We start from the raw sequence: 288358 nt of genomic DNA, 5'->3' as shown, positions 1-288358 counted from the left end.
TTTTACAGCGGAAAAACACGTTTTTATAACAGCACATTGAAGGTAGCCATCTTTGAATTTTTTGAACACGCCACGGGGGGATAACTCCGTTTAAAGAACCAACACTCCTTCGCCATCTTTAATACTAGCTTTTCTTCCTAAAAATCGAACCTTTTGCTTGGTATCATAACTAATTGTTTTTTCGCTGTAAAAAAAACTACTTGATAAAATTAAGTGAATTTTTTTTATTATTTTTATTTTTTTTTTGGAGATGTTCATTCCATAACAGATACGTACAATATAAACTTTTTCTTTTCCGATATTTTCATTTTTTAATATCTTGATTAAACTACACAAGTATCAATTCTTTGTTTATTTTAAGAATAAGTTTTTTATTTGAATTTATATAATATATGTTTATGAAAATATAAATTATGGTACTTGTCTACATTTGGGCCTATAAAAAAAATTTTTCAAGAAAAATCTTTAAAAAATCTTAGATGTACATACCTATCACTACATAAAGATGTCATATTTCAAAAATCACGTGAATCAATCAAGTATTTTTTTTTTATTTAAGAAAATCAAATTTTATGACAAATTTTATCAAAGGATAAGTGTGCGCCATCTTAATTATAAATGATCGGAAATGTAGAATCAACAAGGGACTACAAATCGATTTTGAAAAAAAATATCTTTCTAACCTCGAAAAATCCTTTGAAATTACCACTTTTATAGATTGGGGGGGCACTGAATACAAAAATAACGTTTATGAACACAATTTAACGTAAAATGAGCATCTACACGTGTACCCCCGCCCCTTCCCCCAACAAAAAATTCTGTGTTTACATTTGGGGGGAGTGTTGTGGTTTGATTTTCTTAAATAAAAAAAAACTACTTTACCGATTTACGTGATTTCGTACATCATAAAGATTTTTAAAGCTTTTTCTTGAAAATAAATTTTTTTGTAGGCCCATATGTAGACAAGTACCAAAATTATTTACACCAAATAACAAAATTACAAACATCATAAAAAAAAAAAACGTATCCAATACATAATATTCCCAAAATAGTTTAAAAAGATTTTAAGAAATGTTTTCAATAATTCTTAATTAAAAAAAAAATAATTTCAATGATTCTTAATTAAAAAAAAATAATTTCAATAATTCTTAATTAAAAAAAAATAATTTCAATAATTCTTAATTAAAAAAAAATAATTTCAATAATTCTTAATTAAAAAAAAATAATTTCAATAATTCTTAATTAAAAAAAAATAATTTCAATAATTCTTAATTAAAAAAAAATAATTTCAATAATTCTTAATTAAAAAAAAATAATTTCAATGATTCTTAATTAAAAAAAAATAATTTCAATGATTCTTAATTAAAAAAAAATAATTTCAATAATTCTTAATTAAAAAAAAATAATTTCAATGATTCTTAATTAAAAAAAAATAATTTCAATAATTCTTAATTAAAAAAAAATAATTTCAATAATTCTTAATTAAAAAAAAATAATTTCAATAATTCTTAATTAAAAAAAAATAATTTCAATAATTCTTAATTAAAAAAAAATAATTTCAATAATTCTTAATTAAAAAAAATAATTTCAATAATTCTTAATTAAAAAAAAATAATTTCAATAATTCTTAGTTAAGATAAGACTGAAAAAACTTTTCGATGATTATTAGATAAAAAAAAAAAAGGGTTGGTTCAGAAAAACATAATTAAAAAAAAAAGTGCATGCATAGGGAAGATATAGGCATGAGAGAAAAAAAGCAAACTGATTTGCCTCGTCACCATTTCCGGTAGCGCTATGCCAGACGTTAGGAAGTACATTAGATGACTATAACGTAAAAATAAATTATACCCACAAGTACATTAAAAGTTTTGAAATATTCACACTATTTTCAGCTATAGATTTTTTCCCCCTTTTTTTAATTCTATTGTTTTCAAAGCATTTATTTATTGAGCATAAAGAATTAGAGATTTCTTTATTTTGGATTTAATTATTTAAGTATTTCCTGATACTTAGAGACTCAACAATGACTGTAGATATATACAATAACATTTAAATCTGAATAAAGTATATATATTTTGTTCTAGGCTTGTGATAAGTTTGATTTCTCCATCAACCCTGATAAAATGATGATCATATTTCAATATGATTTTCATGAGCTGAAAAGTATACTTGAAAAATTTGCCGTAGTTCTATTTATTCTTGTTTGAAACAGACGTCCGACCCAGTCTAAATAATATCTAATTCACTCCAAAATTATTTTCTTTATAAAAATAAAACGACTTGTTCAATTTACATGATTTTTTTTTTTCTGTTTGTTACAAGTATGTACAACACAGCTTTTTTTTATTTTGTTTTTTAATATATGGTGAATTCTGGATAAACACCAGGAAATTTTATGACAAATATGTAGAATATGCACATATGGTAGCGAGCGTTTCTAAAGTTCTCAAAGAAAAACTTAGCTATATCGAACGAGATGTATTGAATCGGTTCATAGGAATCTTCCAATCAAAATGTGTATAAAACATTCAAATTTGATGTTGAATAAATAAGATATAATGTAATTCACTTATATTCAGAAATAAGTTGGTTCGGAGTTAACTCCCTTTCATTACCAAGTTTTTTTTTTGTTCTTTTTTTACTCTCCTTTGTCTTTATGAAAGACTAGTCTGGGTGCCCGGTGTTGCCTGGGTGTTTGGAGGTGTGTGTTGAGCACCAAAAAAAAAAAAAAAAAACGTGCTAGTAGGCAGGCAGGCATGACGCGAAGGCAGAAAAGAAAGTGAAATAAAACCTGACATCTTACCGCTATGTTATGACGCGACAGGAAGTGAAAAGCGTTTAAATTTAGCAATATCAATCAAAAGGTTGACTTGCAAAAATGGATAGTTAAGTGAGTGTGTTTACGCAGGCACAGAAATAAACATCTGGCTTGAGGCCAGTCAAGCTTCCCATTTTTTGCTGTTTTATTTATTTGTTTCCCCATAATGTCGGGGAAATCAGCTCTCCCGAAAAAGAGAACTCTCAAATGAGTAGCAATTGTCTGATAAGTAGGGTTTCCCCCACATTGATCAAAGCTAATTGTCTTCAAGACATCCCAGCATGAAAGGCTAGGTACTGTGCCTTCGCTCCGATCAGTTTCGCTTTTATACAAAAAAGACAAACACTCGAAAGGACGGGAAGGAGGCAATTTTTTAAAACTCGATCAAAATAAAGATAGAGACGACATCCGTTTGCAAATCGGAGGGAAGTTTCTCCATAAATGTAACCGATGCGAGAAGGCCGACGAAAAACGCCTTTCGTGGACATGCAAAAACGCACACGCCCATTTTGCCTTTTATATAATAGACTAGCGGGGGTACTCGGCGTTGCCCATGTGTTTGGAGGTGTAAAAAAAAAACAAAGTTTTGGGAGGGAGGTAGGCTCGAACCCAAAGCCTTGACGCGAAGGTGAAAAAGAAAGGAAAAAAAACCTGTCACCTTACCGCTTGGCCACGATGGGACAGTAAATGAAAAGCGTTTTTTTTTTTTGTTTTTTACATTTTCACCCCAAAACAAGGCGCATTGCCACTTTGGTGTAGGGGGCTACTATCAGGGGCAGCAAGTGACAGGTGTGTGAATTTAATGAGGTCAAACATCATGCGACTTAACCTTGGCTGCAAGCCAGTTTTCCCAAGATGTTGGGGAAAGGGAAGTGTCCAAATGAATAGCAATTGTCTGATATAAGGGGTTTCCCCTCGCATTAATCAAAGCTGATTGCTTTTCTGGACCTTCTGGCACGAATGCCGGGTACATGCCTTTTTTCGGATTCAGTTTCGCTTATATACGGAAAAGCCAAATAAACATGCGGAGACTAAGAAATACTGCAAAAATAGTGTGTAAAAGTCGGCCAAATAAAAGATACACACCACTCCCTTTCGTAGATCAGAGATATTATAATCTAGGGAACATATAAAAAGTTCTCAGAAACAGTGACCACCTCTGAGCCCCAACCCCACTTTTGGTGGACATACACAAAAAATGCACACACTAATACACATTTTGCCTTTTATATATATATAGATTATTTTTCTTTGTTTCTTTTTTATGGACCAAACTAATTTGCTTTATTCATAGAATTGGGTAGCAAGTCGTTTTTTTTTTTTTTCTTTCTTTGTTTTTTTAATTTGCCACTGAATCGTAAGCGATTACTGTGAATTAGTGGCATTAGGGGAGTTGTGCAGTGTGATATTTGTTTACATTACAAATAAATTTCTGCATGCTGGTAAATTGAAGAAATAGGGAGCTGAGAAAGGATTCCAAAGACTAGCAGTTAAAGAAAAGAAGCTTTTAGAGTAGAACGTCCTCAAGTGTCTTCACAGTGAATAGATGGGATTTAGCAGATTGTCGAGTTGGTATATACATATAGGAGGCACTAGAGCAGCGAGTTCATCAAAGCACATTCTATTGAAGTCGTAAAAGAAGCAGAGGCAACATTGCAGTGATGGGACAGGAGATGGAGCTTGATAGATAGTGTGGTATTTATTTGGTTAGAGATTCTTATTCTTGTCTAAGAGGGAGAGACTAGTTGATGATACGTCAGCCTAGATGTGACAATAATATTCTATGCATGTGTTATATATTTGCTGTGGCCAATTGTTAATTGTGTTTTTCAGTCGATATTTCTAAATCGACTTTTGTCACAGTAAGACAGCTAATTTATGAAAATATTTTGTTTATTCCGCACTGACAACAATTTTCAATTTAGTATAATGGGTGTTGACATCAGTGAAGGCGGATGGCGGGTAGCTGTACAGATGTTTTGGCATGTGTCAGTTTGTCCACTGTCTGTGACCAACTCTTCTCGCTTTCTGTTGTGTTGATTTATATAAACATTCTTTCATCTTGGAATGTTTAATATTTTCTATTGTCTCGACTTTTTGACTGATATCCTCTCGCATATTTCTGGTCAAATTATGTATAGAGAATGATGGAAAGTTTCGCATTCTTCAAATGGAATTAATTTGCATGTGTGCTACCCATCAAATGCCCCTCTTTTTGGGGTTACCTGCCAAATATCCAACACGTGGCCAGATGGTAGCTTTGGAGAAAGTAGCCGTTGTGAGAAATTTTCTAACCTGGTAGAGGGAATCCACCTTCCTTGCAAATGGCATTGGCAATGTTTTTTTTATGTATTTGTTCCATTTCATGTAATTGTGAGTATAGGCTGAGGAGTTTGACTGAAACTCTGGCATGGTGTTATTTACCATGGCAATCAATATTTAAAAATGTTTCTTGTAGTTTTAAAGGAAAGAAGCTTTGTCTTAGTAGCATTAAATGTTATCCATTTATGTTCTTCGTTTAACTATAGACTAAGGATTCAGCCATTGCTTTGGATATGTGCATGTCTTTTTTACCCACTTGTTCAGGGTAGAATGTGGTGTCATCAGCAAATATACCCATCTCGGACACAATTTTATCAGAGAACTTGTTTAAAAATATTAAGAACAATAAAGATCCAAAATCAACCTCTTTTTATCTTGGCTACCATTTTCAACTGACTCTTTTAAAAATTATTTGATCTCGTGATTATTTTTTTCTCTATATTTTATTCAGTATTGCATCACTTTAGTTATTAGACCCAGTAAGAAGTTTGGATTGATCTTCCATTATTTTTCAAAACTTTGCATGGGCAGCAGTTTCTTCTTATTTAATTCATTTATTTATAGTCCTGTTGCTATGGGCTACATCAGGGTTATATTTCCACTCTCATATCATTCTATATTTTGTTATTAGGTTTTTTTTTTTTTTTTTTAAATTTTCCACAGAAAAAAGGTCTCATCTCATTTTGATTAGTAATTGCAATCAACAGTTGGTTGTATTCTTCTCAAACTAGTTTATCAATATTAATCAATTAAAAATATTCTTACGACACAATCACGTTGATATAAAGCCTGGTTGTTACCACATTGGTGAATATTTGGAGAATGCCAGTCACCGTTTGTAGGAAGACATTGACATCAATCTGCAAGAATTGCAAAAACCTAACGTTGTCATCTCTACTGGCCAGGATATTAAAGCAACTAGAGATCGCTTCTGAATTTAAGTTGTCCATAAAATTTCTTTCAGGGGAAGCTGATTCAACCTACCATCGAATAAGCGTTACTGCTGCCTGTCTGACAAAGAAGACTAAAATTTAGTTGGAAGTTCTAAAAATAAAATCCAAGACAAGAAAATGAGTTTAAGAAAATTTGTATTTAACCCTATATTCTGATTTGCATAAGGTGTAAAGGTGTTATGTATTTTCGAAAGAATGATTTTATTAGATGAATGATTTTTTGAAAGAGGTCTGTGTTAATTAAAAATTCCTTAAAGCCTCATTTTATTTAAAATTAAATTAAGGTTATAATACAACAAATAGAATAGCAATTTATTGCAAATACATATTTAATGTCAATATTAGGTTGGTGTAAAAGATTTTACTGATTTTAAAATTTCATCGTGAAAATGAAAAAAAAAAAAAACTGTTTTTTAAAAAAACTTATTCATAACAATAACAACCTTTGCTCTTTATAACTTGATTCCATCTGTCAATGAATTTATAAACGCCTCGCTTGTAAAATTCTTTAGGTTTTGATGTGAAATATGAATCTAACTCGGATTCAATCTCCTCTTGTGATGTTAACCTAAGTTCATCTCAATGGTTTTGTAATTCTCAAAATAAGTGATGATCCGATGGAGTTAGGTGCTGTGTAAGGTCGAGCATTATCATGATGGAATACAACTCCATTTTTGTTGCCTGAAGAAGATTGTTTTAGGATCAACGTTAGTGAGAAGATTGTAGAAAAATATGAATGCTGTTTTAATAAGCTGAAAGAAAAAAGTTATAAATTAATCATGGTGATATATTTAAGTAATAAATATAAATAAATTGAAATGGTTTAAAATGCACCATCTACAAACTATCAAAAACTCTTGTGCCAACCTGATACATCTTGGTCTCTTTAGCACAAGTCTTAAGTATGGTATAAAAACAACAAAGGAAACATGCTGCTCTTTGCTATTGTTTTAAAGTTATTCAATAAATTAAACTTAATTATAGTTAAAACTAGCAGTTCAGCCCGGCTTTGCTCGAGCCCTATGTACTGTCTCTAACTTACCCTACTTATGAATACAATTTATGTAAGATTTCAAATGTTTAGATCAAAATTTGTCCAAGTAATTTTGTAGAGACCGCAGAGGTCAATTTTTTAAAAATTTGACCCTGATTTATTATTGTGGTCTCAAATCAAAATACAAAGTTTTACCCATGTCCAAGTTACCTACATCTAAAATTTCAAGTCTTTAGACCCAAAATTGGTGAAGGAATTTGGTAGAATCTGCAAAGGGCAACTCTTTCAACAGCCAAATTTTCGCCCCAAAACTGATTGCTTGCCGCATGTCTGAATACCTGTTATGTATAAATTTCAAATGTTTAGACCCAAAATTGGCTGAGTAGTTTGTTAGACACCGCAAAGGTCAAATCTTTTGAACTTTGACCTCTTAACAGCTGAAATTTTCAACCCAAAATGATTAAAAAGCTTACCCTATCTCTGAATAATCTTTATGTAAAATTTCAAATGTTTAGACCCAAAATTGGCTGAGTAATTTGGTAGAAACCGCAGAGGTCAAATTTTTTTAAACTTTGACCCCAATTTTGACCCCCTTAACATTTACTGTTTTGGGCTCAAATCAAATTAAAAAGTTTAATCCATGTCCAAGTAACCTACATTTAAAATTTCAAGTGTTTAGACCCAAAATAGGCGGAGGAGTTTGATAGAGTTTTCAAAAGTCAAATCATTGAACTTTGACCCCTTGACAGTCAAATCTCAAGTCTCTAGACCAAAAATTGACAGTTATTTGGTAGGAAAATATACACAGACAGATGCACACAGAGACATTTTCACTGTTATATATATATATATATATATATATATATATATATATATATATATATATAGTTTACATACACTAAAAAGTATATAACTAACAATCTTCATTCACAAAAAAAACGTATAACTTTGTGTGTTAACAAGCTTTTAAATTGTTCGCTTGTAAAAATGTTTGGTTTTGATGTAAAATATGAATCTAACTAATGTTCAATCTCCTTTCGTTGACCTAACTAAGGCCATCTAAATGGTTTTGTAATCTTTTGAAATAAGTGACAATCCAAGGAAAATGGGTCAAGGGCATATGTTGGATCGCATAAGATTTCTCAACAGAAGTCTCATGGGAAATGTTTGGTCAGTAGTGCTTTGTGAGAATAATATATGATGGAAGATAACTTTCTTTGAGTAAAGAAGTTTGTTTTTGAGTCAACATGGGTGAGGAGACTGTAGAAAAATATAAATGATGCTTTAAAAATCTGGAAGAAAAAAGTTATAAATTAATGATATTTAGTATGTTATGTGATTATAGTTTTAGCGTTCGTTTCTCCAATATCTTCCTCGTTTAAATATCTTTCTGGAAAGAGATTGGGTATTTATGGGAGAGGCCACATGAGGGTTGCCAACATCTGTAAGTGTAAGTATTTCTGTGTAACAAACTGGTTTTGAACTTGGCACACCCAGGTTATCAGTTCATTCCGTTAACCACTTCATAATAATATGTGTAAAGTAAAATGCAATGGTTTAAATACTCCTTCTTTAAAACGGCATCAATCTGATATGAAAGTTTGTTTGTTTTTTTGCACAAAGGAGTCACCATTTATCAAGACCCACAGGCCACTCAAGGATAAGGGTTAATGAGTGTATGGTAGTCAATCGTTAGTAGTAGAAATTTGATAAATTGGATTACTTAAGGGATCGGTTTATCAAGAACTTGTTTATGTTAGACTTGAAGACGACCATATTGTAGTTAGCTGGAAAGCAGGCAAATGGGACAGAGTTCCACAGGCATGCAGTTCTAAGAAAGAAGCTTTGTTCATGGAATTCATGTTTAGGTTTAGGCATAAATAAAGAGTGTGGTAGTGGTTAATCCTTTTATTGCCTGTTCTTACCTTTCAGCTACTGCGGTCATGGCAGCGGTAACAAATATCTCCATGGTGATCATCTCCAGCAACTAAATTGCAGAGCAGCTGCTCTCTTAATGGGCTGTAGCAGCGGACAGATGGAAGCAAAAGGTGTCCTCGATGAAACGGGAATGATTAACAATTACTACCTCGCATTCTGGTAAGAATTTGTTTTCTTCTATACATTATAATTTCTCATCGTCTGTTTATCTTTCTCTTCCACTTTTCTCAGAAACTACTGGACTAATCTGGCTAGAATTTTGCATGGATCTTTTTTATAATAAGGTGCAGCGAACTAAGTATTATGGTATCCATTCGAGGGATTATTAGGGATTAGTCACTCCAGTACCACATTTTTTCTGAAACTGCTGGCCTGATCTAGCTGAAATTTTGCATGAACCTTTATGTTAAGGCATAGGAAACTGAGTATTGTAGTATCAATTTGATTAACAGAGATTTGTTGCAATATTTTTTATATGTAAACTTGGTATGATCACCGAAAGTTGAAAGGTTCTCCTTATCGATACTAGCAACGATAAGGAAGGAGTTAAAAATGGATATTGATAACGATGCTATAAATTTGTTAGAATTACATTTTTCATTTGCTGGAAAAGAACCTGTATACTTTTCTCATTTACATTATTTTATCAATATTGTAATGTTTTTTTGTAACCCGATACTTCCCTATAAGGTATTTTAAACTGAATTTTATTTAATTCGTCGAAGGTTCACTTTGAAAAAGTGAACTACCTGTATTGTATATTCCTGCATATTCTTCCTAGCTCTTTTGTCCTAACACCATTTAAGACATGATTTTCAAAATTTTTTTTTTTTGTCCAGTCCTGTGATTGTGGCTAATCTGTGGGATGTGACTGACCGTGATATCGACCGATTTCTGCAGAATCTTCTCGACAACTGGATCCTTTCGAAAGATCACAGCAAAATGTCGCTCACTGAAGCTGTAGTGAAAGCTCGAAGTGTTTGTAAACTTTCCTACCTAATTGGTTGTGCCCCGGTGGTCTACGGCATACCGCTCTGATCCGAAACGCTCTCCTAGAGGCCGGATATTTTTTCTTTTTCTTGTAACAAAAATATTTAATTTATAGAAATATACAACGTCATTACAGAGGAAAACTATCATGGTTTCTATGTATGTTTATAGAGAGATATTTACACACACATAATTACAAACACACACGTACATAATATACACAAATGCACACACGTACACACACATATATGTATATATAAAAACATACAGACACACACACACACACACACATATATATATATATACACACACGTGTGTATGTGTGTGTATATATATATATATATATATATATACATACACATATATGATGTAGAGAGACATAAATATAATTCTTTTTATTTTCATTTTGTGAAATGTAATTTTTTAATTTCTAAAAATAATTTTTGGTCATGCAAAAGAAATGAATGATTTGTATTAATTAAAGTTTGTTTAATACACAAGTGCTTTGTGTTTTTTTGTTTTTTTTTGTTTCTTTTTCTTTTGCTTTCTGTTAGTGTTTCTTTCCCTGGATAATTAATTGCCAACACCTGTCAAAAAAAAAATAAGTAGTCTAAATGGAAAGTAGAAAGTGGATCTCTGATTTACTTTTGGCAGCCGTGTAACTCCTGCTTCGCTTATTTTGTCCTTTAGTCCTCACATTCCATGAGAAATGTTTCTGGCAAAGAAAGCCAGCTAACACTTGATGTTGGCTAGTTTTTGACGTTTTGAAGTAGTATTTTGTGAAGAAGTATTTTTTTTTTTTTAGCTCCGTAACTCAAGCGTCTTCATGCCTTGTCTGGAGTGATTTTCATTTAAAAAAAAATAGATTAAAAAAATATTAATAATTTTCTGACTATTTGATATAAAAGGTTGGATGACATTGACAGTATTGGCAACTTTCTGAATTGATTTATAAAAGAATCTGAATTTAACTGAAAGCTATATTGTTGATGAAAGAAAAAGTAATAAAAATACTGAAACATTTTTTTCTTTTTTTTTTATTGAATACTAACAGTTCAGCCCAGTTTTGCTAGGCCTTATGTACTGTTCATAACTTTATGTGCATATGTATATATATATATATATATATATATATATATTAAAAAGTTTGACTCCTGTCCAGGTAACCTACTTCTAAAATTTCAAGTGTTTAGATCCAAAATTGGCAGAGGAGTTTGGTAGAGCCTGCAAAGATCAACTCTTTCAACTTTGACCTCTTGGCAGCCAAATTTTCGCCCCAAAACGAATTAGAAAGCTTGCTGCATGTCTGAATACCCTTCATGTAAAATTAAAAAAAGTGTTTAAACCCAAAATTGGCTGAATAGTTTGCTAGAGACCGCAATAGTCAAATCTTTTGAACTTGACTCCTTGGCAGCCAAATTTTTTGCTAAAAACCGATTTAAAAGCTTGCCCTATGTTTTAATACACTTTATGTAAAATTTCAAAAATTTAAACCAAAAATTGGCTGAGTAATTTGATAGAGACTGCAGAGGTCAATTTCTTTTTAACTTTGACCCCAATTTTCATCCCTTAACATTTATTATTTTGGGCTCAAATCAAATTCAAAATTTGATCCATGTTCAAGTAACCTACATGTAAAATTTCAAATGTTTAGACCCAAAATTGTCGAAAAAGTTTGGTAGAGTTTTCAAAGGTAAAACCGTTGAACTTTGACCCCCTTGACAGCAAAATTTCTGTCTGAAAACCGATTAAAAAAATTTTCCCAAATCTCAATGCCTCTTATGTCAAATCTTGAGTCTGTAGATTAAAAATTGACAGAGTAGTTTAGTAATGCGCCTAACCCACTTCCAGTTGTCTGATCTAGCTGAAATTTTGCATGTGCAATGATTTATATCTCTATGGGTTATGTGGCAAATTACAGCTCTGAACTAATTGTGGTGTCTGTTTTACAGGTGTTTGAACTGAGTCAGGTGTGAAATGGAGCCTGTTGAATTTCGAGCAGTGATCCAGTTTTTGTATTTGAAAGGACGCACACCACAGGAGACTTTTGATGAAATGAAAGAAACCTATGGTGATAATGCCTCATCATATGACCTTGTAAAATGCTGGCATCGTGAATTCAAACATGGCCGGAAGTCTGTGGAAACAGCTTCCAGACCTGGTCGCCCCCTTCTGCCATTGATGAGGCATCTGTCCGTCAAGAAGTTGAGGCTGCCATTTTGGAAGATCGGCGCATTACTATTTGTCAAATAGCCCAAGATGTCAAGATTAATACAGGGTCTGTGGAAACTATCATTCATGACCATTTGCATATGCATAAGGTGTCTGCCAGATGGATTCCCAGGTTGCTCACACCATTCCAGAAGTGAGAACGCATTGAGTGCTCAAGGATGAATTTGGAGATGTGCCAAGAAGATGAGTCAAAGTTTTTCAAAAGACTGATTACACAGGATGAAACCTGGGTCCATCACTATGATCCAGAGACCAAAGCCCAGTCAATGCAGTGGAAGCACTTGGACTCACCACCTCCAAAGAAGGCAAGAGTGCAGCCCTCTGCTGGCAAGGTCATGCTCAAAGTTTTCTGGGACCAGGATGGAGTAGTGATGACAGATTTCGTGGCAAAGAGTACCACAATTAAAGGAGCCTAATATGCTTCACTTCTGAGGAAATTAAGAGGAGCTATCAAAATCAAGAGGCGGGGCAAGATCAGCAAAGGTACCCTCCTCCTGCAGGACAACGCTTCGGTCCACAACTCGCGTGTCGCCAGATCAGAAGCACGGCGTGTGGTTATGAAATACTCCCCATCCTCCCTACTCTCGTGACCTTGCACCCTCTGACTTTCACCTCTTCCCAGCCATGAAAGTTGTTTTTGAAAGGAAAGCGTTTTCCAGATGATGCAGCCTTGATTTCTGAAGTCACGTGGTTGGAGGACCAACTTGGAGTGTTCTACAAAAACGGTCTCCAGAGCTGCATCAAACGACGGGAAAAATGCATAACTCTGGGTGGTTCCTATGTAGAGAAAGACTAATAACTGTGCCAAGTTTCGTTGCTCCACTGCTATGGGAAGTGGGTCAGGGACATTACTTATTGCACGCCCCTCGTAAGAATACATTTGCAAATTATTTAAGAATTTTAATCAACCTGTCACATCAAACCCCAACGTATGTTTACATTACACAAGGACACATGGCATAGCGGATAAAATACTTGGTAAAATTCAGTTGGAAAGTGACACTCTTTTGGAGGTTTATGGTTCAATTCTCAGTGCGGGCAACACTCGAAATACAATTGCAAATTACTTAAGAACTTCTACCAAGTCATGGCTGATAGAATGAGAACATGCTACACCCATGAATTAAATAAAGAGTTTCATTGAAAATCCTGTGCAGATTCCAGAGTTCAACAGAAAAGATTCCAGAGTTCAACAGAAAAGATTCCAGAGTTCAACAGAAAGATTCCCAATTTTGACAAGATACTCCTGAAGATGATCAGATGTTAGATTGGCCAAAACGTTGTGAAAATAATACTCAAGATCAGAACAGTATTCTGAAGAATCCAAATAATAAAAATCTTAACGTCATCGCAAACATTCGATGAAAAATAAAACTAAGGTGAGGAATAATAATTGAATTCGATTAAAATGAAATTTTGGTTCAGTTTTATTTTTTATTTCCCTTTCATTTTTGTGTAAATTAAAAAGTGGATTTTATTTCAATTGACATCTATTGTTTCTCTCAATTTGAAAAAAAAACGAACATAAAAATCTGCAAAGGAAATATACATTTGCAAATTACTTAGGACCTCTATCCAGTCATGGCTGACGGAACAAGAGCACGCTACCCCCGTGAAGTAAATAAAGGGTTCCGCTCGAAATCCAAATTCCAGAGTTCAAGAGAAACATTCCCAAGTTCAGCAAGATACACCTGAAGACGGCCGGAGGTTATATCGACCGAAACGTTGTTAAAATCACATTTAAGATGAGAATAGTAGTCCAATGAATAATAATACAAAAAATTTTTAATGCTGCAATATTTTAAGTTCTAAATTTACTATATTTTTTAGTAGAATATCTTGTCCTTTTCTTTTCCAGTTTTTACAACTAGTTCTTTACTTTTCCATGTTTAAGCTTAACCATATTACTTTTTATGCTCGCATTTTTCTATTGTAATCCATGATTTTTCCAGGCTTCCAGTAAATTCACTTGTTTGTTTACTTTCAGTCTTATTTTTTGCCCCCATAAACATAACATACACATATGTAATAACAATGTACAGCACTCGTTTGCTTTCAATAAAATCCCCCCAATTATCTTCCCTTCATGCTTTCATTTTCTCTGTTTTACTTGTTACTTCTCTTTTTGCGAGAGCGGTGAATTGGTAGCAACAGTAGTCGCTTCAGCGACGTGGTTGCTATGGAAACCAGTCTTAAAAAACGTCGCTCACCTCCTTACGTTTTTTTACGATTTTGAATACTAGTAAATTCATCATAACTTTTGTTTTACTGGATGAAAATTGAAAAAAGATTTTTTTCACAATATAGCTGAGAAGGTGATCTATAAATTAATAATTGTTTTAAATTTGGTTGAAAAATGAGTGAGCAGTGAAGCTTTAAAGCAGTTCTAAATGACTAAAACTGCTACTTAACCATATCGCACACATAAATATACATAGAAAGGGTTTTGTATTTACTATAACCTTTTTACACAAATATTACGCAAGTATAAATCATGTAGAATATCTGCATGAATATAATTATATGTAATAGTTTACTAAAGATGATCATCCCATAAGAAAACCGAAAAAACTAATGGAATTAATTAAAATGAATGTTTAAAACAATATGCAAATTAACGAGATCTTTTGTAGTTTCACGACCCATATATAACAAAGTTGTATTTTCTATTTAAATAAATAGAAAATAGGGGTTTTAATATGAATATCAATACAAAAAAAAAAAGACAAAATTTATAGGAGAATAGATAACTCCAACAGATATTAAAATTTTGAAAGAATTAAAAAAATGTTTTAATTTTTTATTTCACCTTTAATAATGGCAATAAAATTAATGGTACCGATCGATGCCTTCATTCAGTCTCAAGAAACAATGGATACTCCCTGTAAGGGTAGCTGCGAATGTAAATGTGAGGCAAGGGTTGTGCAACCCCAATCACACCTCTTGAATTGTCAGTGTAAGAAGTCCAGGATGACAGGAAACAATGCTGAGATAAACGGAGAGCACATACAGCACCTGGATTTTGCAAATTGTTACCCATTTTAGTACTGACTAGGCTCAACGTTGCTTAACTTCGGTGATCTAACGGGAATAGGTGTGTCAACATGATTATCTTGTACATAAAATCGATATTAAAAAGCCTTTAAAAATTATTAAAATCTATAAAAATTATTAAAATCTTTTAAAATTTATGAAAATCTTTAAAAATTATTAAGTCTGGAAAAAATTATTTTAAGAGTATTATTTAGCCAAAGCCAAAGCTTGTTTCTGAATTTCTCACCACCTGAGGAATCAGAGTACAAAATCTCGTGCCAGTAACACCTTGTATTAAAAAAACTAAATATCACCAAGGGAGATAATTCTGGCTTCCAAAAAAAAGTATGACAGAGACTCCAAAAATTTCACCCTAATTTTTCACTCTACACATTTTAATATTTTGATTAGATTTTCAAAAGATGTTTTTATGGAAATTTTGGTACTTGTACGGTTTAAAAAAATGAAAATATCAAAAAAAAGGTATATTGTACATATCCATTATGAAATGAAGCTCCCCGAAAAAAGAATTTCACTTAATTTAATCAAGTAGTTTTTTTTTTTTTTTTTTTTTTTTTTTTACGAAAAAACAATTTGTGATGATACCGATTAAAAGGTAGCCAGGTTTTGATTTTTAAAAAGAAAAACTATTATTTAAAATGGGGAGGGGCGGGGTATCGGTGCATAAGACTGTTATCTCCATGTGACATGTTCTAAAAATCCAAACATGGCTACCTTCAATGCCCCGTCATAAAAATGTGTTTTTCCGCTGCAAAAGAAAAACATACTCGATAAACTTAAGTGAAATGTTTTTTCAGAGAACTTCATTCCATAACGGATGTGTACAGTATAACTTTTATTTCTCGATATTTTCATTTTTTAATGTCTTGATTACACATGTACGAAATTTTTATGTTAGTGATTGGAGAGCTGATGGCCACTCTTTTTACGCCCCCCCCACATACACACACACACACACACACACACACGATTTCAAATTTGGAATTGATTTCTATTATAATTTTTTACAGTAACCATCTTTTTTTTTTTACTTCTAATGTTTCACCCTCCATAACATTTTACCGGTGATAACATTTTACCCTCAACTTCACATCATTGCGATCCATATCTAGCAGACCATGGACATGCGTATGGCAGCTCCATACAAATACGAAGCTGTGTGCGAAATGAGGTCACGATAAGGAAATAAAAAGGAGAGAGGAACGTTCAAAAGGACAGAAAGTCAGAGAAAAGAAGTATAATCATATTTTATTCGGGAAAGTACTTAGAAATAAATATTGTTGTTACAAAAAAAAAAAAAAAAAAAAAGTCAAGTTATTACTTGTCCTATGTTCATTATTATGTACTCTGCTACAACATGTTGGGTCCCAGGTGTCTACATGTTAATGTGTGTGTAAACGTGTGTACAACGTTACATACATTCATGGGGAATGAGCAGCAATCGGGTGAGTGGGATAGAGTTGTTTCATGTTTAACAGCATTTCTCCTCTTCCTCCTCCTTGCACCGTGTGTCATTGCAAATTGATTGCAATAACCCTGCAGTTCTTTCTCTTCTTTAGGTTCTTTGATGCTGCTGCCCTCTTCCCATTCAGTTCTTCTTTTCCATAAAGACACATGACACCAGTATGTCGCCACTGACTTATTAAGCACCAAATCTCTCCTAAAAGAAGCATTAATCTCAGATGCAAGAGGACAGAGATCAGAAAGTACGATCACATTTATTCACTGCTACATATCTTGAAAACGCAGCTGTTAAACCAGATATAGTGATTTGGGACAGAGCAAACAAAAAAGCGACCGTAATAGAGGTCAGTGTACCCAATGATACAGGGCTTAACAGAGTTGAGAGGGAAAAGATAACAAAGTATCAAGGACTTATGTATGATATGAAACGAAATTGGAAATTAAAAGACGTTTCAATTATACCAGTCATCATAGGAGCAACTGGGCTTATGAAAAAGAACTTTAAAAAGTACATAGCAAGCATACCTGATGAACCAAGTGCAAGTGAAATACAAACGATTGCACTGAAAGGGACGGCTAGAATCCTGAAAAGATCTCTTGGTTGGACTCACTAAAATAGAGGTAAATGTCAGACATCTGGTTGGATGTCCCATCCCCTAGAAGAAAAAGTTTAAGAAAAATGAAAGTACTTGGGAATAAATGTTGTGGCTAAAAAAAAAAAAAAAGGAGTCGAGTTATTACTTGTCCTATGTTCATTTAGGCATACTCTGCTACAACGTGTTGGGTCCCGGGTGCCTACATGTTAAAACGTGTGTGTAACGTTACACACATTCATGGGAAATGAACAGCAGTCGGGTGAGTGGAATAGATTTTCATGTTTAATAGCATTTCTCCTCTTCCTCCTTGCACCGTGTGTCATTGCGAATTGATTGCAATAACACTGCAGTTCTTCTTCTTCTTCAGGTTCTCTGGCAGTGCTGTCCTCCTCCCATTCATTTCCATAAAGAAACATGACACCAGAAAAGTATGTCGCTGCCGACTTATCTTATTAAGCACCAAATCTCTCCTAAAAGGAAGCATTAAATTTCAGATGACAACGAGATCTTAACTATTAGCAACAAAACGTCTCCAAATTCAACTGGCATGCACACGTACACACACCGTCTTTTTTTATAACATGATTATGCATATATGATGCCAGTCGCAAGACTAACTAATTCGCATAAGTAACAGCTGTTAGTGCTTGTAGCAACAGCAGCAGCAGCAACCGTATGATATGCAAATGACAGAGCCAGTGCGTGAAGTCATATCACAGTGGAAGAAGAGAAAGGAAAGAAAAAGCATTAAAAAATAAAAGGAAACGTGGACGGCAAATGATGGGAACACATGTAAGCGGCAAAGGATCGAAAAGCGCATATGCTAGCGTGAGATGGACATGTAGCCAGATGGTGGCATGAGAGATTTTTAAAACACATGGCGGTGCCAGAGGAACAGTGAAAAACAAGATGTTGGTGTTGTTTGGAAAGTAATGATAAATACCTTTTCTTATAACTAAGAAAAAAAGTCAAGCCAAATTTTTCCGTTTTGTTTGTTCCACTGCAACTGTCTCAGACACAATGTGTTGGGTCCAAGTATTAAAATGTAACGATATTGTTGAAGAAGATTAACAATTACGTTATACATATTGATTTTCAAAAGAAATATTTGAATAGTTCATTATTATTTGTCGTTTTTTTTTAGTTTGTGATTGTTTTGATTTTATTATAACAAATGGGAGGTGACGGTGGTTTAGTGCTTAACTGCATGGACTGACGACCTGGGCGTTCCAAGTTCGAATCTACAAAAATTACTTTTATTTAGGACTAACGGGGGTACCCGGCATTGCCTGGGTGTTTGGAGGTGTGTGTGCTCTTAAATAAAAAAGAAACCGGGGGGGGGGGGTAATCAAAACATCGAAAAAAAACAAAAAAATAACAAGGCAAACGAACGATGTTAAAAATCGAAAAAACAAAAAAGAAAACAGAAAAACAAATGTTAAAACCAAAACAAAAAAAAAAACGTGAAAAATGGCTTAAATAAGCCTCTTTCGATATTAAAATTTAAAAAATCGGTGGGTACCCGGGTGTTTTTGGGTGTGTGATCAGGGGTGGATAAGCGAAGTAAAAAAAAAACCCAGAAAAATGAACGTTACGTGAAAAATGGCTTAAATAACACTGGTTTAATATTTAAATTTAAAAAATCGAAAAAAAAAAGAAGATATCTCACACCACGATTCGAACCCAAAACATTTAGATAATGAACCAGCGCGCTAACCAACTGAGCTAACGCAACATACATGAAATTTAGTCAGTTCTTCAACTATTTAAAGTAAATCAGGTCATGACGTCATCTGACGCATGCGTAGAACCGGTCGTCGTCACGAGAGGACCATTTTTGTTGACACTGTCGAAAATTGTCGATTTCCGGTTCCGGGTGAAAAAATTAACGTTTTTGGCCAATTTTTCGATATTTTTCGGGCAAAGGATGGGGCTTCAACATGATACCGAGTGTGTGAATTTTCGTTGTGCCTGTCGAAAGTTTTTAGCGGACACATAAAACACACATACAAACATACATACATACATACATACATACACACATTTTCGCTTTTTTATATATATAGATGTTGGCAACCTTCACATTGTCTCTCCCGTAATTCCTGATGTCTTTCTAGAAAGAATTTTGACTTAAAACATATCGGGGAAACCAATGCCAACAAAAGAATTTTCAGATTCATACAATATGATGATGATAATGATGATGATGATTATGACAAATATCAGGTTGATAAGAAAGTTCTTGCAGTTTTTAACTTTTAAATGCAGATAAATATATCTCGGCACAAACAAAAACTTATTGATCAAAATAAACACCATCAGAATTAACACAGTTTTGCCAATGCAAAACAAGTAACATATAAAAATCTTGCATTCTGGTGGCGATGAAGTCACTGAAGGCGTTTTTGATATTGTTTAGGTTTTTGAAGCATTTCTCATGTAGAAAGTTGTCGAGATGCTTGAAAAAGTGGTGTGTTTGGTAGGTGAGAGGTCTGGAAAGTATGGCAGACGAGGAAGAGTTTTGCAGCCCAAATCATTCAACTTGTGCAGAGTTGGTTTAGCAATGTGCAGTCGGGCATTGGCGTGGAGGAGAATTGGGCCTTTTCTGTTGACTAATGCTGGGTGTTGTTGTCGAAGTTTCTGATACATTTCATCCATTTGTTGACAATTCTCCGCCGTAATGGTTTCGCCTGCATTCAAAAAACTGCAATGGATGAGACCGGTTGCAGACCACCAAACAGTCAGCATCACTCTCTTTTGGTGCAACTCTGGTTTTGGGAAGTGTTATGGAGCTTCGTCGGCATCTAAGCACTGAGCTGAATAAGTGAGATGAATAAGGCTGGTATGTGAGTTATTGATTCCTTTCTGTTTCCTCTGGGTCAGGCATGGAAAGGGGTGCTGAACAGACGTTCTGGAGTCCTGTTCTGGGTGTGTCTGGAGAATAATTGATTCTGACGACCAGGTCTTATTGGATTTTCTAACTTTGTGTTGGCTTACTATTTTTACATAGATTTGTTATTCTTGGAGTTTGGAACGATTCTCATTGGTTGAAAATAATTTGAGTTAACACGTTCATGTTAAAACTTGCTAGCTTTAGTAAATGACGAAAAGAGCGTATCAAAATGAACAGAACATAGAAAAGAGATGTGTAATTCAAATCATCTTCTTTTTAGAAGTCGTCAGAATCGCTCCTTAGTTTTACTGCAGATATACTAAGGGCTCTTATTGGTCGAGTAAGATCGCAGTTGATGAGAGAGGGATATTTAGTCATTCATTCCAGGCCAGTTTCCAGCTTTGGAGAATGAAATTCAAGACTACAATCTAGTTCACCACGTGTGGAGTTCAGTTATTAGATTAAAAAAAGAAACATCGAGAAGATGCATATTATGTACATTCATCGGACTAATGTTCTCATCTTGAGTGTTATCTTCACAACATTTCGATCGATATAACCTCTGACCTTCTTCAGGTGCATCTTGTCAAACTGAAACTTTTGGTTTTCCTTGAAATTCAACATTAAAAAATTCGATTTTTGCTGTTATAGTGTAGCGTCACTCATATATCTATATATAAACTTATGTGCTCAATAATATATACACTCGTGAGCAAAATAATGGGCCCAACAAATTTTATACATTTTATTGCACTAAAAGCTATATTGAACGAGGAACAAATGAACAAGGAAACTTAAAAGAGACTCATAGCACAGAACAAGACATTTACTTTAATAAATGTTTAGGATTGAATCGCATTCCCTTTTGATTTCTTTAAAAGATCAATCCTTTTAGATATGCTCTCAACTAAAGTGGAACACTGTGAAGAGGAGATGCTATTCCATTCGCTTTGCATAGCTTCCCACAGTTTGTCATTGTTCGAAAAGGTTCTTCCATCCAATGCACGAGATATTATGGACCAAATATTCTTGATTGGGTTTAAATTGTGGTTTTGACCTGGCCAAAATATCACATTACTTGAATTATCAGAAAACCATTTTTTTGTGACTTTAGCAGTGTGTGCAGGGGCATTATCGTGTTGAAAAATAATGTTCTGAGATATTCCCAGCTTCTGGATACTTGGTAACAGTCCTGTTTCTAATATTCGAATGTATTCCTTTACATTGATTGACTTTTCAAGGGCGACCAGATTCAGATTTCCCTTTTACCAAGCATTCGACTTCGAACCTTTGATCAATTCTCTTCACTACAGAAAGAGATGTTTTTCACTTTTCCTTTTCTTAAAATCTATTTGTAAGTCATTTTAGACTGCCTTAATCCTCCAATTCGGTTTTTTATATCCTTGCTAAGATGCGGTATTACCATATTTAAGATTAATTTTTCCACTTATTTTTATATGCTATAATAATAATGATCTGCAAAAGTGAACATTTCAGTTAAAATTAACAAAAATTCATGGAAAAATATTGAAAAATCGATTTCTTCCTTCTTTCACTCTGGGCCCATTTTTTTGCTCATAAGTGTATATATATATATATATATATATATATATATATATATATATATATATATATATATATATAAAAGAGAAGAATAAAAGAACGACAATGTAAAACTGTATACTAATGCATATAAATCTAATCGTTGGTTCAATAGGGAGATTACATCAATTGGGAGTGTAGGATAAATACGCTCTTTATACCTAGGTATTTCAAAGCCTAATACTTCTCATCAGAAGAAGATAGAAGGTGGTAGGTGACATATTAGAGATGTGACGTCTAGCTATAACTACATTAGAACCCGAGAAATTTGGATGGAATTTCGAACTGAACTCTTTATTCACTTCACGGGGGTAGCATGCTCTTGTCCCATCAACCAAGAGGTCCTAAGTAATTCGCAATTGGATTTTTCAGTCGTCCCACACTGAGAATTGAACCTTCAATCTTCAGGAGAATATCACTTTCATAATTGTTTTTTTCCAAGTACTCTAACCATGGGTCCTCGTTGTTCTAGTATGAACCTATTTTATTCTCGAGTTCGACAAGAAGGTCGGAGGATATATCGACCGAAACGTTGTGAAAATGACACTCAAGATGAGAACAATAGTCCGAAATAATATGAAGAACCAATCCTCATCTCAAAAGTTCAGAAACGTACTGAGAAGATGATCATTGATGAAGAAAGACCCAATACTATTTTGATGTGACTAGTGACAGCCAGACGATTAAGGGATTATGGATTTTGGATACGATTAGATAAGACGATTAATGTTATGCATTTCAATTATTATTATGTTTTTTGTTTTTTTTTGCACTTTTGTTTTTTTTTTTAAATCATGATCGATGAAGTAACAATTTGATACAGCGTTTTATAACCTTCTCTCTCTCTCCCCTTTCTCTCTCTTTCCCCCTCTCTCTCTCTTTCTCTCTCTCACTCTTTCTCTCTCTCCGCCCCTTTCTCTCTCTCTCGCTCTGCTTGCTTATTAAGGAAGGTCATGAAGAGCAAACCATTGGTCACGCGAGGAAAATAAAAATCGTAGCATTAAGAAAAAAAAAAAGATGAGAAAAAAAAGGTCACGTACAAATGAGTTTGTCTTTTCATGAATGAAATTAATAGCGTGAGAAGAAAAGAGATAAATAAAATAAAAAGAAATTGAATTATCTCATCTCGATCTACTTAATTGTTCGCCATTTTCCCAATTAACGTAATGCTGTAATTTAATCGATTTTCTCATCACGTCAGATGTTATTTCACTTGAGTTAAAACCTGTCAATTGTCAACAGCGGAGTCGACACTAACTACCACTGAAAAACTTCTTTTTTTTTTTTTTTTCAAATATATTGAATCCTGGACTTTTACTCAAAATAGTACATAAATGTTGCAACTACTATCTATTACAACTATTAAATATGCAACTATTATCTATTACTGTAACATGGCAATTAAGTAGAGACAATTGGTCTTCCTTGAAATTCAATATAAAAAATTTTTGTAATTATAATGTAGTGTCACCCATGTATCTATATATATTAACTTATGTGCTCAATAACCTTCTATAATATAAATCTCACCTGTCTGTTTAAATGTATGTATATATGTATGTATGTATGTATGTTTGTATGTCTGTTTAAAAATTTCGACAGAGGCGACGGATTTTCACGAGATCGGTATCCTTTTAAAACTTGACCCTTCGGGCAACAAATATCGAAAAATTGGCTAAAAACATTAATTCCTCAACTGGGCACTTTTCTACAGGAAGGGGTCGCTTTATTCACCGATATTTTCGAAAGTTATCCCCTCTTTTCGATTGACAAGCCTTAGTTTAAACCTACGTCACGTCCGGTTTGGTGATGGGCACAACAGCAAAGACGTCACTTTTTTTTTTCCTTCACGGTATGGGTTCAAGCCTGCCTGCCTACTACCACTTTTTTTTTTTTCAATACACACTTCCAAACCCTCGAGCAACACCAAGCAACGCCGGCCATCCAGGCTAGTCTATATATATAAAGGGCGAAATATGTGTGTGTGTGTGTGTGTTTGTATGTCTTGCAAAAACTTTTGACAGAGGCGACGGATCCTCACAAGATCGGTATCGTTTTAAAGCTCGATCCTTCGGACGACAAATATCAAATAATTGGCCAAAAACATTCATTCCTTCACCCTAAACTAAGCAGTTTTCTACAAGGAGGGTCGGTTTTTTGCCTCGCCATTTTTGCAAGTCATTGTATCGGTTGGATTGACTTTGCTTAATTTCAACGAAAGAGAATATAGAATTTTCCTATGGTTTATGTTATATTGAAAGCTTTGTGGGATGAAAGATTTAAATAAATATGAATAAGGTCACTGTAAAAGAAATCGCAATGTGTATAGTTTAATATCAATTATGTTAGAATAATCAACTACTTATGTCATAGAACCAAGTGTTTGAATAAATATTGTATTAAAGACAAGTTGAGATAAGAATTTAATCTATGATATGAATCTCACCTGTCTGTTTAAATTTATGTGTGTATGTTTGTATGTCTGCCTAAAACTTTCGATAGAGGCAAAGGGTTTTCACAAGATTGGTATCGTTTTTGAAGATCGACCCTTCGGACGACAAATATCGAAAAATTGGCAAAAACTATTCATTACTTCACCCTCAACGGGGCAGTTTTGTATAAGGAGAGGTCACTGTTTTCATTGATATTTTTGCAAAGTCATACACGCTTACAATAACTAGCCTTAATTTGAACGGCAGCGAAGTCGTATGCCATGGTGGTTGTGGAGATTAAGCAGTTTGCTTTTTTTCCCCCCCTTCTTTTCCCCCTTTTTTTTCCTTTTTTTCTTATTTCGAGGCTTACGTAATGGGATTTTATCCTTTTAAAACAAAAACTGATTTATTTTACCGTTCGTTTAAACTTTTTTTGTTTTTTTCACACCTCTCTCCACCCAGGCACCGTCTATTTTTTTTCTGGTTGTATTGACTCCTTATATATATATATATATATATATATATATATATATATATATATATATATATATATATATAGGAGTATATAATAATGGGTTTGGGCGCTAGACTGAAATACATAAGGTCCGGGGTTCGAATCCTAACAACAGTCAAGTTGCTCTGAAGAGGATTTGGGCTCCGAAACATGCGTGTCCGTAGATTACTGTTTTTAAAAGAAATGAATATATATATATATATATATATATATATATATATATATATATATATATATATATATATATATATATATATATATGCTTATAAATCTAATCATTGATTCAATAAGGAGATTATATCTATTGGGGATGTAGGATAAATATGCTCTTTGTATCTAGGTATTTCAAAGCCTAATGCTTCTTATCAGAAGAGGATAGAAGGTGCTAGGTGACATATTAGAGATGTGACGTGTAGCGATAACTACATTAGAAGCGAAATAATGGGGTGTGAGCAGGGAGGGTAAAACATTGTAAATGAATAATAATTTCACGAACGATCTTTTTTCAAATAAATAATAATTATTGCAAAATACTATTTATCTGTACTTTTATGCATCCCAACTTTTCTGTTACATTTTGTGCCTCCTTTAAAATTTACCCCCCTCCTCCTACCTCCACATATCCCCCTCCCCTTCCATGTATCCCTATGCCCTCAGCCACACCAGAAATGAACTTCCCAGACCCTCCCCCACAACCACCTAGGGTCCTTAAACGCCAAAACTAAAACATTACCAACATACCAAGCACCCCCTCCCACGTTTCCCCCTTGTTCCCTTCCTCTTTTTCCGCTCTTCTCGCACCCCCCATTACATCATTCACTCTTTCAACCCATCATAACGAACATTTCTGTAAAAGTCTGAGGAAGCTACAGGAATATTGTAACTTAACAGAAAGATACGGTAATAAAAAATAAAACGTATATATATATATATATATATATATAAATTCATTTTTTCTTTTCTGTGTATTGATATTCAGATTAAAAACCCTCGATTTTATTTATTTAAAAAGAAAATTCAATTTTCTTATATATGGGTTGTGGAATTGCATTCACTAGCAAAAGATCTAGCTAATTTGCATATTCTTTTAAACATTCATTTTAATTAATTCCCTATTAGTTGCTTCGGTTTTCTAATGGGATAATCATCCTTAGTTAACTATTACATGTAATTATATTTATGCAGATATTCTACATGATTTATACTTGCATAATATTTGCGTAAAATCTTTATAGTAAACACAAAATTGTTTTCATATATATTTATGTATACATATATATTTTTGTTTAACAAATTTTGCCGACCAAACTCCTCCTAGAGTTTTTAGTCAAGAGACATGAAACTTCATATATAATGTATTTGAATCCATGCAAAACTTTATATTTGTGTTTTAGCCCGGAAAAATCGGTGCAAAAGTGTGAAAATTTAAAAAAATGAAATTTGCCAGGTGAAGATCGAACGCCGGCATTATGAATGCATGACAGAGTAGCTATTAGTTCATGTTTTAATTTTTAGCCTTGCAGTAAACTTGTTTTCATAGCCCAATCATTGACGTCAGAGGCAAAATAAATTGTGTGTGTGTGCGTGTGTTTGTGTGTGCGTGCGTGTGTTTGTGTGTGTGTGTTTGTGTGCGCGTGTGTGTGTGTTTGTGTGTGTTTGTGTGTGTGTGTTTGTGTGTGTGTGCGCGTGTGTTTGTGTGTTTGTGCGTGTGCGTGTGTGTGCGTGTGTTTGTGTGTGTGTGCGTGTGTTTGTGTGTGTGTGTGTGTGTGTGTGCGTGTGTGCGTGTGTGTGCGCGTGTGTTTGTGTGTGTGTGCGTGTGTGTGCGCGCGTGTGTTTGTGTGCGTGTGTGCGTGTGTTTGTGTGTGCATGTGTGTGCGTGTGTGTGCGTGTGTTTGTGTGTGTGTGCGTGTGTTTGTGTGTGTGTGTGCGTGGGTTTGTGTGCATGTGTTTATGTGTGTGTGTGTGTGTGTGAGTGTGTGTGTGTGTGAGTTACTTCCTCATAAGTTCCGAAACGGCTGAGTCTATCTTTTGCAAATTTCATACAAAGGTAATTGCAGTGTTCTTAGATATGTTCTGTACAGAAATTCATCTGATAAGTATTCAAAAAAAAAAAAAAAAAAAAGAAAAATCCGATCTTAAAAATAGTCTAATTCTTCTGTTATAGATTAAAAAGAAGAATTAGATTATTTTACGTTGACGGTGTAACGTAAAATAATCTCCTGTAAAAATTCTTGTTTTGCTAATCTATAACAGAAGAAAGACTATTTTTAAGATCGTCAAACACAAATATCAGTTGATGTGATATTGTAAACAAACAGGAAACATGAGTTGGAACAATTTCATTGAGAGTTTTGCCAGGACTGCTGCGAAGAAGGTAGGGTCTCTCTACCATACTAGAAAGCTACTACCGCCCGAAAGTATCCTGTACCTCTATAAGGCCACCATTCACCCATGTATGGAGCATTGTTGTCATATTTGGGCTGGTGCATCTGCTACTAGTCTCTCGCTCCTACCGCAAGGTTCAAAAGAGAGTCGCCAACCTAATAGGTTCTGAACTGTCATTCAAGCTTCAGCCTCTGTCCCATCGACGAAATGTAGCATCCCTCTGCCTGTTCTACAAGTATTTAATGGTGAATGCTCCGACGAACTGCAAGCACTTGTACCCCCCTCGACATAAATACCCCCGACAAACCCGACAACCAGCTAAATCCCACCACTTCACAGTAGAGATCCCTAGATGTAAGAGAGCCTTCTACTCCAGTAGTTTCTTCCCCAGAACCGCTAGACTTTGGAATTCCCTTCCGGGTTCCTGCTTCCCATGCAGAAGTTCAAGTGTAACGTGAACCGACACCTTGCTGCCCAACTCCCCACATAGTATCCCTGTATATTATGTCTCTGATAGTAGCCCCTTACATCAAAGTGGCAATGTGCCTTGTTTGGGGCGAAAATGTAAAAAAAAAAAAAAAAAAAAAAACATAGACGGAATTTGATGAACGACATTATCATTATTATTTTTTTACGAATTAGTCCACCGGGCAAATTATTCCTCTTAATATTTGATAATCAATAGAGGATTGATTCTATAATAATACATATGCAATCTGCATAAATTAAAATATCATGTTTAAGCGTATTGTACGACCAGGCTAGTGCATCTATAAAGTTGAGTTTATTGTTGCACTGACATTGATATTAAAAGTCTACCTTTTCTATTTAAAAATTATTATAACGAACTTCTTAATATACTCAGTCACGGATATGCTAGTAGCTTCATGAAGATTAATAAATTTGCATATTCCTTTGAAAAACGAGGAGTCATTAATTAATTATTCATTTCTTTAGGTTTTCTTATTAGATGATTAGTTTCATTTAACTATCACAATTCTTTTTATGCATAGTTTCTACATTGTGCATAATTGCGTAGAATTTAGAATGAAAATGTTCTAGCACACTGACATGTTTTATTTATGTATATTCTTCTATAATATAAATTTCACCTGTCTGTTTAAATATATGCATGCATGTTTGTATGTCTGCCTAAAAATTTCGATAGAGGCGACGGATTTTCATGAGATCGGTATTGTTTTGAAGATCGACCCTTCGGACGACAAACATCGAAAAATTTGTTAAAAACACCAATTCCTTGACCCTAAACTGGACACTTTTCTATAGGGAGGGGTCCCTTTTTTTTCGCCAATATTTTCGAAAGTCGTCTCCCTCTTTTCGATTGACTAGCCTTAATTTAAACCTACGTCACTTCCAGTTTGGTGATGGGCGCAACAGCAAAGACGTCATGTTTTGGTGGGAGGGGTTTCATGTTATTTTCCTCCTTCACGTTACGGATTTGAGCCTGCCTGCCTACTACCATTTTTTTTTTCTTAACACACACCTCCAAACACCTGGGCAACGCCGGGTACCCAGGCTAATCTATATATATTTCTTAATTCTTATCATTCTTTTTTAGTTTTTACCTTTCGAATTCTTATCATTTTTCTTTTAGTTCTTTCCATTTATTTCTTAGTTCTTCTTATTTTTTTCTTAGTACTTACCATTTTTTTTTTAGTTCTTACCATTTTCTTAGTTCTTACTGTTTCTTTCTTACTTCTCATCATTTTTTTTAACCATTTCTTTCTTAGTTTTGATATAATTTATTATTTCTTTTTTAATTATTATATCATTTATTTCTTAGTTCTTACAATTTCTTTCTTAGTTCTTATATCATTTTAATCAATTCTATGATTAAAACTTGCTGAGATTCAATTCACATGCCACTATTGATATGCTGGCCATTGTTGTCTAGTGTTGAGTTGAGCAAGTTGCTATTAGGTCATATGTATGTGTCACATTCTCTGAAAACCCAAAAGTGACTAAGAACTACAATGCTAATCCTGTCCTAACAAATCGTTTTAAGATCACCGTGAAGGCTGCCTGCTCTAAGGTTCTGTTTCCACCTGGATCTTTGAATGGTTTCTTGCGAGTGAGCTATATTTTAAGAGATGCATTTTGAATTTTGACAATATATGAATTATTGACCAAGATATGACGTTTTGGTTGTTTTATTTTTATTTTTATTTTTTTTCAAAACCATCCGGATTTGTAGTAAATTTTGCTTAAAAATACTTTCGTATTTTTATTTGTTAGGGAAAGAGTTGCAACAGATTTATTTTTAACATAAATTGATTAAAAAAAAATAGTTTGCGAAAGACTTAATCTGAATTACAAATGCGCCTCCTGCTGTTGAATTATCGAAAATAATTATTGATCTCCATGTATAATTGGTAAGAGGTTACTCAGTTCAAAATCCATTCCATTTCTTTCCTGCAGGTGCGACGTCCTTGTAAATGCCAGATTCACCGATATACATAAAAGTATTCAACGAAAATACCATATATCAAAGGCAAAATAAAACCTCTTTTAAAACAACGAAAGGAGTTATTAAACTGGAAGAAAATTGAATGGTGCCCGAGTGAAAAAGGATATTTCTTTAGGTGGTCGGTGGGCAGTTCCTATTTACAATACCTCCCCACGGGACAGAGTTAGACACCAGGGCCCTTTTTTAACGTGGAGAAAAGGAACAAAAATAAAAATTGTCTCAGTCGTGAAGGATTTCTCCTCCACCGAGAGAGTACAGGAAATTGAAGTGCAGCATCTGAAGAACAGATGGTATTTATTTGCTCCCCCACCGAGCAAATTAGGCACAAGGCCGATTTTTAATGTGAGGAGTTAAGGGGAAATGGGGACCAACTCCCCGGGGAGTAGGGGAGCTGGATAGTGACAATTGGTATGAAGGGTTGCCCCTACATTGACCAAGGTCTTATATGTGGGGTCGCCCCCACATATGGTCTTTGCTTGCAGTATCTGTCGGAACAGATACTACACTTTGATTTTGTTTATATATTTTATTGCTTTTTAAAAATTCTGAAAATACAATTAAGTAAAAAACAAAAGATTTTTGAACAACAAAATTAGGCACAAGGCCCTACAAGAAATTGGGGAGGGGAAGGGTTCAGGGTCTTTGTGACTAAAGTGATTAAAAAGTAATAAATGTAGACTTTGGAGTCTTACTCTTGACTGGCAACATTTACCAAAATACCTCATTCACTCTATGGATCTTAAACTAACTAATAAATCCCCAGCGTTTAAGAAAGACCAAGAAGGGTCGGTGGGTAGTTATTTTCCAGCAAAGATTGTCAATGTTGGAGCGTCTAGGGACAGGAACTGGAGAGAGAGAGAGAGAGAGCGAGAGAGAGAGAGAGAGAGCGTGTGTGTGTGTGTGTAAGTGGTTAAATCCAAAAATTCAGTACTCAAAGTTAAGACGCCGGAGTACGTAATCAACTTGCAGTTTCGTTGGGTTATTCCATCTTTCTCCCCGAAGAACTTCATTAATCTCTTTGGAGGAATCACTGTTGGTCAGTAGAGAGAACCTTGGAAGCATTGGAAAACTCTCTCTCTCTCTCTCTCTCTCTCTCTCTCTCTCTCTCTGTCAATTTTTGTTTTTATTTTACAATTTACGATGCTTTATTTTCATTAAAAAAAAAATAATTCACACATTTTTTTAACTATTAAGAACCATAACTTTATTAAAGGTATATTTTGTTTAAACAAATTAATACATTTCTTTTAAGACTGAAATAAAAATAATGTATTCATTATATTCCGTGATCATTATTTGATAAATTCTGAAAATTTCATTAAAATTGGTTAATTTCCTGATTGTTGGCGAATTTTTAAAGTAAAGGAAGCTATTCTTTTTTGCACGGTGCATAAAATAATAAATAAAATATTATTTATTAGTTTATTTATTGCAGACTATTATCCTCATCTTTATTAGTTGTTGTTTCACGAACTTTCGGCTAACTATTCCTCTGGCCTTCCTCAGATGGTAACCGCAACGGGATAAGAACTCTGAATTTCCTAACTGAATTCTCAACAATTACTGCCATCCATAGTTGTTGACGTCTCACCACGTTTTTGGCCAAGTAAACCTCTAGCCGCCTTTGGGTAGGATTGAAACCACTGTCTTCAGACAATTTTCACCTGGAACCGTATAGCAGTAATTGCTGAGATGCAATTAGGAGATTCGGAGTTCCTATCCAGTCGCGGTTATGTGGGAACATGATGAGAATTAGCAGCGAATCGGATGTTAACGTATCCAACATGAGAGATAAAATGAAAAATCGTCTTTTGCACATGGCTCCACGCATCGCTTCCGCTTGGGAAGAAAAAAATAAGATAACCACAAAATAGTTATCGACCAATGGCAAAACTCCGCGCCTAAAATAAACACCTCAAATATCACAGTCACTGGGAGCCGGTTTGCCACTATAAAACGAGGGATTTTAGGGAACCAGAGGAGAGAGGAGGAAAAAGAAGACGAAGACGCCGGGCTGCTAGCTGCTGATGAAAGAAGTCACCCGCTTTCCAGTTACAAGCTAGGACACGCATCACCGATAGCAGGATGACCGGTCTACCCCTACCACATCCATCGTCCAAAAGATAAGTTACGTTTACAAACATTCATTCCTTGTCAATTCATACATACCTACAAACATTTTACGAACCTTCATTCCTTGTCAATTCATACATACCTACAAACATTTTACGAACCTTCATTCCTTGTCAATTCATACATATTACAAACGTTTTACGAACATTCATTCCTGGTTAAATCGTACATACCTGCAAACATTTTACGAACATTTCACCGTAATACAAACTGTCAAATATCTCCATCGGACAATCCATTCTTCGTTAAATCACATCCCATCCTAGAAACACTTCGCCTCTTCTAATACAAACTGTTAGTAGTAAATAAAATCGGCTCTCAACCTTCAATATTTGTCTTTAATTATATGAAGTCAGAATCTACATACTTCCAACGTTGTTCATTTCATGTATTCTTTGTTGTGGCCTCTATGGCGTCCTTCCTACCCCTAATCCTTTCATAAAAACCGAGGCCATAGTTACTACCTGACGAAGGCCAGAGGAATACTTGGCCGAAACGTCGTGAAACAACATCTAAGAAAAATGAGGAAAATAGTCCGCAATAAATAAACTAATAAATAATTTTTTTATTTATTTATTAATTAAATAATATATAAAATGTTATTGTTTCATTGTTTTGAATTAGTATTTAGTATTTTTTTTAGTATTTAGTATTTTTTTTAGTATTTAGTATATAAAAATATATTACTTTATGAAAGATTTATTGATTCTTTATATTAGTTTTTAGAGAAAATTTTTTTTCTCTGACACTGTTTGTTGCGGACTTCAAGTTTCTTATTCTTCTGCATCATCGACAAATTCATTAACCTTTATCGTCGGCTGATTTTAGGCTTTGATAGCAGTGACTCATGAGTACAAAAAAAAACAAAAACGGTGAGGGTTTGTTATATGATTTGTTCATTGCTGAGAAATAGAAGAGAGGTTTTATTTATGCGGGCAGAGAATGGATAAGGAATTCCAAATTGATGAGCAAATATCCGTCTTCATGGAACGAGTGTATTATTCTCGCACCTTGTCAAGTTTAAAAGAACCCGTGCAAAGTGGACGAAATCTAATGGTAACATTTTTGTTCGGATGCCCTACTCTAAGGGAGAAAATAAGAGCAACGTTACCAACTTCATCGTGTTGCGACTTAATCGTGAAGTGAATCCTACGAACGCTAAAAAACAAATGGCTCTAATTGCTCACACCCTTTTCTTCTCCGCGTCACTGAAATTCGACTTTCCTTTCACTCCACAAAGCAAACAAAGTTTTCACATGAACATGTGAACTCAGAATATTTTCTAACCAATGAAAATCGTTTCAAGCTCAAAAAACGTAACACATACACGTGAAAATAGTAAGCTGACATATAATTCCTATAAAGAAAGCAGCCAAAAGTTAGACACATAAAAATGAGACCAGCTAGCCGCAACTGAAGACATCTAAGGACGTTGCTTAATAAAACTCCGTCGTCCCCTTTTGTGCGAAGGGAGGCAATTCGCAAAAGAAAAGGATTAAACTCGCATACATTTATACACACAATAACAAGAATAAGGTAAACCAACACACACATACATAATACTACACTGTTAAAAACTCACATACACATATATATGCACAGTATTCGCACTATTGGCACTCTATGCATTTTTATTCTCATAGCATTTATATGCTAGTTAATATGTCCAGAATAGATCTTGTGATATTAAACTTACTTACCAATAGTTTATCTTTTTATTTTAATTTTATTTTTTTTATATATTAGTATAAATAGTAACCGTATTATTCTACATTTCTTATTGGGGAAGTGGTATTATCAATTGGAGAGCCATGTTCTTAACAGCTGTCCTATTTTAAAATCTCCGAAACAGCTACATGGTAAGCAGCTGATGATCCCTGTTTTCTATTTACAAAATTTTAGTTAAGGTTTTATCTTTTTATCCTTATGTAGTTAAATTCTATTTTATAATTGAAGACTTTTGAGAAATCGGCTTATGTAAGTGCTAAGTCTATTTCTATTTACCAATTTTATTTAATGCGTTTTTTTTTTCTTTCATCCTAATATAATTGAATCTCTGTTGTAATTATAAACTTTTTGGAAGTTGGATCATGTAGGTGCTAAGTCTGCGATAGGTTAAATTTAGTTGTTGTTGTTGTTGTTGTTGTTCCCCCGCCCCTGGTAAGTTAAACTGCAATCTTTATTTTTATTTTTACATTTTATTTTTATTTTTACATTTTACATTCAAAGCACCTTTAGAATATATATATATATATATGATATATATATATATATATATATATATATGATATATATATATATATATATATATATATATATATATATATATATATATATATATATATATATATATATATATATATATCACCTTCATTAATCCTAATGCTAAAGGGAAGTACATCAAACTTTAAAAGTCAGCAAAATCTCACCTCCCCATGTTAAGAATGGATTCTAAAATTTTCACGGGATGATTTGATTCGATCTTTTTAAACAAAATTACCGGAAGAATTTGCGTAAATTTTGGTGTACAACATTTTTTTTTAACCCAACAGGTAAGTACACAATAAAGATTTTGTACAATTATAATTTTTATTTTGGTATTAAGGTAAAACTGGATAAGCGCTAAAATTTTATGTTAGATTTTTCTTTGGAATTTGGATTTGTTAGTGGGTGAGCTGACGACGTGCGTTATTTGAAGATGACGGCAAGATTACTGGGTGAATGAAGTTGGGAATGTTGAATGTGTGATTGTCGAATTCCTACTAATTAATTTGGAGATTTTGTTGCCTTTTTCTTCTTTTTTTTTTTTTTTTTTTTGATAAATTCACTAAGGAGATACTTAGAAAACGAATCAAATCAACTGTGAAAGTTCCAATCGTGGATCACTTTGTTCCATCGAACTAAATGCAGGTGCTTTTATCTGATACCCAAAGCCACGCCTCTTACCCTCTCTACGATTTTCGACTGTAATAACGAGAAGCGAAGCGTCGCCGACGTTGTATTATAATTGGAATAAGGATTGTCAGAAGAGATGGGAAAAACGTAGTGAATTTACAAACGGTGTTATAAAATCAATTGAGCGGGAAAAGAACAGAATGAGTTATAGAAAGAAAGGCAGGCAAAAGGAGAGATATTAAAAAAAAAGTGGGGAGAAAAAGAGGTATTGAAAAATAAAAAAGAAAAAAAGGGAGAAGGGTTATTGAAAAAAATAAAGTAAGAGAAAAAAGCCATTGAAAGAAAAACAGGGAACGGAAGAGGTATTTAAAAAAAAAACGTATTGAAATAAAGCCAAGGGAAGAAGGGTTATCGAAAGAAAAAAAAGGAAAAGAAGAGTTAGTTATTGAAGAAAGACAGAGAAAGTATTGAAAAAAAGAGAGGGAGAAAAAGAGGAAGTATTGAAAAAGAGAGGGGGAAAAAGAGGAAGTATTGAAAAAAAGAGGGAGAAAAAGAGGAAGTGTTGAAAAAGAGAGGGAGAAAAAGAGGAAGTATTGAAAAAGATAGGGAGAAAAAGAGGAATTATTTAAAAAAGAGAGGGGGAAAAAGAGGAAGTATTGAAAAAAGAGAGAGAGAAAAAGAGGAAGTGTTGAAAAAGAGAGGGAGAAAAAGAGGAAGTATTGAAAAAGAGAGGGAGAAAAGAGGAAGTATTGAAAAAAGAGAGGGAGAAAAAGAGGAAGTATTGAAAAAAGAGAGGGAGAAAAAGAGGAAGCATTGAAAAAAGAGAGGGAGGAAAAGAGGAAGTATTGAAAAAAGAGAGGGAGAAAAAGAGGAAGTATTGAAAAAAGAGAAGGAGAAAAAGAGGGAGAAAAAGAGAAAGTATTGAAAAAAGTCGGAGAAGAAATCCGTATTACCTGTGAATATTAGCTCTCAGCTAGTGTGTTATTATCTTTGGCAATTAATGGTTGGAAAGGTTCTTTGTAATTGTCGAAGGAAAGGAGCTTTGTCTTAGTAGCGTTAAATGCTACAATCCATTTACGTCCCCATTCTACTGGATATCATATCGCTATGGTTAACCCACACTGACTTATACAAGGAATGGTGCACCTTCTCCAAGTGATGTTACTTTAAGTAAGAAAACGAAGCTGGATACTCCACCAGACTAGATAAATTCTTGTCCTGGAATCCAGTAAGAGCAAGACACCAAAAAGAAAGATATACCATAACATTTTAAAATGGTCGCTTGGGGGAGAGGGAAATAATGTTCTCAAGTTCTTTACTAACTCAATGTTTGAAAGATAAAAGAACTTTAATGGAGCATTCGAATATCTATGTGCATCATATAGAGATCAAGAGTTAGCTTCATGTATGTGTTTGTTTTGCCAACATCTTTATAATATTCTGCTTGTTCTTTCTTTAATTAATCCATACGTTACGCTTTCAAAAAAGGCCAAATTGCTTTAAAAAAAAAAAGGCCAACTTTATTAAATTTGGCTTTAATAAAGCCAATCTGGGAACCATGGACAAGAATATCAGTTACCTACCTTTGATGTAGCCTCGTTTTCGAATACCATTATAATAATATGTGATCAGTGTTGTAATGGCGTGAGAAAAAAAAAACTTGGAGTAATTTCAACGTGCAGTCGTTCTGCATCGAAAAAAGATGTCATCAAAACATTATGTAAAAAAGAAAGGGAACATTAGAAAGAAACAGAGCATAAAAACGAACATTATCTGCCAAGAGGTGTTGGACTGACGGAGTAAATAAAAAATTGTTTCTTTCAATGTGATTTCATTCATTATTTGTATTGAACTATATAGCACACTATTACTTTATGGGTATTTATTAGTACTTATAAATTTATCTCATTTGGGTCAGTTCTGTATTTAAAATACAATGGACACTATTTTCATAGAAATTTAATAAAGTCATATTTTCAAAGTGTTATTAGTTTTTTAGTCTAAACATGTATTTTTTAAATTTTTTTTTGCGCTATTCAGAAAAATATCAGCTTTATCAAAACATATTTGCTGATTAAATATATTTCTCATTCCATGGAATTTCCACAGGTTCCCCCTAGTTTATAATAACGCAGTGGTTCTAAAGTAGATTGACTTCTGAATTAAGTCCACACTCCAACAGGCTGTCAATAATATGTTCCAATCAAAAGCAATAAGATCCAGCATTGGAGAATGGGATTTGAATTATATTATCATTTACGAAGCTAAAAAAGAAAAGAAAAGAAATCCCACCAGATGCATCATGAGGAGTGTGTTGTAGAGCCACCATCGGCAGAGAGAAATTATCTGACTTCCTTATCTGCATTTGCATTCTATTCTTAGTCTATCACAGATTTACCCTCTTTTTCAATTTGCCTACAATTTTTCTCTGTGTGTACTGATCGTGAAATATTTCGTGCACTGTTCTGCAATTTTCACTTGCAAATCTAATATATAAACGGCTACATGTCTGTCTGCCTATCGGTCTGTTTGTCTGTCGATCTGTCTGTCTCCATATTTTCAAACTCCATCCCCTCCAAAACTAAAAGTCGCAGAGCGACGCTAAAGGCCTCAAATGATTGGATTTTTTTACGGACCATTCTTATATGGTTTTTATGGACCATTCTTATATGGTTTTTATGGACCATTCTTATATTGGTCTTTATGGACCATTCTTATATGGTTTTTATGGACCATTCTTATATGGTTTTTATGGGCCATTCTTATATGGTTTTTATGGACCATTCTTGTATGGTTTTTATGGACTATTCTTATATGGATTTTATGGACCATTCTTATATGGTTTTTATGGACCATTCTTATATGGTTTTTATGGGCCATTCTTATATGGTTTTTATGGACCATTCTTATATGGTTTTTATGGATCATTCTTATATTGTTTTTATGGGCCATTCTTATATGGTTTTTATGGACCATTCTTATATGGTTTTTATGGACCATTCTTATATTGTTTTTATGGACCATTCTTATATCGTTTTATGGACCATTCTTATATGGTTTTTATGGACCATTCTTATATGGTTTCTATGGACCATTCTTATATGGTTTTTATGGGCCATTCTTATATGGTTTTTATGGACCATTCTTATATGGTTTTTATGGGCCATTCTTATATGGTTTTTATGGACCATTCTTATATGGTTTTTATGGACCATTCTTATATTGGTCTTTATGGACCATTCTTATATGGTTTTTATGGACCATTCTTATATGGTTTTTATGGGCCATTCTTATATGTTTTTTATGGACCATTCTTATATGTTTTTTATGGACCATTCTTATATGGGCTTTATGGACCATTCTTATATGGTTTTTATGGGCCATTCTTATATGGTTTTTATGGACCATTCTTATATGGTTTTTATGGACCATTCTTATATGGTTTTTATGGGCCATTCTTATATGTTTTTTATGGACCATTCTTATAGTGTTTTTATGGACCATTTTTATATGGTTTTTATGGACCATTCTTATATGGTTTTTATGGACCATTCTTATATGGTTTTTATGGGCCATTCTTATATGTTTTTTATGGACCATTCTTATATGTTTTTTATGGACCATTCTTATATGGGCTTTATGGACCATTCTTATATGGTTTTTATGGGCCATTCTTATATGGTTTTTATGGGCCATTCTTATATGTTTTTTATGGACCATTCTTATATGGTTTTTATGGACCATTCTTATATGGTTTTTATGGACCATTCTTATATGGTTTTTATGGACCATTCTTATATGGTTTTTATGGACCATTCTTATATGGTTTTTATGGGCCATTCTTATATGGTTTTTATGGACCATTCTTATAGTGTTTTTATGGACCATTTTTATATGGTTTTTATGGACCATTCTTATATTGTTTTTATGGACCATTCTTATATGGTTTTTATGGGCCATTCTTATATGGTTTTTATGGACCATTCTTATATTGTTTTTATGGACCATTCTTATATGGTTTTTATGGGCCATTCTTATATGGTTTTTATGGGCCATTCTTATATGTTTTTTATAGACCATTCTTATATGGTCTTTATGGGCCATTCTTATATGGTTTTTATGGACCATTCTTATATGGGTTTTATGGACCATTCTTATATGTTTTTTTATGGACCATTCTTATATGTTTTTTTATGGACCATTCTTATATGGTTTTTATGGACCATTCTTATATGGTTTTTATAGGCCATTCTTATATGGATTTTATGGACCATTCTTATATGGTTTTTATGGACCATTCTTATATCGTTTTATGGACCATTCTTATATGGTTTTTATGGACCATTCTTATATGGTTTTTATGGACCATTCTTATATGGTCTTTATGGGCCATTCTTATATGGTTTTTATGGACCATTCTTATATGGGTTTTATGGGCCATTCTTATATGGTTTTTATGGGCCATTCTTATATGTTTTTTATAGACCATTCTTATATGGTCTTTATGGGCCATTCTTATATGGTTTTTATGGACCATTCTTATATGGGTTTTATGGACCATTCTTATATGTTTTTTTATGGACCATTCTTATATGTTTTTTTATGGACCATTCTTATATGGTTTTTATGGACCATTCTTATATGGTTTTTATAGGCCATTCTTATATGGATTTTATGGACCATTCTTATATGGTTTTTATGGACCATTCTTATATGTTTTTTTATGGACCATTCTTATATGGTTTTTATGGACCATTCTTATATGGTTTTTATAGGCCATTCTTATATGGTTTTTATAGGCCATTCTTATATGGATTTTATGGACCATTCTTATATGGTTTTTATGGACCATTCTTATATGTTTTTTTATGGACCATTCTTATATGGTTTTTATGGACCATTCTTATATGGTTTTTATAGGCCATTCTTATATGGTTTTTATGGGCCATTCTTATATGGTTTTTATGGGCCATTCTTATATGTTTTTTATAGACCATTCTTATATGGTCTTTATGGGCCATTCTTATATGGTTTTTATGGACCATTCTTATATGGGTTTTATGGACCATTCTTATATGTTTTTTTATGGACCATTCTTATATGTTTTTTTATGGACCATTCTTATATGGTTTTTATGGACCATTCTTATATGGTTTTTATAGGCCATTCTTATATGGATTTTATGGACCATTCTTATATGGTTTTTATGGACCATTCTTATATCGTTTTATGGACCATTCTTATATGGTTTTTATGGACCATTCTTATATGGTTTTTATGGACCATTCTTATATGGTTTTATGGACCATTCTTATATGGTTTTTATGGACCATTCTTATATGGGTCTTTCGCCGGTTAAAATTGTTTTTAAGGGGTCAAAAATGGGTCAAAATTGAAAAAATCATTAAACATTTTGTACATTCATCTTAGTTTATTTTTTTACTTTTTAATCGGTTTATATGCGTGTCATGTTGGTATAGTGGTAACGTCACCAGCTTTGAATGTTTCACTTTCGATTCTAACTGATTGCACCCAAATACTTTTTTTTTTACTTTTAAAATCACGACTCTATAATTATATATACGAAATCTGGACAAATTAAAATATCATATTTAAGCATATTTTACGCCTGGGAAAAGCCCCCCCCCCTCCCTAGTACTTTTATAATACTAAAAAAAAACCCAAAACAATGAAACAATCAAATCTTATTTATTATTTCATACAAAAGATAATTAAGTATTGTGCGAATTTTTTATCCGGCACTGTTTGCTGCGGATTTTGAGTCGCTCATTCTTCTGATTCACCGATTTCTTTATAATATCATGTTCTATTCATATCATTAATCTCTGATTTCGGCCCCTCCCTTTTTTTATTACAGTTGAATTTCTGTGAGGTGACACGCAATAACCCTTATCCCCGAGTGGCTTTCGGACCTTGATAAGTGGTGACTACCTTGTAAACAAAAAAGAACAAAATAAAACTACAGACCAATTACCTGCTTACCGACCATTTTGAAAATCTTAAGGACATAACTCAGAGAACAGATCTAATAGTACCTTAACAATAGTGGACTAATTCTCAAGGAATAAAAAGAATGCGAGAAAGGTAAAAGGGAGGTGCATGACTTGCTATACATAGATAAAAAAAATATATATGAAGGCGGTAAAAAAAATATATGCATATATAACAAGAATTGACTGTGAAAAAGCCTACAACAGAATCCCTCAAACATAGATGATTGAATACTTAAGAATGTAAGGACAAGATCATTAATATTATTAAGAAAGCAATAAGAAAACATGGAAATTGAAACTAACAGCTGGACTAACTGACAAGAATACAGAGAGGCACTTTCTAGGGAAACTCTCTGCCACCACTACTGTTTATCATAGCCATTATACCACTCAAGTACATACTCAGGAAATGTAATGCTGGATACAACGGATAGTACAAAGAATAAACCACTTAATGTATATGGACGACCTTAAGCTATCTGCTAAAAGCAAAAGGGAACTGGAAAAACAGATAAACACAACCAGAATATTCAGCCAGGATAGTCAAATTCAGAATGGAAAAATGTGCACTGCTAGAGATGAAAGGTGAGAGGAAACTGGAGATATCAAACAGCTTAACGTTGCCCACTCAAGAGGAGATAAGAGCACTTAGCGAACATCATACTTACAAATATTTGGAAGTTCTAGAAACAAACACCATTAAGTCTACAGAAATGAAAAAGAAGATTGGGATCATTTTGGATTATTCACAGGTTGGACCAAAGACGAACTTAGTCAATCGTTTCCTCGTATCTATGCACAGCACACTACATCTGGAAGATGATACTGACTCTATATGAAAAGGAACGAAGGGGGAAGGGGCCTGGTAAGTATAGAAGATTGTGTGAAAGGCACTAAACAGATCTGGAAAATATATAACTTGGAACACAGAAAGGCCGATTACTGTAGCAAGAGACACTGCAAAAACAAACAATACAAACTGGAAGCAAAAAGATAAGAAAAAAAAGTGGAAAGAAAAAAAGCTACACACACGATTCGTAAGAATAATAACAGAAGAGAATCACAAAAATATGCGGGCATGGCTAAGAAAAAGGCCACTTGAACAGAGAAATGGAATTGTTACTGACAGCTGCACAGGACAATGCGGTTAGAACTAGATTAAAGCTAAAATAGATAAAACTCAAGAAAACAGTACATGTAGACTCTGTGGACAAAGACACGTAACTGCAGTAACATAACTGAATCCAACAAACTAGCATAAAAAGAATACAGGAACAGACGCGACTGTGTGGGGAAAGCAGTACACTGGGAACTATGCAAGTGACTGCATTTTGACATGCAGAAAAATGGTACAGACATAAACCTGAAACAGTACTGGAAAACGAAAACCACAAAATCCTCTGGGACACAGGAAGTACAAATAAATAAATTCATCCAAGCAAGAAAACTGGATATCATCATAGTTAACAAGAAGGACAGAAAATGTGAAATTGTAGATTTTGGCGTCCAGCAAACCATAGGGTAAAAATCAAGGGGACAGAAAGACAAAGTAAATGAAGACAACTTGTCACAGAACTAAAAGTAATACGGAACATGAAGAAAGACAATATATTCCCAATAATTGTAGGAGCACGAGGAACAGGTCACACAGAAAAATTGAAAAAAAATCTAGGAGAAATTGGAATTAAAAAGAAGGTCAAAACTCTACAGCGAACGGCAAAAAGATAGACTATACTGGAAATCTGAGGAGATTTATTGTTACTCTGACTCCAGGGAACACCACCGGTTACTATCAGTGAGTAATCTCTGATGATGGCCTGTGTGAGAACTCCTAGTGAGTACATAAAAATAATGAGCAGAGCCTATATAATACTTAGAGAAAAATTACAATAAAATTTAGCTTATATAGTATGGAGAGCCAATAGGATGCTGGATATATCACGGGGAAGGGTAAAAATAAAATATTACTACTGCTACTATTATTAATCGTTATAAATACTCATATGCTCAAGAACTATTGGTTAGAATTGCACCAAATTTGTCATAACTATTGGTTTTTGTGATGACAATATTATGTGAAAAACGTAAGTGTGACAGATTAATGGATGCACGAAACATCTTATAGAGGTGCTAGGACGCATATAAAAATTTTAAACTTTAGCATGAACGACAGACCGATCCCAAAAATAAAGACAGAGAAGAAATTATGCGAATAAGAATTAAAACTAGATGGAGAAAGAGAGAAGAATTAATTCATTGGACGGACGAAAGTGTATTTGGAAGTAGATAGGATAGAAAGAAGAGGAAAAAAATGATGTAAATCAATGACACCATAAAAAGTGAAAGCAACAGCGAAGACAGTTCTTCAGGTGTGTGAGCATGTTAGCATGCGCGCGTGCATGTGTATGTGTGCTGCGTGTGTGCGTATATGTGCGTGTGTGTGTGTGTGTGTGGTGCGTATGTGGTACGTGTGTGTGTGTGTATGTGTGTGTGTGTGTGTGTGTGTGTGTGTGAATGTGCGTGTGTGTGTGTGCGCACGCACGCGCGAGCGCGCGCGTGTGTGCAGGCAGCAAAGGTAAGGTGTTGATTTGCACGCAAAAGAGAAAACGAAAGTCAGAATGGAACGAGCAACTTATTCTTCTCCGTTGAACACAATCATTTCTTTAATTCAATCGCAAATTATTGTTGTTCCTGAGTGTTCTATCTCATTGCCTAATGAGTTTAGTTGTTTCGTTTTACGACATATCAACCCTTTTTGTGTTATTGCATAGCGAATCCAGTCATTTTGGTAAAAGCTTTTATGCTTCAAACTATTTATATCTTCAAATATTCACCCATGAAATCTTGTTTTGTTTAATGACATATCAACACTTTTTTCAGGTTATTTAATGCCGAATCGAGTAATTGAAAATAATATGCTTCAAGTTCTTTTGATTGTTTCGTTGACAATATTAGCCTCTTTTCCAGTCATTTTGGTAAAAGTTTTTATGTTTCAAGTTTTATATTTATTCATGGAGTTTGTTTTGGTTGTTTGTAGAGGAAATTTTTTTTTTCTTTTCTTGAGAATACGATTGAGTTTTACAAAAGGGGGGGGGGAAACAAAAACAAAAACAAAAAAAAAAACAATAACAAAAAACAAAAACAATTTTGATTGCCAAATTCTCTCATCCGCCATTTTTGTCTTCATTAAAGTCAATCCCAAAGGGAAGTAACTGAAACTTTAAGAGTCAACCTCCTCCTTGTTAAAAATGGATTAAAAAATTTTGCACAGGCATGATTTGATTTGATTTTTTGAAAAAATAAAAATATTGGATGGATTTGCATGAATTTTTTGCGTACAGCTTTTATTTTTAACCTAACAGGTAATTACATCATAACATTTTTATGCAATTATAATTTTTACTTGTGAGATAAAACTAGATAAGTATCGATATTGATGTCTTCAGTACGACTACAAAGAATGTCTCCAGGCCAGAATAATTAATGAGCATGTATTAAGTAGAACAATAAACACAAAATGAAATGTTTATGTATGTAACGAAACCATTGACATGTATACAAATGACCAAGCCGTGGAGCAAGCATTACGTCACAGAAATAAATGGATATATATGACACCGGTATTGGAGGAAGAAGAGAGAGAAAGAGAAACAACAAAGAAAAAGAGGGGGGAAAAGCATGTGGCAGTAACAGAGATTTTTAAGCATGTGTTGACACGGCAGAGTCTTTTTAACCATGTGGCAGCATGACTGAAACTTTTAAACAAGATGCAATCCAAACTTTTACAAGATTTTCAGATGGCTGTATACAGTGCAACGAATTACATACATAAAACCTTGTTATAGCTGGAGACTAAGCAACTAATTGGCTATATTGTCACTAGTTTGGGAAATATGTGTTAGGTGGTTTGGTGTAGAAACGACCGGTAATAAATAACTTTTCTTTGAACTGCAAAAAAAAAAAAAAAAAAAAAACTTGTATCGAATTTCTTTCCTTTGTTCCGTTACAAAATCGTTATACATAACATTACATTTATATGAAAGAAGCAAAAGTATCAATGATTTGTTTTACATATATTTATTCATGTCGTATGAATCAGATGATTCTATGGTTGGCATTGGTTTCCCTGGTATCTTTCTAGTTAGAATTCTTTCTAGAAATACCACGGGAACTGACAGTAGAGATCGCGTGAAGGTTACCAACATCCTGCTTTTGTGAAACAAGCTGGTTTCGAACTTGGCAGACACATGTTGTCAGTTTGTGTAACTACTTAATCCTCGTCACCCCCCAACGGAAAAGATTACAGGGTGCTTTCAATAAGCTTCCAGACGTTTTTGTATGGGTACTTTTATTGATAGTACACACACGAAACTCTAGTCCACTTCAAAGTAATCTCCTCTGGCTGTAATGCACTTGCATCATTCCAACAACATTTGGAAGGGCCCATAAAAATCTTCCTGCGTGGGCATGTCAATGACACTCGTCACTTGAGCTTAGGGAATAATCAAAAGTCACAGGGAGCAAGGTCTGGACCATAGCGAGGGTGAGAAACTGTCCTGATGCCCATCTTGGTCAAATAGTCTGTGATCTCCTCTGAGCACACTTAGAACAAACTTTGCATAAATCTTCTGCATCTTCAGTTCCTTCACACAGTTTCCACACTGACATCAAACTGTGCACTTTTTGTCTTGAGAGACATACAGCGGTCCTTATCCATGAAATTCTTTATTTGGCTAATCAACTCTGGTGTTCTGACTTCCTTACTCCTTCAACACCTCTCATCATCCCTTACAGACTCCCTGCCTTCCTTAAATCTCTTATGCCACTCAAAAACTGATGCTCAATTCATGCAAGATGGTCCCAAAGCAGTCTGAAGCATTCTATACATTTCTGTGGCATCTTTTCTCAGTTTAAAACAGAATATCGTTCTTCTAAAGTGTCCTCACGTTCAGACTGCATTTTGGAAATTTACCAGCTGTGACAATAAGGCTTTAGTAGAATATATCCGAATTTCTGCTCATTTGAACCTTAAATCATAAAAATTGGTCAGTCATCTCATAAGATGTACAACAATAAGATACTGAATTTTCAAGAGTCTACAACAATTTTAAATGCCTGTACAAAAAATAGTCTGGAAACTTATTGAAGCCAACTCATATCCCTCATTAGATTGCAAAGTTGATTTTACATTCTGCAAAGAGTGAGCAGAGCGACTCTCTTCCTGCTCAGAAGCCAGGTAGATCGGGTATGTAAACCATGCTAACTGACTCCAGACTGAACACGAGCAAATGAATAATAAAATCAAACAAGAAAAAATAATCTTGGTCTTTCGCCATCAAATAAGAAAAACACATAAAGAAAATGTAGCTTCACAAGGGAAGCCAGACAAACCCAATTAAATAATATATATATATATATATATATATATATATATATATATATATATATAAAAGTGAAAGTGTCTGTCTGTCTGTGTGTCTGTGTGTGTACATTTCCCTACGCAATAACTCTGTCAATTTTTAGTCTACAGACTCGAAATTTGATATACAGGGTACTGAGATTTGGGAAAATTGATGTGATCGGTTTTCAACCAGAAATTTGGTGATTAAGGGGTCAAAGTTCAACGATTTGACCTTTGAGAACTCTACCAAACTCCTCCGGCAATTTTGGGTCTACACACTTGAAATTTTAGATATAGGTTTCTTGGATATGGATCGAACTTTATAACTTCATTTGAATCCAAAACAATACATTTTAAGGGGTCATAATAGGGGTCAAAGTTACAAACAATTAACCGCTTTTTTTTTTTTTGCTCAACATACACCTCCAAATACCCGGGCAACGCCGAGCACCCATGCTAGTATATATATATATATATATATATATTGTTATTACACACGGTAGTATGACTGTGACACGATCCTGAACAACTCTGTCAACACAACCTTACACGATACGAACAATACTGTCGATACGACCCGACATGATCTCGAACAACATCTCTCAACATGACCCGACACGATGCCAAATTCCATTGATATAACCAGACACAGACCTGAAAAGCTCCATCGATATGACCCAACATGATGCGAACAATTCCGTCAATACAACTTGACATGCTACCAAAACAACCTCGACAGTTACTCACTGAACGACTCTGGCATCGTTTTTTTTTTTTTTAACATTTGGATGAACTCATTTTCACCGTAGATAGACCCAACTTAGACATTGACAGACAATTCTTGAGCTCTTTCACACATGCCCGTCACAGAAAATACAAGACAAGGCTCTAATTCTATCAAGCAATCCACAGAGTAATGACAATCCATCAAAATCTAGTAGTATTGTGAGATACTACTGGGACTCTCTGGGTTGGGGGTAATGATGCTTTGACCAAAATACCACATTCACTCTGTGGCTTTATTTTACATAGATGATCATCATAGGGTAGCGGGACAGCAAACTGTCAAAGGAAAAGTAGGATGCCTTCTTCCCTCCGCTAGACTCTGGGAGGCTCTTTGGCATGTTGAGTACCCACTTGAGCCCTCCGATCAGGGTAACGTGAGGTACTGGGAAGCAGGTGATAGATGTAATATGAAAGCAAACAAAAATACTTCTGTTCATGGTTTCGTATTTCGTTGTGCTGAGCAGAAGATACCTCTCGGTACAATGGTCAGGACAATCACCCAGTATGAGCACTGCTCGGGCAGAAAGAAACTGCAACCTACTGTCTGTACAACTGCAAAGAAAACTATGGCAATACATCAGACTCTTTATTTGAGAAACAGCGTGAATAGGGTTCTGAATCACGACACCTCGCTCGGCAAGGATTACCATGACAGACAGGTGGCACCTGATCATTATCAAACTAGTCTCCGACAACCAGCAAAGAATAACGAGACAGATCGTGGGTAAAAGAAGCAGAGGTCGACACCACTTGAATAAATGAATGAATTATCATAGATGATGTTTTGAGAGGATTTTATTTACAAAAATTTCATTGTGCAGAGTGAGACAACATTTACAAATATGGAAAAAAGAAAGAAAAAAATGTAGATTAGTAGAGCCCTCCCAACCTTGTCCTAAGTGTAAGGCCACCTTTTGTTTTCTGAATGCCCCGAAAGCAAGCAGGTTTGTCTCTAGATAGGAGTGTCGAAAATACAACAGATTGGGGTGGAATATGAGAATGGATGGTGTTCTCCAAGATATAATGCAACAGTTTAGGGAGGACTGAGGAAAAAATAAATGTGGGGAAAGGGCGTCTTTGGAGGATCTCTAGTACCCACCCTCTAAATGAAATAGGGTCAGGACTGGGTTTGCAGAACCAAGGATTACATGTTTTATGCCTATGCAGAGAACACAAACTCATGCATAGCTCCTCAACAGATATACCAAACTAGTATCATGCATCCACCTTTTGTCAAACTGCATGTAATGCAATCTCTCCCAAGCGCATCTGATCTTCACACTAAGTTGATCTTTACAGTAGACGATTGAATCCTGATCGGAAGCAGATCCAACTCTATAAATTTTGTCAAACTGCATGTAATGCAATCTCTTCCAATCGCATCTGATCTTCACATTAAATTAATCTTTACAGTAGACGATTGAATCCTGATCAGAAGCAGATCCAACTCTATAAATTTTGTCAAACTGCATGTAATGCAATCTCTTCCAATCGCATCTGATCTTCACATTAAATTAATCTTTACAGTAGACGATTGAATCCTGATCAGAAGCAGATCCAACTCTATAAATTTTGTCAAACTGCATGTAATGCAATCTCTTCCAATCGCATCTGATCTTCACATTAAGTTAATCTTTACAGTAGACGATTGAATCCTGATCAGAAGCAGATCCAACTCTATAAATTTTGTCAAGATATTAAACCCACATCACCAGTCTCGTCACAGCTAATATGGCTAGAAACAAACATTCTTTTATCCCTGGGTCATGACGGGACTACTTTGTGGATGACCAATGTTTTATAAAGAAGTATTTGATACTCAGCGTCGATGCAAATCATTACCTCGTTGACATACTCCTAGAGTTGCCAAAGTTTGCTGCAAGTGAAAAAAATGTTTGCTCAGACGTTTTCTTTCATTACTCTTGCAGCATGGACAGTAAGAATTCATCCTGATTCCATCTTTGGTCAGTTTGTCATAAAGAGGTAGTGTCAAACTAATCACGAGGTTAGACAGTATTCAGAGTTGTTGAGATAACCATGGCCTTGTGCCCGACTTGCATATATGTAAGTCTTCAAATCCAACATAAACAAATTCCTGATGAACCGCCCCCTTAAGTAAGACACTTTATCAAATCTCCAATACTAACTATTACTGCGATACTATCCAATTGATTACTGTACACGCAATAACCCTTATCCCTGAGTGGCTTCCCGGCCTTGATAAGTGGTGACCTCCGTGTAAAAAAAAAAAAAAAAGAAGTTGTGTCGCATAATTTTACGACGTCTATTTCAACCTTATTTTAAAGAGGATTTATGGGAGGGGAGGAGGGATTTGGTCCATTAGACTTTTATACTGTTTTATGTTTCTCTTCAAGTCAAATCAAATACATTATCTACAATTTTTAATGCTGTTGAAAAGAAAAAACATTATGTCTCTCAGTCCACTAATTCTGATTATGTATTTTATAGCATAGTCACAAAAACTAAATTGTTTTTACCACTTTAATGACCTCTTTTTGCATTGAAAATAGTTTCACTGCATTCCTCATGAAATTCTAATGATAACTCATGTATTGCTGGTTTAGTTCAATCAATATCATGTATTGCTGGTTTAGTTCAATCAATATCATGTATTGCTTGTTGGTCTAATTCAATCCATATCATGTATTGCTGGTCTAATTCAATCCATATCTATGTATTGCTGGTCTAATTCGATTGATATCATGTATTGCTGGTCTAATTGAATTAATGTCATGTATTACTGGTCTAATTTAATCAATATCATGTATTGCTGGTCTAATTCGATTGATATCATGTATTGCTGGTCTAATTCGATTGATATCATGTATTACTGGTCTAATTTAATCAATATCATGTATTGCTGGTCTAATTCGATTAATATCGTGTATTGCTGGTCTCATTCGATAAATACCGTGTATTGCTGGTCTAATTCGATCGATATCATGTATTGCTGGTCTAATTCGATCAATATCATGTATTACTGGTCTAATTTAATCAATATCATGTATTGCTGGTCTTATTCGATCAATACCGTGTATTGCTGGTCTAATTCGATCGATATCGTTTATTGCTGGTCTAATTTGATCGATTTCATGTATTGCTGGTCTAATTTGATCAATATCATGTATTTCTGGTCTTATTCGATCAATATCATGTATTGCTGGTCTAATTCGATTAATATCGTGATATCATGTATTGCTGGTCTAATTCGATCGATATCATGTATTGCTGGTTTAATTTGATCAATATCATGTATTGCTGGTCTTATTCGATCAATATCATGTATTGCTGGTCTAATTTGATTAATATCGTGATATCGTGTATTGCTGGTCTCATTCGATCAATATCATGTATTGCTAGTCTCATTCGATCAATACCGTGTATTGCTGGTCTAATTCGATTAATATCATGTATTACTGGTCTAATTTAATCAATATCATGTATTGCTGGTCTTATTCGATCAATACCATGTATTGCTGGTCTAATTCGATCGATATCATGTATTGCTGGTCTAATTTGATCAATAGACATGTATTACTGGCCCAGTTTAATCAATATCATGTATTGCTGGTCTTATTCGATCTTTAACGTGTATTGCCTGGTCTAATTCGATCAATATCATGTATTGCTGGTCTACTTCGATCGATATCATGTATTGCTAATCTAATTTAATTAATTATTTTAAATGACATGTTTTGTTGCAAAGTAGACAAAAAAAAATGTAAGCAAGAGCTTAGGCTGCATCTTAAGTTTTTCTTGCATGATAAATGAACAGTTTTTTGGAGAAGCAAGTCGGTTAATGTCATGTCCATTTAACTTTTTCTTTTTTTTTTAACATATTTGCTCTGGACAAGGCATGCTGCCACTAAGGTGTAACGTTTTACTGTGAATTAGGGGATCAAATTTACAGGGACATCCTAAGTTGGCAGTTGTGCAGCTAAATATTTGTTCATAGTACATTTAAAATTATTCATGTTGGCACAGTCAGGGGGGAAACAAAGAGAAAGAAGGGAATTCCAAAGGCGGGATGGAAAGAAGCTATTACAATAGAAAGCCTTTTCAGCATTTGGAGACTTCTACAATGAAGAGTTGTGATTCTGCTGATTGTCGGGTTGGTTGTATGTATCTATGTTGAAGGTGGGCCGCAAGTGCAGCAAGTTCATCGGAGCACATTCTATTGAAGTACTTTTAAAACAAGCATAAGGATACAACACTGCAGTGATGGGTTGGGTGCAGGAGCTTGGCAGACAGCGTGGAATCTATTTATTAAATTAGAGGCTCTTTTTCAAGCCTGGCTAAGAGGGAGAGAATAATGGTTAGGATACATGCTCAAATGTAGCATACAAATACTCCATGCATGGTGGCGTTTGTAGAGATATAGGATACTGGCAAGCGTAAAAGGTTTTCTAGCACGGTAAAGGGAGCCCACTTTCCTTGCAGTAGACTTGGCAGTATCTTCAATGTATTTGTTCCAATTCATGTGGGCACTCAACTAGTGTTATCAGCCATGGTATTTTTTATAGTGAAGTGGCGGTTTCTATATATTTTCCTGATTCCGATACAATTACTGATTCTGTACTAAATTCCCAATTCCAATACAATTACCAATTCTGATTCTTTATAAATCTGTAAACATTTAAGTATAGAATTGTTATTTTTCCCCGATTACCATAAAAAAAACATGCTAAATGTGCAGATATTTTCTCAAACGTAAAAACACTTGTGGAGGATAATCTATAGATTTTAGTTTACCGGTAGTTTAAAATCAATAAACATTTATTATTTTATTATTATTACAAGCAGTGGAAGATATTGCTTTAAATAAAACCAATTAAAACAAAAGATAATTAAAAGAGTCGTTTTTGGCATTGGAAAATCAGCACATTTTTTTCCCGATTTTGATACCGATTCCGATATTCTCAAAAGTTCCGATTTTTCTGATTTCCGATTCTGATTCTGATTAATCGTCCCAACACTACTAATTGGTTACCATCAATTTTTGGTTCCGCTCCGCTACAGATTGAAGGCCATTTTCTAGGAATTCAGCCATTGCTTTAGATATGCATGCGTTTTTGTTTTGCCCATATGTCGAGTATAGAGTGGGATGTTATCAGCAAATATACCCATCTCAAACGCAATTGTATCAGGAATATTGTTCATGAAAATTAGGAATAATAATGGTTCAATGATCGTCCCATAGGGAACGCCTGCATTAATGTTATATTGTTTAGATGTATGGAGACTGCGGATGACCTGGATCTTTTTCCTTTTTTGGGGAGGGAGTTAAAAAGGATCGATTATATTAAATATTCATCAAATAATACTGTAATTTTCATGAGAAAGCCTTCATGTCAGACCTTGCCAAAAGCTTTGGATGTATCAACTGCTAATCATTTAGCTTCACCTGCCTTATTTAATTTATGGTATATGTGTTCAGAGATAGACATTAGGATGAAAACAGTAGAATGGCCGTGTCACAATCCATACTGTTGGCCAGAAAGAAGTTTAGCAATAACAATATAAGAGCCAGGTAGTCCAAGGATAGACTACTGTTGCCACATTTGGGCAGGAGCTGCTAGAAAGGACTTGTCCTGCCTTGATAGAGTTCAAAATAGACTTCGTAGCCTCGTAGGAGATGTCCTTTTCTCTTCCCTGCAACCTCTATCTCACAGAAGAGATGTTGCGAGTTTGTCTCTGCTTTATCGTAATTTTCATGGCAAATGCTCGACTGAGCTTCAATCTATGGTCCCTCCTCCCCAAACTTTCACAAGAAACACTCGTCTAGCTGAAAACACTATCAATAACTCCCCCCACACTTAAAGTAATCTCAACCAGATGTAAAAGCTCGATAAAACCAAATAGGAAATAGAGCTTCTTATAATAAGAACAAGTAGTTAATAAAACATGTTAAAAAACACTTTGAAAAAGAGTTAAAAACATATTTAATTTTAAAAAGGAAGCACAAAATATTTTGTGCTTCCTTTTTAAAATTAAATATGAATTTAACTCTTTTTTCAAAGTGTTTTTTAACATGTTTTATTAACTACTTGTTCTAGCTCATGGTACCCAAGCCATATATATATATATATATATATATATATATATATATATATATATATATATATATATATATATATATATATATATATATATATATGACTGTTTCATTTAATCGCATAAATTAATGTACGGAGGTATAATAATATGCGTTAATTTTCAGTATTTACTTCAACAGTGCTTAATACATAGACAGAGCTAGGTAGTAAGCTATGAAAATATATATGGCAATTAAGCTACACAGAATACTCTGCGGTTCATTCTTTTGAGAATTCGTCAGGCTTAAGCACAATAAGCACATATTCTGTGTAGCTTTATTGCCATATATATTTTCATAACTTTATATATATATATATATATATATATATATATATATATATATATATATATATATATATATATATATATATTAGTTTTGATTTCACTACTTTATATCAGGTTCAATATAATAATTGACAGAGAATTGTCTCTATAATAGTGAATACATAATCTGCATGTATCACAATATCATATTTAAGTATGTTTTATGACCGGGTAACGCCGGGCAGCCAACTAATTATTTATAAATTGAAGATAAAAAAAAAAAAGCTATGAAAATAAAAGATTGTAAATTTCCTAGGTAAGGCCGGGTATGTACTGCTTAAATTTTTTTTTGTTGTTGTTCTCGGTGAGTCAAAATTGAGTACTGAGAAACGTAATTGATTACGGTAGTTCGTTAAAAGCTTGCAATTCAAATCGACCCGATTTCTCATATAATTTTCATCAATTTGATGTCGGCAATTTTCTTTGGATTGTCATCCAATTACAAGCGTGTGTGTCGCCTTTTCGCATTGACGTAAAACCGCCGCCTGCTTCATGAAACACAGTTCTGGAGACATGCAGTTACAGTGTTTAACAGAAATTTTTCGCAAATCGAAATAATTTGAAAAGAAAAAACAACAGACGTTGAGATTAACGTCAGGCATAGATTACGATAAAAAAAAAAATTACAGGCGACAATTTTTTTTTTTTTCGAATTGTTACATTATGAACGTTTTGGAGTTAAAATTTATTTAGCATTACGTATCGTATCTGAAGAAAAAAAAAACAATTTTTTAAATGAGTACATATGCAAGTATTTTCAAAATGGCGGCATATCAAGCAGATCATACAATATCCATGTTTTATTCTAAATAGCCATTTTTAAAAATTATTATTTGAATCGCATTCTTTCGCAACACAAAAGTGTATTTCGCTTTAATTTCTTTCATAAAATACGTTTCCGGTTTGGAACATCTTTGAAAATACGTAGATTATACTAGCTTATTCACTCATTTAAAAAGTGCTTTTCTTCAAATTTCGTGCATAATATTTAATAGCTTTTAACTCCAAAATGGTCATTATTGTCAAAGTCTTGAATATATACAAGGTGCCTTCAATAAGTTTCCAGACGTTTTTCGTATGCGCACTTTTATTGATAGTACACACATGAAACTCTAGTCCTCTTCGGAGTAATCTCCTCCGACTGCAATGCACTTGTTGTACCGTTCCAATAACTTCTGGAAGGCCCCATGCAAGTCCTCTTGTGTGAGTGTGCCAATAACCCTAACCACAGCCTCTTTCATTTCCTCAATTGTCTCATAACGGCAGCCTCTAAGTTTTTCATTTAGCTTAGGGAATAACCAAAAGTCACATGGAGCAAGGTTTGTGCTATAGGGAGGGTGAGGAACTGTCTTGATACCCATCTTAGTCAAATAGAGCACCCTTCAAACACACTTTACGCAAATCTTCTGCGTCTTCAGTTATATATATATATATATATATATATATATATATATATATATACTAGCAAAAGTACTCGTCGTTGACTGGGTTCAAAAACAGTCTACAGAAAATGGACACTGATTTATGAAAGTATGATAGGTTATGTAAAGGAAGGGTTGTAAAGAGATAGCTTCGAATTTTGGGGTATCAAAACCAAAGTAAAATATGATGAAAGTAAAAATAAAATAGATAAACCCCATAATTTATTATACCATACCTGTTCACACTGAAACATCACAATATTCTGTTGATCTATATTAAAAAACCTTGTTAAACTTTGTGACATATTTCCATTCTATGGAGGTCAGGCGCGAACGAACACCCCATAATTTTATTATACCACATTTCTTCAAACTGAAACATAATTACCAAAGTATACTTACGCAGATAGATATGAAAAGTCTTTATTAAAGTTTGTGCCTATTTTCATTCTATGGAGGCCAGGCGCGAACGCAGACCCCCACAATTTTATTATAACATCCCTATTTAAGTTAAAACATACTTATCAAAGTATTATTATGTACATCTATATCAAAAACACTTGTAAACGTTTTTTTTTAATTTTTAATTTTTTTATTTCCATACTTTGTGGACTAGGCGCGTAAGCAGACCCCACAATTTTAATGAATCATCATTATGCCAGATCAAACATACCCATTCCTGTGTCTCAATACATCTTCTATCATTATATGTGATCAGTTTTCCATAATAGTCAACCATACAGGAGCCTATTTATGACCAGACACACACACACAGACGTTCAGCTTTATATATATATATATATATATATCGGGTTTCGATCGTGGCTTGAGGTAGTTACTTGTCTAGCCGCACTGATGAGCTGTGAAACAGCGAAACAGTACTGCATGTGGATGACTATAATGCTCCCTATTCACTCATGTGGATGACTATAATGCTCCCTATTCACTCATTTAAAAAGTGCTTCTCTTCAAATTTCGTGCATAATATTTAATAGCTTTTAACTCCAAAATGGTCATTATTGTCAAAGTCTTAAATATATACAAGGTGCCTTCAATAAGTTTCCAGACGTTTTTCGTATGGTTGAGTATATTGGGAAGTGATATACAAACTGCCATTAGCGTATGAAGCGATGCTCTTTGTGTAAACAAATCGAGCTTAGGTATTTGGACAGTGTAAAAACATTGTTAATTCACTGCCCGTATAGCAGCAGCCGTATAGCGCAATGGTTAGAAGCTCTGACTATCATTTGGGCGATCGGGTTTTGATTGTGGCTTGAGGTAGTTGCTTATCTAGATTGTCTAGGCAGATTAAGAGGAATATAATATAGAGGCTGATCCAGAAAACAGCAATACTTTCGGACTTTCATCATTACTTATTTAATATCTCTCCGAGACGATACTTAAGGTCTACATTTTGATCTGCCATTTGTCCGTCATTCGAAAGTTATTTTCAGTGAACTCCATGATGACAACAGGACTCGAAGCATTCATCCTTGGAAGGCATCACTTTGCAATTATTCTTAGAACAGCGTGGAGACTTGAAGCCTGCAAACGCAAAGATATAGATGAACTATTACCCTTTACGGGTGTTACCCGCTCTGTTCCGCAGAAAGCTAAAGATGGCACATCTTTTGCAATCGGATCTTTACTTTAATAAAATTTACGTTGCAGTTTAAAGGTGAGCCTGTTGTGATTTCTGATTGCTCTTCTTTCATTCTGCCAAGAGCAAAACCGAGGTGGGAAAATATCTCACAACTAATCGTAAGACTGGCTTTGATGCTTGTTAAGTTAGGCGATAGATCGATTTTTTTAAAATATGTGGTTTTAAGCAAAAACCAACAGTACATGTCGAAAATGATAATATATCCAAAAATTACGAAAATTCATTAACATGACAATTAAGAAAGTACTGTTGTTCTTGCTTAAACCCACATATTTAAAGAAATCGATTTGTCGACTATCTTAACAAGCACCACTGATTTTGACCTCGACACTTCAAATTGAGTTGTCCCCCCCCTTATTTATTTCATCGGATCTCATCATGCCCGATGAAAACATTACGGCTCGTTTAGTCGTAAAATTTGATTTCTTGAATAATAAAAAACACCCACTTGATCAAATTACGTAATTTTGGGAATATGACATCGTTGTTCTGTAACGAGTACGTACATCAGATGTATTTTTCTGTATTTTATTTGCTTCCATGAGTGCCAATTTAAATAAACATCAAAGATATTTTTTCTCATAAGTTTTCCAAATACTAAAAAAAAGAAGAACCAAATGATTACTTAATAATATTAATTAGTTACTTATTAATTCATATGATACAAGTATTTTGTGAGTTAGCACTATCTCTACTATTATATAAAAGGAGCTGTGTCTGTGTGTCTGTGTGTCTGTGAGTTCGTTTCCTATGGACTTAGAAACGGCTGGACCGATTTTTTTTTTAAATTTCACATAAATGTACCTTATGTGTCTCGGAGTGTTCTTAGACAAGTTTTGTACTGGAATGCCTCCCACGATTATCGAAAATCAATAATCGAAAATCAATAACCGAAAGACAAACAAACAAGCAAAAAACGGTAGAGAGTGAGCAGTCCGATTTTGACCAAATTTACCACTTTTACAGAGTCTAACATCACAAGTGAATTTGAGAGGTTTTATGATCGAACAAACAAATGTGTACGGCGTATAAAATCAACAGTAGGTTCTCTTATATGACAGGGGCGCGTTCGATATGAATGTTTCTGCTTAGAGCACAATTGTAGCATGATACTTGACTTTTGCATTTTAAACTATAATTCTAGTCATTATATATAAAAATAATTTTATAAAATCAACAGTATGTTCTCTACAATGTATTATGGACTAAGTCAGTGCGATGAGAAATGTCACGCGTCCTCCTGGTGTACCGCGAAGGGTCCCCAAATAGAGATAGCAATCAATCGATTTGATTAAAAATTAGACGATTTCACCGATTTCGATGAGAGTGTGAAACATTCGTTGATCATTTGTTAAATCCCGGGCAACATAGGCTCCTCCTGCTAGTAGAAATTAACCGACATATTTTCTTTCCGATTGACAGTGCCAGAGTGGTTATTGGTAATCATGACTTACATTTTGAAAGGGTACATAAACATTTTGCACAGATTTACAGGACATTGGACGTGTTTTAAGAGAACTGTAAAGTGCTATGAAAATGTTTTGTTGACTTTCTGTCTTTTAGCCTTTCACATTAGCCTGGCACCGAAAGAAAATTGATCTTCAATATATACTAACGAGTAGATCGAGCAAAATGTTATTTTGTGAAGTTAATGAGGAATTTGTTTATTCTTTCTCACTCCCCTTCAATCTTTCATACAAGAAAGTATCTCTCCCTCCCTCTCCCTTTCTCTCTCTCTCTCTCTCTCTCTCTCTCTCTCTCTCTATATATATATATATATATATATATATATATATATGTATATATATTAGTGATGGGACGATTCCAATATTTGCACCGATTCCGATTCAATTACCGATTCCTTACTAAATTCCCGATACAATTACCGATTCCGATTCTTTATAAACTCTAAATATTCAATTATGAAGTAGTTATTTTTTCACAATTATAGTAAAAACACATGTAAAAATGCAGATATTTTCTCAGGCGTAAAAAAAAAATACATTTGTAAGCGATGATTTATAGATTTTAGTTTTACTATTAATTAAAAATCGATGAATATTTATTATTTTATCCTTATTACTAGCGGTGGAAGATTTTGCTTTCAACAGAATTAAATAAATAAATAAATAAAAAAAAACAATTAAAAGAATCGTTTATTGACATCGGATTCCGATACCCCTAAAAGTTCCGATTTTTCCGATTCCCGATTCCGATTCCGGATAATCGTCCCAACACTAATATATATATATATATATATATATATATATATATATATATATATATATATATATATATATATACACGAGATAAATGAATAATTATAATTTAATTATTAATTATAATTATCAAGTCTCTTTAAGAATACTTAAGGATGTGCACTGTCTAGGAAATATCAATTACAAGACAGTCAATTAGGATTTATGCAACGTTCACGACTTTTGCTCGTTCGTACACTCTGGATTGTCTAATGTCTGCACCTGAAATGTGCGTTTCTTAGTTGTCAATTCTCTTCATTCCCGTGGCAATTGTTTGGTGGCCTGGAGATAGAGGCTTAGCAAATGGAGGCAAAGGTGGATTCGTGACTGGGTTTGAATTTCCCGGCCATCAGGAATTATCACCTCCTACACTTATGATTATGTAAGCATGAAATACTAGTGTCTGTAGGTATAAAAGAATAATTAGTATTTAATATATATATATATATATATATATATATATATATATATATATATATATATATATGTATATATGTGTATATATATATACAGTTAAAGCCGAAATTATTTGCACTCTTTCAATTTTTACGTTTTTTGGGAGAAAAAAACTGTTTTTTTTACTGATTATTTTTATTAAAGTGTTGAACATTTATATCGACCAGCTACAGATCTCCTGAAAGACTTTTAGTTTATTATAAAATATCCAAAATAAATATTATTAATGATAAAAAAACAGACGAATTCAAATTTATTGGCACCCTTTATCAATAGCCACTTGCAAAGCCTTTGTTTTTAATAACAGCTTCCACGCATTTTCTATACGACATTACTAAATTCCTACACACATCAACAAGAATATTAAACCATTCTTCCTTGGCGATATCGTCCAATTCCCTCAGGTTCCTTGGTTTTCTCCTTTTCACGTTCGCCTTCACCGCAACCTACAAGTTTTCCATTGGATTCAAGCCCGGACTTTGACTTGGCCACTTCAGGACGTTCATTTCATTATCTAAAAGCCATTTCTTCACCGATTTCGCCGTATGTTTTGGATCATTGTCCTGTTAAAAGACCCAGTTGGTTCCAAGACTAGGGGTTTCTGCAGAAGGTTTCAGATTTTCAGTCAATATGTTAATGTATTGATCTTGCCTCATGATGCCATCCACAGTGACAAGTTTTCCAGTGCCATTGGCTAAAAAGCAATCCCAAAACATACAGTTTCCTCCACCATACTTCACCGTAGGAACTGTATTCTTTGGGTTGAAGACTTCTCCTTTCTTCCGCCACACAAACGACACATCTCTGCTGCCAAAAAGTTCAATTTGAGTCTCATCTGACCATAAAACTGAACCCCAAAAAGTTGAATCCTTGTCAATAAATCCGTGCAAACTCTAAGCGGGCTTTAACATGGGAGAAAGTTTTGAATCGTATTGAAAACACCATACCCCTTGATAATGTTTCTCACTGTTGACACAGGAACTTCAAAACGCTTAGAAATGGATCCACTACCTTTTATGTGTGCAAAAGTTGGCGGGTCGAGGCCATAAAAAGAAACTTTCTCCCAGAACTGTACGACAAGTCATTCGAGAAGTAGAAAAGGACACGAAAACTACTGGTAAGAAAGTAGTCCAACAATTGAGCGATCAAGGTTTTGAAATATCTGTTTCGATATTGAGGAGGGCACTGAAGTCACATGGGATTCAGGGGTACCGACCAAGGAGAACACCTCTCCTCTCCAAGAAACATGTTAAAGCCCGCTTAGAGTTTGCACGGGAGTTTATTGACAAGGATTCAACTTATTGGGGGTTCACTTTTATGGTCAGATGAGACTAAAATTGAACTGTCTGGAAGCTGTTATTAAAAACAACGGCTTGATAAAGGGTACCAATAAATTTGAATTTGTCTGTTTTTTGTTATCATTAATAATATTTATTTTGAATATTTTATAATAAACTAAAAGTGTTTCAGGAGATCTGTAGCTGGTCGATATAAATGTTAATCAACACTTTAATAAAAATAATCAGTAAAAAAAAATTTTTTTTTCTCCAAAAACGTAAAAGTTGAAAGGATGCCAATAATTTCGGCTTTAACAGTATATATATAATAGAACAACAGGATAAGTCTCCTCTTGTGGAATTGAACTCTCTCTTTTCCTCTTACACATTTAGCTATATATATATATATATATATATATATATATATATATATATATATATATATATATATATATATATACTAGTGGGGCTGCGGCTTTACCCAGTCATAAAATACGCTTAAATATGATGATATTTTAATTTGTCCAGATTTCGTATATACAGTGCCAACAAAAAGAAAGTCCGCACTTGTAATTATTTAAAAAACTGCAAATTTTAGCTAAATTTAATGTAACCGTTTAAACAAACTATACCTCATTTGATTGGTCTTTTATTCCTCTATAATTTTACCTGTTCATATTTGATTTTTAATTGAAATATTCCAGTGTTCACGTCAATTTAAAGAAATAACTTCAAATTGAGGAGGCAAAAAGAAAGTTCACAGCAACAAATTCACTTAAAACCAGCTTAAATTATTGCCCCTAAATCAGTTTTAAATATCCACAAACAGGCAACAAAGCATCTCTAATCCTAATTGTTGTTGTTCCAGGTTATACAGCGTAACATTTAGTCCATATGCCATTACTTTTTCTTAGTGATCGTCAGGAGCTCATTAATCTCCAACTTTCTGGTTTCTCCAATCGAGAAATCAGACGCAGACTGAAATGTGATAAGAAAATGGTACGAAAGACCGTGCAAAAGCACCAAAACACCGGCAGTGTTCGTGATGCCCTTAAATCTGGTCGTACTAGAGTTACTTCTAACAGGGAAGACAATGCTATCAAGATCCGCAGCCTAAGAAACAGATTTGAAATGGCTCCCTAAATCCAACCACAGTGCAATCTTGTTAAAAGGTGCTCTCTTTCTACTGTCAAGAACAGATTAAAGGAATTTAATTTGCGAGGGTATGTTACAAGACCCAAGCCAATGATTTCTGTAAAGAACAGAAAGTGCCGTCTGGACTTCGTCAGATGCAATGAAGATCATGACTCTTCATATTGGTCAAAAGTGCTTTGTAGCGACGAAAGCAAGTTCAATAGGCTAGGCAGTCATGGTAGGCAGTATGTCCATTGGAGGAAAGATGAAGAATTTAATCCTAGGTGCTCAGTTTCAATGCTGCAAGTTGGTGGAGGTTCAGTTTTGCTGCGAGGCATTATTATTATCAATGGTCCCAGGCCTATAGTTCGCTTGCAAGGTCGAATTAATTCGACCAAGTACACTAATATGTTGACTAAGCATTTTCTTTGGTCGGAATTTAGGTAATAATCCCATTTTCATGCAAGATAATGCTCCCATTCACACAGCTGGCAATGTCAAGAGGTTCCTGGAAGAACATGATATCCCGTGTTCGGATTGGCCTGCACAATACCCAGACCTCAATCCTATCGAAAACATATGACATTATATCAAGCAACAGCTACACAATAATAAAATTTCAAATTTGGAAGAATTTTGGACAAAAATTAAAGAAAAGTGGGATGCCCTTTCCTCGGAGTATTGCTGGAGTCAATTTCAAGGAATTCCCAAAAGATTGCAGACTGTTAAATTGCAGACGAGCTATGCTACTAAATATTAACTAGTTCATTGTGTTCCTGTTGTATTTGTGTTGCATTAATGTCCTAAAGTTACATTTAAATAACAATTTTCCATTGCGCGGACTTTCTTTTTGCCTCCTCCATTTGAAGTTATTTCTTTAAATTGACGTGAACACTAGAATATTTCAATCAAAAGTCAAATATGAACAGGTAAAATTATAGAAGAATAAAAGGCGAATCAAATCATAGAAGAATAAAAGATTAATCAAATGAGGTATTGTTTGTTTAAACAGTTACATTAAATTTTGCTTAAATTTGCAGTTTTTGAAAAAATTACAAGTGCGGACTTTCTTTTTGCCGTGTGTGTATATTATTATAGAGTCGTGATTTCAAAAGAATAAAATAAAAAGTTATCGGTGCCATTAGCTAGAATCGAAACCGAAACTCTAGCATTCAAAGGTGATGACGTTACCACTGCACCACTGTGACACGTACATGAATTGATTAAAAATTAAAAAAATTAAAAATAAACTAAAATTAATCTACAAAATGTATAACGATTTTTTCAATTTTGACCCATTTTTGACCCCTTGAAAACTAAAGATCCATAAAACAAGGTCGATAGCCATTAGTCGCGTGCTCTCGTGCAATGAGTGAATGTATGAATCTAGGATTGACATGAAATTCTTAAAGATAAATTAAAATCACGGAAAAATGGGCTGAAATGACTTAAATAAATAAAAAGTAAATGACTTAGAATGACTTTAATGAACTTAAGGATGAATTGAATGAACTTAAGAATGACTTGAATGCTTAAAAAATAACTGGAATCCTTCAAAAACAACTTAAATTATCTGGAGAATGACTTGAATGGCTTTGAGACTGACTGGTTGTAAAGTGGGTGATCATTTTACATTAAATTAATACAGAAAAGTGATCTTGGCCAAAAGGCCAAGAAAAGCTTAAAAAACTAAGAACAGCATCTATTAACAATAGACCTTTGATCTTAACCAAAAAGGCCAAGCACAAAAGTGTTACGGACCGACCGACGGAGTGATTTATAGAGTCGCTTGCACGTGACTAAAAACGGTCCGTATAAAATTCAATCATTTGAGGCCCTAGCGCTGCTCTGCGACTTTTAGTTCCGATGGAGATGAAGTTTGAAAATCCGGAGACAGATAGATAGACAGACACATAGCCTTTTATATATTAGACTAGCAGAGGCAAGAAGGGGGGGGCAGGTTTGGCCGGTCGTAAAATACGCTTAAATATGATATTTTAATACACCCAGGCTAGTGTTTAAATAAATGGAAAAGAAAATGAATGAATGTTAACTTAATATAGTTAAAACAAATATGAATAAAATAAAATAAAATAAACGTAATTAAAATAAAATGATAAAGGACATTGTTACGACGAGAGACCAGATCAACGGAGAGTGTCATCACTGTTACGACGGTGAACATTTTAAAATGGCGGGTGTCGCCGGTGTTATAATGTTAATGAGACTACGTTTTTCTAATTCCTCGATGTAAACAGAACATTAAAAAGGTGTCCAAATCAGCATCAAGACGAAATCGAATATAAAAATTAATATGGCTTTTATTTAACACTAGCAGGGCTACCCGGCGTTGCTCGGGACCGTATAAACAATGAAAAAACAAAAGCAGATATTGAACATATGTTTTATTCTTAGGGGAGAGGAATCTTTCATCTCAAGTTTTAGCGTTACAAACAAATATTTGTCTTTTATATATATAGATAATGACAGGTGTTTTGGGCCCCCCCCTCGAAGATAACTGATCAGTTGACCAACTTCTAGTGGTCCGTTTGACGTGAAATTTCGATATTTGTCATCCGGGTGATGGGGCTTCGATATGATACCAAATTTGTCAAGTTTGGTTCCGTCTTTCAAAAGTTTTAGCATTACAAACAAACATACATACATACACACAGACGTTTGGCTTTTATATATATAGACTAGCAGGGCTACCCGGCGTTGCTCGGGACCGTATAAACAATGTAAAAACAAAAGCAGATATTGAACATATGTTTTATTCTTAGGGGAGAGGAATCTTTCATCTCAAGTTTTAGCGTTACAAACAAAAATTTGTCTTCTATATATATAGATAATGACAGGTTTTTGGGGGCCCCCCTCGAAGATAACTGATCAGTTGACCAACTTCTAGTGGTCCGTTTGACGTAAAATTTCGATATTTGTCATCCGGGTGATGGGGCTTCGATATGATACCAAATTTGTCAAGTTTGGTTGTGTCTGTCAAAAGTTTTAGCGTTACAAACAAACATACATACATACATACATACACACCGATTTTTGCCTTTTATATATATAGAAGATAGCAAGAAATAATGAATCATGCTTTTAGTGTTGACGTATTTTTTATTGTGTGTGTCGTCTGCCGATTCAACACACGAGTCAAGAAAGCCATAAATAAATAAATCGGCCGATGTTTGTGAGAATGTAAAAATTGTTCTCGAAAGAAATGTTCTGTCATAAAGGCAATGTTTGTAACTGTATGCATAGTCGCTAGGACTTTATATATTTTTTTTAAATAGTCTGATAGGATTTGAATTAAAATTATAGAAAAATCTTTCTCTGACTGAGGCAGAATGCCATTTTTGCAGAAAAAATGTTTCTTTCTTTTTTTTTTTTTACGAAAGGTAAAATAAACTTTGTTGTTTTATTCAGTTCCATGAATGCATCTGATGTAACACAAAGTTAGATATATATTTTTTTTCTATTGGTAATTAATCTAGGGAGATTTATAAACTTCAGTTGCAAGGCGCGCAAAATCATATTAATGGTTTAACGCCACTAGATGGAGTGAGCAGTTGAAACGCGTCCTGTCTGGACTGAAAGGGAACTCTGACTATACTGGTTGAGTTCCGCGCGCAGTGCCTTTTTTATAGGTGACAGACCGGCTCCAGCGAAAGCGGTTAGAAAATTGTTTTTGAAATTCGCTTTCTTTGAATGCCGATTGGATGAAAAGTAGACACCCTGTCACGTGGTACTGCTCAGGAATATGTCCGCGACAATTACCAAGTTTCAGTTTTTATACCCGCATAATTTGCGTGAGTGTAGATAACAGATGTATGCGCAACTGAAACGCTCCTTGTCCAGCCACTCTAATGACTGTGGCGAGTCGCTACAGATATAATATAGCGGCAAAGTTCGTAATAGATTAAGCAGAGTAACGTAGGGTTTGTTTTACCATCCACAGAGATTCTAAAAAGTGGTCAAAATTCAAATATGTAACAAATAAATGTTATGAAAGACAAGATAAGTTACTCTTCTACTTACCTGTAAAAAGTTTTAGTAGTTTTACTCGCTCTAAAACGTTTATAGGTTTGAAAAACATATAGTGTCAAGCGTTACGTGAAAACAAGGAAAATGGCCGTGAAGTGACACCTAAATCTTTAAAGTCTTAAAAATGACTTAAAAAAAAATACTGTTAAAAACTCATCCAATATATATCACAGTAATATATATGGGGTGAGCTTCTAATGGTATTTTATTTTTATTTTTTTAAATCATTATCAAAACTTTAAATGTTTAGATGTCAATTTGCGGACATTTTCTTGTTTTCGCCGAACGCTCGACACTATAAGTTTTCGAATCAAATAAACGTTTTAAAGTGAGTAAAACCACTAAAAACTTATTCAGCTAGGTAGAAGAGTAAGTTATCTTGATAATAATCATTTGTTATACATTTGTTTTTTGACTACTTTTTCGTACCTCTGCGAATTGTAAAACAAACCCGGAGCATAATTTGGCAGGATCTTCAAATTAATTAACACCGTTTATTTTCGAGGACTTTCAAAACCAGAACTCGTTTGAATCAATAAATACTCGAAATAACCAAATTTTCCCGCCTCTGACTCAGGAGAGAACAGATACTATATTTTGATCCTGGCTTGAATTGTTAAAACATTTTAGCTCAGTCGACAAAAAAAAAAAAATCATTTTGATTACGTTACCATATTTTCAGCAGCTGTTTTCAAGAGTAATATATTTTCTTTCACTTTAGTCGGTAACAATATTTATTTCATTTTTATTACCTGCTAGCATAGACATCTGGCGTTGACATTATTAAATTTTAAAAAATGTATAAAGGATATTTGTTTGAAGTAAAGACAATAGTGTGGAAGGTACCAATAAAAGAGCAACGAAACAACTTGGGCACTTCTGCATTTTTCGGGCGAGCGCTAAACTGCCGCCAGGTGGCGCTTTTCGGTCAAAGAACAGGGGACGATAACTCGTACTTTTATTTTTTCATTTAATCCTAGCATAGGTATTATTCTTGGCCTTCGGGCCAAGATCAAAGTGCAGTATCTGTTCTGATGATTCACTTAAAGTAAGTTAATAGGTCCTTGGTCAATGTAGGGGAAACCCTTCATACTGAAACAATTATTATTTTTTGGATACTGTCAGAGTGCCCCCTTTTTTAGGGGAGCTGGTTTTCCCCCACATTAAAAACGACCTTGTGTCTAATTTGCTTTCGTGGGGTAGCAAATAAATACCTACTTTTTCATTTAACCCTATAAAGTTCATGACCTTCAAAGTTGCTTTAATTCGAAAAATGTTTCATTAAAATTATTTATTTGAAAAAACTCCTCCCAGGCCACGCATCATCCCTCACAGACTCCTTGCCTTTCTTGAATCTCTTATGCCACTCAAAAACTGGTGCTCAATTAATGCAAGATGGTCCAAAAGCAGTCTGAAGCACTCCATACGTTTAAGTGGCATTTCCCCCAATTTTAAAACAGAATTTTATTGCATATCGTACTTCTAAAATGTCCACGCATCCAGATTGCATTGTGAAAAATAACCAGCTGTGACAATCAGGCTTTCGCAGGGCGTATGTTCATTTGAACCTGAAATCATAAAAAATTATTCATCTTATAAGATGTATAGCAATAACATACTGAATTTTCACGAGTCTACGACGATTTTTTATATGCCCGTACATGAAACAAAGTTTTCAGAGAGTAAACTATTTAATTTATAAAAATCGAATGTTGCTTTAATTTCAAAATTGTTTTATTAAAAATATATTTTCTTACGGAGACATTTTAATAAATGTTTTTACAATTATATATTGATACATTTTTATACAATAAATGTTTCAAGTTTTCAAATATTTTTTATGTTTGGAAAAAATCTTGTTTGTTATTTATTTGACCAAGAAGAAATTGGAGTTATCGCCCCCTAACAATGGCGCTCGCCCAAATAATGCAGAAGTGCCACAACGTGGGTTGAGGTTTTCCATTTTGTATTATGTCGTAAAGATTCGTGTACTCATCTTTTGCACTGTTTCTGGTTGTGTAAGTACAACGTGCGTGCATGTACATACCATTTTCGGCATTCTGAAACAGTTATGTTAGCATGTCGCTTTGTGTCATGGTTCCTGGCATTGGTAGCGCCATTTTGTACGATGGTAGCGTCTTTGGATATTACCAAGAACTACATCGAGATTTATTGGGTGCAAAAGTTATCTTTGGCGAAGGAAGAAAATTATAAATATACACAATTCAAAATACATGACCCTGCAGCGCAACATGATGCCACCACCCACGTAACAATGTTTTTTTAAATGAAAAAATACTGCTTATATATATATATATATATATATATATATATATATATATATATATATATATATATATATATATATATAAGAAATAAAAAGTCAAAGTGAATAAGGTATTTACCTGATACAAGCAAGGGTAAACTTCAACCTAATATAAATACCATTATTATTATTATTATTATTATTATTGTTATTATTATTATTATTATTATTATTATTATCTTTAATTTTATAATTATTTGTAACATCATCATTATTATTAGTGTTTTTATCGTTTAGAGCAGGATAATTATCCATAAGCTAAGATTATACTACAGTTAAAATATTTTAAATTTTAGTCCATCTCCTTTTCATTTTTAGCATTGAGAACAAGTAACACCTTTAACAATCATTGAATCTTACTGTCTAGCAGACGTGCTAATATGTTTTATGCTGACCTAAATTTAAATATTAAGTCTGGTAGATCAGTGGTAGATCTTGTTTCTTGTCTAGCGCAACGAACGCCGTTTTCCCCAGTCCTGACACATCCCACCCCTAAAACTGAGCACTTGGGAGTGCTTGAGTACCATATATGCCTGAGCAATTAGATTGGGTTGATCTTCTTCTGATGGGTTGAGGGTACCGGATTGACAGTTCCTGGCTGCTGTTTCCGACTGGTAGTACAGGGCCCTAACTCTTTGGTAGCGCTTAGAGCAGCTGCTCCATCAACAGTTGTATAATATCAAGATGTTTGTAGTGCCATGTTGCGCATGGAAAGGGACCCTGCACTCATCCCCAGTGGGCTTTCCTGAGGCCACAATCCTAATTGAAGAAAAGTCAGCTGATGGTCTACTTGTGATGCATGTCTGATGCTCTGCATAACCCCTTGTTCAGCGCCCCCTTACCAAAACTGAAACTCTTTAAAAAATATGACGACAGTACAATGTAAAAATAAGCTTAAACCAGGCTTAGGGTAAAACAAATCCAACCTGCCTCCTCCCTTGAGGCTTGCATTCACAAATATCCGTGGGCTTTAAACTAATTTAGCTGATGTTGAAGCATTTCTCCTAACAAATACCCCGGATATCTTAGCACTAAGTGAGACTAACCTACACTCCTCCATCCCCTCTAACTACTTTAACATGCCTGGATATCTCCCACTTTGCCCTAAGGACTCTGACAGACACATGCACGGACTTGGAGTTTACATTCGTAATACCCTTCCCTTGACTAGAGAAAAAAACTTAGAATCGGATGATCAAGCTTTTATGTGCTTTAGACTAAACATGCAACACAACATTAGCTACTTTTATTTTCTCTACCGGTCTCCCTCGACCCAGGACTGCACCATAATAAACAAAGTCTCTGACAGCATAGACACAGCACTCTCCCTCGACACTAGCGCACAAGTACATGTATTTGGTGACTTTAATGTCCACCACAAAAACTGGCTTGGATTCTCTACTTACACAGACACAGTGGGCAGCACAACTCATAGCTTCTCTATATCTCACTCCCTATCACAAATTGTTACATTTCCAACCCGTTTCCCTGACCAGGAACGCTGATCATGCAGTGATAATGGTTGAAATGGCCCTAAACTCTAGAGCCCAAACTGAAGAGCCAGTGCTCAAAACAACGAGATATTATAAAAAGGCTGACTGGGAAGACATCAGAGATCTTACCAGAGATGCCCCATGGGGAAATATTTTTTCTTTTCCTGCTGAACAGTGCGCAAATGAGACCACTGAATGGTTCAAAACTGCAATCGAAGCGCATGTTCCCATGCGAAAATTTTATAGCAAGCCCCACTCTCCCCAATGGTTTACTTCGACTTGCGCAACAGCCATTGCTCAAAGGCAGCATGCATACTGCAGATTTAACTAACATAAGTCCAGTTCAAACAGACAGAAGTATATAGGAGCTAGAAGTAACGTCAAGAAAGAAATAGCGACAGCTAAGAGAGAATTTACGGAAACTACTAAAAAACGCATCGAAGCAAAAAAACTAAGAACTTGTAACTTCTGGAAAATGTACAAAATTATAGTAAACAATGGACAATCAACAATTCCCCCACTAACCAACAATCATGAGGTTGTTTGCTCAGCAACCGAGAAGGCGAACATGCTTGCCAGTCGGTTTGCCTCAAACTCCACACTGGACCCTTCCAACCACCCCCTACCTGCATTTCCTTTGCGGACAGACGCCATGCTAGACGATCTGAAAATCACCCCTGCTCAGGTGCATGCTATCATAAAAAACCTTGACACTTCAAAAGCATGTGGACCTGATCTCATCCCAGCTGTGCTATTAAAAAAGTGCTCAGCCGAAGTAGCTCCAGTTCTCTCCAAACTCTACAACAAATGCCTTAATGAATCTAGCTTTCCGGGCTGTTGAAAAACTGCTTCTGTGGTACCAGTATTCAAGAATTCTGGCGAAAGAACTGACCCATAAAATTATCGTCCCATTAGCCTCCTCCCACTTTTTGCTAAAATATTTGAGACCTTAATTAACTATGCTTTAGTCCATCACCTTACAGATGCTAAACTTCTGACTGACCAACAATATGGAGTTAGACAAGCTCGTTCCACAGCAGACATCCTAACTGTAATCTCTGAACGTATATACCATTCACTAGACAAAGTAGGGGAGGGCAGAGCGGTAGCTCTAGATATATCTAAGGCTTTTGACAGGGTATGGCATGAGGGTCTCCTCAGGAAAATTAGATCATACGGTATCACTGGTAGAATACTTAACATAATTAAATCCTTTTTAGATAAGAGAAAAATCCAGGTTGTCCTCGACGGTCGTACATCTAAACAATATGATATAAATGCGGGAGTGCCCCAAGGGTCTATCCTTGGACCTCTATTGTTCCTGATATTCATAAATGACCTCCCCAACAAAATTGCCTGTGAGATGGGTATATATGCTAATGACACCACACTCTATAACAGGCACAACAGGAAAACAAATGAACACATATCTAAAGAAATGGCAGAAACACTAGAGGATGACCTCCAATCCGTAGTGGAATGGGGACAAAAATGGATGGTCATGTTCAATGCCGCCAAGGCTAAACTAGTTTCATTCAATAATTACAAGAAACCCTCTCTACCACCTATAGCAATGGCCAACGACTCTTTATCTGAGAGTACATCTTTCAAACTGCTTGGCCTAACGTTCACAGGAAACATGAGTTGGAACAATTACATTGAAAGCATTGCCAGGGCCGCTGCAAGGAAGGTGGGCTCTCTCTACCATGCTAGAAAACTACTAACACCCGAAAGTATCCTGTACCTCTATAAGGCCACCCTTCGCCCATGTATGGAGTATTGCTGTCATATTTGGACTGGTGCATCTGCTACTAGTCTCTCGCTCCTTGACAAGGTTCAAAAGAGAGTCGCAAATCTGATAAGGCCTGAACTGGCATCTAAGCTTCAGCCTCTGTCCCATCGACGAAATGTAGCATCCCTCTGCTTGTTTTACAAGTATTTTAATGGTGAATGCTCTGACGAACTGCAAGCACTTGTGCCCCCACGACGTGAACACCTTTAACAAACCCGACAAGCAGTTAAATCCCACCCCCACACTGTAGAGATCTGTAGATGTAAAAGATCTTTCTACTCCAGTAGTTTCTTCCCCAGAACCGCTAGACTCTGGAATTCCATTCCAGGTCCTTGCTTCCCAACTGTACTTACGTGTAGAAGTTCAAGTGTAACATGAACCGCCATCTTGCTGCCCAAATCCCTACATAGTACCCCAGTAGTTGTTGCCCCTGATAGTAGCCCCCTACACCAAAGTGGCAATGTACCTTGTTTGGGGTGAAAATGTAATAAAAAAAAAAAAGAATTAACAGACAACATCGTAATCGAATATTATCAGTCCTAGCACGGCCAAAAGAGAGAAACAGAATTAACAGGTGACGACGTAAGTGGAAGATTATCAGCCCTAGCATGGCAAAGAACATCACTTTTGTTAACTCTCTCTCTTTAACCAAAATAAGATGGCATGCAAGTGACATTTCTGGTATGATTTATGAAGGTGTCAATAAGAAAAAAGTTGCTATGGTAACCAACAGCCAATCAGAAGAAATCGTCTCTAGAACGTCAATAACAAAAAAGTTGCTATGGTAATCAACAGCCAATCAGAATAAACCGTCTCTCATGTTGCTTGCTTATTCTGAAGACTTTTGAACACCAGTAATTTTATTATAACTTTCATTTTAATGGACGAAAATTGCAAATAATATGCATATGTACTTAAGTAATGTACCCTTTGGAGTTTTTTGCATTGTAGCATTCTGTATGTGTGTGCGTTGGTTTACTTTTTTCTTGTTACTGTGTGTGTAGATGTAAGTAGCAATTCATTTCTGTTCGTTTCTTTCTTGTTAGTGTGTAAGAATGTGTGTGCAAGATGAATAAGGCTGGTATGAGAGTCATTGAGTTCTTTCCTCCTCCTTCTTCTTCTTCTTCTCCTTATATTGGATATTTGGCAAATAACCCCAGGAAGAGAGGCATTTGAGGGGTTGCATACACGCAAATTAATTCCATTTGAGAAATGCATGGCTTTCCACAATTGTCTATTGAAATACATAATTTAATCAGAAATATGTGAAAGGATATCGGTAAAAAATTTGAGACATTAGACAATGGGAAATATTAAACATTTGAGGATCAAAGAATGTTTATATAAATCTACACAACAGAAAAGTTGTTAGTAATGGTGGTAATTGGGTAGTGTTTGCTTATTTAAGATGAGAGCTCAACAGGAACTTGTTCAGGATAGACTTGAAAACGGACGTGTTATAGTCAGCTGGGAAGCAGACCCGTGGTATTGTGTTCAACAATTTATGTTTAGTTTTAGGCATAGACAGATGAGAAGAGAAATTGTTAGCAGTTGTTGTAGCTAGACGAGGGGGACCATAGATTCAAGCCTAGGTTTTATTTATTTATGCCTTTGTTCAGTAGGGGCAGCTGCGCATGTAATTATGTGGCAAAGGTTGCACAATCCTCAACCACACCTCTCCTGAATCGGCACTGCTTGAGTCCAGTGACAAGAAGTCCAGAACGACTGGAAACAATGCAGAGATAAACGGAGAGCACATACAGCATGTGAAAGTTCCAAATGGTTACCCATCTGGTACTGGCCAGGCTCATTGTTGCTTAACTTCGGTGATCTGATGGAAACCAGTGTATCAAACGTGATTATGCTGTATAGTTTGGTACATGTTATGAAAATAAAGATAGAATAGAGAAAGACTGTTTTTTTGTGAGAAAGTAGAAGTTGAGTAGAGAAGAGAGCTTTGCCCACTAGATTTCGAAGCTGGTTTTGAACCTTGTCATGGCTGGAAAGGGTACTCTTAGCAGCTCCTCTCCAGATGCTGCAACAGTACTTCAACTGAGGATGTATTTGACTCTTGTAAAGGTAGAGGACTGCATCATCCAACCATTTTACTAGTGACATTCGTTCAAAGAAATCACTTCACGATTCAGTAGTATTATAATAGCATGCCGAGGCAACGTCAAGTAACCTGGTCAAATATTATTATTAGAAAAATAAAACAATTAGATTTAGGAAAATATGGATTTACAGTTTCGAATGTTTAGTCAAGAATTTAACTCAGAAATAAAATAAACAAATTCGATTTAGGAATTTTCAGAGTAGTTGTTAAAATTGGTTGAAAGTAAATAGATTTTGGCTTACATAAGATGTCATCTGCTTGTGTTCTTGGAAACGTGATTAGGGTTTTGCTGACGTAATATGTAGTTAGTCAGCAGAGATCAAGCTAAGAGTTGGCAAGAAATGCATTAGCAAACGGACGTGTGGACGACCCTATTGGAAACAAGATGAGAGAATCAGTGAAAATGTAGAAAAAGATGGAGCATGCTAAGCTCTGACAAATGAATCCATAAGACGAATAAAAACCGTGTAAAATATACCTCACTGTTATGGCGTTTTTTTATGGGGTTTTGACAAATAAGAAGGTATGTGGTCGTTTTGGTCTGAAACAAGCAGACATATTGTTATCCATTTGATTGTAAGAAAAATTGTCTATAAAAGTTTATGTGTCATGTTTGTTAGTTATTTGTGTATTTGTGGCTGCACTCACAATGAACATTTTATATACATGCAGGACACAATAAATATTTCTGTACTCTGTATACACGCATTCATTAGATATCAAAGGCATTGTTATATACATCACTAAATGATACACGAGTGACTCCGGCTGTCCAACAACCACAGCCTTAAAGCTTGATTTTGTCTTTATCAATCTGCTGCACTCGTTATGGTTTAAGAATTGATTATATAATGTTATAAATTGAATCTTTAAAAGAAATTCTTAATGCTGCAATATTTAAAGTTATAAATTTATTATATTTTTTACTAGAATATCTTGTCCTTTTCTTTTCCAGTTTTAACAACTAGTCTCTTACTTTTCTATGTTTAAGCATAACCATATTGCTTTTCATGCTCGCATTTTCCTATTGTAATCCATGATTTTTCCAGGCTTCCAATTAATTCACTTGTTGTTTGATTTCAGTCTTATTTTTTTTTTGCCCCCATAAACACATATGTAATAGCAATGTACAACACTTGTCTGCTTTTGTTTTACTGAACGAAAATTGAAAATATTTTTTCACAATCTCGCTAAGATATTGATCTATAAACTGCAATAATTATTTGAAATTTGATTGAAAAATGAGTGAACAGTGAAGCTTTAAAGCAGCTCTAAATGACTAAAACTGCCACTTAACCATATATTCAAACACGGTAGCATTTGAATGATATACTTTTTATTTGTTTTACACGAGGATTAATATGTCGCTACACATACATGAGCATGTTTCAGTCAGCCAGTTACAAGTAACCAGAGACCTCTTCAGATGATATTGCTTATACATCGCCTGAAGAGGTTTCCGATTACATGTAACTGGTTAACTGGAACATGCTCATGAATGTGTAGCGACATATTAATCTTTATGTAAAATAAAATGTATATCTTGTCCTACTTCGGTATTGAGCACTATTTTATTAACCTTGTTAAAACTTCATTGGTTGCTTTAATTCTGAAAAATATTAACCTCAAATATATATATATATATATATATATATATATATATATATATATATATATATATATATATATATATATTTGGTTATATTTTGGAAAAAAAAAGAATTCCAGCAGAATCAGAAAAATTTCAAAATAAGAGCGTAATATTTATATTTTTATTTTCAGAAAGTTTAGATAAGTCATCGGTACCGTCGGTTTAAAACTTGATAATAGGGATGGGGACCTAAAACGGTTCCCTATTATCAGACGCTACTGATAACTTATCTCATCAAAATTTTCTGAAAATAAAAATACATATATATATATATATATATATATATATATATATATATATATATATATATATATATATATGTATGTATATATATATATATATGTATGTATGTATATATATATATATATATATCAAAGAATGAGAGTTCATATAGAAATGTTGTTTTAATTTGAATAAAATAAAATACACATCAAATGCGCTTGAAAGCCAAATCACAACGTAATATTAGGAAAATAAACAAATGTTTTACTTGTTTGAATTTATCACAAATATATTTCGAAGGTAGCCTTCATATTCAGTGTGTTCTTTGTTTTTTTTTTCTTTTTCTTCTTTCTTGCCATGTTGTTAATTTGGAGAAAGGAGTCTGTATAGAGCCGCGCGTTGTATCTGACGGTTGTATATATATATATATATATATATATATATATATATATATATATATATATATATATATATATATATATTTAACATCGGAAAAATTATCATCCCATTAATGAAACGACTTTAATGAAGAGATTCCAGATGAAATAAACAAGAGTTATATAAAAGAAAAAAATGTAAGTCTTTGAATTTCAACAAAACTTTGTACTATATATATATATATATGGTGAGAAACCTTGACTGTCATTTGGGCGGTCGGGTTTTGATCCTGGCTTAAGGCAGTTGCCTGTCTAGCCGCACTGATAAGCTGTGAAACAGCGAAACAGTACCGTATGTGGATGACTATAATGCTCCCTATCTTGGGTTGAGCATATTGGGAAGTGATATGCACTGTAACTCTATCATCATCCAAAATGGTCTCTATTAAGGCACGGGACCATGCCACAAATTGATGACCCAAGCGTTTGCTCTACACCACAAGTTCTCATGTAACGACTTGTAAAATTAGAGTACATAAATAGTATGCGACTTTTAAGCGGCTAAAAATATATGAATTCTTAATTCAGGTGCAAATACATGGAACCTTCTTTCTTTACATTGCAGTATTTACATAAGAAAGAGCAACACAATAAAACATTGAGAGAAAAAAAAAACAGTAAACACTTCTATGAAAGGAATGCAAGGAAAAATTCTTGAGAAGAAATGTTGGTTAGCTCAAAATATTCCTGAAATGATTTTAAGTGAGCTGCAGCAACAACAGCAGCGGTAGCAACAGCAGCAGTATCAACAGCAGCAACAGTAGTAGTAGTAGTAGTAGTAGTAGTAGTAGAGTTCTTTTATTAGTAAAAATTGTTGGAAGAAATTTCCTGGTGCTTGTCCAGAATTCACCCCATATTGAAAAATCAAGCTTCTGAGACTGACCTTCACTCCTGATCTGAAATGGAACACATACATCAAATCTGGCGCCAAGATAGCTGGAAAAATGGTTGGATTCCTCTACTGCTCCAGTAGGTATCTCACTGCCGATGCAATCCTCTATCTGTATAAAAGCCAGGTACGCCCTAAAATGGAGTACTGTTGCCACATTTGGACAGAAGTTGCTCAGCGCGCCCTATCCAGCCTTGATAGAGTTCAAAACCAGCTTCGAAACCTAATAGGTGATACCCTTTTCTCTTTCTTACAGAAGAGATGTTGCAAGCTTGTCTATTGTTTTATTGTTAGTTTCATGGCAAGTGCTCGACTGAACTCCAATCCATGGTTCCCTTTGCAAAAACTTTCAAAAAATGCACTCAACTATTTACAACCACTATAAATGATTTCCCTCATTCTCTACCAAAATATAAATGCAGAAGCCATGAACAAAGCTTGTTTCCCAGAATTGCCCGCCTTTGGAACACTGTTCTGCTGGCGAGCTTTCCAGTTGCATACAACATAGTAGCCTTCAAATCCAATGTAAACAAGTTCTTGTTGAGCCGTCTCCATAAATAATCAAATTTTACCCAATTTGCACCATTAATGATTACTACACTATCACCTTACATTCATTAATCTTTATTCTCGAGTGGCCTTCGGGCCTTGATGAGTGGTGATTTCCAAATTAAAAAAAAAAGAAAGAAAAATCTGTGACGAAATGAAACATCATGTTCCAAAAGTTAGGTAAATTAATCAAGTTGTTTTATTTTTAAATAAGAGTACCCAAAGATTGACTATCTCGCCCGCCATTTTCAAAAATATTTCCAGAAACAAAGAGAGACACCTTAACAATAATTCATATGCACTAGATTTATGTTGTAATGCCTACGAATTCCTATTAATTGCTTAAAAATATTTTCTTTATAAATATGAAACTACTTGATCAGTTTACGTGATTTTTGGAATATGATATATTCGTTTCGTCAGGGGTATGTACATTATGCTGACGTTTTTTTTTTATTTTTTTGTTTTTTAATATAAGGGGAAGTCTGGACAAGAACTGAAAATTCTTTGAGGGCTACCTTCTTTGTTAAGAAGAAGAAGAAGAAAAAGAAGAAGAATTGATGGTTAAAATCTTGTCTTTCTTTCGTAGTTGTGTCTTTCTGTAAAAAAAAGTAGTCCATATTTAGTTGTTAAAATTAATTTTAATTGTCAAAAAAGAAAAAAAATGAAAAGGAGGGAAATGTATATGAATTAGCAGTTGAAATCATGTCGATGAAGGAGCATCCCAAATGGGGAGTTGGGCAGTAGGGTTTTTCTTTTTACATTTTTTTTACATTACTGCATGTTAGTACATAGGGTCTCCAGCTATCCAACATAACTAGATGAATAAAACTTCTCATGCAGGAAAAACACAAGAATATATATATATATATATATATATATATATATATATATATATATATATATATATATATATATAGTAATCCACATACAGTACTGTTTCACTACGCTATCGGCGGCTGCTGTATGAGTCATGAGTTTAACGATGTTTTTTTTGACATCGTCCAAACTACCTAAGCGTGATTTGTTTACACAAAGTGTATCGCTTATACGCTAATGGTAATTCATGTATCACTTCTCAATATGGTCAAATCAAGATGAGGAGCATTATAGTCATCCACATACAGTATTGTCATCAGTGCGGCTAGACAGGTAACTACCTCAAGCCAGGATTGAAACCCAACCGTCTGTACGACAGTCAAGGCTCCTAACCACTACGCTATCAGTGGCTGCTGTACGAGTCATGAGTTTAACAATGTTTTTTTTTTGACATCGTCCGAACTACCTGAGATCGATTTGTTTATATATATATATATATATATATATATATATATATATATATATATATATATATATATATATATATATGTATATATATTTCTCATGTCATGTATTTTGATGTACAGATCATGAAAATGTCATTACTTTGACAATATTTAGTGCAAATACTGTTTACTAATGGTGACCATTTTGAAAATTGGTCGCCATTTTGAAAAAGGGCAGCCATTTTGTTTTTGAACTTGGCTAACGTGCTTTTCTGAAAGAGGGAGTTCTGAAGCACTTGTGTGTCAATTTTGGTGCTTGTATCACCAAGTGAAAGATTGTTTCAGCAATCTGCCCCACTATATAGAGTATGGAAATATTCCTTGTGTCCGGCAGATATATAAAATATTCATTGTGGGTGTGAGTGCTTCTTTACAAATACATGTAGTTAACAAACGTAACCTTTATAGACAGCTTTTCTTACAATCAAACAGATAGTATCTATGTCTGCTTGTCTCAGCCCAAAAGGCAAATACCTTCTTATTTGTCAAAACCCCTAGAGAATGCCATAACAACGATTTAAATTAAAAATGGCCTTTGTTCATCTTACGGATTACCTTTTTTGGAGTTTGGCATGCTGAGTCTCTTTCTACATTTTCGTTCATTCTTCCCTTCTTCTTCCAACAGGCTTGTCCATACGTTCGCCCGCTAACTCGTTTCTCACCAACTGATTAGCTTGATCTCTGCTGCTTAACTATTACTTCAACAAAAACCCCAACCACGTGTCCAAGAATACAAACAGGTAATCTCTCACGTAAGCAAAAATCTGTTTACTTCTAACAAAACCCCACAACTACTTTGAAAATTTCTAAATCGATTTTGTTTATTTTATTTCTGAGTTAAATTCCTAACCAAACATTCCAAGTTGTAAATCTACAATTTCTAATATAATATTACAGTTAAAGAGATGACACGATCACGGCCACACATGAAACGCGGCAATGACGAAAAATAGCGATGATGCAGAAAGTTGAAAGACCCCGTATAAAAACTGTGCACATATGAATGAATACTTTATTTTATCTAGTTTATTGATCGCTCACGGGCGAAAACATTACAGTAGCATTAACCCTTTTCCTACCATTGTTCCTTAAATGGAACATAATTTTTAGAAGCCATAATTTGATTCCAAATTCGGTTTTTATTTACATATTTGCACGTAACTAACTTGATTTCAACAATGCATGCATACTGCTTTCACATAACCTGCAAAAATTATTTATGCAGTCTAAAAGCTAAAACTAGTCTAAAAACTTGTATTAAAAAAAAAAAAAAATTAAATCAAAAAGTAAATTCTATGGTCGACATGATAAAAGTTAAATGTCGCCATCCATATTTGGCCACATCTTACTACACCCTGGATGACTGTGTCAGCTGCTTTATGAATACTCATCACTAAAACTTTTTCAAATATGCGTCTATATTAGGTAGGACAGCCCCCGGAGTGAATGTGGTATTGTAGTGACTGAGATGAATCTAGTTGAGTATTTGTAACCAAGGATGACCAACGACACCTATTATCTCACACTTTTGATCAGCCTTGTGCTTAATTTGTTCATTATGTAATTTCTTTATATTTTTGTGCAAATAAATATTTCAAAATACAACATTTACACACAGAATAAAGCCCAAACTAAGCAATAGATCAATAGCGACCAAGATACGATTTTCTAGTAGCTCTATTAAACAAATTCACAAAATGTATTCCTGTTTGGCTTCATTGGTATTTTAACTTTTATCCAAAAAAAAACTTCATGACAATTTATTTTATTTACCTTCTCTTGAGGGGGTTAGACACAAAGTCAAGTATTAGTTTGATGAAAGTGTTTCTGTGGCGTGAACTGGTATCGTTTTCTTTTTACAAGCAAGCAACCACTTATCAAGGCCTGAATGCCACTTGAGGATAAGGGCTAATAAGTGTACAGTAGTCATCGTATAACAGCATACTAATCGTTAGTAGTGGGAATTTGGTATAATTTGATTATTTAAAGGGGGTAGCTCAACAAGAACTTGCTTACATTGGACTTGAAGACGACCATATTGTAGTCAGCTGGAAAGTAGACCAGCAGAACAAAGTTCCACAGGCAGATAATTCTCAGAAAGAAGCTTTGTTCATGGAATCTGCATTTAGATTTAGACACACATAGAGAGTAGGGGGAAATGTTGATAGTGGTGTAAGCATGAAGAGTGTTTCTTGTGAAAGTTTGGCAAGGAAGTCCCATAGATTGGAACTCAGACGAGCACTTGCCATGAAAATAACGCTATAGCAGACACAGAATCGCAACGTGTCTTCTATGGGAAAGAGGTTGCTGGGAAGAGAAAAGGGCATCGCCTACTAGGTTTCGAAGCCGCTTTTGACCTCTGGCAAGGCAGAATAGTGTGTTCCAGGCAGCTTTTGCCCAGATGTTTCTTTTTACATGAAAGTCACCGCTTATCAAGACCCTAAGGCCACTCGAGAATAAGTGTTAATGAGTGTATGGTAATCACTGAGACAACAGTGTATTAATAGTTAATGGTGGAAATAGAGTAGAAATGGATTATTTGGAGGGGGGGCGGTTCAACAAGAACTTATTTACATTGAACTTGAAGACGACCATATTGTAGTCAACTGGAAAGTGGACCAGCGGAAATGAGTTCCACAGGCGGGTAATTCAGATATTACACTTAGTCTATTCTGTCCTCGATCAGTGACAAGAAAATCTTTCTAGGCTGAGGCATTTTTTTAAATTATTTTTGTTCCAATCCATATTGCTCCTTTCTTGAGGAGCTGGATATTTGTTCCCCACATTAAAAAAAAAAAAACCTCTTATCTAACTTTGCCTTTGTGCAAGCGGGGGCGGGGGGTTGATAGGAATTGGGTTCGAACTTGGCACACCAGGTTTTCAGCTTGTGTCGTTAACCACTTAGTCACCATCCCCTCTCCTCGCGTCAGATGAATAATTCATATACAAAAGCGTATCTGTATTTATCTCCCTTGTTTTGCTTTCGTTCACTGGAATGTTTCACACTGCATACGATCTTTCATGAATGCAAATTTCCCATGAATTATTTCTTATCTGAAATAATAAACTTGCATTCCTTTCATAAGAAAATAACGTCTTTTGTAGAGGTTGTAATGTCGAGGTTGCGTCCATTTAAATAGAAAAGGAAACTGTCGCACGCGTGCCTTTGCGTTAAATCAGTTAATACTCAACATGATCAACCTTTATTAGAGACTAGCAGGTCTACCCGGCGTTGCTCGGGACCGTATAACACAATCAGAAAAATTAAGTTACTTTCGAACATACATATTATTCTTAGGATAGAGGAATTTTTAATGTCTAATGTATCATTAGCTATCTCTAGCAAAAGAACACTTTACCTACCCTAGGACGTGTATTACACATGTATGAAATAATTGTACGTTTCCTAGGACAGGTAATTTACAGCATGTATATGAAAGAATTTTACCTTCGCTAGAACGGGTAATGTACAACATATATTTAAAATACTTTTACCTACCCTCGGACGAGTAATGTAAATACATAGATGAAACAATTTAACATACTCTCGATAGGTATTGTACAGCATATATGAAATAATTTCTCTTCCCACCAAGGCCACCATAATTTTAAGAAAAATGAAATCATTTTTAGAAGATGGACCATTAGCATTTCAAAATTAATACATAACTACATTGTATTGGCTAATGATTAGGCAACTCTTGCTTCACCATAAATTTAAACCTTACTGGGTTTCTTTCCTTCCTCACTATCGGCACTATAATTTCAAGAACAATCATGCCATTTTTGAAAGATGTCTCAGCAGGATTTTCAAATCAATGCATAAATACATTGACACAGTTAGTGATTAGACAACCCTTGCTTCATTATAAAATTCCACCTTACTGTGTTTCATTTTCTTTCCCCACTACCGACACGAAATTTGTTTTTGGAAAAAAGACGTCATCTTCGGAAGATTACTCAGCAGGTTTTACAAATAAATACATAAATACGTCGAGAAACGTAGTAATTAGGCAACCCTTGCTTCACTGTAAATTTCCACATTACTGTGTTCTTTCCCTCTCGACTACAGACACCATCATATTTAGTGAAATAATATCATTTCTTGAACATAACTCAGCAGGTTTTCCAAGTAATTACATAAATGCATTGACTCGGATCGTGATAAGGCAACTTTTACTTTACCATGAATTTCAATATTAATGTAGTTCTTCCCTCCCCGTCAACGACAACATAATAGTAAGGGAAATAAATTTCCGGAATATGAGTCCACAGGTATTCTATATTTTTGGAATATGACATTTGTGACCCCCAAAACGGACATTACTCCCTCAAGCCCCACCAACAAAAAGAAGGTTTGGTAATCCCTAGAGAACTCCAGAGCACGTTTAAAAGCAACATAATAATGCTTCTTTCTCCCCACCACTACAATTGCGACGTCATTCCCGGATGATAACATTGAAAATTCAGAAAAATATGGATCACTCCCTACAAAAATTGGCCTAGTTCATCTTCACTAAATACCAACAATATATATGAATCAAAGTAATTTTGAGATCGTAAACTGTTTCTGGGATTGATTTCATATCCCCCCCCCCACACGCACACTAAAACACTATTAAAAATATACAGGAAATAAAGTACTTTTAAGATCGAAAACTGTTTAGCAATTTCCAAGACTGACTTTATATTCTACTACCCTCATTCAACCCCGGGCGACGCCGGACCTTCTGCTAGTATATATTTCCACCTGTCTTATTTAGTGCCGGGTGACACCGGGCCTTCTGCTAGTATATATTTCCACTTTTCTCATTCAGTCTCTGGTGACGGCATGCGTTCTACTAGTATATATTTTCAAAAGAAAAAAGTGATAGCAGCTGGTTTTAAATATACGTCTCAGGCAATCGGTTCTTTTCCTATTATATTATCTGTCTGACCTTCGTCCTCCCATACTGTCGTTCGTTTAAGTTTGTTGTTATAAGTAATTGATAACCAAGTTGTGGTTTTATTTAATATAGAACTTTATTGACATATTTACATAAGAAGAGAGATTGAATGTACGTGTGTAGAGGTCTTTTTTTTTTTTTTTTTTTTTTTACACAGTGATCACCACTTATCAAGGCCCGGAAGCCACTCAGGGATAAGGGTTATTGCAAGTACATTACGTTAGTGAGGAGATTTGCTGATATGTTTACTTAAGGGGGCGGTTCATTAGGAATTTGTTAACATTGGACTTGAAGACATCCAAGTTGTAGTCTGGAGGGAAGCAGGCAGACGGAACAGAGTTCCACAGGCGTGCAGTTCTAAGAAAGAAGCTTTGTTCATGGAATCCGCGTTTTGATTTAGGCACAGATATAGAGTGGGGGAAATTTTTCACAGTGGATTCAGCTAGACGGGTGTTTTTCGTGAAAGATTGGCGAGGGGGGACCAGAGATTGGAGTTCAGACGAGCATCTGTCATGGAAATAACGATAAAACAAGGACAGGCTCGCAACGTCTCTTCTGTGGGAGAGAGGTTGCAGGGTAGAGAAAAGGGCATCCCCCACTAAGCCACGAAGTCTATTTTGTACTCTGTCAAGGCAGGATAGGCTGTTTTTAGCAGCTCCTGCCCAGATATGGCAACAGTATTCCATCCTTGGACGTACTTGGCTTTTATATAGATAGAGAATTGCATCAGTAGTGAGATATCTTCTGGAGCGGTAGAAGGATCCTACCATCTTTCCAGCGACCTTGGCAACAGACTTGATGTACGTGTTCCATTTCAGATCAGGAGTAAAGGTCAAACCCAGAAGCTTGTCAAAACACGGGGCCTCACCCAGACGAGAGCCATCCATCACAATTGATGCCAGATGGGGATCAGAGCGTTGATGATGTAAGGATAGGAGTTTGGTTTTAGATGCATTAAATACGCCATGTTGTCGAAAACGTATGTATTAGGCGGTTGAAATCAATATTCATACGCCATGATTTACTTGTTACGCGTTTGAAAGTAGTTCTATGATAACACTACATCCCCTTACCAGAAGGAAGAAAAGTAGTACGCATTGTTTAGATATTTATTGTTTGAATCTGTTTGGCCTATGGATTTCACGGCCATGTCTTGTTATGTTTGGTATGTGTTTCTTAGTGTTTATTTGGTTTGAGATGCTTGAGTTAGGGAGTCCAGATTGAGATTGGGTTTGGTCACTGAAGTGAACATGTTTATGGGTTGCTTTTCCATCTGTTCTGATATGGACTCTGTTACGTCTTTTTGACGATCCATCTGGCAATTTGAGAATGTACGATCTAGGTTCTGTACATTTGCTGAGAATTGTTGCTGGTTTCCATTTTCCAGTTTGGTTATCCCACATACGTACGTGTTGTCCAGGGACAAGTGGTGGTAAGTCATGGGCTGTTTTGTCATGATAGGTTTGTTGTATATCCTGTCTGTGCTTTAGTTCTTCGTGGATATGGTCACGGTTGGGAAATCTGTGATTCGTGTTTTTGCAATCAGGTTCGATTTCATGATGCGACTGTTTAGAAGTTCAGCTGGGCTTGGAAGTTTGTGGCTGATAGGCGTTGTTCTTAAACACAGCATTGCAAGGTTAACATCTCTTCTTGCTTGCTTTGCTTTGACTATTGTTCTTTTAATGGTTTGAATCTGTCGTTCAATAAAACCATTTGATTTAGGAAACCTTGGAGATGATGTGATATGATCGAATTGCCATTGTTGAGCAAATTCTTTAAATGCTTCACTGGAGTACTGTGGTCCGTTATCACTAATAACTCTGGTGGGAATACCATATTCTGAAAATATCTGCTTCATTGTTGATATGACCATGTTGCTTGTGGCCATGCCATTCATTTTCCGTATGATTGGGAATTTACTATAATAATCGGCAATTATGAGGTATTCCTGGTCGTTACAGTGGAACAAGTCAGTGCCAACAACTTCCCATGCTTTGCTAGGGATGTCATGTGGTTGTAAAGCTTCCTTTGGTTGTGCTGGGAGGTTTTCCTGGCATATTGAACACTTTTTGATCATGTTCTCAATATCAGTGTTAATTCGCTCCCAGTATACAGTATCTCTAGCTTGCAGACGTGTCTTTTCGATACCTTGACGGCTGTAATGTAGTTGGTCCAGGATAGTTTTCTGCTGGTTTTCAAGGATAATAATCCTTGAGCCTTTCATGATTATGCCATCACTGACAGATAACTCATCTCTGTATGACCAGTATGACCGAATTGTCGGTGGTACTTCTTTAATTGAGTTTGGCCATCCTGTTGTTATGGTTTCATGTAATTGGTTGAGTATTGGATCATCCTTTGTTTCCTTTTTTATTTCATTCAGGCGTTCGCTCCTGAATCTCACCAAGTCAACTTGAATATCTAAGTCGATCATGTCAGTGTTTTGAGTACTGGGGAGGCGACTTAGTGTATCAGCTACAGTCATTTCTTTGCCTGGTATGTATTCTATTTGTATCTGGTATCCCTGTAATTTGGTCATCATTTGTTGTAGCCTAGGAGGTGCACTGGTCAGTGGTTTCTGTAGTATCATGACCAAGGGTTTATGATCGGTGTGTACCTTGAACTTCTGTCCATATAGGTAGACATGATATCTGTGGACACCAAATACAATTGCTAGAAGTTCCCTTTCTATGCATGCATACCGTTGCTCGGCGTCTGTTAGAGACTTTGATGCATATGCAATAGGTTTTTTGTTTTGCATTAATGCTGCTCCAAGTCCTTTTAAACTCGCATCAGTTTGCAGTATTGGTACTTCATTCGTGTCGAAGTACGTTAATGTGGAGTCTTTGGTGATTATTGTTTTAAGTGTTTCAAAGCATACCTTGTGATGCTCTTCCCAGAGAAAAGGTACGTCTTTCTTCAACAAGCCTCTTAATGTATGTGTCTTGTCAGCTAAATTTGAGATGAATGGATATGTGACAAGGCCTAAGTATTCTTGTAGTTCTTTTTTGCATGTTGGATATGGCATGTCTTGTAAGTCTTTAAATTTTTCTGGGTCTGGGCTAACACCATTTTCACTATATATCATTCCAAAGAAAGATATATTTTTTGATTTTATTTTGCATTTTGCTGAATTAAACACAAGACCATTTTTTGCAGCTACTTGCATGAGCCTGTACAAGATCTTATCATGCTCTTTGTCCGTTTTACTATAGACAACAATGTCGTCTGTAATTCCAATTGCTCCGTCAACTTGTTCGAGTATCTGGTCCATTTTCATTTGAAAAATGTCCTGGGATACACTTAACCCAAATGGTAATCTCTGGAAACAGTATCTGCCAAAAGGGGATTGGAATGTCGTTAGCAGCTGAGATTCCTGATCCAAATGTATGGACCAATAACCAGCTTTGGCATCAAGTTTAGAGAACAGCTTGGCACCTGCAAAATGGTACATTAGCTCTTCCACTGTAGGGGTTGCATGGTGTGGTCTTTTTAGCGCAATATTAAGGCGTCTTGGGTCTAGACAGATTCTCAGGCTTCCATCTTTCTTGTGTAAATAAGCTAGGCTGGAAACCCAGTCTGTTGGCTCTGTGACTTTTCTAATGATCTTGTTGCTGACCATTTTGTCTAGTTCCTGTTTTATGTTATTCTTTAGGGCAATTGGGGTTTTTCTTGGTGGGTCAGTGTGAGGTTGTACGTTTTTGCTCGTTGTTAACTTGACATGTCCAGGCATAGAGCCTATTTTGTCGAATTGATCTGGATAGATCTGTATCAAGTCTTCAATTTTGTTGATTGGTTTGACTATATTTTGTTCTTTCACTGTGCAGTGAAGAGTGACCATTTTCAGTATTTCCAGTGATGGTAGTCCTAGAATTGCTGGTCCATTTACATCTACTATATAGAAGGTGCTTTCGTGCCAATCAGAGGTTTGGTAGTTGCATGGTATACTGATATTGCCATAGCACTTTATTTCCATTGTAGACTATTAGTTTTTTGTCCTTACTTTGTTTTTTTAGTTTTGGGAAGCCATCAGTGGTTAATTTCTCAGGAAACATTCTACGGAATGTAAAAATTGGTAATTTATTACCTTGGGCTCCAGTATCGACTTTAATTCGTAGTCTGTGAGTCCCGTTTCGATTAGGTAATTTTATATTTATATAAGCGAAGGCTTCATCTCTGTGTTTGAGAGGGTATGTTAATGGTGGAAAAAGTTAAATTTTCGAATTGGCTGTTGTTCCTGGATAATATATCAGTTTGGATGAAGTGTTTTTTCTTGGTCTAGTTCATGTTTAATGGTTTTTGTTTTCCACGGTCTCTGTTTTGCGACCGTGACCTTGATCTTCTGTTATATAAACATACTGTTGCCCAGTGGTTATATTTTCCACACGTTTTGCATTTGGAACCAAATGCTGGGCATGCTTCACGTCGACGTTCGTGACTTTTTCCGCAATTAAGGCAATTGTTTGTCTTTCTATTTTGTTTATATTTTGTAATTGCTTGTATGTCAGTATTGGCGCTATTGTCCTCCTCGTTATTGGTGTTTAACATCTCTCTAAGCTGTTTAATATGTGCGTTTGTTGCTTCGTACGATTTACCAATTCGGATGGTTTCATCCAGTGTTAGCGTATTATCTTTTCGTAGTAGTTCTTTCTGGAATTCGACAATCGGGGTACTCGCAATAATTAGTTCTATAATTCGCTGTTCTTGTTCAGTGTCGGTTAGTGAGCATTTTAACGTAAGTTGACGACATCTATTGACGAAGTCGTCTAATGTCTCATTTTGTTTTTGTTTATAAGACATTAGTTTTAGTCTGTTAATCCTAAAGATTTTTTTAGGTTCTAAATGCTCCAAGAATTTATTAAAAATGGTGTCGGGAGAACGTTTTTCCTCGTCTGTTAATTTCCAAGTGTTAAATTTTTTGAGACCTTCGTTGCCGGTCTTTAGCAGTATGTAATTCACTTGTTGGTCGCTTTTTATTTTGTTTATAGCAAAATATAGTTCTAGCCTCTGTTTAAAAAGTTTAAATGTTTCCGCTGGATTTGGCATTTCCCAGTCCATAAACGGAATAATGTCATTATTGGTAGACATTATTATTAACAGCTATGTATTTTTTCGATAAACAGAAAATTCAATATGTCTGCCGGTGGGCGAAAATCCACACGTGTTTACGGGGACATATACGATAACAACAGTTGACAAAAATTCAAAATGTCTGCTATTGTGCAAAAATTCACACGTGTTTATAGCATATACGAGAATGACAGCAAAATTTTATAAAATGCACAGGTGGGTAAATTAATGAAAATTGGTTTACATGCATTGTTTTGTCTTTTGTAAACGTATTTTTCCTCTCGTGTCTGTTGCCGAAGTTTTGTCTTTTATGAAAGAAATGTTTTTCCTTTCTGGTCTGTTGCCGAATTTTTTTTATTTTTTTTATTTTTTTTTTACTGTTATAAATGTTCAGTATCCATTTCGGTGCCACCATGTCGTTTGTTTATGTTTGTTGTTATAAGTAATTTATAACCAAGTTGTGGTTTTATTTAATATAGAACTTTATTGACATATTTACATAAGAAGAGAGATTGAATGTACGTGTGTAGAGGTCTACGCCATGTTGTCGAAAACGTATGTATTAGGCGGTTGACATCAATATTCATACGCCATGATTTACTTGTTACGCGTATGAAAGTAATTCTATGATAACACTACACATACCATGACTAATAGTTATGAAGGGGTCCACCAAGAAAACAGACGAGAAAAGAGTTCCATGGGTAAAAAACAAACCATGTGCTGTGGTTACATTTCAACCACTTGGATGCGTACGTTGTCTGGTACCGTTGCAAAAAAAAAAAAAAAAAAAAAAAAAAAAGAAGCTAAGAAATAAAAATCGGCATTTTTTTTTAACTGCAGATGAAATGTATTTATTCTGTAGCGACCGCTATTTAAGGCCGGAACAAATCTTTGGCAGGAACATTTTTGTAACAATCACCGTTTTCAACGTCCATGAGTATCAGAATGCGTAAGCATACAAAGTTGCAGTTTGATCACCTGCACAGCTAGAACAAAAGAACTATGTTACGTTTCTGCACGTACTAATACAGCAAACAGGCTGTGTTATAAACAGAACTGAGCGTATGGAAAGCAAGAAATTGACAAACGAATGGGGTTAAGTTCAAACGGTTATTTAAAGTTAAACGATCGTGAAAAAAGACTGCTGGCGTGTCAGAATGTTGGTGACGGCGGCGGCTGCTTGTTGATAGCACAGTGTTCTCAACGCAGTTCACAGTAGTTGGTGGCGGCGGCTACTTGTTGTTGTTAGCATGGTGTTCATAACGCGGTTCACAATAGTTGGTGACGGCGGCGGCAACTTGTTGTTGTTGATAGCACAGTGTTCTCAACGCGGTTCACAGTAGTTGGTGGCGGCGGCTACTTATTGTTAGCATGGTGTTCATAACGCGGTTCACAATAGTTGGTGACGGCGGCGGCGGCTACTTGTTGTTGATAGCACAGTGTTCTCAACGCGGTTCACAGTAGTTGGTGGCGGCGGCTACTTGTTGTTGATAGAACGGTGTTCACAACGCGGTTCACAGTAGTTGGTGACGGCGGCGGCAACTTGTTGTTGATAGAACGGTGTTCACAACGCGGTTCACAGTAGTTGGTGGCGGCGGCTACTTGTTGATAGAACGGTGTTCACAACGCGGTTCACAGTAGTTGGTGGCGGTGGCGGCAACTTGTTGTTAATAGAACGAGCGGATAGCGCGGCACACATTAGCCTCCTTTTCTTTTTGTTGAGAAGATTAACGTTTTTATAATGGTGGCGCAGACATAGTTGAAGACAAAGGGCAAATTAATAATTAGCTTGCCTTTTGCTTTTTTAATTGTGTTTGTTTATTGTGTCTTGATGCGTTGTAGGGAATCGTCTGTTTGGTGTATGTATGCATGCGTTATATTGATTTAAAGCTGAAAAAGTTGTGAATGTAACCTAGTCGGTATTGAATTGTTGCAATGTTTCATGTAATACTTATTTGTGTTAATATGCTGCCTGAGTTGCGTTTTGCATTTTGGTTTTCTCCTTTGTTGTGCAGCCTTATCTGGCGGTTTTCTTGATTGAAGTGATGTGCGAGCTATTCTATTGATGTGTGTATGTGAGAAAATGGGATTTGAAATTGTTGTGTGTATTTATTGAGTTAATTTATATTAACTCGACGAACATCTTTGTCTTAGCCTTGCCATTGTTGACTGTCGCAGCCTCTGCTGCTGCTTTCTGCGTTATTCGTAAATATGAAGGGATATGTGATATAACAGCTGGAACGTTCGAGAACATGGTTATATAAAGATTTGTCGCGAAAATCAAATAAGTTTATTCTGGCTTTTCTCTCGTCTTCCCCAAAACTGAATGTCAGAATAACTCCGTCACTGGGAGGTATTAAAATCCCCCGTCTTGAATTTGCGCGCTATGCACATGAACCTTTATTCTCATGATGGAAAATTGCCACATGGAACGAGAATTCTTCTTTTTAACAATGTTATTTTGAACTACTGTTTTCTTATGTGATAAACACGCGCGCGCGCACACGCACACACACATACACGCGCGTGCGCATTTCGCTTACATGCTTTAATGACTGTTTTTCTCTCAGAAAATAATCACATGAATTTGAAGCTACGTATGACACTCTATTCATAAAAATGAGCAATCTTAAACTTCATGCTATTCTCACGAAATCCTCATTTAACTAGCCTTGCATAATGAACACTCATTACAAGAAAACACTTACGTTAGAACGATTTAAATTGATACACGTAAATAAATGTTGTTATTCCATCTTAATACAGTGATTTCGAGTTCTTTGTCACGTGCCGTTATTTTCCGGAGTTATTTCTATATTTTTATTTTATGTATGTGAGGATGTGATCTGGTGACACCGTGCTATTAATCAACGACCTCGTTAAATTTACCTTTGACGGTCCCGCGGATACTCTACTACTTTCGACTTCAAGAGATTACCTGCACCTGCAACCTCGGTCCTAAAAATTGATAGATCCCGATTATAAATTGGCGAACACGGACTCACACCCTTACAAAATGGTGACTCCTCCTCAGAGTCCTACAGTTCTCAGTTCTTTCTAAATAACTCATTTCATTATCTTTCAAAAGTTTTTTCGCACACACTTGTGTTTTACAACGCTCTGCCGTATAACGTGCGCTTTTAAAAAAAATCTCTCTCCTTGATGTCTGACGCCAGCTGTAGCCAGCGCTTTCTCGGCCACGACTACAAACACACATCTTCCCTGTCACACATTTTTCTTCTCTGTTTTGCTCGACCACGTGTTGCCTCCACCCCTTCCTGTGACGTCAGCACGTGCCCATTCGCTTAATTTGCATATGTGCTAAGGCGGCTGCTTTTAGGGTTTGTAATGCTTTTAGGGAACACCCTAATAAAATAAATAATTCGATACGAGCTTCTGAAATGACAAACGCAACAATTTCATAAAAGGTCACAGAAGAGGTTTATTGAGGAGAATGTGGTATTTTCCTTGTAGAAAACTGGACTCCGGCACCTGGTATTATCGCGGTAGTTATTCCAGTGGAATCGTCGATACCGTAGAGATAACACCGAGGTGGAGAGAGAGAGAGAGAGAGAGAGAGAGAGAGAGAGAGAGAGAGAGAGAGAGAGAGGGAGGAAAAGAAGGTCCGTTCCGTTTGGTGTCTCTCTGCGTAAGAATGAGTTGTTCTTCTTCGAATCGGATGCTGGCCGATTTCCTTGGGGGATAGGAAGTATCAATGCGCCGTACCCCTGACTGGTCAAGATGTGGCCAAATAGCACAGGGGAGAGGCATTGATTCAAGGAAGAAAAAACTCCCATTTGTTTCTGCTACATGCTTCTGCTGCTAATATTTTCGCTAGTCGACTACTGCTGACTTTGTCATACACGCCATGTTGCACTATAATCGAAACACAGACATTTAGCACTCCAGTCACGTTCCTTACTGTTTGAGCTAACCCAACAGACAGATAAAAAAGATTTAAAATTAAATCACTTTTAGCTAGGATTAGTTTTACGCATGCACAAACTTATACAAATATGTCGGCAAGTTGAAATGAATATTTTGCATGCCAACTTCTGTACACGTTATTAATCCATGCAAACAAAGATTTTACTCGTTATAAACCATTCTTTGGTATATGATTACCATTTCCTATAATTTCAGTGTTATGTGACCAGTAGTTTAAGAGTTTATCGGTTAAATATTTACACCCAAACAGACACACACACACATGCATCTACTATTTTATTTATATAAATGGTATTTATCTTCCTCTAAATGTGGAAAGATGGGACACAAAGGTCGGAAAATGGGATTGAAGAGCCAGTGCCCCTAGAGGATGAGCACTCTGGCCTGCAAAAGATGCCTAGGCAGCTCTGTTGGCATTCCTCAGTTGGAACGCCTCAAGCTATTAGCAATAAACAAACCTCCTCTAAAAGAGAGAAGGTAAACCCTGTGAGGGTGGACCTCCTAGAACTGTACAGGAATAAATCCATACCTCGACTAACAGAAAAAAAGGCCATTTCAGAAATGGCATAGACTCTGTTGGCTTTAAGACAGCCCATAGATGGAGCTCAACCTTTATTGGAGATATTCTAGTAAAGGATGATTATATTGAGAATCGATTAACATTGTATTATTTGGATTATTCAGACTACTGTTCTTATCTTGAGTGTTATTTGCACAATGTTTTTTTTATAAAGGAGTCACCACTTATCAAGGTCCGGAGGCCATTCGAGGAAAAGGGTTAATAAGTGTACAGTGATCAAGGAAAACATGTTGTAGTCATCTTTAGTCGTGGAAATTTGGTAAATTGGATTTCTTAAGGGGATGGCTCATCAAGAATTTGTTCACGTTGGACTTGAAGACGACCATATTGTAGTCAGTTGGAAAGCAGGAGTTAAGCTTAAATAGCTTTGTAAGTATGGGATCTAGTTCTGGTTAAAGATTTTTCAGCACTATAATAGGAATGCCGCCAGGGCCAGTTGCTTTACTGGAATCGAGGTTTTTGGTTAGCTTGGCAACATCACGCACCGATATTTGTAAGTCGTTTAGCTAACTTAACTTCTGACCTTCTCCAGGTGTATTTTGTCAAACTCGGGAATCTGCACAGAATTTCAAACAAAACCCTTTTATTTTAAGCCACGGAGGTAGGATATTTCTTGTTCCGTCAGTAGAAGTCTTAAGCAATTTGCAATTGTGTTCTTAGTATTTTATCTCCCCCTTGATTAAAGGGACGTCAGTTTTCGAACCAACCAAAACACATTTCTGAATTTTTGAGATGAGGATTGGTTATTCGTATTATTTGGATTCTTTGGCCGACTGTTCTCATCTTTGGTGAATCCAAAAAATATGCTCAATCACAACACATCAAAGCTAAGTAACCTTCGAGTTGTATTATTTGGATTCTTCAGACTACTGTTCTCATCTTAAGTGTTATTCATACAATGCTTCGACTGATGTAACGTCCGACCTTCTCCAGGTGTATTTTGTCAAACTCGGGAATCTTTCTGTCGCACTCAAGAATCTTTCAGTCAAACTCAAATAATACAACTTATCAATCAACACTTATGACTGAGTTATCCGCTATATATTCCTGGTGTTGCAAGATTTGGAATTTGATTGACATGTTGGGATGCAGTGATTGTAAGGGAAAGACTAGGAGGAAAGACACAGCAAAATGTAAACAAGAAATACTAATTGTATTTAATGTAAAGAAAATCGTACATGGTTGGAGTAGCTGTCAGAAGAAAGTCCACATGTAGGAGTCACAACAATAACAGTCATGTAGCTGGCAAGAACTTCACATGTAGAGGTGAGAAGAAAAAAAATCGTCATGTAGTTGCTGAGAATAAGTTCGCATGGAGTAATTGTGAGAAGAAAACTCCTGCAACAGATAAAAAGATATTTTGCATGTACTAGATGCAAGAAGAATAGTAGGATAACCTGGGTAATTCCATTTCATACTTCACGAAAATGACTAGCAAACATAAAAGAATACTGTAAGCCAGCTTCCTCCAAAGGAAAAAGTTCTATGGGAGTATGAAATTCACAAGCAGTCCCCAGTCGCATGTATATTCCTACCAGAGGAGACGATGAAAATGTTAGATTTTTGTGGCTCTTGCAAGGAGGTATCAACGTCCTCCTACATACACCACTTGCTATTCCTAAATAGTCACCCATCTGGTACTGAACAGGTTCAACGTTGCTTAACTTCGGTGATCCAATGAGAACTGGTGTGTCAGTGATTATACCATATAAGCACAAAAGAATAGTTGAGCATGAAAAAAAAAAAAATTTAAACACATATACATGGTGATACCAGATCAGACTGTGAATAAGATTCCAAGATACTGGCGTAGTTTCATATTACTTTTATCAATAGAATATAATGTTATAATACATACTGTTATCTGCATTCAAACCAGCCATACAGTTCTGCCACATTAATAATTTAAAAGAGTCTTACTTATTACTTGTTACTTATATACTAGTCCCCCATGAAAGACGTTCCTTCACAAGAATGTTTGTCATCCCAGTTTCACGATTAGCTAAAATCAATTTTTTTTTCCTTTCTCTCAACATATGAGTCAGTAGAGTTAATAGGGTTGATCAAATTAATAGAGTTGAGTGAGTATCACTTATGTCTGTATCGATCAGGCGGTTTCAATTCCCTTCCAGATCTATTTATGTAAGAGTTATCTCCTACCCCTGCAGGTGATTGATAGGCATTATTCTCTTTTTTATAAGTTTTGTCATCAATTTCAAAAGATGCCGCTTTTTCATGGACCTGGTGTCGGTTATACCTGACTACAACTTGGACGTCTTCAAGTCCAACATAAACAAATTCCTGATTAATCGCCCCCTTAAGTAAGATGCTTTATCAAATCTTCAATACCAACTATTACTACGATATTATCCCATTGATTATTGTACACAAAATAACCCTTATCCCCGAGTGGCTTACGGGCCTTGATAAGCGGTGATCCCCATGTAAAAAAAAAAACAACCCAAAAAACCCTCATCATCTTCGTTCCATTTCACCAATTAGGTTTTAGATTCCTCATAATTTTGTATTTGACCAAACTTTCAACTATTGGTGCTCTTGTCATGTATGAGGGGCGGTTGTCCTTTATATAACAGAGGTAGATATATAGTAGTTCTGTCATGTTGAGCTTTCTGTAATTCTTGTCTTTCATTTGACTAACTGATGATATTGTCTCGACTTTGAAACTTGTTGCTTGTGTGTGCTTTACTCTGCTGTTGAAGAGTAGTTCAACAATTTCTGATCAATTGGTGTCGTTCTGAACACTAACAAAGCCAGTTTAATATCCTCATTGGCTCTTTCGGCTTTCCTGAAACATTCTTGTGAAGGAAGGAATGGAAAACTTCTGTTCAAAATGGCAGAAGACTGGCAGAGAAGAGAAAGGTAGACCACTTTGCTAAGTGGAAGAGTTAGGGTTAAACTGAAGCAAGACTGACAGATTTGAACTACGGCTCAAAATGGCAGAGAAGAGAAAGGGAGATCACTTTACTAAGGACAAAACTTAGGGTTCGATTGAAGTAAAACTGACAGATTTGTTTCTCTTTAACTGCATGCCGCTGGAATTCTTGTGTGAGTGGAATTACCCGAGATTACCTTACTTGAGTGAAAGATAGTAGAGTGGCTATCAAGATGGGCATGGGCCTATCGATGGATTCGTCTATTTTGATGAGGAAACAGACTACATACTACAGGACTTTGGCTGGACGAAATAAGAGCAGTAGACAAACGATTGCTGTGGATTTCATGATTAGTGAAAAGGATAAAAAGGAAGTGGACTTTTGAGTCACTTCTTTCCTTTTCTTTTTCTTCTCTCCCCTTCCCCTCTCTATCCAGCACTACAAATCCTGGTTTTTAATACTCATTTTAACTAAATTGACTAAAACAATTGACCGACTATTAATTACAGTACTAAAAAAATGTATGGAAAGAAAGAAACATTAAAAAAGTGTTTTATTTTTGCCCATTATCCTTTTACCTGTTTTTTTTTTTTTATTTATAAAAAAGCCTTGTGATTTTTATTTTTTAGTTTTTTAAATGATTTTCAGTTTGATTTAGCAAGATTAAGGTCACAACGCAGTTTTTATTTAATACCTGTCCATGAAGTAGTTTTTAACTGAAAACCAGCTCCTCAATAAAAAAAAAACTCCTCTGATTTGGTACATAAATAAAAATTACTTTAGTCTAGAAGGATTTTTTTTTCTACACCAATAAAAGAATAGATACTACAATATGACTCCAACCAGAAAGCTGCGAAGTATCACAAAGTTTGTGGTTGGGTGTGAGTGTAGGTAACAGGAAATCCTTGCTGTCTGTCAGTGTTCTATAAATTTGTGGCATTTTCTACTGAATTGTTTCACAACTTTAGTAACTTCAGAAAAAAAAACAAAAAAGCACGTTCCATTTTTCACTTCATTTTTTTTAGACAATTCTACAAATTACATAAAATAACCTCATTTGTAAACTTTATAAAGAAGTTGTAACAATTGAACTATTTTTATATTATTTTTAATTGGAATTCATTATTGAGATGAGTATTATTTATTAATTTTATTTATTGTGGGCCATTATCCTCATCTTTTTTAGTTGTTGTTTCATGACGTTTCGGCAAACTATTCCTCTGGCTTTCGTCAGGTGGTAACCGCGATGGGATAGGAACTCCGAATCTCTTAACTGCATCCACTCCAATTACTCACTACGTTTTGACCAAGTAAGCCTCTGGACGGCTTTGGGTTGGATTGAAACCGCTATCTTCAGACAATTCTCATCTGGAACCATAGAGATTCAACGTCTCTAACAACTGCGCCACGAGCCCCGAAGGGTCCTGTGGTTACAGTTAAGAGATTCAGAGTTCCTATCCCGTCACGGTTACCACCTGACAAAAGCCAGAGGAATAGTTGGCCGAAACGTCGTGAAACAACTAAAAAAAAAAAAAAAAGATGAGGATAATAGTCCACAATGAATAAAATTAATGAACTATTTTTGTTTAGATGTACACACGATATCTTGCGTTATGTCGAGTTGTAATTCGGTCAGCAAATTGATGTATAAGCAATTAGCACACCGCCGACCATGCACTACTGATTCCTGCCCAGAGGATTTAGACTCAAAGACAGACCCGTTTCTAAGTAAATTTCTTCAGGACAAGACGTTCAATTCACCCTGTGTCAAAAGCATGCAGACGAGATGTGGAACTTCAGGATAAATCATTCAATTAATCAACAAAAGCCAGCCGACCTAGCAACTCTTTTCAGTCTAGTGTTCCGTTAGAGTAAAAGTTGATCCATGACTTAGTGGGGAAGGGGTTTGATGTCATTCATGGAAGATGGTAGCCTTCTTTTCTTGTTCAGTATTCAATTTTAAGCAGATGTGGCCAGATACAACAAACTCTACCAAATTACCTCCTTCATCCAAACTAATCATCCGCCAACTAAACTTTCTTTTTATATACCTTCGTGTATTAGACGTCTTTAACTGTCCTTTAATGTTTGTCTCGAACAAACTGTAAACAAGCAAACTTTTGTGCTATTATCTTTCTTTCTGGCATACACGTGTGTTAGCAATGATAATGATGCACATGAAACGTGGCTATCATGTTTACGCAGTGGATAAATATTCCAAACCTGTCATCAGTTAAAATGATAAAGTTGAATATCAAATATTTGCACTTTTCACCTTTTTATGTTTTTTTTTTTTCAAATTGAGAGAAACAATAGATGTCAATTGAAATAAAAGCCACTTTTTAATTTACACAAAAATGAAAGGGAAATAAAAAAAATAAAACTGAACCAAAATTTCATTTTAATCGAATTCAATTATTATTCCTCACCTTAGTTTTATTTTTCATCGAATGTTTACGATGACGTTAAGATTTTTATTATTTGGATTCTTCAGACTACTGTTCTCATCTTGAGTATTATTTTCACAACGTTTTGGTCAATCTAACATCTGATCATCTTCAGGAGTATCTTGCAAAATCAGGAATCTGTTCTGTTGAACTCTGGAATCTTTTCTGTTGAACTCTGAAATCTGCACAGGATTTTTAATGGAACTCCTTATCTAATTCACAGGCGTAGCATGCTCTCATTCCATCAGCCATCATTTGGTAGAAGTTCTTAAGTAATTTGCAATTGTATTTCGAGTGTTGCTCGCACTGAGAATTGAACCATAAACCTCTAAAGACTGTCACTTTACAACTGAATTTTACCAAGTACATCATCCACTAGGCTACGGGTCCTTGTATAATGTAATGTTAGGATTTGTATTATTTGGATTATTCAGACTACTGTTCTCATCTTGAGTGTTATTTTTACAAGGTTTTGTTCAATAAAACCTTCGACTTTCTTCAGGTTATCCTATTGAACTCAAGAATCTGTACAAAAGTACTTTATCCGTTGCGTCACAGGTCCAACTAATACAAATTATTAATCTTCATTTCAAAATTGCAAAATATTATACTATATATACATATATATATATATATATATATATATATATATATATATATATATATATATATATATATATATATATATATATATATATGGACCTGGGAGCAATGGTAATTAAAGGGTGGCTCCACACTCCCCAAAGCCCATAAGCTGGGGCCTCACCACTGGATATAGTTTAAGGTCATATCATTGAGGGACTTTTACCCTCTGCAGGGGGGGGGGGGCAGTCGGCATATTCTAATGCCCCACCGACAGGGCCTGAACAAAAAGATTCCCGAGTTTGACAAGATACACCAGGAAAAAGTCGGAGGGTACATCGGCCTAAACGTTGTGAGATGAGAACAGTAGTCCGAATAATCCACATGATACAAAGTTCATTTCATTAGTTGGGCCTAGGCCTAAGAACGTCGTTGTTTGCAATACGTGACATCTAATAAGGAGGACACTTATTTCCCTTGGATCTCTTTTTGGAAGTTAATCATGAAATAACTTCATAAAACGTTCAGAGATCAAAAAGTCAACAACTACTCTTACATGATTTGTCAACAACGAGAACACATAGTCAGAAACGTTTAAATCTTGACCCATTTTGATAAGAAATTCTTTTCTTTTTTAAATTTTACTTTTTACTTTCTACATATCTTTTCTACCAAAAATTAAAAAAAAAAAAAAAAATGTATCCGCCAACGCATTTCATAGCTAAACTAGCAGACGCGCCTGGCCTTTCCTGGTTGTAAAATATGCTTAAATAAAATATTTTAATCCATGCAGATTTCATATAAATTATTAAAAGATGTACCCGGCGTTGCCCGCTATTAAACGTAACGATAAATTCCTTAAATAAAAATGAAGTAAAAAAACAAAAAGAAAAACAAACAAACAAACAAACCGAAACAAGCACATGCTAGTATTATGTTTTTTTAAACAGTTTACTTCTTGTAAGTAAAAAAAAAAAAAAAAAAAATACCCGAGCTGAGATCGAAACCAAAACCTAAAGACAGTGAGCCAAGTACGATAACCATTAAACCAGCTTGCCAAGATCTTTATAAAGTGTTTTCAAACCTCGTAAAACAGTTGACAAATAGCTAAAAATCTGATAACCCCCAAGTACAATTTTTTCAATTTTGATCCATTAGCAGTCCTTTTTTCTGGATGAAGACCGATTAAAAAGTTTTCCACATGCCTAAATATCCTATATATCAAATTTCAAGCCTGTAGATCAAAAATTCGTTGAGTATATAGGTTAAGAAGTGTCCCCCCCCGCACACACACACACACACACACACACACACTCATTCTCACTTTTATAGCAGGCCGCCCGGTGTTACGAGGTCTTAAAATATGGATAAATATTATATTTTAATTAATGTAGAATTCTTATTCATCACAAACAGAAATATCGTAGGTATTAAGCGTAACGCTAAATTTATTTAAAAAAAAAAAAGCTAAAGTAAAAAACGGAAAGAAACCAAGACATATGCATGCGAGTATTATGTTTTTTTCTAAACAGTTCACTTCTTGTAAGTAAAAAAATTCTCGAGCTGAAACCAAATCCTAAAGACAGTCAGTCAAGTACGATAACCATTAGGCCAGCTTGACATGATCATTAAAAAGCTTTTGAAACCTACTTATTCTCAACATAGTAACCTGTCACGTGAATAATTTCACGCATTCGTGAAACCATTGACAAACAGATAAAAATCTGATGCCCTTCACATACCAATTTTTCAATTTGGATCCCTTAGCAACCCTTTTTTCCGGATGATAACCAATTAAAAAGTTTTCTACATGTCTGAGTACCCTGTATATCAAATTTCAAGTCTGTAGATCAAAAATTCGTTGAGTATATGAGTTGAGAAATATCCTCACACACACACATAAACACACACACGAACACACACACACATTCTCACTTTTATAGATATATAGATAGATTATAGTGTCAATTCTCTATCGATTATTATATATTATATCGTACCCAATATATAGCAGTGATTTCAAAAGTAAAAAAGAAACGACTTGAGTGCCATCAGCTAGAATCGAAACCGAAACCAAAACTTATGAAGAATTCTTTGTAAAATTAAGCTTGTCTGACTAAATCATCAATTATGACAACAAAAAATTCTGAATAAATAAGCCAAGATTCAAGCAAGCAAGCAAGGACGGTCCACAGAGTTTTATAATTATTAAGATAAATGCATTTCTAGATTGTTAGTGAATTTTTTTATTTTTTTTTGATTATTCAAACTACTATCCTCATCTAATTCTATATCTATGTATGGTATAATTGTTGCATAGGGGTCATATTTAGAGAGAGACATTCATTGATGAGGGGAGAGATACGGCAGACATGTATATAACAGTGAGAGGGGGGCAGAAGAGAGATAGACATTTGTACAGTTTTGTGAATGTTTCTATAACATATTTTAGAGAGGAGAAGGGTTATCAGTTCTTATAACAAACAGAGGAGACACATTTCTTAAGCTGGAGAGACACATATATTCATTTAGAACGATTGAGTGGACACAATGTTCATATAAAGATGTGTTTCAAATTACCTTTGTTGAGAATAACACAACACAAGACGCAGTTACAAAATGATGATGTTCCTTTATTTCTTCGACCGGTCAATGATGAAATCCAGAAATTCAAAGTCATTACATGATTACAACTTCTAACCCTTCGCTTCCAAAGGAGGATTCGATCCGAACTCAACTCTCCTGTCTGACCCTGTCTGTCGACTCTGTCTTGGTCTCCATTCTGGTCTGTCTAAAACTAGCCCTATATTGAGAACTCATCTCTCAGCCATGACGTCATCGCATGGCCAAAAACGTGCTTGATCGATCCCATGGCCTGAACTCACGTGACTAAAATATGCACTGTTCCTCACATGTCTATCCCATTTTGCAGACCGAATTCTTCTAGCCTATTTTTCAATATGTTTTTCATTTTCTATTGTTCGCTTCTAGATAACCTTATTTTAATTCAGTTTTCATAAAAAAAGAATTCAACAATCAAAATTCCTTTTTACAATAACATCTCTAAACAATCGAATTTCTTTTCAAACAAACATATCTGCTATTTTATATTAAAACTAACAATTGGAATTCCTTCCTGAATGTTAATTCCAAACCGAGCTTTCCAGGTTCGAATTCTCAGTCTATCCTATCTCATTTTTACAAGAAAAGGGGACTTGTTCTTGTAACAAAATCACGTTGACACCAGTTCCTGTTGACTCACTGAAGTTAAGTAACGTTAGATCTGGTCAGTACTAAAATGGGTGACCATTCAGGAATTCCAGGTGCTCTCTGCTTATATCAGCATTGTTTCCAGTCGTCATAGACTTCTCCTTGCCATTGAATTCAAGCAATGCCGATTCAGGAGAGATGCGGTTGGAGATTGCGCAACCCTTGCCCCACAATTACACGCTGAGCTGCTTCTACAGGGGGTATCCATTGTCTTTCGAGACTGAACAGAGGCATCGATCGATTTTTATTCTCATCTTGAGTGTTATTTTTATGTTACGGATTTTATTGACTTTTCTTTTCTTGGTGACTTCCTGCAACTATAATCAGGTTGATAATAAAATCTTGTTTGGGGGTGGGGTGCGGCTCTTTCGAAACTCTGATGACCCCACCCCACTCATCCCCCTCACATGATTACATCAATTTAAAAGTTTCCCAATGTGGGGAATGGTGGAGGGCACAAATTCTCAAAAGATAACTAAGTGGAAGGCCATCCCCTTTAATAAATTACCACTTTTTGTATTTCACTTTAGGACGATTAATCAGAATTGAGAAACGAAATAAAAAAAAAATCAGAATTTTTGGAGGTACCGGAATCTAAAAGCATTTGTTCGTATTTTCTAATGCCAACAACGATTCTTTATTATTTTTTTTTTTTAACTTGGTTTTCCATTCGTGATACCAATGATAAAATTAAAAATATTTATTGATTTTAAACTAAGAGTAAAACTAAAAACCAAGTATATTTTTATGTTTGTGAAAATATATGCACATGTTACATGAGTTTTTTACGGTTATACGAAAATGAAGAAGAAGAAGAAGAAGTAGTAGTAGTAGTAGTAGTAGTAGTAGTAGTAGTAGTAGTAGTAGTAATAATAATAATAATAATAATTATTATTATTCTGATTTCGTTTATCAACGTCTCCCTGAAAAGAGATGAGATTCATTTCCAGAGGATTTCCCTCAATCCCGGCTCCAAACAAGGAGCTTCAAAGATCAAGGGTTCTCCTAAGGATGTTGGTGATACCTACAATAGCAGAGGTCTGAAGGCTGCTGAAGGCTAAAACATCGGGGATTCATAGTTTTTTCAATTGTCCTTCCAGACGACTTGATACTACTCCTAGCGTACCGGGATTATTTGTGTTTTAACCCCATGTATACGCCTTAAGGCCAATGGAGCATAATTGCTCCACTTCTCATTCTCCTTCTCTCTCACATTCCTGTCCCAAGGTACTGAGAATACAATCTGCCAGTTTTTTTTAGACCTTGTCAATGACGACCAAATCCGGACGATTATGTTCCAATTGCTTGGTCGTTATGACACTTTCATCCCACCATACCTCTACATTGCCATCCTCATTTTTTCTCACTTCATCAGGCACCTCCTCAAACCACTTTCCAGCACACTTCACCCCAACCTTCTTACAGACTTCCCAATATATCTGGAGTCCCATGCGATCGTGTCTTTTGTGGTGGTACTACTACTACTACTACTACTTAATAATAATAATAATAATAATAATAATAATAATAATAATAATAATAATAATTTTTTCTTTAATTTTTTTAAAAGGAATTTAACGTTACGTTTAATACCGAACAATACCAGGTACATCTCGTATTATTCTAATTCTGCTAATTTTCTGTATATGAAGATTTGATGTCTCTGGAAAAGTATTGATTTAAGATTTAATAATTTTTATGTTCTGAGAATAATTTTGTTGTACAAATTGATAAGGTTGCTTAATTTACAAAAAAACAAAAAAAAACAAAAAACAAAACAAAATCTTTCCAGCTTTTGAATGAAAGGGAGACATTCCTGTATTTCACCCCATTTATGTAGCCCTCGTCAGCGCCAACAATTGCGTGGTGATCTGATTTTGGCCTATAATCTCATCATTGGGCATTAAGATATACCTCAGGATCTTTTATTCAATCCTGCACCAGAAAGATGTCAATGATGACACTGCAGGAAACTGTTTAACCGCCGATTTTAATTGAACCGAAGGAGGGCTCCTTTCTCAATTAGAATCCATGGACCTTGGAATAGACTTTCATATTTGAAAGAGAGGTAATAAATCCACAACACAACAATTCAAGATGAATTTAGAGGGATGTTGGGTTATTGTGTCATCTTCTGTGTAAATTTCTACCATTCTTTCACTGCATGGCATTGAAGCAACGATTGTTTTATTTTTTTGCCAAATAAATGGAATCGAAGACATCAAAAGTTTGTAGTTGGTTCGTTTTTTTTTTTTTTAAATATGTTATAATAGAAAAAGAGTGAAGTTTTTTGTTTGTTTTGTTGCTTGATATAATTCTTAATTGAAGCAGGAGTTCCATGTTATTAGTGGCAATAAATTATATAAAAGTCTTGGTTAACCTTCATTAATCTTTTACACTTTGTTTAATAAGCAACTATAATTCTTGCTGTCATGTCTGTCACCCCCCCCCACCCACACACATATTAGTGATGAAACTGTTCCAATATTTTTCCTGATTCTTATACAATTACTGATTCCGGTCAGAGAGAGAGAGAGAGAGAGAGAGAGAGAGAGAGAGAGAGAGAGAGAGAGAGAGAAAGAGAGAGAGAGAGTGTGTGGGTGAGCGAGCAGTAATAACAGAAGAGAAAAGAGAATAGATTTTTGGGTATCTTGGTTAGTTGAGTTCTTTTAGAGAAAGAGAGGATTAAAGAAACAATGTCTTTTCTTCATGGTAGTAGTATGTGGTCTGAGGTCACTTAGCTTCACTCCTACAGTTTAATAAGCTAATATAATTCTTGCTGTCATCTCTGTCATACATACCAACACACACACACACACACACACACACACACACACACACACACACACACACACACACACACACACGCAAATCTGTATATTCATTACTAATTAAATATCTATGTTTATTTTTCAAAATGCCGTGAGTAGAAAAAAAAAATACAACACTTTCTATGGCTGAAAAGAATTGACCTAATTTATTTCTAAGGTTCAATGACATTTTTTATTGCTCCAGAATTTTTTTTTTCTTTATCCAAAAACCTTTATTTTTTGGACTGTTTGTTAAAAGGGAACATTTTTGTTTTAATAACACAGAAAAAAAAAAAAAGAAAAAAAAGAAACTAGTTTTTTCTTGTTGACTGACCCTTTTTGGCTTGTGCAAATATCGTAATTTTTTCTCTTTCGATTTACAGTATATATTTGATAAAAAACTTTTTTACTGTGACCGAAAATTTCTCTGTCAATAGACTGCATGACAACAAAAAAAGGGGAAAAAAATGTATATCAATTCTACGAAGGATTGAAACCGCATTCATGCCATTACGAGAATTCAGGGCAACAACGTGAATACTCAACGGATTTGTGGACGACAAAATGCTTCGTTTTTTTTTTCTTCTCAAGAGAATTAAGATAAATTCTCAAGTGTCATTTGTTCTCTGTAGAAAATTGAACATTTTTCTGCTAAAACCACATGTATGTGATTTTTTTTCTTTGTGAATATCTTCTCTGTAAAGTCGCAGGTTTTCTGTTCATCATTTTTTGTTTGGTGAATCTATTTATTTTTTCAAAATGGAAGAACTTTCAAGGTAACTAGTTGAAATGACTCAAACTTTGGAATTACAGAAACAAAGAAGAAAGAAGAGAAAGGAAAAAGGAAGAAGAAAGGGGAAGAAAAGAAAAAAGAAGAGAAAGAGAAGAAGAAAGAAGAGAAAGATTAGCGGAAAGAAGAGAAAAAGAAGAAGAAAGAAGGCAATTCAGTGAAAAAAAATATTGCAAATGCAGTCACAGGCAAAGAAAAACGTAATAGCGAAGTCAGACCAGAATGTTTTTTCACAAACCGCGATCTGATCAGCATTAGAAACAGTTCACTATTGTCTTGAAGAGGAGTGGACTTTTGAAGCTTATTTTCACAGATTTGGTGATATACTCAAGATTGATTGCAAGTCATGGAGTGAGACGGTTCTTGTATTATATATCATCCTTAAACAGTTGAGCAAATTGTCCTTCGACGAGGCAATGAAATCTTTGAGGGAATTATACTGTCCAAAATTCAGCTTATTCCATAAAAGATGGAGATGCATCAACCTGACCCGCAAAGAAGACCAAGATTACATCACATTTGCTTCAGTCATAAATAGACACCATGACAACTTCGGACTATCTTCATTGACGGCTGACATCTTTAAGGTCCTGATTTTTATTCAAAACTTAGTGTCGACCAAGGACACTAAACTCAGACGCTGGACACTAAACAGATTGAAAAAAGGACCAAACATAACCCATCAATAATTGGCTGAGGAATTCCAAAGAATCTTCTTGGAGAAGCAAGACTCTAAAAATATAGAAGAAGCAGGTGTAGCACACATTAGAAAGGTACGAAGTAACAAAAACTCTTACTCTCCGAACAGTCAAGCGAAAGCCAAACATGACCCTCGGGAAAAATCCCAAAACAAACCTGAGTTACCCTGTTACCCATGCAAAGGATGTGGAAAACTCCACTAGCAGAAGGATTGTCCATACCGGTCCCGGAAATGTGATCGGTGGAGATGCAACGGACACAAAGCCTCACATTACAAAGCAAAAGGACTCCACAGGAGCTCCGTAAAAATAATGAGGACTCAAGCGGAGGACGAAAATGTACAGAAGTATGTGACGGTAAACCCTTATCCTTGAGTGGCCTCTTGGCTTTGATAATGAGTTGATACCTATGAAAAAAAAAAAGAAAAAGTCCAATGTGAACAAGTTCTAATTGAATCGTCTCCCTAAGTAATCCAAGTTTCAAAATTCCCACTGTTTACTATGCTAAAATCACAATGACTAATGTATACCTATTAACCCTTATCCTCGAGTGGCCTCTGGGCCTTGATAAGTGGTGACACCCTTGTAAAAAAAAAAAAAAAAAAAAAATGAGGGACAAGAATGTTAAACTTCAAGTTGACAGTGATTCGGATTTGTCCATCATAAACCACCAGACTTGGTACAAAATCAGAAAACCAAAGATGATGAGAACCAAGAAAGTGGCTCGTTCAAGAACTGGAGAAAGAATAAGATTTTAAGGTGAGGTTACCACTAACATAACGTTGAAGAGAAAAACACTGAATCTCAAGGTGTTTGTATTAAAAAATACTAATAACCGTTTTTGAGAGAGATTGGATCCAAAAATTTGAACTTTGGGACTCGCCCATTAGCGATTTTTGTCAAAAGATGGACAACTTTACAGCTTCAACATGTGACCAGGTATTATTATACAGGGAGAGAGTAGTTGTTCCAGCGATCCCCCCAAAAGAAAATCTTAAAGGATTTTCACACAGGACATCCTGGCGCTACCAGAATGAAAAGTTTAATGTGTTCATAGGTGTACTGGAAGAACATGAACAAGGATATTGAAGAAAAATGAAAACATGCAGATGATGTGCACTAGCTGCTAAAACGCCACCAATTCAATTTAGCCCATGGTCACAGATACACGTGGACTATGATGGACAGTACTACATCATAGTAGTGGACAGCTTCTCTAAGTGGCCTGAAGTCAAGTGCAAAAGCCCAACTACTGACTTCACGATAAAAACTCTTCATGAGTTATTCATACGGTTTGGAGTGGTCGACTGTTTAGTGTCAGATAACGACACTCAGTTTACATCCGGGGACTTTACAGAGTTCATGAAGGACTTCCAAGTGGACCACATCACAACTCCAACTTACCATCCTAGGTCAAATGGACAAGCCGAAAGATTTGTGGACACATGGAAGAGAGCTTTGAAGAAGACAAAGGACACTCCATCCAAAAAAGAATTGCAACAATTTTTTCAGGTGTACTGCATAACCCCTAATGAAAATACACCATCCCAGATGTCTCCAGCAGAAATGAGGCTTGTGAGAAAAATACGGCCAATCTTTGACAAATTACTGCCAAAACAGGTAAAACCTGCAAAGACAACTGTTCCCAAGAAGAATTACGTGCCGGGAGAAAAAATATTCTTCCAGATGCACAAAGATAATAATACTTTCTGGGGGCAAGGAACAATCAAGAACAGAAAGAAACACTTGAACCAGATACACAAATGCACTTTGAACGAGTTAAATGAAACTTTGCCAGAAAAGATACTGAGCAGAGAGCACACATGCAGTTTAACCGCTTGTAGTGAACACCAGGACTCTTTCACCTTAATATTGTGACCCCTAAACAGGACCACAACAGAAATAAAAAAACAAATTAATTAAAAAGAAACTTTTAAACATTTTTTTAAAAGATTCTTGAAATAAAATTTTTAAATTTAGAAAAAATTTGTTAATTTTAGTGAATTTAAAGCAATTAAAATTTTTTTTTTAAAATTTAAAGCTAATGAAAAAAAAAATAACCGTAAGAGAAAATATAATATATTACAGAATATAAATTAAACAGAACACATTAAGTACAAAAAAATAAGGTGAGAGTAAGAATAGGAAAAAGAAAAGATAAAGGTTATGTGTAAAACAACTCAAATTCTTGGATGATATTGATTTTTAATCCTATCTTATTAACTTATATCTTCATTTTTTCTATAATTTAAATTGGACAGTTTTCCCCTTAATATTAAAGAAAGAGTTTAGTTAGGTTTTTATTGCTTCTGAATATTGAATTTCGCTCACTAATATCTGCTTTGTGCACAGTCTTTTTGGACACCTCTTTAAAATCCTTTTCATATGTATGAAAATATGCACAAAGACTGATGATTTCTTTGTGAGAATTCCTTTATTCAAGAACTCAGAATCGTATTACTTCTTTGGATTACTTTTTCGTGGCCTTCTCGGATCATTTACATATTTTGAAAACTACTTTCTGGATTATTATACGTGCAATTCCACTTGATATTAACTTTCATTTCATTTCATTTATTGTATTTTGGAATACACCTATACTCCGATGGATTATCCTATAAGAATTTGAGTTGACTTTCTTATCGTTTCTTTTTCTTACCTTATTTTTTCTGTACTTAATTTGTCCCATTTAATTTATATTCTATAAAGTATTATATTTTATCCCAGGGTTTTTTTTTTTTAATTTGCTTTAAATTTAAAAAAAAATAGTTGTTTAAATTCTCTAAAAATTAAAATATTTTTCTAAACTTTTAAATTTTATTAAAAAAACTTTTTTTTTTATGTCTTTGTTTATATTTTCTATTTCTTGTTCTTTTCTCTTTTGTCTCAATCATAATATGACCCCCCCCCCGAATTTTTTCCATTTTTTTATCTGAATACTTTTAAATCGGTGTTGCCTTTCTATTCTTATATTTGTATAATGCCGGCTTTTTCTCCTATTCTGAGAAGCACTTAGCTTCAAAATGCCATGGTCTAAAGAGGTTTCTCCCCTATTTCTGTTTCTGTAACCTTTATTGACTTAATAATTTAATAAAGTTACTATGTAATTTTACTTTTTATCCTTATAACTTATTATACTGATTGCTCCTCTTAATCAGGTAGAGCTTTCTTTATCCTGATAGGCTTGTCTCGTCATTGAAAATTTATTTTTCAGCTTGATCTTATCAATATATCAATATATCAATATATATATATATATATATATATATATATATATATATATATATATATATATATATATATATATAAATAAATAAAACGAGGGATGTTCCAAAAATATTACCTCCTATTTTTTTCTGCCAAAAATAGACAGAGGGTATTGCAAATTGCATTGTTATAGAGTGGATTATGCATTCATGAAATGAGCCCTGAAAGCTTCATCTCTCTGTTGCAGATATTCACGGTGTGAGACTCTAAGAAAGCAACCTCTATCATGGACGTGCGTAGAGATGCATCATTGAATTCTGGCAAAAATGCATTGAGAATGGTGATAACAATGTAGAAAAATAAATTCTGAAGCACAAAAGTTCGCTCGTCTTAATGGCACTACTCCCGTCTATGTAACTTTTCAATTTTCTGAATTAAAAATTAAAAAAAAAAACAAAAAAAACGCCTTTACTAAAACTGTTAAATAAAAAGACTTAGCATTTGCATAAGCCGATTTCGCAAAAGTCTTCGATTTTAAAACAGAATTTAACTATATATATATATATAATTGTACAGAAGTTCAGAAAACATTGGTACCGTCGGTTTCAAGCCCAACATAAAGAGGACCAGTTAATGGTAAAACGTAGATGATGTTAGGCTCTCGTCAGCCATGTTGGGCTTGAAACTGACGGTACCAATGTTTTTCTGAGGTTTATTTTTGGAATGATCATTGTATGCTAAGAAGTGCTCCAGGCGCCCATATATATATATATATATATATATATATATATATATATATATATATATATATATAGTTAAATTCTGTTTTAAAATTGAAGACTTTTGCGAAATCGGCTTATGCAAATGCTAAGTCTTTTTATTTAACCGTTTTAGTAAAGGCGTTTTTTTTTTTGTTTTTTTTTCTTTCTTGTATAAATGAGTTCTGTTTTGTCATTATAAACATTTTTGAAGTCGAATTATGTAGGTGCTAAGTCTACGATAGGTTGAAGTTAAAATATTTTTTTCCTTCCGGGAATTTAAACTGCATTCTTTATTTTTATTTTTGTATTTTTTTTATTCAAAGCTTCTTTAGACTATATATATATATATATATATATATATATATATATATATATATATATATATATATATATATATAAGATAAAATGCAAATGGAAATTCAATTAACTTTCTTGAAGTTATATATTTGGATTTTACCATCACTGGATTATTTATCTTCCACCAGACTATCCATTCATGTGTAAACACCTTTTTCTTCACCATATTCCCCCTGCTTCACTTTTTTTGTTATCAAGTAAGGTCTTTAACTTACTTGTTGTTTCATCAAATACTTTTGCATGCAAAATCCGATCCCGCATTTTGCTTATTCCTACCCTCTGATGTATTTCTTCGAAACTCCGCGGATTAAGGACTATCTACTTATCTAGTGTTTCCTTTTCAGATTAAATATGTTTTTAACTAATTTCAAAGTGTTTTTTTTAACATGTTTTATTAACTGTTTGCTCGTATATATATATATATATATATATATATATATATATATATATATATATATATATATATTTTGTGTGTATATATATACATATATATATATATATATATATATATATATATATACACACAATTAAAAAAGATGAAGGTTTCGACAATGTAACAATGTATCACCATTAATAAGTAAATTTCTATTAAAAGAACATAATTTAATTTAAGACACAAGTTAACTCTATAATAATTATGATAATAGTGATGGACCCAGGTTTCATCCTGTGATCTTCTTGGCACATTTCCAAATTCATCCTCGAGCACTCGACGCATTCTCGTTTCTGGAATGGTGTGAGCAACCTGGGAATCCATCTGGCAGACATCTTATGCATATGCAAATGGTCATGAATGATAGTTTTCATAGACCCTGTACTAATCTTGACATCTTGGGCTATTTAGCGAAAAGTAATGCCCCGATCTTCTAAAATGGCAGCCTCAACTTGATGGACAGATGCCTCATCAATGGCAGAAGGGGATCGACCAGGTCTGGACTTCCGACATGTTTGAATTCACGATGCCAGCATTTTACAAGGTCATATGATGGGGCATTATCACCATAAGTTTCTTTCATTTCATCAAAAGTCTCCTGTGGTGTGCGTCCTTTCAAATACAAAAACCGGATCACTGCTCGACATTTAACAGGCTCCATTTCACACCCGACTCAGTTCAAACCCCTGTAAAACAGAAACCATAATTAGTTCAGAGCTGTAATTTGCCACATAACCCGTAAGGATATAAATCATTGCACATGCAAAATTTCAGCTAGATCAGACAACTGGAAGTGGGTCAGAGGCATTACTTATTGCACGCCCCTCGTATAATGGACATATTTGTTACAAGAAGAATATGAATTTCATCATATCTTTTTAAATATATCAACGGCTATATGACATTATAAAAAATATTACTCTATTTTACAACGCTACCCCCCTTTTTTTTGAATTTCCAACGAATTTTTTCATTTCAGGGTCATACATTTCATTAAAACAAAAATATATTTTCAAATATTTGTACTGGTGTTTTGTTTTGTTTTCTTAATTTCATTCATCCATAGGAAGTCTTGCAATAAAGACAAAACGTTGATGAACACATAACTTGGTTTGTTCCATTTTTATCTCCCTCTCTCTCTCCATATATATATATATATATATATATATATATATATATATATATATATATATATATATATATATATATATATATATATATATATATATATATATATACACACCATGGGAAACACCACTTATAATAATATAATTGAATCTTCCTTGCATTTTTTAAGAGATAATTCTTTTAGAATTTTTTCATTTCTTTTTAAGATCGTATCTTCGAGTATCGAACTTACCATCCACCATAATAAAACAAAAATAATAAAACAAAATCTGAATATTTTATTCAATTAAATAAAATATTTTAAAATAACAACAAAATTTGTCTCATAACATATAAATATTTATAGTAGGCAAAAAAAAAAAAAAAATGGCATGGCACCATGAATTCTGAAACTTCTGAAAAAATTATGCTATAAATAAATAACGAAATGATAAAAAAAAAAATCATATTCCATAATGCATCATGGATTTGAAAATTGAACGTTAAAAATTGTTTTTCATTTTTTGACGCTATAACAATGCCGACATCCCTAAACTGACCGTGTTTATATGTCACAGGCTTTCTTATTATTCATCTTCTTATTTTTCAGTGGCATCGAGGGTGTAAAGCATATATTATAAAAACGTTGACATTTTAGAATATTGGGCATAAGTGTGTGTATGTCGTTGGGGTTCCGTCATTAATGTTTATATTTTTGAGAAAAGCCTGCCATCTCCCAAGTTCAAAATATCAGTTAAGACTCACCCTGAGATCAATCTACCCATCGTAATCATTTATGGTCATCTACTCTGACTCTCTCACCGATTGTATCAGGGCAGTTGTTTATGAAAATCAGAAATAACAGTCCAGGGATTGACACCTGGGGCACACTGATATGATTGTAATGTAGTTTAGATGTACGGCTGCCGAGGATGACCTGGATCTTTCTTTCAGCTCAGAAGAATCTGATTATATTTAATATCTGTCTAGTAATACCGTACAAATTAATTCTCTTGATAAGATCTTTATGTTGGACCTTGTCAAAGGCTTTTGATATATCAAGCAATGACATTGTAGTTTCACCCGCGTTATCCAGTGTATATTTCTCTCTTTTAATTGCCTTATTTTTGTGGTATAAGCTGGGTATGAGGCAGCTAAACCAGCTGCCAACATTCACTAGTTTTTTATTGACTCCAGCCGAGAGCTCTTTTCAGGATTCTCGTTGTCCCTTTAACTGTAATTGTCTGGACCTCTCTGGCACTTGGTTCACCAGGAATACTGGTTAGATAGGTCGTAAAGTTCTTCATAAGCCTGTGGCACCTATAATAACTGTGATGATTGATATCCCCCTAAGATTCCAGTTTCTTTTCATATCTATGAGACCTTGATATTTGGTCTATTTCTCTCTTTCAACTCTGTTCAGACCTTCATCATTAAGGACATTCACTTCAACCAAGATTGCCACTCTATCTATGTCAGGTTTGACAGCAGCATTTTTAAAGTAGGTGGCTGTAGTGATAACATGGTCGTAATGTATGGTGTTTGCCTCATTTCTAACAGTTATTTCAGGTTGATGTTCCCTGGACTTGCGGCTACATTAAATGTTTAATTTTTTACAGATGATTCAGTGGACGTACTTACACACACCATCATGTCTAACCTTGCAACTTGATACCAAGTGGCTCACACTTTCCACTTTAGTGTGTCAGAACCTGCATCTATTGTATTTACTAAAACCTGACATTTTCTTGAAGGCATTGGTCGTCAATCTCTGATCTTGAGCAGCCATTAAAACCCTCTCCTGGTCGTGGTGTAGGGTTCCTCTCTTGAGCCAGTCCAAGGAACCTTCTTTGTCTATGTATTCCTAAAATACTTTGCATGCTGGTATTAGCCCCACTCATCAAGGTTCCTCTTTTGGAAGATCTTATATATACGTCCAGAGATGACCATTAAGATATTCGTAGTAGAACGTGGTTGCCTAAACCCATACTATTGATCAGAAATAAGTTTAGCATTTTTTGAGGTGGTAGATTATTGCTAGATTGATTAATGTTTCAAAGATCTGTTGTGTTCGGAGAATGGGATGTCAGGATCATCGAATATTCAAATAACAAGTAAACCAACTCATTGTATTTTTAAACACTATTTATTTACGACAGGAAAAAATTATTTACAGAACGATATTCAATGTCAAGCGACGCCACCATCTTGTCCTGCTCTCTCTCTCTCTCTCTCTCTCTCTAGAAGTCTCTAGTCGTTTTTAAAAGATCTATAAAGGGCGATAACTCTTACTTTCGTTATTAGAATTATTCTCCTTTGATCGCTAGAACACCTTCCCTTTGAAATATGCTTGTTAGACGTTTGATGTGGGTTTATTTGTAGAGTTGAAGTTGGTTTGCACTTTCGTTGCGCCCTTTCTTCTTTTCGACTTGCTTTGTTTACTGCACGTTTGAGGTGATTCAAATGTGTCCAGTAAAATATTTAATATAATGATTGTGTTATTGGTTGTCTGTTTGGAAGATATGAGTGACAAAGTTAATTTGCATGTTTGACTCAAATAGATGATTGTACATCCACATCATATATTACATTACTAGAATGACGTACTGTGTTACCTTGTGTCAATTTTTCTTTACCATTGCGGTAGTCTTTTGCCAATACAGGTTGTCCTGGTAGGAATTTACATGACCTTGTTCCATGATGGTGATTGAATTGGTTTTCCATCGTCCTGTTATTCTCTTGGGTAAATTATTTGATGATGAACGAATAGTATCCATTACTAAACATATCTTTCTGTTCATCAGTGCCTCAGCAGGAGACTTTCCATTTGGACAATTTGGATTTGGGGTGGCTTTGTAGTGTAGCTACTTGGAAATATTTCTGTGATCTCTTGAGTAGTTTCTTCCCTTTTAACTTCAAGAGTGCTCTCTTAAATGTGTCGACAAAACCTTTGGCTTGGCCATTCGATTGTGGATGGAAAGGTGGAGATCTGACATGCTTAACACTGTTTTGCTTACAGAAGTTAGAAAATTCTGCTGAGGTAAATGCATTTATCAAAAACTAAGATTTCAGGAACGCCCAACCTGCTGAAAATTTCTTGTAATTTTTTTTACAGTTTCATTTGAGGTAGAATGGTTCATCTGGAAGACTTCTGGTCACTTACTGTAAGCATCAACCAATATTAAATAATCTTGTCCATTAATTAGTCCTGCAAAGTCCATGTTTAGTTGTGACCAAGGGGTTTCTGGGATAGGCGATGTGTGCAATGTTGTTTTGCAAGTTCATCTAACTGCTTGTCCATGTTTGGCCAATACACATAGCCACGTGCCAAGGCTTTCACCAGATTAATTCGATGATGTCTATAGTGGAATTACTTAAGAACTCTGTTCTGGAGTTTGAATGAAACAACAACACGTCCTCAAAAAAGAAATGTTCTATTGATCTCAGATAAAGAAGATCTCTGAAAAAATGGTTGAAGTTGCTGGTCAGTGCATATTTTTGGCCAGCTTGTGAAATGAAAATGTCAAACTTTCTGTAATAACGGATCTGCAGCTGTAGTCTCCTGGATTATTTCTGAAGTGACAGGTAGCAATCTCACTGTAGAAACAAGTGCAGAGACAACTTCAGGTTCCACAGCTATAGCAGTGATGACTGTTTCTTCCACTACTTTTTGATGAGAAGAGATGAGTCTAGATAATTCATCTGCCTAGCCAATTTTTTTGCCTGGTTAGTACTTTATAGAAAAGCCATAATCTAAAAACATCTTTGTAAGCGGTTTGCTGTAATTCCTTTCCTGGAACTAAAAATACTTATTAAGGGCTTGTGGTCAGTGATCAGAGTAAAATGATGGGCATATAGCAATTTGTGAAATTTCTTTACTGCATAGATAATTGCTAAGGCTTTTTCTCAATTTGACTATACTTTCGTTTAGTAGGCATCAGCGACTTGATGCGTGTGCGATGGCTTTTTCACTTTCACCAGGAAAATATGTGATATTACTGATTTGTGATATTACTGATATGTGATATTACTGCTCCGACTCCATAGTCTGAAGCATCTGTCACAACAGTAATGACTAATGATGGATCGTAGTGTATCAGAAATAGATCAGAACTAAGAAGTGTTTTGATTTTCTAAAATGATTCTTTGCATGTGCTTGACCAGTTCCATTTGGAATCTTTTTGCAAAAGATTATTCAGAGACTCTTGTAACTTGTGCAGGAACTATATTGACTTACAAAGCCCAAAAAGAATCGTAGTGTTACGACATCCATTGAAGCTGTCATGTGCTGTATTGTCCAGATCTGGTTTTCGACTTTTTTGTCAAATATAAATCCAAGGTATTTCACAGAAGTTTGGAAAAATTTGCATTTGTCTGATCTTAAGTGAAATCCATATTGTTGAATTCAATCTAGCACAAAAGTAAGACAATGTAGAAGTTCCTATTGGGATGTACCTGTAACGATAATATCAATGTAGGTGGAAACTCCTGGCAATCCTATACATGGTGACATCAATCATTATCACAAGATGATCAATATTTATGGTGATGTGACCTCTGACCCCATTAAAGTCGCAATAGTCGTGATCATCTTTCTTCTGAGAGTTTCCTACAAGATTCTTCCATGTCATAGGCCTTGTTATCAGGTTGATATGCCGGTGCCCATTAAAAATAATTAGCTACTCATGCAAGCCAAAAGAAGACAAACACAAAATGGTTCTAATCTACTAACGTTAATTCACGAAATTTACAAGTGTTTTACATATGTACAATTGTTCAGTTCGATCTCATTATACAAAAAAAAAACAAAAACTCCTGAATGACGAGGGGGTGGCGTCTCTTTGGTTAATGGTTCTTCTCTCGAGATTCGGCTCCAATCTGCTATTTTTGGCGCGAACATTTGTTTATATTTCGAGGGAAGAGTTGGTTGGGGTAAGCCGCTAAACCAATCATCGATCAACACATCTTCCGGGATGTCCCGATGCCTTGCACGGTCAGAGAACCTGTGATCACAACTCAATCCCATTCACATGCTCACAAGGGTTAATAGTTTGACCCCTTGGTCTGACCTTGTACTCAGAAAGCCAGACGTCCCTAGGTTGGGTTTTGCCAAGCCAAAAACGAAATTATATTTCGTTCTCGTTTTCCAAATGACATCTCTTGTCATTTTTCTCAAACAATAAAAATATATGTCTGTTTTACAAAAACACAATAAATTCATCCCTTCAGCTAGGTTACCTGCCGCTGTCATGAGCACACAATGATGCTTAACAGGCAATACCAGCATAATTGCCCGGCCTTATTCAGTGTTTTGGGGTCTCAATCTCTCCCAATGGAGAGCTCCACCGCTCCCTGAGGCGGTCACACCACAGTGACATCAATCATTATCAGAAGATGATCAATATTTATGGTGACATAAATCATTATCAGATGATCAATATTTATTGTGACATTAATCATTATAAGAAGATGATCAATATTTATTGTGACATAAATCATTATAAGAAGATGATCCATATTTATTGTGACATAAATCATTATCACAAGATAATCAATATTTATTGTGACATAAATCATTATAAGAAGATGATCAATATTTATTCTGACATAAATCATTATAAGAAGATGATCAATATTTATTGTGACATAAATCATTATAAGAAGATAATCAATATTTATTGTGACATAAATCATTATAAGAAGATGATCAATATTTATTGTGACATCAACCAGTATCACAAGATGATCAATATTTATTGTGACATAAATCATTATAAGAAGATAATCAATATTTATTGTGACATAAATCATTATCACAAGATAATCAATATTTATTGTGACATAAATCATTATAAGAAGATGATCAATATTTATTGTGACATAAATCATTATCACAAGATAATCAATATTTATTGTGACATAAATCATTATAAGAAGATGATCAATATTTATTGTGACATCAATCAGTATCAGAAGATGATCAATATTTATTGTGACATAAATCATTATCACAAGATGATCAATATTTATTGTGACATCAATCATTATCAGAAGATGATCAATATTTATTGTGACATCAATTATTATCACAAGATGATCAATATTTATTGTGACATAAATCATTATCACAAGATGATCAATATTTATTGTGACATCAAGTATTATCACAAGATGATCAATATTTATTGTGACATCAATTATTATCACAAGATGATCAATATTTATTGTGACATTAATCATTATCAGAAGATGATCAATATTTATTGTGACATCAATTATTATCACAAGATGATCAATATTTCTGACAACATTAATCATTATCAGAAGATGATCAATATTTATTGTGACATCAAGTATTATCACAAAATGGTCAATATTTATGACGACATTAATCATTATCAGAAGATAATCAATATTTATTGTGACATCAATCATTATCACAAGATAATCAATATTTATTGTGACATCAATCATTATCACAAGATGATCAATATTTCCAAGTGGGCTAAGAGCATCGGACACACAAGCCTCAGGCAGAGTTGTCCAGAATAGATTAAGAAGTGAGGCTAGCTGATCATCACGACCTGGGAGACAGGTCATAAAAATGACGTTTCGTGAAAGATAAAGAGACAATGTGTAATGCCACCAGCTGCGTTTGTGTAGCTCGAGTAACCAAACCAATCTCTGTGTTTGACATTAATATATGTGCTTGGATCCAAAGAGAGCGCGACACTTACACTATCAGAGACATAGTGGAACAATGTACAGTTCTTAGTCGAAGGAGAATGGTATAGGATATGTAAGTAATTAATACTGTGTCGTAAGGCTAATCTAAGGCATGTATAGGCCTGATCATCTGATTCTATATTAAGTTCTCTTGTATAGGAGAGGGTATTTCAGATATAGGCTCTTAGCCTGGGCATCTGCTTGTCAGAATTTTTGCAGCAGAGTATGATGGATCTTAGCATTTTAATGCGATTAGAGTAGATTGAAAAGTGTAAGATTAGTATCGTTAGTGTGATATTTGCTTATTAGATGTATACATACTATACTGTTCGAATCCTCCTCCTCCTCCTCCTCCTCCTCCTCCTCCTCCTCCTCCTCATCATCATCATCATCATCATCATCATCATCATCATCCACTGCGATATCATCTTTCTGTTATCATCTACAAATAGCAATATCAAGACTCTCCTCTACAGCTAGGTACTGCATATGACCTTAAACTATATCCGATGGTGAGACCTCAGCTTGCAGGCTTTGGGGAGTGTGGAGCCACCCCTTAATTGCCATTGCTCCCAAGTCCACTCTGACTTGATGTGGTAGTACCTGTTAGATTCCCAACAATGGGTTAAATAGAAACCGACTTGTAAAAAAAAACAAATATATTCCATTAAAACATTTTTCTTCAAAATCACTGGATTCGGCATTAAATAACCTGAAAAGGGTTGATATGCCGTAAAACAAAAAACAAAAAAAACAAACAACCAACCTCTACAACTAGCAGCAGTTCCCGATTCTACCTGCAACAACGTCATTATCTCTATTCCTATCTACACTAGCAACTGACCTCTATAACTAGCAGCAGTTTCCGATCTTGCTTACAGTAACGCCATTATCTCTGTTATTATCTACAACTACCAGCAGCACTAATGTTCACTATAACTAGCAGCAGTTCCCGATCCTGCCCACAGCAACACCATTATCATATGCTACTTCAACAAGCTTTCCTGGTGACACATTTTATTTCTCATGAAATAAAAGCTTTTATATTTTATTGTACACTATTATTGTCTATTACATCATGTGCCTCTTTCATTTGCTTAAGTTTATTTTACTATCGCAGTGCACTCATGCAAGAAAGAGGCAAAGAGAGAGAGAGTGAGAGAGAGAGAGAGAGAGAGAGAGAGAGAGAGAGAAAAAGAAAGAGAGAATCTGATGCTTAAAATCACTCAAGAGAAGAGGAGGGCCGAGAAAAATTTTCCCCTTTGGGAAAAAGCTAACATTGAAAATGACCTTTGTGTAATAATTCTCTCCCATGGGAAATCTGCTAAACGCAGCTAGAGATTTTTTTTTATCGAAATATTATACAAATTAGCAGGAAAACTCAGCATTGCCCAGGATTGAAAGAGGAATGTATTCATTAAAGATCGTGTCAAGAGCAGAATGTATTTATATATATATATATATATATATATATATATATATATATATATATATATATATAAATTCTGCATATGGATTAAAAATCGTTTTATGTTGTTATTTTTGGTAAATATTAATAAATGAGGAATCATTTCGAGTTAAAATCCACTTAGTATTACGCATGTTACTTGAGAAAAACATACTTGAGATGTGTCAACATTGTGTGAATAAATGAAATCAAAGCAAGATGGCGACCAAATTTGACTTAATTTGTAATTTCGCTTATCTATCATAATATTCCTAAATTTCAAGCGTTTTTCTCAAGTTTAAATGCATAATACTAAATTGATTTTAATTCGAAATGATTTCTGATTTATCAATATTTATCAAAAACAACAACATAAAAACATTTTACGAACTGTATTTTTAAAAAATTGTTATTCTAAATAAACACCTTTTATTTTGTTCCTATTTACTTGCATCCCCACGAGGGCAGAGTAAGACACAAGGTCGGTTTCTCCTCCACTGACTGAGGACAGAAAAGTTGAAGTGTAGCATCAGAACAGATACTACACGGTGATCTTGACCTTTTATTTTGTCACTACATTTATTTTTGGCCAAGATCAAAATGTAGTATCTGTTCTTCAGATGCTGCACTTCCATTTCTTGTTCTCTTTCAGTGGAGGAGCACTCAGTCCTTCACGACTGAGACAATTTTTTATTTTTGTACCTTTCCTCCACATTAAAAAACGACCCTTGTGTCTAACTCTGTCTCGTGGGGAGGTATTGTAAATAGGTACATTTATTAACTTTAAAACGACAGAATGACATCCTTTGGTGAGATGATTCGTGCGCAGAAAACGTCGTAATTATTTTTCTTGCATTTCTGCTCTTAATGTGATCTTTAAAGATTATAGAGGAATGTACTTTTGCATCCAACCCAAACACCATTACGTTTATGGATTTTTTAGATTAGGATTGATTATTTAAATTCTTCAGACTACTGTTCTCTTCTTGAGTTTTGTTTTAACAACATTTCGGTCGATGTAAGTCTCGGTGTATCTTGTCAGATGTGCAAATCTCTCTGTTGAACTCGGGAATTTGCATGGAATTTCGAACTGAACCCTTTAATTATTCAGCATGTTCTCGCTCCGTCAGCCATGACTGGGTAGAAGTTTTAAGCAATTCGTAATTGTAAAGAAAAAAAAAAAAAAAACAACAAAAAAATAAATAAATAAAGGATTCCGTGCAAAAATTCTCTGCAGATTGTCAAGTTTGACAGAAAAATTTCTGAGTTTGACAAAATACACCTAAAGAAGGTTAGAGATGTCATCATCTAAAATGTTGTGAAAATAACACTCAAGATGAGAACAGTAGTCTGAAAAAAGCCATGTTTTGATTTACTTTTGCGTTAAATTTTTAGGGCCGGAGCCTAAGTATGTACTTCACATTGATTGGGTAAAATGACATAAAATAAATTTCGGTAATTTAGTCCTTCCCTCGGAGCACACCCATTCAGTGAAGATACCTGTAAACTCCTGCCTTCAAACCCGGACTATTTCTATTTTTACTTTTAAATTTTCTGTAATTTTCAGTTATAAATAAAATAAAGTAAAATGCCGGATTTTCTTTTCATAAATGTCTGACACAGACTTTCTTACATTTGTTATCTTCGCAACATGGGTCAAAAGTGGTGTTCTTCCCACTTTCATTTCTGATTTAATTCGTCCTACTGATTCTATTCGCCCTTGTTTGTATGGTTTGCCTAAGACCCATAAAGAGGGGAGTACCGTTGAGACCCATATTATCTATGATAGGGTCTTGTCAACATAAGCTAGCAAAATGGTTGACAATTATTTTAGAACCTGTTTTGGAACTATATAGTTCATATTGTATTAACGATTCTTTTAGCTTTGCTAACTTTATACAAAATTATACTCATTCAGACAAATTTATGTGTTCCTTCGATATTTCCAGTCTTTTTACTTGTATCCCATTGTTAGAGACTATTAATATTTGTGCTGACGCTTTATATTGGAGTAAACTTCCGACCCCCAATACCAGAAAATATTTTTGTAGAATTGATGAAATTCGCCACTATGTCAGTAGAATTCAGTTTCAGCGATATTATATACAGACAGACAGATGGTGTGGCCATGGGTTCCCCATTGGGACCAGCTAATATCTTTGTGGGTTTTAATGAAGAGGGTCTATTGTCTTGTTTGCATAACCCAAATATTTTTTTTTGGTTACGTTGACAACACGTCCTGTTTATTTGACGAGACGAATGCGGATGCTTTTTTTGTGTCCCTTAATAACGTTCATCCAGCCCTTAAGTTTACGGTAGACAAGGAAACAAATTCTACTCTTCCGTTTTTGGATGTTTTTGTGTCCAAGACATCCTTGCGTTTTCTTACTTCTGTTTATCGTAAACCAACTTTTACGGGTCTCTATATGCGTTGGAACTCTTTTTGCCCTATAAACCAAAAATATAATTTAATCAAAACTTTAGCACATAGGGCCTTGATGATTTGTTCTGAAGTTAATTTGGATGAGGAACTCAAATTTATGACTAACACCCTTTATAATAATGGTTGCCCCTTGGATATTGTTGAAACTACTATCAATAAGAAAGTTTCTAATTTTCATAAACCCAAAGAATTTATAGCTAATAGATATCCTGTGTACTTACGTCTACCTTGGCTAGGTAACATCAGTGACTGATTTTCTAAACAAATTTCTTTGTCTGTGCAACGGTGTTATTTCGCATCGAACACACGTGTTGTTTTTTCAACTAGGCCTACATTGCCGTCTACTTGCAAAGATGTTCTCCCCCCCCCCATAATAATTCTATTATTTATTTATTTAAATGTAGTTGCAGTGCGCACTATGTTGGGTGAACATCGCAAAGATTAGATTTTCGTTTGAAACAGCATGTGCCTTCAAAGATTCGTTATGCAAATTTTTCACGCTCGGATGTTCTGAATGATACGTATGGTTCTACGATTTGCGACCATCTTATAAATAACCATGTGTGTGCCACGAATTTCAGTGCTGACATGTTTACGATCTTGAGTAAGTCGCACTCTTCCTATCATTAGAAAATTTTAGAGACTCTTTTTATTAAGTCATTGAGACCTTCTCTTTGCAAGCAAAAAGAAAATCTTCTAGGACTTAATTTAATCTCTATGTAATTTTTCCCCCGTTTATTTCTGGGTTTTTTTCCTACCCCCGGCATATTCATGACTTTTTTTGTTTGTTTTAAATCGTATTTTCCTCAATTTAGCTTTGATAAGTGAGGAACGAAACCTGGTTAGCTAACCTTTATTTTCATTTTTTATTTTTTAAATTCATTATGCTTTTTGGTCTGTATTTAGCCGTTATAAAATTCTGTACCCCCACCCCGGAAAATGTTCAAATATATATATATATATATATATATATATATATATATATATATATGATATCTATATCTATGATATATATGATATATATATATATATATACTTCATAAAATAAAATAGACGTTTTTTGTCTATTAATTCTGTTTTCGATCCTTTCCAACTTTCGAATAATAGTTTTCACTTTTGGCGGGAACTGGCTGATGTAATCACCATATTTATGTCCGAATACTTTTCAATCGTTCAGGATTCATCATCAGGGATAAATTAATCTAACTGGTTTTGAACAATTTATAAAGGTTTTTTTTTTCTTCATTGGTTAAAATTGGTTAATTATTTATTCTTTTTTCCATTAATAGCATCCTGAAATTTTTGCAAAGCTATTACAATAAATGACTCTACAAACATTTTAGGGTGTTATTACTATTGCTAAAGTTTATTTTATTAATAGTTGGTTTTTTAGATTTTATCAGTAATGCTTCTAGTTTTTAAAGTTTCCGTTTATTATTGGTTTGTTCAAGTATAGATGTGTTGTCAACTAAATTTTTCCTAAATTGGGGCAGAGGACAAGAATGTTGGTTAGTCAAGTGATTAAATATAGTGCTGTTATTGGAGCGATGCATGGTTAGTCTCTTTGACAAAGTGGTGGTAGTCAAACCAATATATATGCTTTCATTTTTATTGTCAGAAACAAAGTCTCCCAAATATACTAAGTTAGTCCTACCAAGCAGCTCAGCCAAAGGATAGGAGTTATTAATTATAATCAAGTTAGTGGTTTAAAATTTATCATAGTAAATGATTAATTTTACTTTTTTTTTAAGGTCTATAGGTTGCACATTTCTATAAATAATATTTCTTAATACTTTTTCGTCTATTCTATAATTATAGTGCATTTAATTTTTATAATAAATTTTTATATATGCAGTAGGTGTAGGTGTGAATCCTGTATTATTTACGGGTAATATTTTTAAAATTCCCGATTTGTTCATTAATAACATGGTTGGGATATCCATTATTTAGTAAGGTTTGTTTAATATTGCTGAATTCCTGTTCTAAATACATATATATATATATATATATATATATATATATATATATAATTATTTTTTTTTACTATAAAAATTAAATACCTACAGACACTAGTGTATCATCCTTTTGGGAATCTTCAGTGCAGGGTGTCACGATTAACACCAATCGAATATATATATATATATATATATATATATATATATATATATATAATTATTTTTTTTACTATAATAATTAAATACCTACAGACACTAGTGTTTTATCCTTTCGGGATTCTTCAGTGCAGGGTGTCACGATTACTACAAGTCGAACGACTCGAACCCCGCGACACGAGACATCTCTGGCTCGATTAGCGGAGGCCGTATCCATTCGGCTACCATTAACCATGTGAAATAGCGTTGAATTTTAAACATTTTTTTTTTTTTAAATTTAAATGTTCATTACGTCAGACAGACAGTGATCAAATCGTTATACGATGATCTACGCATAAGAGCTAAATTGACCGACTTTTTAATTCAACTGAAAGTGCTCAACGATAAGAAACGAATTTCTTAAAGGGGCTGTCATAATTATTTTTTTTACTATAATAATTAAATACCTACAGACACTAGTGTTTCATCCTTTCGGGATTCTTCAGTGCAGGGTGTCCCGATTACTACAAGTCGAACGACTCGAACCCCGCGACACGAGACATCTCTGGCTCGATTAGCGGAGGCCGTATCCATTCGGCTACCATTAACCGTGTAAAATAGCGTTGAATTTTAAACATTTTTTTTTTTTTTTAATTTAAATGTTCATTACGTCAGACAGACAGTGATCAAATCGTTATACGATGATCTACGCATAAGAGCTAAATTGACCGACTTTTTAATTCAACTGAAAGTGCTCAACGATAAGAAACGAATTTCTTAAAGGGGCTGTCATAATTATTTTTTTTTACTATAATAATTAAATACCTACAGACACTAGTGTTTCATCCTTTCGGGATTCTTCAGTGCAGGGTGTCACGATTACTACAAGTCGAACGACTCGAACCCCGCGACACGAGACATCTCTGGCTCGATTAGCGGAGGCCGTATCCATTCGGCTACCATTAAATAATTATATATATATATATATATATATATATATATATATATATATATATATATATATATATATATATATACTAGTATACTATACTATGTATATATATATATATATACTAGCAAAAGCACCCTTCGTTGGCTGGGTTCAAAAACAGCCTGCAGAAAATGGACTCTGATTTATAAAAGTATGATAGGTTATGAAAAGGAAGGGTTGTAAATTTGGGTTGAATTTGGGGGTATCAAAACCAAAGCAAAAATATGATGAAAGTAAAAATAAAATAGATAAACCCCATAATTTATTATACCATACCTGTTCACACTGAAACACTTATCACAATATTCTGTGGATCTATAATAAAAACCTTTTTAAACTTTGTGACATATTTCCATTCTATGGAGGTCAGGTGCGAACGAACACCGAATAATTTTATTATACCATATTTCTTCAAACAGAAACATAATTATCAAAGTATACTTACACAGATAGATATGAAAAGTCTTTATTAAAGTTTGTGCCTATTTCCATTCTATGGAGGCTAGGCGCGAACGCAGACTGCACAATTTTATTATACCATCCCTATTTAAGTTAAAACATACTTATCAAAGTATTCTTATGTACATCTATATCAAAAACTTTTTAAATTTTTTATTTCCATACTTTGTGGACCAGGCGCGAACGCAGACCCCACAATTTTAATGAACCACTGTTCTGCCAGATCAAACATACCCATTCCTGTGTCTCGATACATCTTCTATCATTATATGTAATCAGTTTTTTAAAATAGTCAACCATATAGGAGCCTATTCGTGACCACACACACACACACACACACACACACACACACACACACACACACACACACACAGATTTATATTATATATATATATATATATATATATATATATATATATATATATATATATATATATATATGTACTAGCAGAATTACCCGTCGTTGACTGGGTTCAAAAACAGCCTACAGAAAATGGACTGTGATTGATGAAAGTATGATAGGTTATGAAAAGGAGGGGCTTATAAAGAGATAGGTTTTGATACTCAAAAATTTTACCCTAAGCAAAATATGATGAAAGTAAAGATAATTTTCGCGAAAATATATTTTTTATATCAACTTTGTTTCCATTCGTAGCCAAGAGTGACCAACAAAATGATGTTTCCTTACAAAGAGAAAATGTTATATATATAATGATATAAATATACAAGAAATAGATGTTACCATAGTCAATAAAAGTTACTTTTATGGAAGGGCACCTGAGCATATGGCAGTTACCATAAATTTTAACGACGTTTGAAAAAGGGTCACCATTTCGATCGGTCCCTCTTTTGGGGCACTTCCGACATTAGAGAGCGAACAAGAGTGCTGAAAAAGAATGGTTGTGGAAAAGAAAACATCGGTTATAATTAAGTGCGACGAAACTTTAGGATTGATGATGTTTTATAAAGGTTTCCAAGATATAGGGTACAAAGAGGATGGTACATTTCTTTGATAAAAGTCTTTACCCAGGGAAACGGATCCGTTGCATGCTGATGCTTTGTTAAAGTTTGTGCCATATTTCCATGGAGTACAGGCGTGAACGCAGACCCCACAATTTTGTTATACGATCCCTATTTAAGTTGAAACATACTTATCAAAGTATTCTTATGTACATCTATATCAAAAACCCTTGTAAACGTTTTTTTTTTCATTTTTTATTTCCATACTTTGGGGGCCAGGCGCGAATGCAGACCCACAATTTTTATGAACCACCGTTCTGCCAGATCAAACATACCCATTCCTGATCCTCGATACATCTTCTATCATTATATGTAATCAGTTTTTTAAAATAGTCAACCATATAGGAGCCTATTCGTGACCACACACACACAGACGATCAGCTTTATATATATATATATATATATATATATATATATATATATATATATATATATATATATATACTAGATGCCTTCAATAAGTTTCCAGACTTTTTTCACATGGGCACTTTTATTGATAGAACACACATGAAACTTTAGTCCCCTTCGAAGCAATCTCCTCCTGCTGCAATGCACTGGTTGTATTGTTCTAACAACTTCTGGAAGACTCCATAGAAGTCCTTTTGTGCGAGTGTGTCAATGATCCTCTTTCATCTTCTCAATTGTCTAATAACGACAGACTCTAAGTTTTCCTTTAGCTTAGGGAATGACCAAAAGTCACAGAGAGCAAAATCTGGACTATGGGGAGGGTGAGGAACTGTCTTGATACCCATCTGGGTTAAATAATTTGTGACAAGTTGTGGACTGGTGCATTGTCCAAACTTCATGCTAATCTTCCACATCTTCAGTGAATAATTGTGTGTACAGTTCCCACACTGACTTCAAAATGTTCACTTATTGTCTCTATAGACACATGACGATCCTTATTCATGAAATACTTTATTTGGCCAATCATTTCTGGTGTTCTGACTTCATTACTCCTCTCACATCTCTCATCATCCCTGCCTTCCTTGAATCTCTTATGCTACTGAAGAACTGATGCTTGTTTCTGTGGCATTTTTTATAAGTTCAAAATAGATTTTTATTGCACATTCTAAAGTGTCCTCATGTCCAGATTGCATTTTGGAAATTCACCAGCTGTAATAATAAGACTTTAGTTGGGTGTATTCCAATTCCTGCTGTAGTTGTTCATTTGAACTCGAAATCATAAAAATTGGTCAGTAATCGCATTAGATGTACAGCAATAACATACTGAATTTTCAAGAGTCTACAAAAATTTTAAATGCCTGTACAAAAAACGTCTGGAAATTTATTGAAGGTACCTCGTGTGCGTGTGCGTGTGCGTGTGTGTAAATATATATATATATATATATATATATATATATATATATATATATATATATATATATATATATATATATATATATATATATATATAAAAGTAAGGTTAGCCATGAAGAACTAACATTAGTATATACATTTAATCAAGTTTTATTTTTCAGAAAACTCGGACTTTATTTCCTGGGGAAACATTTTCATCTGTCACCGTTGATGGAGCCGACGTTGTTGTAGCAGATGCTTTTTTGCTTCTCTCATTGGCAATAATAATAATAATACAAATCGTTTGAAAACAGAGCGAAAAGAGAAAATGTTGCAGGAGGAATTTTCTAAAATCGAACACGATGCACAATGTATTGCCGTATTTTATAAAACGTTCATGATTCAGTTTTTGTCATAACGAACCAGAGGGATTTTGGGAAAAGAACGATCATGACGATGCTGAGAAATTGGAGTTATTTCTCACGAAACCATCTAAAAAGTCCATGATAATAAGTAAGTATAAATGTAATATGTATATTGACCATATATATATATATATATATATATATATATATATATATATATATGATTTCACTTGTTAACTGGTTTAATTTTTATTTTATTTATAGGATGGAAAAGTATTAAAAAAAAAAAAAAAAGAATTAAACCGGCTTATTTTAAAATTCGTTTCATTGCCATTTAAATCTACAATTAATTTTTGTTTCTGTTCAATTATAGCATAGGAACCGTTAAAATTATCTTTCGTATATTCACGTGGTTTTTACCTAAATTATGGCTGAAAATCGATCGTTGATCTGAAATTGTATTTCTTGTTCTGAAATAAAGTTCTAATTATTTTTTAAGTGTTTAACATCTAACTTTAATTCACTGCTTTAATGCGTGAGATATTTCAACAGTCCCTATTGTACAATTGTTAATGGAAGCACTCCTTTAGGTATTATATCGACAGTAAATCATTTCGTCATGTACTTTCATTTTCGTAAATTTTACACCTGGCGTGAAAAGTAGGACCCCCTCCATTTTTTAAAATTAATTGTAAATTATTATACTTGTTTAATAACAACTACGCATTTATTTAAAAAAAAAAAAAGAATGCAAACAAAAAACACAAAATTATTAGTTATTGGAATATGGGTACTTAATACGTACCCGGCTATTATTTAGATAGGATTTACAAGTTAAATTCAATTTTGACTGTATTTTTCGTTAAATTGTTAGGTGAAAGTACAGAACAGTTAAAAAAAAAATCTTCTGACGTTATTATTTCAGCAAGGTCCGTTAAAAACCCTCCTCATGTTAAGAATAGATTTCTAAATAATAACGTTATTAATTTCAACACGGTCCGTATTCTGCATAAGTGCCGAAATCTTTTCTCTTTCATAAAAGAAAAAAAAATTCTGCCATGAAATATGTTTCGTTACATGCAGGAAATATGTCGTCATTTTCTATCACAGAGTTTAGGAAGATCAAAGAATGTTGAGCGCAATGTCATCGTTGGAATGCATTCTTTTCCGAAAAAAAAAAAAAAAAACTCGGAACATTCCACTCATCGATTCGTTCCATTTCCTTTTATGACAGTGTGGTTTTATCTTAAACAGTTTTTCGTGTTGTATATATATATATATATATATATATATATATATATATATATATATATATATGGGAAATCGTGTTGATATCGATTTTATCACATGAAAGCGTTTTGATTTTTAAGTGAAAATACCTTATATTATTGTATATTCCCTTTCTTTCTGTATCACCTACTGAATCGGAAAAATATTAACAAAACAAACAAATTAGATTTGAGTAGAAGCTAAAATATTAATTCAGTGGGTGGTTATAGCCATTACTTGATGATCCACCCCTTTTCATCCAGAATGTAAGTAATTTTTCGGTCATATAATTAAAGCGTAAGGAAAAAAAAAAACCCAAAAAACGATGTAGGGAAATTCATATTTTTGTAATAATTTAGTGAGAAAAAAGAAGTGTACTTGTGCAGTTTATAGACCGTGTTGAAATAATGACATTGTTATTTAGAAAGCCATTCTTAAATATGGGGAGACTTATGTTACCATGCTATTTTTTTTTTTTTAAATACCATTTTCAAATTAAATTGCGATATCCTTTTTTTTTTTTTTTTTAATTAAAATGTTAGGTGGAAGTACATAGTTATAAAAACACTCGCTCCTACCCCCCTGTTAAGACTGGCTTTCTAAATAATAAAGTTATTATTATAACACGGTAACATAAGTGCAATAGTACCCAGATCTTTTTATTTTTAAGAGAAAATTGTTTTTTTTTATACACTCGCGCATAAGAGACGGTTAGAATCTTAAAAAAAGATCTCTTGGTTGGAATGTTTGAGATAGCGAGGGGAATGTCTAGCATCCGATAGGATGCCCTATCTCCAGCTAAAACAACATCCTAAGAAAGCATAATTAAAATAACAACGATAAATATTATCTTTAATTTATCAAGATAACAGAAATACTAGATAGAGCAATTAAAAACAAGAAAAATTAATGATAAAAATAAAAATTGAATAAATTACAATAATCCATCAAATATTCAAACGAGGGTTTGATGGATTAACAGTTTGTAAGGTTTTCAATTTTTCTTTTCATCGTCTCGTACCGTTTTATTTATGACTTATATTTTCTCTCCCATTGAACATTTTTTTTTTTTATAAATATTAAAATTAGGACAACAAAAATACCAACTTTTCTTAAGACCCCCTCCTCTCCTAAAATAAACAAAACAACAACAAAAAAAGTACATACTAAATTAAATACTTGTGAATATTTTTATTTGTTTTTTTTTCTTTCTTACACCCCCTCCTAAAAACCGCAGAGCGAAAATGTCATATTCTCAAAATCACGTAAATTGACCAAGTAGATTTTTTTTTTTAATGAAGAAAATTAAATTTTACGATTTTGGCAGCCGTAGCAAGCACTTTTTCGTTTAAAAATTTGTATTCTAAACTAGCACCACAATTTACTATAAAAATCGTAAAACCAAAATGAAGAAATAATAATAAAAAAAAGACAACTTGGAGGAGGTGTTTCTGATACAAGCAAGGGCAAACTTCAATCTAATATAAATACCAGTATTTATATATTTATATATTAATCCCAACCAAATAAAAAAAAAAAGAAGCTCAATACAAACGCAATAAAGAGTAGAGCTTGTCATAAGAGAAAATAAATTAAAACTGTAAGTTAAAATTTACAAACGGCATTTTTTGAAGCTCCGCGGAATCAGGACTTTGAAAATTGTTTCTGTCAAATAATAAACGGTTAATTTTTACGACGTGCCCCACTGCCCCACTGCCCCAGCGTATTATAAGCACCTCCAACCTCCCATGTTAAGAATGGCTTTCGGAATAAACACCCCCAATCTCGAAAGCTGTTCTTAACATAGAGAGGTTGGGGGTGTTTATTCCGAAAGCCGTTCTTAACATGGGGAGGTTGGGGTATTTATAATACGCTGGGGTGGGGCTGGGGCAGTGGGGCACGTCGTAAAAATTGACCTAATAAGCTTAATTGTACATTTTAACTAATTTAATTTCTTTTCTCTTACACACACACACACACACACACACACACACATATATATATTACCTGATGTTTGAAATAGTATATCTTAAAGATGATCTTCGTTCCGTGACGAGTACGTACATTTTTCTGTATTTAAAAAAAAATTGTTCTGTTCTTCTAAATAAACACCTTTTATTTTTGTTCCTATTTACTTGTCTTCCCATTAGGGCAGAGTAAGACACAAGGTCGGTTTTTAATGTGTGTGTGTGTGGGGGGGGGGAATCCAGCACCCCCCCCCCCAAAAAAAAGGGGCACTCTGGATAGGAACAAAAATAAAAAATTGTCCCAGTCACGGAGGATTTCTCCTCCACTGACTGAGGACAGAAAAGTTGAAGTGTAGCGTAGCGACAGAACAGATTCTACCCGGTGATCTTGACCTTTTATTTTGCTACTACATTTATTAACTTTTAAAACGACAGAAATGACATCCGTTGGTGAGATGATTCGCACGCTGAAAACGTCGTAAAACACAAGCATCAATTTGTATCTTATCGTTATTTTATTTGTTTTCTTTTAAAAACAATTTTCTTTTTTTTTGGGGGGGGGGCGGAGGGGCGATTTTGATAACTACATTTATTTTGATTGCATTTTATTTTGATAATTACATTTATTTTTTCTACATATTCTTGCTTTTATTTATTTAGTGAGATGAATAACACTGGGTTATTAACACAAAAGTATATTTTACGTCAATTTCATTATATGAACATGCTGTTGATTGCTACACTTCCACTTCGTGTATTCTGCCAGGAAGTCCTTCTAGACTGAGGCAAATTTAACTTTTGTTCCAATCCAGAGTGCCCCGTTTCGGGGAGCTAGATTTTTCTCCTTATTAAAATTCGATCTTGTGTCTAACTGCTAACTCTGTTCTTATGGCGAGACGAATAAATAGGGACACGGGATGTATAAGTTATGTAGTAGTCCAAGTTCACGCATGGACAAATGTGACATGTGAGCATGTAAAAAAGAAAGTGATTAGCATTTTTACTAATTATTATTATTATTATTATTATTATTATTATTATTATTATTATTATTATTATTTTCGGGGCTTATTTAGAATTGCATTTATTAAAAAAAAATACAGAAAAATCTTTGATATGTACTTTTCACAGAACGAAGATGTCATATTCGTAAAATCACGTAAATTGATCAGGTGTTTTTTTTTTTTTTTAACTAAGAAAATCAATTTTTATGACAGCGGTAGGATTTTCATCGACCATGTTGAATAAATAAGAGTGAGACAACTTAATTGGAACTATCGATGTCACACACAGCCGTATAATGGATACATTAGTATGAATCGTAAATTTTCTCAATTAAAAAAACATACTAGGTCAATATACCTAATTTTTGGAACATAACATCTTCGTTCCGTGATGGATGGGTACGTACACCATAAAGATTTTTTTTAAAATATTTTTTTTTTATATATAAATAAGCGTTACAGTAGTACCTATCAACCCTTATCCTTGAGTGGCCCCAGGCGTTGATGTAAAAAGAAAAAGAAAAAAAAAAGCACCTTATTTTCATTATTATCATTATGCATACGATGTGGCATCGTCGATGTGCAAAAAGGAAAGGGAAACGTGACACAAAAATACTCGTGCATAAATAATGTAGAGGTCATAATAATTTATTTCGTATTTCTTCGGTTAAAAATGTTCCGGTTTTATGTATGGTTAAAATGAAGTTCCGTATTTTTTTTTTTTTTGATATTCTTCGCCAGCCCCGGAAAAGTCTATTCTGATTAATGTTTACCAGTTTTAAAATATGCAAACAAACTTGCCTGTTTTTCAGAAAAACAGAATATTTTAAAACCGGCAAACACTATTCAGAATTGATTTTTCCAGGGCATTCGTGTCGAATCAGATCAGCTGACGAAGAATGTCAACAAAGAACTTGGTCTTCGAGCCAAGATCACAGTGTAGTATCTGTTCTGATGATTTACCTTTTTTTTTTCCCTCGGTCAGTGGAGGAGAAATCCTTCATATTTGAGACAATTCTTATTTTTGTTCTTATCCAGAGTGCCCCTTTTTGGGGAGCTGGATTTCCCCACATTAAAAACAGACTTTGTATCTAACTCTGCCCTCGTGGGGAGGCAAGTAAATAGTAGAAGTACGGAACTTGAGTTTAAGCATATATAGTTTTGCTATTAATTGTAATAAAAATAGGGGGGGGGTATTAAAAAAAAGAAATGGGTCGTTTTGTGAAATGTGAATTTTAAAACTTGAATTCAACAAACATTTTTTTTAATTCATTTTCATTAGTAATCCTGGTTTATTTATTTTATTTTTTGTAAGCTACTCCCATCAATCTTGCTTAACCATCTATTTAATTGAGAATATAGTGCTCATGCACTTATGTTACCGTGCTATTAAAAAAATATTTTCAAGGTAAATTCAAGTTTTACGATATCTTTTTTATCATTAAATTGTTAGGTGAGAGTACAGTCCAAAATAATTACAAAACACCCTCCCCATGTTAAGAATAGCTTTCTAAATAATGTTATTATTTCAGCACGGTAACATAAGTGCATAAGTACCGAGAATATTTACTCTGTCGCCCCCATTTTCAGCAAGGTCAGTTTATAGTAGGTAAATGCTCCCCCCTTCCGAGGACCATGTGCAGATGCAAAGTATACGCTGATTGAACCAGTCAGTATTATCGAGTGGGGAGCACTTTACCAGATGAAGAGGTAATGCCCCCCCCCCCCAAGATCAAACCGATATATCATCATTGTCCATTAATTTTACGACGGCCACGACAAATATGAGGTCAAGCTTTGTGCCAGGTACTCTTACAATAGACAACATGATGTTGTCACAACATAGTGCATGCAATTCCTTTCTTTTTCAACATTTTTTTGGTGGTTGAAATCTAACCTTGACCGGTTTTGTTCGCCATTCATTGGCAGAGAGACTTTCTCGGGGTGGGCTGGGGGATACGGACAGATGAAAACATTTACCACGAGGGGTAAGAATGTCTGTTAGATGTAACAGAAGGTCGCGCATAATATGGGGTGTGGCCATTTCCGAACATCACAAAGTCACTCATGACCGATAACAAATTACATATATTAATGAAATTGTGCGACTACTTTATGCGTCTCTGTATGAGTTTCTTGCCTTGACGTAGCTTACATTATTTTTCGGCACAAGTGCACTTTAACTCTCCGGAAGAATCTTTCTTGTATTCATCTTTTTTTTTTTTTTTTTTTTTTTTTTTTTCAGACTGTTATCCTCATCTTTATAGTTGTTTCACTACGTTTCGGCCAACTCATCCACTGCTTTCTTCATGTGGTTAACCGCGACAGGATATGAAAAAAATATTTTGTATTAAATTAACCACCTGGAGAAGGCCAAAGGATGAGTTGGTCGAAACGTAGTGAAACAGCTATGAAGATAAATATAACAGTCCGTACAAACAAACAAAAAAACAAAAACAAAAAAAAAAAACAAACAAAAAAACAGAATGAATACACAAATTATGAAGTCTCATCTCCAAATTAAAAATATAATAATATAGAAACTTTCTTGTTTTCATTTTCAGAAGAATTATACTAGCGGAAAGGGGAGACAATTTAAAATCAATGCTTATTTTGTAACTAACTTTTTCTTGTAATTCAAAACCAGTTTAATAAAGTAACGAAATACCACAACAGAAAATATTAAATAACGCAACATTTATTGAAATTAGTTGGAATTGTTAAAAAAATTTAGCCATAATATTTTAAGGTAATCTCCAAAAATACCGTTAGGGCTTACAACATGGCCGCCAGAAACAACATGGCCGCCAGAAGAGTCACGTGATCCGGTTGATCCAAAACATGAATCGTGCAAATGGAAAACGCAGCCTTGAAGGCAAACTTTGACAAACAATCACAATTTGTTTGTATTTGATTTTTTGTTGATATAATGTTGTTATAAAAATAGGCAAATTTTGAGAAACAATCTTAGGTTGTTTTTAGTTAAAACAGTGTTTATAAAAAGTATTTTATTCAGAACAAACAAGTGGTCGACTAGGTGTATCAGAATTTTAGGCGGAATTTTTGACACCCCCAACAAAAAACTGCGAATAAAATATATAAAACTCGTAATTTCTGTTTTTAAAGTGGGTTGTCAATTTTCTTTATGAAATATACTTCCAAAATAAACTATTACAGTCGTTTAAAACATAATAGAAGTATTATTTTTTATTTTTTAAAAACAATGTTTACAAAATGTCTACGCACGTGAAAGAGTCGGCCCAAATAAATTTTGTGAGCTAATTTGTTGCATCGCCTCCATCTATTCTGTCTAAATTTATCAAATGAAAATTAAAAATATAAACTGTTTTTTTTTACATCATATTTTTATAACATTACATCTTAAAAAAATGAACACCTTGTTTTAAATACCATTTTTATGAAAAACTCTGAATAAAATATGTTTTATAAACACTGTTTTAAAAAATAAACAAACTGTGATTGTTTCTCAACAAAAAATTAAATGACCGTTCTAAATAAATTATTTATTATTATGATATTGAAAAACTGTTTTTGTACTTAATTATTATGCTTGTTTGTCAAAGTTTGCTTTAAATTTGCGTTTTCCGGTTTCGTAATACGGCGATTCATGTTTTGGATCAACCGGATCACGTGACTCTTCTGGCGGCCATGTTGTAAGCCCTAACGGTATTTTTGGAGATTACCTATTTTAAAATAATTATACTTAAAGTTTATAAATAAAATGTAATATTCTATATTTCAAAATAATTGTTTTCAGAATAAATATTTTTTATAATGCAGAAATAAAATATAACATTCAGTTTAGAATATTATGTAATTTTTTCTGTTTTGAAATTTGTAAATTTTTGTAATTAAATAAAATAAGTTTTGAGAATTTTATTTTTTTAGTCCTAGCAGTCATTAAGCGGTGCCAGGGTGGAGTTCGGCCCTTTTTTGCCTTTAAGTAGAATGCCTATACTCATTGACCTGGCTGTGGCGCTGAGATTCTTTGCCGGTCACTATCATAATCCATCCCATCAGTCACCTCCTCTTGCTCTGTCAGGAGCGGTGGGGAGGCGTGATGGAGGAAGGGCTTTTTGCCCATTTACCTCAGTTTCGAGTTAGCCGGCATTGTCAGAAGACTGTTAGGCTTTGCGAGCTCTATCAAAAACCTTTCTTGGCGTTAAACGTGATGGTCACATTACAATTTCATTACCAGTTAATTATAAGGCACCGAGGCTTTACCAACTAGGAAACTATTAGTCTCAAAGGACTAACAGAAGATACCGGTTGGTTTTTGAGATATTTTTCTGTAAGAAACAAATTAAATTTGCCGACCTATCAGGCAAGAAGACGGTCAGATTATCGGCATGCATGTTCTCCAGGAAAAAGACTGTCTTAGAAGACAATACAACTGAAATTCCCTTTTTATAAAGACCTTTTTATTTTTAAAAGAAAAAAAACCATTAGAACCAGAAGGTTCTAGAAAATAGTGTCTCTCAAAGAAAAGGACTGAAAGAAAGAACATTTTTAAAAGACCCCTTTTTGCATGCTTCTTTTCTTTCAGGTTTTAGTTATCAAGTAAGAAAATACCTGCGAAAAAAGTGACCCTCCTTGTAGAAAACCATTGAGGGTGAAAGAATTAATGTTTTTGGCCATTTTTCGATATTTGTCACCTGAAAGTTTGAGGTTTAAAATGATACTGGGTTCGTCATGTTCCAACGTGTCTGTCAAAAGTTTTAGGCAGACGTACAAACCTCCATCCATCCATACATACATACATTTAAACAGACAGGTGAGATTTATATTATGGATGTGAGGATGTACCTCAACATTGCCGTCTTTTTTACTGTTAGGGTTTTTATAGTCAAAATTATTTTGCTTCTGGATTCTCCCTTTGAAGCAAAATTACTATTTTTAGAAAGATTTCCTGAGAATGAGGTGAGGTCTCTGACACTGGAACTGGAAGGTACAGAGCTCTCCTTGGAAAATTTTGAAAGGTTTTTAAGTGTCAAAGGCTTGAGTCCCTTTCAGAAATTTGCCAAAGTTAGTTTGTTGAGCTTGATGTGTAAAGCTCAACAAGCCTTTAGAACTGTATTTTCCCAACTTGGTTTATACAAGAAATATTTTACAGTTTCTTATAGATTGGCAACCTCTAATTACTTCTTTAGGAAAAGGGATAGATATGTTCGTCATTTCTCCATATTTGGAGTAAATCTTACTGGGCTGTTGTGGATTCATGAAATAGTTCACACATTCCAGCTTGGCCTCTCAATTAAAAATTAAAAATTAGTTTCTTAATACATTATAAATTTTCAATTCTATAATTGTGTTATTAAAATTTCTTTAGAAGTAGAATTAGAGAAATTTAGCTTATCTTAAAATTCGATTTTGTGCAAAGAAGTTTTTTTTTTTTCTTGTTCTTGTTGGGAGAGTTTCAGAATCTTATTATTTTTTTTATCCTAGCAGCCATCAAGCGGTGCCAGGAGACAGTTCGGCCCTTTGTCTTTGTAAAGTAGAATACCTATATTTTCTGACCTGGCTGTGGCACTGAGATTCTTTGCCTCTCGTCATTGTAAACTATTCCATCAGTCACCTCCTCTTGCTCTGTCAGGAGTGAGGAGGGAGGAAGGGTTTTTTTTTTTTGCTTGTTTACCTCAGTTTCGTGTTAGCCAGAATTGCCAGAAGACTGTTGGCTTTACAAGCACCATCAAAAACCGTTAAATGTGATGTTAACATTACAATTTCATTCCCAGTTAATTATAAGGTAACGAGGTTTTACTAACTAGGAAACTATTAGTCTCAAAGGACTAACGAAAGATACCAATTGTTTTTAGAGATATTTTCCTGTAAGAAACAGAAATTAAATTTGCCGACCTATCAGACAAAAAGATTGGCAGATTATGGGCACATGTGTTCTCCAGGAAAGAGACTGTCTTGGAAGACAATACAACTGAAATTCCCTATTTATAAGAAGCTTTTTATTTTAAAAGAAAAAAACAAAACAACATTAGGACCAGAAGGTTCTAGAAAATAGAGAGTGTGTCTCAAAGAAAAGGACTGAAAGAAAGGGGGCATTTTTAAAAGACCCATTTTTGCATGCTTCTTTTCTTTCAGGTTTTATGTATCAAGTAAGACTATTTTTGTATGATTATTTTAAAAGGGACACCAAATATTTTCCAGTTTTATTTACACTATCATTTGGATGATAAATTTAACTTTGTCAATGATACATTTGATAGAATTAATTCAAGAATACGCTCTCAATTAGAGACCCCTTTCTTGTAATTTCTGGTTTTTTTTTAAATTTTTATAATTGGCACTTAAGGTGAATTAAAAGCAATTCAACATTTTTATTTCTTTTAATAAACTTATCTAAATTGATATTCTCTTCAGGGCTGGTTTTCATTTGCTTCCATTTTGTTTGTTATCACTTTGTCTTTATGAGACTTTGCTTTATTTCCCCCCCCCCATTTAAAAAAAAAATATTTGTTACACCAAAAAAACGTATTTTGGTAATGACAACTACAAAACATGTCAAAGTCTTTAGAATTGAACGGTCATTTTTGATTGGCTTCCGTTTCTGTTTTAGTATAAATCCTCTGAAAAAAAAAAAAAAAAAAAAAAAAACTTCCGGCGAGCATTTACTATTTAATCGATTATTTATTGAAATCGACTTTTAAGGCTGGTTGCGCTCACCGTATTTATCATTTTTTCGTATTTCCATCTGGACAGTGGCCCTGTCGGTGGGGCATTAGAATACACCGACTGCCCCCCTGCAGAGGGTAAAAGTCCCTCAATGGGGGTCCTGGATATGACCTTAAACTATATCCAGTGGTGAGGGCCCCAGCTTGTGGGCTTTGGGGAGTGTGGAGCCACCCTTTAATTACCATTGCTCCCAGGTCCACTCTGACCCGGAGTGGTAGTACCTGTTAGGGTCCCAACTATGGGTTAAATAGAAACCGATGTGAAAACAAATATATTGTATTTAAAAAAAATTTTCTTAAATCTTTGGATTCGGCATTAAATAACTCAAAGGGTTGATATGCCGTACAAAAACAACCAACCAACCAACCATCTGGACAGAGTTGGGGTTTAAGCTAAATAAGGATATCTGTGTGTTTAGTTTTTACTCAACAGTTTATTATCTCTGGCCAGTGGCTCTTGTGGTGCTTGGGGGTCAATTCTTTGATTTATTTCCCTCTTATAGTGTGAAGATGTGACACAAGGGTCAGAAAGTGGGATTGAACAGCCAGCGCTCCCGAGGAATTGCACTTTGACTTGTAAAAATATATTTTGACAGCCTCGTCGGCATTCTCTGATAGGGGAGCTCCAGGCGATTAGCAAGAAACAAACACCTTTTCAAAAAAAAAGAAGGCCTAGCCTAGAAGGGTGGACCTCCTAAAACTGCGCAGGACTAGTAACATACTGCAATTAGCAGGAAAAAGATCATTTTAAGAATGGTCTAGACTCTGTTCGCTTTGGTGCCAAGGAAAAAAAATCTTCTCCCTAAAACTCCAGTATGAGTCCTAGTGTTGAGAAATATTATGAGAAAAGGAGATAGTTTGAATATGATTGGATGCTGGGATCCATCCCTTCCCCCCAAAAAAATTGGATGCCCAGAGTCACCACCACTCCAACTCCCCTCTGTATGCCACTGTCTCTGACATATAGACAGTTTACAAGATGGTTTGCAATACCAATATGTTTACAAGTATGACGCTATGATTAATAGGGCTATGACAACAACATAGTCTTTTCATTGTTTTTACTCTCGGGTATATATCCGACACAGACACAATTAATCAACCGAGGATCACATCACTCTACATAAAAACATAAGATATCAATGGATATGTACCTGAGAATCAAAACGAGAAAAAGAATATGCTGTTGTCATAGCCCTAATGATTACCTTCCTGGTTGTGCTATGATAAAACAAAATGTGTACGTGTGTAAATCAGTTAAGCTGTGTGTGTGTGTGAGAAAGAAAGAGAAATACCGTTATGATGGATAGAAAAAAGAACCCTAAACATTGTCCCTATTTACAATGCCTTCCCACGGGACAGAGTTAGACACCAGGGTCGTTTTTTAACGTGGAGAAAAAGACCAAAAATAAAAATTGTCTCAGTCGTGAAGGATTTCTCCTCCACTGACAGAGAACAAGAAATTGATGTGCAGCATCTGAAGAACAGATACTACACTTTGATCTAGAACCCTAAACATTGTCTATTGCTAGCTCTGGTCCAGTGATTTTATTTATTTATTTATTTATTTATTTTATTTCTCAGCCTGATCTACTCTCGCTGTGCTTTGACTTTTGGGGGTGGGGGGGGGGAATTCTGAATCGGCCACTTTTTTGATGATTAAGTGATTAGGCGCACTTGGTTACAACTGCTTCGAATCGATTATGTCATGATAATGGTTCGCTTAAGAATTCCCAACAAGTGTAAAAAAGAAAAAGGTTAAATTGTTCTAAATGTAAGTTTGCTAATTTCTACTTTAGATCCTTTCGCTAATTCCGTTATTATCATTCCTCCTCTTCAAGAATTTGCAACAAAACTGCAAGAATACGAGTCACTTATTTAATTAAAGGCTGCGAAGTTACTTTAGCTTTAGATATTTATGATAAAATTTATGGTTATATCATTTTCTGTTCATCTTATATCCATAAAAGGCATTTGTCTGCATATTTTTTTTTTTTTTAATTTTTTTTTTAATCACGTTCACTCTTAACAAGGCATATTGCCCCTTGGACGTAGGGCAGGGGGAGCTACTATTTTGGACCATGTCTAGGAAAGCTGGAGAAGATGTTTGTTTACATTACATTTAAACTAAATATCAGTTCAGTCAGGGAAACAGGTAGCAGGAAGGGAATCACAAAGTCTAGCTGTTCGAAGGAAGAAACTATTAGAGTAAAAAGCTTTCTGACATTTAAGGGACCTCAATAATGAAGGGGTGAGATTTTGTTGTTAAGCGGGTTTGTCGGGGATATGTATGTCGAGAGGGCACAAGTGTAGGGTGTTCGTCAGAGCACATTCCATTAAAATATTTGTAAAGCAAGCGCAGAGATGCAACATTAGTTGATAAAGTGGGACCTATTAGATTGAAAACTCTTTTTCAGGCCCTATGCAAGAGGGAGAGGCTAGTGGTAGATGTTCCAGCCCGGATGTGGCAACAATGCTCTATGCATGGGTGAATGGTGGCCTTGTAGAGGTACAGGATACTCTCAGATGTGAGTAGTCTTCTAGCTCGATAGAGGGAACCCACCTTCTTTGCAGCAGCCTTTGCAGTGTCCTCAATGTATTTGTTCCAGTTCATATTGCCTGCAAATGTTAGGCTGAGAAGTTTGAAGAAAAAATTCTCAGGTAGGTAAGGTGTTATTTGTCATGGATATCAGTGGTTGGAGAGGCGGCTTGTAATTGTTAAAGGAGAGTAGTTTAGTCTTCCTAGCATTAAATGTTACCATCCATTCGTGGCCCCATTCCACATGATTTGGAGGTCATTTTCTAATGATTGTACATCCATTCTTCCCTTGTGCATGTTATAGAGTGTTGTATCATCAGTAATATCAAGGAAGTTGTTTATGAATATCAGGAATAATAGTAGTCTAAAGATCGATCCCTGGGGTACTCCCACATTAATGTTATGCTGCTTGGATGTATGTCTATCAACTACAACCTGGATGGTCCTATTGTATAAGAAAGATCTAATTATATTTAGTATACGTCCAGTTATACCATACGATTTAAGTTTCATTAGCTGCCCTTCGTGCCAGACTTTGTCAAAGGCCTTGGATACATCAAGGGCTACGACCCTGGCTTTACCCTCTTTACCCAGTGCATGGTATATGCGTTCAGAGCTGACTGTTAAAATATCTGCAGTAGAACGACATTGCCTAAATCCATACTGTTTGTCAGAGAGAAGGTTTGCTATTTGAGGTGGTGGGCTAGTGATTGATTCATTAAGGCCTTCAATGATTTTAACGAAGAGGGGAGGAGACTGATAGGGTAATAATTGAAAGGGTTATTTCTTTTCACCAGAATTCTTGTACACTGCTACCACAGAGGCCATCTTCCAGCTATTAGGGAAGCAAGATTCAGCAAGGCACTTATTGTAGGTGTCTAGAAAGTATGGGGGGTAGCTCAGCTAAGCATTTCTTAATTAGTATAGCAAGGATGAGATCAGGCTCACACGCCTTGGATGTGTGTAAGTTTTTTTATGATATCATGGACATGAGAAGGGGTGATTTTCACATCATCTAGTGTGGCTTCAGTCAGCATAGGGAAATTTGGGAGGGAATTGTTTGTTGGCTTTAAGGTGGAGTTGGAGGCAAATCGCCGGACAAGCCTTCTCAGTTGCTGTGCACGTGACCTTCTGGTTGTTGGATAATTGGAGGAATTACTGATTGCCCTTTATTCACTACACTATTATAGATTTTCCAGAAATCACTTCTATCTTTTGCGATTCAATGCGTTCCCTGGTTATTTCAGCATGCTTTCTTTTGGTTGTCGCTATTTCTCTCTTACAATGATTTCTAGCATCTATGAATTTTTGCCTATTTATGTTTGACTTACGATGCACGAACCAACAGAATGCATGCTGTCTTTGTGCAATGGCAGCTGCACAATCTGTAGTGAACCGTGGGAGTGAGTGGGGCTTGCTATAATACTTCCATGTGGGAACATGTGCTTCAGTGCCTGCTTTGCACCATTCAGTTATCTTATTAGCACACTGTTCAGCAGAAAGGGAGAAGATATTGGTCCATGTGTTCTCTGATGGCTTCCCAGTCAGTCCTTTTGTAGTACCTTGTTTTGAGCAATGGCTCTTCACCTTTGGGTTGGGATCTAAGTGAGATGTCAACTGATATATTATGTAGTCTGTGTTTCCAAATGGACTGTGGGCATTAGTCACACAATCCTCAAGTACTGTGGCAAGGAATAGGCTTAGAAGTGAAGCCTGCTGGTGTTCATAATCTGATCTGAGAGTTGGGTTGGGAACATTAGTGTCTGTGTGAGAGAATGAGTTATAGAGAAGCTATAAGTAGAGTGTCCAGCTGCATCTGTGCAACCTGAGAAACCAAGCCAATTTTTATGGTGGACATTGAAATCACCAAAGATGTGTATTTGGGCATTACTATCTAAAGAGAGTGCTGCATCTATACTATCAAAGACCTGGTCGATTAGGGTACAGTCCTGACTTGATGGAGAATGGTAGAGAAAATATAAGTAATTAACACATGCATGTTTTTATGTCCGGTTAAAATTAAAAATATATGAAACAAAACCCACAAAGTTGTTATTTTTTATTTTTGTTACTATTCTTTAACCCTAAAGTAGGGGATGGGATAGGGAAGGTGAAAATGAGGAAGGAAGAGATAGAAGCTTTAATGACATCTTGCTGCCCAACTCCCTACATAGTACCCCTGTAGCTTATGTCACTATTAGTAGCCCCTACATCAAAGTGGCAATGTGCCTTGTTTGGGGTGAAAATGTAATAAAAAAAAAAATGTTACACTTTTGTCCTGAACAACGCCGGTTAGCTCTGCTAGTATATATATATCTATAAAAGTGAGTGTGTGGTTGCGTGTAAGGACAATTCTCAACCTATATACTCAACGAATTTTGATTTACATACTTGAAATTTGGTATATAGGGTATTTATACATGTGGAAAACTTTTTAAATCTGGAAAAAAGAACTGCTAAGGAGTCAAAATTGAAAAATTGGTACATGGGGGGGGGTATCAGATTTTTTATCTGCCAACTGTTTCATGAATGCACATGCACGAATAGTTCACATGCCAGATTCCTTATATTAAGAATAAGTAGGTTTGAAAACACTTTTTAAAGATCATGTCAAGCTAACCTAATGATTATCGTACCTGACTCACTGTCTTTAGGTTTTGGTTTCGATTTCAGCTTGAGTATTTTTTTTTCTTTTTTTACTTACAAGAAGTGAACTGTTTATAGAAAATATAATATTCACATGCATATCTCAATTTCTGTATGAATTAAAATTTATGCATATTTTAAGACCAGACAATGCTGGGCAGCCTGCTAGTATATATATAAAACTCAATGTTTTTTCTTTTTCGTATACAAATTGATATGTTAACCCTCTTAGCACGCCTGTCCCAAGGGAGGTGGTGCTTGATCAGTACTGCTGAGGTACAATGATATAAAATGCGGTTTTGTTTTTAATACCCCGAAACAGTTTTTTTTGTGGTAAACTGATGATCCCTACAATAAAATCAAAACTAGTGTGAATATTCGGAGGCAAACTAATGCAGTGATTGCAAAAGATTGATTGAATTACCAGCAAAGGAGTTTTTCAGTAAATGACAAGGGATTAAATTTTTATTTTTTATTTTTTTGATAATTTTAAAGTTTGAAAAACTTTAAAAACAATATATATATGTAGTAAAAATTGTGCGATTTATTAAACAAATTATTTGTATATTTACTGTTATATAAAAATCTGTATGAGAGTTCCTTCTTCATAGGTTCCCAAACGGCTGAGCTTACACTTTGAAAATTTAGCACAAAGCTAATTTATATGTCTGGCAGTGTTCTTAGATATGTTTTGTACAGAAATTCATCCGATAAGTATCGAAAATCGAAAAAATCTGATCTTAAAAATAGCTTTTCTCTCTTATAAATAAAAAAGAATAATTTTTACAGAGAGAATGTTTTACATTACACCTGCCAAGGGAGATAATAAAATTTCAGCAAATCATTTCTTAAAAAACAAAACGAAACAGATTTATTATAATCTGGAGATATAGCTTAGTGGTAGAGCATTCGACTACAGATCAAATGATCTCTTGTTCAAGCCCGAGTGTACGTCACCATTTTATTTTAATTTTTTCTTATTAATGAGTTCAATTTACGATAAGAGGTGCCTACTAAAATCGCTGCAAACAATTCCTTTGTTTACACATTTTAAACTAGACGTTAATCGGAAGTGACTTTTCCAGGGCATTCATCACCAAAACCAAATATCAGCTGATGTGATATTGTAAACAGACGGAATTTGATGAACGACATTATCATTATTATTATTATTTTTTTTTTTTTAAATTATTTTGTGAATTAGTCCATCAAGCAAATGATTCCTCATAATATATGGTAATTAATAGAAAATTGATTCATTAATAATACATGTACAATCTGCATAAATTAAAATATCATATTTAAGCATATTGTATGATCGGGCAATGCCAGGCTGCTAGCTAGCTAGCCGACAGTAAATTAACAATAAATCCCATAATTTATTGGTCTTGAAAGATTATAGTTTCATGCATATAAGTTGGGAACTTTCCCTCTTCCACTTCTGGAGATAGTAGAGGTTGATGCAAGAAAGTCAAACCTGATATCAGCTTAAGTTCGATTTCTTTCAATATTGATATTATTTGTTAATCGTTATACCGAGGACACTATTTTTGTAGAGAGAGAGTTCCTTCATTGATTTTTGTGTCTTCAAGGTGCACAGTCACAGACTTAACAAATTCCAGTTTTCCATGTCAGTGTCCATACATTTATTTAAATCATAAGTTGGAACGAACGACGGACCTAGTGGGCAAGCTGACACTCGTTTCAAGTTGTCCCTATTCTTGGGGAACAGGTGTGAATTTGTTTTGATCTTATTGTTCTCTTAGTGTATTTTTATGTTCCCAGCCTCATAGATAATAAGCAAATGTATATCTATGTAGTTTTACTAATATATATAAAAAATAAAAATTACAATAAGTTTACCAAGGTAATCAAAATGGTAAACTTAAAATATATTATAAATATTAAAGAGTTAATATTTACAAGTAAAGTAATCTCAACCAGATGTAAAAGCTCAATAAAACCGAAAAGGAAATAGAGCTTATAATATGAACAAATGATTAATAAAACCTGTTAAAAGACATCTTGAAAAAGAGTTTAAAACATATTTAATTTAAAAAAAGGAAGCACAAGATAAGTGGATAGTCCTTAATCCACGGAGTTTCGAAGAAATACTCTCCTTCTCATCAGAGGGCAGGAATTAGCAAAATGCGGGATCGGATTTTGCATATAAAAGTATTTAATGAAACTACAAGTAAGTCACAGATCTTACTTGGTTAAAAAAAAGGGTGAGGTAAGGGGAATAGGAGGTAAAAGAAAAATGATAAAAAGATTTCACATGAATGGATAGTCCGGTGAAGGGTAAAAAATCCAAGAATGGTAAAATCCAAAACGGTCGAATTAAAAATTTCTAATCCAATGGGTAAATTCTAAATGGTCCAAAATGATCCAAAAGGCAGAGTTCCTTGGAAAAAAAATCGCAAATGGAATGAATATATATATATATATATATGGGAGAACAATAGGAATGGGAAATGAAGTCACAAAAACTATACATTGGTAAATATAGATTGGTTCATTTATTCAATAAGGGAATACAAATAATTAGTTGGGGGATAGAAGGGACTCTTTATGCCAAGGCATTTCGAAGCCTAATACTTCTCATCAGAAGAGTAGCGAAGATGCTAAGTAACATAGTGGGGATGCAGCGTCTAGCGTGGGATTCATTAGGAACAAAATAAATCAATTAAAATTATAGATGATGTTGGGGGGAGTTTTATCGGATTCTAAATAAAGGAGGAGCGTATTATATAGAGTGTAATGTAAAAAGGTGTATAGGGTCTTTATCATAGTCTTAAATGTATGTAGTATATGTTTTAAGGCTAAAGGGGAGATATAGTGTGGATTGGTGGTAATTCTATTTTATTGGTGTGTAAGATGTCTTATCTATGCAGGGCATTTTATTGACAGATGCAACTGAGACAACAGCAGCACTATGAAGTGGTGTATAATTTTGGGAGGGGTATTATGGTGATGATTTAAGGCGAAAGGGCGAATGGGTGTATTCTAAGCAGGGTTGAACAAGAGAGATTACATGAGGCGTCCTGTTCCAGGGTTTTAATTTAGTGAGGCGAGGGAGGGTTCGGAAGTGAGTTATAGGTGCAAGTTATGGGGTGGGTCTGGGTGCATAGTTGTAATAGATTTCAGAATACCAATATATATTAGATAATATGTAGCAATAATTCTAGGTTTTCTTTGTTATTAGATATACAGGGAGGGGGTTTGGGTACAAGGCAGAGGTAAAAGGATAGGGTAGCAAAGTTTTTGGAGGTGTATAAAAGGACAAAAGAGAATTTTGGATGTGGATGTTTGGCATGGTGGGATAATAGGGGGAAAATGGTTGGATCATTCTACTGCTCTAGAAAGTATCTCACTCTCGACGCAACCCTCTACCTGTACAAATACGTTGCAAGATCTGGGGGTGGAGCTTTCATACCTTAACAAAGTACAAAACCATCCTTGAGATTTAATGGGCGAGGGCCTTTTCAGTTCTTTCGTTTTTCTTGCGTAAGATTCTGTCTCTGCTTTATCAATACCTTTTATGGTAGGTGCTTGACTACAAATGTTTTACAGGAGGGGGGACCCTCTCCTGTAAAACATTTGCAACAAATGCTCGTCTAGCTACAGCAAGCGTCAACAATTTTCCCCAATCTGTATCTGTGCCTAAAACTAAACAAAAATTCCATGAGCCGAGTATCTTTCTTATGGAACATGATACTAAGGGGCTGCTTCCCAGCTGACTATAACATGGTCATTTTCAAATCTAATGTAAATAAGTTCCTGTTAAGTTGTCCTCTTGAATAATCAAGTCCTACCAAAGTTCCACCATTACTGATCGGGTATAGCCAACCATGTCTGGATGGAGAGGGGGGGGGGGAACCATCGCCCCCCCCCTCTCCATCCCCTATGGGATGAAGTAAAAATAATAAACAGAGAGACCCACTGGAAAGTGAGAAAATTTAATGAAACAGCTCACACGCTCGGACATAACAACCTACTGAGCGAACCAAGCATAGAGCTGAATGCAATTTGGACACCTCTGATAGAGAGAGAGAAAACCTTGAATAACAACATAGGCTTAACATTAACAAAAACCAACTAAGAATTGTCCTAGTGACATATGACCGAGTGGTCCTAGACGTTGTATCAAAGTTTAGTTACCCAAAGGTGCTGAGTTCAATCCTGAATGGAGGCAGTAAAAAAAGTAACATTCAAAACAGAGAATCAGCAACTATGTCCCAGAGCCTAGCTGGAGTCCGAACACGGTACCCCCGTAATAATAATAAAGGGTTGGGTTTGAGACTCCTAACAAACGGTTCCCCAGTTCGATACAAAAAAACACCTGATGAAGGCCGGAGGGCAAAACGTCCGAAACGTTGTGACGATAACAACCAAGATGAGGAAGTCAGTCCGACAATCTCAAACAATGAAAACACCTCATCTCAAAAATACAGACAATTATTACTGATCACGTTGTCTCACCATCACCTAACACTTAACCCTTTACCACCAAATTGTACTTTCAAGTCGCCTTTAAAAAAAAAACAATATTTCTTACTCTTATGGCCTGTCAGCCCAACTGGTCTTCAAAGTACAGGTCTATGCATGGTTCCAACAAGTGAGAGGCTTGTTTATCTCCGTCACGTGTGAGTTTTGTGATTAAAAAAATTTATTTATTGCATAAAAAAAATCCTGGCGGTAAAAGGGTAACTCTTATCCTAGAGTGGCCCCCAGGCCTTGATGAGCGATGACCCCTTCCCCCAGTTCAAAAAAAAAAAAAAAAATTTTTTTCTTGGCCCAGAAGGTCTTGTCTATTTATATAAAAGAGTAAAGTTATCTATATGTCCATTTTAAAAGACAAAAACTACACAGGACACACCCACATTGCTGGTATATTCTTATTCGGTGTTATCTTAGAAAAATATCTAATTATAAGATTTTGAAAAGAAATTGTTATAAAGAAATTCCTTCAGAGGTTTCCTAATGTAACTGCCTGTAAATTCTTTGATTATAAAGATATTGATGACTTGAAAAGTGTCCGTGGTGTAAAATTTCGATTAGTGGATTCAATGTGAAAAAAAACAAAACAAAACTTTCCAAAGTGAGAATAGCTAAGAAATTGTTAAAAAAACATAAATAACTGTTATCAAAGGCAAGATAAGTTACTTTTCTACCTAAGTGAATAAGTTTTTAATGTTTCTAGTTAATGTAAAATGTTTATTCGGTTTGAAAAAAAAAGTAATATTAAACGCTACTGAAGAGCATGAAAATATGACTGATGTCTTTGAAGTCTCGGTAATCACTTCAAAAGAAGAAATAAAATAATGGTGGTAGAAACCCACCACATAAATATCATGGCAACATTTATATGGTGTGTTTTTTCCACCATTTTGTTTTATTTTTTATTTTGACATCTTTGTCAAGATATCAAAGACATTGTGACAATGTTTTCTTTTGTTCTTCAATAGTGTTCAATATTGCATTTTTTTTTTTTTCTAACTGAATAAACATTTTACATTAAATAAACACACTAAAAACTTATCCAGTTAGGTAGAAAAGTAACTTATCTTGCTTTTGATAACATTTATTTGCTATACATTTGTTTTTTTGACAACTTTTTTTGTAACTCTGAATTGTAATACAAACCTCACTTCTTTTTGACATCTCTCATATTTTGATATCTCTGCCCCCCCCCCAACGTTTTAAGGTTGCTATTGTGTGGGCCGCAAATAAGCACACAGTGGGTTACATGTGGCCTGGAGGCCGTATGTTTGACATGCTTGACATGTTTGACTTAGATGACTTAAGAAGAGTGATTTTTTTTTTTTTATTATAACCCAATTTCTTTATTTGGAAGATCTTAAACTTAGACGATTATTTAATCTTTTGTAATCATTTTTTTTTTTTTTTTTGTATTGCTCCTTTCAATTGTTTTATTCACATGAATTTTTATTTTTTTTTGGCAATGCATTTATTCATTTTAAACTTTTTTCTCTCTTTTTCAGATTAAACTCGTCCTCCTCTAACAAGAAAAGAAAATCAAAGACCTTGGATTAATCTTGAGAAGCAAAAAAAGGAGGATATTGGATTCTAACTCATAAAAACTTAACCCCCCCCAAAAAAATGAATTGAAAAAAAAAAAAAGAAAAGTTATCTTTTTTTAAAATGGGCTGCCATTCCTGGATTACTGACACTGGATAACACAGGAATTTGGAGGAAACAAAAAAAGAAAAAAAAAATGGCTGCCAAAAGTTTCCAGGCTCAGATGATGGCAAATTTCCAAAAATTTTAATTAAAATTTTATTTCTTCATTACAATAATTCTATTTTATCATTTGCCTGCTTTTGTTTTTTAGTTTTTATCGGATTGTACAATTTATAGTGCAAGCAAAGGTTAGCAGAATAGATTAAAAATTGTATGCAAATCGCAATTATCTAGAAACCAGTCAGAACATCTCTTTTTTTTTTTTTTTTCATTTTGTTTTTAATAAGATCGACTGAAAAGATAGATGTGTAAACATATTGATATGTATTAGACAAATCCTTAAAATAAGAAGTATACTATTTTTTTAAAGGAAAATATATTGTGTATTTTATCTGTTTTTAGCCATGACATTGCATATGCAATTATAACATTTTTTTTAATACATATTTAATGGATTTGTGAAATTTTTTATTTTATGCATATTATTCATCCATTTAATTTGATTAGCTAACATCTACAAGTATTTAAACCATTAAAGTAAGTAGACAGATATTTGTTGAACACTTATCATACACATCTCTCTCTCTATCTATCTATCTCTCTCTCTATCTCTCTATCTATCTCTCTCTCTATCTCTCTCTCTCTCTCTATATATATATATATATATATATATATATATATATATATATATAATCGATATAAAACCTATTTATCTCTTACATGCACCATTTTTATTTGTAAAACTTAAAAAAATAAAAAAATTGCAATCATGGAGGATAATGAAACGATTTTTACTCAGTATGTGGATATGCCGAAAATCACTGAGTATTGTAAGAATATTAACTCTTTTAAGGCAATGCAACCAAGTTCATCCCCAATCCGAACACCATCCTGTTCAGAAGAACAACTCCTCCTCTTATTGAACTCCCATGATTTAAAGCCCTTGAAACAGTTCTTGAGAACTAACCATTGGCCAATGGATCATATTATGCGGAGATCACTCTGGAGCCATCTTAGCTCACACTTACATAAAGCCTACAGCAGCATTTACGAAGAAATGGATAAAGAATTGTTTGGTGAAGGTAAGTATCCTATTGTTTATCTGGTTCGTTTTCTTTTTTTGTTTTTTTTACAAAGAAATCAACTCTTAAAAAGGCCCAGAGGCCACTCGAGGATAGTGTTAACGAGTGTATGGTAGTCAATGGGACAATATCATAGTAATAGTAATAAAAATTTGGTAAATTGGATTACTTAAGGGGACAGCTCATCAAGAACTTGTTTACATTGGACTTGAAGACAACCATATTGTAGTCGGCTGAAAAGCAGACAAACGGAACAGAGTTCCAAAGGTGTGTAGTTCTAAGAAATAAACTTTGTTCATGGAATTCATGTTTATGTTTAGGCACAGATAAAAAGTGGAGGAAATTATGGCTAGTGATTTCAGCTAGACAAGTGATTTTTCATGAAGGTTTGGCAAGGGGGAGGGACCATAGATTGGAGCTCAAATGAGCACTTGCCATGAAAATAACACCAGTGTCTTCTGTGGGAAAGAGGTTGCAGAGAAGAGAAAAGGCTACAAAGTCTATTTTGAACGCCTGCGCAGACGTAACAACAGTATGCCATCCTAGGATGTACTTGGCTCTCATACAGGAAGCGAATTGCACTCCTCATCATGGCTACTACCAGTTTCACACCATTTTATTCATTCTACTCTCTGACTTTCTTTTGGTGCTTTTATTTTTTTCTGTGGGAATTTTGAATAGTGTGGTCCCGTAAGGGTTCGGAAGAAAAACACAACTTAGTATTAAATGTAAACAAAATATATTGAACAGAAAAGTAAAGATGTGTGGTTATATGTCAGTCCGACTGCCAAATGCGCATTTGAATAACTTGTGTATAACAAGTGTGCTAACACCGAGAAACATATTCTCCCAGTCTTTCTAGTAAGTGAAAGAGTTTATTATCTGTAGCGTGGACACACCACAACAAATAGAGCCTTTTTATTTATTTATTTATTTATTCAGTAAAACTGTTCTCATCCCACATAAAAGAAACTGAAATTCCATTCCATTGAGGTGTTTTCTTCCTGGAAATAACCTTTCTTTTCTTCTCTGCTCAGCTCATTCCTCTCTCTGGACATGCACACATACACACAGATGGCATGAAAAGAAACTGGAATCTTAGAAAGATCTCTATCATTTCAGTGATTATAGGAGCAACTGAACTCATGAAAAAGAATTTCAAAAACTACCTGGCAAATATACCTGGTGAACTAAGTGCAAGAGAGATGCAAATAATTGCACTTAAAGGGACAGTTAGAATCTTAACAAGGTCTCTTGTTTGGAATATATGAGTTAGCAGGTGAATGTTTGGCATCTGGTAGGGTACCCCATACCCAGCTTGAACAAACTGGTAAGAAAATTTAACAAAAAAAAAAACCTTAGAAATTAGGATTCTTCTTTCGAATTGTATCAAAATTCGAAAATTGAAATACTGAGTTTCAAGTGAAACCAATAGTATCTCCTGTATTGCCGTATTGAATTGCTAAATTGGCCAAAGATTTCTAGTTTGCAGAAAAGTTTTATCCCCCTTTTTGTTCTGATTCGAAGTTACCAGTTTCTATTTTTGTAAAACTCAATTTTCATTAATTGTCTTCGAAAAAGGTACGTCCAAGGATGGAGTACTGTTGCCACATCTGGGCAGGAGCTGCTAGAAAGGACTTATCTTGCCTTGATAGAGTTCAAAATAGACTTTGTAGCCTCGTAGGGGATGTCCTTTTCTCTTCTCTGCAACCTCTTTCTCACAGAAGAGATGTTGCAAGTTTGTCTCTGCTTTATCGTTGTTTTCATGGCAGGTGCTTGTCTGAGGTCCAATCTATGGTCCCCTCCCCTCGCCAAACTTTCACCAGAAACACTTGTCTAGCTGAAAACGCTATCAATAATTCCCCCCATTCTTTATCTGTACCTAAACCTAAACGTAGATTCCATGAACAAAGCTTCTTTCTTAGAACTGCATGCCTGTGGAACTGTCTTCCGTTTTCCTGCTTTCCAGCTGACTACGATATGGTTGTCTTCAAGTCCAACGTAAACAAGTTCTTGATGAACCGTTCCACTTAAGTTAACAAATTTACGGAATTTCCATTACTAACGATTACTAACCTTTATCGTTGAGCAGCCTCTCGGCCTTGATAAGTGTTGATGCCTATGTAAAAAAAAACAAAACAAACTATTTTCATTAATAATTAACTTTATACCTCATCATTTTTCGTAATTTTTTTTTGATATGTTCATATGTTCATTACTGTGACATGAAATCTCAGTAGATACCGTTGGTTTCACTTGAAATCTAATATTTTAATTTTCAAATTTCGCTATAATAATGAAGAACTAAAATTAGTTGTGTAAGGAAATTAATTCTGTGAAAAAAAAATTAGAATTACTTCCCTTTAGTTATTTACTGGAAAACAAATCCTCCTATGAAATCTATGCCAGTTTTTTTTTTTACAAAGGCATCACCACATTATCAAGGCCCAGAGGCCACTCAAGGATAAGGGTTAAAGAGTGTACAGTAGAAATTGGTCAATATAGTAATCATTAGTAATGAAAATTTGGTAAATTTAATAACTTATATGGAACGGCTCATCAAGAACTTATTTACTTTAGACTTGAACACAACCATATTGTAGTCAGCCGGAAAGCAGGAAAACGGAAGACAATTCCATAGGCGTGCAGTTCTAAGAAAGAAGCTTTGTTCATGGAATCTACGTTTAGGTTTAGGCACAGATAAAGAGTGGGGGAAATTATTGATAGTGTTTACAGCTAGACGAGTGTTTCTTGTGAAAGTTTGGCGAGGGGGGACCATAGATTGAAGCTCAGTCGAACACTTTCCATGAAAATAACGATAAAATAAATTTTAGATATTATTCATGCTGGGCAATACTGATTTGTGGTTCTTTGTTGTGTAGTTTTGTCCTTTTAGCAGAACACACACACATACACACACAGCTGATTAGATTTTTTAACTTGTTAAAATCTGGCAAAATTTATAGTCTGCTGACTTGAAATGAATGCTTTATGCCAAATTTATGGTTGTATACAAAATATATTGATTAGAAAAGTAAAGATGTGTGGTTATATGTTAGTCCGACTGCCAAATGTACATTTGAATAACTTGTGTATAACAAGTGTGTTAACCTCCCAGTCTTTATAATAAATGGAAGGGTGGACACACCACAACAAATAGAGCCCTTTTATTTATTTATTTACTTCAGTAAAACTGTTCTCATTTCACATAAAAGAAACTGAAATTCCATTCTATCGAGGTGTTTTCTTCCTGGAAGTAACCTTCCCTTTCCTCTAGCCCCCCCCCCTCCAAAAAAAACCCCAAGAGACCTTTTTAATATTTATAGTCTGTTGACTTGGAATGAATGCCTTATGCCAAATTGATGGTTTGATATAGTTAAATTTGTAGTCATTTTTGCATTAATCCCTATTCATCGTTAACTGTGCATCGAATGGATACCATAATACTTAGTCCACTGCACATTATCATAACAAATGTCTACACAAAATTTCAGTCAGATTTGGTTCAGTAACAAACTCCAGATTGTCTGTAAACTGTCCCAAAACTCATTGTTTTTTTGTTATTTTTTTTTACATAGGAATCACGACTTATCAAGCCCCGGAGGCCACTCAAGGATAAAGGTTAATGGGTATACATTAGTCAATGGGATTATAGCGTAGTAATCATAAGTAGTGGAAATATGTAAATTGGATTACTTGCTTTGTTCATGGAATCTACGTTTAGGTTTAGGTACAGATAAAGAGTGTGGGAAATTGTTGATAGTGGTTTTGGCTAGATGAGTGTTTCTTGTGAAAGTTTGGCAAGGGGGGGATCATAGATTGAAGCTCAGACGAACACTTGCCATGAAAATAATGATAAAGCAGAGATGACAGGCTCGCAACGTCTCTTCTGTGGGAAAGAGGTTGCAGGGAAGAGAAAAGGGCATCCCCCACTAAGTTACGAAGTCTATTTTGAACTCTGTCAAAGCAGGACAAGCTACTTCTAGCAGCTCCTACCCAGATGTGGCAACAGTACTCTATCATTGGCTGTACCTGGCTTTTATATAGGTAGAGAATCAGGAGTGAGATATCTATTGGAGCGGTATAAGGATCTTTCCAATTTTCCAGTGACCTTGGCAACAGATTTGATATGTGTTCCATTTCAGATCAGAAGGTCAAGCCCAGAAGCTTGTCAAAACATGGAGCCCCATCAAGATGAGAACCATTCATTTGTTACTTCTAAAACTGTCTTTGAATGAACTCTAAATATATTGACCTCTATTGTCCGGTCGTTTCTCCCAATCACTGCCACACCTTGATTAACAATCCTATTTCAGCTATCTTTTGTGTACATTGGTGAACAACTTTCTCTTCTTTGTTTGCCTTTCTACTAAACTCACTCCATATAACCTTTGTTTTGTTGATCAACTTGTTTCCTCTTAATTTTTGTTATAGTTTTTATTTTTTTCTTATCACTGGAGGGGAAGGGGAACGGGAACTTGGATAGTATCACAACTTATTTTAACTTCACTGTAAACATTGCTCTCTTGACCTTTTTTTTTTTTCATTGTTATTTGATTCTAGTGCAGTTAATTAAAACATTAATACTGTTGAAGCTGTTTTACTTTTATCCTTTTTTTTTTTTTTTTTGGTCCCCCAACAAAAAGGAGGTCTTATGCTTTTACCTGTCAAAGTGTTTGGTACGTCACTAGCTCGCTTCATGGCTACTTTAGGCTACAAAACAACTCACAACTCTGCCAAAACAAAGGAAGCCATTTGCAGAACGTTAGGCTTGCGCTAAATCAAAGCTAAGCAGCGATTGGATAGCTATTTTTAGCTCCCTGACAACACAAAAACATGTGGTTGGAAAAATACTGGTTTAGCGGTAACTCAGTATATAGCATTTTCGGAAATTACCGGTATATCAGTTTAGAAGTGTAAGCCATGTTTAGTTTCAGAACAGTTTCCGATGATTCGTTGTTCTACACAAGTCCTGAGAGGTGACTGGTTTGCAGTAGACAGTTCTCGAGGTGAAATCCACAGAGCAAAAGATTCTTCCCATGTTGAGATGGAAAAAACATATGCGAAATTGCTACAGAAAGATTTAATATTTATGGAGCAATTCTGGTTTCTGATTGGTTGGTAGCAGAACATGAATTAATTTGATTTGTCAGTTCCTAGCAGCATCATTTATAAATAGAATCTCCTAATTATGCAGGATCATACCCCCATTATAGTCCAAAAATATTGTAACAATTGGTAACTTGGTCTGCTAGGGTTAATATTGGAGACTAATCAAACTACTTGTCTGTGGGACACCATATCATGGGCTACAGTAGAATGGTGCAAATGAGGGTTTGGTAGATGCATCGTTTTTTTTTTTTTTTTTGTAACTTCCTCTTGTGCACTTTATTTGAAGGTTTGATTATAATATATTTCGCAGGTTTAATAGTTTTGTGGAGATATAGGGGGCTCTAGAAAAGATAGTACCTTTGTAGCTCAGCTGGTATATCCTCTTGTCCTGAACCATCTCCTAATCTCTCACATGTGGTTCCATGGTGCCATACACTGGTTCCTTGCTTTAGCAAGCAAGCTAAACCATGTAAGGAGGCGCCACTGCATTGTCGTTAGCTGTTGGTTCAGCAAAGGCCAAGAGAAACAACCCCTATAGAAAATTCGGAGAGTAGCCCTGCAGGTAGGTCAGTGTGATACTTCCCACTGTCTCTGGCAGCTATTGTGGTCGAGCTGGTCTCAGACGTACTGGTCTCACCATTCCTCTAGAGTATGACAGCGAGATCAGAGAGGTGGAATATTGATGCTTAGGCAACTCGACTTCTCCATACCAATACTCAAGCTTGCACGCTGGCGAGACAACTCCAACTATCCTTGAATGGCCTCTGGGCCTTGATAAGTGAGGCCTATGTAAAAAAAAAAAAAAAAAAAAAAAAAAAAGGAAGCATTTTGCATACTTTATTAAACTGTTTAATTATAATGTATTTCCCTTCTTTCTTTTCTCCAGGTGACAAAAACAAGGTGCCAGTGTCAGTATTAATAGATCACAAGAATTCCAGCTATTATTTTCTCAACACGCATGGAATCGAAACTGTGCAGAAGATTCTTGCGATTCTTGCACATACCAACCCGGATATTACTTACAGCCCAATCATCCAATCGTTGATAAGCCTTTTATTACACTACATGGATCCTTCTCAGTGTTACAATACAATTTATGGACTTTTCCGGAATAAGTCGGATTCATTCCTTACTTTAAACAAACATTCCTATAATGCATCCAAGTTAGTGATGCGAGATCTCTCCAAAAAATATGCCGTAAGTATTTTGTTTTTTCTAATGCTTATCTTTATGATAATGTGTGCCTTTTTTTTATTACTCTTATTTACCTCCAAAACGGCACACAACTATTGATAGTTAAATGGCTACCATGAGTTAGTGGCCACATTTATAAGGGAATCCTAAGCTGTGCTGCAAACACTCCATTCTGCATGTTGATACAGTCAAGGGAGCAGAGAGGGAATTCCAAAGGCAAACTGGAAAAAATGGTTGGATCATTCTTCTGCTCCAGTAGATGTCTCACTGCCGATGCAATCCTCTACCTGTATAAGAGCCAAGTACGTCCAAGGAAACAAGATCTCTCTGATTCTCTCTCTCTTCTGATCTTGAACACGTGGTGCAATGGGGGGAAAACTCCAATCTCTGGTCCCCCCTCGCCAATCTTTCACGAAAAGCACCTGTCTTGCCGAATCCACTGTGAAAACTTTCCCCCACTCTTTATCTGTGCCTAAATCGAAACGTGGATTCCATGAACAAAGCTTCTTTCTTAGAACTGCACGCCTGTGGAACTCTGTTCCGTCTGCCTGCTTCCCACCGGACTACAACTTGGATGTGTTCAAGTCCAATGTTAACAAATTCCTAATGAACCGCCCCCTTAAGTAAACACTTCATCAAATATCCACACTAACGTAATGTACTTGCAATAACCCTTATCCCTGAGTGGCTTCCGGGCTTTGATAAGTGGTGATCACTGTGTAAAAAAAAAAAAAAAAAAAAGGAACCGAACAAGATCTCTCTGATTCTCTCTCTCTCTCTCTCTTCTGATCTTGAACACGTGGTGCAATGGGGGGGGGAAGTGGCTGCTTAATTTTAATGCTTCTAAAACCAAGCTTCTCTTTTTGTTCATCATCAATCACTCTGACCCTCATGAATAGTTCTTGTGTTTGAGAAGCATCATCTTTTGACAAGCTTCTCGGTCTGACTTTCACTCCTGATCTGAAATGAAGCATATACATCAAATCCGTTGCTAAGGTCACCAGAAAAATAGTTGGATCATTCTACCGCTCTAGAAGATATCGCACAGCCAATGCAATCTTCTACCTGTATAAGAGCCAAGTACATCCTAGGATGGAGTACTGTTGCCATATCTGGGCAGGAACTGCTTGGAGCATCTTATCCTGCCTTGACAGTTCAAAACTGACTTTGAAACATGGTAGGTGATGCCCTTTTCTCTTCCCTGCAACCTCTTTCCCTGCGGAAGAGACATTGTGAGCCTGGCTGTACTCTATCATTATTCTCATAACAAGTGCTTCAATCTGTGATCCCCCTCTGCCAAATATTCACAAAAAACACTCATCTAGTTACAACCACTATCAATAATTTCCCCCATTCTCTATCGGTGCCTAAACCTAAATGCAGATTCCATGAACAAAGCTTCTTTCTTAGAACTGCTTGTCTGTTCAGTTCTGTTCTGCTTTCCAGCTAACCTCAATATCTTGTTTTCAAATCCAATGTAAACAAGTTCTTGTTGAGCCATCCCTTAAATAATTATACCAAATTTCCACTACTAATGATTACTACACTATTGTGCCAATGATTACCATACACTCATTAACTCTTATCCTCAAGTGGCCTTCAGGCCTTGATAAGTGGTGACTCCTTTATGTTAAAAAAAAGAATGGTTTTAGAAAGGAAGCTGTTAGAGCAGAAAGCTTTCTGGCATTTGGAAACCTCTACAGTCAAGGGGTTAGAATATTACTGCTTCTCGGTCTAGTTGAAGGTATTTATGTTGATTAGAGCACATTCCATTGAAGGAAAGCAAGCACAGAGATGCAACACCAGGGTGATGGGACAGAGGTAGGAGCTTAGTAGATGGTGTGGGACCTATTAGTTTAGAGGCTTTTTTTTTGGACACTGTTTAAGAGGGAGAAACTAGTGTTTGGTGCATCAGCCCAGATGTGGCAACCAATAGTCAATGCAAAGGTGAATAGTGGCTTTATAGAGATATAGGATATTGGCAGTTATGAGTAGTTTGCTATCCCATTAGAGAGAACTCGCCTTCTTTGCAGCAGCCTTGGCAATATCTTCTATGTATTCCAATTCATTTTATCTGTGAATGTTAAGCCAAGGAGTTTGAATGTTGTACTCTCAGGAAGGGTGCTATCAGTCAGGGCAATCCATGATCGAAAAAGTTTGTCTTGATAGCATCTCATTTGAGCTCCAATCAATGATCCCTTCTCTGCCAAACTTTCAAAAAAAAAAAAAACACTCGTCTCTCTGAAACCACTATCAATAATTTTCCCCTCTCTCTATTTATGCCTAAGCTTAAACATGGATTCCATGAACAAATCTTCTTTGTTAGAACTGCCTGCCTGTGGAACTCTGTTTCGTCAGCCTGCTTTCCAGCTGACGACAATATGGCCGTCTTCTAGTCCAACGTAAACAAGTTCTTGTTGAGCCATCCCTTTAAGTAATCAAATTTCCAATACTAACGATTACTACACTATTGTCTAAATGACTACCATACACTCATTAATTCTTATCCTTGAGTGGTTTCCAGGCCTTGATAAATGGTGAATCCTTTGTAAAAAAAATAAAAAAAATGTAGCCATCTGTTTTTCACTAGTGACTGGAAATCATTTTCTAAGGATCCAGGCATTGATTTGCTCACATATCAAGAATAGATAATGATATCATCGGTAGATATATCTGTTTGTACATATGTTATCACTTTTCACACTCCTTTAACAAATGTGATTGTCCGATCACTAAAGATAAAATGCAAAAAAAAAAAAAGAAAAAAAGGTAATTGATAAATATCTGATGCCACTGTGTTAAAGATTTAGACTTTACCCATTTTAAAGTAAATTGTTCCCAAAATGGAATACTGTTGTCACAGCTTGGCAGAGCTGCTCGCCGTGCCCTATCTTGCTTTGATAGAGTTCAAAGCTGGCTTTGAAACTTAGTAAGTGATGTCCTTTTCTCTTTCCTGCAACGTCTTTCCCAAAGAGGAGATGTTGCGAGCCTATGCTCTATTTTCATGGCAAGTGCTCATCTGAGCTCTAATCTATGATCCCTCTCCCCTTAGCCAGACTTTCACAAAAAACACTAGCTACAACCACTATCAATAATTTTCCCTATTCTCTATCTGTGCCTAATTCTAAACGCAGATTCCATGAACAAAGAAACAGAAACCTAATATAAATATTTTATTTTTCTATTGAATAATCTACATACTGTATTAAGTTATAGATTTGTGAAGACTTAAGTTTTTTAAGGTTAAACTAGCAGGGCTACTTGGTGTTGCTTGGGGGCATGTTACGGGTTTTAAAATGGGTGTCTGTGCAATGACCACTTAAAAATAATGCAACAGCAAATTGGAACATTTTACAGATTTTTATTTGCGGACTATTATCCTCATCTTCATAGTTGTTGTTTCAGCATGTTTCGGCCAACTCATCCTCTCGTCTTTATCAGGTGGTTAACCACGACGGGATAGGAATGCTAAGTCTTTTAACTGTATTCTCAGTAATTACTGCCTTCCATAGTTGTTGTTGTCTCACCACGTTTTGGTCAAGTAATCCTTCGTCCTGCTTTGAGTAGGATTGAAACCCTGTATCTTCAGACAATGCTCACTTAGAACACTAGAGATTCAACACCTTGATCCACTGCACCACGGGTCCCAAAGGTGTCAAAGTTGGATTTTTTGGTCTTACAAATCCAAGTTTTTCATTCTTATCTGGTCTTCCATAGTCGGGTCTGTACAAAATGGTATTATATATTATTTTTTATTGGACTCCTTTGAGATGAATGGCAGAGAAATAGTTTTTTTTTTTTTTTTTTTTTTTTTTTTTGCAAAGGGGTCACCACTTATCAAGGCCCAGAGGCCACTCGAGGAAAAGGGTTATTGATCAATGGGATAATTTCTTAGTAATTGTTAGTAGTAGAAATTTGGTAAATTGGATTATTTAATGGGACGGTTTATCAAGAATTTGTTTACGTTGGACTTGAAGACAACCAAATTGTAGTCGGCTGCATCCCCTACCTCTTTTTCATCTCTACCCAGCCCATTCCTCTCTCTTGTTATAATGTATTGTAAATCTGATAGATAGCATTGAAAATGGCTGAAAAATCGAGACCCTGTATCAGAACCTGGCTCAGTTGACCCCCAAAGAATGGACAATTATTTTCAAATTTTAGATATTATTCATCTGAGAAATGTTGAAGAATATACCAGACTTGTGGGTGTTTCTTATGTAGTTTTTGATTTTTAGCTGGACATGCTAGCACATACATTCGCATACAACTTTCCTTTATATAATAGACTAGCATGACTATCCAGTGTTGCCTAGATCCATAAATATTTTAATTAGATTAAGTTAGTATGTTACATCTTTATATTAAAACTTCTATATCTGTCCCACTCTCTCTAGCTGTCCCTATTTCTCTCTTTCCCCTCCCCTATCTACCTCCTCTCCCCCTCTCTTTCTCCTCCACTCAAGCCATTTCTTGCTCTCGTTTTAATGTGTTGAATAAAAAAAATAATACTCTAATTCATTTACCCTATCTATTTTAAACGTGATAATGTAATTTTATATTTATTGCTCCTGGAGAACGCAAGTAGAACAAAACACAATGACATTCTTGATCCCAGATAATTTCGTTCACCTATCCTACTCGCTTTCACAATGATATGAAGAGAAATGATGTTAAGGAGAAAAATAGTCCAGAGATTTAAATATAACTAGGCGGACACCTGGTGTTACCCGGTTGTACAATACGCTTAAACATGATATTTTAATTTATGCAGATAGAATCAATCCTCTATTGATTATTATATATTACGAGGAATAATTTGCCCGTTGATCTCCCCCCCCCCAAAAAAAAAAATTGATGATAATGTTGTTTATCAAATTCCGTCTGTGTTTGTTTACACTATCACATCAGCTGATATTTAGGTTTGACAATGAATGCCCTGGAAAAGTCGCTTCTGATTAATGTTTAGTTTTAAAATATGCAAGCGAAGAAATAATTTACAGCAATTTTAAATGGTACATCTTTTATTGTAAATTGAACTCATTAATAAGAAAAAATTAAAATAAAATGGTAAGGTACACCCGGGCTTGGACAGGAGATCATTAGTCGAATCTGTAGTCGAATGCATTACCACTCAGCTATATCTCCAGATGACAATAAATCTGTTTGGATTTTTTTTTTCAATTTCTTTTTTGATTTGCTGAGATTTTATTATTTTCCTTAGTCGGTGTAATGTAAAATATTCCCCTGTAAAAATTCTTTTTTTTTTTTTATCTATAAGAGAGAAAGACTATTTTTAAGATTGGATTTTTTTCGATTTTTGAAAATGATTTGCTGAGATTTTCTTTTCTTTGGTTGGTGTAACATAAAATGTTCCCCCTGTATAAATTCTTCTTTTTTTATCTATGAGAGAAAAGCTATTAACATTGGAGTTTTTTGTACTTATCGGATGAATTTCTGTACAAAACATATCTAAGAACACTACCAGACATATAAATTACCTTTGTGTGAAAGTTGCAAAAGATAGGCTCAGCCATTTTGGAACCTATTAGAAAGGAACTCCCACACACTCACATACATAAAGTGACTTTTATGCAGTAGTAGAGATACTGCAATTTACACTTACTGTTTTCTATCTTCCTCTTCCTTATTTACAAATTATAATAAGGTAATGTTGATAATGACAATTTTATTTGTCTCGGGCAATTCGGGCTGGAACAAACATTTCTATTACATCCCCGCTACACTTACCAAATACAATACTGTAATATTAGTAAGGAGGCCTTCATAAAACTGGTGAAAGTATGAAGAGAAATGATGTTGATAATGACAATTTTATTGCTCCCAGACAACGTTGAGTCGAAAAAGAAAATCTAGGCTAAACTATAAAATTAATAGATGATTTCCACAGTGAATTAAACAGAATTGTTTGGTTGCTTAAAATAAAAAGCTGCACTCAATGCTTTGAATAGTAATTGATTTCTTTTGATTCATCTTTGGGAAACTTTTAATTTAACTGCTCAATTGATCCATCACTTTTATGATCTGGCAATTAACGGATCAATTTGTCTGCTTTTCATTACGTTACTCTCTTTTCATCTTTGATCAAATAAGTTCTTTATTTGAAATAATAACCTGCTTATATAATCATATGTAACCTTACAGAACGTAATGGACCACTTTTATCGATTAAACCATCATCTTACTTTAATGGAGACTTTGTGTCACAATTTTTCTAAGTTTTTTATAAAATGATTTTATTTTTAAATATATCTGAATTTTTGGAGTATCCGAATCAGAAAAATTTGTGCATATTTTCCAATGCCAAAAACGATTCTTTAAAGCCTCTTTTTTTTTTTTAATTTAATTTTGTTTAAAACAAAACCTTTCACTGCTGGTAGCAATAATAAAATCATAAATATGTATTTATTTTAAACTATCAGTAAAACAAAAATCTATACCCCCTCCCGGTGTATTTTTATGTTTGAGAAAATATGGATACATTTAACATGTGTTTTTATGGTAATCTGGGAAAGATAGTAGCTTTATAGTTAAATATTTAGAGATTTATGAAGAATCAGAATCTGGGAAAATATTGGAATTCGCCCCATCATTAATTGACAATTAATTGATATGTGTTTATTTACATCCTCTAAAGATGAACATTTTTTCAAAAAAGAATTTTGGGGGGCATAATATGAACATCACTACCCATTTAAAAATTAAAATATTTCAGATTTGCATTGAATGTTATCCATAGTCATTAGACACGAATTAAGCAAGAATCCTTAAATTTCAAGTTTTTTCTGAAGAGCTTTTCAAATTTAGACACTTTCAAAGACTCTACGGACAAATTTATCTTTAGTCGATCTTTAACAATTAAATATTTTTGTTTACTAGCCAAATAGAAAAGTTGCTAGACAAGCCCATATGATTTTTGGAATATGACATCTTTGTTCCATGACAAATATGTACATCATAAAGACTTTTCTGTATTTTTTTTCTTTAAATAAGTGTAATTCTAAATATCCACCGAATTTTATGTTTAAACTTGAACATATAAATATTTGGATTTCTTCTTAAACAACTTTCGTTAAAAAAAAAGAGTATATTGTTCTACTAAATATTTTATTTTTAAAATAATTTGACTTTGCTCGTTTTATTAAAAAAAAATAAAGGTTGAAAAGATATTTTTCAATCAGTAATGAGCTTCGGTAGATTTCAAAAATCACTCGCAAATGCGACCGTTCCACTTGCAACGTAAAGCCGTACTTTCTAGAATCAAAATAGATTTTCATCAAAATAGGAATAAGGATTCTAAACATAAGGTTTAGTATCCTTATATCTTTATTTTAATCTTCATAAGGAGACATGAAAGTCGTTCAAAATTATTCTGTTTGGAAAATTAATTTTTTAATTCTTTGTCTTAGCTAAAAAAAAAAAGATTATATTAAATATTTATCTAGGAATACTGTAGTAGTTGATTTTTCCCAATAAGATCTTCATTCCAAATTGGTCACATGTAGAATGATGGTAACCTTGTCTGATGAGACAATGGTAGTCTGCATCTAGTTTGGTGCACTGCAGCATCTACTGTGGTTATAAAGTCGAAGCTGGAGTTGAGTCTCCGGATGCAGGCATGGGCGAGTGATAAGGAGACCTATGTGTGCCCAGTTAACAGATTCCTCGTCTCGGCATTACAAACAAAGTCTGCCAGACAAGCAAGTCAATATGGTGGGAGCCAGCACAGCTGGAAGAGTTGTCGGAAAGGTGTTGCAGTGCTTCACCATTCTGCCTATCAGGACTTCAAATCAGATTTATTTATTGTAAGGATTTACTCCCTGAGCCTTTGCCGTTACCAAGGAAGCCAAAAAGTAGTGGAGCTGTTTGCCCATAGCAGGTGAAAATTTTAAAAATATTTCCACTTATGATTAAAATGACATAGATTCTCATCAAAGTTATGGTCGTATTAAAATAAAAGTGAACTCTTTAAATTTTGAAAATCTTTAAATCTTCTAAAAAGAAAAAAAAAAAAAAAAAGTCTGGCGAAAGACACATGAATTCTGTAACAATGAAAATTAAAAAAATATTTCCAATTTTGATTAAAATAACAAAGATTCACATCAAAATATAATTTTTATAACTTATAATTTTTTTATTTTTAAAATAAAATGTGTTTGATAAATTTAAATAAATTAACATAAAAAAAAACATTATATATCTTCTATAATATAAAACTGAACGTCTGTGTGTGTGTCTGGTCACGAATAGGCTCCTATATGGTTGACTATTATAGAAAACTGATCACATATAATGATAGATGTATCTAGACACAGGAATGGGTATGTTTGATCTGGCATAATGATGATTCATTAAAATTGTGGGGTCTGCGTACGCACCTGGTCCACAATGTCTGAAATTAAAAATTTAAAAAAAAAAAAAAAAAAGTTTACAAGTGTTTTTGATATAGATGTACATAATAATACTTTGATAAGTATGTTTTAACTTAAATAGGATGGTATAATAAAATTGTGGGGTCTGTGTTCACACCTGGTCTCCATAGAATGGAAATAGGCACAAACTTTAATAAAGACTTTTCATATCTATCTGCGTAAGTATACTTTGATAATTATGTTTCAGTTTGAAGAAATATGGTATAATAAAATTACGGGGTGTTCGTTCGCGCATGACCTCCATAGAATGGAAATATGTCACAAAGTTTAACAAGGTTTTTTTAATATAGATCTACAGAATATTGTGATAAGTGTTTCAGTGTGAACAGGTACGGTATAATAAATTATGGGGTTTATCTATTTTATTTTTACTTTCATCATATTTTGCTTTGATTTTGATATCCCCAAATTCGAAGCTATCTGTTTACAACCCTTCCTTTTCATAACCTAACATACTTTCATAAATCAGAGTCCATTTTCTGTAGGCTGTTTTTGAACCCAGTCAACGACGGGTACTTTTGCTAGTATATATATATATATATATATATATATTAGTGATAGGATGATTCCAATATTTTTCCCTGATTCCGATACAATTACCAATTCCATACTAAACTATCGATTCTGATTCTTAAAAATGTGTAAAAAATACTTATGTGAGTGAGGATCTACAGATTTTACTTCTATTATTAGTTTACTAATTACATTTTACTGGAAGTTTAAATCAATAAATATTCATTGGATTCTTTGTAAAATTTTTACCCAAGAAAAGTTGTGCATAATTTTGTTACAGGACTTTGCTGTGAATAAAGACAAAGAAATCAATTTGCTTTCTTATTGATTTCCGACATTTAACAAAAACTTCTCACGATATTATTGTAATAACTACTAATACAAAATGTTTATTACCATTGATCTCCTCATAAAGTTTTGGGTTTAATCTTTGCTTACAATGTCATTCTAGCTAGAAAGGCCACAGGTACATAGTTGTTTGTTTTTTGTAATCTCTCCCTCCTGGACAGGGTTCAAAAGAGAGTTGACAACCTGATAGATCCTGAACTGTCATTTAAGCTTCAGCCTCCATCCCATCGACGAAATGTTGCATCCCTCTGCCTGTTCTACATGTATTTTAATGGTGAATGCTTTGATAAACTACAAGCACTTGTACCCCCTCGACGTATATACCCCCGAAAAACCCCGACAAGCAGCTAAATTCCACCCTTACACAGTAGAGATCCCTAGGTGTTTGAAAGCCTTCTACTCCAATAGTTTCTTCCCCAGAACTGCTAGACTTTGGAACTCCCTTCCGAGATTCTGCTTTCCCAACAGTACTGACATGCAGAAGTTCAAGTGTAATGTGAACAGACATCTTGTTGCTCATCTCCCTTCATAATATCCTTACAACTTATGTTCCCGATAATAGCCCCCTACTTCAAAGTGGCACTGTGCCTTGTTTGGGGTGAAAATTGAATAATAAAAAAAAGAAAAAAAAAAGAAAAATCCTTAAGTGATTCTTCTAGATTCAGTCATATATAGTCCATTGTAAATTCCTCAAAATCATGAACTCGTATTAAATATTCATTGGATTCTTTGTAAAATTTTTACCCAAGAAAAGTTATGCATAATTTTGTTACAGGACTTTGCTGTGAATAAAGACAAAGAAATCAATTTGCTTTCTTATTGATTTCCGACATTTAACAAAAACTTCTCACGATATTATTGTAATAACTACTAATACAAAATGTTTATTACCATTGATCTCCTCATAAAGTTTTGGGTTTAATCTTTGCTTACAATCTCATCCTGGCTAGAAACGCCATCGATATATAGTCGTTTGTTTTTTGTTTTTATGATAAAAATAGAAATTGAGAAATATATATCTTTTTCATTTGATAAGTAAAGGTAAGTGAGTAAAAAAAAATTCCACTGGAGTGGGGACGGGACAGCAGCTTGCAATATCTATGTGTTACTTTCTTTCATTTTGTGTCTCGACATAAATATTAAAATAACTAACACAAAAACTAGAGCTGGTATCAGAGAGACAAATTTGCTCAATATCTCTCAAATATTTTCATGTAAATTTATATTTTAGATAATTTATTTTTAAATTGTATATCATCTACAAGAAATTATGTCTTTATTATTTTTATATTGCTCCCTTTCTTTATATATATTAGTGTTGGGACGATTCATCGGAAATCTGAAAAATCTGAATTGGATTGGAATCAGGAAAATTGATGCCTATTTTCCGATGCCAAAACGATTCTTTTAATTGTCTTTTTTTATTTGATTTTGTTTAAAGTAAAATCTTCCATTGCTGGTAATAATGATAAAAAAATAAATATTTATTGATTTTAAATTTCCAGTAAATCTAAAATCGATAAATCACTCTCCACAAGTGTATTTTGACGTTTAAGATAATATCTGTATATTTCACATGTTTTTTGACAAAAATCGGAGAAAATAACAATCTTGTAGTTAAGTAATTAGAGATTTATAAAGAATTGGAATCGAGAGTTTAGCACGGAATTGGTAATTGTATCGGAATCGGGGAAAAATATTGGAATTGTCGCATCACTAATGTGTATGTATATATATATAGAGAGAGAAAGAAAATTTTTAAAATTTTAAATATCTAGAAAGAAATTTAAAAAATTGTTATAAACTTTTAAATTTGAATAAAAAAAATCTTTTTTTTTTTTTTAAAAATTCAAAAATCCTTCTTAATTAATTTTTTTATTTATTTTTTTTCATTGTTTCTTTCTTGCTTATCTCTTTTTTTTTATCTCCATCATATTATCACCCCCCCCCTCAAATTTTTTTCTACAGTATGGAACGATAAAGTTGTTGACCTAAACAAAACAATAGTACAGCATTATTTTAAAACTTTTATTGAAAAAAATCAATCCAAGTAACTTGATTATGTAGTAGAGCTGACATCAATGTACCCCTCTTCAGCCTCAATCACTGCCTCTTTTTTTGGTCGGATGTAGTGTTATCTTTGAACTGGGATTCCACTGAAACATGTATGCACACGTGTAACCAATGTTTGTATAATAAACAAACTATATACCAGCTCTGTTCTGCATTGATCACTCTTTAATAATCATGTGAGTTTCATTGGATTTACATCTAGGAAACCAATCGATACAATCATTATATATATAAGAAATAAGAAGAAGAATTCGAAAAATTGAAAAATGATAAAAAAAAAACTCATTAAGTAAAAACACTCCGTGCTATTTAACACTACTTGTCTGAATATATATACCTTGTTCACAAAGTGAATATCATAGCTAATTAAAAAGCTTAATTTAGTTATAGGACTTTGTTATATGTTATAAGTAAAGTATAAAGTCAATTTGCTGTTTGTTGATTTTCAACACAAACAAAGACCCCACAATATTATTATAGAAACCCATAATACAAAATGGATTATAAATTTAGGTTTTAATCTTTGCTTACAAATTGATCCTTACTTGAGGCACTATAAATATATAGTCGTTTATTTTTATTTTTTGTTTTTCTATAGTCGTTTATTTTGTATATTATATAGTCGTTTATTTTTATTTTTATTTTTTATGATAAAAATAGAAATTAAATGAGAAGGTGATATCTTTTTCCTTCGATAAGTAGAGATAAGTCAGTAACAAAATTCCACACTAGAAAATGAGTTTACGAACAGTTTATCTCTATTTTGAGTGATCGGATGTACATTTTATGCATACTTATTTTTTCTTTGAATATCTTTTTTTTTTTTTTTTGGCTTTAGTAAAAGTTAAAATGTTTGAAAGGAAAGAAAAATGTCATGTAATTTAATAATTATAAATAAACAAAAATCTACACACTCCATTTAAAATTTTATTTTTACCTTTATCACTTTATTTCTGTTTGAACCATTCTAAAAGTTTTGTTTTGTTTTGTTTCACACCATATCAACCCTTTTCGGGTTATTTAATGCCAAATCCAGTAATTTTGGACGAATCGTTTTATGTTTCTGAATTTTTTAGATGAGGATTGCTTATTTGTATTATTTGGAATCTTCGGACTACTTTTCTCATCTTGAGTGTGATTTTCACAACGTTTCGGTTAATATAACCTCCAACCTTCTTCAAGGGTATCTTGTTGAACTCGAATGTTTCTGTCAAACTCTGAAATTTGGACAGAATTTCGAACGAAACCCTTTATTTACTTCACGGGGTAGCATGCTCTCGTTCCATCAATTATGACTGGTTAGAGGTCCTCAGTAATTCGCAGTTGTATTTTTCGGTTGCCCATATCGAGAATTGAACCTTCAACCTTCAGGAGAATATCACTTTTGCAATTGATTTTTTTTCAAATACTAATGTGCCACTGGTCCTTGTGAACAGTTAGTACGAATTTTGAGATTCTTAATAGGTCTAAGAGTGTCTTTGTTTTTCAGAACATGATTGAGTTTTGTAAAGGGTAAGAGAAAAATAAAAACAGTAACATCATTGTTTGGTATGTTTAAATCAGGATGCTGATCTGGTAACACTAGACGTTCTAAAAATATGAATCTACTTGTATTAGTTTTTTAAAAGTGTTTATTTTATTTTTTTTAGTTTTGGAGGAAAATTTAATTCTAGTGGAAAAGATTTCTTGCCATTCTGAGATAGTTTATTGCATCTTATCTTTTTAATAATTGTGCGTAAAAATACTCATGTTTTGATTGAGTTAAGTCTATCAAATTAAAAAATCATTAAAAAAATTTTTTGGTTGCTTGTCCAGAATTCACCTTAATTAAAATTGAAAAATACTGAAAATTTTTTATGTGCGTACCTGTCATGGAACAAAAATTTCATATTCCAAAAAATATGTAAATTGATGAATTAGATTTTTTTTTTTTAACAAAGTGAGACGTTGTTTTGATCCGCCATGTTTAATAAATAAATGAGAGACTACTAAATTCGAACTACTGAGATTGAAATCAGTGTGGTAAAGGCTACAAGTTACAATTAAAATTGTTAAAAATCATTAAAAATAATGATTATCTATAAACCTACTTGATCAATTTACATGATTTTTGAAGTATGACATTTTCGTTCCATGGCAGATATGCACACTAAAGATTAAAAAAAAAAAAAAATTAGATTAAATTCTGGATAAGAACCAAATTTTTAAATTAAGACATAAACAAAAATTATTTTTTTTATATTTTAAAGGAAAAAAATTCTGGAGTAGATTCAATTAAAAAATATGTTTATTGTTCATATTTGAAAAGCATGACTTTTACAGTGTCATGGTAAAGCTGCTCCGTTCATGTGTTATAATTGCAACCCAGTCTGACAACCCTCATTTTTAACTGTGATGAATTAATATTTGCTGTTGAATGAAGTGGGAAATATATGTCATCCCTTCCCTTCCCTCTATATTGTACTCCTATGCTTATCTATTCATTTAATTTATTTGCTGGTGTGCCTACGTGTTTGTCATCACGATGTATGGAGTTTTTAAACTAACTAGCCTGGGTGCCCGGTGTTGCTCGGGTGTTTGTAGGTGCGTGTTGAGAAAAAAAAAAAAAAAAAAAAAAAAAAGTTGCAGTAGGCAGGCAGGCTCGAACCCGTGATGTGGAGGTGTGTGTAAGGGTGTTAGTTGAGCAAAAAAAAAAAAGAAAAAAATAGTAGTAAGCACGCTCGAACCCGTAATGTGCCAGTGGTAAAGGAGGTGAAAAAACCCAAATGGTCTTATTGATGCACCCACCGCAATTGTGATGTCTCGGGCAGTCAAAATAACATCTTTTATGCAACATCGTTAACGTGAGGTTTGAATGACTTGCAAAAATGTCATGGGAAAAATCGACCCCTCCTTGTAGAAAAGTGCCTAGTTGAGGGTGAAGGAATTAATGTTTTTAGCCAATTTTTTTTATATTTGTCGTCCGAAGGGTCAAGCTTCAAAAGGATACTGATCTTGTGAAAATCCGTCGCCTCTATCGAAAGTTTTAGGCAGCCATGCAAACATGGATACATTTAAGCAGACAGGTGTAGATAGGTATCTTCCTTTATTCATAACACATCAAAGGATGATCTATGCATCCTGAAACACAAACAGAACAAATACAGTGTTAGAAGTGCAGCACTACTAGACATATCTAGTGCGTATCTATCTCCCTTCCCCCCACAAGTTTTTGGGGTAACCACAAAACTTAATTGAATAAATACAACAAAAGTCTCCAACTGAACACCAACCAAGTCTGTGGTTAACACACAACATCGGACTAGAGTGGTCATTGGGGTAGACTGCCCTCACACTCACAGCATTATTCTGGCTGGTCCGAGTCTAACCATATCACGATCACTTGTCACAATGCGGCTTTCGCCGTGTGGAATGTTCCATTTCACTGCGTCCCGCCGCGTTATGTGGTAGTAGACGTGCCAGGGCATGAGGCAGCTTCTTCTCAGGCATGGGAGGCGTCCCGTGGGGAGTAAGAATTGGAGCTGGTTCCACGCCAGCACAGGGTAGAGGGATGCTGTCATGCTCAGATGGGTTGTGGGATGCTGGCTGCGTCTGTGATGGTTGTTGCATGGGTTCCATGGGTGTTGGGGGTGGAGGCTCCGAAGATGGGCCTGTGGTGTCAGGGTGCTAATCGGAAGGTGATGAAGATGTGGTGACAATTGGCCGAGGTTCCAAAGACTTGGTGGGCAGGCCCTCACCATGGGCAGGGGCATTATGGGGCTGTACCCATAGAGGTGTCTGCCTCTGCAGAAATGGTATGAATTTTCGTAGATGCTGTCTATTGCGTAGGGTCACGCGTCTGGATCCATCCACCCGGACCACATACTGGTGGAACTGCCGTACTTCCACAACAACTCCTGTTCGCTCCCAGCACTTTAGGTGGTTGCCTACAAGATTCTGTAGGTACACATGGTCCCCAACACGTAGAGGTGGTAGGAGTCTGGTGTGAGCATCCCACTTTTCATGTTCTCTGGAGTGCCTGCGAGCTAGGGCCCTTTCACGGAATGTCATGGTTTCTTGTCATGTGTTGTGGACAATACCTCCCAAGTGGGATTGGGATAGCGTCTCTGATTGGTCGGCCAAAGAGTACCAGTGCAGGTGAGGCTTTGGTCTCAGGGTCGATGGAATTCCTGTATGTAATCATGGCTCTCTGGAATCTGTCAGTGTCCAGAGAACCACCAGGCCCAGTGTTGTTCATTAACATGCGCTTGACGGTTTTCACTGCAATTTCCGCCCTATTGTTTGCATGGGGGTTGGCAACACTGGAAACCCTGTGGTTAACCCCCCCCCCCCATGCAGCTAAGAAAGCCCGTGTCTCGCCAGCTGTAAATTGGGGGCCCCCATCAGATGTGATTTCTTCTGGGATACCAAAAGTGACGAATATTTCCCGCAGACGTTTGATGAGCCCCGCTGGTCTGGATTGTGACTTATAAGCAATCGGCCAGTTGGAATATCTGTCCACCACAACCACATAGTCCATGTTGAGATAGTGGAAGTAGTCACAGGCGATGCGCTGGAAGGGATAATCTGGGGGAATTATATCAGCAGGCGGCTGCAAAGGGTTGGATTTAGCTACCAAATTACAATGACCACATCTGTCGCGGACCAGTCCAATGTCTGTGGATATACTGGGCCAAAATACAGAGTCAGCAGGACGGGCTGTCATGGCGCCTATTCCTTGATGGGCAGCATGAAGGGCATTCAGGATGTTCTGATGCAGTGATGTAGGTATAACGATCCGCTCTCCCATCAATATGACACAATCAACACTCTATAGGCTGTCACTGTATCTAAAATATGGACGCAGTTCCAGGGTAAAACCCCAGGAATTGTCTGGGAAGCCTTCCTGAATTGCGTTCATGAGCTGTTGTAACGTAGAATCAGAGGATGTGGCTTCACGAACCATATCCCATGTAACTACATCAGTGACTGAGTTCAGAGCAGCACAAGCGCTGGATGACATACTCGCCTCATCAGCCAGTTCCTCAATGTCAACCGGGAGACAATCTGGGGTGACCGCTGGTGGCTCACTTGGTAGTTGCAGCTGCTGAAGTCGGGTAATGGGATGCTGCATCGGCTCCCTTGTTCTTATAACCTGGGATGTGAATGAGTGTGAACCGGTATGGCAGGGTCTTCTCCTTTAGGTTTAGCTAGTGGCGGTTTGCAATGTTGGTGAGAGGTTGGTCGTTTAAGACTCTTATCAATGGTTTGTGGTCTGTCGTCACAATAAGGTCCTCACACCCAAGGATGTAGTAACAAGTCTGATGCAATGCGTACACAACTGCGAATGCTTCCCCGGCAGCAAGTAGGCAGCTTGACCGGGCACTCACAGTATTTCTGCTTCAACAAGAAGCCAATACCATTTACAGACCAGTCCGTAGAGAGGCAGGTTGGACGGGCAAGATCGAAAAGGCGTACTCCATCCTTCATTTCATTGATAATGGCTTCCTTAGACTGTTTGAATGCCGAGTCGAGCTTGTCAGTCCAGATAAATCTGTTGGAGGGCTTGAGTAGGTGACGAAAGGGTTTCATCTGGCTGGCCATGGAAAAGGCATATGCTCCCTGATTCACCAAGCCAAACCATGCCCTGGCACTTGAGATGTCCGTTGGGGTAGGGAAACTCCGGACAGAATCTATGAACTTGAAGGATGGGCAGATGTTGGTGGGTGTAATCGTGAGCCCACCCCAGTCCACTGTCTCCTGAGCGAACTGAAGCTTCTTGGGGTTCAAGGTGACCCCGTTGCGGTAAAGAAGGTCACACCATCTACACAGTTGGAAGAAGGACGCTCTTATGGAGATCGCCCATTTTAGCGTGTCATCTTCACCTTGTCTGGGAAGTCAGCAATGATGGCATCGAATCGCTGATTGTATCCATCATCGCTAGCCAAGAATCCTTGAGGGGCGACTCTGTATCTGTAATGTCCCCAAGGTGTTATGAAAGTGGTCAGATGACGATCATCTGGGTGGATTGACACAGAGTGGTATCCATTCCATGCGTCTGTCACAGTGTTTAGGGTATGTTGTGGGACCTGCTTGGCAAGATGGAATGGGCTCTGAACATGGTGTGTTTGCCTAACGGAATGTTGATTTAAGTGCTGCAGGTCCACTGTGCGTCGAGGGGACCCATCCGCCTTGGCTGCCACCACCATTTGTGAGCACAATGTCACAGGAGTGTTTGGGCCAACATTCTTAAGCACACCCAGGCGCACGTCTCTTTCCAAATCATGAAGCACCTGTTCTTGCCAATGAAGAGGCACAATCGCAGGCTTGTGCACAGCATGGAGGCGGACCTCTGGGTCAACATAGAGTCGCAATGGCTCCTCCGGCATCATACGCATAGAACGATGTTCACAAATGTTGAATGTGGATGAACCGTAGTAGTCCAGCACCCATTGTTTGAGGGCAGGCACACTCTCAGGTCTGTCATCCAGCCCTGGAGGAAGGTCGGTAGGCAACGGTGAGGGCTCTTCCAGCCACATTGGGCATGAACATGTGAGTTCGTCATCTACTCCAGCCACGGCGGTGTGTGGCTGCCAGGTTGGGATGAAGGAAAATTAGCCAGAAGAACACCCAAGGCCGCAAGAACTTCTCTGCACATAAAAGCCCTGTCAATTTTGCTTGAGAGGTATGTGAGCTGCTTGGTGCATCTGTTCGATCCTGACATGTCAGTGGTAGATATTATTATATAGGACCTATATAAACAGTTCTAAGCAATAGTACCCCCCCCAGGGAGCGCGTGCGAAAGAAGCCTTTGCGAGACATACATTAAATGGTCACACACATTTTGCCTTTTATATATATATATCTATGAAAGATACTTAATAAAAACTGGAAATGTTCTCTCAGTTATTAAATTCTTTCTCTCTGATAGACTTATAAGAGTAGTCGTTGATGGACAGATTTCAGAAACTCGTAGTATTAATGCTGGCGTCCCTCAAGGTTCCATCTTGGGCCCAACTCTCTTCCTGATCTTCATCAATAGGGCTGTGACAACAGCATATTCTTTATTATTTTGACTCTTGAGGATATATCCGTTAATATCTTATATTTTTTTATATAGACTGATGTGGTTCTCAGTTAATTGACTGTCTTACTGTGTCTGATATATACTTGAGAGTCAAAAGAATGAAAAAAAATTCTGTTGTTACAGCCCTATTCATCAATGATCTCCCAAATCACATTCTTAGATCATTTGTAGACATTTATTCCGACAACACCACAATCTATGGCAACACTTCAAAGGCCAGCAATGACCAAGATCTTTCTGATTCTCTCTTTTCTTATCTTGAGAATGTGGTGCAATGGGGGAGGGGTTTGGCTGGTTAATTTTAATGCATTGAAAACCACATCTCTGGCCCCCATCATGCCCCAATTGAAATGAATGGCTCTCGTCTTCCAAGCCCCATGTCTTGAAAAGCTTCTGTGACTGACCATCACTCTTGATCTGAAATGGGACACATACATCGAATATCTTGCTTGATCAGGTCGCTGGAAAGATGGTTGGATCACTCTGCTGCTCCAGTAGGTATCTCACTGCCGATGCAATCCTTTATGTGTATAAAAGCCAGGTACGCCCTAAAATGGATTACTGTTGCCACATCTGGGGAGGAGCTGCTCGGCACGCCGTTGATAAAGTTCAAAACTGGCATCGAAGCGTAGTATGTGACGCTCTTTTCTATTCCCTACAACTGCTTTCCCACAGAAGAGACGTTATGATGGCAAGTGCTCGACTGAACTCTAATCTATGGTCCCCCCTGCCAAACTTTCACTAAAAAAACACTTGTCTAGCTACAACCACTATATATGAGATCCCTCACTCTCTATCTGTGCCTAAATCTAAATGCAGATTCCATGAACAAAGTTTCTTTTCCAGAACAGTCCGCCTGTAAAACACTGTTCTGCTGGCCTGAAATCCAATGTAAACAAATTCTTGTTGAGCCGTCCCCATAAATAATCAAATTCTACCCAATTTACACCATTAACGATTACTAAACTATCACCTTACATTCATTAACCCTTATCCTTCAGTGGCCTTTGGGCCTTGATAAGTGGTGACTCCTAAGTAAAGAAAAAAAAATATAAATTGTTTTGTACTTTTTAATATAAAAATCTCTGCTCTATTATTATTTTCATGGCCAGGGCTTGTCTAAGGTCAAAATTATGACCCTCCCCCTTGCCAAACTTTCACGAAAAACACTTGTCTTATTGAAACCACTATCAAAAATTTTCCCCACTCTTTCTGTGCCTAAACCTAAGCGTAGATTCCTTGAACAAAGCTTCTTTCTTAGAACTGCACGCCTGTGGAACTCTCTTCCGTTTGCTTGCTTTTCAGCTGATTACAATATGGTCATCTTGAAGTCCATCGTAAACAAGTTCTTGAAGTAATCCAATTTACCAAATTTCCATGACTAACGATTACTACGATATTGTCCCTTTTATTTAGTACTGTGCACTCATTAACCCTTATCTTTGAGTGACCTCCAAGCCTTGATAAGTGGTGACTCCTTTGTATAAAAAAACACACACACACACATTCCCTGTTTAAATTTTAAAGGCTGTTAAATTAATTGTAGCCTGGTAAATCTGCTCCTTTCATCTGCTTTCATAATTGCAACCCCGTCTGACCCTCATTTTTAACTGTGAATTAATATTTGCTGTTGAATTAATTATTTATTTGCTTCCCCACTGAGCAAATTAGGCACAAGGCCGTTTTTTAATACGGAGAGAGGGAAGAGGGGGACCAGCTCTGCCGAGGAGGAACTGGATAGTGACAATTGGTATGAATGGTTTCCCCTACATTGACCAAAACTGATTGCTACAAGAGCAATAGTCTGATATGTGGGGTTGCCCCCACATATGGTCTTTAGTGCAGCATCTGCTGGAACAGATACTACACTTTGATCTCTGATCCCAGGCCAAGAAGGCCCGGGCGTTACCTATGTACTGTTGAATTAAATCAAAGAAGTAGCAGGTGTAAATATTTAAATGCCCCCCCCCCTTCCCTCTACATTGTACTGTTCTGCTTATTTATTCATTTATTTGCTAGTGTGCCTAGGTGTTTTTTTTTTTTTTTTTTTTTTTTTTAGCTGATTGCTTGAAAGGTACTTAATAAAAACTTCTTTGACATTGGGCATGTAAATATTTACTTAGTTGACTATCGGTGGTATCTAACTGTTTAGCTCAGAAGCGCATGACCAAGTTTATGATACCTTGGTTAACCTGACTCTCTACAGTGCGAACTCTTTATTTAGATGTTTGTACTTTTGATATAGAGGAGTCAATATATGACTCTTTAAAAACAAAAAGCTGAATCCACTGTGAAAATTTTCCCCCACTCTATATCTGTGCCTAAATCAAAACGCGGATTCCATGAACAAAGCTTTTTTCTTAGAACTACTCGCCTGTGGAACTCTGTTCCGTCTGCCTGCTTCCCTCCGGACTACAACTTGGATGTGTTCAAGTCCAATGTTAACAAATTCCTAATGAACCGCCCCCTTAAGTAAACACTTCATCAAATCTCCACACTAACGTAATGTACTTTCAATAACCCTTATCCCTGAGTGGCTTCCGGGCCTTGATAAGTGGTGATCACTGTGTAAAAAAAAACAAAAAAACCCCCCAAAAAACAAAAGTATCCCCTACTGATAATAAAAGCTAATTATTCCTTTATTTATGTACTAGCAGGGAGACCCGACGTTGCCCGGGATTGAATGATGATCAACGAATGTTTTACACGCCCATATTTTTATTGTCATCGAAATCAGTCAAATCATGCATTTTTCAATCAAATTGATTGATTGCTCTACTTGGGGACCCATCCCGGTGTACCGGGAGGAAGCCTCACATGCCCTGCCACAGTAACTTAGCGCACAATACATTGTAGCACTGTAAATAAAGAACCTACTGTTGATTTTATAAAATTATTTTATATATAATGACTTCAATTAAAGTTTAAAATGCAAAAGTCAAATATCATACTTCAGTTGTGCTCTAAACAGAAACATTCATTTTCGATCGCGTCCCTGTCATATCTCAAAGTTAATTTCATATGCCTGGCCTTACTGATTGTACAGTGATAACGGCTTGAGTTTAAGTTTAAAATGAAAAAGTCAAGTAGCATGTTTCACTTGTGCTTTAAACAGGAACATTCATTTTGAATGCGCCCCTGTCATATCAAAGAACCTACCATTGATTTTATATGTCAGGCTTTTCGGCTTGTGTGTCTCAAGTGTACTTGTGATGTAAGGTTGTGTAAAGTGTTAACTGGTCCAAATCACCTATTCCTTCTGATTATTGATACTTATCAAAGACATTCCGACACAAAATCCAGCTAAGAAAAGTTCCAGGCACATAAAGTACAGTCGTGTGAAATTTCATAAAAAATCAACCTAAACGTTTTTAAAGTTCATAGGGAATGAATTCACACAGACAGTTTTTTTTATATAATAGCAATAGATAGAATGATATGCATATAAAATTGCACCAAATCCGGGGTAATTGCTCCAACTAGCTAAAAGTGCTCTTTTGACAACCATGCATACAAAGAGCACTGTTTTTTTCTTTTTTTTAGCTGGCACAATTACCCCTGGATTTGGCGCAATTACCCCAAAGTATGGTGTATATTTGTAATCCAAAACCATGAACAGAAGTATTCCTATTGCTTCTGTATTAGTCACCTGCTTTCCATGACCTCGCATTACCCTGATTGAAGGACTGAAGTGGGTTCTCGACTTTGCCCAAGGGTCTTCCACAGACTAGCAGAGGTAAGGAAGCACCTTACTCTTCCTTTGATAGTGCTGCTCCACCACTCAGTAACAGCACCTAGTATATTCGAATGGTCACCCATCTGGTACTGGCCAAGCTCATTGTTTAAGTTCGGTGATCTAGCGGGAATCAGTATATCACTGTGAAACAACTCTTGTACACAGACAAAATTCCTTTTGTATATTATATAGATAGATAAATAGATTTCATGATATGCATATATTTGTAATGGACAGTGTGAATACAAAACATAAGTAAAAAAAAAAAAAGAAAAGAAAAATGGTCAAAGGAAAGAGTTAGGTTCTTGTCCAAAATTCCCCTATATTAAAAAAAAAGAAAAAAAAATAGTCAAAGGAAAGAGTTAGGTTCTTGTCCAGAATTCCCCTATATTAAAAAAAAAAAAAAAAAAAAAAAAATGGTCAAAGGAAAGAGTTAGGTTCTTGTCCAGAATTCCCCTATATTAAAAAAAAAAAAAAAAAATGAAAATAAAGAAAAATCTGTCTGATGTTTATAGCCATGACAAAACGAAAATATCATTTTCCAAAAATCACAAATTGATCAAGTTTTATTTTTATAAAAAAGTAACAGGAATTCATCACATTGTAATTGTCTGTATTCATCACATTATCGCAAGTTTGAAGTATTAAGTTATCCCTGTCTTTGTTTTTTTTTTTTTTTTTTTTTCTAGATTGTATTTCAAAATGGTTGACAAGACAACCGCACCTCTATTACTTATAAAATTTGATTTTCTTATTTTAAAAATAAAATTACTTGTTTAATTTGTTATTTTAGGAATATTATATTTTCATTCCATAATGACATACAGATTTTTCTTTCTTTTTTTTTCAATTCTGGACAAGAACCACGATTCACAGTAATAAGAAATGTTTGAGGAAAAAAAAAGATTTTGAACTATTTCTATACACCTGCCATTGATTGAGAGTCTTTTTAGGGTGTTATACATGCTTATCTCGCTTCTTCTCTTCATCATCGCTGTTTCGTCTAGTAGTTGCTATAGAAATAAGCTTTTTTTCATGAAGATGACACAAGGGGATGTTCGCTGAGTTACCTTAAAGGTTTTATCTGGAGAGGATAGGCTTAGGAGAGAGAGACTAATGTTATCTTAGCTGATTATTTACTTCTTAAACTTAAATTCCTACCTTAACCAAAATGAGTAACGCACACAGTCAGAGCCATCGAGGTAACATTCTGCTTAGATTATTTTTTACATTAATGGCTGTGTCTCATTCACATGGCTTCCACTAAGAGACTGATTCGGAAATCTCTGTTCCTCTTGGCTCATAAACATGATATTTGCTATTATTCAACTCTGCTTTTGCCTACTGTTTGACTTGTTGCCCCTTTGTCTCAACTTTACGTCACACATCTTTTATTTAAACCTTACAATGATATTGTTTTACAGATCTGAGTTATCATGCACTCAGTGTGACTCTTGTTCAAAGTCAATCCAGCTAACTTAATTGCTATTAATATAGGGCCCTTAATATATAACATTTGAAAATACTTTAATTAATTAAATAAGTGTAAAGTGATGTGATATAAATATAGTTTAGTTTATAAGGAAACTAATTGGCCACCCAGTGTTGCCTGGTCATACAATACACATGATATTTTCATTTATGCAGATTGTGTATGCATTATTATAGAATCAGTTCTCTACTAATTATTATATATTACAAGGAATAATTTACCTGGTGGAGTAATTTGCAAAAAATATATAAAATAATAATGACAATGTTGTTCATCAAATTCCGTCTTTGTTTGTTTACAATATTACATCAGCTAATATTCATGCTTGACGATCTTGAAAATAGTCTTTTTTCTCTTATAGATAAAAAAAAGAATTTTTACAGGAGAATATTTTACGTTACACCGGCCAAGGTTACACCAGTGTAACGTAAAATATTCCCTTGTAAAAATATTTTTATATCTATAAGAGAAGTAAGACTATTTTTAAGATCGGATTTCTTTGATTTTTCGATATTATCGGATGAATTTCTGTACAAAACATATCTAAGAACACTGCCAGACATATAAATTAGCTTTGTGTGAAATTTGCAAAAGATAGGCTCAACTATTTTAGAACCGATGAGGAAGGAACTCCCCCACACACACACGCAAAATGACTTTTATACAGTGTAGAATGATAAAGTTGTTGCACTAAAGAAAATATCACTACAGCTTTAGTTTAAAACTTTTTTTGAAAAAATCAATTCAGGTAACTTGATTATGTAGTAGAGCTTACATCTATTCAATGTAGGCGCTTTCAACATAAAACATCGCCTCGATACGTGGCCGGAACTGGAAGCATGCCTTTTCTACAAGCACCAGTGGGAGCTTGGTGAATACTTAACGAATGGTGGCGATGAAGCTGACTTTGATGTTGTGGGAGGTCATGTTTGTGATGTTCTCAACATATGACCAAACAAAGTAGTCCAGCAAGTTTAGGTCAGAGAGGAGGGAGCCAGTGTGAAAAGAGTACAAAATCATAGCACTTTTTCTGAAGCCAAGCCTGGGTCTCTTTGGACTTGTGGGCCGGTGACTAGTTCTGCTGCCACTCCCAGTGGCCACCTGATTGCACCAAGGGTTCACCACACTCTTTAGCATATTCAGGTACACTTTGGTGTTGACTTACGAGGTGGCATAATGTGGCCCTCACTTGAAACCACACCAACGACCACAACTGTGGGTTGTTCCATGTGTTGAGCTGTGCCCTCACACATTGAATCATCTGGATTTGCATTTTGAAGGTGTTGGCAATAGTTCTATTTTCATAACTTGGATCAGTAGGGAGCATGAGTTGCACAGTGGTGCATCTCCAATCTCGCTCTTGAACATTGTGCCACTTTCAGACATAATAGAATGCTCCTATCGCTCTTGGGATTTGTACAGAACTGACCAACTAGTTGATGATCTACAACAAAAAAAGAAAACCAGTTTTCACCAAAGGGGAATGGAATCATATCATCTTTTCTACGGCGATAATTTTATCGTTACACCCTGTAGATCCAATATACCTTTTTTTTAATGAAGGCTGCTAAAAAAACAAAACATTTGAATAAATTCGATTTTTTTTTATACCTTCAAGTCTCAACATAAAATTTGATACATATTAAAGATTACACTTATTCAAAAAAAAAAAAAAAATTCAGAAAAATCTTTATGCTTTCCTTGAATCTCAGATGCCTCTTAAAAACTAATGTTTGATTCATGCAAGATTGTCCAAAAGCAGTCTGAAGCATTCTGATGCATTTTTTCCAAATTTAAAAACAGAATTTTATTGCATTTCATTCTTCTAATGTGTCCTCATATCCAGATTGCATTTTTGAAATTCACCAGCTGTGACAATTGGGTTTTAGTAGAATGTATTCCAATTCCTGCTGTAGCTACCCATTTGAGCCTGAAATCATAGAAATTGGTCAGCCATCTCATAAGATGTATAGCAATAACGTACTGAATTCGCAAGAGTCTATGGCAATTTTAAATTCCTGGACAAAAATGTCTGGAAACTTATTGAAGGCACCTTGTATTTTGGAGATTTCAACCAAGAGATCTTTTTAAGATTCTAACTGTCCCTTTAAGCACAAGATTTTATATCTTTCTTGGACTTGGTTCTTCAGGTATATTCACCAGATAGTTTTTGGTGGAGATCTTTCAAATGAATACCCATCGTCAATGCAAATATTTAATTTTGTTTGTGCATAAAAAAAAAAAAAATGTACAAAATTCTTTTCGAATGAATACCCATCATCAATGCAAATATTTAATTTAGTTTGTGCGTAAAAAAAAAAATGTACAAAATTCTTTTCGAATGAATACCCATCATCAATGCAAATATTTAATTTAGTTTGTGCGTAAAAAAAAAAAATGTACAAAATTCTGTACGTAATTACATAATTGAAAGCAATTACGCATTTATGTGGAGACGTGAATTTACAGTTGCAACAACAATATAATTCAGAAAAAGACGGTAAACAACAATTTAATTAATTCTTTGATAAAATAGAGTGATAAGTATTACAATATTTAATTAACGTTTTTGTGAGCAATCACTCCTAACATGGCAACATGTGGTATCTATCGCAAAATGGCCATAAAAGTGCAAATCGAATATATTCTCAGAGATTTAAAATTCATACACTCAAAAATGTATATAAAGAAATTTGTTCAATATGACCTGTTTTTGATCAAGAACATTTTAAGTAAAAAACACTATGTATTTGCATGTCATGTCAAAATTAGTATAAATTTAAAAAATTACAGAAAAATGATCCACTAGAAAAAATAATTACAAATAAAAATAGAATTTATTGAACTATTGAGTTCTTTTGTATGATTTAATGTGGAAGAGTTGTGACCTATTCTGTATGACAAACTGACTTATCTCCCTTGCTTTCCTTGAAATCTGCCATTGAAAAAAAAAAGAAAATCTCTGAACGTCTGTAAGTTTTTCTTTTTTTTTTTTCTTTTTTTTGCTTCTGTAGGATTATATCTTGTAATTTTTGGAAGTGATACTAATTTTGACATAACAAGCAAGTACGTAATAGTGTTTTTACATGAAATGCACTTGTTTGAAAACCCATTTTACTTCACAAGTGCCAATTAAATCAATTATGTTTACCTGGAGACGTGTGTTTACATTTTGCTACAGCAATATAATTTATTTTCCTGCTGGCAGGGAAATTCAATGTTGCCCAGGATAAAATGAGGATTAATGAATGTTCCACACTTTTGACATCGAAATCGATGAAATTGCTCATTTTTCAATCAAATTGATTGATTGCTTGCTCTAATTTTGAACCCACTGTGGTGAATTGGGAGAAAACTTCACATGTATTTCTGCAGTGACTTTTTTTTTTTACATTGTAGTCTACATTGCACTATAGAGAACCTACTGTTGATTTTATAAAATTATTTTTATATAATGGCTTTAATTAAAGTTTAAAATGAAAAAGTCAAGTATCATGGTTCAGTTGTGTTCTAAGCAGAAACATTTATCAAAGAACCTACTGTTGATTTTATATGCCGGAACCTTCTTGTTCGGTGATAAAACTTCTCAAATGCACTTGTGACTGTATAAAGGTGTTAACTTTGGTCAAAATCAAACTGTTCCTTCTTTAATCAGATTATTTCAATTTTCGATACGTATCAGAGGTATTCTGATACAAAACCTATCTAAGAACATCCCCAGACACATAAAGTGCATTTATGTGAAACTATCAGGTCAGCCCAGCTTTGCTTGGGCCCTATGCACATTTCATAACTTTATGTGCATATTTATATATATATTAAAAAGTTTGATTCATGTCCAGGTAACTTCCATCTAAAATTTCAAGTGTTTAGACCCAGAATTGGCACAGGTGTTTGGTAGAGTCTGCAAAGGTCAACTCTTTCAACTTTGACCTCTTGGCAGCCAAATTTTCGCCTCAAAACTGATTAAAAAGTTTGCTGTATGTCTCGATATCCTTTATGTAAATTTCAAATATTTAGACCCAAAATTGGCTGAATAGTTTGCTAGAGAGGCAAAGGTCAAATCTTTTAAACTTTAATCCCTTTGGCAGCCAAATTTTCGGCCAAAAATCGATTAAAAATCTTGCCCCATGTCTGAATACAGTTTATGTAACATTTCAAATGTTTACACCCAAAATTGGCTGAGAGGTCAAATTTTTTTTTTTTTTTTTTTAAATTTGACCCCAATTTTTACCCTTTAACATTTATTTTGGGCTCAAATCAAATTAAAAAGTTTGATCCATATCCAAGGAACCTACATCTAAAATTTTAAGTGTTTAGACCCAAAATCGTTGGAGGAGTTTGGTAGAGTTTTCAAAGGTCAAATCATTAAACTTTGACCTCTTGACAGCCAAATTTCTGGCCAAAAACCGATTAAAAAGATTTTCCCAAATCTCAATACCCCTTATGTCAAATTTTGAGTTTGTAGATTGAAAATTGACAGAGTAGTTTGGTACACACAGATAGACATACAAACAATTTCACTTTTATAGATATACTAGTGGGGGTACCCGGCGTTGCCCGGGTGTTTGTAGGTGTGTGTGGTGTTAAATAAAAAAGAAATCAGGGTGGGGGTAGGATCGCACCTGAAGCCCTGAGGCAAAGTTTGAAAATAAAATCGGCCAGCCAGAATGAGTTACTGAAAGATGTCTGAATTTATTTAAGTAAGAACCAAATTGACAGGTACGCGCTCGGAAGTCATCGAGCGTTACGACGACGATGTCAATAACCAGGTTTGTTTATCATAAGCGAAGTAAAAAAAGAAAACAATGTTAAAACTTAAGCGGGGAAAAAAACCCAAAAATACTAACGTATGGCAAACGAACGATGAAAACAGAAAAACGAACACGTGAAAAATGGCTTAAATAAGCCTGTTTTTATATTAAAATTTAAAAAATTGGTGGGTACCCAGGTGTTTTTGGGTGTATGGTCAGGGGTGGATAAGCGAAGTAAAAAAAAAAAAAACAGAAAAACGAACGTTATATGAAAAATGGCTTAAATAACACTGGTTCAATATTTAAATTTAAAAAATCGAAAAAAAAAAAAGACATCTCACACTACAATTCGAACCCAAAACGTTTAGATAATGAACCAACGCGCTAATCAACTGACCTAACGCGACGTACATGAAATTGGTTCAGTTTTTCAACTATTTAAAGTAAATTAGGTCATGACATCATCTGGTGCATGCGTAGAACTGTTCGTCGTCACGAGAAGACCGTTTTTGCTGACCCCCTCCCCACCTGTCAAAAATTGTCGATTTCGGGGTGAAAAAATGAACGTTTTTGGCCAATTTTTCGATATTTTTCGAGCGAAGTATGGGGCTTCGATATGATACCGAGTTTGTGAATTTTCGTCGTGTCTGTTGAAAGTTTTTAGCAGACACACATACACACACACACATACATACATACATACATACATACATACATACATTTTCGCTTTTATATATATAGAAGATAGATTTAAAAAAAGCTCACAGACATACACAGACAGTGCCTTTTGTATATAAGTAGAGATATAGATATAAGACAATGCATGTTAATTGAAATCATTCAATAAAAATGAATAAAAAAACTCAGCAGGGAGCAGTTATTATTTCTGAATGACCTATGCAAATATGTACATAAACCATTACAAATGTATTGTGTATTTACCTGAAGATATTTTATATCTTGCTAAGACAATGTAATTCAGAATCAACAAACAATAATTTAATTCTCTGAGAATAATAAGTATCACAATATTTATGTAAAAAGAAACTTACTGATCCCTAATATACCAATATATAAATCTCACCTGTCTGTTTAAATATATGTATGTATGTGTGTATGTATACCTAAAACTTTCGACAGAGGCGACAGATTTTCATGAGATCAGTATCATTTTGAAGCTCAACCCTTCGGACGACAAATATCGACAAATTGGCTAAAAACATTAATTCCTTCACCCTCAACTAGGCACTTTTCTTCAGGGAGGGGGCGCTTTTTTTCACCGATATTTTCGAAAGTCATCCCCTCTTTTCGATTGACTAGCCTTAATTTAAACCTTTGCAATTTTTGGTTTGGCAATGGATGTAACAGCAAAGACGTCACGTTTTTTAAAATCTTTTCTCACATTCTTCTTCTCCTTCGCGGTACGGGTTCGAGCCTGCCTGCCTACTACCACATTTTTTCTTTTTTTGTTCAACACACACCTCCAAACATCCGGGCAATGCTGGGCGCCCAGGTTAATATACCAATATATGGTATCTATCATGAAAATTTTTTGAAACAACAAAACAAATTTTTTTTTTACAATTAAATTACCACTTATCAAGGTGAGAGAGCGACTCGAGGATAAGGGTTAATGAATGTACGGTCGTCACTGGAACAACAGCATAATAATCGTTAGTGGTGGATATTGGGTATAATTTGATTGAAGGGCCTGGTTCAATAAGAACTTGTTTACATAGGTCTTGAAGACGATTATATTGTAGTCAGCTAGAAAGCAGGCCAATGGAACAAAATTCCACAGGGAGACAGTTTTAGGAAAGAAATTTTGTTCATGGAATCTGTGTTTAGATTCAGGCATAGCTACTTAGTTAAAATTAATTTACAACGAAATTATATGCATAAACAATTTAAATGAATCTCGTGATGCCGATCTGTAGAAACAAGGAAGATGACTAAAATAATTCAAACTTAAGAGATTTTAGAAAGTCATTCTTAACATGTGGAGGGGAGTGCATTAGAAAAAAAATGCTTAAAAATAATTTTTTTTTGTTTAATAAAAATAAAACTTCTTGATTAAATTACGTGATTTTTGGTGTACGATATTTTCTTTCTGTTAACTCATTTGGATATTCCTTTGAAAAATGAGCATTCATTAATTAATTATTCATTTTTTATGGTTTCTTAGATGATTGGAATCATTTTACTATTTCGCTTAATTCTTTTTGTGAATAGTTTCTACATTATGCATAATTGTGTAGAATTTAGGCTGAAACATTCTAGCACACTGGCATGCTCTCTCTCTCTCTCTCTCTCTCTCTCTCATTTATATATATATAGGGTTAATATAGACACAATATTAAGCTTTTTTTATTTGGTTGGGATTAATTCATTAATATATTAATATTTGTATTAAATTGAAGTTTACCTCTGATTATGTCAGGTAAACATTTCTTTTCCACTGTATTGATAGTTATATATATATATATTTGTCAGCGTATGTGTAAAATGTCTCTACCAAACTCCTCTCTGAATATTTGGTTTACAGACTCGAAATTTAATGTATAGATTATTTGGACCTCAGAAACACTTCTGATTTGGATTTAGTCTAGAAAAATAGCTGCTAAAAGGTCAAAATTGAACCCCCCCCCCAAAAAAAAAAAAAACAGTTGACCTTGGTAAGAGTAAATCGACTAACTTTTGAGCATGCATAGAATTTTTAGTTTTAAGTCATTTAATTCTTAGTTTGAGCTATCACCAGATGGATAAAAAAAAACTTGTCATAAAACTTGCGGTTTGCCATAACAAAGAAGGGTGAAGCACTAAATATTGAATATGGCTAGAATGCTGAATATTTTTGTTTCGATTCCAGCTAATGCCACCAAAGTAATTTTGTTTTTACCTTTTGAAATCATCTCTCTCTCTATATATATATATATGTATATAAATTTGTATCCCTGTCTGTTTGTTTGTTTGTTCACAAGTTGATTAATTTATACAAAAGATCCATTACTTTATTTATCATTCATTTCTAAATATAGTATTATTCTTGCAAATTATACGATTAAGAGGTGACCTCATTTGCATATTACATTAAGGAAAATCGATTTTATTAAATAGCGATGTGTTAGTTATTGTTTATAGTGAGAGAATTATTTTAAGTGTTATATTCAAGTCTGTTATTTAAATTTGATTTATATTGATAACATATTTAATTTAATTTATTTTTACTGACATCGATTTTTTTTTTTATAAACTGGTTCGAGTTATTTACCCTGGTTGCCAACTTTTTTTTTTTTTTTTTCGGCGGATATTTAAACTAAAAACTTTCAAGCATTATTTTTTTAATTAGTTGAAATAAAATAATTTCCGTGATTTAAACAAACAATCCAATTCTGCTACAATTCTTTATTTAAAACAAAAACAAATTTAAATTTACATTTTTTTACCAGTTTTTTTTTCTTTGCATTTTTTTTTTTTTTTTTTTTTTTTTTTTTTTTTTTTTTTGCAACGTAACTCCTAATTTTGTTTCTTTTAATAATACAATAAATCATAATTCCTCATTTTTATAACATATTACACAAATTCTACTTTGGTATTTTTAAAACCGAGTCATTTACAGTTTGTTTTCATTGCAACAGACTGTAAATCTTTCTAGGTGAGGTAAAATATAAAAAAAATTTCGCTTAAACTGGATTATAGTCATAAAAAGGTGCTCAATATCCAGAGAATAGCTTCTCTTCATATCCCTTCTGCCAAAATATCTGGAGAGTTTATCACGTACTTCTTTTTTCGGGGGGGGGGGAGATATCATTTTTGTGTTTTCGTTCTTTTATTTTTGAAATTTTTGTTAGAGTTGACATATAAGAATGAAACACTGCTCAATATTCTTGGTATAGCAGGTGTGGCCAAATCGAACTTCATGGCAACGCTGGGTATCCATGCTAGTTACAATATATATTGAGTACAGTATAATAATCGATAGAGAATTTTCGTTTGTGATGGTTAATGACAGCTGTGAGTTGAACACAGACAAATGCAGGTCGTGGCTTGGTTGAGATCGATAGAGCTTTAAGGAAATAGAAATGAACTGACAGAATGTAACTGTAGACTTTAGCATGTAGCGTCGATGGTGTCACACATGCACCCGGAGTGCAACTGATATTTGAAGAATGTGTTGGAGTTTGTATTTTATTTTATTTTTTTATACTTGTGAACTTTTTTACAACCCCTCAGCAGCTGCTAATATGAGAGGATGGTCAGAAATGAGAAGACCAGGCGATGGTCTTGTAATGCTACATATATCGATGACGTATTTAGAGAGGAAGATAGTTTAGTCAGTTAGTGTGATACACTTAAGCTGAACAAATGAGGGGAATCAGCTAGCGACTGAGGGCTATTGCCTCTGTACGCCGGGAAAGCCGTCCGGCGTACGATATAGTCAAAATGTAGACCTTAGGGCAAATGTGCAACTTTAAAGTAGGTGTGGGAGCATCTGGAATAAAAGTTGCTAGAAAATACATTTGGAGATTTGTTGGTCGTTTCCTTGGACTGAATCTTCATTGCAGCTTTTGGCAGAACCGTCAAGATAAACAAGGTATGTTTTCTCTATTGGCCAGATGTAAAACTCCACAGAACTGTTATGCATCCGTTTGTTATAAAGATTGTCTATTATAAAAAATATACATTAAATGTAAATATATATACAGTAAATATATGAACAGGTTATATATACATTGCCTGGCTATACTACAAAGAAAGCTTACTTCAAAGAAGAAGAAAAATACAAACAATTATGAATCTATGTACAGGATGGCAAAAAAGGAAGCTGTAAAGGACAATTATGCATCTAGATGCGCAAGTACTAAATGCCTAGGATGAGCATCCATAAAAACAATTTTTTTTCTCCAAATTGTAACTATTTTTCTTGTTCTATATTTAAAAAATAAATTTTAAAAAAATATTTAAAAAATAAATTTAAAAAAAAAAATTTTTTTTTAAATAAATGAAAAAAAAATTTTCTCCATGTTATTTTGTCTCTTTTGATTACAACGCTGCATTTTGAATTTATCATTTCTGCCATCTTCCGACTTCTGTACCTATGCCAGAAGATGCTGATGTGATGTTCATATTTTCTTGCCACCCCACGAGGCACAAGGTCGATTTTTAATGTGGGGAATATCCAGCTCCCCAAAAAGGGGCATTATGAATAGGAACAAAAATAAAAATTGTCTCAGTCGTGAGGGATTTCTCCTCCACAAACCAAGGGCAGAAAAGATGAAGTGTAGTATCAGAACGGATACTACACTTTATTCCTTTGCCAGAACTTTGGTCAGAGTATGAATAAATACCTGAAATTTAAATTATTTGAATGAGAAAAGAACTGCTCAGTCACTTGCGTAATTGCTGAAACATTTTGCTGTTTGGTTAATTGTGCATCAACATGAAATGTGCGATAAACTGCATTACATGTAAAATAATGACTGTGTGCTTCCAGCCTGCCAATCTTGTGTACTTGATAGTTTTTTTCTTCATGCGATTTGTAGAGGTATCTGTACATGTGCTCAATGCCCGACATAGTGCAGGTGTGTTTAACCGTTTATTACCTGGTTGAACTAATTTGTTCAATCGTAAATAAATGAATATAACGGCATAAGTAAAGTGGGAATTGATTCAAACACGCCTTGTACATATTAGTTCAGTATCTGGGTAGATGCCAGATGCCTCCAGATTGCAAATGTCTATTGTTTACATTCAGTTTGCCAACATTTAAAATTACTGTTTTTTTTTTAAATTATCTACATCATAATTCAGGTCATAAAGGTTTGAACATTGCATTGCCTGGGAGCAATAACTTCAATGTGCTTTGTTATAGTATGCTACTCAGCATTACCCAGAGGAATGAAAATAATGATACAACATTAAATTTGGTAAATGGTGTGTGTTAGTCTAAAAGTATTTGACATCCTTGATAGATCAGGTATCTGTATTTGGATTTTTTTTTTACTTTGTTCTCATCTCGAGTGTTATTTTCACAATGTTTCGGTTAATGTAACCCTAAGCCTAACCCCCGACCATCTTTAGGTGTATTTTGTCAAAATCTTTTTGCTGAACTCTAAAATCTGCACAGAATTTCAAACACAACCCTTTATATAGTGTATATACTTGTGCATAAGTCAAATTTTTGGGAGACAATTTTAAGGTTATTTTTTTTGGTTGACTACATAGGTAATGTTTTTGGAAATGTTGTTAAAGAGCAACTCGGCACTCGATCATAACATAGAAAATGCCAATTTGTTGGTGCACTCAGTAATCCTAGTAATTAATTGCACTCCTTTCGCAGTGCAGTGTGTCTAAAAACAGTAACTGCACCTGGAATCTACAGCATGTCATTGATCAGAATGTTTGATTAGCAACATTTGCGTTTGTTGCATGTAAGTGTGCAGCGAGTTGGTTATATATATGAAAATCGAATAAACCACACTTGCACAAATGTACCTATTATTGCTTGCTGATGCTGAGAAACAATTTATGTATTATAAAAAAAAAAACACCAAAAAGAAAATTATCTGTGCAAGAAAGAGCCACGAGACGAACCATTTAACTTGTCTAGAATCTACAGTCGACTCATACGCAGGTGATACTTAAAATGACACAATTTTTGGTCTTAAAATGCACATTGACTTATACACAAGATCGACTTATATACAAGTATATACGGTAATCCGTGAAAGTAGCATGTTCTCGTTCTGTCAGCCATGACTGGTTAAAAGTCCTAAGGTCCCGGATATGACCTTAAACTATATCTATTGATGAGGCCCCAGCTTGCGGGCTTTGGGGAGTGTGGAGCCACCCTTTAATTGCCATTGCTCCCAGGTCTACTCTGACCCGGAGTGGTAGTACCTGTTAGGGTCCCAACTATGGGTTAAATAGAAACCGACTTGAAAACAACAAATATATTCTACTAAAAGATTTTTCTTCAAAATCTTTGGATTCGACATTAAATAACCCAAAAAGGGTTGATATGCCGTAAAAGAAAAACAACCAAACTAAAAGTCCCAAGTAATTTACAATTGTATTTTTAGTGTTACTGAGGATTGAACCTTCAGCCTTCAGAAGAGTGTAACGTAAAACTAAGTACTTTATCCATTACTCCCGTGGATTAAATAATGGGTTCCGTTTGAAATTCTGTGCAGATTCCCAAACTTGACAGAAAGCTTCCTGAGTTCGACAAGATACAACTGAGGAAGTTCGGGGGTTATATTGACCAAAATGTTGTGAAAATAACACTCTAGATGCAAACAGTAGTCCAAAGAATCCAAATAATACAAATAATTGATCATCATTTAAAAAATTCAGAAACATAGATCAGGTGTGTTTAAATGCCACATTTTCTGGAAGAAAAAAATCTTGATGTGTTTTATGTTGTGTATTCGACAAGGAACTCCATGTTGAGGGAGACAGGGTAGAAAATATGGAGAGGGGGGATAATAGTGAGAGGAAACTAGAGAGGTGGATGCAGATAAATTTAAACATAAAAATGTAATAAGTGCTTCTGTATTATAATAACGAAAAAAATATTGAATTTCAAATAAAACAAATATACCTATGTAATTGTCATGTCGGAAATAGTTACATATCGAAAAATTATGGAAAATGATAAGGTAGAAAAATAATCATTCATGAGAAATGACATTTGTTAAATTTAGCAATTTGGTTTCAAAATCTATTGATTTGAATTGGAGAGTTAACAGGGGAGGTAATTAAGTTTTCAGTTTCTCACAAATTCAATCAATTATATTTTTTATGAAAAAAGAAAAATCAAAAGAGTTACGTTTAAAAAATTCACAAATTATGTATATATATGTTATGTTTATTTTTGTTTTCTAAATAAATTCTGTCCGCTTTCAGTTGAGTTACTCCCTCCTTTGGTTATGTCATGTGACCCAACATGTTCGACCCAGCATGGAATCTTATTGAGCTTTTCATTACCCTTACCGAGACTGTTTTTCATGAATAATTATTCTTCTACCTCATCGTTTTTCTGTAATTTTTGAATATGTTACTATTTGCGACACGACAATTGCATAGGTACCATTTGTTTTTACTTGAAATTCAATATTTCTTTTGTTAATTTAATATAGAAGCACCATGTAATACACATTTTTTAATGTCTTCTATTTTGTTGTTTATGGTCCCGGGCAATGCAGGGTAACCTAGCCAGTAATTAAAGCTGTCCGAAAGTGCATAAAAAATGAATAAGCTTCATTTTAGCATCATATTTTTTTGTCTGATATTCAATGGGTCATGTCTTTTTACATATAAACAACCAACATTGTTCTTTCATTTTTTTTTTTTTTTTTATCTATTGTGGAGGAGAAAAAAAAAATTTCTCGGATGTTTCTTATGTTCACTATTCTATTTGTAATTGTTTTTTAAAAGTAAATATTAAAAAAAAAATTCCCATAAAAATGGAAAAGAATTTCTTCTCTAATTGCATTCAATTTTATTCTATTTTCAGAAATCCAGTTATTCATATATCCAGCGAAACAGTAGTAGCTCGGAAACAGTATTCCATGATTGGCTATGGTGGATATTCAGGGATTTGCCTTTCCAATACTTGGTTAGTAAAATTTAATATTGTATGAAGCATTTTTATATATATATATATATATATATATATATATATATATCTATATATATATATATGTATGTGCATGTTAAAAATAAATTATTACATATACATCTATACTTTTATAAATTTTTATTTTTTTTTTTGTGCATTGATATTCATATTAAAAACCCTTTTTTTTCTATTTATTAAAAAAAAATACAACTTTGTTATATATGAATCATGGAATTGCATTCATCTGCAAAAGATCTAGTTAATTTGCATATTCTTTTAAACATTCATTTTAATTAATTCTCTATTAGTTTTTTTTCTGATGGGATGATCATGTTTATTTTAGTTAACTATTATGTGTAATTATATTCATGCAGATATTCTACATTATTTATACTTGTTTATTTGGTGCAAATGTGTGAAAATTAAAAAAAAATGAAATTTGCCAGGTGAAGGTCGAAGAGAAGACTGCATTATGAATATACATGCGTAATGTAATAGCTATTGGTTCATCTTTTAGTTTTTGCCTATGTCTTCATAGATTAGGCATTAGCGTCAAAGGAAAAAATAAATCATAAGCTAAACATTTTGGTTTTGATTCTTTGTGTTTGCGCACAAGTCTTTTTTTTTTTTTTTTTTTTTAAGCATTTCAAATCATAACTATATATTGAGTCCAATATAATATAAGGTACTTGTACAGTTTAGTCAAGACATTAAAAAATGAAAATATCGAAAAAAAGGTTATATTGTACATATCTGTTTTGGACTGAAGATCTCTGAAAAAAATTTTTTAATTTGATCAAGTAGTTTTTATTTTACAGCAGAAAAACACGTTTTTATGAGAGCGCGTTGAAGTCAGTCATTACAAAATTTGTTGAACATGCCAAAGGGAGATAACTCCAGTTAAAGCGCCGACACTCCCTCCCCATCTTCATTACTAGCTTTTGTTTTTCCTAAAAATCGAACCGTTTAATAACTACTTGATGAAATTAAGTGAAATTTTTTTTCAGAGAACTTCAGACTAAAACGAGTATGTAAAATATAACTTTTTTACAATATTTTCATATTTAATGTCTGGACTAAACTGTATAAGCTCCTAATATAAAAATAAATCTGAAATCTGCATTAATCAAAATATCATATTTAAGCATATTTTACAACTGGGCAATGCCAGACGGCCTGCTAGTATATATATATATATATATATATATATATATATATATATATTTACTTAATTTTGGATGAGAAAAATTACATGGTTATGACAATAACAAGCTACTGTTTCAGTTAAATAATGACTTTCATTGGGTAGCCATCTGATTTCATAAGGATATGCTCATAAAATGAAAGAAAAAAAAAAGCATCAAGTTTAAAATTTCAATTAGGACCCCCCCCCCCCGAGTCATGTGATTTACAACTCTAATAAAAGAAAGAGAGGGGAGAGTAATAAAGATGGATATATTCGGGGGGGGGGTAGTGGGTAAGAGAAGGTTGTAATAGTTAAACAGATATGTTGGTAGGTACTGGAATAAAGAAATAGACAGAGAGGAGGAAAGGGCAGATAGAGATGGGTGTGAGGAAGAGCTTAGAGGAGTTAATAGGTGAAAAAGAAAGAAATATGGTAACAAAGATAAGTTGGTCAAAAAATAGGTCTCTCTCTCTCTCTCTCTCTCTCTCTCTGTATATATATATATATATATATATATATACACCTATATTCTGATCATATATATATATATATACACCTATATTCTGATCATATATATATATATATATATATATACACCTATATTCTGATCATATATATATATATATATATATATATATACACCTATATTCTGATCATATATATATATATATATATATACCTATATTCTGATCATATATATATATACCTATATTCTGATCATATATATATATACCTATATTCTGATCATATATATATATATATATATACACCTATATTCTGATCATATATATATATATATATATATATACACCTATATTCTAATCATATATATATATATACACTTATATTCTGATCATATATATATATATATATATATATACACTTATATTCTGATCATATATATATATATATACACTTATATTCTGATCATATATATATATATATATATATATATATATATATATATATACACCTATATTCTGATCATATATATATATATATATATATATATATATATATACACCTATATTCTGATCATATATATATATATATATATATATATATATATATACACGTATAGTCCGATCATATATATATATATATATATACACCTATATTCTGATCATATATATATATATATATATACACCTATATTTTGATCATATATATATATATATATATATATATATATATATATATATATATATACACCTATATTCTGATCATATATATATATATATATACACCTATATTCTGATCATATATATATATATATATACACCTATATTCTGATCATATATATATATATATACACCTATATTCTGATCATATATATATACACCTATATTCTGATCATATATATATATATATATATACACCTATATTCTGATCATATATATATATATACACACCTATATTCTGATCATATATATATATATATATATGCATACCTATATTCTGATCATATATATATATATATATATATATGCATACCTATATTCTGATCATATATATATATACACTTATATTCTGATCATATATGCATACCTATATTCTGATCATATATATATATATATATATATACACCTATATTCTGATCATATATATATATATTCACCTATATTCTGATCATATATATATATATATATATATATATATATATATATATACACCTATATTCTGATCATATATATATATATATATATACACCTATATTCTGATCATATATATATATTCACCTATATTCTGATCATATATATATATACACCTATATTCTGATCATATATATATATATATATATATATGCATACCTATATTCTGATCATATATATATATACACTTATATTCTGATCATATATATATATATATATGCATACATATATTCTGATCATATATATATATATATATACACCTATATTCTGATCATATATATATATTCACCTATATTCTGATCATATATATATATATATATATATATATATATATATATACACCTATATTCTGATCATATATATATATATATATATATATATATATACATCTATATTCTGATCATATATATATATACATCTATATTCTGATCATATATATATATTCACCTATATTCTGATCATATATATATATTCACCTATATTCTGATCATATATATATATATACACCTATATTCTGATCATATATGTATATATATATGCATACCTATATTCTGATCATATATATATATATATATACCTATATTCTGATCATATATATATATATATACACCTATATTCTTATCATATATATATATATATATATATATATATATATATATATATATATATATAAATGTAAAGTTGGTTCGTTCTAAACGAATAAAACCATATTTCTACATTACCAATTTATTTGAAATTTTCACACAACCCATCTTTAGAGTCGAGGTATGTTTTTATGTTATTGAAATAAATTTACCACGCGAATTATTAAAATATTAAATAAAATAAATATATTTTTTTAACCATTACTGCGAATCTGTTCTGTTGATAAAACTGAACTTCCGGTTCGATTCTTTTCACAGCCACGAATTGACGAAAGATTTCATTTTCTGTTAACTCAATAAGTAAAAAAAAAACAAAAACAAAAACTTACTCATGCAGAGAGTGATCCGTGCTGAAATAATAATGTTATTATTTAAAAAGCCATTCTTAACATGGGGAAGGGAGGGTGTTTTGTACCTATTCTGTACTTTAACCTTACAATTGAATAAAAAAATATCATAAAACTTTAATTAAACGTGGAAAACGATTTAAAAAAAATAGCGCGGATCACTTTCTGCATTAGCACACGCACACACACACACACAAAATAATAATAATCCAATATTTTAAAAATTTAAATTCATTTATGTACTTACCAATTTTTTTAATTTTATTTATGTTAAGGCTTTTGACTCATGAAACATTACGTTTTAATTGTTTAGTTTATTTTCACGGCATTGTTTACATAAAAAAGTTTGTTTTAACTTTTTCTAAACTGTTTCATTTTTACGACATGCCTCAACGTATTATAAACACCCTACCCCCCACCATGTTAAAAAAAACAAAAAACAAAAAAAACGCCCTTCCATAAACCTCGAAAGCCGTTCTTAACATGGGAAGTTAGGGTATTTATAATATGCTGGGGCGAGTCGTAAAATTAACGAAGTTGCTATCTATTATTTATTGCAAAAATTGCTTGAAATTTATTTATTTGACAAAAAAAATTACATTTTGGTACTCCTTGGGCGTTGAGTTCCATGGCGACTAGTAGAAAAAAAAATAATAGTCGCTCCCTTAGTTTCCCACCTCACCCCGCACGTAACATATTTTATTTACTGACGTTACCGTAACTAAACGATTATTTGTCACATTTACAAACATTTATTTATTTATTTTGAAAAAAGTTTTACTTTTTATGAATATTAAAAGAAAAATGGGTACTCATGCAGAGAGTGATACATGCTGAAATAATAACGTTATTATTTAAAAAGCCATTCTTAACATGGGGAGGGGAGGGTGTTTTGTACCTATTCTGTACTTTAACCTTGCAATTGAATAAAAAAAAAAAACACGATTTAAAAAATAGCGCGGATCACTCTCTGCATTAGCACCGAAAAATGTTACTAAACATTTATTAATAATTTCTCACTTTTACAAACATTTGATTTTAAATTTCTTTTTAAATGACGACTTTTATCAACTTTTTTAAAAAAAATATCCCCCCCCCCCAATGGTGTTTATTCCGAAATCCGTTGTTAACATGGAGAGGTTGAGGGTGTTTATTCTGAAAGCCGTTCTTAACATTTGTGGAGGTGGACCTAATGTAAAAAAAAAATAAATAAATAAATTAAAAAAAAAAAACAAAACTAAATCATTTACTGATAACTTCTCACTTTTACAAATATTTTTAAATTTACATGCGCGGATTAACAAATTGTTAAATAGTGCGAAAACAAAACATTTAGGTCCACCTCCACAATTTTCTTTTTTAAATGACGACTTTTATTGATAAATAAATTTACTTCTCCGCAACTTTTATTGATAAATAAATCTACTTCTCTGCCACGGGCACTGAACCCCTCCTTTTTTTTTTTTTTTTTAATAGTATTTTCGGGTGGATATGCTGACAACAAATATCAGTTAAATTTTGCAAATAGCCCCCCCCCCTCCAAAAGTGGTGTTTATTCCGGAAGCTGTTCTTAAGATGAGGAGGTTGGGGGGGGGTGATTATAAGGTGGACCTAATCTAAAAAATAAACAAGTTTTTTATGCGCACATAAGCAACTATTTTTTATTAACTTTTTTTTTTTACTTTTTTATTTAAAAATTAGTAAATTTCAATGAATAGATTAATAAATCATTTATCATTAATATGTGTTTTTGGTTTTGTGTTGAATGAAACTTTTTTGTTTTTCATTACAACAATAATGAACCAATTTAAATCTTCCGGCATGCGTTTAAGGGTTACGAAATTATCAATAAATCGTTTAGTTACTAAGCCAACGTCAGTAAATAAAAAAATGTTACGTGCGCATGCATTAGCCTTGACTGGGGGGGGGGGCTAAGGGAGCGACCATTAATTAATTATGATGGTCGCCATGGAACTCAACGCCCAAGGAGTACCTAAAGTGGCACTTATGTACTTATGTTACCGTGCTATTTTTTAAAATAGTATTTTCCTGTTAAATTCAAATTTTACAATGTTTTTCTTTTATTAATTTGTTAAGTGAAAGTACAGATAACCCGGTTGGTTTCTAATGCGAAGAAAATCTAGCCCCCCCCCCCAAAAAAAAGGGGTACTCTGGATAATAACAAAACATTAAAATTGCCTCAGTCTCGAAAGATTTCTTCTCTACTGAACGAGGAAAAAACGGTGAAGTGTAGTTCACCTTCTGTTTCCCTCCCCCTCTCTCAATATCTCTCTCAATCCATCTCTCCCTTTCCCTCTCTCAATCTATCTTTCTCTCTATATCACCCTCTCCATCTCTCTTTGAGCCCCTTTCTCTCTCTAACTCCCTCTATCTCTCTCCTTTCCTCTGTTTCATCCCTCTCTGTTTCTCTCCCCCTCTCTCTGTTTATCTATCAATCCCTTTATCTTTCTATCTCCTTCTCTTTCTCTATTTTCCTCTCACTGTCTCTTTTCTATCTATATATCTTCCTCTCTATCTGTCCATCTCTAATCCCTCATCCTATTTTAGTCTCCTAAATTAATTACAGTGAATAAGGCATTGTCAAAACATGGATAAATCCTATTTTAGTCACCTAATTTACTGACTGTGAGAATAGAAGTTATTTGGAAATTACTGCTACCTTGAACAGTACCATAAGTAATTGGTAAAACCTTTCTAATTAAATTGATTTTGGCAGCCATTTGGTAACAAAATGACATAGCCTTAGCCCTTGCTGCATGAGGAATACCTGCGACCTTGCTGCCAAGTAGAAGAATTATTTATTCTACTTTAAAACATTCAATTTTTCAAAAATCTCATGTTCGACATCTCCAAAACATCCAATATGGGGAAAAATATTGCAAAAATGCAAACTTATTGTTTAGGATGAATGCACAATGGTACGCAAAAAATCACTTGAGGCTCTTGGTTGATCCTTGCAAGATTTGCGTGGCAATGTCAGACCATTTGGGAATGCAGTAATATTGCTTGCAGGAGATTTCAGACAAATGTTACCTGTTATTCTTCAATCAACACCAGCAGATGAAATAAATGCTTGCCTCAAATACTCTACTTTTTTGTTCCATGTGAAGGCATTAAACTTAACTCAAAATATGCATGTACAGTTGCAGACTGTTCGATCCGCACAAAAACTTTTGCATCACTTGTGGGAAATTGGGTACGAAAAAGTGCCAGATGATCAGAGTTAAGGGCAAAATTCTTTGACTTTTAACTTCTGTAATTTCTGTAATTTTATTTCATCAAAAGAATAGTTAGTTTAAAAGGTTTTTGCATATATTCAAATTATAAGAATTCCATTTGACTGAGTGAATGAGCTATTCTTGCAGGTCAATACAAAGATGCCCATGAACTTAATGCTATAATTAAATGTAAAATTCCAAGTGAGGTAGTCAAATACAAATCCATAGACACTGTTGTGAAAGCAGATAAAGTGGTTAATTATCCAACAGTTATATTTGCCAGGGATGCCACCGCATGTATTGCAACTGAAATTTGGTGTACTAATTATCATGTTGTGAAATATAAACCAATCCAAGCTTCGCAATGACACATAGTTTGCAGTAAAAAAAAAAATTAACAAACAATATCATAGAAACAACAATCTTAACAGGACCTTTCACAGATGAATATATCTTCATTCCATGCATTCCTGTGATTCCACCGGATACATCATTACACTTTAGCAAATTGCACTTTCCAATTTTATTGTCATTTGCAATAACCATCAACAAAGCGCAGGGAACAATCTTTACAATTGTGGGCCTTACAGTTACACACTGACTGTTTTTTCACATGGACAATTTATATTACATATTCAAGAGTCACCAAACCGGAAAATCTCTATATCAGCTAAGAAAATGGAACAACAAAAACTGTGGAAATTTAAACCTATAAGAAACATGCTTTTTCTCATTTTGGAACTTTTTCCATTGCGCCAATTTGAGCCACAGCAACGCGTGGCAGGGTACAGCTAGTATATATATATATATATACCTATTTTCTGATCAAATATATATATATATATATATATATATATATATATACACCTATTTTCTTGATCATATATATACTAGCATTTCAGCCTGGCGTTACCCGGGTGTTTGGAGGTGTATGTTGAGCAAAAAAAAAAAAGTCAAATTTTTAAAAAATTTGACCCCTATTATGACCCCTTAACATTTATTGTTTAGGGCTTTAATCAAGTTATTTAATTAGATCAATGTCCAAGGAATCTATATCTAAAATGTCAAGTGTTTAGACCCAAAATTACCGGAGGAGTTTGGTAGAGTTCTCAAAGGTCAAATCGTTGAATTTTGACCCCTTAGCAGACAAATTTCTGTCCAAAAACCTATCACATAGATTTTTCCAAATCTCAGTACACTGTATATCAAATTGTGAGTCTGTAGATTAATAATTGACAGTTATTGTGTATGGAATTGTAGACAGATAAATAGATTGATAGATTAAACAAAAAATATATACGTATACATAAATATATATGGAAACAATATTGTGTGTCCTGTAAACTTTTTACACAAATATTATGCAAGTATAAATCATGTAGAATATCTGCATGAATATAATTACATGTAATAGTCATCCCATAAATGATCATCCCATAAGAAAACCGAGAAAAACTAATAGGGAATTAATTAAAATGAATGTTTAAAAGAATATGCAAAATAGCTAGATCTTTTGCAGATGAATTCAATTCTATGACCCATATATAAGAAAAGTGTATTTTCTTTTTAAATAAATAGGAAAGAGGGTTTTTAATATGAGTAGCAATGCATAGCAAAGGAACACGAATTTATAGGAGTATAGCTAGATATATGATCAGAAAATAGCTGTGTATATATATATATATGTATATATATATATATATATATATATATATATATATATATATATACACCTATTTTCTGATATATATATATATATATATATATATATATATATATATATATATATATACACTTTATATTTGTATTTACATAAGCAATATGTTGTTACACAATCATGAGCAGGTTTTAGTCCTTCATTTACCAGTAATTAGAGACCTGTTCAGACGATTTGGCTTATACAAAAGTTTAGTCTGTTATGAAAATCATTGAGAAATTTACAAGCACAAAAGAATTTATCAGGAGGTCATTCAGAATAAAAAAGATAACAGCCTTTAATATATGTGAAGAAGACGTAAAAAATGGGAGGGAGAGCAGAGTGTGTACTGAATAGAGAAAAGAAACAGGAAAAAAGGAAAGACACAATATGTATAAAATAATATCAATGATGATAAAATAAAACTAGAATTATCACAAAACTGTAAGATTTAAAAATTACCTTGGGGTTTGTACTACTGTACACATAGATTCGAAGAAGTTGTCAAAAAACAAATATATAACAAATAAATGTTATCAAAGGCAAGATAAGTTACTTTTCTACCAAACTGGATATATTTTTCGTGTTTTTATTCAATGTAACATGTTTATTCAGCTCGAAAAACATGCAGTGTTTACTGATGTATTGGAAAATTCAAAATGGCGTCTGACTCTCTCTTTAACACGGTAAATTTGGGAAAAGGTGTTATAAATAAAAATCTGGATAAAATACTGTTAAAAACTCGCTCAATATGTGTTACCGTGACATAGGTTGACATATATTCAGCGGGTTTTTAATAGTATTTTGTCTAGTTTTTTATTTATGACACCTTTTCCCAAACTTACCGTGTTAAAGAGGGAGTGAGGCGCCATTTTGAATTTTCCAATACATCGGTAAACACTGTATGTTTCTCGAGCTGAATAAGCATGTTATATTGAATAAAAACATGAAAAATATATCCAGTTATGTAGAAAAGTAACTTATCTTGCCTTTGATAACATTTATTTGTTATATATTTGTTTTTTGACAACTTTTTCGAATCTATGTGTACAGTAATACAAACCCTTACCTTGATAAACTTTTAGAATTGTATCTACATAAATAAATTGAAAATAAAGAATGAAAAAATGAAGAAAAAAAAATTAAAGTTTTAATGTAGATACAAATCTAAGTTTTTTTTTTTTTTTTTTTTATCAAATTCAGTTTTAATTCTTACAGTTTTATGATTTTTCTATTATTTTTTTATTTTTATTGTTTGCTTGTAAATTGTCTTCAAAGATTGGGCGATTCCATCTTTTAAAAAAAGGAGTGACAGGTGAATTTATATTTATATGCAATTGGGATGGCTCAGAGGCTCAGGGTTGAGAGTTGCATGTTTTTGGTTTAAATTTTAGCTAATGGCATCCAAGTCATACATGTATCTTTTTTATTTTTAGTATTGATCTCACCATTATATAATTGGTCCAATATAATAATTGATAGAGAATTGTCTCTATAATAATAAATACATAATCTGCATGAATTAAATTATATTTAAGCGTATCTTACAAATGGACAATGCCCGGGAGCCTGCTAGTTTTCATATAAATTTCACATATATTAAAAAAAAAAGCTACAAGTTTTCAAATGTAAGATGCAAAATAAAATGGTGATAATTGTGGCTCCTAATATGCCAGGAACATCTATTTTGGCCTAGGTTTTCTCACGAGTTGGAATACAAGCTAAACTGTTTGAGGGACACCTTCAAACTATCCTTGAACCATTTCCTCTGTGCTCATACAGTTTTTTCTTCCTTTGAAGAGCTTATCATAAGAGCTGTTTTGGGAGTCTTGATTCTGACATGCGGCATATATGACCTGGCCAATGAACGTGACACTGCCGCAGAATAATATATGCTGACAAGAGAAGCAAAATAAAATATAAAGAAGGGCAACAGCAATTTGATATAATAAACACCAAAATGTTTTAACTGGAAAAATTTACATGTCTAGAATGTAAATATTTGAAAGCAATACTATTGATTAATTTTATGATTTCGTATAAAGAATTGATCGTATTGACAGTATTTAGAACTTTTAGATGAGATTTTAAAATGAATCTCAAATTATTGGAAGTTTTCCATTCAGTATTCATGGAAAGCAGAAACAAATAAAAATAAACTCTTTTTATGTTGTAAAATATTTTGAGATGAGGATTGATTGACGTTTTTGAATTAGGACCTCTATCCAGTCATGGCTGACGGAACAAGAGCATGCTACCTCCATGAAGTAAATAAAGGCTCCGCTCGAAATTCTGTCCAAATTTTCGAGTTCGACAGAAACATTCTCGAGTCCGACAAGATACATCTGAAGAAGGCCGGAGGTTATATCGACCGAAACGTTGTGAAAATCACATTCAATATGAGAACAGTAGTCCGATGAATAATAATACACATGAGGATTGATTGTTTGGCTTATTTGGACTCCTGTTCTCACTGTGATTGTTATACTCACAATTTTTTTGAAATTGTAATCTGACTTTTTTTTAGGTATAACTTGAGAACCTAATATCAGACTTAAAATAATTTCCAATGCTCACTAATAAAGTTTAACCATTTATTTATTTATTTTTTATTATGACTTCTATTTCAATTCAAGTTCTGAGAGGTAACGTAAATCTTAAATCTATGACGTTATGCCAAAGCTATAATTATTTTATGCTTATGTTTTAAGCCTTATTTATTAGAAAGTCCGAATGGGTCAGTTGGTAGACCTCAGCCTGAAGATCTTAAAGTTTCAATTTCTGTTCATGACATCCATTTTATTTATGAAGAAATTGTTATTCAGTATTTGTGCAATACTAGCGGGACCTGTGGAAATTCCACAGGGGACACATTCATATGTAATATATTGATGTTACCATTCTGTAAATGTTCAGTATAAATGGAAATGCTCTGATATTATTGTACCTATTTACTATGCCTCCCCACGGGACAGAGTTAGACACCAGGGTCGTTTTTTTTAAAGTGGAGAAAAGGTATTATTGTAGCTCTTTTGTTAAAACTGCAAAAGTATTTATCTAAGCTAGCAGAGATGCTCAGCATAAAATACACTTAATATGATATTTTAATTCTTGCAGATTTTGTATATATTATTATAGAGTTAATGTTCTATCGATTTTTATACATTATAAAGTTGAGATTAAAAAAAAAAAATATACATTTATCCATATGACTTGGGTTCAACTTGAATCGAAACTGAAACCAAAACTTATATATATATATATAAAAACATATTTTTTTTCATATATATATATATATATATAAATATATATATATATAAATAAATAAATTTAGTGGTTTAATTTTAAATTCTGAAAAAAACATATAGAGGCATGTATTCGATTTAAGAATTTATTGCTTGACAAAGGAATATATAGAAGGGGTTATTTTAATTTCCTTAATTCATGGATTTTCAACAATGGCTCATATCATCAGAGGAAATGAAATGCAGTTAGCAAAATGTTCAGCTGCGAGTGGACGCTATTTTGCTTTTCAGCACAATTATTGAAACTAGTTTTTTTGAGTTGTTGTGGATAATTATAAGAAGAAAATTGTATGAAAAGAAGTTGATACAACCTGGGTAGTCCATTATCGGAAGGAGTCCAATGTCATTCAGGGTTACAAATCCAGGTGAGCAGAAAATAGGCCCATGGGAGAAAGTGATATTTTCATATAGCGAAAGCTTACTGCTCCTTCTTGATATTTCAAAAAGTATACCGGGCAGTCTTGTTTGTTATTGCGTTGATTGTGTGTTATTTGCTTTGGTCCAAATGCTTTCTCAATGTTGACAAAGTATATCCGAAATTGGGTGGATATACCATTCCATAGTAATTATCCCCATGATTGATAGAATTTGAGCATTGAATTAAGTGTGCAATGGACCTCCTCCATAGATCACATCCAAACAGATATCTCATCCATAGATCGCCTCCAAACAGATATATATGTATTTTAAATAAAGTTTAAACATACATTTAAACTAGGTCAAACTACGACAACAAACGTATTTAACTGACTTATCTCAACTAACCAAGTCACCTTTGAATTATACACTCAGAATTAAAATAAGCCAACCTTAAACTCACTTATTTAAGTAACTCTCCATACATTCCAGATTTTCACACCATGAGACATTTCTATCTCCACCTCATCAGCTCACCCATCCCCACAGCAAAAACAGCACACCCACCCCCTACCACACACACCCCACATTGAAAGTCACAAGAATATCCATTTCCCACTTGAACTTGAAATCAAGAGTTCAACCCTTTTAAAGAATACTAAAACGCAATTACCCCTTCCCCGCCGAAAATACTCCATTAAGAACCTGTATGCTTGTTCAACCTTAACCCTCCTCCTCTCTCTTTATCGTCCCTACCTCACCCCACTTCCTCTTTCCCTCCTCTAAAAAGCCTCCTTGATCCAATATAAACAAGATAAGAACTATCTTTCCTAATGTCATCACCTGGATTATTTTGCCATCTTTAGTATTTTGATAACTATACTATTGATTCCGAGGTCCATTGCACACTTAATTCAATGCTCAAATTCTATCACTCATGGGGATAATTACAATGGAATGGTATATCCACCCAATTTCGGATATACTTTGTCAACATTGAGAAAGCATTTGGACCAAAGCAAATAACACACAATCGAACAAGACTGCCCGGTATACTTTTTGAAATATCAAGAAGGAGCAGTAAGCTTTCTCTATATGGGAATATTACTTTCTCCCATGGGCCTATTTTCTGCCCACCTGGATTTGTAACCCTGAATGACACTGGACTCCTTCCGATAATAGACTACCCAGGTTGTATCAACTTCTTTTCGTACAACTTTCTCCATATAATTATCCACAACTACTATAAAACTAGTTTCAATAATTGTGCTGAAAAGCAAAATAGCGTCCACTCGCAGCTGAACATTTTGCTAACTGCATTTCATTTCCTCTGATGATATGAGCCATTGTTGAAAATCCATGAATTAAGGAAATTAAAATAACCCCTTCTATATATTCCTTTTATCAAGCAATAAATTCTTAAATCGAATATATGCCTCTATATGTTGTTTTTTTCAGAATTTAAAATTAAACCACTAAATTTATATATTGCTCTATTATTAAATATTGCGCTTTTCCGTTTTGGCTAGGATCTCCTTGAAAGTATTACTTCAAGTAATATCTATCAGGATTTTCATCTGAATTCTATCAGTGTCTTATCTCGCTTATATATATATATATATATATATATATATATATATATATATATATATATATATACTGTATTAACAAAACCAAGACTTCAAAAAAAGAATTGATAACAACCAAAAGTGTATTTCATTATTAGTTACAATTGTTTCAAGACTAATTGGACGAATTCAAACATTCATGCGTTTGAAAATTGTCACATAACCAGCCCCTCTTCAGACTTATTGAATAAAAAACACTTTAACAATAGAACAATATGTAAAGACATTTCCCTTGTTAAAGTGTTTTTATTCAATAAGTCTCAAGAGAGGCTGGTTATGTGAAAATTTTCAAACGTCATAATGTTTGAATTTGTCCAATTAGTCTTGAAACAATTGTAACTAACAATGAAACACACTTCTGGTTGCTATCAATTCTTTTTTTTGAAGTCTTGATTTTGTTAATACAGTATATAAATGCTCAATTATGAAATATGATAATTTTGTAGCTTACAATTTAAGTCATCTCTTTTTGGCTTAAAATTTATTGGCATATGAAGATTTACTGAATTATATAAACCCAGTAAAATCCAGTATATTACAAACAAGTCTATATATATATAACTCGAGTTCTTTCAGCTATAATTAAAACCAAAACTTATGAAGAATTCTTGATAAAATTATTTATGAAAAAATAGATTACTGGAGTGCCATCAGCTTTAACCGAAACCAAAACTTATGAAGAATTCTTTGGTAAAATTATTTATTACAAGAAATGGAAGTCCATAACAATCAAACGGCAGTCACTCGGATGTAAGCATGACACAAAATAAATAAATAAATAACACACGATATCCTATTAATATATAGATTCTCCATTAGAACTATTTAAGATATTTGATATTTCAAAAGAAGAAAAATTTTGCAGTGCATTTATTATGTTTAAAATAAATTGTGATGGATGAACGGACAAAATCTTAATTTATAGAACATGATGTACAGATGAGTTGAATTATCTCCCCTTGTATAAATGGATGGATGGAGTTGAGTTACTCTCCCACCTCCGCCTCCATTAGAATTATAATTTCTTATTCATTTCTTTCAGTCCCCATTCGAAATTTCATTTGTTTTAATTATAATTAGACTTTACTTATTTGGAGAAATGCATTTCACTGTAAATAATAAATGATCAAATATTAGTTTAATGTTTTTTTTCTCCCTGTAACATTTTAAATCTTGTATTTTTACTTATCTCTCTTTTTTTGATTAGGTTCGAGTGGTTGATTGTTATCTTTTGGAAGGAGTAAAGGTGCTGCACAGGGTCGTTATAGCAATGCTGATTTTATTTTCAAAACATGCTGGTAAGAATCTTTGAAATATTCTAGAAACTTCCAGTCCATTTTATTATTTTTTTTTTCTTATAATACTATTTAAAAAACCTTTTTTTTTTTGTTTTGTTGTAAAAATTTGACGAAAATCAAAATATTGAATTTGAAGTAAAACCAGTGGTATATACTTAATTTTCATGTCACAGTAATGAACATATCCCCAAAATCATGAAAAACAATAAGGTAGAAAATGAATTATTAATGAAAACAGTTTTTAAAGACAATTAGCAAAAATTTAGTTTTGCTAAATTGGCCTAAGATTTTCAAAATTATCAGGAAATAATTACCTCCCTTGTTAAGAGTTGAACTCTTCTGTTTATTTTTTTCTTTAGCAAAACTCAATTTCTGCTGATTATCTTTGAAAATTGTTTTAATTAATAATTAATTTTCTACTTTAAAATTTTTTTTGGATATGTTCATTACTGTGACATTACAATTAAGTAGATATAATTGGTTTTACATGAAACTCAATATTTGGATTTTCGAATTTCGCTATTATAATGAAATTATGGTAACGATTATTTTTGTTTTAGTATTCATAGCATTCCAATTTCTAAAATGAATCATTGTAATCTGTAGTTTTTACTTCCTGTTTCTTTTATTATTGTTACTTTTTATTTCATTTTCATTACTTTTTATTTCATTTTCATTACTTTTTATTTAATTTTCATTACTTTTTATTTTCTATTTTTATTTCATTTCTGTTACTTTTTAATTCTATTTTATTTCATTTCTGTTACTTGTTATTTCTATTTTAATTTCATTTTTATTAGTTTTTAATTCTATTTTAGCTTCATTTCTGTTACATTTTCTTTCTATTTGATTTCTGTTACTTTTTATTTCTATTTGATTTCTGTTACATTTTATTTCTATTTAATTTCTGTTACATTTTATTTCTATTTCATTTCTGTTACTTTTTGTTTTATTTCTGTTACTTTTTGTTTCATTTCTGTTACTTTTTGTTTCATTTCTGTTACTTTTTGTTTCATTTCTGTTACTTTTTGTTTCATTTCTGTTACTTTTTGTTTCATTTCTGTTACTTTTTATTTCATTTCTGTTACTTTTTGTTTCATTTCTGTTACTTTTTGTTTCATTTCTGTTACTTTTTGTTTCATTTCTGTTACTCTTTAATTCTATTTTTATTTCATTTCTGTTACTTTTTACATCTGTTACTTTTTTACTATATTTGCAGCATTCCTTGTGATATAATTAATGTCCACAATGAAGTCTTGTCTGCCATTTGTTGTATTTTTCTAACTAATATCTCTTTCATATTTTTTTTATTTCCAGTTAAACAATCTCCACAAACCGGCCTTTCTCCTCAAGCCAGTATTCAACAGTTCTGTCATAAGCTACCAGTTAGGGTTGATAAATTCACTAAGGTAAAAAGAAATAGTTGGTGCAAGTCCAGTGTTCAACCTAATTAAAAAACAAAAATACAGAAATATCTTGATAATGTATGTACCTGTCATGTAATTATCTTATTCCAAAAATCACGTATATTGATAAAGTAGTTATTTTTTATTTAGAAAATCATTTTTAATGATTTTACTGATTTTAATAGTAAATTGTAGCCATTATCAGGCTGATTTTGATCTTGGCAATTTCGAATTGAGTTGTCTCCCTTTATTTAAAACAACATGGTGGATTAAACCACATCTCTCTTCCTCATAAAATTATTTTTTAAAACCTACTTGATCAATTTATGTGATTTTTGGAATATGACACTTTGGTTATATGACAGGTATGGACATCAAAGATTTGTTTGTATTTTGTCTTTTTAATTAAGTTGACCTGATTCTCTCTCCTCTGATCTTGAGCATGTGATACAATGGGGAAAGAGGTGGCTAGTTACTTTTAATGCATCTAAAATGAAGCTTCTGTCTGTACACCATCTATGCTCTGATGCCAATCTGGTATCATTTGAAATGAATGGCTTTCATCTTGGGGAGGCTTCATATTTTGACAAGCTTCTGGGCTTAACCTTTACTCCTGACCTGAAATAGAACACGTCTATCAAATCCATTGCCAAAGTCGCTGGAAAAATGGTGAGATCCTTCTACCACTCCAGTAGATATCTCACTCCTGATGAAATTCTTTACCTATATAAAATCCAGGTACAGCCAACGATGGAGTACTGTTGTCACATCTGGGCAGGATAAGCTGCTAGAAGCAGTTTATCCTGCCTTAACAGAGTTCAAAATAGACTTTGTAGCTTAGTGGGGGATGCCCTTTTCTCTTCCCTGCAGCCTATCTCCCACAGAAGAGAGGTTGTGAACCTGTCTTTGCTTTATCATTATTTTCATGGCAACTGCACGTCTGAGCTTCAATCTATGCCCCCCCCCCCTCATCAATCTTTCACGAAAAACACTCGTCTAGCCAAAACCACTATCAATAATTTTGTACGCTCTTTATCTGTATCACAAAGTATGGAAGGCAACATGTGACTAGAATTAGCAGTTCCCAACATATCGGTTGATGGAATGCCATGTCATCTGAAAGATCTGTAACCCATAGTGGGACCAAAAAAAGAAAAGAGAACTCTGAAAGAGAGATAACCAAGAATCACTAAGAATAATAAAGGGAGATAACCCAAAGTATTTATTTACCTCCTCTTCAAGAGTTTTGACACAAGGTCAGGTGTGTTCTGTGTAATAAACTGGATTCGAACCTGGTACACTCAGATTTTTAGTTCGCGTTGTTCTGATCTGAGATCTGAAAGTCTCTTAACCCTCCTCCCATGGGGGGGAGGCATTGCATTATTTCATACAGTGTGTCTTGAGCAAGAATAGCTTAGCAGAACTTGCCCCTTCTCAAGGCTTTAAAAAAAATTAAATGGCTATTTCGTAAACAAATTATTAACAAATTCAAAAAAGAAGCGAACATAGAAAGGAATATGACTAAGAATTAATAAAGCAAGGAAGATAACCAAATGCCCTTATATTTTCAGAAATTTTATATATTAAACCAATCTTTATATATTATTATTATTTTTTTTTATTTGCATAATTTTTTTTATTTCTTTTCCATCTATTTTGTGTAGCAAAAGAAGCAGTTGGCATCAGTAATTATCTAATATTAGGAGGGTAACCCAACGTTGCCCAGGATTGAATGGTGATCAATGAATGTTTCACACTCCCATATTTTTATTGTCATCAAAATCAATGAAATAGCTCATTTATCAATCAAATTGATTGATTGCCTGGTCTAATTGGGGATCCATCACAATGTACCTGGAGGAAGCTTCACATGCCTTTCGCAGTGACAAAGTCCGCAATATATTACAGTTTACATTGCACTGTAAAGAATCTACTGTTGATTTTATAAAATTATTTTATATATAATGACTTGCATTAAAGTTTAAAATGTAAAAGTCAAGTATCATGCTTCACTTGTTCTCTAAACAGAAACATTCATTTCGAATGCACCCTTGTCATATCAAAGAACCTACTGTTGATTTTATACGTTAGGCCTTTCAGTTTGTGTGGTAATAAAACTTCTCAAATACACTTGTGATATTAGGCTGTGTAAGATGCTAATTTTGGTCAAAATCGTCTGTTTTTTCTTTCATCGGATTATTTCAATTATCGATACTTATCAAAGACATTCCCATATAAAACCTGTCTAAGAACACTGTCAAGCGCATAAAATACCTTCATGTGAAATTTCATAAAAATCGACCCAACCATTTTTGAGTCCATGTGGAACGAACTTGCAGACACACACGCAAAGTTCCTTTTCTGTAATAGTAGAAAATATATAGAGATAATTTATTTTGGTTCCTTAAGAAAACATGAATTCATTAAAGGACTAGCAGAGGCATATAGTGCTGCTCTCTTTTTTTTACCTAATCATGCCTGACATGCCCCTACTGGGGAAAGCTGACACATCTGCTCTTGGCTATTTTTGTACTCTTCCAGAGTGCCTTAAAATGGTTTTTAATAGCATGAATTTTCATTTCAGTTTTTCTTTTGAATGGATACAAGGCTATCACATTTCTACAGTCTCTGCTGAAATGGCAGGAATTAATGGCACACCCATTTTACAGGAGCTATTACACTTGTATCCTAAGATTTGTCAATAAAAGCAAACAAACTCTTGACTGACCAGAACGTTTGCTTGCACGAACCCAACAATAATGCCAATATGGCCCAACACAGACTTGAACAATAACGTCACTAATTAATTATAAACACTGACATGCTCTAAGAAGAACCTGCAAAGTCACTGCTGAATGACTCTCATGTCTTATGCGAGTGCATTCCAATATTTCAAGTGGTGTTTGGTGAAAGCATGTACACACCGGTATCATGTGCTTCCACACATACCCGTCACATAAAATTTAATTCTAACCAATCTATACAATACAAACTAAACTGTTTTTTGTAAGTTGTAATAATGAACTTTTCGAACTATGAATATAGTTACATATAAACTAACTCTAATCTAACACTAAACTAATAGTATGCCGGTGATAATCAAGACAAACAGAGCGGTATTATTAAAAAAAAGTATGTTACAAAAGTACTCATCATGATTCTGGGGCCGTAGCTACATTGATGTTTATATGTAACTATATTCATAGTTCTGGGTAAGTTCATTATTTCTAGAATAGGTAGATCAGCTTACCCCATAACACTAATCCTATATCAGCATAAATCTAAGCAAGTTTTAGATTTAGTTTGTTAAGTTGATTTAGTTCGCTTTGTATTATGTACATTCAGCTTTCTCTTGTGATAGCCGTAACTGCTTACGTCACACCTATACCATGCCTGCAAATATCTGGATACCTATTCCTAAAAAGCATAGAATATTCTTCACTGCATAGTACTATATATGCAAGTTTGAGCTTTTTTTTTTTTTTTTTTTTTTTTTTTTACTTGGGAGTCACCACTTATCAAGGCCTGAAGGCTACTCGAGGATAAGGGTTAATGAATGTAAGGTGGTAGCGTAGTAATTGTTAATGGTGTAAATTGGGTAGAATTTGATTATTTATGGAGACTGATCAAGAAGAAATTTTTTACATTGGATTTCAAGATTTCCATAGTGTATTCAGTTGGGAAGCAGGACAATGGAACAATGTTCCACAGGTGGGCAGTTCTGAGAAAGAAGCTTTATTCATGTAATTTGCGTTTAGATTTAAGCACAGAGAGTGGGGGAACTTGCTTATAGTAGTTGTAGCTAGTCGAGTGTTTTTTTTTTTTTTTGAAAGTTTGGCAAGGGGTAACCATAGCTTATTTTATACTTATATATTTTTTTATATGCATCTGTGTATGTGTATGAAGGTTTAGTCTTTTATGAGGGTGGGGGAGCAGAGATACAAAGAATACAAATGTAAATTACTTAAGACTTCTACCAAGTCATGGCTGACAGAATGAGAACATGCTACACCTGATTCTGTTTTGAAATTCTATGCAGATTCCTGAGTTTGACAGAAAGATTTCTAAGTTTGACAAGATACACCTGAAGAGGATTGGAAGTTACATCGACTGAAACATAGTGAGAATAACACTCAGGAGGAGAAGAATGGAATTGAAATAATATGAAATATATAACTTGGTTGGTGCTTATGTGGAATCGGTATTTTTCAAGAATCTTATTTTATTTGAGTTCTTGTTCTTGTCAAAGACTTGTTTCTTCTCAAAGACTTGTTTCTTGTCAAAGAAGTTAAATGCTATCAAGAGTTTTTCCACTATGTTTTTTTATTTCTTTAAAAACTTTCAATTTTCTTTTTTTTAAAACGATCATTCAGCAGTTGAAACATTTTTTACGTTTTCAGTTTTGTTAAAAATATAATAATATGCAGTGCCTATCAATGTTTGTCAATGCAAAAGTTGTTTTCATTCACATTTATTTGTTAACACTTTCTCCCCGTGAAAGTGACTAAGAAAATTCTGAATTTTTGAGATGAGGATTATTGGAGTTCTTTGGAATACTGTTCTCATTTTTCACACTATTGCGAACCTGTGACACAGCGGTTAGAGTGCTTGGAAAAATCAATTGTAAAAGTGATATTCTCCTGAAGGTTGAAGGTTCAATTCTCAGTGCGGGTAACCAAAAAATACAATTGCGAATTACTTAGGACCTCTATTCAGTCATGGCTGACAGAACAAGAGCACGCTATCCTTGTGAAGTAAATAAAGGGTTCTGCTTGAAATTCTGTCCAAGTTCCCGAGTTCAACAGAAACATCTCCGAGTCCGACAAGATACACCTGAAGAAAATCAGAGGTTAGATTGACCAAAACGTTATGAAAATCGCACTCAAGATGAGAACAGTAGTTCAAAGAATCCAAATATGAATAACTAATCCTCATCTCAAAAATTCAGAAATGTGTTCTCATCTTGATTATTATTTTCACAATGTATCGATCAATGTAAGCTCCGATTTTATTCAACTTATTGAACTCAGAAATCTTTCTGTCGAATGCAGGAATCTTTCTATCAAACTTGGGAATCTCCACAGAATTTCAAATGAAACCCTTTATTTAACTCACTAGAGTAGCATGCTGTTGTTCTGTCAGCCATAACTTGATAGAAGTCCTAAGTAATTTGCAATTGTATTTTTAATGTCGCCCATACTGAGGATTTAACCTTTAACCTCCAGAATAGTGTAACTTGCGACTGAATGTTACCAAGTACTTTATCCACTATGCCACAGTTCCTTGCAAAAAAAAAAAAAAAGAAGATTCCAGAGCTCAACAGGACACACCTGAAAAAGGGAGATTACATCAACTGAAATGTTGTGCGATTAACACTGAAGAAGAAAACGGTAGTCTGAAGAATCCAAATAATACACAAAAGATTAAGAAATTTTAATCAACTGCGGAGGAAATGTCGGCATGATAAATAATGTTTGGTTGTAAATATCATATTCTTTATACTACTCCAAGACAGCTTTCTAGCTCTGAGGAATAGAAAACCAAAATTGCTACACATTCGTTGCATGGAGTCTAGATAAAGCTATGTTTACCAATGGAATATTCAATGAAATATTATTTTATCAACTTGAAAATGTTGAAAATTGCATGTGTAAAATGAATTCTATATTTGCTTATCAAAATTTATCTGTTCTTATATAATCAATGATGCATTTCAGGAAATAAAAACAGAAAAGGTTAATGTAGTTTGCTTGAATCATTGTTTAGTATGTATATAAAAATAATGTATAGAAAGCAATACAATGCATAGGTGTAACAGGTAGACACAAACTGAAGTAAATTAAAACGTATAACAGTGGAATGAGCTATGCAGATTTGCCTTTGTTAATACAAAGTATATATGTATTTTTTTAAGAAACACTATTATGACATTGTATTATATTTTTACTTGCATCAATGTTGCCTGATGGAAATTATGTATAATATGATATTTCGGGAACCTTTCCCTTCATCAAATATGTATTCAACTTTATGCACATTTGAACTAAGGAAGGGATATGTCCTCAAAATAATATATTATACAGAACTTCCATCTGATCATAATGACGCAAGTAAGAATATAATACAATGTTATAAAAGTATAAATTCATTCATTCAAGTGGTATCCTGTCTGGTATGGGCATTAACAGCCACGGCTCTCCATCCATTTCTCTTCTTCAAGGCATTTATGAATTCATTGTTGCTCATTATTTTTTGATGTTGCCCAGGTGTTCAGACTGTTAATGTATGTTTCTCGCTGTCGTCCTCTTTGATGATCAGGTGCTACCTGTCCATCATGGTAATCGTTACCAAGTGGAGTGTTCCGATTCAGAACTCTATTCATGCTGTTTCTTGAATAAAGAGTCTGGTGTATTACCATAGCTTTCTTTGCAGTTGTAATACAGCATAATTACGTTAACACACCGGTTCCCGCTGGATCACCAAAGTTAAGCAATGTTGAGCCTGGTCAGTACTAAATGGGTGACCATTTGGGACTTCCAGGTGCTGTATGTGCTCTCCGCTTATCTCGACATTGTTTCCAGTTGTCCTGGTCTTCTCCTTGCGATTGGACCCAAACAGTGTTGATTCAGGAGAGGTGTGGTTAGAGATTGTGCGACCTTTGCCTCATAATTACATGTGCAACTGCCCCTACAGGGGTATCCTTTGTCCTTTGAGACTGAATGGAGGCATTGAGTCTTTGCAGTTGTACAGAGAGTAGGTTGCAGTTTCTTTCTGCCCGAGTAGTGCCTATACTGGGTGATTGTCTTGACCATTGTACCCAGAGGTATCTTCTGCTCAGCACAACGAAAAATGAAACCATGGGCAGAATTATTTATTTGCTTCCGTATTACATCAGTCACCTGCTTTCCATGACTTCATGTTACCTTGATCGGGGGGGGGGGGGGTGAAATGGGTTCTCGATTATATCCAAAGGTCATCCACAGACTAGCAGAAGGAAGTAGGTGTCTTACTTTTCCTTTGACAGTAGTGCTGTCTCACTAATTGCAAAAGTATAAATAAAACAAAAAATATATACATATATACTGTAGAACCCCAGGACACATTTTTTTCAGATTACGATGTGGAATACAATGTTTTTCCGGTCCCTGGTTACAGTATTTTCCCTGCTGTATGGTCTTATTTATAATGTTATTTGATTATATACATGTGTATTATATACTGTACTGTATTTCGTTACTAATTTGTAATGCCAAATCCCGGGATTTTACTGTAGATATAGATTATTTCTTTGGCTAAACATGTGTCTCTATAAAAGGCACTTGTTTAGCCAAAATAAAAATAAAAAATAAAAAGTGCAAAAGTTATATGTATAGTAGAACCCAAGGATACAGCGACCCTAGGGTACATTTTTTTCAGGTTACAATGTGGAATACAATGTTTTTCTGGCCCCTGGTTACGGTATTTGCCCTGACTTACAGTGTTATTTTCATGTTATTTAATTATATACATGTGTATTATATATTGTACTGTATTTTGTTACTAATTTTTAATGCTGTATTCCGGAGTTCTACTGTATATATATAAATTATTTCTTTGGCTAAACATGTATCTCTAATAGATGCACTTGTTTAGCCAAAAAAAAATTAAAAAATAAAATAAAAATAAAAAGTGCAAAAGCTATATGTATAGTAGAACCCCAGGATATGGTGGCCCTAGGGTATGGTTTTTTTTTTCAGATTACAATGTTTTTCTGGCTCCTGGTTACGGTTGGCCCTGTCGGTGGGGCATTAGAATACGCCGACTGCACCCCCCCCCCCTACAGAGGGTAAAAGTCCCTCAATGGGGGTCCTGGATATGACCTTAAACTATATCCAGTGGTGAAGCCCCAGCTTGTGGGCTTTGGGGAGTGTGGAGCCACCCTTTAATTACTATTGCTCCCAGGTCCACTCTGACCCAGAGTGATAGTGCCTGTTAGGGTCCCAACTATGGGTTAAATTGAAACCGACATGAAAACAACAAATATATTCTATTAAAAAAATTTTTCTTAAATCTTTGGATTCAGCATTAAATAACCCGAAAAGGGTTGATAATGCCGTTAAACAAAAACAACCAACCAACCTGGTTACGGTATTTGCCCAACTTACAGTGTTATTTATAATGTTATTCGATTATATACATGTGTATCATATACTGCATTGTATTTTGTTACAGATTTTTAATGCTGTATCGCGGGGTTCTACTGTATTGTATTAATAAAAATGTGAATCTTTATAGCTTATACCACCACTATGTCTTAATTTGTTTCAGTTTGTGCCTATCTGTTTTGCCGCTGCATTGTATTGTCTTCTATAAATTATTATGTACAAATAAAAACCTGGTTTTCTTTTTTTTTTTTTTTTGTACATTAAAAGTTTTTGTTTCAAGTTTATAACTTCATCTTTTGCAACCAATTTCAGATGGCGTTTGGTGTTCGTGGCCTTACAAGGAAGGAATTAAGAAAACTTAATGTGAAAAATGAAATGGTCATTAACAGTCGGACCAAAAATTTGACAACATCCCCATCAAGTTGGTCTTTAGGGGGTGAAGCAAATGAGGGCCAAAGTACCTCTAAAGCTGGCGCTGGACCTTTAATCCAATCAACATCGTCAGCTGTCCTCAATATGGAATCGGCAAGTTTAATATTCTTGATTTTGTTTTCTAGCTTTGATTAATTGATCAGTGTCCCAAATTCGGTATATACAATGGAGCAATTTAAAATTTTAATAGCATTTATTTTTTTCTAATATTTAAAAAATCTCTTCAAATAATATCGAAACACAACTTTTGCTGCTTATTTTTATTGAAACTCTAGTAAAATTGGATCATTCAAAATTAATTAACAAGAAAAATTGTGGATATAATTATTGTTTAAAAATATTACTGCACGGCAAAAATTATTGAAAATAATCAAATAGAATTTTAATAAAAAATAAAATTAATTTACTATTTGTAGTCCATGTTATAAAACATTTGCTGTTTGGCCACTATGGTCAGCAAACATCCGCTATCTAGCCACTGTGGTCAGCAAACATCTGCTATCTGGCGACTATGGTAAGCAAACATCTGATATCTGGCGACTATGGTAAGCAAACATCTGATATCTGGCCACTGTGGTCAGCAAACATCTTCTATCTGGCCACTGTGGTCAGCAAACATCTTCTATCTGGCCACTGTGGTCAGCAAACATCTTCTATCTGGCCACTGTGGTCAGCAAACATCTTCTATCTGGCCACTGTGGTCAGCAAACATCTTCTATCTGGCCACTGTGGTCAGCAAACATCTTCTATCTGGCCACTGTTGTCAGCAAACATCTTCTATCTGGCCACTGTTGTCAGCAAACATCTTCTATCTGGCCACTGTGGTCAGCAAACATCTTCTATCTGGCCACTGTGGTCAGCAAACATCTTCTATCTGGCCACTGTGGTCAGCAAACATCTTCTATCTGGCCACTGTGGTCAGCAAACATCTTCTATCTGGCCACTGTGGTCAGCAAACATCTTCTATCTGGCCACTGTGGTCAGCAAACATCTTCTATCTGGCCACTGTGGTCAGCAAACATCTTCTATCTGGCCACTGTGGTCAGCAAACATCTTCTATCTGGCCACTGTGGTCAGCAAACATCTTCTATCTGGCCACTGTGGTCAGCAAACATCTTCTATCTGGCCACTGTGGTCAGCAAACATCTTCTATCTGGCCACTGTGGTCAGCAAACATCTTCTATCTGGCCACTGTGGTCAGCAAACATCTTCTATCTGGCCACTGTGGTCAGCAAACATCTTCTATCTGGCCACTATGATTACCAGACATCTATTGTCTGGCCACTATGGTTAATAGACATCTACTGCCTGGCCACTATGGTTAATAGACATCTACTGTCTGGCCACTATGGTTATTAGGCATCCACTGTCTGGCCACTATGGTTATTAGGCATCCACTGTCTGGCCACTATGGTGAGCAAACATCTGCCGTCTCACCACTATGGTTAGCTGACATTTGCTTGTCAGCAGACATTTGCTTGTCAGCAGACATTTGCTCTCTGGCAGCTATGATCAGACATTTTCTCTATGACTTCTATGGTCAGCAGACATCCGCTGTTTAGCCACTATTGTCAGAAAACATTATCATTATTGGAGGGGAGGTGAATGAATAGCCTTTCCGAAATTCTTAGAAGTTTTCTTAAAGAATAAAATATTCGATGCATATATTGAAAGAATATGATGCAAATAAAAAGATTGCAGTTATTTTGTTTTAAAGAGTTTTTTTCTAAAATTAATTTTCACTATTAATTCATGCTTGTATTTCAATAAAGCAACGATGAATGTGATTCAAAATATAGATGTAAAAAAAATAACCAGTTTATTTAATGTGAAAGTTTTTCCTACTAATCGTTCTATCATGCTGCTTACAATGTTATGGGTGGTAACTACTTGATCTTTTTTAAACTTGGATAGATTTAAATAGGGAGAATTGTTAAAATCGATTTTAAGGTTAAAATAAGCTTAAACATATTGTAAATAATGCAGCGATTTGTGAATGAAGCCATGACATAGTGGGGGGTGGGGAAAAACAATGGAATGATCATAAATATATATTATATAAATGAAATATTACTTTAATAATCAAATAAATGATTAAATAAATCAAATATTGCTTTTTCTATACTTGTCTACCATAAATGACAACTTTAAAAGATTGCTTGTCTACCATAAATGACTATTTTTAAAAGATTGCTTGTCTACCATAAATGACTATTTTTAAAAGATTGTTTGTCTACCATAAATGACTATTTTTCAAAGATTGCTTGTCTACCATAAATGACTATTTTTAAAAGATTGCTTGTCTACCATAAATGACTATTTTTAAAAGATTGCTTGTCTACCATAAATGACCTTTTTTTAAAAGATTGCTTGTCTACCATAAATGACATTTTTTTAAAAGATTGCTTGTCTACCATGAATGACCTTTTTTTAAAAGATTGCTTGTCTACCATAAATGACCTTTTTTTAAAGGATTGCCTTTCTTAGTTTTTAGACTTTTCTTCCAATTTCTCTTTTTAAAGATTGCTTTTTTAGGCTTCTCTACCAAATTCTCATTTCAAAGATATCTTTTTTAACACTACCAAATTCCCTTTTTGATGTCGCTTTTTCTAGACTTGTCTACTAACATTTCTTCTTTAAAAATTGCTTTTACTAAACTTGTCTACCATAAATTATTTTTTATAGATATTTTTTTTTTCAAATTATGTATTTGTTTGTTTATCTAAAACTATTTCTTGCCTCCATTTCTTCTTCTGAAAAAAAAAAAAATCCCTGCAAATCTGTTTCTTTTGACTAAGTAAGAACTCCTTATCTTTTCTGCAAGCAGACTCGAAATCGACGGTCTATGTCTGTTGGCATGGTTACGCTGCCGACCATAGACTGTCACTCTCTTACTCAGGAGGATGTGAGTACTTCTTGCCATTGTTTACATCTGCATGTTGTTGTCTTCACAAGATCTGTTGTTGTAAATCTGGTCGTTCCAGATGTGCATGCCTCAGTGGGTTCAATCCTTTCTCCTTCGTTGTGTTTTGTATTTTATTTGGTCAATGAATCAGTGATGCTCTTTATTTTCCAGATGAATCGACATTGTAAATGGTTGATTTTTTTTTTTTTTCAGACATTCTATATTTAGTACGTCTTCAAGAAAAACATTAGTGCTTATATAGTATTGAGTACAGGTAAATTCTTGCATTCTAAGTAAATCTTTTTAAAGAAATTGAAGATTAAAGTAGGCAATACACTGCAGATGACACAAAAAGACACAAACTGAAGCAAATTTAATATATTATGGTGGAACATGCTATACCGATTCACCTTTATTAATACAATACACATGTGTATATATATATATATATATATATATATATATATATTTGGTTATAGTCAACCAACATATTTCCTAACTTCTGACATAATGCTTCCAGACAAGGCAAGTCAGTTCCTTTGCTTTTTTTCTCTCACGTCTATATCTCCCCTGTGCATGCATGTATTCTTCCAATTTTTATTTTTTTATTTAATAATCATTAAAAATTTATTTTGGTCTTATTTTAATTAAGAATTATTTAAATTAGTTTTTTTTTTTTTTTTTTTTCAAGAATTATAGAAATAACTGTTTGCATTCTATTTAAAAAAAAATTTTTTTAAACAATTGAAAACCCTTTTAAAAATATTTTAAAAATCTATTTTGGGAATATTACCTATTGAATACATTTTTTTTATTATTATGTTTTAAATTTTTTTTATACCTCTGTAAACATATATTTATTATATAAATTCAAATAAAAAAAACTTTTATTCTTGAAAATTAAAAAAACTTATTTTCATAATTTCATAAACATATTTCTTATAAAATTTCAAATAAAATAAAACTTTTTATTTTTAATTTTGTTATTAAAAGTGAAAAAAAAGACTAATGCTGTTATTATCTGTATAATTTTATTAATTTTTATTGAATACTTTTCAATAAGACCTTTTCTTATATTTTATTTCAATAAATGATTTCACAATAGAAATACTAGAGAACAGTAAAATTGAAGGAACTGATTTGCCTTGTCGCTGATTCCTGTAGAACTATACTGGAACTTAGGAAGTATGTTAGCTGACTATAACCATATAGTTTTGTTTTTCAATATTTTACATGTATTGTGTTCTTATTACATCAATGTGATCAGGTGGAGAATTTGTATTGTTATATTTCGGGAAATAACCTTCATCAGACTTGTTCAACTTTCAAACATGCATAATATGGCTATTGTAAAATGAGCAAATTCTGCAGAAATTGGAAATTAATCCTTTTTGGTTTAAAATCTATTCTATAATTTAACTTAATACAGGGCTTGTGTTGGTATTCAATATGACTTATTTTATTTTTACCTTATTCATTTTTTTTTTGTATTATTATAAATTCTCTTAAACTCTTTGCTATACTTGCATATCATGCAAAAATGAGTATCCTCACCAAAAATTAGGAAAAAATTACTCTGTAGTATTTTGATTAAAGATAAAAAGTAAGTTTTCGTATTTTGCCGATCCACCGTTCATTATTACTTGGTTAAATGACAAACGGATTTATCTCCCCTTGCTTTATGGGCATTTACACTCTTATCAATGACAGATTGGCAAAATATTTTTAATAAGAATTGTACTTGATAATTTTTCCTGTTTTTATTGTAGATACTTATGCACTTCTTTACAATTAAGAATCGTGTTTCAAGTAAAACACTTTGGATGTACTTACATGCAGAAATGAGTATCCATAACAAAAATTTAAAAAGAAATAATAGAATAATAGATTAATTTTAAGTAAAAAGCAATTTTATCATAAATTGTAGTTTGATCGTATTATGTTGTTCATCTTTATCTGCTCAAATGAAAGACCGACTTATCTCCCCTGCTTTACAACAACTTCCAGTACTTCCACTCCTATCAATGGCAGATCAAGGAAATGAATGTTTATATTTAAATAAAAGTTCTGGGTGATATTATACTTGATCAGTTGTTTTTTTTTTTTTCCAATTTTTGGTGAGGATATGTATTTCAGCCAGACCCAGAATAAGGATACATATTTTTGATACATCAGAGTGTTTTTACTTGGAAAGTGATTTTTGAATTGTGACTAAAGAAACTCTGATACATATTTTTACCTGATATGTATATCAAAGAGTTTTTCTGTTAATTCATTTGGAACTGCAATGTTCACCTGTTCCCTTTATTTGTATAAGCACCAAAACATGTTTTATTTATAAATACATATTTACTCTTAAAATTTGATTTTCTTAGTAAGAAAAAAGGAGCTGCGTTGCATTGCCATCTTAAAGAAAGCAAAAAAAAAAAAAAAATCAAGCGCGGGTATGTTGACAATGATTTAAGTTTTTAAGATCAGCCTTGATATGCTAACGATTTCACATTAATCGCTAAAAATCATAAATTTTGATTTTCTTAAAATAAGACTACAAGATGAGTAAATACATCATAAAGTAAATGCGTCATAAAGTAAATGTGTCATAAAGTAAATGCGTCATAAAGTAAATGCATCATAAAACTATGTGATGAGTAAATACATCATAAAGATTTTTCTGTAATTAACTTTTTTTGAAATGAGTTTATTTTCCTATTAAAATCACTAAAAATCATTAAAAATGATTTTTCCTATATTAAAACAAATCTACTTGATCAATTTACATGATTTTTCGGAATATGACATCTTCATTCCATGATGAGTACTACTTCATAAAGATTTGTATGCAATAGGTTTAATTCTAAGTAAACATAAGACCCTTTATTTAGTTCATTCAAATAGACTGCCTCTCATTGTGAAAATTAAAAAAAAAAGTGGAATGCAGTGTGAGAGCAGCTTGTACGCCAGTAAATTAAATAAATGATTCAGTCTGAAATTTGCTGGTTACCAATTATGCCAACATTCACCTGAAGATTGTCAGAGAGTAAAATCACTGAAACCTTGTGAACATGATAACAAAGACACAGGCAATATTCAGAAATATGTAAATAACACGGTCTTTGCTAAGTATTATCTACAAAGACAATATAAATTTTAGTTAGAACTAGCTGGGGTGCCCGGCGTTGCTCAAGTGTTTGAAAAAAAAAAATCTTAGTAGGCAGGCAGACTTGAACCTGTGACATAAAGGCAGAAAAGAAAGTGAAAGAAAAGCTGAGATCTTACAGCTACGTTACGAGGTAAGAGGAAGTGAAAAGCGTTCAAAATTAACAATTAAAAAGTTAACTTGAAGTGAAGTTAAGAATCATGCAGGCGCAGAAACGAAGGTTGGCTACAGGCCAGTTTCTGCTTCCCCATGGTGTTGGGAAAAACCAGCTCCCCTCAAGAACGGGGAACTCTCCAAATGAATAGCAATTGTTTGATATGAAGGGTTTCCCGACATTGATCAAAGCTGATTGCCTTCAAGACGTCTCAGCTGCGAAGGCCAGGTGAGTTGTTTTGCTTCGATTAGTTTTGCTTTATTTATACGAAAAAGACCAAGAAACACGCAAAAGATCAGAATAGAGGAAATTTTATAAAAGTCGATCAAAATAAATGTAGAGACAACATCCGTTCGTGAATCGTAGATATTATAATCTAGGGAGTATATAAAAAGTTCTAAAAAATAGTAACCTCCACCTGAGAATCCCGCCCAAAAAGCCTTTCGCACCACTTTTGCCTTTTTTATATATGTATATATATAGATGAATGCATATGTATTATTTGTATTGTTTGAACTATTATTCTCATCTGTCTGATATAACCTTTGCCCTTCTCAGGCATCTCTTGTTGAACTGGAATCTCCACAGAATTTCATACAGAACTCTTTATTTAATCCACAGGGATAACATGGTCTCGCTCCATCAGGCAGTTTTATTATTATTATAATAACAATTCTATTATCGCTTGCACTACCATTGCTCAAAGGCAGCATGCATACCACAGATTTATCCGGCATAAGTTCAGTACAAATAGACAAAAGTATATAGAAGCTAAAAATAATTGCAAGAGTGAAATAGCTGCAGAAACCACTAGAAAACAAATTGACTTTTCTATCGCACTTTCTAACCCCTGTGTCACATTTCCCACCGTGGAAGAGAAATAAATGTCTTTGTGTTTATTTTATAAAACAGTTGCAGATACATTTGAAATGGTTTGAAAATGGATTTAATTGATTGAGCAATTTTTTTTTTATTAGTGAGATGTTGATTTTCAAAAATAAGTTTTGCATTTATTTTTATCAAGAAATAGATTTTTTTAATAAAACCCAAAAATAAATATTAGAAATCGCATCAACACCAATAATTTACGCGCTTTTTTGTGCTTTCTATGAAGTTATTTTTTTCATATTTCACACGTGAAGAAATTAATCATTTTTCAACAAGAAACACATACACACACGCAGGTTACCCAACATTATCCGGTTGTAAAATATGCTTAAATGTGATATTTTAATTTATTCAAATTTCATAGTTATCATTATAGAGACAATTCTCTAAAAACAAAATAATATGACTCTGGTGCCATTAGCTACAATCGAAACCAAAACATATAACTCTCCATTATTCATTACCATCTAAGCTAAATCCATGTTCATATCAAAACATTAAAAATTAATGTAAACATATAAATGTATATTTCTGCAGGTGTAGAAATAAATGTGGCTATAAATATAATCGTCCAAATCTTTGTGATCATACTCGGTGTATTATTTTTAATAGTGGAGGATGAGTTTCCTTGTTGCTTCGGTTGCTTGGAGACTTGGGTAGAAAGTACCAGTTAAGAACGGATTCTTGACAATCAGCCCGACAAGAGCATGGTCAGGAAATGGCCCAGTACATGTTGGACATGTACGCTGCCTGGGTATTACCTAGGAGATCCGGGCCCTGTCGGTGGGGCATTAGAATACGCCGACTGCCCCCCCCCCTGCAGAGGGTAAAAGTCCCTCAATGGGGGTCCTGGATATGACCTTAAACTATATCTGATGGTGAGGCCCCAGCTTGCGGGCTCTGGGGAGTGTGGAGCCACCCTTTAATTGTCATTGCTCCCAGGTCCACTCTGACCAAAAAATTTTCTTCAAAATCACCGTATTCGGCATTAAATAACCTGAAAAGGGTTGATATGCCGTAAAACAAAAACAACCAACCAACCTAGGAGATCCGCCCTTCTGGGCATTGCTACCTGGCTTTTGAGTGGGGCAAAGTTATCACTTGTTGCCTGAAGCACCCTGACTGAGAAATGCAGATGGGGATGCTCAGGCAATTTTTGTTAAGCCACAGTGCCCCCTCCTTTTGTGCCGTTGGCTTGAAAACCTCACCTTCTGACCTTGTGTCACATCTTGCTGTGGTGGGCAGCAAGTTAATATCTACCTAATGTATTATGCAAAAAATGTTGCAACAATGGTTTCGGCATTCAATAAAAGGGTTGATATTTGATGTTCTGTAAAACCGATGATGATTGTCTTTTTTTTAATTTTTTTTTTTACATCTAATCGGTTTCATGTCACTTGGATGAATAGAGATGGCTGACCGAATCATCATCTTTGTAAGCCCTTACTTCCTTTACGATCTAAATAATAGACCGTGAGAAGAGCATGCATCAAGTGTTGACTTTGTGGCATTTAGACATCTCTGTTAGCTTCAAAGTTTACAATATATAATTAAGTCAACTCGTCTGACATTTTCGAAAAATCTCAACCATTATTTCGGAATGAGCTGAAGTACTCGTATAAGTTATAATCTGAAAAATTATTTATGAAACAGAATTTTATATGCATTTTTTTTTTTTTTTAAATTTTAAATTCAAACTTCTTTTTATCATTCAATAAAAATAACTGCGAGATTAATAAGAAAAAACTTTATACTTTTCTATCACATCCGTGTACCATACTAATTTTTAATTCTGTACCTAACCCTAACTCTAACCTCCCCTCTCCTCAACAAAAATAAAACAAAACAAGAAGCAAGCAAAACTATTGATACCTTAAACGTACCCCTCAAAACAATTTTATTTCATTATTTTTATGGAAGTCGATCCAGACAAGGCATAAAGCTAATTGGTGTAAGCTAAAAAAAAAAAAAAAGAAAGAAAAAAAGAAGACTACTTGAAAGTAAACATAAAATGTTTCACTTTTCTATCATATCCCTGTTTCCCTGGACGTTACTAATTTATAATTCTCTAGAATAAAACAAAATAAAAAGCAAACAAAAATATTGAGACCTTACGCTTAATTCTCAAAACAATTTTATTTTTTTATGGAAATCGCTCCAGAGAAGACATAAAACCACTTGGTGTAAGGCGCTAAAAAAAAAAAAAATCAAGGTAAAAAAACAAACCAATGATAAGTGTACGATGGATAAATTCCAACCCAAAGGACGGCAGTTTTTCTTCCTTTGTCAGAAATGAGGTAATTCATAACGTCATGATAATAAACTTTATCTCCACTCATTCTTTTTAAAAAGTATCGACTTGATTGAAAAATGTCTAGCGTCTGAACACAAGAAAAGTGACGTTAAATGGGCGCTGTTTTACAATTTGTCATTGTTCTGAGGGAGACAACTCTCTTTTACTACATTGTCTCCCTTGGAACAATGACAAATTGTAAAACAGCGCCGTTAAATGAATAGAAGAAAAGAGGATGTGCTTATATTATGCCCACAAAAAAACCTTTAAAATACTCCAGAGAAACTGAAATTTTTGGAATATTAATGCCTATTGTTTAAATTTTGCAAAAATTGGAGCTAACTGAATTTTCACAAAGGGCTTCCATCTCCGATAAAATCTGTTCCATCTACAAAATATGATTAAAAGAAACAAGGCCGATAGCCATTAGTCGCATGCTCTCGTGTAATGAATGAATGTGTGAATGTAGGATTGACATGAAATTCTTAAAGATAAACTAAAATGACCGAAAAATGGGCTGAAACGACTTAAATAAATAAAAAGTAAATGACTTAGAATGACTTTAATGAACTTAAGGATGAATTGAATGACCTTAAGAATGACTTGAATGCTTAAAAAATAAGTAGAATCCTTTAAAAACAACGTGAATGATCTGGAGAATGATTTGAATGGCTTTGAGACTGACTGGTTGTAAAGTGGGTGATCATTTAATTAATTAATACAGGAAAGTGATCCCCCACTTTATATCATGTTACAAACATAAGTACAGCATGTAGTAAGAACAGATACTACACTTTGATCTTGTCCAAAAGCCACCGAGCAAATTAGGCACAATAGGTGAGGAGTGAAGGGGAAATGGGGACCAACTCCCCGGGGAGTAGGGGAGCTGGATAGTGAGAATTGGTATGAAGGGTTGCCCCTACATTGACCAAGGTCTTATGTGGGGTTGCCCCCACATATAGTCTTTGCTTGCAGTATCTGTCGGAACAGATACTACACTTTGAAAAGCTTAAAAAGCTAAGAACAGCATCTATTAACAACAGACCTTTGATTTTAACCAAAAAGGCCAAGCACAAAAGTGTTATAGACAGACAGACAGACCGACTGACGGAGTGACTTATAGAGTCGCTTGCACGCGACTAAAAATAACTTTGTATCAAAAGTTATCTCCCTTGACTCAAAGAGATTTGGAGTTGAGTTATATCCCTTGCAATTTTAGACCAATCGCGTAAACACAGTGACTTTCAATTATAGTGGGGTAGGTTATCTCAATATTCCATAAGAATCTTTCACTTAGTGATACAAGCACCAAGTGAAAGATTGTTTCGGCAATCAGCCCTTCTATTAATACATCTCAATTATAAAATATTCTTCTTCAGTTATAAATATATAATAAATATTATTTGTTGATTTATACCAGAGTTTCCCAAACTTTTTCAGGCTGGTGCTCCCCTTGACTTTTAAAAGAAACTGCTGGCACCCCCACTCCATAAACACATAAGCTTTTTTTCGAAGTGAAAATCACAATATTATAAACAAAATATGTATTTAAAAACGACGACTTCGCTGGCTTGTAAACATTTTATTTGATCTTCACAATAACCCTTAATAATCACACGAAACGTTTTTTTTTTTTTCAAATTGAAAATATTAAACACAAAATTTGCTTTTGAAAGATAATTAATCGAATTAACTATTGTTTTTGTCTTCAGAATTACTCTTAATTTACACATGCAACATTTTTTTTTGAAATTGAAAACAACAATATTAAACACACACTTAACTGCATAGTTGCATTCTTACAAAACTAAAATATATATATACATACTAGCAAAAGTACCTGTCGTTGACTGGGTTCAAAAACAGCCTACAGAAAATGAACTCTGATTTATGAAAGTATGATAGGTTATGAAAAGGAAGGGTTGTAAATTTTGGTTGAATTTGGGGGTATCAAAACCAAAACAAAATATGATGAAAATAAAAATAAAATAGATAAATCCCATAATTTATTATCCCATACCTGTTTACACTGAAACACTTATCACAATATTCTGTGGATCTAGATTAAAAAAAACTTGTTAAACTTTGTGACATATTTCCATTCTATGGAGGTCAGGTGCGAACGAACACCCCATAATTTTATTATACCATATTCCTTCAAACTGAAACATAATTATCAAAGTATACTTACGCAGATAGATATGAAAAGTCTTTATTAAAGTTTGTGCCTATTTCCATTCTATGGAGGCCAGGCGCGAACGCAGACCCCACAATTTTATTATACCATCCCTATTTAAGTTAAAACATACTTATCAAAGTATTATTATGTACATCTATATCAAAAACACTTAAAAACGTTTTTTTTTTTCATTTTATAATTTTTTATTTCCATACTTTGTGAACCAGGTGCGAATGCAGACCCCACAATTTTAATGAACAACCATTCTGCCAGATCAAGCATAACCATTCCTGTGTCTCGATACATTTTCTATCATTATATGTAATCAGTTTTTTAAAATAGTCAACCATACAGGAGCCTATTCGTGACCAGACACACACACACACATACACACACACATTCAGCTTTATATATATATATATATATATATATATATGTGTCTAAAGAAGCTTTGAGTAAAAAAAAAAAAAAATGTAAAAATAAAAATAAAAAATTTTGGAAAAACCCCAACTAAATTTAACCTACCACAGACTTGGCGCGTGCATGAGCTGACTTCTAAAAAGTCTACAATTATAAAAGAGAATTCATGGATGAAAAGAAAAAAGAAAAAAAAAATTAACCAAAGTTATTAAATAGAAAACGAGGATCATCAACTGCCTATCATGTAGCTGTTTCAGAGATTTTTTTTTCTTTCTTTTATTGTATTTTCACCCCCAAAGAAGGCACAGTGCCACTTTGATGTAGGGGGCTACTATCAGGAACATAAGTTGCAGGGATACTTTATAGGGAGTTGAGCAGTAATATGTCTATTCACATTACATTTGAACTTCTGCATGTCAGTAAAGTTGGGGAAGCAGGAACCCAGAAGGGAATTCCAGAGGTTAGCAGTTCTGGGGGAAAAATTATGAGAGTAGAAGGCTTTCTTACATCTACGGATCTTTACTGTGTAGGGGTGGGACTTTGCTGCTTGTCGGGTTTGATGGGGTATTTACATCGAGGGGCACAAGGTCTTGTAGTTCATTGGAGCATCCACCATTAAAATACTTGTAGAACAGACAAAGGGATGCAACATTTCATTGGTGGGACAGAGGTTGAAGCTTAGATGACAGTTCAGGACCTATCAGGTTGGCGATTCTCTTTTGAACCCTGTCCAGGAGTGAGAGACTAGTAGCCGATGTACCAGCCCAAATGTGACAACAATACTCCATACATGAATGAATGATGGCCTTGTAGAGGTACAGGATACTTTCAGGCGTAACTTTCTAGCACGGTAGAGAGAGTCCACCTTCTTCGCAACAGTCGATGTATTTGTTCTAATTCGTGTTCCCTATGAACGTTAACTGATGAGTTTGAAAGAAATACTTTCAGATAATGTATCTTTAGCCATAGCTATTGGTGATTGAGAAGATTTCTTGTAATTATTGAAGAAAACAAGCTTAGTCCTGGCAGCATTGAATGTGACCATCCATTTATGTCCTCATTCCACTACACATTGGAGGTCTTTAAAAACAGGACAGCTGTAAAATACATGGCTCTCCAGTGGAAAATACTGCTTCCCCAATAACAAAATGTAGATACTATACAGTTACTGTTTATACTAATATATAAAATAATGAAATATTAATAATATATATAAGTAAATTTAATAATAATAAGATTATAAGATCTATTCTGCGATATGTTAATTAGCATATAAATTTCATGAGAATAAAAATGCATAAAAGCCTAAGTACCTTTGGTACCGGACAGGCAACTAGATAAGAGGAAGGAAACATAGCCATACAGATCTAAAAACCCAATATATTGTCTAAAGAAGCTTTCAGTAAAAAAAATATAAAAATAAAAAATGCAGTTTAAATTCTCAAAAAAAAAAAAAAAAAATATATATATATGAATATATAAATCTAATATATAAACGGCTGTCTGTCTGTCTCCATATTTTCAAACTCTATCTCCTCCGAAACTAAAAGTTGCAGAGTGGCGCTAGGGGCTTCAAATGATTGGATTTTTTACAGGCCTTTCTTTTACTGGTTTTTAGCCTGTTAAAATAGTTTTTATGAGGCCAAAAATGGGTAAAAATTGAAAAAATCGTTAAACATTTTGTACATTCATCTTAGTTTATTTTTAATTTTTAATGGGTTTATATGCTTGTCACATTGGTACAGTAGTAATGTCACCAGTTTTGTATGCTGCAGTTTTGGTTTCGATTTTAGCTGATGGTACCTAAATTTTTTTTTTACTTTTGAATTCACGACTCTATAATAATATATATGAAATCTGGACAAATTAAAATATCATATTTAAGCATATTTTATGCCCGGGCACAGCCCCCCCCCCCCCGGGTTAGTATATATATATATATATATATATATATATATATATATATGTGCGTGTATTCTTTAGCATAAAAAACTTTGCCTATTTTCTCTCTATATACATGTATATGTGTGCATATTTTTGAGTTAACCCCCAATCACCCTTTTTGCATTACTGCCCCTCAAATATCAAAGCACCGCCCCCGGGAGGCGGGGTGGGGGGGGCAGTACCGCCCACTTTGGGAAACATTGATTTATACAGAAATGTTTTTTTTGACTTTATTCTTTGTATTCAACCTATATTTTGCAAATACTACTACTTCAACCTCCCTCTAGTTATATATTGTGTATATGAACAAGTTTCAAATCATAATTCCAATGTTATGTTCTCGTGTATACAACAATACCTATAAGTAACTGTGTATGTAAACGTGTCTATTGATGTGTGTGTGAGTGTTGTTTGTGTCTATATAATATTCGTTATGGATGTATGTGTGGGTTAACACATATAAATAACAGTCAATCAATATGCGGACAATAATGTACACGGACAGTTCTTTTATGTACAAATAACATTTTTCATTAAGACACCAGTAAAAGGGACACATACTTTCTTCTCCCATTTTGGTTCTGTGAATGCTGCAAATGAATTTCTTTGAAAGAAAACACCAAGACGATAATCGTAGTTTTCTTCTTTTTTTTTTTTTTTTTTAAATATATATGAACCTTTTATTCCATCTGGATTTTCTTTTGGAGTTTGCACACTTATTGTAGTCTACATTTTTCTATTCTTGCACCCGATAGCTTCCCTGGACCGCCCAGTTCCATGACCGTTGACTCCGATTCTCAGGCTCAAATGGACTCTAATTGGTCTTTCCCCTGACTAATTGTCCAACTCTTCTCTATCTACCTATGTCGTTATCTGCAATGAATCAGTCACCTGATCTTTGTCACATATTTATATTATGTATAAAAACTAAATTCCTAATTGTTTGGATCTAAAATTCCAAAGTTGTTTATCTTGCTTGATACCGAATTCCATTACAATTCAAAACATAATTGCTTTATCTTTTCAAATTCCTCTTTGCTATTGAACATTTTCTCTGCAAATTTCGTATTCAAGAACATGCACATTTTGATAACACTGATAATAAGACTTGGCGATACCTGGTAGTGATGTTGCAAGGTAAAATACCAGGTAGGAAAACTGGCGCGGTCTATCTCTCGAGGGTAGATGGGCCTCTCTTAAGCCGTGGTAGGCAACTCATCTAGTGATGGCGTCATGATAAAAATTACCCTTGATAGCCCTGGTAAAGCATCAAGTATTCAGCTATGGGCAGGATTTGAATTACACTTTTTTTTTAAAAAATTTTTTTTTTTAAAAAAATTAAAAAAAAAAAAAATTAAAAAAAAAAAAATTTTTTTTTTATTTTTTAAATCAATTTTCACCTCAAACAAGGTGTAGTGTCACTTTCAAGTAGGAGGCTACTATCAGGGACATAAGTTGCAGGGATATTATGAAGGGAGATGAGTAGCAAGATGTTTGTTCACATTACACTTGAACTTCTGCATGTCAGTACAGAAAAGCAGAATCCCGGAAGGGAGTTCCAAAGTCTAGCAGTTCTGGGGAAGAAACTATTGGAGTAAAAGGCTTTCTTACACCTAGGGATCTCTACTGTGAAGGGATGGGACTTAGCTGCTTGTCGGGTTTGTCGGGGGTAGTCGCGTCGAGGGGGTACAAGTACACTACAAACTCGTTAGTGCTAATAGAGTTCCATGGAACCCTGGGGTTCCTTACAAGCTTTCCAAGGTATCCTTCAAAAGAAACTAATAAATAGGTAGGAATTGTTATGCCTTTGTACATATATCAAATGCATTTTTCAATTTTTTTTTTAAAAACTGTTGTGGTTTAATTGTTGAAAAAAGAAGAACGAAAAGGCTTAGAAACAGTGAAATAAAATATATATTAACAGAAAATACAGAAACATTGGTTGAGTGGCACTCCGCTCAACTCGAAGAACAAAGTAAGGTTACGATCTACTCCTTCTGAGTCTCAGGTACAGATTACTTGATAGCAGAAACTGGTTACTGGAAGTTATGTCAGGAATAGTTCATCGTCAGGATCTGTATGGGTGCCACCTCAACACAATGCCAATTTTCTTACGCATGTACCAAATTGTGAATAAACTGGAAAAAATGTGTTTGAACTAGTTATAAAAATTTTTTTTTTTTTCAAAATTGTTGATAAATTTGAAAAAGACAATTTTTTTAAACCTAAACTGGTTATTAAAAGAAAACTGCATTCCAAAATTCATAATGATTGATTAGTTTAGGACTGAATCTTGTACAGACAGACAAATTTAGACTTTTTAGTCTGTTTAAAAATCGGCAAAAGTTATGACCCGTTGACTTAGAACAAGTGCTTTATACCAAATCGATGGTTGAATATGATTAAATTTGTGCTCATTTTTGCATTAAATACTAATATTAATCTCTAACTGTGCATTAAACAGATACCATAATACTTAACTCACTGCACCTTATAACAAAGGTCCATGCAAAATTTCAGTCAGATCGACCAAGTAGTTTCTGAGAAAAAGCAAAAGGGACAGAAAGACAGTCTAAGAGAAATATAATATAGATACCTGGTTTTATATAAATATGCTCATTTCGAAATTGTCTTTCCTGAAAAATCTGTGATAAAATTAAGCAAAGGATATAACATTTTTGATGATTCATGTTCCAATGTTGAGTTTTGAATGGAAAATTCTTTTCTTATTTGCAATTTCTGTAAAAAGAAATATTTTAACCTGTTGCTAAACAGATTATTTATGACATGGAAGTTTTGTGGAAAGAACAAAATTTGTTATAAAGGTACTTATGCCGTATATTGGCTTTGCTATTGTTGGGATCATCTAGAAGGTTTATGGAAAACACCGGAAGGTGCCAAACTGCTGAACACCTTAACCCTAATATAAAAAATCCTAAAGAAAGCATTTGTTTGATCTCTTTGGTTTATTATAACATTTATTATTATTTTATTTATTTATCTTAATTTGAACCCCAAAAATAAAAACTGTAGAGATAACTGGAAGCATGCAGGAGTTATCTCCCCTTTGGTCTAGAAAATACGAGCATGTGCACTGGTAACTCTCTTCCCATGCTAAATGCTTCTCCAACTCTAAAAGATCATTAAAAGAAAAAAATCAGATAAAATAAACCCGGTACTTGTACAGTTTAATCAAGGCATTAAAAAATGAAAATATCGAAAAAAGGTTATATTGTACATATCCGTTATGGAACAAAGTTACTCCGAAAAAAAAAAAAATCACGTAGTTCTATTTTTGTTTCTATTTTTTATTTTTTTTTTGTTTTATTGTGAAAAACCAATTTATGATACCGAGCAAAAGGTTCAATTTTTAGGAAGAAAAGCTAGTAATGAAAATGGGAGGGAGTGTCGGTGCTTTACATGGAGTTGTCTCCCCGTGGCATGCTTAAAATTTCCATAATGGCTGACTTCAACGCGCTCTCATAAAAATGTGTTTTTCGGCTGTAAAAAAAAAAACAAAAAACTACTCAATCAAATTAAATTAAATTTTTTTCCGGAGATCTTCAGTCCAAAATGGATACGTACAGTATAACCTTTTTTTTTTTTTCTTCGATATTTTCATTTTTTAATGTCTTGATTAAACTGTACAAGTATCAAAAAACCCAATAAAATCTTGTTTGCTATCAGTTGTTTACTATTCAAAAAATACTTATTTATTATAAAACTTACCCTACAATAAATGTTTTTTTTTTTTCTTAACATTAATTTTCTGAAAAAATCGTAAAATTGACCAATGAATATTCAAGAATATTGTTTTCATTTTTTAATTAAATTTTCATTGAAATTGTTTTGTTTTAATTAATTTTTCATTGTTTTGTATTGACAGAAATAACATGTTTTTTATTGAAAAATTAACCAATGTTTGTGTGAAAAAAAAAAAAAATCACAAAACTTTCATTTGACACCTTCTGTAATTTTCTGTTAACTGCCTGGATGATTCTTCTGATAGCATAGTCTTTATATTACATAAGTACTATTATAAATTAAATTCCACCAATAAACAATCTTTTTCTTCATTCACAACCAGGTCAATGTTATCAACCATTTAATTTTTCTTTTCTTCATTGTTTCTGCATTTGATGTTTCCTGCTTTTATTGTTTAAAAAAAAAACAAAACAAAACAATGGCTGCTAATCCTTTTTAGTAAAAACAAAAAGATTGCATTGCTTGAATGTATTTATCAAATTTTTTTTCATTCTCCTTTGTTGTAAATATGTTGTCTGTTTATTTGTATTATTTGGATTCTTCAGACTACTGATTTTATCTTGAGCGTTCTTTTCAGAGCGTTACCCCTGAGCCTTTTCTGGTTGAACTCTGGAATCTTTCTGTTGAACCCGCAATAATTCATAGTGCAGTGGATCGAGTACTTGGTAAAAATTCAGTTGTAAAAGTTAGATTCTTCTGGAGGTTTAAGGTTCAATCCTCAATGCAGGCAACACACAAAATACAATTGTGAATTACTTAGGACGTCTAACAAGTCCTTGCTGATAGAACAAGAGCATTCTACCTCCATGGATTAAATGAAGTGATCTGTTCGAAATTCTGTGCAGATTCCTGAGTTCAACATAAAGATTTCAGAGTTTGACAAGATATATAACTATATATATATATAAATAAGATATCTCTGAAGGAGGTCAGTGGTTACATCAAACGAAACCTTGTGAAGATGAGAATAGTATATGTATATATATATATATATATACTTTTAATTGGAATTCATTATTGAGATGAGTATTATTTATTAATTTATTGTGGACTATTATCCTCATCTTTATTATTTGCTGTTTCACAATGTTTCTGCCAACTATTCCTCTGGCCTTTGTCAGGTAGTAACCGCAATGGGATGGGAACTCCGAATCTCCTAACTGCATTCTCAGTAATTACTGCCATCCATAGTTATTGTCATCTCACCACGATTTGACCAAGCTTGGGTAGGATTGAAATTGCTATCTTCAGACAATTCTCATCTGGAACCGTAGAGATTCAACGTCTCTATCCATTGTTGCCATAGACACCGAAGGGCGATCAAGGTTGAATTTTTTGGTCTTATACATCCACGTTTATTTATTATCTGATCTTCCATGGTTGGGTCCGTTAAAATTATGAGAATAGTAGTCCGAAGAATTGAGATAGTACAAATAATCAATCCTCATCTCAAAAATTCATAACCGTAATATTGTCTGTTGCTTTGCTTTGGTTTTATTTCATCGGAATTGTCTCTGTCGTTTACTCACATTGTGTACCATCACCAGTTCTTTTGGATTTTCAACTTCCCTTTGATACTATTTATGCTATAAACTTACTGCATGACCAAACTCGTGATCTTCTGTACAAGCGTCCTGAAAGATACAAAAATATGATACTTGTATTTGTTGCTACTTTTTGATTTAATTTAATTTTCCATTTTTTTTTTTTTTTTTTTTGTGCTATCATGTCACCATATTTATAAAAAATACTAGCTGTATATGCCTGGCATTGCCTGGTTAAAACATATTGCCACGTGAAAGGATTAGTCACATTCTATTTAAGATCCACCGAAAAGTGACCACAAGTTGGATTTAGGGAAGAATAAAGCACATCTATCTTTTTCTATGAAAATCAAATGCGAAGTAACTCTCATAGCTTAAAGGGGAAATAAATCTCAGAGTTTAAACAAGCTACTTCTGGTTTTAAGTGTAACTGTTGTCAGCTATTAATAATCGAAAATAAATTAAATCAAATATAAATTAAAAATAAATAAATCAACTTTAAATACCATTTCTAAATAGAACAACTGAAACGATTCTATTACAATAAACAATAAAATCGAACTGATTATTAAAATAGATTTTCATTAATGTAATATGCAAATGAGGTTACTCATTAAATTTAGATTTCTTTTGAATAAGTAGTATATATATATATATATATATATATATATATATATATATATATATATATATATATATATATCATGCTGGAATACAAGTGTATATAAGTCTGGGTGCTTCTGCACTATTAGAACGAAATTTTGTAGTTGATAAATGGAGTTTTCAGATAAAAACAATAGTTGCTACCGATTTTTTTGTCAATTCTAATAAATTACAATGTTAGCATCTAAATTATGCAGTAAAAATTACCTGAATATTAGTGAATTATTAAAAAACCCAACTTTAATCATGTTAGCAGGTGAATAATTGTGGTCATCTTGTTTTTATAAAATAAATTGAAACGAAAAATGACCTTCCTTTTGAACTCTCTTGTGTCTTACATAAGCAAATACGATCAATTTCTTGAAATTCTATTTTCTATCTTAAATAAATAACTTTCTACCTTATCGATTTTTGGATATAATCATCTTAAAAATATGAGGAATACGTAGATACCATTGTTTTCATGTGAAATTCAGTTTTATGATTTCCGAAATCTTGTTCTGATAGTGTAAAAGTGTCTGAGTCTGTTTTTAGTATGAAAATTAATTTGTGAAATAGTTACCTTTTTTTTTTGTACATATTAAATTTTGAACAAACAAGCAAACAGACAGGAATAGAACTTTATTATAATAGATACTATTTATTTTTATTTATTTATTTATTTTTTTACATGGGGGTCACCACTTACCAAGGCCCAATATATGTTGAAACTACATAGGAAAAAATACCTCAACAATTAATAATAATGGAACTATGCCCAGTATTATTCAAATGTTAAATAAACATATTTATTAAAAAAAAAAATGTGTAATTAAACATATTTCAATGAAAATAATCAGTTTTTGGATATTCAGTGGGGTTTCTTCAAATTAAGTAACACTGTTTATTTCTGATTGATTTCGAAACCGGAAGTCACTTAGATGGTAAATATAAAAGATCACCTTTCTTCATTTACATTTCAGCAAAACTGGTTCAAATCTTTTTAAGATGTTCACTTTTGGACTGATGTTCAGAAAGGCATGTAACCCCAATTCCCCAACAACTATAAGTGAAAATACCTGTTTATCTTTAAAATCATCAGTTAAACCACGTATTCTGCTCCAGTATTAAATAACCCAGAAAATATGCCATTTGGACAACATAATAAAATTGTTTTGTGTTTCTTTCTTTTTCTTTTTAATTTTTTTTTTTTGTTTACTAGGAAGGGGAGGGTCAAGACCCAAAGAAGATAAGGTTTAATGAGTGTTGGGTAGATGGTGAGGCAACACTGTAATAATCAGTAATGCCCGAACTTGGGTAGAGTTTAATTAGTTAAAAAACGGCTCAACAAGAACTTATTTACAGTAGATTTCAAAACGACCATATTTTAGTCAGCTGGGAAGCAACTCCATGGTATCGAGTTCCACGGAGGGATAATTCTTGGAAAGAAACTTTGTTCATGGAATCTTATGAGTAGTAAATTATAAAAATATATATGGCAATTAAGCTACACAGAATATTCCGCGTTTCATCCACACTAGGATTCGTCAGGCTTATGCCTAGCTCTACCTATGTATTGAGCACTGTTGAAGTAAATACTTAAAGTTTACGCATAAAATAATACTTCCGTATATTAATTTATGTGATTAAATGAAGTAGTCATATGCATATATAGTTCAACACAAAAGGTACCAAATATTTGTAGCAATCTGTATTGACTTTAGTTTAAAAGAGTTGAGAAGTTTATAAGCCAGTGAGAAAGCAGAACAAATTGTCATAAGATACCTAAGAAGGGTGGTGGAAATTGAATACTGGGTAGCAGTCAGATGTTGGTGGCAGGATGGGGAACTCATTTTTTATTGCCATTGGAAGGTTAGCAGTTGTGGAAAAAACACATTTTGGACAGTCAATAAAGATTTTCTATTTTTTATTTTTTTATTTTTTTTACACGGTGGTCACCACTTATCAAGGCCCGGAAGCCACTCAGGGATAAGGGTTATTGCAAGTATAGTACGTTAGTGTGGAGATTTGATGAAGTGTTTACTTAAGGGGGCGGTTCAATAGGAATTTGTTAACATTGGACTTGAAGACATCCAAGTTGTAGTCAGGTGGGAAGCAGGCAGACGGAACAGAGTTCCATTTATTTCCTATCAGCCCCCCCCCCCAAAAAAAAAAACCCTCACCTGACCAGGTGTTCCCATGTTACAAAAAAATCTTCTTTATATATAAAAAAATATATATTCTCTTGTGCTAAATGGATCTACTTACGAGTTGTGTGACTTGAATATAGAAGGGCAAAGGGGAGATAAGTATACAATAAAACAAAACACATCAAAAGAAATGCATGACTAAAAACAATTTAATCAACATTCAGATGGATTAAAAAAACGACATTTATATACTATTATTAGTAGGCCGCCTGACATTTGGCCAGTTGTAAAATATTCTTGAACATGATTTTTTAATTGATACAGATTTCGTGTTTATCATTATATTGTACCCAATATGGAATTAAACTTAATTGTTACCATCTGCACTATCATCTGATGGATTAAAAAGGTTTAATATTAAGTGACTTCAAGCTAAAAATGTATATGTACGCATGCTCAGAAGTTAGTTAATTTACTCCTGCCAAGATCAACAGTTTTTTTCTTCAATTTTGACCCCTTCCCACAGTCAAAATACTTTGTATATCATACCAAATATTCAGAGAGGAGTTTGGTAGAGATGCTTTGGACACACACGACAAGGTTACACACACACACACACACACACACACATATATATATATATATATGTATATATATATATATATATAGGAAATTTATTACTGTGAGTCCAGAATGAGTTTACAAATTGTTTCAGCTAGAGGAAAATCCTCAAAGAGAGGGAAAAATCCAACTAGCATCGTCAGAATTCATAGATGGATATGAGTCCATCTCTGAATTCTGACGATGCTAGTTGGATTTTTTCCTCTCTTTGAGGATTTTCCTCTAGCTGAAACAATTTGTAAACTCATTCTGGACTCACAGTAATAAATTTCCTATATACTGCTCTGACTACACATTGAGCACTCTAGTCCGTTTTTTTCACCACTGGTAAATATATATATATATATATATATATATATATATATATATATAACGTGTCCATGTGCTAGAATGTTTTCCTCCAAAATTTTATGCAATTATGCACAATGTAGAAACTATGCATAAAAAGAATTAATTGTGGCGGTTAAATGAAACCAATCATCTAATAAGTAACAATAAAAAATAATTAATTAATGGACACTCATTTTTCCAAGGAATATGCAAATTAGTTAATCTTCATGAAGTCGCTCGCATATCCATTACTGAGTGTATTAAGAAGTTTGTTTTAATAATTTTTAAATAGAAAAAGTCGACTTAATATCAATAGCCCCCCCCCCCCAAAAAAAAAACTCTGTAGGTATATAGATTGAAAAGGTATGTTTTTGGAGTTTGATTGTATCTATTTACAATGCCTCCCCACGGGATAGAGTTAGACACCAGGGTCGTTTTTTAACGTGGAGAAAAGGTACAAAAATAAAAATTGTCTCAGTCGTGAAGGACTTCTCCTCCACTGAAAGAGAACGAGAAATGGAAGTGCCGCATCTGAAGAACAGATACTACACTTTGAGGTATTTATTTGCTCCCCCACTGAGCAAATTAGGCACAAGGCCAATTTTTAAAGTCAGGAGTGAAGGGGAAATGGGGACCAACTCCCCGGGGAGTAGGGGAGCTGGATAGTGACAATTGATATGAAGGGTTGCCCCTACATTGACCAAGGTCTTATCTATGGGGTCGCTCCCACATAGGGTCTTTGCTTGTAGTATCTGTCGGAACAGATACTACACTTTGAAACAAATAGAAATATGTGATTGATAGACAAGAAATGAGTAAGCAGAGTACACACTACTAAGACAGTAGTCTTTACGATGTCAATTAATCCAATCAATCAGTTGGTAACAACATGCCCTAGTATCTTGATGTTCATCCGTTCATCCTCAGCCATATTATTTAAGCTGATTCTTCATAAAATGAAAACTTTACTTTTCCTTGTTATTTTCCTTCCAAATAGATATGAGAACACAGTAACCAAGTGTCAATCCTGTTCTCTAAGAGTAAGGTATTCGCTCTCACTGTAAAATTTCCTTCTAGTAATCGTTTTTGCCAGGAATATAAAATAACTAGGCGGGGAGTGGAGGGTAGGCGTCTGGCTTTGCTGGTCGTAAAATACACTTAAATATATTTTAATATGTCCAGATTTTGTATATATTATTATAGTTGTTATTTCAAAAGTAAAAAAAAAAAAGTATTTGCGTACCATCAACTAGAATTGAAAGCAAAACTGTAGCATTCAAAGCTGGTGACGTTACCACTGTACCAACATGACACGCATATGAACTGATTAAAAATGAAAAATAAACTAAGATGAATGTACAAAATGTATAACGATTTTTTTCAATTTTGACCAATTTTTGACCCCTTTAAAACTATTTAAACCGGCTAAAGACTCATAAAAGAATGGTCCATAAAAAAATCTAATAATTTGAGGTCCCTAACGCTACTCTGCGACTTTTTGTTTCGGAAGAGATAGTTTGAAAATATGGAGACAGACAGACAGACATAGTGAGTTTTATAAATTAGATTGTCCTATAGGATTTAATTTGGCAATTTTATTTGCCATTAGCAGATGATGCCCCGCGTTTCCTGGTCATAAAAAATGTTTAAATATATTTTAATTCATGCAGATTTCATATTTATTATTACAGGGTCAATTCTCCACTGAATATCATATTGTACCTAATATATAATACTGATTTCAAGGTTAATAAAAAATGACTTTGGTGCTATCAGTTTGAATCGAAACCAAAACATTTAGCGCTCCAGCTGCATTCCCTACCGTTTGAGCTATTGACAGATAGATAAGAAAGATTTAAAATTAAACCACTTCAAGCTATGAATGAATTTGCGCAGGCGCAAAAGTAACAGAAATATGTTGGCAATGTAGTTAAAATGAACATTTTTCATTTCAACTTGCTGAGATATTTCTGTCTGCATTATCCATCCATACAAACAAAGATTTTATTCGTTATAATCCATCCTTGGTTTATGGTTACTATTTCATGTTAATTTCAGTGGTCTGTGACCAATAGTTTAAGAGTTTATCGGTTAAATATTTTTAGACACACACGCACATTTATAGTTTTATTCATATAGATTAAATAAACCATAGATGATTGATGAACCAAGGTAAGTAGTAATAACTGGTATTGTGAATGTCGGTAGGTATATCCAAAAAGTTTACCGTTTCTCGGAAGTTTGAGATGTACTAATTTAATTTTGGTTATGGTGAGATTGCTATTTTCTAACAAAAATCAGTCTCCCAATGCAATTGGGTCCTGGATATGACCGTAAACTATATCCGATGGTGAGGCCCCAGCTTGTAGGCTTTGGGGAGTGTGGAGCCACCCTTTAATTGCCATTACTCCCAGGTCCACTCTGATCCGGAGTGGTAGTATCTGTTAGGGTCCCAACTATGGGTTAAATAGAAACCGACTTGAAAACAGCAATTATATTCTATTAAAAATTTTTTCTTCAAAATCACTGGATTCGGCATTAAATAACCTGAAAAGGGTTGATATGCCATAAAACAAAAACAACCAACCAACTGAGAAATCTTTATAGATTTTAACTGTTGCTTTAAGTGCAATTGTTTATATCTCTCTTGAACTTTGTTCACCTGGTATATTTGCCAGGTAGTTTTTGAAATTGTTTTTCATGAGGCCGGTTGCTCTTATAATTACTGGAATGATACAGATCTACTTAAGTTTCCAGTTACTTTACATTCCATACATAAGACCATGATATTTTGTTACCTTTTCTCTCTCAGCTCGGTTTAATTCAGCCTTATTGGGGATCCTAACTTCTACTAAGGTTGCTTCTTTCTCTTTCTCGTTCCATATTAGTGTAATAACTCTGTTTTTTAACCTGACTCATCACAAGAATAAGAACACATTAACTTTAAAAAGAAGTAAAAAAGAATGGGCACGATTTTTAAAAATTTTTTATGGGTTAAATAGAAACCGACTTAAAAAAAACGAATATATTCTATTAAAAAATTATTCTTCAAAATCACTGTATTCGGCATTAAATAACCTGAAAAGGGTTTATTATGCCGTAAAACAAAACCAACCAACCAACCCAATGCAATTGTGTGTGTGTGTGTGTGTGTACAAATCTATTAACATGCAACCGGAAGTTTATAGATTACAGTAGAACCCCGGGATACGGTGGCCATAGGATACATTTTTTTTTTTTTTTTTCAAGTTACAATGTTTTTCTGGACCCTGGTTATGGTATTTTCCCCGCCTTACAGCGTTATTTATAATGTTATTTGATTATATAAATGTGTATTATATGCCGTACTGTATTTTGTTACATATTTTTAATTCCGTATGCCGGCGTTCTACTGTATTTATATAATTAAAACAATTTTACATTTGTGATTTTTTTTTTTTTTTGGCTGTTTGGATTTGAATATTTTAAAAATTAAATTTATTTTAAAAATCGTATTTGTGTATTTCAGTTCTATGTTATCTGGAGTTGGTTACCTGCCCGTTCAGCTGTTTGCCAGCCAATTCTGTTATACACATCGGAAGAACATGGAGTCAGCTTGAAAACCTTGTATGCTAAAACAGAAGAATATGAACCAACTATAATCGTCATTAAAACTACATCAAATGAGGTAGAATATTTTATTTACATACATAAGTATTCATTTATATATATATGTATAATAAGTGATCTTGTGTGTGTGTGGGGAACAGTCTCATTAAAACTACTTTGTCAATTTTTGGTCTAAAGACTTAAAACTTAAAGCCTCCAGATTAGATTAATTTTTGTCTTGGAATCCGGTAAGACCTAACAACCTCAAGAAAGATATATGGGCCTCCTATTTTTTTTTTTTTTTTTTTTACTCAAAAACTAAAATGTGGAAGAGTTCTTAAGAAAGAAGAGGTACCATTAAAATGAGCGACCTGTTGTGCTCCAGAACTTATTTTTCTAAAGAATTACCGCCAGCGTCTTTTGATGCCTTAGTCGTAAAAATCCAGAATTCACTTTGTCACTCGCATTTTTGTTGCCATTCTGAAATTGACAAACCTACCTCCTTTTTTTAAAATTTTTTTTATTACATTTTCACCCCAAACAAGGCACATTGCCACTTAGTGTAAGGGGCTACTATCAGGGGCAACAACTACTGGGGCACTATGTTGGGATTTGGGCAGCAAGATGTCGGTTCATGTTACACTTGAACTTCTGCATGTCAGTACAGTTGGGGAAGCAGGGACCTGGAATTCCATTCCAGAGTCTAACAGTTCTGGGGGAAGAAACTACTGGAGTAGAAAGATCTTTTACATCTAGGGATCTCTACTGTGTGGGGGTGGGATTTAGCTGCCTGTTGGGTTTGTCGAGGGTGTCTGCGTCGTGGGGGCACAAGTGTCTGCAGTTTGCCAGAGCATTCACCATTAAAATACTTGTAGAACAGGCAGAGGGACGCAACGTTTCGTCGATGGGACAGAGGCTGAAGCTTAGATGCCAGTTCAGGGCCTATCAGATTGGCGACTCTCTTTTGAACCTTGTCTAGGAGCGAGAGACTAGCAGCAGATGCACCAGCCCAAATGTGACAGCAATACTCCATACATGGGCGAATGGTGACCTTACAGAGGTACAGAATACTTTCGGGTGTAAGTAGTTTTCTAGCACAGTAGAGACAGCCTACCTTCTTCGCAGCGGCCCTGGCAATGCTTTCAATGTAATTGTTCCAACTCATGTTTCCTGTGAACGTTAGGCCAAGCAGTTTGAAAGATGTACTCTCAGATAAAGAATCACTGGTCATTGCTATTGGTGGCAGAGAAGGTTTCTTGTAATTATTGAAGGAAACCAGTTTAGTCTTGGCAGCATTGAATGTGACCATCCATTTTTGTCCCCATTCCACTACAGATTGGAGGTCATCCTCTAGTGTTTTTGCCATTTCTTTAGATATGTGTTCATTTGTTTTCCTGTCATGCCTGTTATAGAGTGTGGTGTCATCAGCATATATACCCATCTCAGAGGCAATTTTGTCGGGGAGGTCATTAATGAATATTAGGAACAATAGAGGTCCAAGGATAGACCCCTGAGGCACTCCTGCATTTATATAATATTGTTTAGATGTATGACCGTCGAGGACAACCTGGATTTTTCTCTTATCTAAGAAGGATTTAATTATGTTAAGTATTCTACCAGTGATACCGTATGATCTAATTTTCCTGAGGAGACCCTCATGCCATACCCTATCAAAAGCCTTGGATATATCTAGAGCTACCGCTCTACCCTCCCCCGCCTTGTTCAGTGAATGGTATATACGTTCAGAGATTACAGTTAGGATGTCTGCTGTGGAACGGACTTGTCTAAATCCATATTGTTTGTCAGTCAGAAGTTTAGCATCTGTAAGATGATGGACTAGAGCATGGTTAAGTATGGTCTCTAATATTTTGGCAAAAAGTGGGAGGAGGCTAATGGGGCGATAATTTGGTGGGTCAGTTCTTTCGCCAGAATTCTTAAATACTGGTACCACAGAAGCAGTTTTCCAACAGCCTGGAAAGCAAGATTCATTAAGGCATTTGTTGTAGAGTTTGGAGAGAAATGGAGCTACTTTGGCTGAGCACTTTTTTAATAGCACAGCTGGGATGCTTTTAAAGTGTCAAGGTTTTTTATGATAGCGTGCACCTGAGGAGGGGTGATTTTTAAATCATCTAGGGTGGCGTCTGTCCGCAAAGGAAAGTCAGGCAGAGGGTGATTGGAAGGGTCCAGTGTGGAGTTTGAGGAAAACCGACTGGCAAGCATATTACCCCTGTCGGTTTCTGAGCAAACAACCTGGTGATTGTGGGTTAGTGGGGGAATTGTTGATTGCCCATTATTTACTACACTGTTGTAGATTTTCCAGAAGTCACGAGTTCCTAATTTTTGTGCTTCGATGTGTTTTTTAGTGGTTTCAGTAAATTCTCTCTTAGCTGTCGCTATTTCTTTCTTAACGTTACTTCTAACTTCTATATACCTCTGTCTGTTTGAACTGGACTTATGTCAGTTAAATCTGCGGTATGCATGCTACCTTTGAGCAATGGCAGTTGCGCAAGTCAAAGTAAACCATTAGGGAGAGTGCGGCTTGCTATAAAATTTCCGCAAGAAACCAGTCCTTAAGCCATTTGTCTGAAACATGTCCAGTGTCGCGACCATGTAATTTGTTTATTTTAATAAAAATATATTTTGCTCTTATTTTTTTTTGAGCATTGTTTAATTTATTAGTTATCACTTGAATACCTTTACCGTGATGTGTGTATGTGTGTGTATATATATATATATATATATATATATATATATATATATATATATATATAAAATAAAAGTTACAATTAAATTTACCAAAATGATCCAAGATGGTAAAACTAAAGTATATTATAAATATTAAAGAATTAATATTTATAAAGTAATCTCAACCAGATGTAAACGCTTGATAAAACCAAATAGGAGACAGTTTATAAGAGCAAATAGTTAGTAAAACATGTTAAAAAACACTTTGAAAAAGAGTAAAAAACATATTTAATCTGAAAAGGAAACACTTGATAAGTGGATAGTCCTTAATCCGTGGAGTTTCAAAGAAATACTTTCCTTCTCATCAGAGGGTAGGAATTAGCAGTTTCATCAAATACTTTTGTATGCAAAATCCGATCCCGCATTTTGCTAATTCCTACTCTCTGATGAGAAGGAAAGTATTTCTTCAAAACTCCGCGGATTAAGAACTATCCACTTATTAAGTGTTTCCTTTTCAGATTAAATATGTTTTTTAACTCTTTTTCAAAGTGTTTTTTAGCATGTTTTATTAACTATTTGCTCTTATATATAAGATGGACTCTCCCATTGATTTCAACGTATGTGCTTCCGCCACAACAACCAAGTTGCTCGGAAATCCACAAAGATGATTTCTTTATAGTGGTGAAGACTTTGTGTAGAACCAACCACACTTTTTGGTATTACTGCTAACCTTTGTGGGTACAGATGACTGCCACAGGACAGAGTATGCAGTAGACCACAGGTTTTTACATCAGAGTTTTACTTCTACTAGATGCATGTCTTAACGAAGACTAGGGGTGTATCTCTCCCAGTGAATTAATGCGCCCCTAGATACCAATCTAAAAATTTCTACGACTACATATAGTGCTCAGCTTTCCCAAATAGTCACCCGTCTGGTACTGGCCAGGCTCAACATTACTTAACTTCAGTGATCTGGCCAGAACCGGTGTGTCAACATGATTGTCCCGTATATAATATAATATATATATATATATATATATATATATATATATAGCAGGCTCCTTCAGCATTTGACAGACTATGGATACCCACATAAGGGTGTCTGCACATGAAATTTTTGTGGCAGGAGGTGTGCAATCTCCCACCACACTTCTCCTGAGTTGACATTGTTAAATACCAGTGGCAAGGGAAGTGTATGTACAGGACGATTAGAAACAAATGCAGAGATAAGCGGAGAGAACATACAGCGCCTAGAATTCCCAAATGGTCACCCATCTGGTACTAACCAGGCTCAATATATATATACTTTTTTTGTTTTATTTTACTTCAGTCGAAGTTCTCAGAAATGAAGGGACCCACAACCTGAGGCTAACACTTGAACTCTATATGAGATACATAGACATTCGAATGTACGATTACTGAGTTAGTAAAGAAGTTGAGAACATAATTTTCCTCTCCCCAATTAATCATTTCCATACATTGTAGTATATCTTTCATTTTGGTCTCTTGGTCTTACTGGATTCAAGGACAAGAATTTATCTAGTCTGGTGGAGTATCCAGCTTCGTGCTATTACTTGAGGTAATATCACTTGAAGAAGATGCACCATTCCTCGGAAAAGCTGTGGGGTAGCCGTAGTGAGGATATCTTATTTGGGCTGTGAATACTATGTGATTTTGAATATTTGGTCAGTGTTTACTTTTATGGAAAAAGTATCCTCATGCCAGATTGTTCTGACAAACCCCTGTACAGAGAGACCTTAGACACTCGAGGACAGTGTCTGGTAGGCATTCAAGTTCTCTCTCTCTATATATATATATATTTTTTTTTTTCATTTTTCTTCCTTTGAAGATTGTAATGCTGGGTATGGGGCAGCCAAACCAGCTGCCAACATTGCCCTGCTTTTTATTGAAACCAACCGAGAGCTCTTTTTAGTATCCTCGTTGTTCCCTTAAGTGCAATTGTTTGGATCTCTTTTGCACTTGGTTCACCAGGAATATTAGTAAGGTAGGACTTCAGGTTCTTCTTCATAAGCCCTGTAGCACCTATGATAACTGATATGATTGATATCTCCCTAAGATTCCAGTTTCTTTTCATATCGTACATGAGACCTTGGTATTTGGTCTGTTTCTCTCTCTCAGCTCTGTTCAGGCCGCCATCATTAGGAACACTCACTTCAATCAAGGTTACACACACATGATAGAGTAAGTTGTGACAAAATAAATTCATGACATTATTTATTTCAGGTTCAAGAATTTGAGATCAACAATAATTAGGTGTATGATGCTTTCTAAACTGATTAGAAATTTTTTATTTTCTTTCTTTTTTTTTCTTATGTTTTACTTTTTAATTCCAACATGCAAAAGAACACGAATAGAAGTCGAGCAATGTTTAAAGATTGATTTTAATATTCAAATGTTAAATATCAGAATTTTGCTTCTTTCTTCTTTTCACTGCCGGCAGTCCATAAGCAAGAGATAACCGACAGCCGTCCAAAACACGCTAAAAAACACAGTGTCCAAACACAAACTTATCTTCAAGCAAAAATTTCACGCCTTTCATTTAATTATTTTTAACTGCCAACAGCATCTATTTTGCATAATCACGACCTTCGTTTCGAAATCAAATGACTCTAGGTTCGTGCGATCATTGTGTCCTTATTACAGGTGCATGCTAGTTATGCCCACTTATATCCAGTCATCTTTTGTATCATCACCAAATAGTAGAATAGAATCCCCACTTGCATGTGTGGTCTTTATGAATCATTCCCGGCACTAATGAAATACTTTTTTGGTGTCTGTTTCATGGGGGGAGGGGGGTAAGTTAATTATTCCAAACTGGAAACTGCCTGTAAAACTAACTCTGACTCCTAAATTTATTGGCTCAGAATCAAAAATTGTCCGGGTTTTTTTTGTCTTAGGCACGGCCACATCTGATTAATAGAAAATGACTATTTCCATTCTTACTCTCTCAGCTGCTTCCAGCTGACTATTTGGAAACTGACCAACCGTGAGGTGTCATCCTATCTTGAGAGTTCAAAAGACCCCCCCCCATCTTTTTACTAGTCTCACTTTCTGTATTTTACTCTACTAATGGATTATTTCCTTCCATTGTTGAGGGATGGTGTCTTGGCTTGTATCACCTTCTCACCACTTGATAACATTGAAGTGTTTTCATGAATTGCACTAATGGAACTCTTTTTGGTGTCTGCTTCATAGGTGAAAAAGTAAGTTCTTAGATAGATAGATAGTAAATAGAATCTATCTATTATATAAAAGGAACTTTGTGTCATGTGTGAGTTCGTTCCCTATGGATTCAGAAATGACTGGGTCAATTTTTTTAAAATTTCACACAAAGGTACTTGATGTGTCTGGGAATGTTCTTATATAGGTGCATCATAGTCGATCCCTAACTAGAGCAGGCAATAAAACGACTTGGTTGAAAAATGGGCGATTTACTGATTTCGTGATACTAAATGTATTGATAGTGATTTGCTGATCTGACTTCAATCCCAGATAACGTTGGGTTTTCCTGCTAGTATGCACATACAGGGTGACCCCAAAAAAGCTAAATGGATGCCATCTAGAACATATGCTGTGGAACGGAGGAAAAAAAAAAAAAGGCCAAAGACCCTAGTGCTTTGACGTGATGTTTTGAATATAATAAACTAGTTATGACCAAAGTTTCATTTCATTTGGACAAAACACTAAGAAACGGGGCCTAATTAGAATTGGGGTCCGGTTTTTGGGGTCACTCTGTATATGAATATATATATGTGTGCATATATATATATATATATATATATATATATATATCTACTCATATATACAAAGCACTTTGTCTGTGTGTGAGAGAGATAGAAAGAGTGAGAGTTGCGTATAGACTCCAAAACTGTTGGACTAATTTTTTAAAAATTCACACGAAGGTACTTGATGTGTCTGGGAATGTTCTTATGTAGGTTTTCTATCCAAATATGTCTGATAAGCATCGAAAATATCAATTAAAGAAGGGAGTCCGATTTTGACCAAAGTTAACACCTTTATACAACCTAACATCATAAGTGCATTTGAGAAGTTTTATCACTACACAAGCAGAAAGGCCCAAGATATAAAATCAACTGTAGATTCTTTTATAAGACAGAGGCGTGTATGAAATGAATGTTTCTTTTTAGAGCACAACTGAACCATGATACTTGACTTTTGTACTTTTAACTTATGTAAAAATAATTTCATAAAATCAATAGTTGGTTCTTTGATAAGACAGGAGCACATTTGAAATGAATGTTTCTGTATAGTGCACAATTGAACTATGATACTTGATTTGTGCATTTTAGACTTTAAGTTAAGCCATTATTTACAGATAATTTTATAAAATATACAGTAGATTCTCTACAGTGCAATGTAGACTACAATGTATTGTGAACTGTCACTGTGGGAATTCATGTGAAGCTCCTCCTGGTACACTGTGGAGGGGGTTCCTTTACTAGAGTAGCCAATCAATCGATTTGATTGAAAAAATGGGTGATTTCACCGATTTCGGTGACAATAAAAGTATTGGGGGTGGGGTGGAACATTTGTTGATCCTCATTCAATCCTGGACAATCCCAGCTAGTGGATTATATTAACATTGCATTTTATTTATTTTTTTAATCTATGTTTTTTAATGTGATTCAAAATTGAAAATTTCTGTCTCTTGTTTCCAACAGGTTTTTGGGGCGTTTTGTTCGAACAGTTGGGATCATCGAAAACAAAACAACAAGAACATCGCTTACTTTGGCACAGGAGAAACCTTTCTATTTACGTTACTTCCTGAACGTAAGAAATACTCCTGGGTCGGCTACAATCGTCCTGATATTGCTCGAAATGCTGCAAGCATGTTTATGGCTGGAGACAGTTCCGTTCTTATTGTTGGCGGAGGGTAAGCAAACAATAATTGTACATTCTTTTGTTTTTCTTATTTATTTGTTTTGCTCTGTTTTTTTTTTTTAAATTGTTATTAATATGAGTATCACTTAAAACTAAATTTTACTTTGTACTTTATCCGTTATGTTGTGGGTCTTTGCGGACAATTCTAGTTTGAATTTTGTTGCAATATTTTTGATTACTAATGGTGGTATAGTCCTTCACAGTTGGGAGATTCTATTTATAAACACTGTTGCTAGAAACTGACGCATCAAATTAATTCACATTCTGCTACCAACCAATCAGAAACCAGAATTGCTCCATAAGAATTCAACCCTTTTTAGCAACCTTGCATATGTTTTCTTTGTGTCAATACGGGAAGGATCTTTTGCTACAAAATTATAAAGTCCAGAACCTGTACAGAACAACTGTCTACTGAGAACTCATCATCTCTAGGACTTGTATAAAACAACTAACCATTGGAAACTGTTCTGAAACTAAACATGGCTTCCAACTCAAGAGTTCTAAGTGACACAGTTCTAGAGGTCGAAGGATCAATCCTCAGTGTAGGTGATACTAAGAATACAATTGTGAATTACTGAATGGCTGACAGAATGAGAACACGTTATTCCTGTGGATAAAATGATGGGTTTCCGTTCAAAATTCTGTGCAGATTCCCCTGAGTTCAACAGAAAGATTCCCGAGTTCAACAAGATACACCTGAAGAAGGTCTGTTACATCAGCCGAAATGTGAGAATAACACTTAAGATGAAAAATATTTTCTGAACATTATCAATCCTTATTTCAGAAATTCAAAAACATTAGGTGAGAATTGAATTGTCCTAGTGACATAGGTCTGTTGTATCAAAGTTTGCAGTTACCCAAAGGTGCTGAGTTCAATCCTGAACAAAGGCAGTGAAAAGTAACATTCAAAACAGAATCAGCAACTATGTCCCAGAGCCTAGCTGGAGTCCAAACACGGTTCCCCCGTAATAATAATAAAGAGTTGGGTTCGAGACTCCTAACAAACGGTTCCCCAGTTCGATATAAAACACCTGATGAAGGCCGGGGGGGGGGACAGCCGAAACGTTGTGACTATAACAACCAAGATGAGGAAGTCAGTCTGACAATCTGAATAAATTAGGTGAGAATAGTAGTCTGAATTAGCAAGACAATGCGAATTTCCGAAACATCTAATTCTTACCATTTCTGGAAGATTTTATGGGAATTTATCTGCAGATCTCAACTCTCAATTGTCTATTAGAGAGAGTATTTACAGAAACTGTAGACAGAACATTCTCTTAATCTTCACTTTATAGGAATTGTGCAGAATAAGGACTGTGCTATATTTATTTTATTTATTTGCGGACTGTTATCCTCATCTTCATAGTTTTTGTTTCACCACGTTTCGACAAACAAATCCTCTGACCTTCTTCAGGTGATTAACCGTGATGCAAAACGTGGAACCGCAACTATGAAGATGAGGATAAGAGTGCATAAATAAACTAAATACACAAATTACTCATCTCAATGCGTTATAATCAGGATTCGGTTCTGGGGTTCGGGAAGGAGTGAGTCACTCTCTCGAAAACAGCACGGTTCTGCCCTCTTCTTTTCCAATCGACCACACCTGGCCTCTCGCCACCAATGTCACACTGCACAATCTGAACGTCAGCAATACAAAATTCTTTTCAAGAGAAGATGTTCACGACTCTTTTTCTCTCTGCCCCCCACCCTAGGGAATTTTTCCCAGCTTTTATATCCTCCTATCTAGAAAAAAAAAGGAAGAGACAGGAAAAAAAAATAGCTTTTACCATCATGCTCTGCCTTCCCAAGATGCCCTTCGCGTATACAAATATGCTGGCCATCCTTTCCTTCTTCTTTCCCAAAGAGCGGTACGTTTCTTTTTTTTTCTTTTTTTTTCTTCTTTTTTAACCATATATCCCACAGATTCCAATAAAACAAAAATAATAATATATATATTTTCTGGGCAGGTTATGTAAAAAGACGGAGGTGCCAAATGAAATTTTTTTTTTTTTTTTGTAAATGCTGGTCAATTTTTTTCAAGAAAAAATAATTCACTGAAAAACATGAAAACAATATTCTTTTTGTTGTTATAAAGAAAATACAATGAATAATTAGACAATTTTTATGAAACTAAGAAAATTAAAATTCAAATCAAGAAGAAAAAAAAACAATCATTGCAGGGTAAGTTTCATGAATAAATATTTATTTTTTGAATAACAAACAACTGATAGAAAACAAATAAAAACAATTTTTTCTTTTTATTTTATTTTTTATTCAAATCAAGATAAATATTTACTTTTTTTTTTTTTTTTTTCTAATAAACCAATGATAGCAAATAAATGTTTTCATAAATGATGTCAGCTTAGCTGTTCGGCACCTTCCATCATTTTACATAAACTTAAAATTCAAAGAAAATATCACCTCACGCTACCAAATCAGGCTACCTAGATATAGGACTTTCTGACCTAAAATGCAACAAACATTGATGCTATTGTGTTTTCTTTTTCTTTTGTAAAACTCAATCATGTTCTGCAAAGTCAAAAACAATTTTCCTGTACAAAACAACCGATTGGCCTAAGACTTTTGAAGTTTTCAGAAAATAATTACTTCCCTTGTTACAATTCAAACTCTCCAGTTTCTCGTTTTAACAAACTCAATTTTCTCTGATTGTCTTCAAAAACTATTTTAATTAATAATCCATTTTCTACCTAATCGTTTGTCATAATTTTTGGATATGTTCATTACTGTGACCTGACAATTAAGTAGATACCAAATATTTATATGGCGACTCTATTAAAGGCGTACATGTACTTTAGTTTAAATGTGACAAACATAGGTTCAAAAAGTTTTTGAAGTTTGTGATTTGTTTAGTAACTTTAAATGGGTTATAAATAAAACTGCTGATGTATAATTTGGATTCTTCAAACTCCTGTTTTCATCTTGAGTGTTATTTTCACAACGTTTTGTATATAATCAATGACCTTCTTCAGGTGTATTTTGTAAAAGTCCTAGAAAATTTCTGTTAAACTTGTCATGGCTGACGAAATGAAAGCATGCTACCCCAGTGGATTAAATAAGGGTTTCAGTTTGAAATTCCGTGCAGATTCCTAAGTTTGACAGAAAGATTTCCGAGCTCGACAGAAAGATTCTCCTGAAGAAGGTCAGAGGTTATATCTGCTGAAACAGTGAAAATAACGCTCAAGATGAGAATAGTTGTTCAAAGAAGCCAAATAACACAAATAACCAACCCTCATCTAAAAATTTAGAAATGCAAAAAATGCTGACATTACTATGCAATCTTATGTCAGATTTCAAATTATACCAACCATTTATGAAAGGATTTTTTTGTAAATTAAAATGCATGTCATCGTTTTGTAATTTCAGAGGAGGAAACGCTATCATGTTGGATGAAAACCTAACCCACTGTCGTACAGAGAAGACGGAGACATTTGACAATGAACCACTGTGTTCCACCGTCGACTTTGAGTGTAAAGTTGTGGAAGTTTTCGCTTTCCAATGAAGCATTTTTTCTTTTTTTTTTTTATTGGTACACCTTGAAAAACACTAGTTTGAAAGAGCACAAACCAAATACACATAAAATATTTATTTGTGATTAAATACATAAAAAAGAAGTGCAATTTATTTGATAATTTCTTTTATAAAGTTTATTTAATTAATTTATTTTGAATAAAAGACCTGTTCTACTCTAAAAAATAAAATGAGAAACATCCTCCTCTCCTCCCTGTTGCCTATTGGTCACTGTCAATGGCTTATCTGTATGATAAAATATTAGAGTTGACTCTTATCTTTCATATATATATATATATATATATATAGGGCTCTACATTGCAAGTGGTTTTTCAAAGTGGCGACTAGAAATAATGAAACGCTTATCTTTTGGCAATTGTATTTCTTTCACTGACAATCTTTCAAGCTCACTCCTGAGTGAAAAATATCTCTTCAGCTTTTTTTTTTATAAAACGAACGAAGTTAAATTATTTAAACAATAAATGTTTAATAGAACAATATACTTTTTTGTAACGAAGGCTGTTTAAAGAAATATCTGAAGAAGACAGAATATTTACATGTTGAAGTATCAACATAAAATTTGTTTTATGTTTAGAATTACACTTATTTAAAAATATACAGAAAAATCTTCATGATGTACATACTTGTCACAGAATAAAGATGTCATATTCTAAAAATCATATGGGTTTGGCTAGTAACTTTTCTATTTCGCTAGTAAACGAAAATATTTAGTTGTCAAAGGTCAACTAAAGATAAATTTGTCTGTAGAGCCCTGATATATATATATATATATATATATATATATATATAGACCCAAAACACTTTTGCATGGTAAACATCTAATGATTCCTACAATAATATTAAGACTAGCATAAATTCCTGGAAGCAAACTAACAATGTGAGAAATGATTTCACCTGCTGCTTAATTAGCGTTATGTGAAACTCTCTGTTTGTAAATAAACAAGTAGGTCGAGCACTGTAAATGTGGTGAGCAATTGTTTATATAAATGGGCATTTGATGAGGTTGCTTACGGGCACTGATCTCATGGGCGGGAGGTTAGAACTGCCGACTATCAACTAGATTGTTGTAGGTTCAATCCCTGGCTAGGGATGGGTGCTAGTCTAGCCGTGCTGATGAGCTGTGATACAGCAAAACAGTCTGTATATGGATGATATATATATATATATATATATATATATATATATATAGTAAGTTATGAAAATATATGGTAATTAACAGACTTTTACACATTTCATTCTTGTAGGAAATTGTCAGGCTAAAGTTCTGTGTATCTTAATTGCCATATATTTTCATAATTCACTACTATATATATATAGCTATTCATAGCTTACTACCTAGCTTACTCACATATTGAAGTAAATACTGAAAATCAATACATGAAATATATATATCTCCTCATAACACTTTATGTGGATACATGAAATAATGTGTGTGTTTGTGTATATATATTTGTGAATGTATGCGTGAGACTTCAAAATATTCAGAGAATTCTACATGATTTTCAAACTGTTTCCCAAACATTTTTATCAAATTGCTGTCCTCTTGACCGCCAAATGACATCTCATACTCCCCCTCCTATCAGCACTACACATGTATGCAAACACCTAAGTCTCTTATTATTATCAGATATACATCAAATTAAGAAGAACATCTAATCTAACATGTATGTGCTTGATTGGCCTAATGGATATTATTACAGACTATGGAATCATCTATACAAAATTCAAGTCCTGTCAAATCGATTGTGGTCATCTACAAACTATTACTGTTCAAAAAGGCATTAACTGACAATTTCAGCTCGGTTTACGTTGAAATTACAACTTTTGTTCTATCAAATGTATACGATTGATAGTTTACAGGAGAGATTAAATCATCCAAAAAGGTTGATATTCTATAGACAGACTAAGTTTAATTTAATGTTGTAGATGCATATGTGTCTGTATTTCACAAATACGCCCCACGCAAGCAAACCATTCAAAACTGAAGAGAAATTAACTTCTAAAATTACCTTTTCAGTTTTTATTAGATGAATGTATGTTTGTGCAGAGGTGTCAGGTTTTGAACATTGGGCTGGAAAGCCTGAAAAAGTCATGGAAATACACATTTGATTCTGATGATAGTCTCTTACATCCTTTGAGGGTGATGGTGGCTAATTGGTTAATGAACAAACTGAAAACCTGGGTATGCTAGGTTTGAATTTAGTTCGTTCCACAGAGCCACTGTCATTAAACCCAGACCTGACCTTGTGTCTAACCTCATCGACAGGAGGTAAATAAATACTCATTTCCTTTTTTTTTTTACTCATTGATCACCCTTGATATTTCAAATCATTTTTAGGTGGCAATTACAACTTTTAAAATCTTAAACTCCTTTGAAAAATTTATTTATTTCTTAAAAGATTTCTAATATAAGAACTTCTGCAAACAAATTAGACACAGAGTCATTCAAAAGTGTGGGAAAGGGGGTGGGTCTATGACCGTCCTTGTCACTCTACCTAATGTTTGTTTATCATTTTTGTAGCTAGAATCCTCAATCACCATAATACCACATTCACTCCAGGAGTCGTGCTATTTAAGATTCCTAAATTAATTTTTTTTTTTTTTTTTTGTGAATAACTATGTACATAGATAAATAAATCGTTTTTATTAAAAAGTAATTTCATTGGCGTGGGGTGGGCAAAAAAAAAAAATGAAAAAAAGCTTGTGTTTGTGACCAGTCTGTAGATACTCTTCCAAAATGTCTAATAGTTTGAGTCTGAGGACTGTCAACTGTAGGGATTTTCTATTTTAGCTGGCAAGTTAAAACCAGTATTGGATAACAAAAAAAAAAAAAAGGTAAATGAAAGTTATCCATGTTGAGTCAACTCCAATAAATGCTGAGCTTTTGTAAGCCACGCCTAAACACCAGGTTGTTAAGTTGTATGTAAGTCGAAATAAATGCTATAAAAATCGACTGTATTTTTAACGCCATAAAATACACCTTTTCTACATAGAAAAATGGACTTTAAATTAGGATACATCTTATGGCTTGGAGGTGATATGTGAATTCGAATTTTCTTTAAAATTCATACTGCATAACACTGATTTTTAAGTATATTTTTTATTTCAAGTTTAATTTTCTTCAAAAAAAAAAAAAGAAAAAAAAAAGGTGCTTATCCAGAATTTCCCCTATTTAAAAAAAAAAATCCTAAAAATAAAGAAAAATCTGTTTGATGTATGAAAAACACCAACATTGAACATGCTGAATAATAATGTTTTTTTGGTGATTGTCCAGAATTTACCGTGTATTCGAAAAAAAAAAACAAAAACAAAAAAAAACATGATTGAAAGAAAATATCATGCACCAAAAATCATGTAAATTGATCAAGTAGTTTTATTTTTAAATAAGGAAATCAAATTTTATGGGTAAACTATGAGAGAGAATGTTGTAACCTTGCCATCTTGCCAGCAGGCTGAAGGAAAAAGGGAGATAATTAAAACTTATATTTTCGAAAGCCATTCTTTATATAGGGAAGGAGAAGGTATTGGAAAGACTTAAATTCGCTTAAAAATGATTTTCTTTATAAAAATAAAACTACTTGATCAGTTTGTGATTTTTTTGAATATGATATTCTCTTTCCATTACAAGTACGTACATTGTATTGATTTTTTTAGTCATATTGTTAAGCTGTAGTTGATAAATCGAGTTTTTAAATATATCATTTTAAGAAAAAACAATATTATGTTCTAAATTGTCATGTCGAAAATAGTAATATATCCAAAAATTACGAAAATTCATCAGGTAGAACAACTGCTGTTGTATTTTTAGTAAAAACAGTCTATTAAATATTGCAGTTATGAACAAGTAATCTAAAATATTCTTTCTGGAGTTATGTCCCTTGTGTGTAAACTCCTACTGTCTACTCTATAACATCTAAGAAAAATACAATTTTACACAATTTTCTGTAAAAATTACTTTTAACTGTAAATAACTTTCTACTGTATTATTTTTCGTAATTTTTGGATATATTACTATTTTTGGCATGACAGTAAAATACGTAATATTGTTTTTTGCTTAAAGCGACATATCTTTTTAAAAATCGATCTGTCGACAGTATCTTAAGAAGCATTGATTTTTTTTCTTTATTTGTGTTCTTTAATATAGAGGGAATTCTGGTCTGAAAAACCTGATGTTGTGTAGAGTTTCTATTAACAAATGGAAACTCTGAAAATAACAATACAATCAATTATAAAATATAATTCTTGTTTTTTTTTTTATTTAAAATTTTTAAGACCATAATGCCTCAGTCATATTGTCATGACAACAGTGTGTCGGATTTCTTGTGAAAAAAACTTTTTGCAATTTTTTTTCTTATTTGTTTTTGGCTTTATGGCAAAATGTTGAAAAAAAAACAAAAAAAACAAACAAACAAAAAAACAAGATGACAAACATCAACATTGAACACATTGAATAATATTGTTTATTTGGTGATTGTCCAGAATTCCACCTATATTAAAAAAAAAAAAAAGATAAATAAAAAATCTGTTTGATTTGATGTACTTACCCAGGATGGAAAGAAAATGTTGTATACCAAAAATCATATCAATTGATCAAGTAGTTTTATTTTTATATAAGAAATCAAATATTATGGTTAAACTACAAAAGACGATCTTGTGATTCCATTTTGAAAATAGTCTGAAAGAAGGAAGAAAGATAACTCCAAATAATTCAAATTTGTGAAACTTTAGACAGCCATTCTTTACATAGGGAGGAAGGAGGCATTGGAAAGATTCAAATTTGTCAAAAAAATGATTTTCTTTATAAAAATAAAACTACTTGAACACTTTACATGAATTTTGGTATCTGATATTTTCTTTCCTTTGTGGGTATGTAGCATTATACAGAGGTTTTATTTGTTTTTAGATATAAGGGGATTTCTGGACAAGGACTCTTTCTTTTGAATTTTAAAAAAAAAAAAATGTTCCGCTGATTTTTTTCTTCTTTCTATTTAATACTACCTCTGTGTCCTTCTATTGTGACGTCACACATACGCATCTGCACGTATAGAATTCTAGAATTTTATTCCAAAATGCAATAAATACACCAAAAAATTTATTTCCTCCTCTAATCCAGAAACTAAAATGACATACAGAAAATAATTTCTCTTTTGGGTGCTTATACTAATAAAAACACAAGTGAAAATCACAGTTCCAAATAAATTGACACAAGAAAACTCTTTTATATACTTATGTGGGATACTCCTGTCGATTTTTGACGCATGAGGTCTAAGTTGTTCAAAAATAATGCCAAGCCAACGTCTCGCCATCTCTCATCAATTATAAATCAGATTCATAACTCCATTGAGAGTAGACTTAGAAAAAATTCTAGTGCCAAAAATGTATTTAAGAAGTCAAGCAACATTTACAACGCAACTTTAAAATAGTCGGTATAATAATATAGAAATTAAATTAAAATAACAAAACAAAAACAAAACACCAATAGAAAAAAAAAAATTGATATTCGCCACCTTTTTGACGTATGAGGTTCCATCACAACAAATAAGTTGCTCGGAGATCCACATGAATGATTTGTTTATAGTGGTGAAGGCTTTGTGCAGAACCAACCACACTTTTTGGTACAACTGCTAATTTCAATCGGTGCAATCGCTGCCACAGAACAGACCAGACAGTAGGTTTTTACATCAGTTTTCCTTCTCTTAGACGCATGTCTTAACGAAGACTGGGGATGCATCTCTCTCAATGAATTAAATGCACCCCCAGATACCAACATGGGAATTTACATATGTGGTGCAGTACATACAGTGCCTAGCATTCCCAAATGGTCAGCCATCGTGGTACTGGTCGGGCTCATTGTTGCTCAACTTTGGTGATCTGGCGAGATCTGATGTGTCAACATGGTCATGTCATATATATATATATATATATATATATCTATATATATATATATATATATATATATATAAATTCAGTATGGCGTAATGGAAAAATATAAAGGTATCTGCAGCTTCTGTTCCAATTTTCGGATTTTTACCATGTCAAATCACATTTCAATTCCTTTTGACGGATTGATTGTTGCTATTTCTTCTGATGAGTTAAAGGCATAATAGATTCACTGATTGATGTAAGAATTAAGCGATTGATTTTGTGCTACGAAACAGATACTGACAAGAATAAGTCAACTGAATTAAAGGAATATATTAGATGATGGTCAACATCATGAATTTTGGAATATAACTTTTTGTCATTTATTCTCTCTCTCTCTCATATATATATATATATATATATATATATATATGCATGCATGTATGTATGTATCAAGCAAAAGTAGGTATTTACACCTATAATTAGGAAAAATTATTGAGTAGAATTTAATTAAAAATAAAAATCAGTTTTATCATATTTTGCCGATCTGCCATCGATAAAAGGTGGCAATCCCATAAAGCAAGGGGAGATAAGTCAGTCTGTCATTTAACCAAGTAATAATGAACTGCGGATCGGCAAAATATGAAAACTAATTTTTATTTTTTTAATTAAAATTCTACTCAATAATTTTCAAGTTTTTGGTAAGGATACTTATTTTTACATGATGATATAACTATATCATTAAAGAGATTTTTACTTGAAATGTGATTTGCACTTGGTGCCCTATACTGTATAAGCACCTTTTTTTGAACTCTAGTTGTGCACTAAGATTTTGTTTTTAAATCAAATTCTCTATTTGAACCAATAGAATTTGATTTTTTTTTGTTTAAATTGAAGTCTTTTTATTTGCTTTAAACTTTTTATTTGCTTTAAACTTCAACACGCTGGATCCATTCACAGTTAATTATATAATAATGTGGAGGGATGCCTGAACCAGTACATGTCACAAGTTACAGTTTCAATCTTGAATCATTTACACTAGTTATGTTTTAGTATTAACAAGCGGGGCTCCCCGGCATTGCCTGAAGCAAAAACTTCAATCTCTTCTCTTTCTCTCTTTCCTCTATTCTCCATTTCCTGCCTCCCTCTCCTCACCCCTCTCTTTCTTCTCCACCCAACCCATTCCTTTCTCTGGATATACCCACATACACATAGACAACTCGTTTTTATAAATTCCTTGAGGGAGATAGTACATAATCCATATGAAAAATCACCCGCCCCCCTCCATATCTGATGAAATCTGTAACGATTTAGAATCAAAGAATGAATATTTTTCTTCTAAATTATAGATATAATTCATCAGGGCCAATGCCGATGAAAAAAAACCAAAACAATGCCAACTTTGTGGGCATTTGTTTTGTTGTTTTTTAGTTTTAGCCGAATATAAAAATATATACACATACAAGTGCCCTTTATATTATAGACTAAAACATAGGGTTGATATGCTATTATACAAATAAACTTAAAACACTCAGAAAATTTTTTTTTTTTTTTTTTTATGTGTATTGCATTTTGGAACCAACCACTTCATATATATATATATATATATATATATATATATATATATATATATATATATATATATAAGTGTTCATTTTGATTTTATCAGGTGCAAAGTATATTGAATGATAACGTTTTACTTAATAACCACTTTTATTTTCCTGTAAAGAAGAAAAAAAAATTCTCTTGTGCCGGGGTTCTTCAATATGATTGTATGTTTGTGTTGAAACAGATGTGAAGATATATTTAAATGTTGTGAAAAGTCCAAACATGATTTCGGTATAACAGATTTTTGTTTTGTATATTTAATGCTTCAAAAGGAACTTGATGTGTGTTTTGTTAAATGGTGGTTGTATGTTTTGTTGAGTGAATTTATATCATTGTTGATTGCATCGTTTTTCTTCTCCAGTTTTATTTTTATTTTTTTAATTCTAAATTTCTAACATATTTATACAATTAATTTTTAGAATACTTTTTTTTTAAAGAAACTAATCCATAATTCTGTGACAAGAATGGCTACTTCTTAAATAGCGTAAATTATATTGGATTATTTCGACTTAAGATCTATTCCAACCATTTAACATTTCAATTCACTGAAAACTACCAGAAATCTCTTCATATCTAAAAAAAATAAAAATAGCATATATACTATATATATATATATATATATATATATAGTATATATGCTATTTTTGTTTTTTTAGATATGAATATATATATACTAAATCCAATATATCTGGAACGTTTTTATTCTTGTTTTTTTTAAAGGCAATTGGTGTTTTATCAATACTCCCACATGCCCTGATATAAAATACTGTTTTGTTTTAAAATCCTTGAAACAGTATTTTTTATGGTAAACAATTAATGATCCCTATCGTACGGTATTAAAGCTAGTGTAAATTCTTAGAAACAAACTGATGCAGTGACTGCAAGAGATTAACTGACAAGCTAAGGAATTTTGGGGGATTAACATTTTTTTTTCTCTTTATAGTTTTGAAAGTTGAACATATACATATATATGTATATGTAAATTTAAAAAAAAAATTTATTTTGAAATATATTTATTAATTATTTTATCATTTCATTGATATTCGTTTGTTCTGTGGGTGCGAATCTGTGAATTGGTTGTTAAGTATGTTTGGATCATTATTTTATTTGAAGACAATTGCAATAAGATTTGAACTTCAGAAATGAATATATTGGCAATATTATTTACTCACTAGGAGTAGTCACACAACCCATCATCAAAGATTGCTCTCTGAGTATTATTATTATTATTATTATTATTATGATTATTATGATTATTATGATGATGATTATTTTAATTTCGTTTTGAAGAAAACAAAATATTGAAATTGTTAATACAATTGTGTTTTTTTTTTTTTTATTCATACAGCCAACGTTTCAAGTATAAAATTATAAAGAGCAAATTATAAATGGAATTTTGCACTTTATTTTCTTTTCCCCCGTTTTAAAGACGACATATATTTTTTTTTTATGATGACTTCATGGATGTATTTGTGAAAATTTAAAATGGGGTGTTAGAATTGTGTAAGATTAATTTAAAAATTATTTCTCACCTAGTCTTAAATTTGCTGCATGCCATGCAACATATATCACAAAAAAAAAATCATTGATTGAAACACTGGCTCTATGATCTAATAAAAAAAGTTTAATCCTTTAAATATTCATATTTTTAATAACATATTACAAAAAAGAACATGAAAAAAAAAAATTTTCAATCATAGTGGCATTTAAGAAGAAAAAAAAGACCAATTTTGACATCATTGTCGTTTGCAAATGTCTAAAAGCACATTTGTCTACAGTTTAAAACTAAAAAAAAACTGGAAGTAAATTTTGAATATTGTGTGAATCCATAATAAAAATAAATAGAAGCCATTTCTGGTCGCAAGGTTTGTTGCTTGTTTACATTGGTGATCTTTTAACCAACGCATTTCAGGTGAAAACATTATCATGGTGAAATTAATATTAACTAGCAGGACCTTTGAAAATTCCACAGGGAACTTATTCATATGTAATATATTGATGTTGGCATTGTAGCTTTTTTGTTAAAACTGCAAAAATATTTATCCACGCTAGCATGAACGCCCGGCAAAGCCTGCTTAAATATGATATTTTAATTCTTGCAGATTCCATATATATTATTATAGAGTTAATGTTCTATCAATTTTTATATATTATAAAATTGCGATTTCAAAAATAAAAAAATATATCCATATGACTTGGGTTCATGAGCTTGAATTGAAACCGAAATAAACTTATGAAAAGAATATATATATATATATATATATATATATATGAATTTCTTCAGTCATAATTGAAACTGAAACCAAAACTTATGAAGAATTCTTGATAAAATTATTTATTTAAAAAAAAAATAGATTACTGGAGTGCCATCAGCTATATTTGAAATCCAAACCAAAACTTATGAAGAATTCTTGGTAAAATTATTTACAAAAAAAAATACATGACTTAAGTGCCATCAGCTATAATCGAAACAGAAACCAAAACTTATGAAGAATTCTTGGTAATATTATTTTTTACAAGAAATGGAAGTACATACCAATTAAACGACCCGGATGTACATGTTACACAAATAACACACACACGCTATCGTATTAATATATAGATTACTAAAAAATAATTGAGTAGAAGATTTTTACGTTTTAAAATGTGTTGGTTTAAAAATGATGGATCCTTGGCTTGTCAATTAAAGTCAAGGGTTATCTCCCATGTTTGTTATTCAGAATTGGTTTCACAACTCTTCTATATTAAAACATATAATAAAACTCAATAATTCGATGAATTCTATTTTTACTTGTAATTATTTTTTTACTTTTTTCGTAATTTTGAAATTTATTCTAATTCCGCCATACCAGATAAGTATGTAATAATGTTTTCACTTGAAATGTATTGGTTTTAAAAGCTCACTAATGTAAACAAACACCCAAGGCTTCTATGACCTTAGCAGTCATGTCTAAGATCTCTTTTTCAAATGGTGACACATTTCTTGTGGCAATATATATACTCATCAATTTAAAAAAAAAAATAATTGCATTAAATTTGTTTCATATAAGAAAACATTCACTTGTGTTCTATCATTTTTTTTATTTTATGTAATATTTGACTGTCAAAAATATTTGACTATCAAACAAATCATTTGAATGTTTGTTCAAAAAAAAATTTGAATGTTTGTTCGAAAATTAATTTGAATGTTTAAAAAAAAAAAAAAATTTGAATGTTTGTTTCAAAATTAATTTAAATGTTTTTCAAAAAAAAAAAAAAAATTGAATGTTTGTTAAAAAAAAAAATTAGAATGTTTGTTCCTTTCAAATGTTTTCTGATTATGTTATGAAATGATCAAATTATTAAAAAAAAAAAAAATGAAAGACAATTTGGTTCATATTGTAAATTAAAATTATTCTCCCTCACAATTTTTTTTTTTTCACAGAAATTCATTTTTTCGCCTGATTTTCTGATGTTTTGTTATTGTTATACGTTGATCCTTTCTGGATCCCTTTCTTCATTTATACGTCAATGTTTCGACCGACTGATAGACTCTTGACTTCCTCAGATGTCTCTTCTATTCAGTAAGCATCTTGGAATGTTGAGCAAACTCTTTTTTTTTTTTTTTTTTACGTTTCTGAAGTTTTGAGAAGAGGATTGCTAATTTGGATTATTTGGACTACTGTTCTCATCTTGAGTCCTATTTTAACGTTTCCACCTTCAATCTTCTTCAGGTATCTCTGGTTGAACTCAAGAATCTGGAATTTGCACAAAATTTCGAATTGATCCTTGTGTAACAGATGAAGTACTAGGTCAAATTCAGTTCTAAGTGACACTGTTTTGGAGGTTGAAGGTTCAATCATCAGTGTGAGTGATAATAAGAATATAATTGTGAATTACTTAAGGTTGGTTGGTTGGTTTTGTTTTATGGCATGTCAACCCTTTTCAGGTTATTTAATGCCAAATCCAGTTATTTTGAAGAAAATTTTTTTAATAAGATATATATATATTTTTTTTTCAAGTCGGTTTCTATTTAATCCATAGTTGGTCAGAGTGGACCTGGGAGCAATTGGAATGAAAGGGTGGCTCCACACTCCCCAAAGCCCACAAGCTGAGGCCTCACCATCGGATATAGTTTAAGGTCATATCCAGGACCGCAAATTACTTAAGACTTCTACACATCATGGCTGATGGAATGAGAGCATGCTTCTCCCTTTGATTAAATAAAGGGTTCCGTTCAAAATTCTGTGCATATTCCTGATTTTTACAGAAAGATTCCTGAGTTTGACAAGATACACCTGGAAATGATCGAACGTTACATTGATTGAAATGTTGTGAAAATGACACTGAAGGTGAAAACAGTAGTCCGAAGAATCCAAATCCGAATTTTTTTTTTCCATTATAATTTTTTTTAGATATAAGGAAAAATAATTTATTTATTATCAACCTGCACTTCTCATGAAATCCATTTTTGACACAATATTTTGGCCGATGTATTCTCAGGCTTTCTTTGATATTGCATTTGGACATTTCTTTGACACGTGATGCAGTCGATAAACACCTGATGAGTTTAATCTCTGGTTTCGTACGTCCTGACTTGACAAATTCAAGTTATCGATTTTAGGATACACAAAACTAGCATTGAATATTAGAAAGGGGTTCTGTTAGTATTAAAAGACATCAGGCCTACCTATCAGTAAAAGTCGGTGCCGATATATGTAAATACGGTAGAGTCGGCTGTTCTATCTCACCTGCATGAATAAATACGAGATAAGTAAGAATATATTCTTGCAGATCAAACATCTTTCTCTATTCTACGAAAGATTTAACGAAACATCTTCGATTGGAAGATAAATTCTTTGTTCTTCTCCTCTGTGGAAATATTTCATTAAGCTTTATTTTTCTTCATTTAACATTGATATGAGGAGAGTTGGCCTCCAGAAATTGAATAGAAGAACTATTGAATTCAAAAATTTGGCAGGCATCTTAGGAACGTTTAAAGATTCTACATCAAGAACAAATAAAACTATAGGGAACTATTTTTTTTTTTATTTCTCTTCTGTATTTTAACAGCTTTAACCCGTGCCATTCTGTTAATGATCATAAAAATAAACCTTTTTTTTTTTTTTTTTTTTTTTTTTTTTTCAATCTTCTTTGAAGTTTTCACAATAAGTATTTACTGGGTTAAGGTTCATATTGATAGTCAAGTGACAGCATGTCACACATTAATACTTTGGGACTCTTCATTTAAAAAAAATTTTTTTTTTATTATTATTATTTTGGCAGTGGTATTATCAGGATGGTCCGACTTCCATTCTGGAACCCCTTGCAAGCTTTTTTAATGTTCCCAGTGCTCTGCTTATGATCGGTATCACTGTTGCTTTCATATACTATCACGTTTCCTTTCTTTGGGCAAATTCAGATATTTAGCCATCTTTTCTCATGTTTCTGAGAAGAGATACATAACCGGCTCACCAATCATCATATGAATCCAAAGTTTCTATTGTTGGCATTGGTTTCCCCGATATTTTTTTTATAGAAACGGAAAATAATTTCCTTAAAAATATACATAAACAAAAGATTTCTAATCAACGTATGCATCTCGACAGTTTGAGTGTCCAGTCTGCCTTACTTGTTGCTGGACAGCTTGCAAGAAAAAAATATGGATTCTTATATTTCCGAATGGTAATAGAGAATGTCAGGTTAGGATAGTCAAATTTGATTGTAGATAATTAAAATGAAATCAGTTTTTCTTGTTCTTACATCGGCTGCCCTGCGAAGAGTATTTCATTCTTTTGCGCGACCATTTTTGAAACCAGTTGATGCAAATCTTATATAGGGCATTTTCTTTTTCTTTCTTTCTTTTTTTTTTTTTTTTTTTTACAATGATAAAAAAAAGTGTGAGAATAAAATAGTTTTTAATTTGAATTATCTCACATGATTAATAAAATTCATGTATGTGGTACTTGAAAGAGCAGCTAATGGCTTAAAGCTAAGTGGCCGCGTATAGTCAGGGCGACTTGAAGGCTCCCATTTCATTAGATGTTACACCATGGTGTAGGGGAGGGTGCCACTCTATTTGCAAGATTACTCTACTTGGCCATGATCCTTTTTTTTTTTTTTTTTTTTTTTTTTTTTTTTAAGTCTTTGGCACGTTTTGATTGAGGATTGAACTCTGGTCTCCTGGCCCATTAGTGAACACTTCTACCATTATGTTAAATGTAGTGGTATAATGACTTAAAAAAAAAAAAGAAACAAAATTAATTACTTATTTTTAATAAGTATAATTACTGCAGTACATTACTATTAATGTTTTTTTTTTCCTTTTTCCCCCTATTCTAGACTAGTGGTCCACAATGAAGGTTAAATGACAGCAAATCACCTCAGTATTCCCAGATTCTCTTCTGTATTCTAACAGCTTTCAGCCATATCATTCTGTTAATGATCACGAAGATCAAACTTTTGTCTTTTTTTTTTTTTTTTCCATTTTTCTTTGAAGTTTTTACATAAGTATTTACTGGGTTAGGGTTCGTACTAGAAGTCAAGTTATACTTCAGGAATCTTCTGCTTTTTTAAAATTACTTTTACAGTGGTGTTATCAGGATGGTCCAACTTCCATTCTGGAATCCCTTGCAAGCATTTTTTAATATGTTCCCAGTGCTCTGCTTATGACTGGTACCACTGTTGCTTTCATACTCCATCACTTTTCCCTTTTCTGGGAAAATTCAGATATTTATCTATCTCTTGTTTCTGAGAAGAGACACATGATAGGCATACCGATCATCATCATCATCATCATTATATCGTACGAATCAAAAAATTCTATTGTTGGCATTGGTTTCCCCGATATTTTTTTAGTCAGAATTCCTTCTAGAAAGTCATCGGGTATTTACAGGAGAGATCACGTGAAGGTTGCCAACGTCTTAAGTAAAAGTGATTTTGTGGAATGAACTGGATTTGAACTTGGAACACCCAGATTGTCAGTCTGTGTTGTTAACCATTTGTCCAGTCACCTCCCAGGCAGAGTGATAGTTACGACAAATCTTCGAGAAACTAAAGGTTAAGCTGAATCTTTGGTATATATATATATATATATATATATATATATATATATATATATATATATATATATATGTCTCATAATTTAGTAATTTAGATTTTATAATGTGAAACGGTTAAATTTCAAATACATAATTTTTATTAAATGCAAGACAAAGGATGCATTTCAATAAGTATAATTCCTTAACCTATAGGTTTTCCATGTTTGCCCTTCTCCTCAGAGTAAAAAAAATATTAGCAAATATTATAAATGGTTTATACCTAATTTTCTAAATGTAATAAACATAGGCAATCATAATTAAAAGTTTTAAAAGTTTTTAAAATAATAAAATAAGGGAAATTATATATTGGTTCAGAATGAAAAGGATATTGAACTTCATATCCAAATTGTATGATAAATCCTGAAGTGAGAGTTTTTGGTAGCAGGGAGGTAAAAGTGTGTGTGTGTGTATATATATATATATATATATATATATATATAAACAAAAAAAAACTAGCCAGGTAACTCTGAAAATACTAGTCTATTATACAAACTCATTCATCAGTTCCATATATTTTACATTTTTTAATTTTTTTTATTCACTATTTGTTTGAACGATGGACAAATAATCTTATGCAATATATTGAGTATTGTGATTTTTGTATGTTGTATTTTTAATTAATAATAATGATAACAAAAAAGATGTTGAATAAATCTCAAAAACTAAAAACGTGTCTCGTAATTGGGCACGAAAAGATGTGAATATATTGTGTATTTATTTCATTCACAAATGAACTTAGTTCTTTTTTTTTTTTTTAATTTTTTTTTGATGTGTAAATTTATTTATTTCCTTTCTAACTCTTTTGTTAAACATTAAGAGCATCAATTGAGCGTGCATTTATCTTGCTGTGATATATATTTTTAAATTCTTGAATAAAATCTTTTTTTCATTGTTCAATGTTAACCCGGCTTTTTTTCTTTACTCTATATTGTCTGTGTTGTTGTTGTTGAGCATTATTAATTTATTTCAAACTAGCGTCTGCGTCGGGTCAGCACACGCAACGTCGCAACGCCGAGTAAAACACAAAATCGAGTACACTCAACATCGTCTTATCATCAACGCTTACCCTTTGAACTCGAAGTATGGGAAATTCCCATATTCACAAAACAAAATCACTGAAAAAACAAAAACAACTAAGGGTAAGGATAATGAGTAAACGTTGGATAAAATGATGGTTAAAATTATTACGAACTTGCCAGGATTCGAACCTGGAATCTTCTGATCCGTAGTTAGATGCGTTATCCATTGCGCCACAAATCCTGTCTGTATGCCGAAAGATGTTACCTGTTACCGCGACTGTATACAGATCACGAAGATCAAATTTTTTTTTTTTTTTTTTTTTTTTTTCATTCATTCTTCTTTGAAGTTTTCACATAAGTATTTACTGGGTTAGAGTAACATGACATGGGCAGGTAACTTTTTTGACAAAAATGAAACGGCCAAAAATCCTTATTTCGGGCCTTTTGTGTAACTCGGCGTTGTTCGTTACGAACCATATATAGATAAGGACAATCTAGGGACTCGCACCTTTCAGGGGAAAAAAGAATTTTTCAATTCGGTGCATTCGTTCGAAAGTTTTATTGGTATATATACACATACACATACACATAAATAAAAAAATAAATAAAAATTTAGAATTTTATTAATAGTATCGATGAATCTGATGAGTAAATTTTTACATTATGTATATTACTTAAAACATTACATTATATATATTTGCACTCCTATTATTTTATTTTTTTGTGTATTGATATTCATATTAAAAACCTTTTTTCTATTTATTAGTATTTATTTGCTTCCCCACGAAAGCAAGATGTGACACAAGGTCGTTTTTAATGTGGGGTTAAACCAGCTCCTCGAAAAAAGGCAAAGGGGGGACTCTGGTAGGGACCAAAAATAATTGTTTCAGTATAAGAGGGCTTCTCCTCCATTGATCAAGACAAATTAGCTTAAGAGTACCTATTTACAATGCCTCCCCACGGGACAGAGTTAGACATCAGGGTCGTTTTTTAACATGGAGAAAAGGTACAAAAATAAAAATTGTCTCAGTCGTGAAGGATTTCTCCTCCACTGAAAGAACGAGAACTGGAAGTAAGTGCCGCATCTGAAGAACAGATACTACACTTTGATCTTGGCCAAAAGGCCAAAAATCTTTTATTCAGGCTAAAACGTTAAACTTGAACAAAAAACTTAGGCACAAGGCCAACTCAAAAGGGAGAAAAGTGGGGGTCGTTGGTCATCATTGTCACTCCAGAACTAAACAAAAGTTTCTCTTAGCTAGTATCTTCTTCCACCATAATACCGCATTCACCCTTTCGTACTGGGGGACGTCCTACTTAGAACCCAATTTTTAAAACATTTTTTTATTAATGTGTAAAAACAAAAAATATAACAATAAAGGTAATACAATAATTCATTTGTGTCGAGGGGGCGGGGGAAGAAAAAATACAACAGTGGTTAGTAGGACCCTTCCAACCCCGTGATCTGAAGGCCAAGAACAACAGAAAAAAGTCAAGCCTTTTTTCTATTTATTTAAAAAGAAAATACAACTTTGTTATATCGGTCGTGGAATTGTATTCATCTGCAAAAAATCTACTTAATCTGCATATTCTTTTAAGCACTCATTTCAATTAATTCTCTCTTGCTTTTTTTTTTTTTTTTTTTCCGGTTTTCTTATCTTCTCTGATCACCCTTGGGACAAACTATGTGCAAATCTTCTGCATCTTCAGTTCCTTGCAAATAATTGTATGTACAATTCCCACACTAACATCAAATTGTGCTCTTATTGTCTCCATAGACACGACGGTCCTTATCCATGAAATTCTTTATTTGGCCAATCAACTCTGGTGTTTTGACTTCCTTACTTCTCTCACACCTCATCATCCCTCACAGACTCCTTGCCATCCTTGAATCTTATGTCACTCAAAAACTGATGCTCGATTCATGCAAGATGGTTCAAAAGCAGTCTGAAACATTTTATACGTCTCTGTGGCATTTCTTCAAAGTTTAAACTGAATTTTATTGAATATCGTATGGGCACTTTTATTGATAGTACACACATGAAGCTTTAGTCCCCTTCCAAGTAATCTTTTTCGGCTGTAATGCACTTGAACCATTCCAACAACATTTGGAAGGCCTCATGGAAATCTGCCTGTGTGAGTATGTCAATCACCCTCGTCACTTTAGCTTAGGGAATAATAAAAAATCACAGGGAGCAAGGACAGGACTATAGCGAGGGTGAGGAACTGCCTTGGCGCCCATTTTGGTCAAATAGTCTGTGATCTTCTCTGGGCAAACTTTCCACAAATCTTCTGCATCTTCAGTTCCTTGCGAATAATTGTGTATACAGTTCCCACACTGACATCAAACTGTACACTTATTGTCTCTAGACACACGACGGTCCTTATCCATGAAATTCTTTATTTGGTCAATCAACTCTGGTGTTCTGACTTCATTGATCCTCCCATACTTCTCATCATCCTTCACAGACTCCCCGCCTTTCTTGAATCTCTTATGCCACTCAAAAACTGATGCTCAATTCATGCAAGATGGTCCAAAAGCAGTCTGAAGCATTCAATACGTTTCTGTGGCATTTTATTACATATCGTTTCTCTAAAATGTCCTCATGTCCAGATTGCATTTTTTAAATTCACCAGCTATGACAATCAGGCTTTAGTAGGGTGCATTCCAATTCTTGCTGTAGCTGTTCATTTGAACATGAAATCATAAAAATTGGTCAGTCATCTCATAACATGTATAACAATAACATACTGAATTTTCAAGAGTCTATGACATTTTTTAATGTATAAAAATCTGGAAACTTATTGAAGGCACCTTGTGTGTGTGTGTGTGTATATATATATATATTACTATCAATACTTGTTAACCAGCTTTGACCTGTGGAAGCATGCTCCCCCCCCCCCGAAAAAGTTATAGTACGGTTGTTGTTGCTGCTGCCCAACCCCTAACCTCCTCATGTTACTTACGAACGTCTCAGAGTTTTATTAAGAAGCAGAAATTTTATTTAAGAACGAAAACATGTAATCCTATTCTAATGGAATGAAACGAAACTTCCATGTATTCATCATTGATTATTGGTTTTATTAATTACTGTACTAATTTCACTTATCACCTTAACTCCCCCTCCCCCCCAAAAAACAAAATACAAAATAAAAATAAACCCCCCAAAAAAACAAACAAAAAGAAAACACCCCGAAAACAAATGAAGGTTTTTCGTTTCAATTTGATTAAAAACAAAACAGAATAAATAAATAAATAAATAAATAAAAAATAATAAAATAAAAAGCAAAAAAAAACAAAAACAAATGAAACTGTTTTAATCAGATGAAAAAAAAAAAAACTGAAGAAAAAAACACAATGTTCCATGTAATGAAAACAAGGAAACACGTTATGTAGCGGATGTACCCAGCATTGCCCTGGCGTTCTATTAAGGATGCTGAGCAAAAATAAAAATATAAACAAGAAAATGTAGAAGAAGCGAATGAAAAATGTTACCCCCCCCCAACAAACTTTGTTACAGCGGCACAAACCTGAAACACATGTTTTGACTCGGTCCCTTTATCCATTGGTCCACAGGTACTTAAGTGAAATAATGTTGTGCTTTCTTACTATTTAAACCAAATTAAAGAAGAACGCGAGACGCGCATGCGTGGTGAGTGAAGGAACAATTTTTTACAACCATTTTTTACAACCCTTGTTCAATTCGCTATTTTTTTAAAATGGAAAATTTTTTTTATATACCTCCTATTTTGTAAAAAAATTCTGCCAGAATGGATCAAAGGGGCTTGCAAAGTGCATTGGTTTGATAAAGTTTCATCTTTCTGTTGCAAATATTGACGGTGTGAGATTCTAAGAAAACAAACCCTGTCATGGACATGCGTCAGAAGCAGTAATGCGTCATTGAATGCCTGGCAAAAGTGCATTGAGAATGGTGGTGTCTATGTAGAAAAATAAACTCTTTATACACAACTGGCCAACAAGTAGATGGTCTCCAACAAACAAAAAAAAAAACAGTTTTCATCAAATGGAAATGGAATCATGTCTTTTCTAGGGCAACAATTTTATTGTTCTACTCTGTATCACTGGTTTGAAAGGTGGTTTACATCGTCTCCAAACCACAGCTCAACAGGTATCAAACAGGTTGATTGGTTGTTTTTGTTTTACAGCATATTAACCCTTTTCAGATTATTTAATGCCGAATCCAGTTATTTCGAAGAACAATTTTTTAATAGAATATATTTGTTGTTTTCAAGTCGGTTTCTATTTAATCCATAGTTGGGACCCTAACAGGTACTACCACTCCAGGTCAGAGTGGACCTGGGAACAATGGCAATTAAAGGGTGGCTCCACACTCTCCAAAGCCCGCAAGCTGGGGCCTCACCACTGGATATAGTTTAATGTCATATCCAGGACCGGCATCAAACAGGATTTGATCAAAACATAAGCAAAGATAAAACGTGTGTGACGAATTAGCATTTCTATGTCTATGTGAAATCAAGCTGCGAACGTTGATGATGATCAACGGACGGTAGTAAAAGCATTTTATTAAGACGATATGAATTTGAAAAGATGAACAAATGTTTTTATATTCTGCCCAGTGACAAAGGTGATGGTAGCACCAGGGGTGCATATATGATACCATAGACTTCACCCTCCAGAGCCGGGACCCGGCAAAGTGTTAGGAAGTGATTCATGAAAAAAAGGGGGTAAAATGTCGGAGGTAAAAAAAAAAAAAAAAAACTCCTCACAATAATTAGAAATGATTCACCAACGAAAACAAAGGCAGTAGAAAATGGGATAGAGGATGAGCTGAGAGTGGCCGAGAGGGCGAATCATTTTCTACTTATCGGTCACCCTTAGATAAAAGACTGGACATAGGATTTCCGATTTTGAAGCAATAAATTTAAGAGTTAGTTTATACAGTTTTCAGTTTGGGATACTTGACGGTAATAGGCAGCTCGGAGGTCAACTGATAGAGATCAAAGAGATTGGAGTCCAGAATTGGAAAAGAGGAAATCGGACTGGGAAGATAACCAAGGGAGGCCCGGGGGGGGGGGCGACACAAACAAACAGATAACAACAAACAAGATTTGAGGTTCATTTTGCTACATGACGCATTAGAGCTCAACATATTTATACCAACGACTTGTCTTGAGTTCTTTTTTTTTTTTTTTTATCGTAATTGTCTTTCCAATCTCTCAAGTGGTTGGAAATCGTTGTATTTATTATATCTAATTCAGAAGCAAGTTCTCAAACAGTTGTGCATGGATTGGCTTTAACTAAGGCTTTAATTAATCATTGTCAACATCTGATGACCAACCACTATGCTCATTATCTTCAGGACTCATTGCTGCCATGAAATTTCTTAAACCACCATTGTACTTTGCATTCAGTAGTGGTTCCTGGGCCAAATGTTTCATTGATATTGCAAGCTGTTTCTGCAACTTTCTGACCTAGCTTGAATTGAAATAAGAAAATTGTGTGGATTTGCTTTTTTTCCATCATGTCACGTGCATGATTTAGCTTTTTCGTTTAACTGGATGTAAATCTATACAGTGTGGTTAAAAGAAACAAAGAAAAGTATAAAATGTGAATATAAAATGTAATCTTTATCCATACAAATATGTACAAACGCCACGACACTGACATGACGATGTTTCGATCTGTAGTCATTAAAAATATTTTTAATATGAACATATAAAAGAAAATGTTGTGTCGTTTGCACATGTCTGTATAAATAAAATTATTAACATATATATAATTTCATTTTTGATTATATCATTATTATTTATATTATTATTATTAACATTAATACAAATATTATATATATATAATTATTATAATAATTGTTTTTAATACCTACAGACACTCGGGCTTCATTTTTTTTGGGAATCATCAGTGCAGGGAGTCACGATTACAGCAATTCAGGAGATTCAAACACGGCCACAAAGTCATCTCTGACTCCTTTAACCAGGAACAAACTGTTCGATCAATGTTAACCACAGCAAAAATTATAGTTGAAATTAACATTTATATAAAGTGTAAATGTCATTCAAGGGGACCGAGAGTGATCTTATGATTAAACATTTAACTCTTCCTGTGAAACAGTGCGTAAATGAGACTACTGAATGGTTTAAGCCGGCAATTGAAGTACATGTTTTCACACAGAAGTTCTATAGCAAATCCCACTCTCTCCATTGGTTTACTTATATTTGCTCAGCTGCCATTGCTCAAAGGCAGCATGCATAGAAAGTTTATAGAAGTTAGAAGTAATTGTAAGAAAGAAATAGTGACAGCTAAGAGAGAAAACCATCATAAAATGCATTGAAGCACAGAAATTAGGAACTCGTGATTTCTGGAAAATCTACAACTAATGTAATAAATAAAGAGCAATGAAAAATTCCCCCACTACCCAACAATCATGAGGTTGTTTGCACGGCAAACCACCCCTCCCTTATTTTCCTTTGCGAACAGAACCACACTAGATGATCTGAAAAACACCCCTTCTCAAGGACATGATATAAAAAAAACCTAGGCACTTCAAAAGCATGTTGAACTGATCTCATCCCGGCTGTATTATTAAAAATATGCTCTGCCAAGGTTGCTCCAATACTCTCCAACACATGCCTTTACGAATCTCGCTTCCCTGACTGCTGGAAAACTACTTCTGTGGTACCAAAAAAAAAAAAACACCGGCGAAAGAACTGACCCATTAAATTATCGCCTCATTAGCCTCCTCCCTCTTTTCGCCCAAATATTTGAGTCCATAATTAATCAATCTCTAGTGCACCACCTTACAGTTACTAAAATTCTGTTCAATCAACAAGATGGATTTAGGTAAGCTCATTCTACTGCAGATATCTTGACAGTAATCTCTGAACTTATATACCATGCACTAGATAAGACAGGGGAGGGAGGGTAGTAGCGCTAGATATATCTAAAGCTTTTGACAGGGTATGGCACGATGGTCTCCTCATGAAAATTAGATCATATGGTGTCACTGAACGAATACTTAACATAATTAAACCTTTCTTAAATAAGAGAAGAATCCAGGTTGTCCTCGATGGTCATATGTCAAAACAATATAACATGAATGCAGGTGTACCTCAGGGGTCGATCCTTAATATTCATAAGTAACCTCCCTGAAAAAATTGTCTCTGAGATGGGAATATTTGCGGACGACACCATGCTCTATAACAGGCACGAGGGGGAAACGAATGAACACATATCCAAGGCAATGGCAAAAACCCTAGAGGAAAACCTTCAGTCTGTAGTGGAATGGGGTCTAAAATGGATGGTAACATTCAATGCTGCAAAGACTAAGCTCGTTTCCTTTAATAATTTACAAGAAACCTTCCCAACCACCAATCGCTAAGGCTAATGATGCATTACCTGAAAGTACTTCGTTCAAACTCCTTGGCTTAACATTCACAAGGAACATGAGTTGAAAAAGATACATCGAAAGCATTGCCAAGTGGAAGGTGGGCTTTCTCAACCGTGTTAGAAAGTTACTTACACCTGAAAGTATCCTGTACCTCTACATGGCCATTATTTGCCCTTGTATGGAGTATTGTTGTTGTCACATTTGGGCTGATGCATCTGCTACTAGTCTCTCCCTACTGGACACGGTTCAAAAGTCGCCAATTTAATAGGTCCCGAACTGTCAGCTAAACTTCAACCTCTGTCCCATCGACGAAATGTTGCATCTCTCGGCCTGTTTCACAAGTATTTTAATGGCAGGTGCTCTGACAAACTACAAGCTCTTGTATCCTCTCAACCTAATTACCTCCGACAAACCCGACAAGCTGCAAAGTCCCACCTCTACACAGTAGAGATCCCTAGATGTCAGAAAGCCTTCTAATCTAATAGTTTCTTCCCCAGAACTTCTAGACTTTGGAATTCCCTTCCGGGTCCCTGCTTCCCCAACAGTACTGACATACAGAAGTGCAAATGTACTATAAACAGATATCTTGCTGCTCAACTCCCTACATAGTATCCCTGCAATTTATATCCCAGATAGTAGCCCCTTACATCAAAGTGGCAACGTGCCTTGTTTGGGGTGAAAATGCAATAATAAAAATAAACATCACGATCTGCGCACGAGGGTTTAAATGACCGATTTATTTCATTTCAACGTAAAGTGCTTGACAATATTAAACCAGAAAGCTATTCAACATAATTATTATAATCATTATTTTTAATATCTACAGACACTAGTGTTTCATCCTTTTGGGAATCATCAGTGCAGGGAGTCATGATTACTGTCGATCAGGATATTTGAACCCGACCATGAAGCCAGCTATCTATCTATCTATCTATCTATCTATATAAATATATATATGATCGACTCTCCCCGTCGATTTTGATGTATGAGGTTCCCCCACAACAACTAAGTTGTTTGGAAATCCACACAGATGATTTGGTTATAGTGGTGAAGGCTTTGTGTAGAACCAACTACACTTTTTGCTATTACTGTTAATTTTTTGTCTGTGCAGATGACTGCCACAAGACAAAGCATACAGTACAATGCAGGTTTTTACATCAGAGTTACCTTCTCCTAGATGCATCGCTCCCAGTGAATTAGTGTGGCTCCTGGAAATTTCCATGACTTGGCGCAGTACATACAGCGCCTAGCATTTCCAAATGATCACTTATCTGATATTAGCCAGGACCTACGTTACTTAACTTCAGTGATCTAGCAAGTACAGTGTGTCAACATGATTATGCCTTATATATATATATATATATATATATATATATATATATATATATATATATATATTGTAGTGGAAACACGTGTAACTAAGCAGACCAAAAAACGGTAACAAAAACATATTTCGCTCTACAGTAGTATTGAGCACTTTTTTTGCCATTTACCATTTACTCATTTTATATATATATATATATATATATATATATATATATATATATATATATAAAAGTGAAAATGTGTGTGTGTATGTGTCTGTGTGTGTACATTTCCCTACCAAATTACTCTGTCAATTTTCGGTCTCGAAATTTGACGTAAGGGGTATTGAGATTTGGGAAAATCTTTTTAATCAGTTTTCAGCCAGAAATTTGGCTGTCAAGAGGTCAAAGTTCAACTATTTGACCTTTGAAAACTCTACCAAACTCTTCCATCAATTTTGGGTCTGAACACTTGAAATTTTAAATATAGGTTACTTGGGCATGGATCAAACTTTTAAATTTAATTTTAGCACAAAACAATAAATATTAAGGGGTCAAAAATTGGGGTCGTATTTAAAAAAAAAATTGACCCCTGCGGTCTGTACCAAATTACTCAGTCAATTTCTGATCTAAACATTTGAAATTTTACATCAAGGGAATTTAGAGATAGGGCAAGCTCTTTAATCGGTTTAGGTCCAAAATTTCTACTGCCAAGGGGTCAAAGTTCAAAAGAATTTACCTTTGCGTTCTCTAGCAAACTACTCAGCCAATGTTTTGTCTAAACATTTGAAATTTGACATAACGGATATTCAGAAATGCAGCAAGCAATTTAATAAGTTTAGGGGCCAAAATTTAGCTGCCAAAAGGTCAAAGTTGAAAACGTTGACCTTCGCAGATTCTATCAAACTTCTCCTCCAATTTTTTGTCTAAACATTTGAAATTTTAGATGTAGGTAACTTGGACATGGGTCAAATATTTTATTTTGATTTGAAACTAAAATAATAAATGTTAAGGGGTCAAAATTGATGTCAAATTTAAAAAAGATATACCTCTGCGGTCTCTACCAAATTGCTCAGACAATTTTTGGTCTAACCATTTGAAATTTTTCATAAAAGTGTATTCACACAAAGGGCAAGTTATGAACAGTAGAAAGGGCCCGAGCAAAGATTGGCAGAAATGCAACTAGTAAATAAGGTTAGAGTGTAGATTAATAGTAAATTAATAGCAAATGATTTTAAGTTTGAGATTAATAGTGAATTATTAGTAATAGTAAATTAATGGCAAATAATTTTGGGTTTGAGATTAATAGTTGATTAATAGTAAATAAGTTTGGATTTGAGAAAATAGTACAATTATAGCAAATAATTTTGGGTTTGAGATTAATAGTGAATTAATTTATCTATCTATCTATCTATCTATCTATCTATAAAAGTGAAAATATCCGCGTGTGTATCAATTTACTCTGTCAATTTTCGGTCTACACACTCGAAATTTGACATAAGGGGTATTGAGATTTGGGAAAATCTTTTAAATCGGTTTTCGGCTAGAAATTTGGCTTTCAAGTGTCCAAAGTTCAACGATTTGACCTTTGAAAACTCTACCAAACTCCTCTGCCAATTTTGTGTCAAAACACTTGATATCTTAGATGTAGGTTACCTGGACAGTAATACAAACGTTTTAATATATATATATATATATATATATATATATGCATATAAAGTTATTAACAATATATAGGGCCCGAGCAAAGCCGGACTACACTGCTAGTCTATATATATAAATTCATATTCCTGTCTGTTGTTTGTTTACAATTTTATTAATATATACAAAAGGTTCCCTACTTTACCCTTTCATTCATTTCTATATATAATATGATTCTTGCAAACTATACAATTAAGAGATCATCTCATTTGCATATGACATTAAGAAAACTCGATGTTATTAAATAGCGGTATCTTAGTTAATGTTTCTAGTGAGAGAATTGTTTTAAGTATTCTATTTAAAATTGTTATTTAATAAATTTTGAACAAAAATTATATTGATAACTTATTTAATTTAATTTATTTGGAATTATTAATTAAACAAACAAACTATTCATGTTCCGAAGTTCCTAAGGGAAAATAACTCTAAAAATATTTTAAAAAATCGATGTTGGAATAATAATTCCAAATAAATTAAATTTAATATGCTATCAATATAATTATAAAAAATAAAATAATTTGGCAATCTGAATAATTTTCTAGCTTGAAAAATAATTCCGTGTAGATAGAAAAATGCTTGTCTTTTATTGTTTTTTTTTTTAACAAATATTCAAAAAAAAAAAAAAACAACCCCGAAACACTTAAGACAAAAACTGAAAAGATTTCATTTGTTTGTTTTTATTATTTTTAAATGACTATACAGAAATCGGTAAATTTTTACGATGTGACTCAGCGTCGTTTAATATCTAATAAAAAATAAAGATCTACTGCCACCCTCTAAATTCTACAATTTACATATTTTTGTCTTTTTCACGTTAATCTTATCTTTTATAAACTTAACTTTCTAATTAAAAAAAGGTAAAATTTTACGACGTGACCCAGCATCGTTTAACCCCTAAAAAATATGAAGATCTACTTTTTTGGGCTTAATACGTTTAAACAGCCTTTATAAATAATATGAAAGAAGAAATTTTGAAAGAAAAAAAAAAACAATTTTGATCGGGGGATAACTTTTCTATATAAATTTAACATAAAATGAGCACCCACTTTTTGGCCACCAAGCATTCAACAAGACAGATCACCTCTAGCATTTTTTCAAAAGTTTGGCGATCGAAGGAGGGGGTTGGGGGAGAAGACAAAACATGACAAATACAATTTTTTTTTTGTTTTTTTTTGGTGGTGGTGGGAGGGCTGGAATTACATTTGAAACATCAAATGATGATAAGTTTAATTAATTTTTAAGAGACCATCTGTACGTTCACCTAACAAAAACAAAACGAACCCCCAAATTTGACTAATTCAATTTCGGGAGAGGATTATATTAGAAACACAAAATGACGAAAAATTTCATTTAATTGTTTTTGGAATACATTTTGTAGATCTTCATTTTTTTTTAGGGATTCTGCCTACTTGGCCAATTTTTTTTTTTGCGATCGCACGTGCATTCGCTGCTATTTATTTTATTTAAACAAAAGGTGCAATGATTTATTTAAAAAAAATTTTTTTTTTTTTTGGGGGGGAGGGTCTTTCCAGTGCTCAATATCTGGAGAATAGTTTCTTCTCTTTGTATCCCTTCTGCCGAAATATCTGGTGGAGAGGGTATCATGTACTTATTTTTTGGGCGATTCCATTTACATGTTTTTATCCGTTCTTTTATTTTTGAAATTGTTGTGGGGGTATTCACGTTGCCCATAATGAAAATGATTAGTATAGCAGGTGTGTTCCAAACGGAACTTCATTTCAACCCAGGTAACACCGGGTACCCATGCTAGTATATCTATAAAAGTGAAATTGTGTGCGTGTGTCTCTATGTGTGTACATTTCCTTACCAAACTACTCTGTCATTTTTCAGTCTACAGACTCAAAATTTGACATAAAGAGTATTGAGATTTGGGAAAATCTTTTTAATCGGTTTTCGGCCAGAAATTTGGTTGTCAAGGAGTCAGAGTTCAACAATTTGACCTTTGAAAACCCTACCAAACTTCTCTGTCAATTTTGGGTCTAAACACTTGAAATTTTAAATGTAGGGTACGTGGACATGGATCAAACTTTTTAACTTGGTCTAACCATCCGAAATTTTACATAAAGGGTATTCAGAAATAGCGAAAGATTTTTACTCGGATTTTGTCCGAAAATTTGGCCGTCAAGGGGTCAAAATTCAAAAGATTTTAGCTTTGCAGTCTCTAGCAAACTACAAGCCAATTTTGTGTCTAAGCATTTGAACTTTTACATAAAGGGTATTCAGACACGCAGCAAGCATTTTAATCAGTTTTGCTGCCAAAAGGTCAAAGTTGAAAGAGTTGACCTTGACAGACTCTACCAAACTCCTCCGCCAATTTTGGGTCTAAACACTTGAAATTTTAGATGTAGGTTACCTGAATATGAATCACACTTTTCAATATATATATATATATATATATATATATATATATATATATATATATATATATATATATATGCACATAAAGTTATGAACAGTACATATATATTATTTTTTTTTTTTGCATTTCAGCTCGGCGTTGCCCGGGTGTTTGGATGTGTATGTTTAGCAAAAAAAAAAAAAAAAATGAAAAAAAAAGTGGTAGTAGGAAGGCAGGCTCGAACACGTACCACGAAGGTGGAAAAGAACAGGGGAAAAGCCCTGACGTCTTTGCTGTTACGACCACCGCCAAACCGGAAGTGATTTATGTTTAAATAAAGGCTAGACAATCGAAAGGAGAGGATGACTTTCAAAAAATCGGCGAAAAAGCGCACCCCTGTAGAAAAGTGCCCAGTTGCAGGTGAAGATCTTAATTTTTTTAGCCAATTTTTCGATATTTGTCGTCTTAAAGGTTGAACTTCAAAACGATACACATCTTGGTCAAATCTGTTGCCTCTATCAAAAGTTTTAGGCAGACATGCAAACATACATACATACACACATTTATATATCGGTAACTTTCTTATGGGATGATCATCTTTAGTTAACTATTACGTGTAATTATATTCATGCAGATATTCTACATGATTTATACTTGCATAATATTTGCGTAAAAAGTTTACAAGACACACAATATTGTTTCCATATATATTTATTTATACGTACATATTTTAGTTTAATCTATCTATCTATCTATCTATCTATCTATCTATCTATCTATCTATCTATCTATCTGTCTGTGTGTGTGTACATTTCTCTACGCAATCACTCTGTCAATTTTTAGTCTACAGGTTTGAAATTTGATATACAGGGTACTGAGATTTGGGAAAATCGATGTGATCGGTTTTCGGCCAGAAATTTGGCGATTAAGTAGTCAAAGTTCAACAATTTTACCTTTGAGAACTCTACCAAGCTCCTCCGACAAATTTGGGTTTAAACACTTGAAATTTTAGATATAGGTTCCTTGGACATGGATCTAACT

At 33.9% G+C, this 288358-nt stretch overlaps 2 protein-coding genes, 1 long non-coding RNA gene, 1 other non-coding gene and 1 pseudogene across 5 annotated transcripts in view; 3 read left to right on the top strand and 2 right to left on the bottom strand.

Moving 5' to 3' along the window:
• The window catches only part of LOC145246684 (uncharacterized), a 98370-nt gene extending 88171 nt beyond the window's left edge, over window positions 1–10199 (top strand). The window contains exons 23-24 of the mRNA XM_080108404.1: window positions 9020–9184; window positions 9865–10199. Coding sequence (XP_079964530.1) covers window positions 9020–9184; window positions 9865–10063 — 364 coding nt within the window. The 3' untranslated portion in view covers window positions 10064–10199. The remainder of the gene's footprint in view (window positions 1–9019; window positions 9185–9864) is intronic.
• A 118720-nt stretch (window positions 10200–128919) lies between these two features.
• LOC145246683 (uncharacterized) lies at window positions 128920–151562 on the top strand. Its single transcript, XR_013863150.1, has 2 exons — window positions 128920–129292; window positions 151282–151562. It is a non-coding gene; the product is annotated as an uncharacterized LOC145246683 (long non-coding RNA).
• A 612-nt stretch (window positions 151563–152174) lies between these two features.
• On the top strand, window positions 152175–261607 carry LOC145246682 (GTPase-activating protein skywalker-like). Of its 2 annotated transcripts, XM_080108402.1 has the most exons (10): window positions 152175–152562; window positions 158561–158871; window positions 195822–195923; window positions 211188–211278; window positions 212596–212687; window positions 221141–221353; window positions 224088–224165; window positions 247761–247919; window positions 255229–255440; window positions 258836–261607. In XM_080108402.1, the coding sequence occupies exons 1-10, from the start codon at window positions 152250–152252 to the stop codon at window positions 258969–258971; spliced, it is 1707 nt and encodes a 568-aa protein (XP_079964528.1). In that variant the 5' UTR covers window positions 152175–152249; the 3' UTR covers window positions 258972–261607. The 2 variants fall into 2 exon arrangements, with proteins under 2 accessions (XP_079964528.1, XP_079964529.1); XM_080108403.1 differs by lacking the exon at window positions 224088–224165.
• Window positions 261608–274736: 13129 nt separating this feature from the next.
• On the bottom strand, window positions 274737–274809 carry Trnar-acg (transfer RNA arginine (anticodon ACG)). The gene has a single exon. It is a non-coding gene; the product is annotated as a tRNA-Arg (tRNA).
• A 760-nt stretch (window positions 274810–275569) lies between these two features.
• On the bottom strand, window positions 275570–275704 carry LOC145247018 (U2 spliceosomal RNA; annotated as a pseudogene).
• Between the last annotated feature and the right edge of the window lie 12654 nt (window positions 275705–288358).

Source organism: Euprymna scolopes, chromosome 24 (assembly GCF_053919585.1).
Source record: "Euprymna scolopes isolate OS-2025 chromosome 24, ASM5391958v1, whole genome shotgun sequence".
NCBI lineage: Eukaryota > Metazoa > Mollusca > Cephalopoda > Sepiida > Sepiolidae > Euprymna > Euprymna scolopes.
This window is presented reverse-complemented; position numbering and strand designations above follow the sequence as displayed.

Coding starts and splice junctions, on each gene's coding strand:
- LOC145246682 (XM_080108402.1), top strand. CDS start 152,250: ATGGAGGATAATGAAACGATTTTTACTCAGTATGTGGATATGCCGAAA. Junction 211,279..212,595: donor TTTATTTTCAAAACATGCTG/GTAAGAATCTTT, acceptor TTTTATTTCCAG/TTAAACAATCTCCACAAACC. Junction 212,688..221,140: donor GGGTTGATAAATTCACTAAG/GTAAAAAGAAAT, acceptor AACCAATTTCAG/ATGGCGTTTGGTGTTCGTGG.